General features: G+C 39.1%; 1 protein-coding gene across 1 annotated transcript; it reads left to right on the top strand.

Annotated features, from left to right (window-relative positions):
- Positions 1-88,391: 88,391 nt before the first annotated feature.
- Positions 88,392-245,465, top strand: ANO5 (anoctamin 5). The gene is made up of 23 exons (XM_043970893.1): positions 88,392-88,627; positions 145,658-145,702; positions 149,447-149,517; positions 154,210-154,257; positions 165,763-165,804; positions 168,235-168,348; positions 176,612-176,680; positions 180,489-180,773; positions 190,863-190,976; positions 194,094-194,209; positions 199,569-199,703; positions 200,368-200,477; positions 200,577-200,636; positions 208,454-208,605; positions 218,294-218,368; positions 218,935-219,157; positions 226,078-226,247; positions 227,084-227,181; positions 230,154-230,284; positions 232,309-232,514; positions 233,623-233,804; positions 236,763-236,868; positions 241,541-245,465. Exons 1-23 carry the CDS (start codon positions 88,570-88,572, stop codon positions 241,763-241,765), a joined length of 2,835 nt encoding a protein of 944 aa, XP_043826828.1. The 5' UTR covers positions 88,392-88,569; the 3' UTR covers positions 241,766-245,465.
- The last annotated feature ends 42,893 nt before the right edge of the window (positions 245,466-288,358 follow it).

The following is a 288,358-nucleotide window of genomic DNA, read 5'->3' as shown; positions in this document are numbered from 1 at the left end:
TGAGTTCAAATCCAGCCTCAGACACTTAACACTTACTAGCTGTGTGACCCTGGGCAAGTCACTTAATCCTAATTGCTTCACCAGAAGAAAAAAAAAGTATATGGAAATGTCTTTTGCCTGCAGTTTAAAGATCTTTCTACTAAGCCATGCTTCCTTCACCCTTAAGTGCATGTTAAAATAAGAATAATGCAACCCACATTAATTTAATTGCATTGTTATAGTGACAATATATTTTTACTCAACATTCCTGTGGAACACTTATAAGTTTGTTCTCCTGATGTGCAAAGCTTTTAGCAAAGTTTAATAGGGGGGAAAAAGTAAATAAACTGGTTTTTTGATGCATGCCAAGTTTCCAGAATGTATTTCTGTTTCCAAATGGTGTAATTAGAGGTGCTAAGGGGAGGCAAGAGGGGAGAACATGCTTGCTTTCTTATAGGTAATTAGCGTTACTTAGTCAGAAGATTGGATTTGTGATTTTTTTTTCATTCTTGATAATTCTTTGCCATCTCAAAAATGCTCTCCAAGTCTAAAAAAAAAATAACATGCTGAATGGTGCGCTAATGGGAGGAAAGATATTCAGTGCTTTTCAGTGTCAATAAAAATCCTTTCAGATTTGATTGGATATTTGTTATCTCCCCAATATTCTGTTTCATTTGTATCATTGGGCTCAACTTTAGCTGAAAGCAGACACATTAGGCATATGCCTGATGGTTCTGAAATTAACCAACACAAAGTCAAGATTCAGCAGTAGAGCTGTGAAACATGATCAGTGTAGATAGCCAAAGAGTATTTGTCTGTTCTGAACCACGAGTCAATTGATTTTTCAATGATTCTGAAATTTAGGGAAGTCTTATAAAATGTTCTATATACCTCTAGTTATAAGACAATGTGGATAATTGAGATAATTATCCAGATCATTCAATAAGAAAACAAATTGTCTCAAAAACCAGGCAACTTGGGGGAGAAAAGATTGAATCTTTGGGAATAACTTCTCAATTATGGACTTCTTTTTGTTTATAGATGTTAAGGGCTAAAATTCTAGCTAGTCTGTCTAAAATATCTCATGAGTGGTCGCCAATAAATTATAAGCTTTAGCAAGAGTTTGACTTTTAAGCATTTATTAAGGAGAATAAGAATTTGGTGAAGAGAGAGAGAAAGGCCTAGATCCCTATCTATTAAAGGGAGAGCACATTTCTAGCTCCGCTCTCCACCAGAGTCCAGAGGAAAGAGCGCGAGACAGAGCGCTAGTCCCTTCCTTCTTCCTCTCACTACCCAACGTCACTTCCTGATGCCAAAGAAAAGACTCCTGGTCTTGCCCTCAAAGACCTTTGCTTCATGGGCGGAACTTTTCTACAGTAAGTCTCCAGCAGGTGGCGTCATTCCAATCGTTACAGTTCCCCGCTTTGTTTCCTCAAGAAATGGGACGTTTCCTTGATGAAACATAGACAATAGTACAGAACTGGAGTTTTTCAAGAATTTGTTGGCATAACAATAACAAAAAAGTGTTTCATAAGTTTAAATTATCATATCCCATATTCAACATTGGCATTCTTCTTGCCACTCATCTGATCTCTGAACTCTAAAATGTGTGTGTGGTAATTCAGTGTGTTGAAGGTAGATCACACCACCATGACCAAAAAGTATCTTAGACTGAGAACTTCCACAAGATAAAATAAGAGTATGCAACCTCCTTTCTCCATTGGGTTTGCATTGCCACAATACCAGATACCATCTCTTCCCTGGAGCAGTTCCCTAGAATGCTAGGTTGATGCTTGGTTAGGTAACATTTGTAGAAAGATGTTATCAACTCAATGACATGTTGAAGGACTTTTTCATGTTAATTCTGAATTTTTTTCCTGAATTTAACTGAATAAATAATTTGATGAAAGGGAAGAATTAAAAGATAATGGGCGGGACAGCTAGGTGGCACAGTGGATAGAGCACCAGCCCTGGATTCAGAAAGACCCGAGTTTAAATCTGGCCTCAGGCTTCACACTTACTAGCTGTGTGACCCTGGAGCAAGTCCCTTAACCCCCAATTGCCTCACCAGAAGAAAAAAAAAAGATAATAGAAAATTACATAAAATTTAGCAGCCACTACTATAAAGAAACAGGGCGCTTGGAAGATGATATGCCAGAAGGAAAAGGATATAAACTTAAAACCAAGAATAACTTACTCAGCAAAACTAAGTATAATTATAAAGAGAGAAAATGGATGTTTGATGCAATAGAATACTTCTAAGCTTTCCTAATGAGAAGGTGAAAGATGCATACAAACTTAGAAGTTCAAAATATTACAAGAGAAAAGAGAAACACAAGAAAGTAACAAATAATAAGGCACTAAACAAGGAGCAACAACAACAAGATGAATAAATGATACATGTGTTCCCTCTGAACCCTATCATCATCAATGGTAATAGAGGAAATCTAATTAGACAAGGCCTGGAAGTGCTTCTGTTCTCTTGATGATGGGTACATTCTTCCTCATTGTGTTTATCAGACAAATCTGGTGTTGATTCTTCCTTTTGTGAGTCAGATGATATGGAAATTGACATCTGTTTGATCACAATTTAGGTGCTCCAAGTCTAATACATTTGTTGTAATACAGCCTACTCATCGCAACATTCATTTTCTCATTAATTATTAACCAATCAGTGTTGATCAGCACCATGAGGAACACCTGCCCTTCCAAGGTTATATTAGCTATGAGTCCACCACCGTGAGGGGTTTTGGTCTAGGAGAAACAGACAAATGACCATCCTTTTATTAATAAAAATTCTGGCCTTATTAATAATATTAGTAAATTACCCAGAAATCATGTCTCTTGAACTTTTTAAAATGCCACAAAGGTGGACAAGATGCCACAGAATTAGGCCCAAGGGAAATAATTTTTCATGGTTTAATAAGTGGGTGCCAAGTAAATAACATGCCAAGGAAAGGGTGGAGGAGGGAGGGGTGTGTGTGTGTGTGTGTGTGTGTGTGTGTGTGTGTGTGTGTGAGAGAGAGAGAGAGAGAGAGAGAGAGAGAGAGAGAGAGAGAGAGAGAGAGGGGAGAATATCAAACAAAGGACTGTGCAAGATGCAGGAAAAAAGACCTTGCCATTTTGCTCAAAGACTGTGTAAACTAGCATAGAGACAGGAAGAAAACATCATGAAGGGACATGGAGGACACTAGATGGACAATCATTTGTCAATTATCTCATGCTATTTTTCTGCCCAGGAAGCATTCTTTGTTGGTGGTCGTAATCCCAGACAATCTTGTGTAAAACAGATTAGACATTTGATGAATCTCCAGAAATTTTAAGGAGTCAAAGTATAAAGGAAGATATTTTAATAATTAGAAATGCCCAGCCATGAGCATGGTATGGTACCTTATAATATAATGAGCTTCTCATAATTAAAAGTATTCAAATGGAATTTTGATAGCCATATTGATGATTCTATATGAGGGATTATGGCATTAAGTATAAGATGAGGCTTTATTTTCTGAAGTCTTTTCCATGCTCCTATGATTGCAGAATTATAGAACATGGGGCAGCTAGGTGGCGCAGTGGATAAAGCACTGGCCCTGGATTCAGGAGTACCTGAGTTCAAATCCGGCCTCAGACACTTGACACTTACTAGCTGTGTGACCCTGGGCAAGTCACTTAACCCCCATTGCTCCGCAAAAAAAAAAAAAATAATAATAATAATTATAGAACATCAAAAATTTAAGTAACCTTAGACATTTCTTAATCTGAACCCTTCATTTTATTGATGAGGAAACCAAGACCCACAGAAATGAAGTGACTGTCCTTAGGTCACAAAGGTAGCAAATGGCAGATATGGAATTTGAACACGTCTTCTGAATACAAATCCAATACTTTTTCCATGACACTAGGCTACTACTTCCCAATGAAAGAAAAAAAAATATTACTTTAAAAAATCAGTAGCAACAGAGTCACACATTACTTAGAATATTCAATCCTGGAGATGTGGGGTTGATTGGAGAAGCATATGCCTTGAAATTTTTAACTTAAGTCATTGTCTATAGTATGTTAGGTCATTCCAGGATTTTTTTTTAAACAGGATAGAAGAGTTTTTTGATTTTAAATATATTTACATATTTGGGGGAGGGGAAGAAATTTACATTCCAACTTTATTATGTATTCAAAAAGGAACAGAAAGTTGTACATAATAGATTTGCAGTTTCATGTGCATTTGCTTTATTATACTATACTATGGAAATGCTTGTTTTATTCCATAAATTAAAAATAAAAGAAATATAAAATATTTTAATGATATGATCATTCCTTTTACCATTTATAGAATACCTTCATACACATTCTCTCCATTTATCTTCCCCCAAACCCTGTGAAGTTGGCAGCATTATCATCTTCATTTAACAAATACTGATACACAGGATGGGAAAGGTAAGGTGAACTTGCCCCAGGTCACATAACCAGTAATCAACAGAGCTGAACCCAAATGCAGAGTTCTTTCCTCTAGACCACAGAAAACCATCAACAAATGACCCTTCCCAAATTAGAAAATATTGAGTGTCTAGTTATCAAGTAGAATGCATAGTCTGAGTCTTCCTTTATCCACTCCAGTGAGTTAGTCCTTCTTCCATCCCTAAAGCAAAGAAAAAATAACCTAGACAAAATCTAATTGCAGAGAACTTTCAACTAGGAAGGAATTAACTTAAAGATGGGGCTTCTTTCATTCATGAGTGAATAGAGTTTGAGATGTCTGCAATGTACCTGTCTCTGAGGCAGATATGTTCTCAGGGTTGATTGCTCTCCACTGATAATTCCATTTTCCTAGATTCACAGGCACATAAATGGTCTTGATTGGGTGCTTGGTCAAATAGACTGCTTTAAGGCAAGCTGCTCAGAAGGGCATTTGACTAGTTCTGCATCCCTGCTTCTCTACAGAAACACATCATCAGCTCAATTGATGGGTTTCAGCTCCAAGTACAGGTTGAAATATCATCAAAGCATCCACCATTTCACGAATGGACTTGAAAGCATTCCTGACCTAATTCACTTCTATTTTCTGGTTGGTGTTTCTTTTTTAAATGGATGAGGCCTCCACAGCAAAGAGAACAGCAGAGCTTTATTACTGTATTGCACAGAGCAATGATAAACATTGCTTTTACAAAGCTCCCAGAATAGGAAGCAAGTGATAGGATCTAAAGGGGACTGTCAGAATGATCTTTTGTTAACGGTGTCCTGGATGCTTAGAGGAGCCTAAAAATATTCACACGCACACATACCCAACTACCCAAACACATGTGGGAGAAGGAAACCCAGCAAGAGGTCAGCCATTTGTTATTTAAATAGAGCATTAATGTAATAGAAGGTATTTGCTTGTTTCAGCAAGACCGCAACCATAAACTTTGCAGAGTAATATCTTGCCTTTAATAGCAGTGCTCAGGGATCATTAGAGGCAACCATAGCAATATGTCCAGGGGAATAATGGATGGCTGTGCCGTCCAGAATTTCTCTTCCCATATTACCATTATTAGGAAGTTTTTAAAGGTGACCTGGAAGGGACAAAATGCCAAATATATGACACTTTCCAGAGCACTTTGTATTATCCAGTGGTTTGACAGGAAGCAGGAATGCTAACATTTTCCTTAGATGTTTACAGACCTATCACACAGAGCTGTATAACATGGTAGATCAAGCCTGGAGTCACTAAGGTCTTGGTTCAAAAGCCACCACTGAAACTAGAAAGTGGAGGAAAGTCAGAAACTGGAAGTAGATGTGAGCACTCACATGCCCATGACCCTGGGCAGGTCAATGAATGTTTACAGTGCCTTCCTTGGATATATATACCCACTAAATCAGAGCTGGGTAGTAATATGCATAGGTAGAGAGGGAGTTCTCATGCTGACAAAGTCACAGGATTTTCATGTATTCACATTATAGGCCAGTTCCATGAAAAAGGACCCTGAGAAGAGATTCTCAAAAAGATTGAGTAACTTGTTCAAAATCACACAGCTCAGAAGGGATAGGGCCAGGACTTAAACCTGGATAATAAGATTTCTGGTCCAGTTCCTTTTCTGATTACCCATCACCTCCATGCAACCCTCTATGGCATTTCTTGCATCAGGCTGTCTTTGATGACATCTCCCCAGTATACCTGACAAGAAGCAACAGCATGGCACTGTAGATAAAGTGCCAGTTTTGGAATCAAGAAGATATGAGGAGGGGCAGTTAGGTGGCGCAGTGGATAGAGCACTGACCCTGGAGTCAGGAGTACCTGAGTTCAAATCTGGCCTCAGACACTTAACACTTACTAGCTGTGTGACCCTGGGCAAGTCATTTAACCCCAATTGCCTCACTAAAAAAAAAAAAAAAAAAAAAAAAAAAAAAAAGGAAGATATGAGGAGGGGTAGCTAGGTGGCGCAGTGGAGAAAGCACCGGCCTTGGATTCAGGAGGACCTGAGTTCAAATCTGGCCTCAGACATTTACTAGCTGTGTGACTCTGGGCAAGTCACTTAACCCTCAGCTGTCTGCAACAGCTGATGTAAAAAGGTATTAATACAGACAGTCTGGATAAAATATTTACCCCAAATTAGTATCACTGGAAATATTTCTATCAGATCTTGACTCTGATTCCTTTCTTATGTCAAGGAGAACTTAATATTTCCTTCTTGTGGCTATCCCAAATATAGTGTAGCATTCTCTTTTTTAAGACTAAGTGGCATATTCATGATGGACAGAGCTGTAAGCAACCCCAAAGACCATATAAATGAGCACCCTCATTTTACGGTTGAGGAAGGCAAAGCCCAGAGATGGTAAATGACCTGTTCAAGATTACATTCCTCATAAGTGATAAAATAGGCACTAGAACCCATTTCTCCTGATTAGCAGCCCAATATTCTTGCTAGCAACTGGATCTAGAATCAGGATAATTCTAGAGCTAATGACAGAGCTGCCATGAATCTCTTTCATATTCTCCAATGCTACCTCATCCATTGAAATGCTTCCTCCAATATGATATCTTGTAAACATTCCTGCCTCCCCATCCTTTTTTGCGAGACTCTTGCCTATATCCTCCCCATAAGTTTATCCCAGGAGATCTGCTCAGCAGGCTGGGGCTTTCCTTTTTTTTCCTTGGCATTTCAAAAAAACAAGAAGAGTATTCAGTTTTTCTGCCTGTCTACACTTACCCTGTCACATAAATAGGCCATCTTCTCTTTCTGGCATACATTTTCGTTTCTTTCTTTCTTTCTTTCTTTTTTCTTTTTCTTTCTTTTTTTTTTTGCAGGGTAATGAGAGTTAAGTGACTTGCCCAGGGTCACACAGCTACTAAGTGTCAAGTGTCTGAGGCCAGATTTGAACTCAGATCCTTCTGAATCTAGGACTGGTCCTTTATCGACTGTGCCACCTAGCTGCCCTCCATACATTTTCTTGATGGCATTTTATATCTATTCTTTTTCAGAATTCCTCCTTGGTTGTATGGATTTACTGTTCAAATATACCATCAGCTTTTCCATCATTATTCTGATCAAAGAAATCCAGTGTAGACTCCAAGTTGAAGAGAGAATTCTGTAGATAGGGAAGTCCTTCTTTCTGATGCTCCTATTTGTAGATGGCATTATGTTCATTGGATCAAGCCTCAGACCATTTCACTTAGTTTTGGAAAAGATATAAAACCACTCAAAATAGTTTGGCCATATCATTTACACAGGGAAGGCCAAGTGGATAATGTACTGGCTTAGATTATGACATATGATTTGATGAACAATGTGAAGCTCTTTGTCAGTATTAAGCATGTCTGTCTGGTACAAATGGTACAGATGAACAATGATTTGGATCTAGAATTATACAGGGGTAGTCAGACAGCCTGGATTACCTTCGGTAAATTGCAAAGATTCTTTAACGAACTCGAGTTTCTCATGGAGACAAAGTTATACAATACCAACATTCTACAAGCCTTACTTGTTATAAAACATGGGACACAACAGTCTCTAGAGAATTGAAAATGGTCTTTAAAGGTAATTCAATGAGATCCTTGTACATGGGAGTAAGAGGGTATAAACAGAATTTTCTCAGTAACTAAGATTTATAATGAGCAGCAATATAAAAGCTATGAAGTCAGGGTGACCAAGGTTCAAATCCTGCCTTGAATACTAGCTCTGTGACCTGGGCAAGTCACTTAACCTTTTGGCAACTCTCAAAGACTACTGCTTATCTTTATTATTGAGATGGAGTTTCCAATGTAAAAATTCTCTTTACCTACAAAATTATATGAGAAAAAGTGTATATAAATGTATGCATCTTGGTTTTTGAATCTTGTATTAGATCATACAATTTAGCCAATTTTATGAATTTTAAAATACTTTGAGGATCCATGACTACATCAGAGTAGAACTAGCTCAACAGGAAAGGGAGAGAAAATAACTATATATAACACTCTCTTTTTCTCTCTCTCTCTCTCTCTCTGATATATAACTAGATATATAAAACTCTATATAACTCCTTCTATATATATGTATATGTATATATGTGTATGTATATATAAATGTGTGTATACATACATGTATACATACACAGAGAGAGAGACACACATATACATACATCCATTCATATATACACATATATACATTTATACATATATATATATATATATACATATACATACATATACATATATATAGTGTCTAGGGCACCTAGGTGGACAGGACAGGTGTGTGGTGCAGTGGATAGAGTACCAGGCCTGGAGTCAGGAATACTCATCTTCTTGAGTTCAAACATGGCCTTAGATACTTACTAGCTATGTGACCCTGGGTAAGTCACTTAACCCTACTTGCCTCAGTTCAACATCTGTAAAATGAGCTGAAGGAAGAAATGGCAAAGCGCTCTGGTATCTTTGCCAAGAAGAAAACCCAAAAATGGGTAATGAAGAGTTGGATAAGACTGAAACAACTACAACAACATAGTGCACTGGTAAGCATTATGTGCCAGGTACTATGCTAATTAATTTTTAAAATATTATCTCATATGAGCCTCACAACCACCCTGTAAAATAGGTGCTGTTATCACCCCCCATTTTACAGTTAATGAAACTGAGGCAAACAGCATCTCACAGTCTTTTAATATAATATTTGAACTCAAGTCTTCCTGACTTCAGACCCAAAGCTCTATTCACTGCACCACTTAGAAGCAGCAAATTCATGAGCCCTTGGTAACTTAATAGATGGCCTTCAGGAGTACGTGTGGCCAACATTTCACCATATCATGCTATCTCAAGTCAATTAACCTGCTCTTCAGATGACAGGAAGACAAGCCATCACCAAGCCTATACTCAAAAGCTTTCCAATTTGGTAAAACCTACCAGGATTTGAACTCTACTGACATTATGTTTGAGAACACAAGGTTACTTCCATGACACAATTAGCCATTGCAGGAGGATTCAAGTAGAGAAGATTTCATCACCTGAAGAAATCCCATCTCCCATTTGAGGAGATTGTAATGAGAAGCTAAGAGAGATGCATGTAATTAGAGCTCCCATTCTTATAGTGATATAAGGTTTGCAAACTACTTTACAGATATTATCTCATACGGCCACAAGAGCACAGTAAGGCAGTCATTTTCATCATCTCCATTTTATAGTAGAAGAAACCATGACTCAGAATTTAAATGATTTTCTCAAAGTCACATAACTAGCAAGTGTCCCAGAAAGGATGAACTCAGATCTTCTCAACTCCATTTCCAATGCCAAACTGGCGTTGGAGTGAGAAATGACTATATTTAAGTCCTGCCAATGTTACAGTCTGCCTATGTGACCCTGGTCAAGTCACTTAACTTCTCAGTGCCTTAGACTACAAACTACAAATTGCGAATCAGCATCACTGAAGGAGTTTCCCTATGGGATTCCCAAAACCATTGAAAACACTGGTATGGTTTTTAAAATCCAAGATAAAAATTTACAACTGCAAATGATAAGCCCTTGCGCCACTTATCAGCTTACCACCGGAAAAAAAATAGCTTTTCCTTTATTTTCTTGGGCAAGGACTAACTACTGTGACCTAGAAAGGGGATGAGAGGTTCTTTGATCCCCCTTACTCTGTAAAAGAAGCAGTGTGAAATGCAACACCCTGATTTCCATGCTAGTTGCTAAAAAATAGCCCCAAAGTTCTGCTTTTGTCAAGTTTCACAATTAGTCTGCCTCAACATTTGTCTACAAATAGCTCTGTTAATGACTCAGTCATCAGCATTAATATCCCTTTCCCTCTCAATCCTGTCTTTAGATTTCCATAGCATGCTCTTCTTCTTGAGATAGCAGAACATGCCAGTCTTTGTAGGATCGGGCTTATCCAAATTAAATGTACTGGTTGGTATTCTGTATTAAACTGATTTCCCTTGCTTTAAAAAACAATCAGGCTTAACCCTCATTGCCCTGCAAAAAAACAAAAAAACAAAAAAACAAAAAAACAAAACAATCAGGAGGGGCAGCTAGGTGGCGCAGTGGATAGAGCACCGGCCCTGGAGTCAGGAGGACCCGAGTTCAAATTCTACCTCAGACACTTAAAACTTACTAGCTGTGTGACCCTGGGCAAGTCACTTAACCCCAATTGCCTCACTAAAAAAAAAAAAAAAAAAAAAAAAAAAAAACCAATCAGGGAAGGAGGATAGATTTTAGGATCCTAGAGGAATCTATGGGATTCAATAGAATTTGGAATTCTAGCATATGAATTGTGAAAGAATATGGGAAAGTACTTTACTGAAGGAGTGATTAAGAAATCAGAGTGGAGACAGCTAGGTGGTGCAGTGGATTAAGCACTATCCCTGGATTCAGGAGAACCAGAGTTCAAATCCAGCCTCAGACATTTGACAGTTACTAGCTGTGTGAAACTGGGCCAGTCACTTAACCCTCATTGCCCTGGAGAAGGGAAGAAGGGAAGAGAAGAAGAGAAGAAGGCAAGAAGGCAAAAGGCAAGAAGGCAAAAGGCAAGAAGGTAAAAGGCAAGAAGGGAAGGGAAGAAGGGAAGGAGGGAAGGGGAAAGGGAAAGGGAAGAGAAGGTAAAAAAGAAAATAAGTCAGAGCATCATACCATTACAGGCATATGCCCTCCTCCTCCTTCTCCACCACCAACTAGCAATAATAATCAATGATGGCTTCTTTTTGTGCCATATTCATACATTTTTATAGTAAATGTAGAGCCATAATTAGCAATTTCAGCACCTAAGAGTGTGGAAAGTTCAATTAGGGCATGACCTCTGATAAAAGGAAGCAACCTCAAAATAGCAGAACTTTTCTATGTTAGTAAAAGACTGATCATGGCTAGAGAGGAGGATTGGGGCGGGGCAGACATAGTCAAGGGTAAAACTTTCAAGAAGTAGAAAATTCTTGGACACCTTGGGGTTTCTATACTGATGAAAGAATGGCCATTGTCAAAAGGAAGGCTCAGGAAAAGACTGCTAGGGGAAGAAAACTCACACCAGGACAATGTTATAAGCACCTAGGATCTGCCTTTCACTGGTTATGGCTCTGTTTTGAAGTAAAAATCCCAAATTTTCAGCATGTAAAATTATTTATTCAATTATTCTGTTGTATTGCAACTGAATGACCTATGCAATTGTCTCCATACCTAATCTTGTTATTTTCAAACCTAAATGATGCGGTGTATAGAGGACTGGCCTTGGAGTTAGACAAACCTTAGTTCAAATCCTGCCTCACACAATTAGTGTCAGGGTGATTCTGAGCAAAATAGTCAACCTCTCAGCCTTGATTTCTCTTTCTGTAAAGTGAATGGGTTGGGCTTGATGACCTCTAAGTTTCCTTTCAGCTCTAAACCTATGATTTTATGATCCTATAAAACGTAAATCCAGTCCTCTGCTCCAAGCAGTTTGACACTGCATTTTGATGACTGGAAGAGAGAGTGAGGTTGATGACTTTTTTGCAGCTCTGCCTCACTTAAATCCAATCCATACATAAGTCAAAGCATCACCCCATGAGGTCATTGGTCCTCTTCAAAACTGAAGGACAAACAACATGCTAAATTTTAGCTGTCCTTCATGGTCCAGTTCCAACTGCTCACTCTTTTGTACTTTCATCGCATTTGTGGTCAGGACCCCACAATCTGGCAATTAATTCTTCTTTAATTATTTTTAGGAATTAGCCTTCTCTCCCAATCTAATCTCCTTGAGGACAGGTGATCAAGCAATCATACATTATACTTCTTTGTAGCGTTTAGCCCAAAGCTAGTCACTTAGAAGACCTTTGACAAATACTTGTTGATGGAGGGGATGAGTGATGGGCATATTAGCAAGGAGTCTAGAGAGAATCTCTCTTCCCTTGGCAGTTTCAAAATGCCAGAAGGACCCTCAAATTCAAAGGAAAAGACTTTATTGTCAGCTCTTTATAAGGCCATAATGAGAGGGACCTAAAAGCTTACTCAGGTGAAAGTCTTAATTTTTACAGATATGAAAGAAAGAAAAAGAAGCTTGCCCAAGGTCCCACTGCCAATTAGTTCAGGGCCTAGAACCGAGAAAAACTGAAGCCCAAATCAGTGTTCCTAAAAGTACCTCTATAGCTTAAATTTCTGTTACTTTCTTTCACAATTGCCATTTAAAAGAATATTCACTCCCTTGACTCAAGAAGCACAGAATCTTGCTATGGAGCTGTTCTTGCTGTTGGCCCCAGAGACAGGACTGATGATTCTTAACCAGACATCAATAAAGACAGAGTTCAGAGATGGCTGACACATACAGAGCAGGGGAGGGAAAGAGGGGGCCCAGAGCTCTTCTCTAGGATGCAGCCTTGCTGTCCATGCTGATGAGAGGTCTCTAGGATTGAATTTAAGAATGATAGAATGTTAGAAGGAGGAAGACCTAAGAGATTGTCTACTATCAGTAATCCAGCACTTTGCACGATGCCTGGCATATAATAGGTGCTTAACAAATGTTTCTTGACTAACTGATACTAATACAATAGTTTGAATGCTATGGGGACGTCTTAGAAGTATCTGTAAGTGGAAATTGTTATAATACACTTTATTTTTTTCATATAAATATTGTTATTTTCCAGTTACATTTAGAGATCGTTTGACATTTGTTTTTATAAGATTTCTAGTTTTACATTTTTATTTCTCCCTCCCCTCCCTCCTCCCTCCCCAAGACAATAAGTAATTTGATATAGGTTATATATGTACAATCACAATTAAACATTTCTGCATTAGTCATGTTATGAGAGAAGAATCAGAACAAAAAAGGAAAACCTCAAAAAAAGAAAAACAACAACAACAAAAACAAGAGAAATAGTGTGATTCTATCTGCATCCAGATTCAACAGTTCTTTTTTTTTTCTGGATTTGGAGAGCATTTTCCATCATGAGTCCCTTGGCATTATCTTGGACCATTGTATTGCTAAGAAGAATCAAGTCTACCACAGTTGATCAACACATGATGATATTGATACTGTGTTCTCCTGGTTCTGCTCATCTCACTCATCATCAGTTCATGCAAATCCTTCAAGTTTTCTCTAAAATCCACCTGCTCATCATCCTTTTTTTTATAATACACGTTCTTAAAAGAATTAGCCCCTAGAATTATTCATATTCATAAAATGTGAAGTGCCATAAGGAAATGCTTGTTTAAATATGAGCACAAATTCATTGTTAGCCTTCCTCAGATTAGATTATTTTGCTCTCTTCCTGTTAGCTAGGCTCCTGGTAATCCAATCAATAATCAGGACATGCCTTAATTCTCTTATTTAGAGTTGGAGTGAATGAATCACAGTGATACTACCATGTAAAAATCTACTTTTGGACCTGGCAAACCTGTCTTGGGGAAAAAATAATTTTGACTAGTATTAAATTGATCCAGACAAAGAAATTTGGGAAAGGAAAAAAAGAATAATTCATCTGGGAACCAAATGCTTAATTTTTCCTTAACTCTCTGAAAAAGAGGGAGATGGTCCAAAGAATCACTGATAGCATTGTCATTTTTAAAAATAAGGTGGGGGGGGGGGCAGCTAGGTGGTTCAGTGGATAAAGCACCAGCCCTGGAGTCAGGAGGACCTGAGTTCAAATCCGGCCTCAGACACTTGACACTTGCTAGCTGTGTGACCCTGGGCAAGTCACTTAACCCCAATTGCCTCACAAAAAAAAAATAAGGCTGGGGGTACAATACCACTACTAGGTATATATCCCATAGAGATGGTTTTTAAAAAGGAAAAGAACTTACATATACCAAAATTTTTATAGTAGTTCTTTTTGTGGTAGCAAAGAATTGAAAATAGAAGGTATGCCTGACAATTGGGGAATGGCTGAACAGGTTGTGGTATGTGATTGTAATGAAATACTATTGTACTATAAGAAATAATGAGCAAGATGCTTTCAGAAAAAGCCTGGGAAGATTTACATGAATTGATGCAAAGTGAAGTGAGCAGAACCAGGAGAATATTGTATATAGTAACAGCAATAAAGTACGATGATCAATTGTGAATGATTTATCTATTGTCATCAATACAATGATCCAAGACAATTTCAAAGGACTTATAATGAAAAAGGCTACCTACCTCCAGAGAAAGAACTGTTGGATACCGAATATAGATCAAAACATAGTTTAAAAACAAAACACCTTTATTTTTCTTGGTTGTTTGTGTTTTGTTTTGTTTTGTTTTTGGTGTGTGTTTTCTTTCCCAACATAGCTAACACAGAAATGTTTTGCATCACTAAACAGGTATAACCTATCAAATTACTTGTGTTATCAAGGAGGAAGGAAAGGGGCAGAAGGTGGGAGAGAATTTTCAACTCAAAAATTTAAATTACAAATATTAAAAATCATTTTTACATATAATTGGAAAAAATTACAAAAATTTTCAAAAAGTAAGGCTGGGGGGACACAGAATTTTTCCCAGCATTCCTTCCTTTTTTCCCCTTCTAGAGTGCCATTCCTTATAAGTAATACTATTGTTTTAAAGGGAAAAAAACAAGGAACAAGAGAGAAAAAGCAGTTAAAACCAAATATCATACTAAAAAGCCTGAAAATATATGCAATGCATGATACCCATTGGACTTTCTACCTCCACGAAGGAGTGGGGTTGGGATATCTTTTTACATCTCTCCTTTGGGAACATACTTGTTCTTTGAGGATGTATATGTTAAATGTCTAGTTAAGTGGCACAATGGAGAGAACACTGGGCCTAGAGTCAGAATGTTTGCCTTTAAATCAGGCCTTAGACACTGACTATCTATATGACCCTGAGCAAGTCATTTAACCTCTATGTACCTCAGTTTCCTCGACTTTAAAATGGACATCATAATAGTGACTACCTCCCTATGTGGTCATGAGAATCAAATGAGGTAATATTTGTAAAGCATTTATCACAGGGCCTGACAAATAGCAGGTGCTATATAAATGCTTATTCCTTTCCCTCCTTCTACTTCTCCCACAGTACCTGGCTGGAACCAGAGTAGGTGTTCGATAAATATGTGTCAGTTGTTAAGTCAATTTTATGTCACTTCAACATTCAGATGCAGCTTCAAACTCCCCACAGCAATACATTCATTGCACTCTTCCTAGTGACTGGGTAAACAGACCTACCCCCAGGAATGCCCAATGACTCCCATAGGATAAATCCAGGCTCTACTTTCTGTGTGCACTGTATTGATCACAGTCATAGAAAAGATCTTTGCATGAGAAATCCCCAATTGTGTGACTGATAGTTGATATAACATTGATTTATCAAACAAAACACAGACGTGGGTTGACTGAGGGATTGGTCAATGAGCTACCACTCCCACTACTATGAGCTAAAGCATTGCCATAAGCTAGTAGCAAGGCTTTGCTGTCTGTCAAAAATGCTTTTCAGATTTTCTTTGCTAAAAATTCTAAAATGTCTCTCTCTATCACCACCCTCTCCAGCTCTGTGGCAGGAATCACAGTGTGTGGGTTCCCCCTACTGGCTCTGGAACTGTTAGGACAAGATTTTCAAACTGCAAAGCTGATACCAACAATGACTTCTATCCATGGAAATCTAACTCCCAAGAGCCATCAGGGGATTTGCAAAGTCTAGGTGTAGAAATGAAAGACTTAAAAGGAAAAAAAAAGCACTACAAATCAGCACTCAGGGTGCTACACAAAGCCTGGGAGATGTAAATTGCATTCACAGAACATCTGAATTGGAAGTTCCTTAGGGGATTACCTGATCCAACATCATGAATTAACACAGGAAGAAATCAAGGCCTAGATGGGGGAACTGACTTGCTCAAGAGCATTTAAGTATCTGTTTCAAAAACCAGTAATAGAACCTAGCTCCAAATATGGAGTCCAGGATGTTCTCCACAAGAATTAGAAAGAAGAGACTTCGCAATCATCTACCATATTTTTTTTTTCATTTTGTAGTTAAGGAAAAGGAGGCCCCCCCAAAAGTAACTTATCAGGGTTATATAATTCAAAGCCAAAATGTGAATGTGTCATCTTGCTTCAAGAATAACGTTTTCAAATGTGCCATATTGCAACAAAATCAAATCTAAGACATTTAGATCTTCAGACTGTTTTGCCAAAGGAGATTTTTCATTACTATATTGTAATTCCTTCTATTTTTTTCAGGATGAATATGCTCTGGACCATGCAAATTTGTTGTTCCTTGCTTAATACCCACCTAGAACCCACCTTAATACCCACCTGTGTCCTTTGTTCTTGAAGAAGACCAAAATGACATCATTATGTTTGAGTCAAGTTTCGGTGTGTCTGACTGTGGTTGATGAGACCAATACAAGCTCAGAATGCTCTGCCACAGGTCAGGAATAAATAGTCCATGTAAATATTTGGGTTATACCTGAGTTATACTTGAACTGGACTCCAAATATCATTTTTCCAACAGGACTTCCTCTGGCTCACTGGTGTCAGGAAAGGGCTTATTATATAACATGGGAGGAGGAATAGGCTTTTTTCTTGGGTCCCAAGGACTGAAGACACTACACGTGTAGTAGATTGTACTAGATAGGAATAATTTCTAGTGATTTCATGGGTGTTGGGGACTTCTGTCCTAGGAAATACCCTCTACCACAGAAGGTTAGGACCTTCTCTTCAAATTAAATTCTTAGAAAGTTGCCTAGATTGCCAAACAGTTAAATAATTTGCCCAAGGTCACATGGCAGTTATGTCAAGGACAGACTATTTCAAGAGAAATTAGTTTACCTTTTAGCTCATGGATCATGGAATGGGGTAGCTCTTTTGACAAAGATCTGCCCTTAGTCTCAGTCAGTCAATCATCTTTGAGGCAACCTAAGTGACTGGGAACTAATAAAGAATTCTGTTCCCGTTTAGCAATTCAATTCAATCAACATTCATTAAATACCTTCTATGTACCAAGCACTGTGCTAAGCACAGGGATACAAAAAGAGGTAAAAGACAGTCTCCATCCTCAAGGGAATTACAACCTAATGGGGGAGAAAACAAATATGTACAAAGCAAGCTCTACATCTGATAAATAGGAAATACTTCTAAGCAGGAAAGCATTCGAATTTAGAGGGGCTAGAGGAGGCTTCTTATATAAGTGGAATTTTAATTGGAACTTAAAGGAAGTCAGGGGGATCAGTAGTTGGAACAAAGGAGGAAGAGTATCCCATGTATGGGGTCATTCAGAGAAAATACCATGAGCCTAGAGATGGTGCATCTTGTTCCTAGAACAGCCAGGAGGCCATTGTTGCTTGTATCAAAATACATGTGTCAGGCTTTGAATGCCAAACAGAGTATTTTGTATTTGCTCCTAGAAGCATTAGGAAGCCACTGGATTTTATTGAGTAAAGGGTGGGGGTGACATGATCCTACCTGCATTTTAGGAAAATAATTTTGGTAGCTGAATGAAAGATGCATTGTTGTGGGGAGAGACTTGAGTCAGGCAGACCCCATAGCAGGCTATTGCAATAGCCAGACATAAAGTGCTGAAGGCCTGCGATGCCAGTGTCAGAAGAGAGAAGGGGGTTATTCAAGACACGCTGGAAAGGTAAAATCTACAGGTCTTGGCAAAAGCTTGGATATGGTGCATAAGAGATAGTGAGGAATCCAGTATAACTTTCAGGTTACAAGGTTGAAAGACTAGGAGAACAATGTTGCCTTTTTCAATAATAAGAAATGTAGGAAGTAGGGAGGGTTTAGGGAGAAGATACTGAGTTCTGTTTTGGACATATTGAATTTAAGATGCCTACTGACATCCAGTTCATGATGCCACAGTAGGTATGCCCACCTTCTCCATGAGGAAGAGCCTACTTATTTGCCTTTAAATAAAGACCTCTGCCACGAAGACATGGATTAAATTGTGTCTTCCTGACTCTGAAGCCAAATCTGCATCCATTATAAGTGCTGTTTCTCATAACCCCAAAAGCCCAACATATGATATCATGAAGCTGACTGACCAGAGCTTCTAAAAGGTTTGAGAGATGTCTGGTCCTTTGGTTAATCAGGAATACATCATTCATCCTCCCATGCCTGGTGCAGCTCCAGCAGCAGAGATCTTGAAGATGCCCACCTCCCTTCCCCCTTTCAGAGGAGTATCTAATTGAGTTCTTCAGTCAACTTGGTGAGATTATTATAGTTGAATGAGTCTGGTCCTCCTCATTAAGAGTGAGAACATACCTATTAATAGTGCTGAAAATTTCCTGCAAAAGCACATGGCAAAAAAAAAAGAAGAAAGTAAGAGAGAGAGGAAGAGAGAGAGGAAGAGAGAGAGGGAGAGAGAGAGGGAGAGAGGGAGGGAGAGAGAGGGAGAGAGAGAGGGAGAGAGAGAGGGAGAGAGAGAGGGAGAGAGAGAGGGAGAGAGAGAGGGAGAGGGAGAGGGAGAGAGAGAGGGAGAGAGAGAGGGAGAGAGAGAGGGAGAGAGAGGGAGAGGGAGAGAGAGAGAAAGAGAGAGAGAAAGAGAGAGAGAAAGAGAGAGAGAAAGAGAGAGAAGGGGCAGTCAGCACAGTGGATAAAGCACTGGCCCCAGATTCAGGAGGACCTAAGTTCAAACCGGGCTTCAGACACTTGATACTTACTAGCTGTGTGACCCTGGGCAAGTCACTTAACCCTCATTGAGCCCCCCCCCTACAAAAAAAAAAAAGGTTGCTTTGTTTGCATCAGGTGGTACCAAAAAAATGACATGACTTTTCTGTACCCACAGGCAGTCCATATGACTTATCTAACTAACAGAGAAGGTGGGAGAGAGAAGAAGTGAGAGACAGAGATGGAGAAAAGGTGAGAAAGAGACAAAGTGGGGAAGAGACAGTGGGGGGGAAAGGGGGGAAGGAGAGGGGGGAAAAGGGAAGTACTGTTTCTAAACTTTCATGTAACCCTTCCCAGCTTTATATTTCTTATTTTGATTTCTTTTCCCCTTCAAAGTTATTCTTGAAGTTAATTTTAAATGAATATCATCTATAGGGTAGGACCAAGAGAGCTGACTGCTGCAATGCTTTCCAAAATTCCTGGTCTCTGTAGTTCTATACCCCTGCTCAAAAAAAAAAGAAAAGAAAAGAAAAGAAATTTTGTAAAAAAAAAAAAAATATACACACACATCTATATCTGTATATATATATATATATATATATATATATATATATATATGTAAGTGTGTGTGTATGGATAAGTTTGTGATTTAGTGTATTTGTAATTAATTGCAAGGGCTACTTTTCCTTAAATAAAAAGGAACTTGGCACTGCTTGCTAGAGGCTGTATGCATGCATAAATAACAATATTGTTCAATTAAGGCCATGTCTCCTTATCATTGATATACTGTGAATGTCATGAAATCTTAGCCCACCTCACCTCCAATCTAGGTTAGCATTTATATGTAGATTGCAAAAGGAAAGTTGTAATTCCGTAAAACCAAGGCTTCATTGTTCTCCCTAGAGAAATAAACTTCAAAGACTAGGGCACTGGTCAAACTAGTTAGAGACCAAAACACTCCTTAGGATACTTGATTGTTTTTTCAAATACAAATGCAAATTATTACAAGGCCTAGAGTTTCTTTAAACTATTTTCCCATATATCCCTAAGCTATAAGGCAGATCTCTCCCTGTAAATTTTAATTATGGGCAGCTCAGTCCAAGAAAAATGATTTTCTTTGTAGGAACCTAGTTCTTATAGATAAAAGATTTCCTTATCTTAAATAGAGATAAGGGTATAGTAATCTGGAGCTACTCTCACCATCCAGGTCAATCAGTCATTGCCTTATAAGAACTAGAAAAATAAAAGATCTCTAATGTAAATAAAAATAGGACTTTTTTGTATAAAATGAGCAATCATGTAAACTCTCATGGGAATTCAGAGTTATTATATTCCCTCCCTACCTCCATTAGTCATCAATGATACTAACACTAGGGGAATTAACACAGGAAATAGGATCTGCTTTCTCTATGTTTATCCTGAGAATAAACGCATCTATAATGTCCAGAGAGTGGGGAGAAGGCCATCTCTTGAATTGTAATTTTTTCCAAGACCCCTAGAGTTATCATCCAACACTCCATTAACCATCTGAGAAGCTGTTATCTTCCTCTCCCACAGGCCAATCTGAACTTCTGAACTGTTCAGAAAGCTGGTGAATATCTAGCCTAAGACCCAAGTCCTGAAGAATATCATATCTCATCTCCACTAATACTAAAATCTCTACCATCTACAAGGATTATAATTTGATAAACATCAATTTGTAAACTATATGTAAATAGTCTGCTTATTCTTTCACTTGGAGTGGTGGCTAGTGTATTTGAAAAATCGCAAGCAATTGCTGATAAATTTAGAAAATAATGTAGATATGAGAAAATGATCAATTCTCCCTCTTCAATTAGCTTCAACAAAACCCCAGAGTAAACACCCAAATTGGTTGCTAGGGAATATATGCATGAATAAGTAGAAATATTGGTAAATTTAAGTCTTTTCTCCTTAATGTGTTGTTGTATTCTAAAGTCTTACTGATGGAGGAGGTTAATAGGGTTAACAGATGGTCTAGTAACCCTTACTAGTACCTAAAAGGGTTAACAGAGAAACTAAGGTTTGTGTTCTTACAGTAAACAAGAGGGTTTGTCCCTATCAACCCTCACCATCAACAGAGACTGTAACTAGGGGCCATTAACCATTAATAGCCATTAATATTCCTAGATGACAGGACACTTAGAAACCAGATCTTAAATAAAGAGATATAAAAAACATAGAGACAAGTTTAAGCATGTCTTTAGAAACATGTACAGAAAGGACCAATGTATCCTTAGATTCACCTTATGACATGTAAACCCCAAAAACACACCTCCAAGGAATGAGGTATCCACCTGGGAGGTGGTTTTAGGATCCCAGGAAGTCCAAATTATGATAAAACCTCCCATGAACCTCCCACAAGGAGGGGATTAAGATAATGAGGAGATAGCCTATTTTTTCTCACTATGAATAGAACCATTTTCCTCTCCCCATTCTAGACAACTCCATAGTGCTCTCTCTGTGGTCATCAGTCTTTCAATAAAACTTGGGAAACTGAGTTACTGAGTCTTGTAATTCTTTTGGTATGCCTCACAATCAATTTAATCAATTAAATCCAACCCTCCTTCTACATCATTACCAACACCACTATCTAACAGCATTTATGTAGAATCCAAAAGGAAAGTTGGAATTCCTTAAAACAGAGTATCCATTATTCTAAAAGCATCATCCTGACTCATTTTGAAAAAAGGTTTAGAGCAACATAAAAATCTATAGAAGTCATATCGCAGAGCAAAGGACTAATAACATTTTGCCAAAATCACACTGAGTTCCAGTCCTTAAGGAGATGAAAATCCTTTCATATACAGTTCATACCCCCATGGGTAGCAGGTCCTCCAGAAATTTGACTTCAGAACAAAATACATTGCTATAAACAGACAGAAGACTCAGTCAGTTCTCCTTACTTGTCCCTTCCTGAATCCCATTCTCTCCAGTTCAGTATAATTTAAAATTTCAACAGAGGATGCGACAGGAGTCCACAAATGACCAATTTTTCCATGATGTAGCTCTTTTCCAATACGAAAGAATCCCCACAGTAATTTCTAAGCAGTATTTTATTTATTCATCTTTATTAGCTAGCCTGTTTGACAGGTCATAGGCCATGTTTGAATAACAGAACTCTCTGTGGGAGATCAGTATCACTTCAGAGGAACTGAATGACAGAAGTAATTTAGAAACTATCTAGTCCAATCTTTTATGTTACAGAAAAGGACCCTAAGACCCAGAAATGTAAACTGACTTGCCCAAAGTTATCTTGATATCAATTGAAAGAACCAAGATTAACATCCAAGTCTCCTGACTCTACTGCATTAAGTTGTGAGAAAGTGTCTTTGAACTTGTATTAATCCCTTCTTCCTTGGATAAGAGATCATGGGATATTGTATCTGGAAGGGAAATTAGAGATCATTTAATGAGTGGTCCTGATTTTACATATTAAGAAACTGAGGGGGGGCAGCTAGGTGGTGCAGTGGATAGAGCACCAGCCCTGCATTCAGAAGGACCTGAGTTCAAACCCAGCCTCAGGCCCTTGACACTTACTAGCTGTGTGAACCTGGGCAAGCCACTTAACCCCAATTGCCTCACCAGAAAGGAAGGAAGGAAGGAAGGAAGGAAGGAAGGAAGGAAGGAAGGAAGGAAGGAAGGAAGGAAGGAAGGAAGGAAGGAAGGAAGGAAGGAAGGAAGGAAGGAAGGAAGGAAGGAAGGAAGGAAGGAAGGAAGGAAGGAAGGAAGGAAGGAAGGAAGGAAGGAAGGAAGGAAGGAAGGAAGGAAGGAAGGAAGGAAGGAAGGAAGGAAGGAAGGAAGGAAGGAAGGAAGGAAGGAAGGAAGGAAGGAAGGAAGGAAGGAAGGAAGGAAGGAAGGAAGGAAGGAAGGAAGGAAGGAAGGAAGGAAGGAAGAAACTGAGCTTCAAAGAGGTGAATTAACTTGATGGTCATATGCTCACTGAGATTCAGTTTCTTCCTCTGAAAAATGAGAAGGACAATACTACCTTATCTATGTTTTTGGTAGTTATGAAGATCAATAGTAAAAATGTCTATAAAGTACATTGTCACCATAAATCACTTTTCTTGAGAAATCATGTTTTTATGTTAGTGTTTTTAAAAAAAAAAAGACTTAATGAGCATCAATACAAACTCAATTTACCTAATAACTATTTACAATCAAGTTAATTAATTTCAATGCATGAAGTGTCATAATAATTTTTCTGGCACTTCCTCTAAATCCTGATCAAGATTTTTTGTTCATTAATTGTTACACACTTTTCCTCTTAGATAGTTATAGTTAATATATACTCTGGTTTTTGTTTTGGTTTGGTTTTTTGCTGTTTAATATTTCATAAAAGTCTTACTATATATTTTATATTTCTCATACTTATTGGTTTTAATGTAGTATTCCATTATGTGGTTGTATCACAATTTAACCATTTCAATATTTCCCCAATATTGGATTTCATGCTATTTCTGGTTATTTTTACAGGTTACATATAAAGGTACTATCACAAATTTTACAAAAGTTATCATTATTGTTTCATGTCACCCTCCCCATTCAAATGTTTTAATTAAATTTACCCGTTAAGAAATTATTCCTGAAACATGAGTTTACACAGCACTTGATCTTTGAAGGATAGGAATGCATAAAAATTAGCCATAAGATTTCTATAATTTGCTTAAATTCACCAAACATTTATCAAGCTCCCAGTATATGCAAAATTCTAAAATAGGCATTAAAGAACTGAAGGAATTTATTTAATTCCCCCAATGAATCTCTGATCTCATGGATATAGCTATTCATTTCATTTCCGCATATCCTTACACATCAATACCTTCTCACACTCAGTAATTCTGTTCCATGTTTACACATAGTTATTTCATGGAAAAAATACACAATGAAATGGAAACCTCCCAATGGGTAGTTGTTTTTTTTTTTTTCATTTCCTGGGTACCAGTGTAGCAATCTGTTCCTTCATTTTCCTTGGCTGTCATTCCATGAAAGGTCTACCTCCTTTTCTAACCATACATTTATTCTTTTATTTCCCTTTTTATTCATGTCTAACTCTCCTGTCCCCTTTTGGAGTTTTTCTTACCAAAGTTACTGTAGTGGGTTGCCATTTGCACCACTCCTTATACGTACAGGAAAACTACGGTCATCGCTGGAAATAGGCTATAGTCTATTCATACCCACCATGCATTGTTCTATTGTCCCTAGTCACCAGTAATAATTATTACTCAGAGACTGTGGTGTACTGAGATTGACACTTGTGAAGCATCATCATGAGAACATTAGTGTTAATAGGGTCAGTTTTTGTGTTAGAGACTGTTAATAGTCCTGAATAGTTTGCCAAAATCAATCCAGTCCATTTCCTTCCTCCATCTTTATCTGGGGATTTATTCTTTAGGAGTAGTACTGTCCTAGATATGTGTGCTGACATATTAACTTAATGAAATGGCTGTCAATCAGCATATCATTTTCCAATAAGCATTTTCATCCATTTGGTTTTCCTCTGTGAATTGTAAAACCAATCTATTTTGTTTAATCATAGCTCTCATTGAAGAGGCATTATATTGTTCTGTGGCTCAATGAAATTAGTAAAATGCCACCTATTATTAGGAAAATACAAAAGATTTCATTATATATCAGAAATCCCTCTTCCATTTGGACCCCTCACAAAATGTCTTCCATGGCAGTGAGAAATACCTTTAATGAGCATACATCACCTTGCTTGGTAAATTAATAGGTCATCAGGCAGTTGTATTTATGGTTGTGATGGAGGAGGCAAAAAGGGGTTAACAGATAAACTGAGGCTAGAGTCCTTATTGATAGTACCTAAAAGGGTTAACAGAGAAACTAAGGTTTGTGTTTCTACAGTAACCAAGAGGGTTTGTCCCTATCAACCCTCACCATCAACAGAGACAGTAACTAGGGACCATTAACCATTGTAAGATCCCACCTGCCTTGCCAATCTGTAAACTCCTGACTACTTGCCTCTCCAATCTGTAAGGGGGGGTTTAAAAGATCCCCCAGGTTCATTAAGCCCCATGTGGGCCAATCTGTAAGGGCCTGCCCCCTCCCCAACTGCTTCTCCCATACTAACAAGAAACAAGATTAAAAAGCCTCTTTTCCATAAAAAAAAAAAAACAGGGTTTATTGATGCGGAAAAAATTTAGAAATAAGGAGAAAGAAAAATAAGAAATATGACCTGTAACCTTGGCCAACAGATTCTATTTCCCTGCACGTCTCTTGCTCTGCTACCATGAATTCTCCTCCCTCTCTTCTCCTCCCTCTGTCTCCATTTCTTAGTAGCTCCCCTCTCATCTACCATTCCCCGTCTCTCCTCAGTCTTCATCTATACCCGTCTCCTTCTCCGGTTGCTCATCCCCCGTCTACTGTCTACCATCTACCGTCTACTGTCTCTGGTTGCTCTCCTCTTCACTACTCCCACTCCTCTTAAAAAACCCTTCTCTCTCAGAAACCTCAGGCTGACCACCCACACACCCCAAGCTAATTCATTGGCATCCCCAGGGGCCATGCCCAAGGCTGGCTGGAGCATGGAGCCTCCTTGCAGAGTGTTTCCGTGCATACCACCCCCAGGTGGGCGGAAGGACTCAGGGTATGCTGCACTCAAGACTTGAGTACTGGGGTGGGGGGAGTGGTATGGGGTGTCCCTGAGGCTAATTTTAGCCAGAGATGGGGTCCCAAATCACAATTGATTCTTACACCATTATTAGCCATTAATATTCCTAGATGACATGACACAGAAACCAGATCTTAAGTAAAGAAATATAAACACAGAGACCCTCTGGGTCTGACAAATTTAAGCATGTCTTTAGAACATTGCAGAAAGGACCAAATGTGTCCTTAGGTTCACCTTATGATATGTAAACGCCAAAAACACACCTCCAAGGAAAAAGGCACCTGTCTTGGAGGTTGTCCAGTAAATCCAAATTAGGATAAAACCTCCTCTGTACCTCCCTAAAGTAGAGATTAAGATAATGAGGACTTTTTTCTCATTATAAATATAACCATTTTCATCTCCCTATTCTAGACACCTATCTCCATGCTGGTCTCCCTGTGGTCACTCACAGTATTGCAATAAAACTTGGGAAACTGAGTTGCGGTCACTGATTCTTGTAATTCTTTGGGACACCTCACAATCAATTTGATCCATTAAACCCTCCCCCCCCCATCAGTTGCATTCATCAAGGAATCCTGGATTATATTAATGAATACATAAGAAATTACTTTTTAGAAGTGGAATTTGTCTGCATTCTAGCAAATAACACACTTTTGCATATTAAATAAACTAAGACATGGATTTCTCATATTTTGTAATCTAGGTTGCAAGTGGTCATGCTTGGTGGGTCCATCATAAAAAACAGATTCTTGGAAGGAACACACCAATTGAAAAAAGAGACCACAGGGATGGAAATGTTGCCAACTCAAGTGAGTTGATAGAAGATGGAAAGTGAAAAAAATAGTGCCTAGGGCAAGGGCTGAGTGAGGTTGGAAGGGAACAGAATTTGATGGGTGCTTCTTCAAATAGAGGTTCTTTGAAGGAACTCACCAGAAGAGGAGACCACAGGGATGGAAACCTTGCCAGAGTGAGCTATAATAGTCCTGGCTTCAAACTTTCCACCTCAGGGCTCAACTGTAGGATCCTCCTCTTATTGGTAAGTTCATCACCTGAACCTTTTAAGATAGCACCCATGCTAGCTAGCCATGCTCACTTCTAACTAGGCTTACCTCTTGACTCCCCAGACTACTCTTCTGCCTTACCTTACCCCTACTGAATCTCAATCTCAATCTCAATCTCAATCTCTCTCTCTCTCTCTCTCTCTCTCTCTCTCTCTCTCTCTCTCTCTCTCTCTCTCTCTCTCTCTCACACACACACACACACACACACACACACACACACACACACACACACACTTTTCTAGCTCCATTTTATGTCTTATGTTCCCCTTTTAGAAAGTAAGCTTGTTGAGGGAAGGAATTATCTTTCTTCTTTGTATTCCTAGTGATTAGCACAGTGCCTGGCATTTGGGGCAGCTAGTGGTGAAGTGGATAAAGCACTGGCACTGGAGTCAGAAAGACCTGAGTTCAAATCTGAACTCAGACACTTACTAGCTATGTGACCCTGGGCAAATAATTAACCCTGTTTGCCTCAGTTTGCTCATCTGTAAAATGAACTGTAGAAGAAAATGTCAAATGACTCCAATATCTTTGCCAAGAAAACCCCAAATGGGGTAATGAAGAGTCAGATATGACTGAAAATGACTTAAGATAAGAACAAAGACACAGGATAACCTTAGAGGAAAAAATTTAAGAAGCTGGGGAGACTAGGAGATGGAATTTGAGCTGAGACTCAAAGGAAGCCAGGAATTCTGAGAAGAAAGGGGGAAAAGGAGAATATTCCAGTTGTATAGGTCAACTAATCCAAGGGCATGAGATGGGAAGTGGAACATCTTACGCGAGGAAGAAGATGTAGATCAATGTTACTAGATTGTAGAGTACATGCATGAAGAAAAGTAATGCGTAAGGAGAATAAGAAAAGAAACAAGGCTATAAGGAACTTAAGTGTGTAAAAGAATTTATATTTGATATGAGTGGTCAAAAGGAACTCCTAAAATTTATTGAGTTAACAGTCAGACCCTTAGGAAAATTATTTTAATTATATGGAGATTGATTAGAATGGGGAGAGAGAAGGCAGGGAGGCCATTGAGGTGGTGGTCGTGGTAGTAGTTGTTGTTGTTGTTCAGCTATTTTCAGTCATGTCTGACTCTTCATGACCCCTTCTGAGATTTTCTTGGCAAAGATAATAGAGTAGTCTACCATTTCCTTCTCCAGATCATCTTAGAGACTAGGAAACTGAGGCAAATAGGATTAAGTGACTTGCCCGGGATCACACAGCTAGTAAGAATGTGAGGCCGGATTTGAACTCAGGAAAATCAATCTTCCTGACTCCAGACCTGGCCCTCAATCTGTTGTGCTATGTAGCTGCCCATCTATCTGGCAGCTTAGGAGACTATTACAAAAAAATCTCAGCAAGATGTGAGACTTGTGACTTGAGAAAAAGCTATATTAGAGAGATATTGTGAAGACAGAAAAAAACAGCTATCAGCATTTCTATATAAGTCTAATAAAGCCAAGCAAGAACAGATTGAAAGAGAAATTCTATTTTAAATTACTCCAGACTACATAAAATACTAGTAAGTCTACCTCTGAAGATACAGAGAATTATATAAATACAACTATGAATATTTTATAGAAAAAGACATAATTAGAAAAATATTAATTGCTTATGAGTGGGATGAATGAATATGATAAAAATGAGAATTCTACCTAAATTCATTTCCTTATTTAATGACATACCAATCAAACTTCTAAAGGATTACTTTGGAGAACTGAAAAAAATTAAGGAATTGATACAGAGTGAAGAATGTCAAGAATCACAAGAGAAACAATACAAAGGCATGAGAACAAAAGAAACCTAGCAGTGACAGATACCAAACTATACCATAAAGCAGTGATTATTAAAACAATTTGGTACTGGCTAAAAAATAGAGAAATTTGGAAGATGGCAGAGAAGGCAGGAAATTAGATAGTTCTCCTAAATTCCTCCACAAACAATATAAAATAATGCCTCCAAGATGAGCCTTGAATGGGGGAAATAATTTTAAATCAGTGTAAATCTATCTTCCTGCCTAAAACAACTTGGAATGGTGTTAAGAAAGACCCAACCTCCTGGTGTTTGGCCTGATTGAAGTACAAACAACTCTAGGCAGATACCTCTGAATCAACAAACAACAAGCCCTGAGGACAGCTTCTCACAGTAACAGCTTTAGGAACTCTCACCTCAGGGATGATGTGGGGTGTCAGAAAAAAATGATCAGGGAAAGCTTGCAGGGCCCTCTGCAGGTGTTGAGCTGCAGGCCCAGGTGTGTTGACTAGATGATCCTAAATGTGAGTGAGGAGTAAGGAACATGTGCTATGAGTATAGTAGCAGAGGGTCAGAGACCCTGCTGGCTGTGAGCACTCACAAGAGAGCCAAGTCCCTGGTGTTGGTTCCAGGCTAGAGTGGTGAGCTGAAACTTGCAGCTGTAGGAGGGACTGCAAGTGAGCAAGAGTATTTGCAGTTACCACTTTTGTGGAAGCCCTGATCATGTCTCAGGGCAGAAAGGAGTACCTGAGATCAGATCTCTGGATAGAACTTAGAAGACAACGTCATAAAAAATCTGAAGCCTAGGACATTATTCCCCACGCCATGTGACTAGAGCCTGACTTTAACACAAAGTTAAGAGACAAGGAATAAGCCACTAAATAAGACTAAGCCAAAAAAAAAAAAGAATAAAACCATAGAGAGCTACTATGGTAATAGAAAAGATCCAGGCTCAAACTCAGGAGAAGATAGTGAAGTTAAAAGAGCTACTTCTATCTCAAAGAAAAAAGCAAAATGGTCACAAGCCCAAAAAAAGTTTTTGAAGATTCAAAAGGAACTTTAAAAATAAAATGAGAGGTTGAGAGGAAAAAATAAGATTAATGTACAAAAAATAAGGTAATTATGATGAGAAAGTCAACTAATTGTAAAAAGAGATCCACAAACTTGCAGAGGAAAATAACTCCTTAAAAATTAGAATTGGGCAAGGGGAAACTACTGACTTCATAAGACACCAAGAAATAATAAAACAAAAACAATAAAAAATAGAAGAGAATGTGAAACATCTTATTAGAAAAACAACTGACTGGATATTGGAAGGGATATTGGAAAATTCGAACACTAATCCACTGTTGGTGAAGTTGTGAACTGATCCAACCTTTCTGGAGAACAATTTGGAACTATGCCCAAAGGGGTATAAAACTATGCATACCCTTTGATCCAGCAATACGCCTGCAAGGTTTATATCCCAATGACATCCATAAAAGAGAAAAAGACCTATTTGGACAAAAATATTTATAGCACCCCTTTTCTGTGATGGCTAAGAAGTGGAAATCAAAGGAATGCCCAATCAATGACTGAACAAGCTGTGGTATATGATTGCAATGGAATATTATTATAACATATGAAATGACAAACCTGATGATTTCAGAAAGGCCTGGAAAGTCTTATGTGTACTAATGTATCATGAAGTGAACAGAATCAGGAGAACACTGTACACAGTAATCTCAATATTATGAACAATTGTGAATGACTTAGATATGTTCTGATCTAAGACAATCCTAAAGGACTAATGATGAAGAGAACGATCCAATTCCAGATAAATAACTGATATTGATTAAGTACAGACTGAAGCATGCTATTTTTCACTCTTTCATTTTTTCCTTTTGAGTCTTTTTATACAAAATGACTAATATGGAAATGTTTTACATAATTGTACATGTATAACCTATATCTGTTTGCTTACAGCCTTAGGGAGAGGAAGGGGAGAAAGGAAGAAGAGATAGAATTTGGAATTCAAAACTTTAAATAAATTTAAAAAAAAAAAAGAAAAGAAAAACAACTGACCTGGAGAACAGATTGAGGAGAGACAATATAAGAATTTTCAGACTATCTGAAAGTTATGATTTTTTAAAAAGAATCTAGACACTTTACTTCAAGAAATTAAAGAAAATTGTCCTAAAGTTTTATAATGAGATGGTAAAATAAAAATATAAAAACCCCAATAATCACCACCTGAAAGAAATCCCTAAATGAAAACTCACAGGAACATCATAGCTAAGTTTGAAGTTTCTTGGTCAACAGAAAATACTACAAGTTACTAGAAAAAAAAAGTTAAATATTGTGTAGCTATAGTTGAGATAACACAAGATGTAGTAGCTTCTACATGAAAAGACCAAAAGGCATAGAACATTATATTGCAAAGAACAAAGGAACTAAGCTTGCAACAAAGAATAAATTACCCATCAAAACTGAATGTAATCCTGAATGGAAAACAGTGAATATTAAAACTAAAGGACTTTCAGGTATTTGTGAAGAAAAGACCAGAAATAAATGGAAAATTTGACGTACTAGATTCAGGAGAAACATAAGAAGATAAGTATTAAAGACCAATTATAAAGGATTTAATAAGGTCAAAATGTTTATTTCTTATATGGAAAAACATTCTCTGTAACTCTTAAAAATGTTATCATTACTTGAGTAGTTTGAAAGGGCATATATAGATAAAAGGTTGGGGTTTGAATTGACTATGCTGGGATGACCCTTAAAAATGAAAGTGGGTAAGGAGAGGTAAAATGGAGCAATTATCTCATACAAATGAGGCATGAATGGAAGAACTGTTACAGTGGTGGCAGGAGGGGCTAGAGGGCTGGTAGTGCTAGAACCTTACTCTCATCAGAACTGGATTAAAGAGGGAGTAACATATACATCTACAGTGGTATAAAAGGTTTTTTTTTTTAACTTGCAGGCAAATAGGGGGGTGATAGGATAGGAAAAGAGAAAAACTTTTAAAAGGGTATGCAGATCAGAAAATAGTAAAGTAAGGGGAGAACATAAGGGTGAATTCTTAAAGGGAGGAGGGTAATAGAGGGACTCTTAGAAGGATGACTACATTAAGAAATAAGAGAGTTTGAGGAGAGGATAAGGGAGAAATTTTCAGAAAAGGTTCAGATTTAGGAAGCAGTAGTTAAAAGTCAATTAGATGGTTGAGGGGGTATAGGGTAAAAAGAGAAGGATAAACAGTGATGAAAAATAGAAGGGAGGGAAATGCACAACTAGTAATTATAACTTTGAATGTGAATGGGATGAACTCATCCATAAAACAAAAACAAATAGCATAATGAATTACAAACTAGAATCTGAAAATATGTTCTTTACAAAAAATACATTTTAACATGAGAGATACAGATAGAATAAAAATGGGCTGGAGTATAATTTAGTATTCAAGGATAGCAATCATGATCTCAGACAAAGTTAAAGCTAAATAGATTGAATTAAGAGTAATGAGGGGCAGCTAGATGGCGCAGTGGATAAGGCACCGGCCCTGGATTCAGGAGTACCTGAGTTCAAATCCAGCCTCTGACACTTAACACTTACTAGCTGTGTGACCCTGGGCAAGTCACTTAACCCCAACTGCCTCACCAAAAAAAAAAAAATGAGTAATGAACAGGGGCAGCTAGGTGGCACAGTGGATAGAGCACCAGCCCTGGAGTAAGGAGGACCTGAGTTCAAATCTGGCCTCAGACACTTAACACTTACTAGCTGTGTGACCCTGGGCAAGTCACTTAATCACAATTGCCTCACTAAAAAAAAAAAAAAAGTAATGAACAGGAAACTACATTATGATAAAAGGTACCATAAACATTGAAGTAATAGCATTATTAAACCCTTATTCACCAAATGCTATAGCATCCAAATTTTTAAAGTAAAAGCTAAATGAATTATAGACAGCAAGAGATGGAAAACTATAATAGTAAAGAACTTCAAGTTTCCTTTCTCAGAACTAGATATTGAATCAATCAGAATGGACAATGAGGTAATAAAATTATCTCTTTCTGTAAAAGATATGATGATATTCTTGGAAAATCCTGGAGATGCAACTAAAAAGTTAGTTGAAGGTTAGGATATAAAGTAATTGGAAATCATCAACATTTCTATGTGCCACCAACAAAACACTGCAATAAGAGATAGCAAGAGATGCCTAATTTTAAATAACTATAGACAGCAAAAAATATCTGGGAGTATACCTGTTAGGACAAACCCAAGAACCCTAATCATAAAAAACTTTTTATACAAATCAAATCAGATTTAAATAATTAGTGAAAAATTAATTGTTCATGGGAAGGCAGAGCCAATGTAATAAAAATGAAAATTCTAGCCTAAATTCATCTACTTATTTAATACCATCCCAATGAATTTACAAAAAATATATTGAGCTAGAAAAGATAATAATAAAATTAATTTGAAATAACAAGAAGTCAATAATATCAAAGGAATTAATGAAAAAATGTAAAGGCAAGAAATTTAGTACTACCAGATCATAAACTATATCATAAGGCAGAAATACTGAAATTTATCTTGCTGGCTAAGAAATAGAAAAGTCAATCAGTGGAACAGAGTAGATATGTAATGCACAGGAGTAAATTATTATAATGATGTTGTGTTTGACAAATTTTGAAATATAAGCTTATGGGATAATAACACAATTTGGTAAACAAATTTTGGGGAAAACTAGAAAGCAAGCTGCCAGAAATTGGGTATAGAACAATACCTTATACCATTTACCAAGATAAGATCAAAAACAATACATTACCAAGATATAAAAGAGGATATATTAAGAAAATTAAAAGAATATGAAATATATTAATTGTCAAACTTATTGATAGAGGAAGAATTTATGAATAAACAAGAGAGAGACCATTGTGAGATGTAAAAAGGATAATTTTTATTACATTAAAAAGGTTTTCTACAAGTAAAACCAATGTAGCCAAAATAGTAAGGAAAGTTAGAAAATTGGGGAGGAGGGTGTTATACAGTTTCTCAAATAAAGGTCCCATATCTCAAATATATAGAAAATTCCATCAAATTTATGAGAATGTGAGTCATGCTCCAATTGATAAAAGGTCAAAGGATTTTAAAAGAGAACTTTTTTTGGGGGGTGGGAGTAAGGTTAATCAAAACTATACATAGACAAATGAAAAAATATACTAAATCATTGATTAGAGAAATGAAAATTAAAACAATTTTGATATATCTTACACCTATCAACTTGGCTAAAATGATAGAAGGGGAAAGAGACAAGTGTTGGAGAGAGGATGTGGAAAAATTTGGACACTAATTCACTATTAGTGCAACTGTGAACTGAGGCAACTATTTTGGAGAGCAATGTAGAATTATACCCAAAGAGTTATCAAACTGTGTATACCCTTTGACCCAGAAATACCACTATTAGATATGTTTCCCAAAGTGATCAGGGAAAAAGTAAAATAACCTATATGTTCTAAAATATTTATAGCAGCTCTCTTTGTGGTGGCAAAGAAATAGAAATTGAGGGGCTTCCCATATACCAGGGAATGGCTAAACAACTTGTGGTATATGACTGTGATGGAATGCCACTGTCCTATAACAAATAAGAAGCTGGTTGATTTTAGAAAAACATGGAAATTCTTACATGAAATAATGAAAAGTGAAATGAGCAGAACCACGAGAACATTATATACACAGTAAATAATAGCAATATTTTCTGAAGAATAATTGTGAATGACCAAGTTATTTTGAGCATTATAAATATTCAGCTGAGGAGCAGCTAGGTGGCACAGTGGATAGAGCACCGGCCCTATAATCAGGAGTACCTGAGTTCAAATCCGACCTCAGACATGTTAACACTTACTAGCTGTGTGACCCTGGGCAAGTCACTTAACCCCAATTGCCTCACTAAAATAAAAAAATAAATTAAAAATAATAATAATAAATAAATAAATATTCAACTGAAATATGAAGGACCCATAAAGGAAGATATTATCCACCTCGAGAAAAAGAATTGATAAATAAAAGTATGCATAATTTGGATTTACATATATATGTAAATCGGTGTCAAATGGTAGCCTTCTCTATTGTGGGGTAGGAAAGCAGGGAGGAAGATAATAAAAAAAGTATACATTCGTTTTAAATGGAAAGATTCATCAGTGGAACATATTAGATATACAACATATAGAAATAAAAGTATCTATTACTCTAGGTTTTTGATAAATACAATAACTCCAACTATTCAAGTAAAGACTTGCAATTTTGACAAAAATGCAGGTAAAATTGGATAGAAGTTTCAAAAAAATATTAATTTTAGACCAACACTTCACACAGATTATAGACAGTTTCTCAAATAAAGGTCCCATATCTCAAATATATAGAAAATTCCATCAAATTTATAAGAATGTGAGTCATGCCCCAATTGATAAAAGGTCAAAGGATTTTACACAGATGAGCTCTAAATGGATTATGACCTATAAAAAAGGTTACAACACAAATTAGAGAAACACTGGGGCGGGGGGGGGGGGGGCGTTGCTATCAGATATATGGATAGGAGAAAAGTTCATAACCAAATAAGGAATACAGAAGATCACAGAATAGATAAAGGATAATTGTGATTACATAAAAGGGTTTTCCACAAAGAAATCTAATAAAGCTAAGTTTAAAAGGGAAACTGGTGGTCATGGGGGGTGGGGGGTTGCCCCAAGTTTTTCTGATAAATTTATCTTTTCTAAGATTTACAGGGAAATGCTTCAAATTTATAAGAAAAATAGCACCATTCCCTAATGGAGTAATGTTCTTAGCATAAGAACAAACAGTTTTAAAAGGAAGAAGCTATCATTAGGCATGTGAAAAAATGCTTCCAATCACTACTAATTAGAGAAATGCAAGGATAGATACATTGATCTACTGTTGGTGGACCTGTGAATGGGTACAATACTTCTAGAAAGCAATTTGGAATTATTCAGAAAAAAACTACTAAACATGTACATGTCCTTTCATCTAGGTATATTAGTGTGAACCTGTAAGTAAAAGAGAAAAAAGGAAGAGGAAAAAGTCATTTATGTACAAAAATACTTTGAGTAGTTCTTATTGTGTTAACAAAAAATTGCAAGAAAATGTAATCTGTATGTTTGCAATATAAAAAGAAAATCATTTATAACACATTATTTTAAAGATCAACATTTGGCAACTGATTGGGTATGTAGAAACAGACTGAAGAATGAAGGTTGATATGAATATTGCAAATCTGCATGACTAGGGGACAGCTAGGTGGCTCAGTGGATAAAACACTGGCCCTGGATTCAAGAGGACCTGAGTTCAAATCCTGCTTCAGACACTTGACACTTACTAGCTGTGTGACCCTGGGCAAGTCACTTAACCCTCATTGCCCCCCCCCCAATCTGGATGACCAGAAGGATGGTTTCAAACAAAACAATAATAGAGAGTTTTGGGAAGAGTAAAAAATGAATTGGTTCTATTTTGACATGCCGAGTTTGAGCTGCCCACAGAACATTCAGTTTGAAAGGTACAATAGGTAGTTAGTGATAATGAGTATAGAACTCAGACAAAGTGAGAGTAAGACATATAGGTATAAATATTATGTGCATAGAAATAATTGCACCCATGGGAGCTGATGAGATCACCAAGGAAGAGAATAACATAGAGGGGGAAAAGGACCCAAGAAAGAACTAGGGATTTGCACAAAATTACCAGTCATGCCAATGATGAAACTATAGAAAATGAGACTAAAAGGGGGCATTTGGACAATTAGGAGAACCAAGAGAGGAGAGAGTGTGTAGGAAGGAAGTCTGGCCACCAATGCCAGATGCTGCTGAGAGATCAAGGAGAAAAATCTGGTAATTAAGTGATCGTTGCTAATTTTAGAAGGTGTAGCTTCAGTTGAATAAAGAAGTCAAATATTGACAAGGGTTTAAAAGAGTTAGAGGAAAAGTTGAGACAAAGTGTAGACTGCTTTTTCAAGTTTAGTTAAAGATAGGATAAGAAAAAGAAAATTTCTAGAAGGCATAGAAGGGCATAGTGAAGGGTTTGAGTTTTTTGTTGTTGTTTATTTTATTTAATATGGAGAATATTTGGCATCTTCCAGGAAGGAATCAACAAAAAAGGAGAAATTAAAGTTTTTAGGTTCTGGGAAGAGATAACATTTTGAGGAATAGGAAGTATTTTAACTAGGTCTCATAGGATGATTAAGGTTCCATTGTTGGGCATAATATAGGCAGAAAGGTAAGAAGATCCTACAAGGTAGATGGAATTAATAATAATAATGGTAACAACATTTCTATAGTGTATTAAATTTTACAAAGCACTTTATACGTATTATCTCATCTGATTTTCACAACACTAGGTGTTGCAGATTTGCAATATTCATATCAACCTTCATTCTTTAGTCTGTTTCCACACACCCAATCTCCATTTTCAGATAATGAAATGAAGGCTGAGAAAGGTTAAAACACTTGTCAAAGCTTAAACAGCTAGTAAATATCTAAGGCAGTATTTGAACTCAGACCTTCCTGAGTGTAAGTCCAGCACTGAAGCAACTATGCCAGTGTAAGACACAATTTAAGGGGCAGCTAGGTGGTGCAGTGGATAAGTCACTGGCCCTGGATTCAAGAGGACCTGAGTTCAAATCTGGTCTCAGACACTTGACACTTACTACCTATGTGACCCTGGGCAAGTCACTTAATCCCAATTGCCTAAACAAAAAAGAAAAAAGACACAATTTAATTGTTTAAAGAGCCAACTAAAGTAAGAAAAATCTACAGATTGAAGCATAATTTTTTGACAGTTCCTTAATCTGAAATTTTGTTTTTATCTGTTTTCTCTCACAACCTAGCTAATGTGGAGATGTTTTCCATGACTACTCATGTATAACTTATATTGAATTGTTTGAGTTCTTGGGGGTGAGGGGTTGGAAGGGAGGGAGGAAGAGAAGTTGGAACACAAAGTCTAAAAAAAATGTCAAAATTTGTTTTTATGTGTAATTTGGAAAATAAAATTCTAAACTGAGAAAAAATAAAGACAAATTTGAACTTATTCCTTCTCCTCTATTGACCTTTATTGGCTTATTCCTCCCCCTTTGTTGTGCCAATGTCCCCTCCATGTGCGTCTCCCCAATGTGGCATGTTGGTGAACACCTGAAATATTGACATCCTTTGTATCTCTTCAAGCTTGGCATCTCTCATGCTGCTCCTCTATGACACTGCTATCTGGATTGATGTTTTGTCCCTCCAGATAATCTACTTGTATTTCTAAGGGAGGAAATATCTTTTAATAATAATGGCTTATGGGGGGCAGCTAGGTGGCGCAGTGGATAGAGCACCGGCCCTGGAGTCGGGAGTACCTGAGTTCAAATCCCGCCTCAGACACTTAACACTAACTAGCTGTGTGATCCTGGGCAAGTCACTTAACCCCAATTGCCTCACTAAAAAAAAAAAAATAAAAATAAAAATAATAATGGCTTATGTTACCATACACTTTTACAGTTTTCCCAACAGTGTTCTTTGTTGCTGTTGTTCTTGTTGTTGTTGTTGTGTCTTTGCAGTTTAGAAGTGACCGCATGTTCTCAAAGAATTAGCTAGCTGAGAAAAGTTTCCAGCAGGTAGTGTCAAGCTAAAAAGTCTGTGAGTACTCAACTAGTGAGAATTGTGGGTCTGTCATTGGAGGATAATTCAAGCTATTTTTTTTTTAGTTTTTAAATGCCTTTTTATACTACAGTCATTTGCCAATGTGCCTCTTCCCAAGCGAACACTTCCTTAGAACAAAGAAAAACAATTAAGAAAAATCAAATGACAAAATGACTCTATCTGGCATTTGATAACAATGATGCTCTTCTGTTCCACCAAGAGAAGTTTCACCATTTAATCTCCTTAGTCAAAATAAGTCACTTCAATTAATCTGAGTTCCAATGAGATCACAAAGGGTTGTGCATGGCTGAAAAGTGACTGAACTGAAATTTCATAGGAATCACTGTCTCACAAAGGTGTTTTTTTTTTTAACCTACATCCCTTTTATTCTGCATTTTTTCCTATTTTCACTTACATGGATGTGTCCAAGGTTCTAGGGTGTTAAGGTTAATTACCTATCCATGCAAATGTGAATACTGACTATTTCATGAAGAGATTCCAGCATTTGATCTGTGGAATGTCAGAGCAGGAGATACTTTAGAGATTATTTAGCTTAACTCCCTTGTTTGACAGATGAGGAAACTGAAATCCACAAAAAAGTGATTTATTTGAGATCAGTTGCAAAGCTAGAATTTGAAACCAGATTTCTGGATTCCCAGTCTAATTATCTTTCCATTATACCATACTGTCTCCTGAAGTTTTCTTCAGCCCAACTCTATTTCCCTCCCTCAAATAAAAAGTGAAGCTAAGGGGCCCATCTGTTAGTCTCAAGGTACTACATATATTGTCACTAAATAGCAACATGACCTCAGACAATCACTGAGCCTCTCTCTTTGTGCCTCCTTTAGATCTTAGCTTTAGAGTTAGCAGGTGCTCAGTAAACATTTATAGAATAAGTGAAGATGAACATTATAACAGCAAAAGATTGGGCATCAAAAACCCCAATTTATATGCCTGGGTTTGCTGTCAATTAACCTCTTTCAGCCTCAGTTTCCCCTTTCATAAAATAAAGATAATACCCATCATATTTACCTTGTAGAGATATGTGTGGATCAAATGAATTACTATAGTTTACATATTTTTCAGCCTGGAAGCACTATTCAAATGTCAGTTATATCATTCTTATTATCATCTAATCTCTCTGGAAGTAATTTTTGCCTAGAAAATTAAAAGGTGAGATGAGATTTCTAAAAGCCCACCTTGAGTTCCAACATTCTTTGAATCTCTGTGTGTGTTTTTATTAAGGATTCATCCCTCTAATTATACTTCCTATAAATTCATAATAACATTAGTTTGCATTTCCTAACTACACATCAATTAAAGGCTTGGAAAGCCCAGGGGTATCTTGGGTAACAGGGAATGCAACCGTGGACTCCAAAGAGTGTGTATCATTAAAAAATGGATCAGTTAGAGACCACTATGAATAAACATCATCAAAACACATTAATGCTCACTTTCCTAACTGCCAAACCACATTCTACTTATTCCATTGAAATTGATTTCCTATCAAAGTGATGGAATGAAACAACTTTTAGTGGGAATTTTTGATGATGGAGACCTCATCTATATTTGATAGACTTTGGGTAAGCATCAGAGAACCTTACACAGTATTGTATTGTAGATGGCACTACACTTTTAAAGTTGTCGAATGTGGATAAAACTCACTGCAAACTCCCTGGAGAGACAATATGTCATAGTGAAAAGACTGCTAGGCTTGGAGACAGGAGAGACCTTAGTTCAAATCCTGTTTCTGACATTTACTATGACCTTGGAAAAGATGCTTCTCCCTTCTGCCCTTTGGTTTACTCATCTCTAAAATGGGAATAACAGTATTCTAAATAATAATAGCTAGCATTTATATAGCACATAATGATTCCTTTTAATGTACTTTTCATGTATTATCTCTCTCTCTCTTTTTTTGCTTGCAGGGCAATGAGGGTTAAGTGACTTGCCCAGGGTCACACAGCTAGTAAGTGTCAAGTGTCTGAGACCAGATTTGAACTCATGTCCTTCTGAATTCAGGGCTAGTGTTTTATACAGTGTCACTAAGCTGCCCTTGTATTGTCTCTTTTGAGCTTCATAACAATCCTGTGAGATAGATATTTTATTCCCATTTAAGAGATGATGAAACTGAGACCAAGTGTGGTTAAGTGATTTGCCAAGGATAACATAGCTAGTGAGTGTGAGTGGTAGGATTTGAACTCAGAACTTCCTAACTCCAAGTTCAGCCATCTTCCTGACTAACTAAATGGTAATACCTCACATACCCCTTGCAAAGGGTCTCTGTAAAGTATAAACAAGACCACATCTATAAAGTACATTGCATACTTCAAAGTAGTATGCAAATGTACACCATTCTTATTAGCAATGTGTCTAATTTCTCCCAGTACTGAAAGTATGATAAAAATGTAGACCTCAAAAAGTTAGCCACAGCGGGAAACAGAAATAATATTCACAAAGTAGGAAGTATCTGAAGCAGGCTTTGAACTCAGGCCTTAGTGACTCCAAGTCCAATACTTTTTCCGCTGTGCTAAGGGTAGAGGAAGAAGAAAGAGATAGAGATTGCACTGGTGACTATTCTCAATTGTATTTGTATCTGCTCCTTCAGCCCTGGACCAAGATTCCACAGAATAATGTGAAACACTCAAAGAGAAGATAAGAAGTCATTGCCTGTCCTGGGAAATCCCTTTGCAGAAGGTCTTTTTTTCTCTTGATAGATGATTTTCTTTCTGCTACTTTGTCTCTTTTCTCATTTCTGTTTATCATCTTCAAGTGTCACAGTCCAATACTGTTCAAATGGTCACCATAAACATGCCTTTATCATATTGTAGCAATGCTCTTTCTATAGGAAGCAATTGAAGCACCACATCACCTGTGCGGCAAGAATAGCCCATTACCATGTTGTCTCTTTTCTGCCCTTTCCTCCTATGACTTTGTGTCACATTTTTCACATGAGTATTTATTTAATCACCCCAGGTATGTGTGATTCGAGCAGTTCATGGGGTGATGCCATAATGAATGGAAAGTTAGGACTTGGAATTAAAAGCTCCGAGTTTTCTGTTGTGACACTTGTTACTTGTATGACCTTGGACAAAGGGTGGAAGCAGAGAATCTGCTTAAAGAAGGAAACGCTTGAAGGTTGTGTAGGAAGACCCTTACCTGAAGTGACTTCAGCTTTATTTGGCTCCATTTTCTCATCTGAAAAATGAGAAAAAATAATAGCAACTCTCTCCCAGGATTGTTGGGAAAACAAGATGATAATATCTGTAAAGTACTTTACAAACCTTAAGGTATTTTTTAATGCTAGTGATTGTTATTGTTAATAATAATATGCTACTAATATTATCATTAGAGGGACAACTTGCAAAATCTAGCTATATACACTATGTACACTACACTATATAGGACATTTGTCCTTTAGACACCTGTCACTGGAATGTGTAATCCAAGACTTACATTCCTAGAACTCAGAAACTGCCTTCATTTTTTTGTGTGTGAGGCAATTGGGGTTAAGTGACTTGCCTAGGGTCAGTAAGTGTTAAGTGTCTGAGGCCATATTTGAACTCAGGTCCTCCTGACTCCAGGGCCAGTTCTCTATTTGCCACCTAGCTGCCCCCAACTGCCTTCATTTTAATCCTTTTTGGCCCTGCCTGCTCAGATGCATTTGAAAGTCATAGTTGTTTGGTTTTTTTTTTCCATTATGTCATTGTGGTAAGCACTTAGGAATACAAAGAAAGGGCAGCTAGGTGGCACAATAGGTGAGAGGCCTGAAGTCAGGAAAACTCCTGAATTCAAATTAAGCCTCAGACTCTTCCTAGCTGTGTGACTCTGAACAAGTCACTTAACCCAGTTTGCCTCAGCTTTGTCATCTGTAAAATGAATTAGGAAAGAAAATGGCAAATGACTTCAGTATATTTGCAAGGAAAATGACTGAACAGCTACATATTTTAAGAAGGCCAAAAATCAAACCAAAAAAAGATTGCTGTTCTCTAAGGAGCTCATAGTCTAATGGAGAAGGAGACAATATGCAAACAGCTATGTACAAACTATATCTATATCTATCTATATATGTGTGTGTGCATGTGTGTATATGTATATACACACGTACATGCACATATGTGTGCATATATACATGTTCACATTTATTCACATACACATGTAGTATATGCATATAAAATATATAGTATATATATATACACATATACATAAATACATGTGTTTATGTGTATATCGTAAAGAATTAATTGTTATTTGAGATTTTTATGCCTCAGCGCGCACTGGCCTGGGGCTCTGAACTGCACGGTGCTCCACCCACTGGTTGTAGCCGTTGCCAGGGCTCTGGCACTTCAAGTCATCGCCACTTGCAGACGCCTACATGGGCCTGGCAAAAATTATAATGATTGGAAGCCTAGTGAGGGCAGTCATGTGACTGTCAGAGCGGCCATCCCATTGGCTGGGGCTGTGTCGGGTGTTTCTAGGTTTGGGGAAGGAAAATTGGGCATTCTAGGTGGAAGCTGGAAAAAGCTACAGGCGTTCTGTTGCGTATTTTCAGCTGATTCCTGGGCAGTGGTATTTTTTCAGGTATTATAATTTCCCTTTCCCCATTTTATTTCCTTTCCTTTGATACTACTGATCCTGTTTGTTTTTTTTTTTTAAGTTCGTTCTTGTTAAAATAAATCTTGTTCTGTTTCTGAGGGAGGCTGCCGGTCTCCTTCCGTGCTCCAATGTTGCAGCAAGCCGCTTAGCTAGCACTCCCCAATTAAAAATTGGTCCCCACAATTTGTATATATGTGTATGATGTATCACATAAATGTGTGTTCATATATACACATATATACAGATTATATACAGATTGTGTTTATGTACACACAGAGGCAATGATGAGAAAAAACAATGTAGGCATAGGCAAAGAGCAAGGCCAGTGAAAATGGTCAGAGTTGGTAATTGCATATAAAGTTAATGTAATATTGTTACACAATAAGAAACAATGAGTATAAGGAATCCAGAGAAACATGGGAAGTTCTGTATGTACAGATAGAGGGTGAAGAAAATAGAACCCAAAGAAGAGTATACATAATTGCTAAAGTAATAAAAATGAATGTGCAAAAAGGTGGCAAAACTCAGAGTAAAGCCAATGAGAAATAGTTTTTCCATAGGGCAAAGGATGAAACACACCTTTCTTTCTCAGACTAGACATGGGTACTATGAGAATTAAGTCACACATACGTGACACTGGGTCAGTTGGTTTTGTTCAACCATTTTTCTTTGTAATGAAGTTAAGTTCTCTGCTTGAGAGGAGACTATCAGAAAATGTTCTTCCCTCCAATGGCCAACCCACTAGATTAGTCCTTCATCTCCACTCATGTAGAATGTGGCATTAACCTCCTCATTGGACTGCTCACTTCCAATCATTTAAACCTACAGTACATCCTTTATACAGCTCCCAAAGTAATAATAAAATGGCTCCAATGAGGATACTCCCCTTCTCAAGACACTACAGGGGATCCCTACTGCTTTTATAACGAGATAGGAATTTCTTTGTTTTCTAACCCTTTCCACCCTGACTTTAAGTTGCCTTTCCATTCCTAGTTCTTACTACTTTAGCTCACCTACTCTATACTCCAGTATATATACTCTATACTCTAAACTCCTTTCAGTTTCCCATGATATAGCATTCTAACTCCAGTCTCTGTGTTTGCACAAGTTGCTCTCTCTCTGCACTGCAGGAATCTCTAACTTCCTTCAAAGATTATTCAGGTGTCACATCTTAAACACACACTTTCCTGATTCCTTGGTCATTTCCTTCCTCCCTATTAGTTTGTATTTGCATATTGAATTGGATATTATATTTGATATCTATGTACAGGTAGCATCATATAATTGAACATAAGCTCATTAAGGGCAGGGACCCCATCATTTTTATTTTTGTATGCCCAGTACCTTGGATAGTTGTTGTTCAGTTGTGTCTAACTCTTCTTGACCCTGTGGATCATACTGTCCATGGGGTTTTCTTGGCAAAGATACTGGAATAGTTTACCATGTCCTTCTCTAGTGGATTAAAGCAAACAAAGGTTAAGTGACTTGGCCAAGGTCACACAGCTAGTAAGTGTCTGAGGCTGGATGTGAACTCAAAACTAGGTGGCACAGTGGATAAAATGCTGGGCCTGGAGTCAGGAAGACTCCCCTTGCTAAGTCCAAATCCAAATACAGATGCAGTCACTATGTGACCCGGGGCAAGTAATTTATCCTTGTTTGTCTGAATTTCTCATCTGTAAAAATAAGCTGGAGAAGTAAGTAGCAAACTGCTCCACTCTCTTTGCCAAGAAAACTCCACGTGGGGTCAGGAAGACTCAGACATGACGGAAAAAATAACTCAGCAACATTTTACCAACTCCAGGCCCCACATACTCTCGAGTGAGCCATCAAGTACCCTTCCCAGTACATAGCTGGCATTTAATAAATGCTTCTTGCATTTTTAAACTAAGCTGACCACGATGCAAAAGACAAAAAGACATCAATAAAACTTTTTAAAAACAATTTTATATATGTCAATCAGATTCTCAACACTTGAGGGGGAAGGAGACATCCGAGGTGGAAAGAGATATCCATCATACCCTGAATTGCTCCTCTAATGATATCTTGTATTTGTATAGTCCTTTATAATTTTCTAAGCACTTTCACAATGTACTGTCTTATTTCAGGGATTACCAATGATAAAGTAGGAAATAGAGAAGGGAGGTTACATTCACATGGTCCTTCTTCAAATGCACAAGTATAGGATGATAAAGACATGGGTAGAAAGCAGATAATATTTAAAAGATCAGCTGACAGGCTCAATCTGAGTTACAAGTGAGATGTGGCAGCCAAAATGAAACTTGTGCTATGGAGTTTTAAAAATAGGGGTACAAATTGGCCATGTCTCCTCCAGAGCCATCTTGGTCCGGTGGCAAAATACAGATCAGCACATAACTGATAAATGAAGAACTTCACAGAGACTTTGGCTGGCTATTTGTTCGGAGATTTTTTTAAAGGGATTCATTTTTCAGGTTTAGGTTGGACTAAATAGCCTCTGGGATTCCTTTTAATTCTATCATTTTACAACTATTTGAGTACATCTTTTCCTTTCTGCTTTCCTCACTTACTCTCAGAAGAGGAAGAAGTAACTTATGTTAAAGACAGAATTTTAGACTGAAAGGCATGTGAAAAATCATCTAACTCTGCCATCTCATTTTATAAATGAACAAACTGAGTCTTGGAGTTGGGAGTGGGGGGGGGAGGGAATCAGTGCCCTGTTCAAGGTCACAGAACTAATTAGTGAGGAAAGCTTTAGGAAACAGATCTGTGCAGGGTCTTTCCCTATAGATATTTGCTACTTTCTCAGGGAACGGGCTTTTGTTAAATAGACTCCAGCACTTCACTGTGTTAGTTGGTATATGAGAGACTCTGAGACTGTTCAGCTTCCTGACTCATTGCCATTCTCTCATCTTCCCGTTAAAGGTTCTAGATGTTTATAATTCTGGTAATTCTATCCATATGACTAATTGGATGTCACTTTTATAGCCAAAACATACTTGTAGCAACAATTCAGTCTGTGTGTGTGTGTGTGTGTGTGTGTGTGCGCGCGCGCAATTCATCAGTCCCAAGGCCCAGTTAGAAACAAAAACAAATAAAATGAAGATACCAAGCCGCCTCGTAAAACCAAAAAAAAAAAAAAAATCGAAACACAAATGAGAAAGTCCATATAAATTCCATCATCATCATTATAGTCACTATTATCTAACAACTTCTCAATCCTAATCCTCCTTGACCTCTCTGCTGTATTTGATACTGTCGATTACCTTCTTAGCGGGGTTTGGAATACAGCCCTCTCTCTCTCTTTCTGTGTGTGTGTATGTGTATACATATACATATATAAATACACATATATTTATGTGTGTATACATATATATATACATATATATATATAAATAGATCACTCCTAATTAGTCTCTTTTGATGATTCTTCATCCATCATATTCATGAAATTTGGGTGTATTCTAAGGCTCTTTCCTCGACCCTTTGTAAAACAAGGGTGGTGGGGCTTGAACTTTAAATCCTCTCCTAGCTCTACATATCATATATAAATATACATATGGTGACATACATATATATATATGCACTCACAATCTATAGATATACATTTAATATATATGTATACTTATCCATGCCTATATATATAAATGCACATAAATACATTTCTATATTATATATAAATATGTATCTATATCTACAAAAACATCACACATAAGTATGAATATTTGTGTATATGCTATATCTATATAGATATGCAAAGACAGGTCTATAAGTAAGAAAAAGGAATTGCCAATTACCTCTCAAACAGTGTTCAAACAAAAAATCAGAGAAACAAAAGTTCAAAACATTCCGAGTTTCTGCCTTATGTCTGTTAAATTGGTTCAGAATGATGAAATTTCATACTGTCAGGGCTGTGGGGAATCAGATACCCTATTTATTGTATTTCTAGTGGAGCTGTGAATTGTTTTGATTTTTTTCAATAAGCATTATCCACAAGATCTATCTGTACAATATGGGTATAGATATATAGATATATATACACATATATATATATATATACATACACACACACACACACACACACACACACACACACACACATTTTTTCATACTTATATGTGATGTTTTCATACACCAGAGGGCACTAAAAACTGAAGATATGCTTTGCTGATTATTTCCTGCACTAACAAATCTTTCCACCAGAGGGCACAAGGACTAGTTTAATTAATGTTATAACAATCAAATTACCATATAAGATGTAGAACACATGTAACAAGGTAGTAGGTTATATAAAAAGTTTACAGCAAACTAAATTAAGATTTTTATTTTAAAATTCATTCTAAGCTTGTTAGCAATAAAAATAGCCAAGGAAATACAAATGAATAAAAATGATCATGCATTCAAATCATAAACTCCATTATATAGGGTTTCTTTTTTTTCTACTAGATAGCAACAAAACATCAATCTGTTTCCATTTCTCCTGGTAAACTCTTTTCCTCTGTCTTTTTTTTCTGCATTTTGTGGTTGTTATTATTATTTAAAGAGTTGTAGTCAGGGCATATAGTTTTCTGAAATGACTTGCTTCACTTGTCATCAGTTTGTATACATTTCCCCATATTTCTTGTGAGAAATCTTATTTGTCATTTCTTATATTCCAGTAACACTCAAATCATTTCTGTACCACACTATGTATAGCTATTTGCCAGTCATTAAATCCATGTGCTATTTCCAGTTCTTTCCAATTTGGGTTTTTTGCCCCCCATGGTTGTTGTTCAATTTTATTCTTATAAATAATGCTGCTATGAATAATTTTGTACAGATAGATCTTGTGGATAATGCTTACTGAAAAAATCAAAACAATTCATGGCTCCACCAGAAATACAATAAATAGGGTATCTGTTTCCCCACAGTCCTGACAGCATCAAATTTCATCATTTTGAACTATCTACCAATTTAACGGACATAAGGTAGAAACTCAAAATAATTCAAACTTTGATTTCTCTGATTTTTTTTTGTCTGAACAATGTTTCAGGGGTAATTGGCAATTCCTTTTTCTTACTTATAAGGCCTGTCTTTGCATATCTTTTTATAACTTATCTAATAAAGAATCACAGTCTTTCAAAGTTAGAAAAAACCTTAGAGGCCATCTAGTATAAACTGCATCAACAAGAATCCCTCCTAAAACATGCCCATCTGGTAGTCATGTAGACTTTGCTTGATGACTACCAACTATGGTGTGCCCATAATCTCCAAAAGGCAGCTGTAAGGTATTTTTTTTCCTTCCATTGAGTAAAAAGTATACCTCTTTCCAACTTAGTTCTTAGTTGTGCCATCTGGGGCCAAGAAGAACAATGTTAATCCTTCCTCTGTGTGACAGCCCTTCAAATAGACAAAGATAATAATTATATCCAGCCCACATTTTGAGAATGGATCCTACTCTTACAAAATTTTACCAATTTCTGATAGATTTTATTTATTTTTAGTTATTTATTTATTTTGGGTGAGGCAATTGGGGTTAAGTGACTTGCCCAGGGTCACATAGCTAGTAAGTGTTAAGCGACTGAGGCCAGATTTGAACTCAGGTACTCCAGAATCCAGGGCCGGTGCTCTATCCACTGTGCCATCTAGCTGCTCCTGATAGATTTTAGATTGCTATACATATTTCTGATAGAATTCTGCTAAGATTTTTTTTGCTTATATCTGTTTCTTCCTTATCATTTCAGTGTCTTTTGCCACGTGAAAGCTTTTTTATTTTATGAAGAAGATAAAGTATTGTTACACAGATAGAGAAGCTGTACTTTCCTCAGAGATCACCTCATTTGGGCTATTTAAAAGTACTGACCGTTAGGTCATTATGGGAATTAATATTTGGGGAAAGTGGCCAGCTTTGAGAAGAGAGGGAAAGAAAATTCAAAACTGTGTCTAAATAAAGAAATCTATTATGATTTCATCAACAAGGCATCTTTCCCAGCTCTAAATTTATCATCTTTGTAGAAAAGAAAGCTAAAGCTTAAATAAGAAACCTGCTATTCAGATTCTTCTCTTTTCAATTAATCACTAAGCATTTATTAAGTGCTTACTGTATGCCAAACAATAATGAAAACTGATTCTAACTAGATCTCTTAATAAACATTGGTCTTGTAAAAATGTTTAAGAGCAGGGGCAGCCAGATGGCCCAGTGGATGGAGCACTGGCCTTGGAGTCAGGAGGACCAGAGTTCAAATCAGGCCTCAAACACTTAACACTTACTAGCTGTGTGATCCTGGGCAAGTCACTTAACCCCAATTGCCTCACTAAAAAAAAAAAAAAATGTTTAAGAGCCCCTTGACTTCATATCTAGGATTTTTTAAGGGCCTTTGATAGATGTTCCTGCTTTCTGTCTCTCTGTCCTAATTCGTCCTAGACATTTCCAGATTTTTAAAGAATTGAACCTATGATTTCAATGTAAAAACTCCCAATTAGAAACCTTCTACCAAAGTAGATTGGCACCTTATCTGCAATTTATAATCCTAGAGTTTCCTGATAAACTGAGCAAGTAAGTGACCTATCCAGGGTCACACAGCCAGTAGGTGTTAGAGGCAGAACTTGCCATATGAAGCTTCCTAAAATGTTGCTTTCATCATGTTCTTCCCTTAAAAATCTGCAGTGCTTCCCCTTCTACCTACAAGAAAAAATCTGAAATTCAATGCTTTCCCCAATCTGACTCCAGTTTACTTCTCTGGTCAGATTTGTACTCCTTACTTACGATGAATCCTCTGCTCCGAGACTGGTTTCCTCCTTATCACTTTGTTGTTATTGTTGATCTTCCCTTTAGCTGGAATGCCCTGCCTTCTCCTCTCATTCTAAAATCTTTATCATCTTAACTAAAGCCAGGGGCCACCTCAAATATCACTTCCTGTATGAAGTTTTCTGATGCCATCCAAATCCACAAAGATCTCTCAGTCCTATGACTCTAAATGATCACTTATTCACTTAATTTGTTGTTCCAACCTCTATGTCTTTGCCTTTGCTGTGCCTTTTACTTGCCTTCTCTACCTGCCTCCTTACCACCAAAAACAACTGCACCTATTCTTTTCTCATTATGCCTTCCAGGCTCAGCTCAACCGTAAAGCCTTCTGACTCCCCACAATCAAATGTCATTTCCCCGTCCTCTAAACTAAGATACCACTTTGTTGCTTTCAAAACGCTGTTCTAGTATATCGGACCTTATATAATTAATAGTCCTTTATATTCATGTCTAATTTTCTCTTCGTGACTGTAAACTTCCTGACAGCTAACATAGGCAAGGAAATAAAGGGAATTTCATGATCAAATTGATGAGTTGGCAGAGAAATGAGCCTTTGGGACTATTGAGAGCATCTCCCTGTGAAAGGTATAGATAGACCTCTTGGTGCTCCCTGGATAATAGGTTTGAAAACAGCTGCCTGAGTGGGGTGACTTGGACTCCATTGGGTTGAACTCATGTAGAAGGAATCATCCTCTTTGTTCTGGCCTCTTTAAAAGACAACTGACAATTTTTTTTTATCCTTTGCTTCCTTCCGAGATATCCTAAGATCAAAACAACGTAAAGAACAGAGGTAAGGTAGAACGGTTCCTCCGAAACAAGTCCATGGAGGTTGTACATTTGGTTGCATATAACGTCCCATGTGACCTAAGAAAAGAGCTTTTGGAAAATGCCAAAATTCTGGTACTAGTCTTAAACAGCTACTGGGATAATCATTTAACCTCACAGCCACTGTGGAGAGGGGAAAAAAAAAATCACACAAGTGAAATGATGAGGGCTCCTGAATTGTACAGAGGGAAAAGTAATTGTCTATATAGCACACTTCTTTTGGAAAGAAGAGGATTATTCACCTGGACCTTGGTGCTAGAAAGAACACTGGCAAGAGGCTAAAGTCATGATATGAGGGAGCAAAGGAAAAATATTTTTGTCCCTTGCTATTACCCTAGAGATAGAAATGTATGTATATACACACACATATAAATGTTTTGTATATGTTATTATATATGCTTAGACATATATACACTGTAAGGGCCAAATTTATTATGGGGAGAGTTAATTGGGTGGCTCACCATAATATTAGGGTTCAGAAAATGAGAGACCTCTAGGTCCAAAGTTTCCTCCCTTCCAGACTGACTTTTTTTTTTTTCTCCCAGGCTAATAAGAAAGGAGATTAACAGCTTCTTTTCTGCAAACAAACCAGGTTTTATTAATAGGAACAAATGTACAACAAAGGTGAAGTTAATAAAGCCAGAGACAAGGGAATAGGGGAAGAGAAAATGAATAAACTCCCTGGCTCTAGCAAAGACTGACTCAAACCCCAAACTTGCTACCAGCTCAGCTAGCTTGAAGAGCTGGCCTCACTTCCACGCACCACCTGGGGTCCATAGTTTTTTCAATGAGGGTCAACCGTGCAGTCCCTCTCTGGTACATTCCTGAAGCTCACCAAAAGAAAAAGAGAGAGTTCCTCAGAGCAAGCATTCCCTTTCCTACTTTCTCTCTCCCTCCCCAATAGGGGAGGTCCTTCAAGCTGATGGGCTGAGAGTGGTCCCCTCCTAATGTCAGTAGTACACCAACATGTCACTCAGGGCCAGCCGGGTGTGGCCTCCATCTAATCATCCCCAAGTAGGTACTTAGTCAGTTTCTCATTCTCACCCAATTCAAACAATACTAAATCAATCAGGTGGGGCCCCTAGGTGCCTGCCAAATTCCATTATTTTATCACGACACATATGAGCATGTATGTGTGTATACATGTATATATAGATCAATCAATAAATATTTATTAAGCATCTATTATGTGTCATGCACTTTACTAATGACTACGGACATAAAAAGAGAGAAATGACAGTCCCTGCCCTCAAGGAGCTTACAATCTAATGGGGAAACAATATACAAACAAATATATACAAAGCAAGCTATAAACAAGAAATAATTAACATGGTAAAGTCACTAAAATTAAGAGGAATTTGGAGAAGGCTTCCAGTCAAAGGTAGCATTTTATTTAGGACTTAGGAAACCAAGGAAGTTAGTAATCAGAGTGGAGGAGGGACCTTGCCATCAAATTAGATAACCCATATTACATAAATATATACATGTGCATATATGTCTATATATCACAAATGCATACATGCATGTAATATTAATAACTATTTTCATATACTTTGTTTCCTTTGTAATGCAATGCTTTGTTTTGTGTATTTTGTGCATTTAAAAATATTATTATTTGACCCAGCAATACCACTACTAAATCTGTATCCCAAGAAATAAAGGGGAGGGGAAGGATCCATATGTGCAAAATATTTATTGAAGCCCTTTGTGCAGTAGTAAAGAATTGGAAGCTGAGGGGATGCCCATCAATTGAGAAATGGCTGAACAAATTATGGTATATGACTGTAATGGAATGTTATTGTGCTATAAGAAATGATGAGTAGGATGCTTTCAGAAAAACCTGGAAAAACTTACATGCAGTATTGCACAGTGAAGTGAGCCAAACCAGGAAAATATTGGGCACAGTAACAGCAATATCATATGATGATCAACTGTGAAAGACTTAGCTATTCTCAGCAATACAATGATCCAAGACAACTTCAAAGGATTCATGATGAAAAATTCTATTCAGCTTCAGAGAAAGAATTGGTAGAGTCTGAATGAAGATTGAAGCATTCTATTTTTCACTTTATTTTTCCTGATTTTTTTGTCTGTATTTTCTTTTACAACATGACTAATATGGAGATATGTTTTGCATGCATAATAGGTATTAAATTACCATCTCAGGGAGGGAGAAGAGTAGGGAGGAAGGGAGAGAATTTGGAACTTAAAATTTAAAAAGAAATTATTAAAATTGCTTCTACATATAATTGGAGAAAATAAAATATTATTTTAAAATATTATTCTGAGAAAGGTTCCATAGATCTGACCAGCCTAAAAAAAGGATCCATGCTGAAAAAAAAATGTTAAGAAACCTTGACCTAAGCTATTTAGATGGCAAAGATTGAATAGGAAATTAGCTATGTCTCTAGCAATCCCATGTCTGTTTTCCCTTTGATATAAGTCTACACTGATAGGGTAGTATCACAAAGCTGAATTCCTGCATGGATATTGGTGGTAAAAGTGGATTTAAATCACTAGAATGTCTGTGTTTTTTCTCTTTAGCAGTTCTAAGTGTATTTCTATTTGAAGATCAATCAAAACCATAGGTTACTTAATGATTTGGGAAAACTTGAAGACCCTGTAGAAAGTAAGATTCACTGGAGAGGAAGAATAACAACCCATAGATAATGAATATAGTTAAGAGATCTTTGATTTTTTTTTTGCATTCATACATTTATTTTCATTCATTTATTTGCTGGATGAAGTAAATACTGTTCTGTATAGCACATCTTCATTGTACCTCTACAAAGACTGACGTTGGGCCAAATCTCAGGGAAGCAGACCAAGAGTTACATCTATATATCAGTACTCTCTTATTTGAGAGGTATGGCCATATAAGAGAAAGACAATGAACTTGAGGTCAGAAGTCCTGGGTTTCCGATTCTGATTCTAATTCTGCCACTTAGTAGTTTTGAGACAGTGAATCAGTTACCTAAATCTCTGATTTTGGGTTTCCCCTTCCCCTGCAATATGGAGATGATATTTGTGCTTCATAGAGTGTCTCTGTAAAGAAAACACTTTCTACAACTTGAAAGCCCGTAGAATTGAAGGCTGTTATCAAGTGCTGATCTTTATAGCTTTGCTGTGCCTGACACGGGCTCTTACACATAGCAGGTAATCAGTAAATCTGTGCTGACTCCTTGATTTAGGGGAGCAGATATAACAAAAGTAAGGCTTGGGAGTGATAAGGAAAGTTGTAAAGACAAAGGCTAGGATAATGAAAAATAAGAACTTAGGGTAGAAGGGAAGACATGGACAGACTCAGGAATTAAAATTTGATCAGAGCTCTAGAGACTTAAGGCAAGGGATATAAAAAAGATGATCATTTATCACCAATCTGGCTTGAGTATTATAAGATCTTAGTTTCCCTAACAGATTTCTTTATTTCTCTTTTTTTTTTTTTTTTTGGTGGGGCAGTGAGGGTTAAGGGACTTGCCCAGGGACACACAGCTAGTAAGTGTCAAGTGTCTGAGGCCGGATTTGAACTCAGGTCCTACTGAATCCAGGGTTAGTGCTTTATTCACTACGCAGCCTAGCTTCCCCTTCCAACCAGATTTCTGTAGTAAAGCAAAAATGATAAAAGTTTGACACAATCATAAGCATTCACAAACTTCAAGAAAGTGACAGGCAGGATATTTCTCAATAGGCAACTTTGAAACCTAATTATAGTTACACTCTGACTAAATAATCTCATATTCTTCATAACATGTCCCCTTAGCTCTCCTATCAACAGTCATCTCTCTTGAGATGTTCCTGTTGGTCTCTTTGGACTGACCCCACGTGACCAGCCAAGGGCTGCTGCTGAAAACCCTCTAAGAAATGGATGGCAAAGCCTCCTGGGCAGCATGATATGATGAGTCAATGAACATTTATCAAGTGCCTACTATGTGCTTGGCACTGTGCTAAGTGCTAGGGAAATAAAGAAAGGTGAAAGACAGTTTCAGCTCTCAATGAGCTCACAGTTTAACGCAAGAAACAACATATAGACAACTATGCACAAACAAGTTATAGACAGGATAATTTGGAGATTACCAGAAAGGGGGAGACACTAGAATTAAGGTGGTTGGGAAAAGTAGATGGTAGAATTTTAGATAGGACTTAAAAGAAGCTAGCATTATGGGCAGCAAAATGGATAGTGCCAATAGAAAAGAGTCAGAAAAAAGTAAGGGATTTAAACAAAGCCAAAGGGTCGGGCCTTACCAGGAAGCAAGCAGACCAAGGACCAGAGGCAAGACTTATGTCCAGATCCAGAAATGCAGGCTGGTTATTTAGGACCATCAGTAAAATGCAAAACAGGTAAACACGGCCCAGGATCAGCTAATCCTTCAGAGAGCAGGGCAGTCAAAAGAATGTGAGTTACAGACAGCATATTTTCCAAGCTGACTCACTTGGCCTGAAGACCATTCCCCTCCCCCCCACCTTTTGAATTCTAATGCTGAGACCTAATCTCACCTGCCAGGGATTTTTAGTTAGTTGCAGCTGTGGAGAATAATATAATGGGGCAGTGGGAAGAACAGTGGATTTGGAATCAGTGGAACCTGCCACTACTCCTGAGACATTGGAACATGTCCAAGGGGCAGGCTAGCATGCCATCCCCAAAGAAGTCAAAAGATCCGGGGATATTTAGTTGAAATGACAAAGAAAAAACCCCAAAACAAACCCAAATCCCCCCCACACACACACTGGAGGGATATGATAAAGGTGCCCAGCCTGCCAACCCAGAAGTGGCTCAAGATGTTGGGCATTGCTTAGAAAATATAAAATAGGAGGGTGCCCAGAAAACAATAAATCCTTTATAAAAGGCTTCTTGAATTGATCGAATTGGGAAGAAACCTATCCAAATGCAGGCTCTTCCAATTGACTCTTCCATTCAGAGTACATTCAAATCCCAATTCTGTAACTTCCTACCTGCTTTGAGCCTGAACAAACCACCTTATTTCCCTGAGCCTCACTTTCCTCTGATGTAAATTGAGGAAATCTGGCAAAGACTGTTCTGTTTTTGTCTTTGGATCCCTAGTGCCTAGAGCATAGCAGGTGCTAAATAAATGTTTAGCTCATCCATCTAGGTCCCACCTTGTTCTAAAGCCTATGCTTCTTTGTACACATTGACAACACTGGGCTGTTATTGTGGTGCCTGGCACCCAGTAAACACTTTAAAATGCTTGTTGACTGAATGACTCTTCTGAACCCCTATTACCTGAACCTACTCTCTGTAGCATTTATTTGGTTTTCAGAGTTTACTGTGTCTTGTCTCCAACTAAGTTCCTGAAGGACAGTACCTGTCCTAAGCTGTTGCTTCTTTCCTCTCTCTCCCTCTCCCCCTTCCCCCTGTCTCTCTGTCTGTTTGTTTGTCTGTCTGTCTGTCTATCTCTTTGTCTCTTTGTGTCTCTCGCTCTGTCTCTCTCTGTCTCTCTCTCTGTGTGTCTCTCTCTCTGTCTCTGTCTCTCTCTCTGTGTCTCTCTCTCTCTCTCTCTCTGTCTCTCTGTCTCTCTCTCTCTCTCTCTCTCTCTCTCTCTCTCTCTGGCATCTCCCAAAGTGCTTCACATAAAGTAACTGTTCCTTAATTGTGGCTTAATTAATCCCTTCAAACAGAACATGTGAGGATAAAAGCTCTTAGGAATACACATACAAATAAATGACATAGGAAACAACAGACATTGGTAAAGTGATAAATGTGAAACAGAAAGAAAAGAAAACACCCTCAAGACTTCAGACTGCCCAGAGCATCCCCCCACACCTCATTCCACCTGAGCCTGACCTCCCAACAGTGCCCCAGGCTTCTAAAATGATCTTTTAGCTGCCCTACCTATACCTAATAAAAATGTCTATTCCATTAGTTTAAAAGGCTCGGCTGGTAGTTGAGTGGTTGGGTATAATTGACACTAAGATATAAATGATTGCTACAGGATTAAATATAGTCCTCTAATGTTTAACCCTTCCATGTGGGTTTGTATTTTTACTTGCTAATTCCTTCCTCCTACCCCTACCCCACCCTTGCCCCCACACACAAATGTTTTAATGGAAGATGAGATAGTCAGGGTGAAAGCATTTTTAAACCTCTGCCCCAGAGTCCCTTAAATCATATCAGCATGTGATTGCCTCTGCATAGGCCATCCGTCCCAAGCTGTAATGGCTCCCCTGAAGTTGTTTAATATCATATAGGCTCCTAAACAAATAAGATTCCCAGGGAACCTTAAAGGGCAAGACTGCCCTTCCCCCATCCCCTCCCAACAATGTCAGATTGTCAGAAAGTCCAAGAATCTGAGAGTTGAAATCCAAGAGTTAAAATGAGCATCACTAGGTCTAAAGAGCTGGAAGGGAAAATCATGTGACTTCCATTCATTGGATTTCCTTTTGATTTAAATAAGCAAATTTATAATATTAGCAGTCTTTATACTTAGGCCTCTAGATTGGAGACCCAGACTCCACCTCAGATGAAGAGGTTGAGGAAGGCACAGAGCAAACAGGGGGAGAAGGGCTCACATCCCTTCAACCCTAGGTGCCCAAATGAGACCCTCTCACCTTTATTCTCTGTCTCTGTTTTACAGGCTTCTTTCCCTCCCTGCCGAAGATCATCTGGCTGCCTTAAAATGTATATTTCTTTAGCAGCTTATTGTGGCAAATGAACACAAGACTTGGGGAATCAGAGGACTTAGACTGGATTTTTATTTAATGGTATACACATATGCTGCCCCACCAAGAGAATACAACTACTTGAGAGATGTGCTTGTTGTATTTTGTGTTTGTATCATCCGATAAATTAATGTGCATGGAGCATATTAGTAAATTCTTGTTAAATTGAGCTGAATTGAATTGGAGTGCTGGCTTTGCTGATTTCTAACCATGTGATTGTGGATGAGTTCCAGGCATTAGAACTGGAAGAGATGGTGGAGCTTTTTGTTTTTTCTAGTTCCGAAGTGTTTAACTTTTAATGTGCCATGGACCCCTTGGGCAGTCTAGTGAAGCCCATGGAATTCTTCTCAGACTATTGTTTTTAAATACATAAAATAAAATACATAACATTAAAAAGGAAAATAATTGTAGTGAAATAGTGAAATATATGTATGTGTATGTATACATAAATGTATATATATGTATGTATATATAAATGTGTACATGTATGTGTGTGTATATGTATATATATATATATATATATATATATATATATATATATATATATATTTCAAAGACTCCAGGTTAACAACTAGTTTTACAAATGAAGAATACTACAATCATGTATCTAAAAACTACTAGGACCTTCAAGGTTATTCCTTTTACAGAAGGGGAAACTGAGGCTCACAGAGAGTATGTGTCTTTACCAAAGTCTCATAGGTAGTAAGCTGGAGAGGCAAGATTTAAACACAGGCATCCAGAAGCCTAGGGACACAAAGTTACTTGCCCAAAGTGATAACTGGTAGCAACACTGTGATTTGAACCCAGGTCCTCCAATAAAATACCAAGTGGTTTTTCCCATTATGCCACATTGTTTCAGACTTCATACCTGCAGTAGAGAACCTACAGACCTAACTCCAAGAGATGGGAAAGGGTTAAAACAAAAGTTTTCTCATTTAGTAGAGCCTACCCGTTTGGTAAAGGGGCTATGCAAATAGAAGTAATTAATAGTTCTTTTATCTAGTGCTCCATTCGATAATATCAATCAATGAACAAGCATTTATTAATTTACTGCTATCTAGCCAAGGCTGTGCTAGGCCCTGGGAACATAAAGGAAAAGAAAAATGGTGCCTGCCCTCAGAGAACTTGCAATCAGGTGGAGTGAGACAACATATGTATATACAAGTAGGTACATACAAAATGGAAAAGATGGCCAAACTTGGAAGCGGAAGACTTGCATTCAAATTCTATCTTTGATTCTTATTTCCTATTTATCCTGTATAGACCTTGTTTTGTATACATTTGCCTGCATGTTGTCTCCCCCATTACACTGTAATCTCCTAGAGGGCAGGGACTGTCTTTTGTTCTTTCTGTATCCCCAGTTCTTACCACAGTGTCTGTGATATAGTAGGAGTTTAATAAATATTGATTGATTTACTATTTATTTGACCTTCAGTAAGTCACTTGGGCAAATCTCAGGACCCAAGTTTCCTCATCTGTAAAATGAAAGGGTCAGACTATGGACTCTGAAACCTCTTTAATTCCTATACCTATGATCGTATGATTTCTCTGGCCTCTGTAAGTCATTTCACATCTTCTGGTCATGTTCAGATATTGAATCACTTATTAGCTATGTCACCTTGAGTAAATCCCCTGACCTTCCTGGGACTCACTTTTTTCATGAATAAAAGGGAAAGTGGTCTAGATGACCTCTCAGGCTCCTTCAAACTTTAAATCTTATGTTAAACCAATTAGGAAAGTGACTTAGGGTCCCTATCTATAAAATGAAATTATTAAATTACATGATCTTTAAAGTCCCTGCTATTCCTAAAAGGGATACAGTGATCCCATGGTGTGTTATTTTTTCCCATTGTACAGGAAGATTCAAAGTTGATGCCAAGATTTATAACCCAAGAGACTTTGTGAATATGTTAGTGCTATTTACAGGAAGAGGAATCTTGGGTAATGACTCCTAAAATAGTAGCAGAGTCTTTACTTGGCCATTTCTAAACAATTTCCGATTCTTGAAATAAGAATAAGGAAAGCTAGGTTCTCTCTCTCTCTCTCTCTCTCTCTCTCTCTCTCTCTCTCTCTCTCTCTCTCTCTCTCTCTGTCTCTCCAGTGTCAAAGCATCATCATCACAACCTGTGTATGTAGGGCACTATTCCTGGCAAAGGAGACAGAACTGGATTAGGTCCCAATTTCTTGCTCTCTAAGATTTTGTCTTCTAGGATCTAAAAGTGACACAAATTATATCTCTTCACTCCCATAGCTTATATCTTATATTCATTTTGTGTATGCTTTTGTAGGGATCTATTCGTGTGCCTATTATATACCCTGATAGAGTGTAAGATCCTTGAGGACAGAAACTCTTCTCTTTTTGTCCACAGGACCCAGTACAGTGCCTATCAGTGGGTATTTAATAATTTTTAAATAATTATTATATTGATATTACAAGTTCCAATGGAAGAACTTTTGAAACTCTAAGAAGTTCCCTCCCAGCCAGGAAAGATACACTTAATCATAATATATTTGATAGTTTGAGGAAAACTTAGCAGGCGATGGATTCAAAGGAGCAGGATATAAAGCTTTAGAAAAAGCAGGGATCAGAAAGATGCATAATTTAACACTTAAATTCACCCACATTTCCGTGGTTACTTTGTATCAATAGCTCTAGCCCTTTCTATAGCAATGCTTTCGACTCAGGTTAGGCTTAACCAAGCATTCACATTTTTCCTCCCACCCTCAAAAGGCAGGGAGGACTGGCACCTGTGGCTGGAGAGCTTGCCAAGCCCTTTTCAGGGCTGCCCATCCATCTTTGGTGTCCACCTCTCACCCAACTCTCACCTGTGCCTCCAAGAAGCTGTAGTATATGCAGTGGCCACACCCTAACAAACCTCTTGGCAAATTGGTTAAATCAGGTTGAGATTAAATGACAAATCTCAAACCTGTCGGCAAGTTAGGGGATGTCTACTCCAAGATGTGAAGACTTCCCCTGGCAGAATGGACCAATGAGAATTTGTTCCAATAGCCAGGAAGGCAGCTGAAGCAGGCATGGTCGAGTGCTTAGAGGTTCATCAAAGACATCAAAGACACCAAGGTCATCCATTGCATCCCAGGTCATCACCAGTCATCCTGACTTTTGTCTTGCCACTGGACTTTGATGACTCTGGAAGAGCAAATGAGGCCGATGACTTTGTGCAACTCTGCCTCACTTAAATCTAATTCACACAAATCGAGACCACCCTGCGATATTATTGGTACTCTTTGGGGGGGGGGGCGGTTACAAAGTAGAAACAACAATAACAACAACATTATTCAATGTATTTGTTCTTTCTATCAACATTGGGGGGGTAGGATAGGAAGGGGGAAAAGACTGCAGAAAATTTAGGTGGTTTTGGACAGAAGTCTAAAAATAGGATTCCAAAAGAGAAATGGAAAGGGAAGATAAAAGGCATTGATTAAGTGCCTACTATAGGCCAGGTACTGTGCTAAGTGTTTTGTAAATAATACCTCATTTGATCTAGAAAGACCTAGGTTCAAATCGCACATTTCATGTGACCATGAGCACATCCCCATTTGCCTACTAAGTAACAGAGTTATAAACTGTGTTGGAGGTTGAGGGGAAGGGAGGAAGGAAGAAAGGGAAAACAGAGTTTACAGCTGTGAAGAACAGAAGGGGGTGATGTGTGGCAGCTTTTGTTACTATATCATAAGGGTTGCTAGGTTACACAGTAGGTAGAGTGCTGAACCTGGAGTCAGGAAGTTTTTCAATCATTTCAGTAGTGTCCAACTCTTTGTGACTCCATTTGGGGTTTTCTTGGCAGAGATACTAGAATCATTTGCCATTTCCTTCGCCAGTTCATTTTACAGAGAAGGAAACAGAGGTAAAACAGGTGAAATGACTTGGCCAGTGTCATACAGCTAGTAAATGTCTCAGGCAAGAAGACTTGAGTTCAAATCTGGCCACAGATCATTGGGTCATAGATCTAGAACTGGAAGCAACCTTAGGAACCATCTCATCCCACCCCTTTATTTAACAGATGAGAAAACATATTCAGAAAGGTTAATTTTGTTGCCCAAGGTTGCACAGGTAGTCAGCATCCGAGATGGGATTAGAACCTAGGCTCTTTGACTCCAAAACTAGTATTTGTTTGTTTGGGTTTTTTTTTCCCTTGTAGGTGAGGAAAAGCTGGAGTGGGATGATGGGAGATGACTAAGGACCACTGGACTAGGGAAGAGAAGATTTGCTGGTGAGGAATTAACTCCCTTCTCAAGTTGTTGCATGGAAGCTCTGCTTAGCTCCAGAGTATAGGCTAGCAATAAGGGGTAGAAGATTCTAGTTTTAATTCCATATGAAGAAAAGCTTAATCAGGGTTGTGCAAATAATATAATGAAAGTCTTAGTGCCACCATGTATTTCCCTCATTGTAGATCTAGCTAAGGCTCATGCAAAATTCTTTTGTTGCTTTTTTTTAGTCATTTCAATTGTGTCTGACTCTTCATGACCCCATTTGGGGTTTTCTTGTAAAAAGATACTGGAGTGTCTTTCCCATTTCCTTCAGCTCATTTTACAGATGAAGAACTGAAGCAAAGAGGGTAAAGTGACTTATCCAGGGCCACACAACCAGCAAATGTCTGAATCTGGATTTGAACTCATGGGGATGAATTTTCCTGATACCAAGCCCAGTGCTCTCTAGCCAATGAACCACCTAGCTGCCTCCAAAATGCTATGGAGGAGATTATTTACTTATAGGTTAAAATAGGTGGCTTCTGAAGTCCCTACTCTTATTTCTACATATAGAGTAGCTAAAAACAAAAGGAGATATAACAAAAAACAGGAGAGACAGAGACAGATACTGAGAAATAGAGAAAAATGACAGACATAAAAACAATAGAGACAAAAGAGAGACAGATACACAGAGACAAAACAGAGAGATACATATGAGAGAATAGTCCTCATGCAAAAAGACCTAATTTAGTACTTGCACTTTAAATGTAGCTTGTTTTCCTTTTCTAGTCAATTACTTCCCTCCCTCCCCATTCTTGCGCCTTACTTTGGAGGCAGGCTTGCTGACATTTCCCCCTATTCTAGAGTTCAGGAACAATAGAACAATAGTAAATCCCTCTTGAGTGTCTGATCCCTACTACAGCAATAAAATGGAGACTAGAGTCTTTCCATTAATAAATAGAAATATTCAGAGAAGTCACAGAGTATTTGATATTTCTGTTGATTTTCTCTGTGTGACTGCCTGGAACTATAAATACATATTTAGTCTTTGGGAGACTAAATAAAGAGGATGATTAAGGCCTTTCTTTAAACATGAAATTGCAAACCACAAACAAGTTCAGTTACAGGGGTTTTCATGGTTCTTGGAAGCCAGCATTTTTAAAAAATGCTCCTTATACCATTATGGCTAACCATTTGGTTGCTTTACTATATATGCTGGGTGGAGCTGAAAAAAGAACACATTTAATTAGTAGGACAGAAGGCTAGATATAACGACTCATGTATTGGCACTCAGATCTAGTCTTTTTAGACCAAAGACATTTCTTTCATAGTTTAAATTGTAGCCAAATTAGAGGCTTATGAAATTGCAGCTTGGGCAATACAAGGCCTAAAAAAGAGCCTGGCCAACAGAGTTGCCCACAGATTATATGCTTTTGTGAACACAAAACTTCTACATATTAATTGTGTTCAATCTTTCCATGAAGTTAAAAAAAAATCCCTTAGAATTGACATGAAGTGTCTGTGTGTTTTATGGAGACATGATTAAAGACAGCAAGGCATTGAGATAGAGAGCTAGAGTTGGAATCAGGAACAGTTGGTTTTAGGTTGGACCCCTGGCATTTACTAACAGGGTAGCCATAGACCAGTCACTTGACTTACCTCACCTTCAGGCAATTCTCTAATACTATAAGTTGCAGACATATTGGAAGTCACAGGTCCTGGATATGTTGTTGACTGTTGAGTTCACCTCTTATGCCTCATGCACTATGGTAGCCTTGGGTTCTAAAATCTATGCAACCAGGAGCGAGGGAAACAATGTGGGTCAAATGTTGTACACACTGTCAGACATGGTCATGGAAAAGCCCTCTTTTTTGGTTTTAATTCCAAGGAAGGTTCAACTTGCAGAGTGTGGTAGGGGGAGTTATTTTAAAATTACCATAATGTTGGATTTTTTTTAAGTATTTTTTATTTTTATTTATTTTTTAATAGTTTTTGGTTCCAATCTCTATCCATCCTTCCCTCCCTCCCCTCCCCCTTCCTCAAAGTGGCAAACAATCTGATATGGGTTACACATGTATAATCATGCAAAACATCACCATATTTGTCCCTTTTTACAATCAAATTAAATCATAAATAATGTAAGAATGTGAAAAATAGCATGCTTCAGTCTATTCCATCAATATCAGTTCTTTCTTTGGAGGTGGTGTTAAGGGCTAAAATTCTAGCTAGTCTGTCTAAAATATTTAATGAGTGGTCGCCAATAAATTATAAGCTTTAGCAAGAGTTAGACTTTTAAGCATTTATTAAGGAGAATAAGAATTTGGTAAAGAGAGAGAGAAAGGTCTAGATTCCTATCTATTAAAGGGAGAGCACATTTCCAGCTCCCTTCTCCGCCAGAGTCCAGAGGAAAGAGCCCGAGACTGAGCGCCAGTCTCTTCCTTCCTCCTCCCACTAGTCCGTGTCACTTCCTGATACCAAAGACAAGACTCCTGGTCTTGCCCTCAAAGACCTTTGCTTCATGGGCAGAACTCTTCTACAGTTAGTATCCAGCAGGTGGCGTTATTCCAATCGTTACAGTCCCCCCTGTTGTTCCTCAAGAAACAAAATGTTTCCTTGACGGAACAGTAAAAAGAATATAATAACTATTGATAACTAATAATATGTGAACAACAATATAGAAAAGGAAGAGAGGAAAGTTTTGTCCAGAGGGGCGATTTTTTTTGTCCTCATGAACCAACGCTTTGACATTAGTCTTGCAAAGGGAGGGCCTCTGCAGAGAATACATGTTACAGATGGTGTATATTATAACAGAAAGAGAAAAAAAACAACAAAAAGAACAAATCAAAACTGTTCATTTAAAGTCTCTGAAAGTCTTTTCTCAGATGTCCTCTAGGTGTAGTCGTGGAATGGAAGTCTTTTCAGGGGTTGATGTGTGGATGCTGGTAATCAGCCAGGAAAATTTCCTACAAAATTGAGCTTAACACAACTTTAAAATAGCTTTGTCAATAATCAAATCAAACAATGAAAGTTCTCAAAAACATGTCTAAGGGAATTCAGAATCTTAGTTGTTACACATGAAACATATAATAAAACAAAAATTGAACCATTCTTTAAAATTATAATATTACTATAGTCCCCCCCTTATGGAGGGTAATTGAGAAGACAATTGCTGCGATATTAATTATTAAAAATAATTTTTTATCTTTGTTTCATCACTTTTTGTATCATCTGCCTAATTATCCTCATGCCATTATGAGAAATTAAAAAATCTAATATAATTGGTAACAGGTGTCAAGGCCAAATTCAACACTGTATTTATCATGACACCTGAGATAATTATGGGGGTTACCATAAAAGAACAGAGAAATGATGGGATATGAGCATTCCCACACTTGAGCAATATGTACTGCCCATACAGTATGCCAGGCTTAAAATAGGTGGATGGAATATATGTCCATGCCACCGAACATATTGGAGGAAACTGAGTCAGACTTAATCAGATCCATGGGATTAAGATGTCCATGGCATCAGGCATATAGGAGGGAGCATAGAAGCCAGGTGTAGGAGTGAGATGGGTGGGATGAATACTTCCAGCCATCTGTACAATATTGTGGGGAAAAATAAAATAAAATATTAAACCAAGAGAATCCAACCTCAACATTTGTCAAAAGCCGTTCTCTCGGCCATACCTTGACTTCATGCATGTCTCCCCTCATGTGACAGTTCAGTGTCTGCTCTTGCATGTATTCCTCTTGTGATTGGATGGCACCTTGGCCAACTGGCATCTGATAACTCAGAATAAAGGTAATTAGTGTCTTAAATGATAAGTTCCCATAATCCAAGTCTCATATGGATTTAAAAATTGAGGATAATAAATGATTGCAAAAAATGTGAATACATCTTGACTCAGAACACAATATATAATTATGCAACAATTTCAAATAATACCCTTTTTTTAAACTTAGTATACAATTACTTTTTTGAAAAATCTGAACATATTTAAATACAAGTTAAAGCACAACACAATCTCAAAGAAAACTTTTACAAATGTTCCCCTCTTTTTTTTTTTTTTGGAATATGCTTATCAAAAATAATACTTCTAGAATCAATTTACACTTGCCATGGCAAACAATTTGCCAGGGAAATGCTTTAAAGAGTTTGATCAAATAATCAGTTGAGAAAAAATAACAAAAACAAACAACTCAGAATATGGGAGCACAATACTCCTAGAATTAACATTGTATAATAAAATCAAAACCATCTTGCAATGTTTCAAAATTAGATAGACAAATGAATAGAAGAAAATACACATGGAACAATAAAATACAGTGAAATTCAAACTAAGGAAATCTAAATGAATATGAACTTAATAAGAGTATTATAAAATATAAACTTGATCACATGACTATAAAAAGCTTTTACAAATATTCTCCTTGTTTTAAAAACTAAGTATAAGACACAATCTCAAAAGCATGAAAATCTCTATGAAAATAAACCCATACCATTAATTTCAAAATGTATATGTAATAGTATAGAAATCCTATGTAACCTCTGAACTGATACTATTACTCTGAGTGAATTCAGAACACTTTTGATTCCGATATCTAAAATCCCCAATACTCATATCAATACCTTGCTGCTTACTTCTACATTTCTGTAAAATATATATCCTTCCATGGCAAAAGAAGCAGAGTCTTGAACTATGTTGATGATTGTCATTCTTATTCAGCTTAAGTTTTTCTTCTTTAACCCCTCTATATTGTCTGTCAGTCTTTTCACCATACAAATGCTTTATAAGATTACTAATTAAAGACAAAAGCAGGTTAGCAAAATTATGAACAAAACGAGTATATCTGGAACTTAAAGAGTTTTCTAAGATTGTCTCAAAAGCACAGCCAGGCCGGGGAAGGGCTGAGCCTGAAGCTGCAAATGCAGGTAGAAAAAGTTGCGCATGCTCATCAGATCTCTGGACTTCCCAGGCAGGGGAAGCAATGGGCTTGGCCATGGGAGGAGTAGAGGGTGGGGTCTGGAGAAGAGGGGAGGGACCAGAGCAATTTGAATCAGACTTGATTTTGAACTCAGGCCTGGATTCCTCTTCCCCCACTTTGCCTCCAAGTGCTAGGGGATTAAAAGCTTCAAGAGGGTGGGTCATTGCCTCTAGGCATGCAAAATTAGAGCAACAATTAGTGTTAGAATTGGGAAAAGCTGCAGGAATCTCTTCAGGTTTCTCTGAAAAAGCATGGTTGGGAGAGGGAGAGATATTTCCTTGTGTGAGTAAGTTGCTGGCTCTTTTAACAAAAATAAAAAGAAAAATAGAAAATCCAGAAAAACAAAGCATTAACATGATCTTATCTCCCATTTGTCTGGTTAAACAGACTAAAATCAAAAATAGGGTAATTAGGGAGTTTAAAAGGTCCATTTGAAAAAATTTAAAGGAAAACACAGCCAGTGCGCCAGTACTTAGCAGTTAAAGGGAGAGGGAGGGGAAATTTCTTACCCAACCAGCAGATCAGAAGACTGAGGGTTAGCTTTCCTCTTCGTGGTCACCATCTGTTAAGGGCTAAAATTCTAGCTAGTCTGTCTAAAATATTTAATGAGTGGTCGCCAATAAATTATAAGCTTTAGCAAGAGTTAGACTTTTAAGCATTTATTAAGGAGAATAAGAATTTGGTAAAGAGAGAGAGAAAGGTCTAGATTCCTATCTATTAAAGGGAGAGCACATTTCCAGCTCCCTTCTCCGCCAGAGTCCAGAGGAAAGAGCCCGAGACTGAGCGCCAGTCTCTTCCTTCCTCCTCCCACTAGTCCGTGTCACTTCCTGATACCAAAGACAAGACTCCTGGTCTTGCCCTCAAAGACCTTTGCTTCATGGGCAGAACTCTTCTACAGTTAGTATCCAGCAGGTGGCGTTATTCCAATCGTTACAGTGGATAGTATGCTTCATCAATAGTACTTTGGGATATCCTTGGATCATTGTATTGCTAAAAATAATCAAGACATTCACAGTTCTTCATCAAACAATATTGCTTTCTCTGTGTACAGTGTTCTTTTAGTTCTTCTAACTTCCCAATACTTCATTTCATACATGTCTTGCCAAGCTTTTCTAAAGTCATCCTGCTTGTCATTTCTGATTGTACAATAATATGCCATTACCATCATATACCACAATTTGTTTAGCCATTCCCCAACTGATGGGCATTTCTTTGATTTCCAATTCTTAGCCACCACAAAAAGAGCTGGTATAAATATTTTTGAACAAATAGGTCTTTTTCTCTTTATCAGGGTGTCTTTGGGATATAAACCTAGTAGTGGCATTGCTGGATCAAAGGGTATGCACAATTCTATAGCCCTTTGGGCATAATTCCAAATTGCTCTCCAGAATGGTTGGATCTTTTCACAACTCCACCAACAGTGGATTAGTGTCTCAGCTTTCCCACATCCCCTCCAACAACCAATATTTCCATTTTTGTTATATTTGCCACTTTGATAGGTATAAGGTGATACCTTAGATTTTTTTAAATTTGTATTTCTCTGATCAATAATGATCTAGAGCATTTTTTTCATATGATTATTGATAGCTTTAATTTCTTTGTCTGAAAACTGCCTGTTCAAATCCTTTGACCATTTATCAATTGGGGAATGACTTGGTTTTTTTTATAAATTTGATGCAGTTCTTTATATATTTGAGAAATGAGGCCTTTGTCAGAGATATTTGTTTCAAAAATTCTTTCCCAGTTTTCTACTTCCCTTGTAATCTTGGTTACATTAGTTTTGTTTGTGTAAAAACTTTTTAACTTTATATAATCAAAATGATCTATTTTATATTTAATTTTATTCTCTATATCTCCTTTGGTGTTAAATTTTTTCTGTCCATAAATTTGACAGATAAACAATTCCATACTCCCTTAATTTTCTTATGGTATCATCCTTTATATGTAAATCATGTATCTATTTTGACTTTAATTTTGTATACGGTGTGAGATGTTGATATATACCTAGTTCCTGCCATACTGTTTTCCAGTTTTCCCAGGAGATTAATGAGTTTTTGTTCTAAAAGCTTGGATCTTTATCATATACCAGATTACTATAGTCATTAATTGTAGTGTAGTTTTTATTTATTCTATTCCACTGATCTACCTCTCTATTTCTTAGCCAGTACCAGATTGTTTTGATAATTATTGCTTTATACTACACTTTGAACTTATATTTTAAACATTTACACCTACTGCACCCCTAATGTCCCTAATTCAGAACCCCAACTTCTGAGTTAAATTTTTAAGAATTCCTTCACTACATCTTTATTGGACTTTGAGTTTCTCAAAGACAGAGAATGGCTTTTGCCTCAGCATTTAGCACAGTGCATGATACATAGTAGGTGCTTAATAAATGGTTATTGATTAACCTTTTCCCAACTCTCTTCCCTTTCAAGTGCATTGCTTTGTGGTTTTTTTCCTGTCTTCATTCTCCTTTCTGCCCTTTGGAAGACCTGTTGTAGCACTAACAAAGGTTTCTACCACTCTGTGCTGTTCTCTTGGTTTTCTTTTTACATTCAGTCCTTCTTCTTGTGTTCAAAGAAACCTGGAGTGCTCACTTTTCTCAAGGAATTTTAGTACCTGACTCACAATTGGTCCCCTACCACACCCCTGCCATCACACCTGGGGCTTCATAATGTCTGTTGATATCTCCTCAAATAGCTTGCCTTCCTAGCTCAACAAATTCCTCTACTTCTGTGACCTCCATTTTTATATCCACCTCAGTTTATGATTTATCTCATTATCATTCACAACTATGCCACCTCCATAATCCTGAACAATTACATTCCCCTCTCAATCCTCATAAACTTGTTCTTCATTATATCTTACACCACATACCCACTCTACCCCTCTCTCTGTTCTTGTAGCCTATTAACCCTGGTCTAGCCTCACTTACCCCCTTCCCAGTTTTACCCTATAGTTAACTATTCATTATTTGTATTTAAACCTTCATGCTTGATTCTGTAACATCTTGGTTTTTCTTCTAAACCCCAGTCACCACTCACACTGTCTGTTTTTACTCTCTCACTACTGAACATTTTTGGAAGAAGTTACATGATAAGGCTAAGTAGGTCCAACACAAATCCATATTCCTACCATCTCAAGCTGAGCCCCCCACTGATACATGGCAATTCTCTTATTCTCCCTTCATTTAAGCTATCCTATTCCCAGTGGCTGTCCCAAGGCTTCCCCTTTTATCTCAAGTGCCCAATACTAACATCCTCCTCTCTCAGCAAATGAACTAACTCATCAGGTACATAGGACAGCCAGAACTAAGGAAGAACTAAGGAGGCAGAATGCTGTAAAAGTCCTCACTTCCTATTTTACTGATAAAATGGAGAGCAGTCATAATTAATTTGCATATTTCTCCTTTTCTACTTGTCAAAAGCCCATTATTTCTTCATCCATCCTCCAATTCTTTACTTCTTTTCTTAAAAAATGGATAGTCCTTTTCCTTGCCAAGACCATCTCTCTCTCTCTCTCTCTCTCTCTCTCTCTCTCTCTCTCTCTCTCTCTCTCTCTCTCTCTCTCTCTCCCTCCGTCTCTCCCTCCGTCTCTCCACATAAATAGATGAAGCTATATAAACATATTTGTATTTTGTTGTTCAGTTGTTTCAGTAGTGTCTGACTCTTCATGACCCTTTTTGGAGTTTTTAAGGCAAAGAAACTGGAGTGGTTTCCTTTTCTACCTCATTTTAGTGATGAGGAAACTGAAACAAACAGGGTTAAGTGATTTGCTCAGGGTCACATAGCTAATGTGTCAGAGGTCAGATTTGAACTCATAAAGATGATATTTATTTATTCCAGGCTTGGCACTCTATCTATTGTACCACCTAGTTGCCCCTATGTGTGTATTTATACATACACATATGTGTGACATCTATCAATGTATCCCCATAGATAAATATGTATATGTGTGGTTACATATGAAGATATGTATATCTAGTAGATAGATATACATATATGTCAAGCATTTTGCATGCTTGGATATGTCTATCATGCTCCCTGTCTGCTACTCATTTTTTTTCTATTTCATTGCTTCAATAATAAAAAGAATTGTCTTCAATTCTAAACCACATTTTTGGGGGGCAGGGCAATGAGGGTTAAGTGACTTGCCCAGGGTCACACAGCTAGTAAGTGTCAAGTGTCTGAGACCAGATTTGAACTCAGGTCTTCCTGAATCCAGGACCAGTGCTTTATCCACTGCACCACCTAGCTGCCCCCTAAACCACTTATTAACATCTCAATTCTTTGCTGCTAACTTATGACTCCACCATTCAAAGAGGGGACCCAAGGCATCTCTTCATTTCCCACCTGGCTTCACTTCTTTGGAATACATCATGCCCTCCAGCTAAGTATCTTCCCTTTTCCCTTCCCTTTTCAGCTTCCTTTTATGGATTGTTTTCCCACATTAGATTATAAATTGCTTGAGGGCAAGAACTCTTTCTTTTTTGTATTTGTTTCTTTAGCACAGTGCAAGAGATATAGCAGGTTCTTAATACATGTTTGTCAACTTACCACTCATTAGAAACTTCTATTAAGTGTTAAATCAGATGGCTTTTTGCCAGCCCTCATTTTTTTCCTTGGTCTCTCAGCAGTCTTTGGAGGGAGGGAGGTATAGAGCACTCCCTGAACATTCTCTTCTCCTTTGGTTTCTGTGACAATTAGCTCTCCTCGTTCTCCCATCAGTCTGCACATGCTCAATGCTGTTTTGGGATCATCATCCATCTCCAATCCACTTTTTAGGGGTATCCCACAAGACTCTGTTCTGATCTCTCTTCTCTTTTTTTTTTTTCACTCTCAATCTCTTGGAAATCTCCTTCATTCCCATGACTATGAGTGTCAATTTAAAACATAGGACTCTCTTATCTATCTAATTCATCACCTGATCTTAAGTCTTATAACATCAACGACCCATGAGATATGTACTCCTGGATGACATATTAAGGCAAAACATGTAGAAAATGGAACTCATCATCTCTACAGCCACTTTCCCAAACCCGATCCTCCTCCAAACGTCCCTAATTCTTCTGAAGATATCATCACCCTCCTCCCAGTCACCCAAATTTATATCCTTGACTGCTCCCCACCCTTCCCATCAAACTCCCATATCCAATTGCTAAATGGTATTGTTTCTACCACCATTTCTTTCATCTTCTGTTCTTTTCTGCTTATTACATGGCCTCCACTCTAGTTCTCAATCCATAAATTATGTTATATTATTATCCTTACATGTTGTATTCCCCCTCCCCCTCCCATACACAGTCCTAGAGGAATGTAAGCTCTTTGAAGTCAGGGACTTTCTGGTTGTTTTGTTGCTTTATTTTGTTTTCGTCTTTTTGCTCTCCCAATCTAATGCAATGTCTTATAAATAAGTGCTTAATAAATAATTTTTTTGGTATGGAATTGGTCCATTCCCTGAATTGCCCTCCCCTGAGATTGAGGCCCTAAGGAAGTATCTGAAAAAGCTGCTCCTTCATGGTATTTTTATTGAGTCTTGTCATCCTCAATTCCCCATAGCAGTGGTTTCAAAGAAATGTAGGAAAATTGGGATTTGGGAGTAATGTTGAACTAAGAATAAGTGAAGGAAGATAGGTCAGTATATCGTACTGTGAGTTCAGGACGTCCTAGATGATTTTTAGTTCTTGATGTTAGATGGGTGTAGGAGATGCCCCTGCATATGATGTTTTGTAATAACCCTGACATCGTCTTGAAATTTCCCTGCTGTAGCTTTTGCATTAGCATGAACTGATTAGCTGGGTCTATGGGACTTCTTCACCACCACTAATAAAAATAACAGATCCATGGGAAGAAGGTGGTATAGTTATGCTCTCCCTCCCCCCCTTACAGAAAAGGAAATTGAGGCAGAGAGATTTGTAGCAATTTACAAAATTCAGGCAGCTAAGTGGTGCAGTAGATAGAATGCCAGGTCTACAATCAGGAAGACTTATCTTCCTAAGTTCAAATCTGGCCTCAGATACTTATGAGCTATGTGATCCTGCACAAGTCATTTAACCCTGTTTTGCCTCAGTTTCCTCATCTGTAAAATGAGCTGAAGAAGAAAATGGAAAACCACTCCAGGATCTTTGCCATTACAACCCCAAAGAGTGTCATGAAGAGCCAGAAACAACTGAAACAAATGAATAACAACAAAATTCATCAGTGTCAGAACTGGGATTCAAACCCAGATCTCACAACCCCATAAAATCTTCATCAGAATACTTCTTTCCCCATTCCACTCCATACTTCCCCACCTCTACCATGGGGCTCTTCACTCAACCAACAAATGATCCAACCTAAGGGGGATCTGAAACCCTGGCCTTAACTTATAGCTAACAAAGAATATTTAAACAATCCTGGTCCCCACCATCAAGAAGCTCCAAAGCTCAGAGGAGGATTAAAATAGATTACTTCTTTCCAAAGAAGGAAAAAAGGGAAAAGGAACAAGGAGGGGCAAAGTCTCCTGGGTTCAGAAGCTTTGATCCTCAGAAGATGAACCGATCAAACTCCAGGGGCCCATAACTGGGGTTTTATTCCAGACGTCAGAATTCAGGATTCTGAAAGTATTTTTGTTTTGTTTTGTTTTTGTGAGGCAATTGGGGTTAAGTGACTTGCCTAGGGTCACACAGCTAGTAAGCGTCAAATGTCTGAGGCCGGATTTGAACTCAGGTACTCCTGATTTCAGGGCCAGTGCTCTATCCACTGTGCCACCTAGCTGCCACCTAAAAGTATTTTTAGTCCTTCAGTAGTAAGAAATGAGAGAGACAGAGCCACAGGGACAGAGAGACACACAGAGAGAAATTGTCATGGTGTTTATTCCAAAATTTACTGAGAGAGAGAAGTTAATGAAGGGGCAGCTAGGTGGCACGGTAGATACAACACCTGGAGTGGAGTTAAAAAGACCTGAGTTCAAATCTGACCTCAAACACTTATTAGCTGGGAAAGTGACTTAACCTTGTTTGCCTCAGTTTCCTCATCTATAAAATGAGCTAGAAAAGGAAACAGCAAACCACTCCAGTATCTGTACCAAGAAAAACTCCAAAGGTGGTCATGAAAAGTCAGACATGACTGAAATGACTCAACAATAAGAAGAACAACAACAACAACAAAACAACAACCAAAAATTAATTAAGCCATGGATTACTTGAATACCCATGCAGACCCACCAGCCTAGCTCTTGCCACTATTCTCTAATGTTCATGTAGATATACAGTCTTGGGTATCTGTCCTTCCTTTGTGCTAGTGGTAGAGGAGGCCCAGCCCCAGGCAAGAGATAGCTAAGAACTTGGACTTCTCTAGCCAAGTCTGAAGGTGCCAGGAATGTGTATTTATGGTAGTATCAACAACCTGTTGGAGGCCATTACCAAACCCGCCACACCCTTGATGACAAACTTGATTGATATTTTTTCTGTTAGAAAGAATCAGTATGCAATCATATGGTATCTCTCCCTACTGTGTTCATGGCAAAGAGATAAAAAAGGAGGAAGCCATCTTGAGTGAGAAATACCATGATAAGCCCTGCCCTGATCCACCCCAAATTCCTTAAAAAAATCGATTTAAGTTCATTCCATGCTTTTAAGATGTCCCAGCTCATATGTAGACATCACTAGTATAGTTCTGCTATCAAATTCCCAGGAACCTTGGCACATATGAGGTGGTTAATAAATGCTAGTTGACTGAACCAGTTGAACTCTAACTTGAACTGCTAGTAGCTGCACAGAAGAGGGGGGCACCTAGGTGGTTCAGTGGAAAGAGAGCCAGGCTTAGAGTCAGGAAGATTCCTCTTAGTGATTTCAAATACAACCATAGACACTTTTACTAACTATATGACCCTGGGCAATTCACTTAACCCTATTTGCCTCAGTTTCCTCATCTGTAAAATGAGCTAGAGAAGGAAATGGAAAACCACCCCAGTGTCCTTACCAAGAAAACCCCAAATGGAATTGCAAAAAGTGGGACATGCATGTCTGAAAAAACGACTTGATAAAAGCACAGAAGAGAGTTCCCCTTTTGGTAAAAGGAAATAACCACTCCAGGGCAGCCGCACCACCCAGTCCTAATTTTCCTATTGCAAAAGTTACTTTTATCTCATGTTACAAAAGAAGGAGGTTGAATTTTCAGTATTAATTCACAAAGGACAAGAAGCCATTAACCAACAAGAATTATTTGTGTTATTTTTTTTCTTTTTGCAGGGCAATGAGGGTTAAGTGACTTGCCCAGGGTCACACAGCTAGCTAATTGTCAAGTGTGTAAAACTGGATTTGAGGTCAGGTCCTCCTGAATCCAAGGCCACTGTGCTACCTAGCTGCCCCCTACCAACAAGAATTATTAAGCACATCCTATTTTTGCAGTTCCTAAGTGATTGGGGACTCAACAACATATTGCAGGAAGTGAAACAGGGTTGCTGCTAGAGATCCCAATACTAGAAGTCTGGTCATAGTGCTCTGGGTAGGTTAATCTTCCATACATCTCTATTAAGCCTGTCCTGTGTCCAAGGTTTTTTGTTTGTTTGTTTTGTTTTGTTTTGTTTTTGGTGAGGCAATTGGGGTTGTGACTTGCCCAGGGTCACACAGCTAGTAGGTGTCAAGTGTCTGAGGCCAGATTTGAACTCAGGTACTCCTGACTCCAGGGCCAGCGCTCTATTCACTGTACCACCTAGCTGTCCTTTCTGTGTCCAAGTTCTTAATCCAGGCACTGAAGGTGCAAAGACAAAGATGAAACAATACCTGACCTCAAGAAGCTTAAGTTCCATGATATTGTTCTAGACATCATCATTTCTAACTCCCAATCATCCCTGGAGGCAGAACTAGCATAAATGGTACAATGCAAAAGAACATTGGATTTGGAGTCAGAGAAACAGGTTCAAATCCCAGTTCTGCATATTAGCCCATACATGACCTTGTTTAAGTCACAACCTCTCTGAGGTAACAACCCTCATCTATAAAATGAGGTTCAGTCAGCTGATGGACGCGGCTTCTCTGTCTCTAAATATCTGATTTTGTGCTCCTCTGAGAGCAATTATGAACATACTCGCGTGATAGAGAAAACTCAGTCTTTCCAAGGAGAGAAGAAGAGAACTTTGACACTGGAGAACAGAAGTTATGAAAGCCAGGTGAGATCTGTTACCAGAGGCACCATGGGGTGTCCATATCTGAGGGGTGGGAGAAGTGGCTGGATTGATCCTATTCATTGAGTCCAAAGCAGAGAAACTCTGCTGAAGTTTAGGTAACCAGAATGCAGGGTGTCCAATAAAGTTGATGTTTTGTCCCAACTCGAGTTTCTGTTCCCAGAAGCTTCAGTCTTTTTATTCTGGAAGAATAAATGCCCCAGCCCTGGCTATTGCTAAATGCCCCAATGTGATCCCATCTCTTCCAAAGTAACAGAGGAAGGATAAGTGGTTTCCATGGCACCCACAGAGAATTTATATTTTAAGTTCTTAACCATGTCTCTAGTATGACTAAGCAGAATTCCAGGACAATTTTCTTGTCAGATAAGCAGCTGAAGTGGTAACTAAGTTCTGTGGTCATCACTGACTCACCCTTCTGGTGAATTGACTGCCTCCTTGGGTGGAAGATACCAAGAAGAACTATGGCATACAAAACACACAGGGGTGAAGGGTGGGGAGAGAAATAGATGTATCAAAATTGTTCCCCGAGAAGCTTTCCTGAAGGTCAATGACACTAAAAAGTCGCATGGAAAGGAGAGATTGTCCAGGGAACAATTGCAACTATATTCTTCCCAAACTCAAGACATCTTGTTAGTAGATAGTCTCTCTCTTCACAGATAACTCAAACCTGTCCAGTGGGAATAGGCCTGTGGACAATTTTTCAATCCACTGACCATAGCAACCACCTTTAATGATTCTTTTTTTTTTTTTTGGTGGGGCAATGAGGGTTAAGTGACTTGCCCAAGGTCGCACAGCTAGTGTCAAGTGTCTGAGGTCGGATTTGAACTCAGGTCCTCCTGAATCCAGGGCCGGTGCTTTATCCACTGCACCACCTAGCTGCCCCTTTACTGATTCTTAAATGCCCCAATTAAACACTTCTATTTCCCACTAATGAAAAGGTATACCAAGTACTTATGGTCCTGTATACTCCTCCTGGGTCTGTTTGGTTTAGCTATTTACAATGATTATCATATGCTACCAAAAAGAAGTGAGTAATGTTGTAGTAACCTGGAGAGAGAGAGATCACCCTCCCCCAACCCCCCCCCCCCATCACCACCCCCTGAGATCAGTGAAAAGTATCAGGGGAAAAAGGCCATATTTATGGAGCCTCATTATGAAGAGACTTCAAATCTTCAACTATAAATGACCCTGGAGATTTATATAGACCTTTGAGACTAATGTTTTGTTCTTTCAAGGGTTTGTTTTCCTCCTTTTTACTATCATTATTTTTATTCTTTAAACAGTATTGTTGCCTTTTGCTTTTACAACAAAGTTATTTACCCTTAACTAGCCCCCAGCTACCAGCTCCAATACCACAAGAAAAAAAAAAATTTGCTTTTGTTTTTTGTTTTTGTTTTTTCTTTTCTGTTCTTGGGCTTTTGTTTGTTTGTTTGTTTGTTTTGCAGGGCAATGAGGGTTAAGTGTCTTGCCCAGGGTCACACAGGAAATGTTCTTCTAATGCAGAAAACATACAAGCAACAAGCAAAAATAGTACAGTGGACTCGAGTTGTGGAGTTGGGAGACTAGACTCAGATTTCCCATACACACATATATACATACATCTATATATCTATATCTACAGATGGAAAAAGTTTAAGTGATTTTCCTTAATACACATACACATAGACATATGTATATATGTGTGTGTATGTATATATACACACAGATGAGAAAAAGTTTAAGTGGTTTACCCAGGATAACACACACACATATATGCATGTATAAGCATATTATGTTTGTGTATATATGTTTATGTGTGTGTGTATGTATATATATATATGTGTACATGTATATTGTGAGAAAATAATAGGTTTTGGGACGAACAGAGGAGCTCCCCCCAGAGGGGATAATATTAAGATTGATTGGATTAACTTTGCTGAACTCTGACCTCAGCATGTTCTGTTCATGGACCACTAGGAAGTCCAGTAAACCAATAGATTTGAATGATGCTAGCCAATTAGCTTTGAGCAGTGTGGAAGGGCCGCCTTTCCTCTGGACTAGAAGGAAGCTTCCAGACACACATGCTCTCAGAAGCAGGGTGGTAGAGGACTTGGAGAAAGAAGCAAGCCAGCCTGAGCTCTAGGCTAGATAGGCCTACTTAGTCTGCTTTAATAAATGCTTAATGACCCAAACTGGTGCTAAAGCTTCTAATTTATAAGTAACAAATATATTAGAAACCCCTTATAATTTTCCCTATGCTTGGGACAGAAATAAGGTGACCACATATAATTTTAGTTGCCACAATATATGTTATGAGGGGTAGGGGGACTGTTAACTACATAACTGTTATGGTCCTTTTCAATTTGGAATCTATGGTCTTATGAACAGTGAGCATGTCTGACAGCTTATACCCCATTTCCCATCCATAGTCCCCTCTACCCCTTCCTATACTTACCGTGAGAAGGGGGATATGTTTCATTATTATTTCTCTAGACTGGAAATTGGTGATGTTAAGTTCATCAAAATTCAAGAGGTTTTAAGTGTGGTTATCATTTGCATTGTTGTAGTCATGTACTTTTTTCTCTTTGTTCTACTTTCTTCTATCTGTATTCCTTCACTCAAGTCACCCCTATTTCTCTGAATTCCTTATATTGGTTAATTTTACTCCACAAAAACAGCCTTTTATATTCCTATACCACGATTTTTTTTTTTTTAGAAATTCTCAGTTGAAAGGCACCCATTCAGTTCCCAAGTTTGGTTTTTGCTAAGACAAAGAGAGTTTCTATGATCACTTAGTTATATGTTTCCCTTTGTTTTTTAGTGAAAAGTTTATTGTTTTGTTTTTTAAAAACCACATATTTTATTAACTTGACCCTACTGTCATCCCTATAGAATAAATAGAAAAACCCAAACCAAAACAAATAAATCGCTAGCCAAAAATTTCCTTTATGCTTTTAGACAATGAATCTATTCCTCCCACTTATTGTACCCCAGTAGCTTAATATATAGCTACCTAATCCACTGAAACAAACTTCCACATTTTCCAGGAGTTAAAATGTATGTCTCTTTCTTCATTTTAAAGTTCGCCATCTCTGTTAAAAGGTGAGTGATGTATTTAATCTTTGTTCTTTTGGACTTCTTGGTGTTTATCATGGTGTTGATTAGAGTTCTAAAGTCTTTTCAAGTTATTTCAAGTTGCTTCACTCTATAATGTTATCCTAGTCCTATCTACTTTGCCCTTTGTCAGGTCAAATAGATTTTGTCACTTTTCTCTAAAAATATCTCATCATTTTTCATGGCACAATAATATTCAATTCCCTTTCTTTTAACAAAACTGTTATCTCTAATAGTTTGAACTAAATGCTTGAAAAGAAGGCACAAGTCTTAGCATAGTAGGGGGAGGTGATAATATTCATTGATTTGTCCAGGTTTCTTGGATAGAAGCCGAGAGCAATGAGACAATCTCCTCAAAGTTTACCTGAGTATTTCATACCATAGGAGGATCTTACATAAAGCTTGCACATTGGTAAAGGTTATCAGGAACCTGGTTCAAAGTCTGTTGATAACAATTGGGTTAGCAGTGTTACACAAATCTGATGGGATTATACTACTCACCCAATCTCTACTGTGGACATTTTTTCAAAAATAGCTCCCTTTTTTTTTTTTTTTTTTTTTTTTTGGTGAGGCAATTGGGGTTAAGCGACTTGCCCAGGGTCACACAAATAGTAATTGTTAAGTGTCTGAGGCCAGATTTGAACTCAGGTCCTCCTAAATCCAGGGCCAGTGCTCTATCCACTGCACCACGCAGCTGCCCCTATCGTTCCCTTTTTAATAGAAAATTATCTAGTAAAACAAATCTGTATTCCTTACCACATTAATGATGAAAGACAATAGGCCAAGCATGTATTTTTCCAGTGTTGTGAATAGAAAAAAAAAAGTGTGTCTCATCTAAAAAAAAAAAGGTCGGCTGCAAAAGGATTTAATTTATTATGAAAAAAGTTACAAAGAATGGGTCAGTAACCTCATAAAGCCAGTTTTACAAAGCCAGTGTAAGACGTTTACACCAGTTGATGAACTGAATAAAGTCTCAGATGGAGGAAACTTTGCTCTGTTCTATTCATATAATTGTAAAGTTATTTAAGCCATTTGTAGATAGTGGCTTCAGGAAAGAATGTTTATTAAAGGCTTCTTTCATTCTTTGTCCTAAAAATCCAGCATCTTTGAAAAATATGTTTTCTTAACACAGTGACTGAACATATCAATGCGTTGACTGGAGATTTCTATTGCTAACTTAAAGGTGAACATTTGGCATGGTTTTCAGATGCAGTTGCTAAAAGCACAGGTGCTATTCGTGCTGATTTCATTAGAGGGGTCACTGAGAAATTGGATGATGCCAATGATTCTCAAATCAAAGCATATGAAAGGGAAAGGGGCTGTTCCCGCCTCCCACCCACCCCGAAATAGCATCATTTACCGACAAAGGTGAACTGTGCTGGGGGCAAAGGCAAGGAATTGGCAAGTGATGTTGTGGTCGTAGTAGCCCACCAGAAAACTAAATGTTGTTAGAAGAATGCCAACATCTATAAGTAGAAAACCACAGCTATAGAACTTTTCTGCCTGTTTCTTGCAAAAAGTAGCAAGAGGTAACTCTTGTCAAAAATTTTTAGAAGAATCTGATAATATAACTATCTTTCAAACTGTAAATAAATTTCATGCTCCCTACCCTCAGGGTTATCACGGGCAAGATGCCTTCCGAAGAAAATGCACAGTATGAATGTGAGCTGTTAATATCCAGTGAAATGCAGAACATTTTTGTTGGAAAAGCTGTAGGGATATGGGTTTCATGATAGGACAATTAGATGGCTGTAGAACTGGGCGAATGGCCTGACTCAAACAGTAGTGATAAATGGTTTTAGGTTAATATAAAGGAAGTCTTCATGGATCTGTGCATGGTGCTATTTGATTAACAGGTTTAAAACTGTTTTAACCTGCTTATTATGTTGTCAGTGACTTGGATAAAGGCATAGATGGCTTGTTTATCAAATTTGTAGGGGACACGGAGTGGGGATGAATAGCTAATGTAATGGGTGATAGAGTTAGGATTCAAAATGACCTATGCAGGCAAACGAACATTGGGTAAAGTTGAGAATATGAAATTTTAAAAGGATCTCTATAAGTTCTTGCAGTTGGTAATAATATAAAATACTATGATGGAGTATCACATCATATATCATACCATACCATACCATATCTATCATAGCATCGTATAACAACATAATAGATGTATATAATATGTATATTTGTGAGTATGTTTGCATGTATATATGTGTATGTACACACACATATATATACATACATATACATATATACATATATATACACACACACACATATATATATATACACATATATATATATCTCCATTAATATGGGAAACCATGGCTAGAGAGCAATTAATCCAAGAAGATTTTGATATCTCTGTGGACTCTAAGGAGTGAATAATATCATATGGAAGCTTAAAAAGCTAAAATTATCTCAGACCACTTTAAGGCTAGCATAGTTTCAACTAATATGGGCGGGGGAGAGGGGTAAAGAGCTCATCAGAGTCGGGAAGACCTGGGTTCAAGCCTTGACTTTTACACATATTGCCTGTGTGACCCTAGGTAAATCCCAAATTACTTAAGTTCTCAGCCTTCTAGACAGTTTTCTAAAGCTATGACTGCAAGATCTTCCACAATCATAAGTCTATGATAAGGCTCATATAATATATGCTTGGTTGGAGGACCTGACTTGGGTTGGTGATGATAAGATTGGAAGGGAGAGTATGGATGGAAGTGGTACTGTGGAGGTAGAACCATCATATCGTATGTCTTTAAAATATAGTCCTAGAAGTGCACATAATGCAGCAGTACATAGAACACAACGTTGTCCAGGATTGACCTGGGCAGAACTCAGTGGGACAATGACCAGAGTCACACAGCTAATAAGTGTCTGAGGCTAGATTTAAGATCAGGTCTTCCTCACTCTAAGTCACCAGATGCCAGCTACTATTCCCTAGCTGTCTCAATCAGCATTCATTCAATGTTCACTTAAAGACCTCCAGTGTGGGTGTAGCCCATTGTTTTTCAAAGAAATTTATTTTCCTTTTGGAGAGATATTAATTTTTAGAACATTTTTTCCTTTGTTGTTAAAGAATTATCTATGTCTCTCTCTAATTCTCCACTCCCCCATTACTTCTAGTTTTGGTCTCTGCAACTATGTAGAACATGTAGTGTCCTTCATCCATGTACGAGCCCTTTAAATACTTAAAGACAGCAAAAAGTCCTGAGTCCCTCGAACCAAGCATATAATATATGATCCTTTTCATAGACTTACAATTGTGTGGAAGGTCTTGAGTATTGGTAACAATGTCCATCCTAAAATATGGTATCTAGAATATTTCAGTTATGGTCTGAAGAGCTCATAGTATGGCGGATGGGACTGTGACTTCTCTGATTCTTGTCACTTTACATAACTTTCTTAGTGCAATCTTGACAGTGACAGTACACTGTTAGCTCACATTGAGTTCCTGGAGGTTTCTTTTCCTTCCTTCCTTCCTTCCTTCCTTCCTTCCTTCCTTCCTTCCTTCCTTCCTTCCTTCCTTCCTTCCTTCCTTCCTTCCTTCCTTCCTTCCTTCTTTTTCAGATGAACTATGTCCACTGAAATATATTCCTGGAAAGCTAATTTTTTGAACCTGAAACCCAGATCAAATGCCATCTTTTCCCATGAAGACTTCCCTAATCTACCTAATGGAAAGTGACCTTCTCTCCCTTGCCCTGCATTATATTGGACCTCCCTATGTTGCACATACAGGGTGTCCCAAAAATCTTAGTGTGATTTTAAGTCATAACAATTTTAAGTGCCACTAAGACTTTTGGGACACCCTGTATTATAACTTCTTATTATATTTGAATATATATTATTATTATATTTGAAGAAAGAAAACTAAGGTTTATCTATTTAGCTTACTATGTGCCAGGCACTGTGCTAAATGCTTTCCATTATTATCTCATTTGATCCTCACCAAAACCATGAGAGTCAGATGCTATTTTTATCCACATTTTACAGATGAGGAAACTGAGGTAAACAAACATTAGTGACTTTCCCAGGGTCTCACAACTAGGAAGTATCTGAGGGCAAATTTGCACTCAAGTCTTGCTGACACTACAAGGGCTCTCTATCCACTGCACCTCCTAGTTGTTTCCTGCTGTCTTCAAACAGATCCATTTTACCTCCATCTTTTAAAAAGCCTCACTTGAACCACCATCTGTGGTAGCTGTAATAGCTATAAACATAAACACACACATACATATATATGTATGCACATATATAATTATATATTGTGTGTATATGTGTATATACAATTATACTTCTATGCATATACTGTACATGAGCTATAAAATGTTTGTTGTATATAATATATACAATATGTTGTGCCTATATAGTTTGTGTAAATACACACATATACATACATAATACATACATACACGCAAGTACACATACATGCATATCTTGCCTTTCTAAAACTGGGGCCTCCAGTTCCCCTTGTACTCTCTTCTAAACCCTCTGTGGTTTGGCTTCTAACCTCCTCACTCTACTGACACTTCTCTCTCCAAAGTTACCAGTGGCCCCTTACTTGCTAAATTGAATGATCTTTCCTCAGTCTTTGTACTTCTTGTCATCTTTGCAACCTTGGATAATTTTGATCACCCTCTTCTCCTGGATACTTCCTTTGCTCAAGGTTGTCCTGATTCTGCTCTCTTCTGGCTCTCTTGTTACCTGTGTAACCACTGATTCTCAGTCTCCTTTGCTGAATATTCCTCTTGGGCAGGCACACTAACTGTGGTCATCAGTCAAAGGTTTGTTCCGAATCTTCTTCTCTTGTTCATCTATAATATTTTGCTTGTTGATCTCATAAGCTTCCATGGATTCAATGACCTCTGTGCAACTGATGCTGAGATCTGTTTGTCAGCTTTAACTTATCTCCTGATGTCTAGTCTCACATCACAAATTACCCATTGGAGACTTGGAACTCTACTTCCCATAGATATCTCAAACTTAACATGATCAAAAATGTAATTCATTTATCTTTCCTCCAAAATTACCTTGCTCCCCAATTTTCCTATTACTGTCAAAGAAGTCCTGAGTTATCAGGGCTTACAAACTTGGTGTTATCCTTGACTTCTCACTGCCAAAAATGTCTAATCTGAGGCCAAGTTGTATCAATACTACCTTCACAACACCATACATCTAAATTCATCATGCGTATATCACAACATCTATATTCACAGCATCAGAATACCTTGAAGTTAGAACAGCTATGAAATAGGTGCTTTTTCAGCAAGTGCCTGCAAGGAACAAGGCCCAGTGTTGGGTGTCTGGGTGGATACTTGCAGCTTTATGACCCCTGAATCCTATGCCTGGCAAGTTTAACAGAATTATGTAATCCAAGAGAACCATGAAAACACGATGGTGAAGTTCAGTCTTTATGTAGTTGGCAATGTTGTTCAGTTGAGTCTGACTCTTCATCACCCCCTTTGGGGTTTTCTTGGCAAAGATACTGGAGTGGTTTACCATTTCCTTCTCCAGCTCATTTTACAGGTGAGGAAACTGAGGCAAACAGGATCAAGTGATTTGCCCAGGGTCACACTGCTGGTAAATTTCCAAGGCCAGATTTGAACTCAGGCATATGAGTCTTCCTGACTTCAGGACCAGAACTATATCTGCTGTGCCACCTACCTGCCCTTCTGGAGTGATTTGCCATTTCCTTCTCCAGCTCATTCTTTGAAAATCTTGGTGACTCTTTCACTCAGTGACTGGTGAGAGATCATCTGAAAAAGCCATAGGGCCTTTTCCCTGTCTGAAGCTATGTGGCTCCCCCCAAATAGGCCTCCCATCATTTGTCTCTGTGATTGAGATTTTCCCTTTTAGGATAAGGAAATTGGAGTCACTGACCTAGTGAGTTCAAAAGGACAGGAAGGTTCTGAGTATCCTGAAAATATAGAAACTGGGTTCCAGGTTAGGTGTTGTAGCTGGTCCAGCAGGGATGCCTTGGGACCCAAAAAGTGACCTTCTAAACTGAGGGCAGTGAAAGCTAAGCCAGACACTCATTCTGCAGTCATTTCACATCTGGCCATAAACTTTGTGGAAGCAATGCTATTCCCCCCTTAGAACAAGATGATGTAGGGAGAGTATGTCTCCTGAACGATGTGTATGGAGGATATTTATCGTTTTCTTCTTGATATATGTTTGAAGTCAATATGTCTTTGTAAAAAGCAATTAATGTAAGGGGCAGCTAGGTGGTGCAGTGGATAGAGCACTGGCCCTGGAGTCAGGAGGACCTGAGTTCAAATCTGATCTCAGACACTTGACACTTAATAGCTGTGTGACCCTGGGCAAGTCACTTAACCTCAATTGCCTCACCCCACCCCCACCCCCCCAAAAAGAAAAGAAATTAATGTTAACTGTTTAAATGGAACTGGATGCTAATTACTGATATCTAAAAATGGGGAGAACACAACAAGTGATATCTTGAACTTATGGTCATAGAGACATCAGGATCCCAGGAAAGACTCTGAGGAGGCTTATACAGCCTGCCTAGCTCTGGAAAAGGGCCATGGCAGAATTCTACATAAATGTATGCAGTGATTTATGAAATAAATATAATGTACTGCTCTGAAGGAGGTGCTAGGAGCTGAGATGAGCAGTACAGACTTCATGTACAAGGGGGCACCTAAGCTGAGCCTTGAAGGAAAGTAGAGATTCTAAAAGGTAGAGGTGAGGAAGGAATATAATTCAGTCATTTCCCCAAATCCCATGTTGTGGAAAAAGTTTTTTTCATAAAATAAAAAAACAACTCTGTTGAGTTCTGACTCAATCCAGAAATGGACCCAGAAGTTTGGTTCGAAACTGTCCACTGGGGCCTTTGCTGCTACCAATTGGATAAAAACATTAATAGCTGATTAGTGAAAAAGAATTTAATGATATGGCAATAGCTTAAATCTATGTAGGGCTTTCAGGCTTGCAAATTGCTTTACATCCATTGTCTTATTGGATAACTGAATGTATTATTATCCTTGTTTTGAAGACACGGAAACTGAGACACAGTTGAATTGTCACTTAGATATGCTTACATACTGAAGAGGTGTCCAGAGTGGGAATTCAAATCCATTTCTCTAGTGATGCCAAGCAAGTCCAGAGCTCTTTCCACTAAATTTACCATTCCAAGAAGGGATGGCGGATTTCTGTAACAGGTTGTCCATGGGGCAAAAGAAGCACTGGGAAGACCCCAAAGATGACTGAATTTTCAACCTAGGAGAATGGCATGGTGACACTATTGACACAGTGACCACCCAGGAAGGAAATAATTTTCTGCATTACAGTTTTGGTGAAACCTGAAGAAATCAAGGTAGGTCTAGCTTCTAAGACTGGAGACTTTCCAAATCTTATTGAAGTCCAGGACCAGCCAGCCAGGAGGCAGGCAGACTAGAAATCAGATGTTCTTAACTTGGAGGCTGTAGACTTAGTTCTTAAAAATAAATTCTGATAACTATATTTCACTATCATTTGTTTTTCTGTAATCTTGTATATTTGATTTTATGTAAACATATTATTCTGAGAAGGTGTACATGGGCTTCATCAGATTGCCAAAGAGGTCCATGCTATTTTTTTTTTAATAATAAAGTACATGCTCTCCGAAATTTCTCTTCAGTCTGAACTATTAACTAGCTGGGCTCTTCTAGTGTAGCTTAGTTTTAAAGAGATCGTGAAATGTATCTATTGAATCAATTAAGTCAAGTGTCAGACAAAACGTAGCCCTCCAATTCAATATTACCACTTGAAGATATACTTTAAAGTAACCATTTTAGCTAAAAGGCAACAACACCAGGATTTTTAGTATCAACCACTAACTCCTAGGTCTTACAAGGCCCCGCCTGATCTAATACAAAGCTTCTTAAATTGTGGGTCACCACCTCATATGGGGTCATGTAATTGAATGTGTGTGGGGAGGTCTCAAAAAAATTGGCAACAGGGGACAGCTACGTGGCACAGTGGATAAAGCCCTGGATTCAGGAGGACCTGAATTCAAATGCAGCCTCAGACACTTGACACTTACTAGCTATGTGACCCTTGGCAAATCACTTAACTCTCATTGCCCCACCAAAAAAAAAAAATGGCAACAGTAAAAGGTTATGCATATGTATTTTATATACCTATAAACTGGGGGTCAGGTAAAATTTTCTCCTGTGAAAAGGGGTCATGAGTGGAAAAAGTTTAAGAAGCTCTGGAGCTCTGGTCTAATAGAACTATAGATTCACAATCAGAGGACCTGGGTTCAGATTTTAGTTTTACTAGTACTATCCCATAAGACTGTGGCAAAGTCATTTAACATCTGTGATGTTTAAAATCTAATGTGTAGTAGCCTTTTTTCTGTCTCCAGTGTATGGGGGAAACTAGCTAGGGTTTACTTATAAGTTAGAAGCCTTAGCATCAGTTTTTGGCATTAAGTATTTATTAAAGAGTAAAGAGAGAACACCTGGGTTAGAAAATCAAGAAAAAGTCTATCTCTCCTATAGGAGATAAAGGTTCAAACTGACCTCCTTCTTTTCCCCAGTCCTCCACCACCAGGATGTTGGGAACTGAACTGAGAGAGGAAACAGCCCTTCCTCTTCCTGTCTCCCTCCCCCAGAAGAGACCATCCTTCAAGCTGATTGGTCAGCATCACCCAAATCCCTTGGTTCACTGGACTTGAGGGTAGTCTCATTGTTGGAGTTCAAAGTCCTTAGCTTCTGACAATACCCTATTGATCTCTGGGTATGGTTTCCATTTACTTAACTTTAAGTAGGTTAATCAGCAAAGTCAATCACTTCCAGTCAGTCTAACTTAATTCAAGCAGTCTAGATTAATTTCCTTTGGTTGGGGCCTTTGGGCATTGACAAAAAGCCCATTATATTTTACACATCTAAGACTTAGGTTCCTCATTTGTAAAATGAGGTTGTAATAGATAATCCCATTGGTCCTTTCCTGTTTTGATTCTATGCTGGAAAAAAAAAAAGAATGGGGATGGGTGGGGAGGGAGAGGGAGAGTAGCTGAATAAGGTAGGCGGCAGGAGAGATGCGCATGTCTGTGGATAGACTCCATTACCCCTGGGTGGTCACTAACCCCAGGGCTACTGGTGACCTACTGGCTAACTCAAGTTCATACTCTTTGGGCAAGTCAACTTAAACGCTTTCTCCCTGATGTTATCTGTTTAATGGGAATTGATAGCATCTAACTCCCAGGGTATTTGTTAGGGTAAAATGAGATAGTATTTGTAAAGAGCTTTGTAAATCTTAAAGCACCATATAAATGCTAGCTTTATTATTACATCCTTGCATTGCTCACTGATAGCTTTTAATAAATCATCGGAATGTAGATCTTGAATTGGAAGGGAGACCATTTAGCACCATCCTCTTATTTTACAAATAGGGAAGCTGAGATACAGGGAGGCAACACACAGGGAGGCCAGGTAAGTTCACTTCTACTATATGGCCAAGAAAAAAACCGGGTAAGCTTCTCCTTGAGTCGGGAAGACCAGAGTCAAAATCGACCTCAGAAACCAGTTTTGTGACCCTGGGCAAGTCGCTTAAACTGTCTGCCTCGGTTTCCTAACCTAATTCCCAGAGTTGTTGGGAGCTTCGAATGAGATATTTTTTAAAGCGCTTAGCCTAGTGCCTGGTATATACTAGGTGCAACATAAATGCTATTAAAAACAAAACAAAACAAAAAACCCTCCCCTGGATGAATCCAAAACACAGTTCATCCCCCAACAAGGCAAAGAGGGATGCTACTGCCGCTGCCGCTGCTGCTGCTGCTATCTCCTTTTTCGGATCTTTACAAGCAGCCCACAGCTGAGCGCAATCCGTCACTCTATACCGGGAGCTTCTCTCCACGCCCACTCCCCTCCCTCCCGAGAGCAGTATGCGGTCGGGCAGCCCTTTAAGGGGCGGGCTTTTCTTCCCCTACACAAAGTAACTTGATTGGAGTGAGCCTACCTCGGACTTGTCGCGGCCTGGGTGGGAAGGAGGGAGGGAGGGAAGGAAGGAGGGGATCCCCAGAGCCGAATAAAGGCGGAGGAGGGAGGAGAGGAAGGGAGGAGGAGACCAGCGGGAGGGAGGAGGCGGTCCCCTCCTCCAGCTCGGATCCCCGGCTCTGGCTTGGCTGGGCTCAGAAACTTTCCAGTGCGTTTGCTGGGGCTACCGCTACAGCCGCCGGGCGGGCCCCAAGGCGGCCCGGCGGAGCCATGAACCGGCTGGCTAAGCGCGGGAGCGAGACGCTCATCGAGATGGTGGCCACCGATGGTAGGTTCCTCCCTCCCTCCCCGGGGAAGCGGGACGGCGGGTAGGATAGGGGCTAGGGTGGGGTCCCAGGCCGGCCCGTGGATCGGTGGAAGACGATCGGGCGGGCTGGTTGCCTATCTGTCTGTTCTCCCAGCCCCGAGCTTAGCTCCACGGAGGCGCAGGGACCTCGGTGGAGGGGCGAGCATCCGGCGGCCCCGGGCCTGGCTACCACTGTTCCTTTTCGCTGCCACTCGAACTGAGCCCCGGGTACCCCCTCTCTCGGCTGCGGCTCCCGCAGCTGCTGCCCGGGCCCCACGTGGGGCCGCTCTGGGCCTGGACAGGGGAAGGCAGTAGGGACTGGAGCTAAGCGCACGCTCGGGTCGGGCCCGGTTCGCCCTGAGCGAGGACTGGGGCTGAGCCAAGTCCATTGGATTCCAGGAACGCGTCCTCCTGAGCTCCTCTTTGGTCAGGGAGACGGGCAGCGGCACCCTCTCTGTGCCCCAGCCTGAGCCCCCCAGGAATGCTCAGAAGGAGGCGTTTGTGCCCCTCTCTCCACGCGCCCGACCCTGACCTAAAACTGGGGGCAGCCTCGCCGCCAGCCTTGCCTCCCTGCGGTCTTGGGGCAGCCTCTAAGGGAGGAAGCCCTCCTTCCTACCACTGATGGGGGTGGAGGGCGGGGTGGGGCGCGGAGGCCTCCCCCTTCGAGCAGCGCTGAGTAATGGAGACAGCAGGCGGCCGGATGGGCGGGGATGAAGGCAGGGACGAGGGAGCTGAGCCCCGCTGTGAGGGGTGGGAGACCTAGCTCTGTGTACCTGTGCCATGCTGGGAGAGTCAGCGGAACAGCAGTATGGTGGGGCAAAATCTGAACACGGGGGCACCACTAACCTTTTCCGGGAGGTGGCTGTTGTAAAACATGCTGCTTCAGGAAAGGATGTGACCCTGATGTTGGCTCCAGGAGATGCCCGCAAGAAGCCTTTGGTCAGGAGGAGGTGAGAGCACAGGGAGTGGACCACCTCCATTGTATTGCTCCCTTCCCCTCTCCCTTAAGAATGGGAGTGAGGGAGTCCTGGTTGTCACACCGGTGTGGGACATGTGGATTGTTTGTCTGCTGAACCGTAAACAAAACATGTCCTATAAAAAGAATGGTACCCCCCCCCCCCACCCAACACACACACCCTCAGTCTTACCTGGTCAGGTTCACTGTGTATGTCCTAACTTCTACTCTTTGGCAGGTTTTGACTTTGCTCTTTAATCCTTCATGAACATATTGGGTCCTTTTAGGGCCTTTCTGCTATCCTGTTTTCTGTTGCCCTACTGTACATGTTTTCCAAAAAAGAAGTGATTTAGTGGAGAGAGGTGATTTACAAGTTTGGGATGAAATCTTCAGGACCATAGTGTCCTCCCTGTCGAACCTCACTGCATGCTTTGCTTGATCTTGGAATGTTTTCAGAAGCTTTAAGAGAAGGCCTGGTAACTCTCTCAGAATTGGAAGGGGCCTGGGAAGCCATGTAGTCAAGGAATGGTGGGAAGAAAGCAGGCTCTCAAGTTGGAGGATATATGGCTTCGGTTCCCAGTATGGCAACACCAGACAAGTCACTTAACACCCATGGACCTCAAGGCTTCTAAAGTCCCTTCCAGCTTTAGATTCCATTCTCTGTAGCTGCATAGAAATCCCCTTTAACAATAGCTGTGGCAAAGGAGCTCAGATGTTTGCAAAATGCCTTACAGAACATCCTTTCATTTTGCAACATACCCCTTCCCCCTCAAAAAAAAATCATCTGGCCTTCACTTGATGACCTTTTACTGAGGAAAATGTACCTGTCAAAAAAGTCTCTTCCAGAGTTAGGGAGGTTTTCCTTACATCAAGTCCAAATCTCATCAGTATCCTCTGACTTTCTGATTGAATCTTTGAACCAGAAGACAGAGCCATGAACTCCCAAAACCTCTAAATGAGGACGGGGCCTGGCATAGTCCTCTCCCCATTTCCTACCAGCTGTGTTACTTTTGGACTTACTGGGACTTTTCCATCATCCCCCAGAGCTGAGGCTGGATTTGATTTCAGGTCCTCCTGACTCTAGGACCAATGCTCTAACCACTGTACCACCTAGCCTACCTCCCACCCCCCATTAAATTCTAAGATCCTTGAGGGAAGGGACTGTCTTTATTTGTATTTCTATCCCTAGATCTTGTCATATAGTAATTGCTTAATAAATGTTTGACTGACTAGCCCACAAATCTTCTTCCCCACGAGTTCTTCCCATTTCCCTTAGTTCTGCTCTTTGGGACTAAGCAACAAGCCCAGTTTCCTCTTCCTCATTATACAACATCTCTGCCAGCCCTTCAGATACTTGGAGTCTGCCATCTTCTCAACCCTGGAGACCTCTTCTCCAGGATAAATTTGTTCAATTCCTTCAATGGATGCTATTACACACACATACATACAGATACACACATGTATCTGCATGTATATATGTAAATACCATCTGTAAGACACATGTCTACATGTATGGGTAGGTATACACCTGTGTGTGTGTGTGTAAATGAACTCTAGTACTCTTACTATCCTGGTCACTCTGCTATATTAGCTTTGACTTTTGAAAATGGGATGGTCAGAACTGAACACAATACTCCAGATAGGATCCCAAGAGGTCAGAGTGCAGGGTCTGGTTTGTTTCTGTTCAGAACACAGGGACAAAGCAGTCCCTCAAACAGGATAGAGTAGTGTTTCTTCCACTTACTAAAAACCTGATGAGTTAAGGAATATAATGCTGCCAAAGGTTTCCATAAGAATAATAGTTATAATAGAATATTGGGCGTAAAGGAAAGGGGAAAAAAAAAAACACTGCCAGTAATGAGAAATTTAAATGATAGCATTGAATCCCGAGTTTTTGGCTCTTCCTAATAAATCGTAATTGTTTAAATAAACCAATTGGCTAGCCATGTGGGTGCACTGATCAGTAGGGTAGGGGTCCAGCGCTTTGTAGAAGAATAATGAGGAAGTATGCCAACTTAGGAATCAGTTCCTGAGACATTTTTTCCTGATAGAGAAACTGGCTCTCTTCTGTTGAGTATTAAATTTCTCTACTTTGGTTTCAATGGTCCCAAGGTCTGACTAACCAGATCAGGTTGATGTGTCTTTTTTCTGTAATTCAGTCTAATCAATTTATCTGAAGAGATACTAAGAGCTACAAGCTCTAGGGCTCATCCTGTCTAGTCTCTGGCCTTTTGTGTATAATGGACAGTTAATTCCTTGAGATTGGGGGGGGGGGGGGAGATGGGAAAGGGAACAAGTATTTATTAAGAACTTGCTCTACACCAGGAATTGTGCTAAGCACTTTTGAAATATTAACTTATTTTCGATCCTCAGAACAACCCCATGATGTGCATCCTATTATTTCCCCCATTTTATAGTTGGGGAAACTGATAGAGGTTAAGGGATTTGTATAGGGCCATATACCTGGGAAGTGTCTTAAGCTGGATTTGAACTTCGGTCTTCCTGACTACAGGGCCAGTACTCTATCTACTGCACCACATAGATGGGTATATCTTTAGTACCCATTTGTTGGGCTCTTCTCCATTTTTAAAGTATCATTTTTGATCTAGGTCTGGTTTTCCTTTTTAGGACTAATACATAATAAGATTGGGTCCTGTACTTTTATCTTCAGTTTTTAACTCTGTAAATTGAAATCAGCCTTTCTCAGAAAACTTTCTAAAAACTCTGCTGTGATGGTTTCTTCACACCTGTTTCTTGCCCATGGTCATCTAGACTTGTGCTGATGGTGCTATCAGCATTCGTTGTTGTGCCTGAATTTCTGCTGCTATTTGGAGTGGAGTGAAAAAGAGTAGATGAGTTGAACAGTGAACCTCAAGGCCTGATTAATCTGATATGTTTTAAGGGCAAGAGAAACTGGAAGATCAATGACCTCTGTCCCCACTCTTCCCTCCCTTCTCCTTGTTCAGGGCCACAAACCAAAGGAAGTTGTGGGGAGGGGGCAGGAAAAAAAGGAGTAAAAGAAAAAAAAAACAGTTGTGGTTAATGAACAGGCATACTATAACCACACCAAGAATTGCATTATATAATTTGAGTTGAAGTCTTCAGAGAATGTCACAGAGGCATAGAATCTTAGATGGGTAAGAAACCTCAGAGGCCCATTTAGTACTATGGTTAGTTGTACAAGATTCACTTCTACATCTCTCACAAGGGGCTACCCATTCTTTGCTCGAAGACCTTAGATGAAATGAACTTGTTATGTCCTATGGGCATCCATTCACTCTGGGATAGTGCTATTCATCAGTCAGGGCTTTTTTTTTTCCCCCTCCCTAACATCAAATCTAAATTCTCCTCCTTGCTTCTAGTTTTGTCCTATTAACACAACACAACATTCATGTAGCTGGTCTGAAATATTATAAGAGGCAATATGGTACAATGAAAAGAGAGCTACATTGGGAATCAGAGGATCTGGTTCAAATTCTGGGTCTGTTATCACTAGCTATATAATCTTTGGGCAACTCACTACCTTATTGCTTGCTGCACTGGGATCTTTGTTTTTGAGTACCTAAATTTTTTCTGCCAATTCTACAGTGTGTGTGTGTGTGGGGGGGGGGCAGGGAATATAAAGTTTTTGTTAATTGGGGCAATGTCACCATCAATTAGATCATGTTTGATGACTTCCAAAAAATGGTTTGCCCCTTACTGCCTTGGGATAGATGAAATGGTTGACCTTTTATTTCCTTGAATTGGAGGAAATGATTGGCCTTTTAACTTTCCTGGTCTGTAGAGTGGTGATTAGAAAAGAAAAAAGAAAGTCTTACTCAGGCCTAGAGGTCTCCTAATTATCCTGGAGGAAGTTCTAAGAGAAGCCAGCCACAGCAAGAAACTGACTCAGAGCTGTTGACTTAAAATCTGGTCAACACTGATAGCCTGTCCTGGTCTCATAGCTACAATGACTGAATCCTGGTGTATGATCTTGTTTCATGATGATGACCTAGGAGAAGAAATTGGATGCTGTTTATCTTATATCATTATTTTTTTTAAAGGGTTTCAGTCCAACCATTCTGGAGAGCAATTTGTAACTATGCCCAAAGTACTATAGAACTGTGCATACCCTTTTGATCCAGAAATACCACTGTTAGGTTTATATCCCAAAGACATCCCCAAGAAGAGAAAAAGACCTATTTGTACAAATCATAGCAGCTCTTCTTGTGGTGGCTAAGAATTGGAAATCAAAAAGATGCCCCCAGAATGGGGAATGGCTAAACAAGCTGTGGTATATGATGGTGATGGAATATTACTGTGCTATAAGAAATGACAAGCAGGATGATTTCAGAAAGGCCTGGAAAGACTTGTATGAACTGATGTATATTGAAGTGAGCAGAACCAAGAGAACATTGTGCACAGAGACAGCAATATTGTTTGATGAAGAACTGTGAATGACTTAACTATGTTCAACAAAACAGTGATCCAAGAAAATACTAAAGGACTTATGATGAAACATACTATCCACCTCCAGAGAAAGAACTGATTTTCTTTTATTCAAGTTTTCTTGTACAAAATGACTAATATGGTAATGTTTTACATAATTGTACATGTATAACCCATATCTGATTGCTCACAGCCTCAGGGGAGAGAGGGATAAAATTTGCAACTTAAAACCATAAATAAATAAAAAAGTTTATTATTTAAAAAATTTTTTGTATATGTGTGTGTGTGTGTGAGGCAGTTGGGTTTAAGTGACTTGCCCAGGGTCCCACAGCTAGTAAGTGTCGAGTGTCTGAGGCTGGATTTGAACTCAGGTCTTCCTGAATCCAGGGCCAGTGCTTTATCCACTGCGCCACCTAACTGCCCCCGTTTATTATTTGTTTAAAGAGTCTCAGAACTGAGAGCATCAAGAACAACTTGTATTTTAAGATGGAAGATCTAGAGCCAGAAGAGGCCCCAGCAGCCATCTTTTCCTGTTAGAGAGCAAGCATTTATTCATTGCATACTATGCTTGACACTGGGGATACAAAGAGAAAAAGAACAATTTCCTGCTCTCAATGGATTAATTGCAGAATAAATGCACAACAAATATGATAAAAATGCAAAGTACTTAGGGAAGAAGAGGGAAAAGTTGTGCTTGAATTGAGACTTGAAGGAATCCAGGCATTCTGTGGTGCAGAGCTGAGGAGGAGGAGGAGTGTGCCCTAGGCATAGGGTATGGCCTGTACAAAGGCACAGAGATGGGAAATGGGCATCTCTGGGTGAGAAACAGAGGACGATTTGTCCGGATCTACTATAGGAATGGGGGTAGTGTACAATAAAGTTGGAAAAATTGGTTTGGGCTAGTTTGAGGATGGTTTAAATGCCTGTATTTTTTTTTTTTTGTGAGGCAATTGGGGTTAAGTGACTTGCCCAGGGTCACACAGCTAGTAAGTGTTTTTGGTTTTTGTTGTTTGTTTGTGGCAGGGCAATGAGGGTTAAGTGACTTGCCCAGGGTTACACAGCTAGTAAGTGTTAAGTGTCTGAGGCCGGATTTGAACTCAGGTCCTCCTGAATCCAGGGCCAGTGCTTTATCCACTGCACCACCTAGCTGCCCTAGAAATGCTTGTATTTTATACTTAAAGCAGGGAACCATTGGTATTTGTCATGGAAGGAAGTTATATAATCAGAATTGTCCTGGGGCAGCTGATTAAGCACCGGCCCTGGATTCAGAAGTACCTGAGTTCAAATGAGGCCTCAGATACTTGACACTAGCTGTGGGACCCTGGGCAAGTCACTTAACCCTCATTGCCCCACCAAAAAAAAGAGAATTGTCCTATAGGAAAATTACTTTGCCAGTTTCTTGGAGAATAGATTAGAGTAAGGAAAGGCTTGAGAGAGAGAGACCAAGTTGGAGGATATTGCAGTAGTACAGGAAAGAGGTGATGAAGGCCTAATGAGAAGGGGAAAGATGTAAGAGGAGTTGTGAAGGAAGGAATGGTGAGATTGTGCAGCTGTTTGGAAACACTGGGTGAAGGAGAATAAGGAACTGAGGAGTACCAATCTTAGACACCAGAAGGATGGTGGTTTCTCCTCAACAGAAATAGGGAACCTTGGATGAGGGATACGTTTGTGGACAAAAAGATGAGTTGTTTTGGCCACATTGAATTTAAGAAGTCTATGGCTCATCCAGTTTGAAATGGCCTAATGGCCATTGGTGATTTGGATCTGGAGGACAGGAAAGAAAGCCAGACTTGTAAGTTTCTGGGTGCAAAGAGATGATAATTAAACTTGTGGCTAGTGATGTCAAGTGATCAGGTACAGAGAGAGAAAAGAAGAGAGTGTCCCAGACAGAGCCTTGGGGTGTACCTAAGGTCGATGCTGTAAGAAAGCATGAATAGGAATAATGAAACAGCAAAAGAGGCAGAGGAGCAGATCAGATATGTAGAACAACTAGGAGAGAGTATTATGAGGTCATTTGGTTCAGCCTCCTCAGTTTACAAAGGAGGAAACCAAGGCACAAGAATGAAGTGATGTGTGTAAGGATATACAGGTAGTAAATTGTTAGGCCAAGATTTAAACCCAAATCCTCTTGTCTCTAAAACCAAGGTGCTTTTTCATTCAACTTGTCTAAGGTCACACAGGTGGAGCCTAACCCAGGTCCTCTGACACCTAGTCCTGTGTACTTTCTACTTCTCTGTGTAAGTCCTAGATCTTCCATTAGAACTCCCATGGAACCTTGAAGAAGCTGCTTCTCATCTATGGACCTCAGTTTCCCCTATATATTGTTAATATGTTTAGGTATTTAAGGCTTTATTTCTCTGGAAAGTTTGCACAAGCAGAAATTTCTTCTCCCCGCCTTCCAAAAACCTAAGATAAAATATACCCACCACATAGTAAATTCTAAATTTCTTCCCAGTTTCAGATTTCTGCTACTTAAAATGGGAAGTAAGATGGTATACTGAGCCCCAAAATGATTTTGTTGAGGTGGATTACTCTCTACCTACCAACCACTACTTTGTAGAAAACTAGTGTGTCATAGAATAGAGATGTAATGATTGGAATGATGCCACCTGCTGGAGACTTACTGTAGAAAATCTCCGCCATGAGGTGAAGGTCTCTGAGGGCAAGACCATGCATCTTTTTTTTTTTTTTTTTTGGTGTCAGGAAGTGACGTTTGCTTGTAGGAGGAAGAAGGGGGAGGCTGGCACACTGACTCTTTCGTGTGGACTCTGGTGGAGAGCGGAGCTAGGAATGCTCTCTCCCTTTAATAGATAGGTGAATCTAGGCCTTTCTCTTTCTCTCCACCAAATTCTTACTCTCCTTAATAAATGCTTAAAAGTCTATCTCTTGCTAAAGCTTATAATTTATTGGCTACCACTCATTAGACAGTAAAGCTAGAATTTTAGCCTTTACAGAGAGATGGAAGGGACCTTTTAGTCCATCCTTCTTATTTATAATTTGGGAAACTGAGTCCAGAGATGTGACTCATTTAAGTGCACACAGGGAGTTTTAGTGACAGACTCAGGATTTGATCTTCTGAAAGAGGTCTGTATTTGGAGTCAGAGGATTTGAGTTCAAATCTTGTCATTGCTCCCTACTCTCACTGAACTAGATCAGTAGTTCGCAAAGTATAGACCCCAAGGCATCCATGAGACCAAAACTTTTTTCATGATAAGACATTTGCTTATTAAAATGCCCCTCTCTTTTCCTGCTGCATATTATTATGTGGCTGGATTTTCTCCATGTACTCTTAACCAAAACAACATTGCAGCAGATCATATGCAGAAGCAGATATAAGAATCTGGCTGTCTTTTATTAAGATGACATTAAAAAAAATTTGCAAAAAACAATGTAAAACAATGCTACTCTTTTCACTATTTTTTGTTATTCTGAAAATAGTTATTTCTCATTAAATATTATTTTAAACATGTAATGGGTTTATTATTTTTTAATGAATTAAATAATTTTAAATGATTAATTTTAATTTCTAACATGGTAAATATTGATAGATGTAACCCACATAAGCAAAAGCTCTTTGTAGTTTTCAATATATATATTTTTTGGCGGGACAATGAAAGTTAATTGCCCAGGGTCACATAGCTAATAAGTATCAAGTATCTGAGGCTGGATTTGAACTCAGGTCCTCCTGAATCTAGGGCTGGTGCTTTATCTACTACACCACCTAGCTGCCCCAGTTTTCAATATTTTTTAATCATGGAAAGAGACCTCTCAAAAGTTTGAGAATTTTTGCACTAGTTGTCTAAGGTTCCCTCTAAAGCTGAAATTTTAGAACTCTCATTAACTTATATTCACCAGACTGCTTTCAGAATTCTTTCACCTACATTCTCATTTAGTTGTGGTAGGCATTACTCTACTCAAATGAAGGGTAAGAAAGTTGGGACTCTGAGGAATTAGGAAATGTATGTTGCCAATTGAATTGTAGTATGCCTGAACTGAAAAGAACCTTAGAACTCACATTTGGATGTAGCTTTAAAGGGCTTTCCTCACAATAACTTTGTTTTTACAGTGGGGTTCATGAGATTATGTCATTTGCCCAGTATCATACTACTAGTAAGTATCAGAACTATGCTTTGAATGCAGGGCTTTTGACTCTGTCTAGCAACAGACCAAGCTTCAGAATATACATACCTAATTTAACCTCATTGTTTAAAAATGAGGAAACTCATTGGGGACTGGCTGAACAAGTGGGATATGATTGTGATGGAATACTACTGTGCTATAAAAAATGATAGGCTCAATGATCTTAGAAAAAGATGGAAAGACGGATGAAATGATGAAAAACAAAATCAGCACAATCAAGAGAACATTGTATGTGGTAATAGTCATTTTAATAACAATTGTGAGCAAATGAGTTAGTTTAACTATTAAAAGTAACCAAATTAACTATAAAGGACCTATGAAGAAAGATGCTATCTGCATCCAGAGAAAGAATGGATAAATAGAAGTATTTATAGAATAAATTTATACATATATGTATATATAAACACATACGTATACACATGCACACATATACATTTACATATATGCAGATATATACATTTACATATGTATACACACATACAACACACACTTATTTGTGTCTAATAGTTGTCATTTCTAGGGTGAGGGAGAAGAGAAGAAAAAAAGGGAATAAAAGAAATTTCCATGATAACTTTGTTATATAGTTAAAAGGAATAGTAAGTTGTATGTAATAGATTGTCAGTTTCTTGTGCAGTCATCTTTTTATAATACTATATCATAAAAATGCTTGTTTTATTCCATAAATTAAAAATAATTTTTTAAATGAGGAAACTGAGGCCCACCAAGATTGTGACCTGCCTGAGGTCTGACAGCTAGTTAGTGGCAGATTCAGGAAAGGAACCTGTGCCTCTTGAAGTCCATTTTTTCCCTCCCCCTCCCTAGTCCAGACCTGTAATTTCATCAGTGTGGGAAACATCTTGCTGTGGAAACTCCCCTACTGATACAGTGCTTGTCTGGAATATATCCTCTTAGAGTAATCTGGGGAATGTTAAGTAACTTGCTTACGGTCACCTGCAAATATGTGTCAGAGGTGTATCTTGAACCTAAGTCTTTTTGATTCTAAGTTGGACTGGTAACTCTTGGGCCACACTGCCTCTCTGGTCTCAATCCAGTGAATGTCAGTGTTGGGCTTTTTTTTTCTTCTTTCTCTTGCAATATGTATTACAGCAACATTTTGAAAATTACAAGATGAACATATACTGTATCAAAACAATTTGAAGCTACACAGGCCTCTCTCAAAATTGTTTAGAAAACTCCATCTTTGACACACTGACACATTTACTCCCAAGTGTTTACCAACAGTTCAAATTACTTGTAGGTAATAATGAAATACAACTCTTCAGATGTCAGAGACATATGACTAAGAAGATATGACCAGAATTGTTGCTGGGAAGGATTGTCGTGGGAGGAATGCACCCAAGCTCATTTACAGAATCACAGAAGGAGGGACATGAACACAAGAATCCCCTCTGTGATGCATATCTCAATTTTTAACTTTCATTTAAAAAAATATTGAGTTCCAAATTTTCTCCCTTCTACCCCAAGACAGTAAGCACTTTGATATAGATTATTTATGTGCAATCTTTGCATATCTCAGACAAGTCATCAGTCTTCCAACTTCCATAGAGAAATCTGTAGTGAGGGAAGATAGGCCCTAGCCATTTTTAAAACAGTTCTCATTTGTAACGATTGGAATGACGCCACCTGCTGGAGACTTACTGTAGAAGACTTCTGCCCATGAAGGGAAGGTCTTTGAGGGCAAGACCAGGAGTCTTTTCTTTGGCAGCAGGAAGTGACGCCGAGTAGTGGGAGGAGGAAGGAAGAGACTGGTGCTGACTCGGGGGCTTTTTCCTGAGGATGCTGGCGGAGAAGGGAGCTAAAAATGTGCTCTCCCTTTAATAGATAGAAATCTAGGCCTTTCTCTCTCTCTTTACCAAATTCTTATTCTCCTTAATAAATGCTTAAAAGTCTAACTCTTGCTAAAGCTTATAATTTATTGGCGACCACTCATTAGATATTTTAGACAGACTAGCTAGAATTTTAGACCTTAACACATTGGCGGGAAATTTTTCCTCAGATTAATGTTCCATCTCCAGCAGAGGTGTTGGAATCCTCAATAAGACTCCCAAGTGCTCAGGAACCAGATTAAAATGGAATTGGGAAATGTCTAAAAAAATAATAAAAATACTGCACAATACAAACAATGTGAATTTGTGGTGGTTGTTTTTGTTTTTGTAAATCAACATGGTTCTATAGGAACTTGGTTCTGTTGGAATTTGACAGCTTTGCTTTACAGTTTAAAATGAAAGTATCATAAATTTAGAGGTGGAAAGGGGATCATCTTGTTCAAAGCTTCTTAAACTTTGGGTCATGATCCCAGTTAGAGTCAAGTAAGTGAATGTGGGGGTTATGAAAAATTTGGTAATGGTCTTTCTCTCTCTCTCTCTCTCTCTCTCTCTCTCTCTCTCTCTCTCTCTCTCTCTCTCTTTCTCCATCCACTTATACACTATTTTATATATGCAGGGTCATGTAAACTTTTCTGAAGCAAAAAGGGGTAGTGAGTAAAAAATGTTTAAAAAGCTCTGATAAAGTTCAACCCCCTCATTTTACAAATAAAGAAAAGGTTCCCCGGAGGATATAGTGACTCCAGTAAGGTCACTTAGGGAATAAGTAGAAAATTTTGTTAGCAGAAGTCTAAGACTTTTGTTATTAAAATGTAAAAAAAAAAAGTCTTCATATGTAATTGAGGAAAAATAAAATAATGGTTTTTAAAAATGCATAGAACAGAGAAATACAAAAGGGGGAATAAACAGCAATTTTATAACCATGTTAAATTAAATATTATGTATATTTTAAAAAATAATTTTGTTGTTGTTCAGTCATCTCAGACATTTTGTGACCTCATTTGGGGTTTTCTTGGCAGAGATACTGGAGTAGTTTGGCATTTCCTTCTCCATCTCTTTTTACAAATGAAGAAACTGAGGCATACAGGATGAGTGGCACACAGATTAGGGTCACACAGCTAGTAAGTACCCAAGGCTGTATTTGAAGTCCGGTAGATGAGTTTTCTTGACTCCAGGCCCAGTGCTCTATCCATTGCACCACCTAGCTGCCTTTAAGTAGCAAAAGCACAATTCGAATTTGAGTCCTCTGATTCTAAATCCAAATTACTTTATAGGGCCCATAGATTTGCCCTCCTCCCCTACACCAAGCAGAATAAATCTAATCCATCTTCCGTATGATATAGCTCTTCTCTACCCCTCTCAAAGTCCAGGCTTCACTAGGCTAAATGGTTTCTCCTTTAACTGATTCCCATATGGCCTAAATTTAACCTCCTTTTTGCCTTAGTTTGGAACCTCTCCAGGTTATTGATGGTATTCCTAAAATGTGGTACTGAGACCTGAATACTATAGTGCAGATGGGGTGTGACCAAGGTATGATACCATGGGAGTGTCTCCTCCTTATTCCTGGGAGCCTTGCCTCTCTCAGTGGGATGCAAATTCCTGTTAACATTTTTAACTGCCAACTCACAACTGGCTGACTCACTTTCAACTTAGAGTCCACTAACCACCCCCCCCACCCCCAGGCTCGAGTCATCTGGAATTTGGGTCCTTTTTTTTTTTTAAATACTTTTAGACTGGAAATAGCTTTATTTTTATATGTCAATGATGTGTTTACTAAGCACATTCATAAGGTATGTGGTTTGCCTAATTCAACTCTCTGAAAGGCCCTCATTTCTTAATAATAGTTTGGTGAAATGTTCATGAAAGTGTTTAGCTTTGAATTTCACTCAAATGTGGTCATCCCTTTGCCTTAACAGCAATGGAAGTTCAGTCTGCTTCTGTATTCAAAATACTTTACAAGTTAGTTTGCTTCTTTTTGTCACTGTTGAGTCATTTCCATCATGTCTGACTTTCCATGAGCCCATTTGGAGTTTTCTTGGCAGAGATGCTGGACTGGTTTGCCATTTCCTTCCCCAACTCATTTTATAGATGAGGAAACTGAGGTAAATAGGGTTAATGGACTTGCCCAGGGTTACATGGCTAGTAAGTGTCTGAGGCCAGATTTGAATTTAGGAAGATGAGTCTTTCTGACTCCAGACCCCTGCCTTCTACCTATCCACTTAGCAACCTAGCTACCTATACAGTTTACTTAGTTCTCTGAATGAAATAGATGTTCATCCCTGTGTCTGCCTGTTGATGGCAGAAACTGAGTTCAGCAGAGCAACCAATGATGATGTCTAAAGGGAAGGGAACTTAGAGGTTGGCTCTTCACCCCCTCATCTTATAGATCAGAAAGTTAAAGCCCAAATCAAATAGATCTTAGTATGTGTAAAGGCTAATGTTTTTCTTTTTCTTTTTTGTTTGTTTTTGTGAGGCAGTTGGAGTTAAGTGACTTGCCCAGGGTCACACAGCTAGTAAGTGCCAAGTATCTGAGGCCAGATTTGAACTCGGGTCCTCCTGAATCCAGGACTGGTGCTCTATCCACTGCACCACGTAGCTGCCCCTAATGTTTTTCTAATAGATATAAAAGTCTACAAATTGTGTGATGATAGGAAACTTTGGATTTGCCTTTAGCTTACTTTTAAAAGAGAGTAGAAAGAAGCCTATCATGAGTTCATAGACGGTTATCCATGGAGATTTTTTTAAATGTCAGGCAGGTCTTCCTGAGCCCAAAGGAAGCCTTGATGCCTTTCAGGAGTCATCCTGGAGCCATGAATTTAGAGCTGGAAGGGAAAATAAAAGTCAGCTAGTCTAATATGCTCATTTTCTACATAAGGAAACTGAGAGCCACAGAACTGAATTGATTCACGGTGACTAAATTCCCTTGGATAAATGGCAAGAATAGAATTTGAACCCAATTTATCTGATTCAAATTCATCATCTCTTTCCAGTAGGGTGGTGTCCACTTATGACGTTTTGTCTCTGTGTTTTTGCCCAGATGCCTGCCAACCCCATATTTAGAACGGATCATGTATCAAAACCAGGCTTTTGTCTCACCTCACCTCCACTTCTCAGAGTCCCTAGCTTTCTGCAAGATGTGAGGCAGGTACCACCTCTATCCTATAGGAAGCCTTTCCTAATCCACAGAGAGTTAATGCTCTCTGTATCTTGAAATTGCTTTGTATTATTTTGTTTATTTATTGATTTCTGATGAGGAGGATTGACTGAGGATGATTGATAGATGTAAGTAAGTGGTACTTACTTTGCTGGGCTATTGTGAAGAAAATTCTTTGTCAGATATAAGGTACTAGGGGCGGCTAGGTGGCGCAATGGATAGAGCACTGGCCCTGGAGTCAGGAGTACCTGAGTTCAAATCCGGCCCCAGACACTTAACACTTACTAGCTGTGTGACCCTGGGCAAGTCACTTAACCCCAATTGCCTCACAAAAAAAAAAAAAGATATAAGGTACTATATAAATGTTATCTATTACTGTTATTGCAATAATCAACCTCATGAGAAATCTCTCTTTAAAGGACTATAAAAATGTGTAGTTGACTATAAAAAATGAGTATTATTATGTTTATTTATCTATGGAAATATGTCTCTTTTCCTCACCTCCCTTCCCCCTTGCCCATACGACAAACTTCTGGAGGACATATGCCTAGCACATTTCCTTGAATGTTGTATGCCTTTAATAAATATGTGCTGTATTGAATTGAATTGAGAACTTTTAACAGGCCATTAGTAATACCATAGCATTTTATTTTATTTATTTTTGAGAGGAAATGGGGTTAAGTGACTTGCCCAGGGTCAGACAGCTAGTAAGTGTCAAGTATCTGAGGTCAGATTTGAACTCAGGTCCTCCTGATTCTAGGGCCAATACTCTATCCACTGTGCCATTTAGCTGACCCATACTATAGCATTTTAGAGAACATACAGAGAAAATGTGTGTTCCATATGCAGTATCCAATTAACTCATGTTATGTATTTGTCCTTTTAGATTAAGTTCAATATGGGAAATATTGAGGTGAGAAAGTAGTTAATCAAGTTAGGACATTACACATAGGGGACATTTCTTAATATAGCCTTCTGTTGAAATATAAATGTATAGATGTTTAATGCCAGAAACTTATTCATGTGCCAAGGATAGTGTTTAGTGGTATTGAACACACATGTGGAAGTTCATAGCCTCTGGTGGACAGTGATAAATGTGGGGGCAGTGGTGGGGTGGAGTGGGGAATGACAATTTCTAGACCTTGTGAGGTCCTACATACATTGAGTCCTAGCTCTTGTGTCTGGTGGTGAATCATATTTTGTTTCTTGAATATGTATCAGTTTCATAAAAGGGGACTTGGGTTGACTTCTGAAATATTGAACCAACAAATCAAAACTGAGTCTTTTGAACTTAAGAATTGGCTGCCCAGATACACCCCTTTCCTTTCCTAATTTTAGAAGGTGCCGTGTGGCAAGCTACACCCCCAAACCCATATTCATTTCAGTGGGATTTGCTAGGCTCACTACATTCAGTTCTATTAATAGCTTAGTGCCCACAGATCTGTTACGTCAGCTGGTGCTTTTCACACTGAGATAAAACTACTTGGAAATCACTTCTCACACGATAAAGGATATCAGTCCCTCTTCCTCAAACAAACCGAAACAAAACATTCTGGCTTCTTGTGCTGAATTTGGAGTCAGAGAACCTGAATTCAAATCCCACTCTTTACTTAACGTCTCTGTGAGTTGGGCAAATCATTTTCCTTCTCTAGGCTTCAGTTGCCTCAACCATAAGAAGAGAGAGTTGCACTAGCTTAGTGACTCCCAAGGTCTATTCCAGCTCAGAATCAATTGAAAAAAAATTATGAACCTGGTATTGTCAGACATAGCCCCATCCCCTACCCCTTTATTTATTTATTTATTTATTTTTGTTTGTTGTTTTTGCAGGGCAATGAGGGTTAAGTGACTTGCCCAGGGTCAGACAGCTAGTTAAGTGTCTGAGGCTGGATTTGAACTCAGACCCTCCTGAATCTAAGGCCAGTACTTTTTCCACTGCGCCACCTAGCTGCCCCACCCCACCCCTTTATTTTATTTATTTTAATTTATTTTTGTGAGGCAGTTGGGATTAAATGACTTGCCCAGGGTCACACAGCTAGTGCTTTGTGTCTGAGGCTGGACTTGAACTCAGGTCCTTCTGATTCCAGGGCTGGTGCTCTATGCACTGTACCACCTAGCTGCCTCCTATTCTCCTTTAATTGATTATCCTGATAATAGCCTCCTTTTCCCTTGTGTAGACATCTGAAAGTTATAGTCACCATAAATGTGGCATAATCTTTATTTCTAAAGCCTAGCATATAGTCAAAATTACTTGTTCATTCAAACTCATTCCTAAAACAATATTGCTGTTACGGTATATACGATGTTCTCATTTAGTCATCTTTTAAAACAAAACAAAACAAAACTATATTGTAGGGGCAGCTAGGTGGCACAGTGGATAGAGCGCTGGCCCTGGATTCAGGAGGACCTGAGTCCAGGTCCAGCCTCAGAAACTTGATACTTACTAGCTGTGTGACCCTGGGCAAGTCACTTAACCCCAAGTGCCTTACCAAAAAATTTAAAAAAAAAAATAAAAAAAACCCCACTATACTATATTGTAGAAATGTTTGTTTTACTCTCTCAATTATGTTTATTGAGGCAGCTGGGTTGTACAGTGCCAGACCTGGAGTCAAGAATACTCATCTTCCTGAGTAAAAAAAAACACAAAAAACCCCAACTAGTTTCAGCTATTTACTAGCAATTTGACCCTAACAAAGTCTTTTAAATCTCTCTTTATTTCAGTTTCCAATTGTAAAATGTGAGGATTAATTGAGATACTTGTAAAGTGTTTAGCACAATGCCTGGCACATAGTAAGCACTATATAAATATTTATGTCCTGTCCCACCCCTTCTGTTCCCTGATATGTAGTGAAGAGGGGCTCTAATCATCAGGTTGGTAAATAATCACTCACTTTTCATTCAAATGTAATCACATTGTTGTGAATACAAAACATGAATGGGGGTGCTAGTGGTAGAAATAGTGAATTCAGGAGAAACAGATTTTTAGGGGGGAGGAGAGAGTTAATGAGTTCTATTTTGTACATACTTGGTTTGAGTTGACAGTGGAACATCTTGTGGACCATAGGAGATGTGGATCTGGAGTTCAGAAGAGATGCTAATGCTGGAGAAAGATGTGGGAGTGATTTATCAAAAAGAGGTTATTAAAGACGAGAGAAAAAAAATAATATTGCCAAGGGAAAGATTATGGATAGGGAAAAAATAAGAAAAGGAGATGAAGTAGAGGTTCAGGTTAGCTCCTCACCATGTAGTCTACATGGGGTGATCACCTCTCTCCTTACCTGCTACTGTCTCATTTTCTTTCTTTATTATCCCAGGTTCTAAGGTAATCAAGGAGTATGTTGTAATGTTTCCTTTTTTAATTATTAGAATTGTTCCCTCTCATGTATCCAAGATTATAAGGGGAGTAGAAAACTGGGAAAGAATTTTTGAAACAAGTATCTCTCCTAAGGGCTTCATTTCTGAAATATATAGAGAACTGAGTCAAATTTATAAAAATAGAAGTTATTCCCAAATTGATAAATGGTCAAAGGAACTGAACAGGTGTTTTTCAGACAAAGAAATCCAAGCTATCTATAATCATATGAAAAAGTGCTCTAGATCACTATTGAACAGGGAAATAGAGATTAAAACACCTCACACCTATCAGAATGGAAGTATTACAAAGAAGGAAAATATTGGGTCTTGGTGGGGATGTGGGGAAAGCCAGGACACTATCCACTGTTGGTGAAGTTGTGAAAAGATCCAACCATTCTAGAGAGCCATTTGAAACTATGTCCAAAGAGCTGTAGAACCGTGCATACCCTTTGATCCAGCAATACCATTTCTAGGTTTATATCCCAAAGACATCACCTATTTGTACAAACATATTTATAACAACTCTTTGTGGTGTCTAAGAATCAGAAATCAAAGTATTGCCCACCAGTTGGGCAACAGCTAAACAAGCTGTGCTGTATGATGGTGATGGAATATTATTGTGCTCTAAGAAGTGACAAGCAGGATGATTTCAGAAAGTCCTGGAAAGACTTGTATGAATTGATGTATAGTGAAGTGAGCAGAACCAAGAGAACATTGTGCACAGAGACAGCAATATTGTTTGATGAAGAACTGTGAGTGACAACTATTCTCAGCAATATAATGACCCAAAGACTATCCCAAAGGACTAATGATGAAACCTCCAAAGAAAGAACTGACATTGATGGAATATAGATTTAAGCATGTTCTTTTTCACTTTCATGTTTTTTTCTTTTCTTTTATTAAGATTTTTTTGTACAAAATGACTAATATGGCAATGTTTTACATAAATGCACATGTATAACTCATATCTGATTCCTTATCACCTCAAGGAGGGGTGATGGGAGGGATAAAATTGAGAACTCAAAACTTTAAGTAAAGGAGTATTTACTGAGGAAATAAATGCATAAATATTTAGAAAAATAAAATAAAACCATAAACTTTCAAAAAAATCGTACCATCTCTAATCAATTACCTCAGTTTATGAAATCTTATTTACTTTTAAAATTCTCTGACACATAATAACTGAGTGGTCTTGGATAAGTGCTATCATGATGTATACATCTCTTATACATCTCTTATACATCGCATGACTAAGGGGTACAGTGCCCTAGTCCTGATATAGAAAATCTACATAAAATTTCTTAGTCCTCCCTTTGTACCACAGAAAAAAGTTAGAATTTTTTTCTTTTTACCTTATTGTAAAATTTGGGTTGATATTGTACAATACTATACATATATTTTTTTTCATTTCTACATTTCTAAACTTTACCTGTGTCATCTGCTAGGCTTCACGTGTCATCTGTGGCCTCCACAAAACTTCCCTCAAATTCCCAGCTAATTTGTTACGTTGTTACACAGCATATGCAAAAGTTGAAATGTGGAAGGGAAAACTGGATTAAAGATTTAGACAAAGTTGCAGAGCTTGTGCTGACCTGTGTCTGTAGAGGGAGTTTCATCATCTGGAAGTTTTCTGTACCAAAAAAATCATGGTTCTATAGTCCATAACTCTATTATTTTTTAGAGTATGTTTTATATTATTTATTTAATCAATTGGAAGAAGCTTCCCCCACCCCACAAAAGCTTCTGCTCCTCTCAAACAGCTTTACTTCCTAGGTTTAAGTAAACATTAAGGCTACTGACTGTACTATTTTATTAAATGTCATCAACAATAAACCAAAGCCCTAAATTTATAGTTTATCAGCTCTGAGAAAGATAATTGGCAATCTCTTTTAGCCATCACTATAAGTACTTCCTTACCCAAACTTTGGAAACATAACCCCATCATTCTATTATTTCATGATACCAATTAAAGTCCTTAAGAATTCTCTTTGGGGGCAGCTAGGTGGTACAGTGGACAGGGTACTGGCCCTGGAGTCAGGAGGACGTGAGTTCAAATCCAGCCTCAGACACCTAACACTAGCTGTGTGACCCTGAGCAAGTCACTTAATCCTGATTGCCTCACTACTACTCCCCCCCCCTAAAAAAAAAAAGAATTATCTTCACTTTTCTTTGAAAGGTAAGGATTCAACCTATTTCTCAGGAAATAAACCCTCTTAATCCTGTTCTCTCCTTTTCAGCCATCACAGTTACCACAGGAGGCCAGTTAAACTTTCTATCTCCTCAGATTCCTCAGTTAAACTGGTATTTTTAAGAGTTCAAAGACCCTTAAAGATCCTACTGAATCTCTAGTATCTCTGAGAGATTCTATTGAACCTGATGTTATAAAGGGAAGCTATGGGATGGCGACTCTAAGAACCATCAGGGTTCAGAAGTTTCACTCATCAAACATTTATTAAAGGAGACGGGGTCCTATGGTAGAAAGAGTTTCCAATCTGGAATTTGGGGTCCCATCTCCGTCCTGCCACTTAATTTCTTATGTGAACTTGGCAATTCCCTTCTCTCTGCTCATTTTCCTCATTTGTAAAATGAGGAGCTTGGACCAGATGGCTTATAAGGAAAGTCCCTTCCGTTTGAACCTCCATCTTCTGGTGATAAGACCAAAGGAGCATCTATTATCTCTAAGAACTTTGGAATTGATTGTGTGACATGGGAGGCACTGACATGGGACATGCTGGCACAGGACCTCCCATTGTGGGATACTTGTGTCAAAGAAGGCACTGTGCTCCAGAATTAAAGTAGCTCAAAAGAAATGCAAGATATGCAAATTTAGAGAACCCACCCCAAATGTTCACATGGACTATTTGTGTCTGACCTGTAGGAGATCATTCCAAGCTCATATCGGTCTGATCAGTCACAGTCAGACCACTGTAATTTGATTCTACTGTGCTGATGTCATTTTGGTCCTCTTTGAGAAGGAAGGGAAAAAACTGACCATATAATGTGGGGAAGAGGACAAGGAGTCTGGAAAGTGGATGGGAAAGGGTCGATTAGAGGAGGGGAGAAGAGATCCAGGAGGGTGCTGTCATTCTAGAATGTTAGTGAAGCACTTTGAAAATGTTTTCTTTTGATGTACGGTGTTGCTCCTTTTTACTAGATTTCTTTACAGTGATGTTGGATAAAATCCTAGGGCAGAAAGAGCCCTTACCAAATATAGAGAAACTACTGTTTCTTGAATACTTGAGTGACTCCTTGCTGAAGAATCTGTTTACATTCTTCTGGGTGTTGGCATAAAAAGGCCTTCCTCTGATTTTCTGATCTGCTGTGTTGGTCTGATCAGATTAGGATTTTCTTTACCTTATGTCACTTAGAAGCCAAACAGAGAGATTGGGTGGTTTTTTGTTTTTTTGTTTTTTTAAACTGAAAAGTTCCCTGACTTGGCAAAACAATGGTTTTTGTGCATTCCTGTCACTTGCTGGGTGGAGGGGGTGTGATGGGAGTAAAAAGTAAAGGGAGTACAGGCTACCTAAGGGTGACAGGCAGCCCTTCTTGAGCGTGTAGCAAACCTGAGTCCAGGCTTTCTGTGTTTGTTGGTTGCGTTGCAGTAGGATATTGGGATTTAGAGGCTGAAGGTGGCCTGAAATATCCCCTAGAGTTCTAAGGGCTTTTTAACCTGAGGTTCACAGATCCTCTAGAGGATCCCAGGTTATCTGAAATCTATAGATTCCAAGAGGGTTAGCTGTCTAGTTGACATTTGATCTGAGCTTTGAAGGAAACCAAGGTATTGGAAGAGGAGAAAGTGAGGCACCAGTGCATTCAGGCATGGGGGTTAAACCCTGGCAGAGGTTAGTAGGTGAGTCCAGCAGGGATTTGGTTAAGATGTTCTAGATTAGATGCAGCAAATCTCAGAGGGTGCTTGCTGAGCGATGGCTTAAATTAACACTCCTTTCTCTTCGCAATAGTCAATGAGCTGGCAAGTCTGCTATTAACCAAAGAGTTTAAAATCAGGCTTCAATTCCCTTGGCAGCCTTGATGTAGGAGGCAAAAAGGGTTTAATAGAAAAACCTAAAACCCAAGCTCTAATTCAGATATTAGCTCTAAAACGCATTCAGATCCCAGTTAATGGATAACTAACAAGTCAAAATGCTAGGTTCTCTTACCCACAGAAATCAGTACCCATAATGGGACCATAAAGGGTCAGGTCAAATAACAATAAAGGAAATGACAGCCAATAGAAATTTAGACCAGAAATAAAAGAAAAATGATTATGTTTTGAAACTAGCCATGGGAAACAGAAAGAGACATGCACAGAAAAGGCCAAATTTGTCCCCAGATCCACTTTATGACGTGTAAACCCCCAAAACACACCTCCACAGAAAAAGGTACCTGCCTTGGGGGTTGGCTTAGGACCCTGGGAACTCCAAATTAGCATAAGCCCTCCCCTGTACCTCCCTAAGGTAGAGAATATTAAAATGAGTAGGACAGGCCCTCCCTTGTACCTCCCCAAGGTGGAAATTTTAATGAGACTGATAATCAATTTATCTGTCTTTTCTTTCACTATTGGAGAGATACCTTTCCACTATTCTGGTTCTCTCCCTGTGGTCACCCACAGTATAGCAATTGTGGAAATTTATTTTGATTTGGGGACCCTACCTTTAGGCTGAGATTAGAAAGCCTTAGGCCCTCAGGGTCTCTTCTGTGTGGGAGGTGCTGTTGCCCTTCCCCCTCTGCTTCAGCTGAGCCAAAAAGCTCTGTGGGCTGTATGAGACCCCAGGTCAGACCGTTTGGGGGGTGGGGAGCCCCCAGCTCCCTCCGACCTGAGCGGAGCTATCCCAGAGAGGCCGGGCTGGTCCAGGCTGGGGCTCTGGCGTAGCCTGTGCTGAGGCAAGTGATGCTCGAGTGACGCCCTAGCCTCAGTGCTGGGTGACGGATTAGCTTGGTGTGTGGGTGCAAAAAGCCCCGAGATTGGAGTGGAGAAAAGAAAGATATATACATATATATAGACCTGGGGGTTAGACTGGAGGTGGGGGGGCTGACAGAATAAGGCAAGAGGTGGCTCCAACCCTTATTGTATTAAAAAAAGTTCCCAGTGGAAGCACTGGGAACAGAACTCAGTCAGGTTGTACATTTCATTTCCCTGTATTCATAATTTAAAATAGTATCTCATAGATAAACTCTGCTTTGATTATTTAGTTAAGAGGCTTCTTAATCCTTTGCTTATCAATTTTGGGAGTGGAGCAGCATGGTGGAACTTTATAAAGGGCCCACATTAAATGAATAGCAGTCCGATGGCCAAATAGTCAAAAGTCCTTAGATTAGTCCTCCAGACAGATTAGCCCCCCCAAATTAAGCTAGTCATTCAAAATATTCTACACAATAAAATTTGGGAATCTGAGTCACTGGTGCAAAATGTAGGGGAAGAAATTGAGTTTATTCAGTGGAATAGATAATATCTTGTGACCTTGTGTTCCATGGGCCTGGGGGGCTTTATGCAGATATTGGATTCTGAGTAATTCATGGTTCTTTTGTTTTTGTTAAGATGCAATCATGGTTCAGTGACTTTCCCAGGGTCACACAGCTAGTAAGTGTCTGAGCCTGGATTTGAACTCAGAAGATGAATCTTCCTCATGCCAAACCCAGTGCTCTATCCACTGAACCACCTAGCCTCCTTGTAATCTTATTGCCTCTTTTGACAGGGAGTTGAAGTAGATTAAAAAAGGAAATTGGGGCCTGTGTGTGGCACCTAGGTGGTGAAGTGGATAGAAGGTGGCAAAGTGGGAAGAGTGTGGGGCCTGGAGTCAGAAAGACCTGAGTTCAAATTCAACATCAGCCACTTACTTAGCTGTCTTAACCTGGGCAAGACACTTAACCTCTGTTTGTTTTAATCCACGGGAGAAGGAAATGGCAAACCATTCCAATATCTTTGCCAAGAAAACCCCATGAACAGCATTGGTGTGCTATGGTCCAAGGGGTCATGAAGAGTTGAATATGATTGAACAACAATGGCCACAATTGTACAAATTACATTGGACAACTGCCCTCTGTCAAAATCGTAAGAATTGGCACAATTAATTTAAGGACTAAGGCAGTTTTCTTTCTTTTTTCTTTTTCTTTTCTTTTTTTTTTTTTTTTTTTGTGGGGCAATGAGAGTTGATTGACTTGCCTAGGGTCCTACAGCTAGTAAGTGTCAAGTGTCTGAGGCTGGTAGTTTTCTAAAAATGATAAACTCTTGTATTAATGAGGGCTGCTCCAATAGATCAAACTAGAGAAAGACTCTCACTCTAAATGTTTGCATTTGTGCTTCAGAATTGTCAAGGAATCATCCAATAGAGTTAGTATGTCTTAGTCATTTTGTTTATCTTCAGTTTTGCTGTTCATCTCTAACTATTTCTGTTTGTAAACTGGAGGAGGCAAAGCAGAACCTCATTTCTGTCACTGCTGAGGTTGTCTGGCCCACGTGATACGTATCACCTGCCCATACCTGGTAGCAGCAATAGGAGCACTTGGGGATGATAACAATTTCCTAACCTAGAAACTTGGAAGCTTATTTCTAGATGACCTGCACCTCTTTTCATCCAGATCACACCTGATAAGCATATCTGTCCTTCAAGGCTCTGTCCAGGCTGCCCTTCCCTTCTCTCTATGGACCCCTTTGCTTGCTAATCTTGTCAGCTCCCAAGCATACAATGATCATCTCTATGCAGATGATTCTAAGGTCTAGTTGACCAGTTCAGATCTCTCTTGTGACACCCTGTCTTGAATCTCCAACTGCCCATTGGACATCTCAAACTGGACAAACCTTCCCTCCAAGAGGGCATCACTATTCTCCAGGGCACCAAGGGACAAACCCAAATGCCATCCCCAACTCTGCACGATATTTACAACCCCACCCCGCATATTCAGTCTCTTTCCAAGTGCTATTGATTTTTACCTTTGTAACATCTCTTGTATATGCTCCCTTGTCTCCTGACATTGCCACCATCCTAGTACAAGTCCCTCATCTCCTCACACCTGAACTGTTGAAATTGCCTAATGGTTGGTCTCCCTACCTCAAAGCTCTCCCCACTTCAGTCCATGATCCACTTAATTATCAAAATAATGTTTAATCCATTCCATTGACTCCCTATCACCTCTAGGATTAAAAATAAAATTTTCTGTTAGACTTTTGAAGCCCTTTATAACCCTACTGCCTTCTACCTTTCCAAGTCTTATTACACCTTCCTTGAACATTCCCCGCAATCCAGCAAAAATGACCTCATTGCTTTTTCTCTCCCAACTCATGGCATTTGTATGGACCATTCCCCATGCTTTTGACCCATCATTCTCTCTTCTCATATCTACTTCTCAATTTTTCTTCCTTCCTTTCTGCCTTCCTGCCTTCCTGCCTTCCTTCCTGCCTGCCTGCCTGCCTTCCTTCCTTCCTTCCTTTCCTCCTTCCTTTCCTCCCTCCCTCCCTCCCTTCCTCTCTCCCTCTCTCTCTCCCTCCCTCCCTCTCTCCCTCCCTTTCTCCCTCTCCCTCTCTCCCTCCCTTTCTCCCTCTCCCTCTCTCTGGCTTCTTTCAAACCTCAAGTAAGGCCTTGCCTTCTCTGAAAGAACCCTTTGCCAGACCTCTTTGATCTTCATGCCTTCCTCTGAGATCATCTCCAGTTTATCCTGCATATATCTTGTTTGCACACAGTTGTTAAGATGACACTCTCATTAGACAATAAGCTCTTTTGGAGCAGACTTTTTCCTTCCTTAGAATCCTCAGGTCTTTGCACAGTGACTGGCTCCCAATGGGTATTTAACAAATGCTTAGTGATTGATTGACAGAGCAATTGTTTCTTATGTTTACTTTTCTCTCCCAACTTGATTTTAAGCTTCTTGGAGAGCAGTGTAGACCTAAAATTGGTTTGTTTCTCCAAAGGCCTGTCAGAGTCCTGGGCTTTTGGTTGTTATTGTTGTTGCTTTTCCTTTATTCCTGAAGAGGACCATGATATCAGGGTGATGTCATGACTTGCACTGAATTGGATTTAAGTGAGGGAGGACTGTTCAAGGTCACAAACCTCACTCTCTCCTCCAAAATCATTTGTGTCCAGTAGCAAGATACATATCAGGATGACTGGAGATGGCCCTGGATGTTTAAGGCAAATCACTTAAGTGACTTGCCCAGGGTCACACAGCTAGTAAGTGTCTGAGGTCAGATTTGAACTCAGGTCCTCCCAACTTCAGGGCCAGTGCTGTATCCACTGTGCCACCTAGCTGCCCCATTGAGATTTTAGTAGGCATGCACTAAATGTTTGTTGTTTTGACTGCTAAATACAGGATAGGAGAAGTAGGATGGTGAGGGGAGAATGTGAATAGTGAAGTAGATATTGGCTCTAACCCAAATTAAAGCTTGAGACTTCTCAGAAATGGCTGGCCAAAGTTCAGAGTCCAGCTCTTTTGATGTGCCTGAGAAAGAGATCGATTTTATAGATAAGGAAACTGAGACCCAGAAAGGGGATGGGCTATGGCCCTGAAATGGGAGGGGGAGTGATCTGGAGACCAATAGGTGCCTACAGCAGGTGCCAGAGCAGCAGCTCTTGTTGAGTATATGTGTGGGTGGGGAAGGGGCAGGGCACAGACATGGTCTTCTATGTAGGTGGATGGCATTCAAGATCCCTGGGAATCCATCCTGTGCATGTTTTGTAAAGTTCTTCAGGTATTTGGTCTCCTTGCCAGAAATTCAACCAATCAGAGATTTCTTTTAGTCCACGGATCGGTGCTTCCTCTTTGAAAATGAAAGTACCCTGAACATAACAGGGATTACTACATTTTAACAGGGTTGTTTTATTAGAAGGGTGCCTAGTATACCTTAAACTGCCATGGTAAATGTGAGTTGTTGTTGTTGTTCTCCTTCCTGTTAACCAAATAGTACAAGTGTTTGCACTGTTTGACGGATGAGGAGACTGATTCTCTGGGGTCACAAAATAATGAGATTTCAACCAAATGTGTTTGGAGTCATACCTGTCTTTAAACAGGTCCACACACAGCTGTCTTCAATAAGGGCTATCAAAATCCATCCGCCACAGATTTTTTTTTTTTTTTGAAAAATCAGTATGACAGTTTAAGCCATGAATGCGGATGTCCATTCTTATTACTCCCCCAATAGAGAAGTTGGAATACCATTTAGATTGGGCCTTGGGGGAAAGAACATTGTAGCCTGCTCATCTGAGATTCAACAGTTCAATTCAAAAAACATTTTTTAAGATATAGTAGTGGGGCAGCTAGCTAGTGCTGTGGATAGAGCACTTGCTCCTGGAGTCAGGAGTACCTCAGTTCAAATCCAACATCAGATAATTGATACTTACTAGCTGTGGGACCCTGGCTACTTTACTCCAATGCCTTCCCCCCCAAAAAGACATAATAGTTAAGTGGAAAAGATCACAGGATTTGAATTCCAAGGATCTGGCTCAGAATCCTGCTTTTGTCAATTACTACCTGTGACTACAAATTACTTAACATGTCATCAGTTACTTATCATTTGAAAAAAATGGAATTAGATTTCATGACTTAAGAGGTTGGGCTTAACTCTAAATTATTCTTTTTAAATAATAAACATTTTCATTTATAGTTTTGGGTTCCAATTTTTATCCCTCTTTCCCTCCCTCCCCTCTCCCTCCCTGAGGCAGCAAACAATCATATATGAGTTATACATGTATGATTATGTAAAACATGACCATATTAGTCATTTTGTACAAGAAAATGTGATTTAAAGAAAATAATTTTATTATTCTTAACACTTGGTATATACAGCTTACCATGGCTTGACAATGGAGAAACAAAGGCCAAAACAAACAAGCAAAAAACAAGTTGCTGCTTTCAAGGAGTTCCTATTCTACTAGGTGTATACTTGTGGGTTTTTTTTACTTACTTACTTATTTATTTATTTATTTATTCATTCATTCATTTACTTATTCATTCATTCATTTATTTATCTGTTCATTTATTTATCTATCACCTATCCATCCATCCATTTATTCATTCATCCACTTATTTATCCATTTGCTCATTCATTCATTTGTTTTTGTTTGCTTATTTATGTATTAATTAATTAATTAATTTGTGGGGCAATGAGGGTTAAGTGACTTGCCCAGGGTGACACAGCTAGTAAGTTTCAAGTGTCTGAGGCTGGATTTGAACTTAGGTCCTCCTGAATCCAAGGCCATTGCTTTATCCACCACACGCCACCTAGTTGCCCCTTCTAGGTATATACTTGTAAACCATCAAATATAAAATAATTTGAGAAGGTACAGTAAACTGATGATTGAGAGGACAAGATCAAACCTTCATTCACAGAGGAGGTGGGAGCTTAACTAAGTCTTGAAGGAAGCTAAGGATTCTCAGAGGCAGAGAGGAGGAGGAAAAGGAGGCGGCAAGACTGGAGTGCATTCCATTTTAAGTATGTGGGACACCTTGGGCAAAAGTATGAAGGCATGAGAGAATGTCAAGTTGAAGGAATTGAAATTAGGCCAGCTTCTTTGTAGCATAGAGTATAAAGAAGTAACATTTTCATATATAAGTGGATATTTTACCTTGTCCACAGTACTAGAGGGTTTTATAAATAAAACCCCAAACTCTGCCCCCCCCCCCCAATACACAAATATAGCAACAGCTCCCTAGAAAGTACCTTTCTCAAAAACAAGTGAGATTTGTAAGATTGGGAAATGTTTATCCCTTCAAGATAAGCATGGCCAAGTTCTATGCCCTTGTTGGGAAATATGATACGTGAATTTTTTCCCCTTATTCTTCCTTTTTTGTTTTTGTTGAGATTGATCCCAGACCCATGAGAGGCCCTTTATTAAATTTAAAGTGGGGGGGGGCAGCAGCTAGGTGGCACAGTGGAAAGAACACCGGCCCTGGATTCAGGAGGACCTGAGTTCAAATTTGGCCTCAGATACTTGACACTTACTAGCTGTGTGACCCTGGGCAAGTCACTTAACCCCAATTGCCTCACAAAAAAATAAAGTGAGGGAGAAGCTAGGTGGTGCAGTGGATAAAGCACCAGCCCTGGATTCAGGAGGACCTGAGTTCAAATCCAGCCTCAGACACTTGACCCTGGCTATGTGACCCTGGGCAAGTCACTTAACCTTCATTGCCCTGCAAAAAACCAAACCAAAACAATGTTAAGGGCTAAAATTCTAGCTATTTCTGTCTAAAATATCTAATGAGTGATCACCAATAAATTATAAGCTTTAGCAAGAGTTAGGCTTTTTAGCATTTATTAAGGAGAATAAGAATTTGGCAAAGAGAGAAGAAAAGGCCTAGATTCCTATCTATTAAAGGGAGAGCGCATATCTAGCTCCCTTCTCCACCAGGGTCCTCAGGAAAGAGAGCAAGACAGGGTTCTGGGTCCACCTTCCTCCTCCCACCAGCAAACATCACTTCCTGATGCCAAAGAAAAGCCGCATGTTCTTGCCCTCAAAGACCTTCCTTTCATGGCAGAGTTTTTCTACAGTAAGTCTCCAGCAGGTGGTGTCATTCCAACCATTACAACAAAACATTAAAGTGATAGACTCAGGAGATCTAGTGGTGCTTTCCATTCTTACATGCTATATGCTTAGCTTTTCTTGGGGCCATAGTCATCAGTCTGATCTGGGGTCATCTGGTTTAGCCACAATCATCCCTTCTCCTACTCAGCTGTCTCCCAGATGTATGCCATGGTCACAAGGGGTAGCAGGTATAGCACTTGGATATATCTATGTACAGACTGGTCCTGAAAACGGTAAAAACAAATAATTGACCAAACAAATATATAAATAGATAAGATCTGAAAAATAGAGGGAAAGTGAAATACCACAGTTTAAAAAGGGATGTTCTTAGACCCAAGAGGCCTGAACTTTGGGTCATAGATCTGCCATTTTTTAGCCAAGAGACTTCAGCCAAATATATCCAGAAAATCTGAGGCCCCTTTCCTTCCTTCCCTCACTCTCTCTCTTTCCCTCCTCCACACCTCTCTCTCTCTCTTTCTCTTGATGAAGCCTCTTTAAGAAAATACTTGTGGGGCAACTAGGTGGTGCAGTGGGTAGAGCACTGGCTCTGAACTCAGGAGGACCTGAGTTCAAATGTGGCCTCAGACACTTGACACTTCCTAGCTATGTGACCCTGGGCAAGTCACTTAACCCCAACTGCCTCACCAAAACAAAACAAAACAAAACAAAAACAAGAAAATACTTGTAAATCCCTCTTCTTATATTCCTTACATTTGTAGCTGCTTAACATCTTTTTGGTCCATACATATGTATTGAATCTGATAGCTTCAGTCAGGAAGTAAGTGAAACAGGAGTTTTATAACCCTAAATCTAGGTGGATGAAATAAAAAAAAAACCAAAAAAGCAAACCTGTTTTCTATGCCCTCTTTCCTCCCTCTCCCTGTTCACCTGCTGAATTCCAACAGATACCACCTTCTCATTGAAGCCTTCATTGACCCCACCTGAAGTTGATACAAAATATTTCCCCCTCCCGCTAGGACCTATATCTGTTACACTGCATGCTTTTACATATCACTTTGTTTCTCAGTTGACTTGGTATATGAAATGTACTATACAAAATTGCAAGCTCTTGATAACTAGGTCATACCTAAACTTGATGTCTTTTCCAGTGCCTCCTACCATGTTCAGTAAATTCTAGGTTCTGGATAGATATTTGCTAAAGTAATTTAAAGAAAGCATATGAAAGTGTTTTGGAAAGGTGTTGTTAACCACTTAAAAATTGTTTCCTTTTCTTTTTATTTAAACATTTTTTTCCAAGTGATTATTTTTATATTTTATTTTTCCCAATTAAATGTAAAAAATATTTTAAATGTTTTTTTAAATTGAGTTTCAAATTCTGTTTTCCCTTCCCCCTCCTTGAGAAGATAAGCAATTCTATGTAGATTATACATGTACAGTCATGCAAAAAACATTTCCACATTAGCTATATTGCAAAAGAAACAGACTAAAAAAAAATTCAAAAACAAAAAGAAAAAAAGAAAAAGAAAAAGTAAAGAAAGTAACAAAAAGTATGCCTCTTCTTTTAAAAAAATACTAATGCATTGCTGTTTGAGCTTTACCTCCCCACCTTTGAAGTTTCCCTTTTATTAAAGAAAAAATGTTCAGGCAGAACCAACTGGTATAAAGACTGATACATGTCTGACAGCATATACCACATTCCATACCCACAATCCCTCACCTCTCTTCTGAGAGGAAGGTATGTTAGTTGATCTCTCCTTCTATGAACCTATGTTTTTTAGATCAGAAGATAAGTGACACCTATATGGCATTTTAAGTTTTACAAAGCAAATATATGTAAATTTATATACATAATTTCTATATTTTACATATAACACACACAAATACATATAGTGCTGCCAGCTGCCTATGGATAGAGTTCTGGACCTAGTGTCAGGAAGATCTGAGTTCAAATCCAGCCTCAGACACTTCCTAGCTTTGCGACCATTATTTTATCCAACCTTCTCATTTTATGGCTGATAAAAGTGAGGCCCAAAGAGATAAAACCCAAACCTCTGAAACCAGCCTGGCTAGTGGAAGTCATGTGACTCACTAATACACGTACATGTATCAACCAGAGCCAAGTTTCTCTACTGTAAAAGCTACTCTCCTCTCCTTGCAAGGTTGTGGTAATTCCAAGCTGTCTAATAAGTGACTGTTCAGAGGAGGCAAGCGCACCGAAGCTTGTGTATCTCATTCTTTAAAATTCTGAAGCTGCTGTGATTTCCCCACTGTTGATTCTTCCCATATGGCATTCTAATTCCACAGGACCTTCCTGTGATCCCTATTGAGTTTTAAGATTCTTTTTTTTTTTTTTTTGGTGAGGCAATTGGGGTTAAGTGACTTGCCTAGGGTCACACAACTAGTAATTGTTAAGTGTCTGAGGCCAGATTTGAACTCAAGTCCTCCTGAATCCAGGGAGAATTATATAACTTATAAATTATCACCCTCAGTGTGAGCTGGAAAGGTAGAGGGGGAGTGTGTTTAGATAATGGTATGTTAACCCAAACTTAGCTTGGCCAGGCCTCTAATTTTTCTGCAGCTCATACCCACAAATTACCACCATCACTGTGGCTTCTTGCTTAAAGGAGTCCACTCCTAGGGTGCACAAATGTAGGGCACGTTGAGAACAGAAACATATGTGCCTCTGCCACATTCAGAAGGGGTGCTGGGTTTATTATAATTGACCCAAGAGAGTCCTCAGTAATCAGCTTCATGAATTCCTAGGAGGAAGGTTGACTTGGTATTAGAAGCCCAAGACCACCCTTTTCCCTGCATGCCTTCAAATAGGACATCCCTACCATATGCAGATGCTAGAAAGATCTATAATTTAGAAAGTATGAGAACAGCTCTGCCCCACCCCCTTTCCAAGCCACCACACAAAAGGTCCATGACCTCTTGTTCTCAAATCTTAGGGAATTGCTTGAGGACAGGAGATAGCTAAATGGATTGCTGATGCTTACACAGGTAGTAGTGTCAAAAGCATCATTTCAACTGTGAAGAAAATTTTAATACCCCCTATCAGTATTTACTGAGGTTTTTTTTGTGATTTGATGGGTATTGGTGATTGTGTTACTGAGTTAATCAGAATAGAGTTGTTTAATATAGTTAATATTGTAAGAATAAGAGTTATAGACCACAATCAATCTATCACATATTGACAGTTATATTCCTTATGATTTATTTATAAGATATATTTATGCTAGGGACAGCTAGGTTGTGCAGTGGATAAAGCATTGGCCCTGGATTCAGGAGGATCTGAGTTCAAATGTGGCCTCAGACATTTGGACACAAGCTATGTGACCCTGGGCAAGTCACTTAACTCTCATTGCCCCCAAAAGACACACACACACACACACACACACACACACGTATGTATGTATGTATATAAAATATACATATATATATATATATATATGCAGTATTAGGTATGTTGTAAGAACTTATATTTCCTTTTGTTAGAAATTTACTATACTTTTCTACACCTCTCTTGATTGTACTGTACTTGAAAAAGAACTTCCTTGTCTTAGTGTATGAAATTTTACCTTCTAGAACACTTCTAACAAGTGGAAGGCCCAAGGTCTTACTGAGGTCTTATGAGCTCTGGAAAACCTCTGAAAGACTTGTAGTTGACAGCCTTTAGTGACCTATAATAGGTGGCCTTTAATTGGTGGCCTATAGTTGTAGTCACTTATTATTGATGGCCTGTGGAATCTTGCTGCCTAAGTAGGTGTGGTTGAGGAACACTGCCCTTAGCCAATCATAGGAGTCCTTTGCTTCTAGAGAATAACCAATCATAGATGTTTCCCTACTTTTTCAAGCGCTCCACCTAGGACTTGAGACCTCCCCAAGGCTTCCTAATATCCATAAAACTTATTAGCCCTTTTGTAGAGGGATCCTTGATTGTCAGGACAGTCTTGGATCCAATTGCATAGGTACTACCAATCTTCCTAAATAAATTGATCATGCTTGGAGCTCTGCCTCAGTTGCCTTTTGTTGTGAATTGGAATTTTGTAGCCCACAGACTGCAAGCCTTCTTGATTCTAAACTCAAGACTATCATTGATAGCAGGCTGCTCCTAACATAAGGCTTTGAAAATCCTTATCAGAGGTAAAAAAAGGTGTTTGTACTAGCAGATGTTAAATATCTGCAAGGAAGAAAAAAAAATGAGAGTTCAGAAATTTTGGGAGATTGCAGGTATGCACAAGTGAATGTGACTTTTTTCTTTTTTTCTTTTTGTCATGACCACCTAATTGCTCGCCCTGAATCCAGTTTGTTTCCATTTCAAGTCCGTTCTTCATTTGGCCAGACCATTCAATCTTCCTTTAAACCTTCCTTAGCAACTGCCTTTTCCACCTTTCTCCCTTGTAAGTACCTTCATCTCCTCCCAATTTTTTTTTCCTGTTCTACTCTGCATCTAGAAATTCACTTTTTATTTTGTGTTTAAGTTCAGATTTAAATTAACTTTAAAAATGTATTACTTGGAACACAGACTAAAAAAATAAAGAGTACTTGTGTATTGTACATTAATAACCTATGTCAGATTGGTTGCTGTCTTGTGGAGGGGGGAGGAAAGGGAGGGAGGGAGAAAAATTTCTAACTCTAAATCTTATGAAAATGAATTTTGAAAACTACCTTTACATGTAACTGGAAAAAATAAAATATATGGAAGATTTTTTTTTTAAAAAGAAAAATATATATTACTTGGTATATTTCCCCACTCCATCTTTCACCCTCTTTGTCTCTGAAGGGGGGATGAGCTTCCTCTACTTTCTACTTCAAAGATTAGTGAATTCAATTTCTTAGGTTTCCTATTTATGCCATTGTTCCTTAAACTTCTATTATTGTAGTCTTCGTGCATATTATTTTACAAAACCTGCTTAGTTTGGTGCAATGAAAAGAGAGCAGGCTTTCTAGTCTGGTAAACTGATCCAAATCTCATCTGTGTGTACTTTCCTCTATGACTTCAGGTAAGTCGCATTTCCCCTAGTTTTCATTTTCTTTTTCTCTGAAATTCCAATAAAAACTTAATGCCCCATGAACTACACTAGGCTCTCTCTCCTCACTTTTTCAAATCCCTTTTTTGCTACGTATCCCTGCTTAGGCATTGCATCCTCCATGAAGATATTCCTGATTTCTCTCTTCCTCCCTCCCACCCCTATCCTGTCAATGGAAAGTGATCTGATTTACCTTCCTCTATTCTATTTGTGCATTATTTTAATCTCTCTTTTGCCCCATCATGTCATACAAAATATCTTACTTATTTTTATCTCTCTTCTTTGATGATAAAACTGTAAGCTCTATGTACTGGTTAAATGTTTGCTTGGGTGGAATTGGCTAATTTACAATTAAATAATTAAATGGAGAAAAGCAAACCTCTAGTACAAGAAACTGGGTGATAATTCTGGTTGTAAAATCAATTAAAGTTTAATAGAGGACAAACAACAACAGGGATCTTAAAAAGGTTAAACACTGAAACCTAGTAGTATATATTATAAAGTGGCTGAGTGTCTAAATATATAGATTGCCAAGTTCCTGTGTTGTGAAAAATTAGAAGGAAGGAATAAAGGTCTATCAATCATTGCTGGCAATCTTTTGACGACAAGGAACTAAGGCACCACACTGACTATCTGCAAACATTGGGATTTATTCTATACCTAACGTCTTTACTGTGGAACTTCCAGCAGTAACCAAATGCCCAGCAAATGTGGCTTAAAATACTTCACAAATAACACAAAACTTCTCCCACTCCCCAATCCTACCACTTTTAGTATCTCTCCCCCCTCAACTTCCCAGTAATATAATTGTTACTTATCACTGACAGGCATGTCTGTTATTTAACAAAATGATCAGCTGAAACTGACAAGCATAACATTATGTCAACAGTCTCCCCATTGGATTGGTAAACCCATGGAGAGGGGTGGTTTATTTCAATCCACATTTGACGGGCAAATCCCAGGAAAACTGCTTGTTAAAACACCCCTGGCTACAGAAATGGGAATCTGCTACCACACCAAAGGGGTCATCAAGTTGGGTGACTCAGACCACATTCCCTTATCCCTTTTTAGATCAAATAGCTTAACCCTTGATTAAATCTTAAGAAAGAGGCACAGAAGTAACAGAGAAAGCATAATTTCATGATTTATTCTATTGGGGAAAAGATAAAGTAATTTGGACCACCTGGCAGTCTACCAACTGGAGCCCTTATTCACTCAGGACTTTGCCCTTTGTGTTCTGGTTTTGTGAATAAAAGTCTCAGATTATGAGAAGAAGCTTCTCTCTTTAGGTTTGTGATAAGCCTTAAACATTTACTGGGTGAAGGACCAGGGAAAGACACCAGAGATAAAGGAAGGTAAATAATGCAAGATTACTGTTTTATAGGAGGTCATAGTCCATTAGGGGAGAAGACACATATAGATAATGATGATACAAAATATATAAATGCCTAACAATGTTCTGACAGTGGGACTATGTGGGTTCATATGGAGAATCTAGGCAAATAAGCAACTCAAAACCATAAACTATTAGAGTTGAAGGGACCTCAGCTATAGGCCTTTACCATCCTGGAGCGAGAGCTGGAAGAGACCTCAGAGGCCATCTGTTCTAACTACAGTTGAGGCCTTCACGGCCCACAGTGGTGATGTGACTTGACCAAGGTCACACAGGTAATAGGTTTCAAGCCCCCAGGCTCAATAATCATAGAATTTGACAGATATAAGAAGACATCCTCAATGATCACTTTGTCTCTCACCCAAGAGACTCCCCACTGTATCATACCTCACTAATGATCATCTAACTTCTTCTGGAAGACCTAAAATGAGAGCAAATTCACTACCAACTGAGAGAGCCCATTCCACTTCTGAATAGGTTTAGTGATGAAGTAGTTCTTCCTGACGTTAGGCTTACATTTGCCTCTTTGAAACTTCACCTTATTGCTCCTAGTTATTCCCTCCATGGCCAAACAAAGCAAGTGTAATGCCTCTTGTACCTCACAACCCTTCAGATACTTGAGGATGGCTTTCATGGAACTCTTCCTCCCCCGCTCAGTTTTCTCTCCTGCGGGATAAACATCCTCAATGTCTTCAAGGAGTTGGCGTGGGACACAGACTGAAGGTCCTCCTGCCACCTCCATAGCCCTCCTCTGTATTGTTCTAGTGTCTCTCCTAACATCAAGACTGTTGAAAATTGTATTTAAACTAAACGTGATGAACTGATGCAAAGTGAAGGGAGCAGAACCAGGAGAACAATGTACACAGTAACAGCCATATTGTACAATTATCAGCCGTGACTGACTTGGCTATTCTCAGCAATACAGTGATCCAAGACAATCCCAAAGAGCTCATGATGAAAAATGCTATCTGCCTCCAGAGAAAGAATCGACATTTTCTAAATATAAACTGAAGCATAATATTTTTCACCATTCCTTCCTTCTTTCCTCCCTTCCTTCCTATTCTTGCATAAAATGACTAATATGGAAATGCCTTTACATGATGGCACATATACAATGTAAATCAGATTGCCTACTGTCTCAGATTGGAGAGTGGGAAAGAAGGGAGAGTTAGGATTTGAAACTCAAAACTTTAAAAAAGAAACAAATGTTTAAAAATGTTTTTATATGCAATTAGGAGAAAATAAAATATTATTGAAAACACATTAAATGTAAGGAGAGATACATATGCTTTCTTGAAAGCAAAATTTTATTGGTGCAGTTCTTAAGTAGGGAGGAACAATAATCATTACTGATATTTAAATAGACCTTTAATGTTTGTAAAGTGATTAATGTGCATTATCTCTTTAAGCTTCAACAATCTTTGGAAGGGCATAGGACACCATTATTATCCTCATTTTATAGATAAGGAAAGTGCATTTTAAAGAGGTTGATCTAGTAAAAAGCAGAAGAAAAGTTGGAACCTAGGTCTCCTTGATTCTAGGTCCATCATTCCATTTACTACATCGCACTATCCTCAGGGAATAAAAAATTCCAAGCATGATAAGTATGACAAGCTGTTTTACAGATTTGTTTAGGACTTAGTGCCATGCAGATTTGTTGATTAAGTACTATGAGCTCTTCATTCAACATAGAAAGATTAGAATTAAAAGACTGATAGGAATTTAAAGATGGACGGACATGTTAACATCGCTTCTCCTAAATTATATTTTGATTACTGAGGCCAAAAAAAAGGGTAAAAACCTTATGTTTTAAAAAAAAATGGACAAGACTTGAAACAATAGGAAACTTCTGGGTAATTATTTTTAAAGTATTTTATTATTTTCCAGTTACATATAAGGATAGTTTTCAACATTTGTATTCACAGGATTATTAGTTCCAAATTTTTTTCTCCCACCCTCCCTTCCCTCCCTCTTCCCCAAGACAGAAAGCAGTCTGATATAGGTTGTATTGTACAATCACATTAAGCATATTTCTACATTAGTCATCTGATTAAAGAAGAATCAGAGCACAAGGGAAGAACCTAAAAAACAAAATACAAAAAAAAAAAAACAGTCCAAAAGTAGAAGCAGTATGGTTCAATCTGCATTCATAATTCGCAGTTCTTTTTTTCTGGATGTTGAGAAGATTTTCTATCATGAGTTCTTTGAAACTGCTTTGGATCATTGCACTGCTGAGATTAGCCAAGTCTATCCCCATTGTTCATCATACAATGTTGCTGTTACTGTTTACAATGTTCTCTTGGTTCTGCTCCTCTCAGTTAGCATTAGTTCATGTAAGGCCTTCCAGTTTTCTCTGAACTGCTCCTGCTCATCATTTCTTACAGCACAATAGTTTTCCATTACATTCATATACCATAATTTGTTTAGCCATTACCCTATTGATGGGCATTCCCTTGATTTCCAATTCTTTGCCACCAAAAAGAGAGCAACTATAAATATTTTTGTACATGTATGTCCTTTTCCCTTTTCTATGGCCTCTTTCTGGGTAATTTTTAATTAGGAAATTACCCTTCCCCCCTCCCACACACACACATGCTCCTTCACTATCTATAGTTAATTGAGAGTATACTGTAGAATACTCAAAATCTGAACCAAAATGTTGTCAGGTGAACCAGATTAAAATGTAATTGTAATTGGAAGGGCAGCTAGGGGGTGCAGTGGATAAAGCACTGGCCCTGGATTCAGGAGGACCTGAGTTCAAATGTGACCTCAGACACTTGACACCTACTGGCTGTGTGACCATGGACAAGTCACTTAACCCTCATTGCCCTGCAAAGAAAATATAATTGGAAATATATAACAAATAAAAACACAATAGAAAATAGATAATGTTAATTAGTGGTTTTCTAAGGTGGTGAAGTGGATAGAGGGCTAGGTCTGGAGTCAGGAAGATTCTTCTTCTTGAGTTCAAATCTGGCTTCAGAAACTTAGTAGCTGTGTCACTCTAGGTAAGTCACTTAACCCTGTTTTCCTCTGTTCCTCATCTGCAAAATGAGCTAGAAAAGGACTTTCTATTTAAACACAAATGAGAATCCTCTAGAATGAAAGGAGCATTGAACTTGAACTCAGGTCATGACCCTAGTTCTCATCATAATTCTCAAGGCTTTGCTACTAATTCCTTGTGTGATCTTAGGCAAGTAATTTTTCCCCTCTAGGCCTCAAGTTTTTCTCAATTTTTATCTCTAAAGTCATTCCTGGTCCCAATATAATTCAATCCTCATGCTCTTCATTCAGTACCTTCAAGTCTCCAGGCGCCAGGCTTCTCTGACCCCTGAGTATCGGGAGGAAAGAGTAAGAAAACTGAGTAGGCTGGCAGAACGAGATAGAAGCTGAACTGACCGGTATCAGCCTAGACAGAGTACCCATGCCAAATAGCGAAGAAACAGAGGAGAAGCCTGTGATAGTCCTTCAGCTATGATTTCAACAGATTACCTGGTAGAATTTGGCCGGTCGGTCATGGGCATCACAGTCTAGTAAAACAGTGAAACAGAATAGTCACAGAGGGAATGGTGCCCAGTAAAAGGGAAACATGGTATAAGATTCCTGCCCTTTCAGCCTAGGGGAGATAGAGAGACCCAGTCCCAAGAAAAGAGAAAATGAAAACTTTCAATATGCAAACAATCATTAAGAGAGGGAGGATAGTAGGAAAGAACTCTGCATTTGATTTTTAAATTTTGACCTGAGTTCAAATCTGGCCTCAGACACTTAACACTTACTAGCTGTGTGACCCTGGGCAAATCACTTAACCCCAATTGCCTCACCAAAAAAAAGAAAAAAAAAAGAAAATGATAGAATTTAAGAGTTGCAAGGGACTTTATTTTTTAATAGTTCATTATTTTTATTTTTCAAATATTTTTATGAATCTGTTCCTCCTACCAGCCCTGAGCAAATTGGAAACCAATCTCTCCACATACAGCCGTAGTAGTCCAACAAAACAAATGCCCACATGATCCATGTTTGAAAACATTTGTCTCTCTCCATTTTCAGTTCATCTCCTTTGTCAGGAGGTGAGTGGTATGCTTCTCTCTCTCTCTCTCTCTTTCTCTCTTTGGTGGGGGGGGGGGGTCAGGACGATGAGGGTTAAGTGACTTGCCCAGGGTCACACAGCTAGTGTCAAGTGTCTGAGACTGGATTTGAACTCAGGTACTCCTGAATCCAGGGCTGGTGCTTTATGCACTGCACCACCTAGCTGCCCTGGTATGCTTCATTCTCATTCTTTTGGGCCCTCAGTTTATCATTACATTGATCAGATCTCTCAAGTCTTTCAGGCTTCTTTTTCTCAGTAATGTTATTATTGTATATAAATTGTTCTCTAGACTCGGCTCATTTCCCCTTGCTTCAGTTCATAAAAGATCTTTCCAGTTTCCTCAGTAATTATCTTTCATCATTTTTTGTGGTACAATAATATTCTATTACATTAATATGCTGCCATTTGTCTCTGGTAGGATACTCCCTGACTTTCCAAATTGTGTCTACAATGAGCAAAGCTGCTGTTTTGTGTGTATTTTTTTTTTTTGGTACATTTAAATAAATCTTTTTCTCCTCGACCTCTTTGTGGCATAGGCCCAGTAGCCAGATAGCTAGGTCAAAAAGTATACCTAGGTGCAAAGCACTTTTGGCAATTATCTTCCTTCATTTCATGATTTTATAGGTCAGCAAGTTGAGTCCCACAGAAGGGAAGAGACTTGTTCAATCATACAATTGGGCAGCTAGGTGGCACAGTGGATAAAGCACAAGCTCTGGATTCAGGAGGACCTGAGTTCAAATCCAGCCTCAGACACTTGACACTTACTAGTTGTGTGACCCTGGGCAAGTCACATAACCTTCATTGCCCCACAAAAACAAACAAAAAACCAAACAAAAAACCAAAGTCATACAATTGAGTTAGGAAAACAAAAATTGATAATGAGAGAGGCTTCATATGGTTACCTATTAGAAAGATTCATATTTTACTCTTTGCACAAAGCTTTACATTAGAATTCCCCTCACTGGACAGAGTAGGCATTTAAATATTTTTTGACTCTGACTCTTATTGACTTTACCTCCTGACAGAAAGGGCATGGACAAAGGTCGCAGAATGAAACATACATTTTTACATGTAGTCAAGATCAGAATTTGTTTCCTTGCCTCTACTTATTTGCTGCAAGCCTTTTGTTTCCCCTTTCTTTTCTTTTTTTCCAATATGAGAAAGAAAAAAAAGTGTTAAAATTTTTTTAAAAGATTAAAATGATTTAATGAGCAAAGGGGAGAAGGGAGGAGCTTTCATTCTGGGAGAAAAATTGAGGCACAGCATCATTAGCATTAGCATGTTGTATGCAGGAGTCAAAGGGTAGCATTCAATTTTTACAGAGTTTTTGTTTCTTGTTTTTGTTTTTTGGTGAGGCAGTTGGGATTAAATAACTTGCCCAGGGCCACACAGCTACTAAGTGTCAAGTATCTGAGGTCAGATTTGAAATCAGGTCCTCCTGACTCCAGGGCCAGTGCTCTATCCACTGTGCCACCTAGCTGCCCCAGCATTCAATTTTAGTTGCACATTTTTGAGCATAAAAAGATTATTAGCAAAGTCATGGTATTGATATAAAAACTTGTAAATACAGAGAATGTAGTTTCTTGCATGAAAGTGTATAGTCTCAGAAAAGCTGGACAATGCTACCACCTTTAATGCTTCATGCCTTGAAAAAATCATTCTTGGTCTGTGTTGTGCTGCTGACTCCCAGTTACAGACGTGGAGCCAGGTTTCACAGTCATTTTTCCCAGGTCAGATTCGGTTCTTAGTTATTGAGATATGGGAATTGTGGGCCTGCAATAGAGTCTTGCTTGGCTACAGAATTTATTTCTGTTTTGTTTTTTTCTTCCCAATAGGTCATATTGATTGCATGTCATCTCCATGATCAAAATGGAGCTCAAGGTTGTATGTTACATGCGTAACTTGACACCAACCTTAGAAATCTGGCTTATTCCAACCAAGGCAGGGGCCTCCATTGTTCATCCTGTAGATATAGACTATTCTGAATTCCTTTTTACTCAAAAGAGCAGAATGGCGGGACATAGAGATCTCAAAGTTTAGAATACATTGATGTAAGCTGTGACTTGGATTGGGCAACTGTGTCTCTTTCCCCGGGTATTATATATAGATGAAAACACTTGGCAGTCCTTTAGCAGCATAGAAATCATAGAATTTAACATCTAGGAAACAAGAATAAGTATGGGAACTAGGAAGCTACCAAGGAGTATGTTGAAGTGAGTTCCTTTCCTGCCCCAGCCTCTCCAACTGCATTCTCTTGCCAATATGCCATGGTTTCTATCATACTCCTCTCCTTCCCCCTTGAGCCCTTGAGGGGGGATTTCCTACTGTACTTGGTTTGTGGTGCTGGCCCTGGGAACAAACATTCCTAGCTTCTGTCACTGCTGAAAAAATAAGCCAAGTCCAATAGTATTTAACTGTTTATTTTTTTTTAATTAAAAATTAATTAAAACATTTTTGGTTAAATTTTTGTCTTTGTATCATATAGTCTAGGATTTTAACAGATACTTGTTGAAGTTCAGCTGTTCAATGAAAAGTAGAAACTGGACAGTTTCCCCTTGGCCATAGAGCTAGCTAGTGTGTATTGTTCATTGTTCAGAAATGATGTGGCTGAGCCAGGGTCCACCCTGGCCCCAGCAGGGGCCATCATCGAGGCATTTTCCAGTTAATAATTCCAACATTCAACCATATTTAAGCTGCCTGGACCCTTGTGCAGGACTTGTCAGTTGAGATATCATCCCACTTATCTCTCTAATTTTATTTCACCTCTCCCCTTTTTGATGGTTGCCTTTTGCCTTTTTTTTTTTTCGATGGGGCAATGAGGGTTAAGTGATTTGCCCAAGGTCACACAGCTAGTAAGTGCCAAGTGTCTGAGGTCGGATTTGAACTCAGGTCCTCCTGAATCCAGGGCTGGTGCTTTATCCACTGTGCTACCTAGCTGCCCCCACCTTCTGCTTTTAATGTCCATTGCAGTTATTTTGCTTTGGGTAAATGATTAAAGAGATTTGATAGAATACACTAACATCACCCTCCCATATTCTGCTAAGATGACGTTGGAATTACTTAGGTTCAAGCTGCCACCAGCCCTAGGGGAAGAGGTAACAAAAAGCAAAATGACCTTTTTTTATCTCTAATTGCTTTGTGATAAATATCGATGACTATAGAGGAGATATGTGCTCAGAATAGATACAGGACTTTAATCTTTGATCTGGACCTAGTGCTGCCCAGTAATGGCTCCTGGTACCCAGCATATGCTCGATGAAGGATAATGATGCTGAATTAGTTTTTGGAGATAAGTGCATGAGCTTTAATTGAGTCTCTATCGAGTTACTGATAAAAGCAGGAAATACGTGACCACCTGTTTATTGAAGAGTTGCGTGTGTGTAGAAGAGGACAACCCATGTTTGTGGGACACTTGGGAATATTGTCTTGGCACCAAGGATGTGCTCTATGATTGTATTGGCAAACTGTCTTCTTAGCCCAGTTAGATTCAGTGCAATAGGAAGTCATCTGGGTAGACAAAAATGGGAGGGGTGATATGGTAAGAGGCCAGAGGAGTCCGTATTGAATTTTGAGGGTGGTATCATTATGTAATAGAAGGTGGACCAAAGCCAGTAGAATAGGGCTTCTGCCCCGGCTCTGCCACTCACAAGCTACGTGATATTGTCATTTAAACTCTTTAAACCTGTGTTTCTCATTTCCAAATATGAAGGGTTGGATAGTGGATGACTTGAAAGATCTCATTCATCACTGATTCTCTGACTTTTCAGAAACACTTTTAAAAATTGATACATTGTTTTTTATCTCTCCTAAATTTTCCCCTGTATCCCTCTTCCATCTTACAGAGAGCTATCCTGTAGAACAAATTTTTTTTAAATAAAAAGAGGGAGAAAAAACCCAGCAAAAAACATATTGCAAAAATCTGGCAATATGTGCAATGTTTCCATATCTGTCTTCCCCACCCCCAAAAAGGTACGGTAGCAGATGTGTAAGTACTATTTGTTAAACTTACAGTAACAATGTTTAAATCACTGGAAAAGTCTTTAACAATCACCTGTTCTCCAATCCAATCCAATAAAAATTATTAAACACCTATAATACTTCAGGAACTGTGCTAAGCACTGGGAATGCAATTAATAAAAGCAAAGATAGTCCTTGCCTTCAAGAACTTACAGTTTTGGGGGGGGGGGGGTAGGAAGGGAACAAACTCTGAAGGAGGCAGGAAAAATGGGGATGGAAGAGAGAGAGTGGTACTTCGAATAGGGGTACCTTTTTCAGTGGAGTTGAAACAAGGTAGGGCAGCAGATGCAAATTGGAGGGAGCTGAGAGTTAATTCCTCCTCTCTACAAAGGAAGGTATTGGGAGGAGTTTGATACTCTGCCTTCCAACCCTCTGATCTTTCACAGTCCACTCACTATGGCTAGAGGGGATAGGAGGCTGAGGAAGGTAGTGTTAATGAGGGCTGAGTTAGCAGCCAGGACTCAGAGAAATTTTAAATCAATCTTCCAAGATCACACAGATGGCTTGTAGCGAAATGGGGTTCAAACCCAGGTCCTTCAAATTCAATGCTCCTTCCATTCCCCCACAGTCCCTGTCTATTAATAAGAGAAGAGATGGTAGACTTATTAGAATTGATTAGTAAAAAGGAGATCAGCAGTCTTCATCTTTTATTTATGCAGTGTTTTTTTCTTTCCTCAACATAATCAAGGCTACATTTAAATCAATTTATGTCTCCTCTTCTCCCTCATTAGCCAAAATAATTTTGAATTTGTCTCTTTCACCAAGGTTGCCAGATGCCCCCTTTCATTTAGCAAATTTAATGACCATGTTTATTTCCTTCTCAGAGATTGGTCAAGATGTGAACATTAGTGAACCATGTCCAACCTCTGCAAAAGTTAATACTCTGAAGGCTAGCAAAGGAACCTTCTATAACTATTCTTTGGAAGGGATAGGGAAAGGACCTGTGATTTCACTGGTCACCAATTGATTGGTGATCAGACTCCTTCCTGCATGAAGAAACTTGCTCTAATGATGTATTTCTCTAGAACTTAAAATCTTATCGTCCCAATGACTGGGACACTGGGAAGTTAAAATGACTTTCCTAGGTTAACGTTGCCAATATGTTTCAGAGGTGGCTCCAGGCCACATCTCTATCCACTCTTCCCTGCTGCCTCTCTTCAGAAATGAACTTTAAACTAGTGAGCTATTATATCTCTGAGTAATGTGGCCAAGCCTAACTCCATAACTTATTTGACTATATCATTAGTGCTGAATTGGTAGAGATGACTCTTTCTCTTTTCTGTCTTCTCTCTCCCTCTTCTCTCCCTGCCCCACCCTTTTTCTCTTTGTCTCTCAGATTCAAGAAAGATACAAGTTAAAATTTAGGCTCCATCCATTAATCTACTGGCTAATCCATCAAGTTTGGCGTCCTTGAGAAACTTTTGCAGCTCACTTTAAATCAATCTGTAAAATGGGAATAATAATACCAGCAACTTCACAGGGTTGTTGTGAAGAAAGCTCTTTGATAAAACTTAAAGGTGTTAGAGAAATGGGAGTTATTATCAATAGTTACTACATTAGAAATATATAATGATTTCACAGATTTTTAGGATTGGCACTCAGTCATGGAAGGGTAATTAAAAAGGATTTATTATTCACAAAGAAGAGCAGTGTGGCTTAGTGGATGGAACTTCAGTTCTGGTGTCAGATCCGCCAGGTTTAATTCCCACCTCTGAGTCCTGACTGCCATCTTAACTTTGGGGAACTCAACTGGTGTCTTTTGATCTCTCAGTGCCCAAGTTGCCAATCTGCATTGGTAAAGGAATTTTCCCTACATTGTGATTTCAAAACTGAAATCTGATGTTCGAACCTTAAAAAAAAAAAAAGAAAAAGTTTTTTCATAAATAGTTGGTTATCCATTGTCCAATGATTCATTTATAAAATGCTTGAAAGCAATGTTTACAAATTGGTGGTAGCATTTTTTTTTAAGCTTCAGTATTTAATAGGTATAAAAGTTGTCTTTCATTTCCAGGGCTATTCAGTCACAGAAATGCTGTTAATTTGATGCCATCCAAATGAACCTATTATTTACTGGGAAAGTTCTAGCATCTGTGAGAACACAAGTCAAAACTTTGGTTTTCTGTAGTTTTCTGAGATTGTTTCTCTGGCTGGATTATCTCCAGATACGCATTCTGTTTTGTTTGGTAGAGTAACACACTACATAAATAAAGTGGGTCACTGATTATCTGACCCATTCTTGACCAGCTTCACAAACTATGGAGAAAGAAACTTTGATATGTTTATTTAATATTACTTGGATTCTTAAAAACATTTTAATTAATTCCTTAAAAAATGTCACAGACATTTCCTTATGTCTCATCTTCCCCTTCCAGAATCTTCCCTTAAAGACAGTCAAGCAAAACAAACTGAGGGCACGTGTAACATTCAACATCTTGTAGTCTCTGGTTCTCCAGAGAGGCAGATGTTTTATCAGCATGTCTGAAACCAATCCTGGGCACAGCTTTTCATTGAACTGCCTTGTAAGGTTTTAATTTATGTTATTGTAGTCCTTGTGTATATTTTCTTGGTTCTATTCTCTTTCCTTTGCATTACTTCACATAAGTCCATCCAGCAACAAGCATCTATTTATCACTTAGTGTGTATAAGTAGCTGTGTGAAGTACTGGGTATACAAAGATAAAAATCAACAGTCCCTTTCTTCAAGGAGTTATATTTTACTGAGGGAAACCACATGTAGAAATACAGATCAAATATACATGAAAGCCATATCTGGTCATTTCAGTTGGGGATACTAGCAGCTGGGAGTGGTAGGCTCAGGAAAAGTGGCCTCATGTGGAAGGTGGTGCTTGAGCTGAGTCTTCTCTTGTCTTTCTGAATCATTCATGTGTATTATTTCTGGAGGTGCGATAACATGACACCCATTGCCATGACACCCGTATACCACAGATTTGTTATGTATGCTTTTGTAGGCTGGCTATTGAATCTGAAGTGAAATTACACCAGTCCCCTATGGTCTGAGTCAAGGCTCAGTTGACATTTAGGTTGCTCCATAAGTACTTTTGGTCTAGTGTTACCACAAGTATTGGCACAGTCACCACAAAGTTTCCTACATCCATGGAGTTAGACAATCTGTTCTCTGTATACAAGCAGGTTAGATGTAACCTGAAGTAAGACTTTCCAGTGGGGTCAGGAAAGCTTCAGTTATGGCTAATAGGTCTGTATTTGGGAGGTAGGGTGGGGTCATGGAAAGTGCTGGATTTGGACTCTAAGAATCTGAATTCAAATCCTGGCCCTTGTAAGGGGCTAAAATTCTAGCTATACTGTCTGAAATATCTAATGAGTGGGAGCCAATAAATTATAAGCTTTAGCAAGAGCTAGACTTTTAAGCATTAATTAAGGAGATTAAGAATTTGGTGAAGAGAGAGAAAAAGGCTTAGATTCACCTATCTATTAAAGGGAGAGCGCATTTCTCGCTCCACTCTCCACAGAGTCCTGAAAAAAGAGAGCTAGAGAGCCAGCCTCTATCCACTGTGCTACCTAGCTGCCCTTGTCCTCCTCATTTTATAGATGAACAAACAAGTTGAGAAAGGTTAGTTGAATTGCCTGAAGTCACTCTATGTTGCTGAGCTGGGATTAGAACTCAGGTCTCTCAGATCGTAGTTATTGTGTTAAATCCTATGCACTGTGTCCTGAGTTATTAGCTAGATTAGATTAAAAGAGAGAGCTCTTAATAAGAAGGGGAATTTGTATGCAAAAATTCATTTGGTGAAATAGAGTAAGAAACTCTCATTTCTAAATGACATGCAGAAATCTTATTGGTAGTGGTTGCATTCCTTGCCAATGAGGAAGCTTATGGTTTCCTGGCAGTGCCTAATCCCTCAGAAAGGTTGGAGCTCCTGGTCCTGTTTGTTTGATTTAAATCACATTTCTTAGACTTATAGACTAGAATTTTAGCTTATATTAATGGTTAAAATGCTGGACTTGGCAGTTAGGAAGTATAAGGGCCAAAATTTGTACAGGGAGAGTTAATTGGGTGGCTCACTATAATATTGGGGTAAGAAAGGAAATTAACAGCCTCTTTCAAAAAACAAAACAGGGTTTATTAATGGGAACAAATTTAAAACACAAGTGAGGTTAATAAAGCCAGGGCCAATGAAAAAAGGGAATAGGGGAAGGAAAAAAAATACACCCTGCAAACTCACCACTACCCAGAAACGGCAGTTTCAAAGAGAATCAGCTGCTCAGTGTCCCTCTCCCTCTCGCACTCGCCTAAAGTGCACTCTCCTCCCTTCTCTCTCCCAGAAGCCCTCTCTCCCCCAGGAACCAGGGCTGACATGTAGTCAGGGTACCTGTAGTATTTATCTTCACAGCTCAAATTAGATGATGCCTGTAAAGGTTTTTACAGATCTTAAAACATGATATAAATGCCCATTTTTGATGAGGATGAGGACAAATGGTACTCTTAGTCAACATGGTAAAACCCTCAGAGTCTGGCTTCATGATCAAAGGTCTATAAATTGGCTAAAGGCAATATATTTCAGCTGAGACCCAACATCATAGTCGTTCTTCACATAGCTTCCCATCACTTCTTGTCTTAACTGTGCCTCTTCAGGGAGCTGTTAGCCCATGGTTCTTGTATAATTTTCCAAGTTACAACACAATGTCCTATTCATTGAATCACCAGCAGACTTTCTTTTCTAAAGAGTTGCTTCAAAACTTGCTCTGCTTCCTAGTGTTGTCTTGATTCCACTTCCTGATTTTGCATGGGGCCATTCCCCAAACACAGTGGTTCTTTCTTGTGGTCCAGAATAGGAGACTTTTCTTCCTCCAAATCTTGCAACATTCCAAAATGAGCATTTGAAAACACCTGCTCCCTTCCTGGAGTGGTCAGTAGATCCATAAAAATTAATTGTGTTCTGGGTGCTAGGCATTTTGCAAAGCAAAAAAGAGGTAAAAGTCTTTGCCTTCAATGAGCTCACAATCAGATAGGGGAGACATTAAGCAAGCAATGATATGCAGAAAAGCTACATGCAAGATAAATCAGAAATAATTAAAAGAGGGAAAAGGCTCAAGAATGAAGAGGGGTTGGGAAAGACTTCCTATAGAAGATGGAAATTTAGATGAGATTTGAAGGATGCTGGGAAAGCCAGGAGGCAGAGATGAGGAGGGACAATGCTCTAGGCATGGGGGACAGCCAGAGATAATGCCCAGAGCTCAGAGATGGAGTGGGCAGGATTTTTTTCCTTCCTTGCTATCCCTGAAGTCTGCCTTTCCAGACTTCTACATCATGTTTCAGCTGCAATTTCATGCTGAACTTCCCTCATGGCCTGAGGCCTCCTCACGGTGTAATATCAGTTGTCCCTCTGGCTTTATCACTGTTTGCAACCCAGCCAAGGCTTCTTGTGAATGGATGAATGATGGAAGGACCTTTAGTAAAGACCGGCATTATGCTAAGTTCTGGAGACAAGGAAGATAGCTTGGAGTTGGCTCCAAGATGGATGGTCACATAGTATGTTAAGCATAGGCTAGAGACACAAGCAGCCAGGCTAGATATAGAAGGCCCATGTGCATTTGTACTGGGCCTATCACCAATCAGGTGGGCATAGTTCCAAAGTTGAAACTTTGGCACAAGCAAGTCTCAAAGGGAGGCCTAGTAACCTCTGGCAGAGTGGATGGTTGGTGGGGTTGTGAAACCGCCTGTGCAATTTTTGTCCATGCCTTCTAGAAAGCCTTTCCAAGATTCTCCTAATATACTGGATGCTTTCTTTTAGATTTTATCTTTGACACATATTAGCCCTTTTTACATCTGCGATATTTATGTAGTGCTTTAAGTTTGCGAAGTCACCATATTTGACCCTCATCTCAACCCTTTGAGGTAGATATTATTATCATACCATTTTACAGATGAGGAAACTGAGGCTGAGAGGGGCATATGACTTTCCCAAGGTCATATGCCCAGCAAATGTCTTAGTCCCTAGTTCATCTCAGCCCAGGATGCTGTCCATTTTTCTACTTAGCTGCTGGAGTTTCCTGTTTTGGTTACCACATCACCCTGTTGACTCATCTAGCCTGCATTTCACTAAAGCCTCCAGGTCTTTTCCACTTGAACTATTGTTTACCTCCCCCTTCCCCTCCCCCTTGCCTTCCTGTGCTGGGCCAATTTCCTTCAAATTATCAAAGTATTTATTTTCAGGGTCTGTAATTTCATCCACATGGATGCTCCCTTGGAGACTGCTACCCCTCTATGCCTCTAGAGGACATCCTCTGTGAATTGTGACCAAAGACTTCATTCTTCTGCAGCCAATCTGGGGAGAGGCCTCTCAGAATGTAGCTTGGCTGACCCCTCTCCACAACCGCCATATAGTCACTTGGCCTGTACTCAAAGTTTTTGAAGACCTTACTTCTGTCTGATTCTGTTAGTCACCACTGCTCTCCTGGGGTTTGGGAGAAAGTAAGGGGAGGAAGGCATTCTGTATCAACAGTATGACTAGACTTCGATTTCTGTGTCATTTATTTGTACAGAAGTTTCAGACTTATTTCTTTATTTTTTAGATTGATTTGTGTGGCAGGGATTAGTAGCTCCTAATAAAGGTAAAAGATTAAAAAAAAAAAAAGTAAAGACCTGTATAAAGCTGGGTCTTCATTGCAACATCTGTCAGGCCCCCAGGATCTATCTCCTCTGTGCTGTGATAAGACATTGAAGGATGACGTTTGCAACAACCCCACCCTTATGCATTCGGTAGTTTGAGAATAAATGCTTAATGAACAAATACATTGTGACATCTGGGTGACTAATTATGATAACTTAGGCATCCAGGAGAGATATTGGCATAACTGGTTCACTGGAGCAAAGCAGTGAGCTATGAGAACATTATATTATTCTGATGAAAACAAAAACAAAAACAAAACAAAACAAAAAACAGTTCTTTAAGCTAAGAAGACATCTATAAACCTTTCCCCCCCTAACAGTCTTTCATTTGGTTCTTTGTTAACCAGGCCATTTTTGCTTCATGCTGTTAAGAGCTAGGTTCATTCTCATTAATGCTGGGCTGCCAATGATTTAACCCCTTAAAATGAATATACTACTTGGCTTAATATAGAGGGTGGTGGGTTTTTTCCATACCTAGTGATTACAATAGTCAGCTCCCCAGTGGTGGCACATGATGGGGTAAAGATAATTTATATGGGGAAATGGAGGTGAGAGTTAGAATCCCTGGGTTTCAGTCCCAGCTCCAACCTTTCCCAGCTAGCTGTGTGGCCAAGGATGTCACCAAATGCAGACACTGAATTTGATAAATGCTTATTAGGTACCTGATATACCTGATAACTCCTCTGAGTCTCTTTCCTCTTCTGTAAAATGAAGGAGTTGGGGGAATGGATACAGTGCTGGATTTGCATGTAGGAAGGTGTGGTATCAAGTTCCACTTTTGACACTTAGGTGGCTGTGTGTCCTCTGGCCCATCATTTTATCTAACATATTAGTGCCCCAGGTAATTCACTAAAAATTAAGTTGCAAAGAAGGTATCAGACTGTATCAGTAGAGGGGATTCTTCATGTGGACCTTCCTCCACTGAGGAAACCATAGTACTATTGTTGGTAACAATAAGAATAATACTTGAACCACCTTTTTGCTTTTATTGATTTCCTCTGTTTTTATAATAAACATTTTCTAGCTATACTATATACAGTTATCCTTTCCGCATTGAAGGGGTTGGGGGTAGCACCCCTGTAATGCGGAAATTCCATGTAAAAATTTTTGACTCTCCGTGCATACCAAAGAAGGTGTGAATTTTTTCTCTTTCTTTGATGGGGGTGTTTACAGTGCTTATTGTAAAATGTGGGTTAAGTATTTGGTCATAGCCTCTGTGTCAAGTGCTGGCTTTTTGCGTGTTGTTTGCAACTTCTGCACAACTCCCCCCGAATTCCCATTTAATTTCTTATGCTGATCCATTGATATTGAAACCCAATGGGGAAAGTTGGGATGTGGAAGGGATAACTGTGCCATCCCTCCTTCCCCCAACAAATGAGCTCTCCACAATGACAAAGGAACACAAACAAAACCAAATAACTCAGTGACCATATCCCAATAGTATATGCAACATTCTCTACCCATAGTCTGCTAGTGCTCAACAGAAAAAAAGGGACTAGAATATTTTTAATTAAAAACATTTTTTGTTTCTTTTGTTTTTTATGCCACAATCCAAATGTTCTATCTCATTTTAAACCAATATGCCCAACATTCTCTCATTTCCTTTCCCCTCAAAATATAGCATCCTCCTTTGTTACTAATACAGTGTCCCATCTTATAGTTTTGTTGTTGTTGTTGTTGGTTTTTTTTCTTTTTTTTGAGGAAGCCCTTTGTAAATGTAAGTTGTTATGAAGTTAAAGAATTATGGAACAATGACTATTACAGCATTAGGAGAGTTTAAAAATTAAAATTCTCAGGTGATCCCAAGGCCCATATTACATTTTCACCTTACTTATCTAGGTCCTCATACATTTTTTTTTGTTTTGGTGAGGCAATTGGGGTTAAGTGACTTGCCCAGAGTCACACAGCTGTCAAGTGTCTGCAGTTGGATTTGAACTCGGGTCCTCCTGAATCCAGGGCCAGTGCTCTATCCACTGCACCACCTAGCTGCCCCTCCTCATACATTTATATCTCTGACTTATCAAGGCTGTTTATAGCCTACGGATAGATCAGGGAGCAGAAATAGAAGCCTGGTTGAGATGGGGGCTGAGCCAAGAATAGGAGGTGCTGAAGTGAGACTGTGATTAGAGAGAACTGATATGGGAATGGGCACTAGAAATATCCAGGGCATGAAGAGTAGCCAAATAGGCTAAGTAGTAAGGCAAATTAGTCCATAGTATTGTTTTTGTTGTTTAGTTGTTTCAGTGGCATCTAACTCTTTGTGACCTCATTTGAAGTTTTCTTGGCAAAGATACTGGAGTAGTTTGTCATTTCCTTCTCTAGCTCATTTTCAGATGAGGAAACTGAGGCAAACAGGGTTAAGTGACTTAGCCAGGCTCACAGTTAATAAGTGTCCAAGGCCAGATTTGAATACAGGAGGAGGAGTCTTCCTGACCTTAGTCCCAGTACTCCATTGGCATGTCCCAGCTTAGAGACATAAATTGGACCTATTATTTCACTGGGATAAGGTGCTCTCAGTTGAGTAAAGTCCCACTGCCAATGCAGGTTGGCACCTTCTTGAGAACTTCTTGTCTTAGAGAGATACCCACAGGGTCACCGAGGCAGTATATGCCAGAGTCAGCACTTATACCCATCTTCACAGCTCTGAGGGCAGCTCTTAATACACTGTGCCATGCTGCCTCAAAATAAGGTTGTTAATGATTTTTAGGAAGGTTACAAAGAAGGTTGAGAAAGATGTATTCTAATAATAATAGCTAACATTAGGTGTTGTTATTATTATCCTCATTTACATATGAGGATACTGAGGCAAACAGTGTAAGTGTCTTGCCCAGGTACTCACAGCCTTTTCTGATTCCAAGATTTGAACTCGGGTCTTCCTGACTCCAGACTAGGCGCCTATCCACTGCACCATCTAGCTGCCCTAAATCTAGCTGTTCTAGATATCCTCAGCTACCATACTAGCCTTGTAGGGAGTGTTGAGGAAAATGGGGAAGTTTTTTGGTGGACGAAAAAGTCTTCTTCCAGAACGGTCCTCTATTGGCCACAAAAGCAGCCATAGCAGCTATAAAGAAACTCCCAACCCTCTCTATTTTGGCGGGGGGGGGGGGAATAAGGGTTAAGTGACTTGTCCAGAGTCACACAGCTAGTAAGTGTCAAGTGACTGAGACCAGATTTGAACTCAGGTCCTCCTGAATCCAGGGCTGGTGCTCTATTCACTAGGCCCCCTAGCTGGTCCTTCAACCCTCTCTAAACAACAACCTATTATGAGCTCCCCAGAGGAAGCTGCAACTTCTGTGACCAGCCACCTCTTGGTAACTTAGATAAAGTGTTGGAATTTCATCTCACAGATGAAGAACCTGGGTGGTAATAGGGTCTTTGGCTTGGATAATCAGTTTTTGAAGCAGTACGACAGAGAAGAAAGAGCCTCAGTTTCCCCATCCTATTCCTAGAAGGAATCAGACAAGGTGAAACTTAAGGTCCCATCCAGCTCTAAGTCCAGTGGTCTTACTTTCAAAGAGATCTCTGACTTTCATTAGTTTGGAAATTCCTTCCAGTGACGTTAATTGCAGTCCATCTATGACTACCTCTTCTTTCTACATGCTTCTTGGAGGAAGCAGCCCCTGAGCTAAATATTGAAGGATCTAAGGACCGCCTCTATTTCAATATATTATCCCATAAGTTCGCCACTAAAGGCCCTTCCCTGATTATTCCCAGCATCTTGTAGAGGAGCTCTCTGCCTCTCCACCTATCATACCTCATCCTTACCAAATGGCCAGCCTATCTATTCTGCCTATCATACAATTCTTTGAAGATATCACCTACTCTTGAACTTTGAATTTCCTCCTTGGAAACCAATGGTCAAACTAATTTATCAGTCACCAAAACCCTGCCCCGAACCCCCCAATCACATGATAGCTCTTCCTCTTTTCTTTGAGCTCATCCCTTGTCCCTTTCCTGACCTTTTAATATGGCAGAGTCATCTAGTCCTCTGCCCTCAGCTTTTTTCCACTCCATACATTCCTTTAAACAATCTCTGATTGACTTCAACTGTCATCCTATCCATACTGATGATTCCCTGCTATAGACTTTAATCATTAACGTCTCTCAAGCTTTAGCTCCACCTTCTCCACTTGTCTGCAAGTCTTGTCCACCCAAATGTCCCACCAACACTGCAAACTTAGATCTGAAACTCGATTTCTTCTAAATCTAGTCCTTCTGCCTTGGCTGAAGTAAAACCACCATTAGCTTAGACCTATCCCCCCTCCCTTATTTGCTTCTTTTTTTTTTTTCTTTTCTTTGGCAGGGCAGTGGGGGTTAAGTGACTTGCCCAGGGTCACACAGCTAGTAACTGTCAAGTGTCTGAGGCTGGATTTGAACTCAGGTCCGCCTGAATCCAGGACCAGTGCTTCATCCACTGTGCCATCAAGCTGTCCCCCCTTACTTGGTTCTAATCAGGTGATTCCACCTTGGCAATATCTCATATCAATGCCCTCCATCAGAACACCACTGCCAACACTACAGTATGGGCCTTTATTGCCACCGGTCTCCATGTTACTGTAATGCTCTACCATGTCTTTCTGCTTCCATTTGCTTTTTTCCTCCTACCCTTTCTTCATACCATTGCCAGAACAGAATAATTTCCTTTAATGAAGAGATCTGCTAATATCACTGATTGAGAAGCTTCAGGAACTCCATTTTTTAGTCTACCAAGGAAAATTACAATTCTTTTCCCTGGCATTCAAGGTTCTTTTTACAATCTGGTGCCACCCCATCTCTCCAGTCTTTTCTCATTACTCCTTTTCATGCCTCTTATCCCAGAGCCAAGCTTGAGGTGATGCCTGCACCCTCCCATATCTGTGCCTCCCCATGTGCTTCCCTGTCACTGAAATGTTTTCCCTTATTCTCTTTACAGATTTAATTCCTACCCATCCTATTAAGTGCCAACTTGAATGTTCTCTCCACCATGAAGCTTCCTCTGAGTTCCACCACCATCATTAGTAACCTTCTTCTCTCTCAGACTTTGTATTGCAAATTTTTTTTTAAACCTCTCGGATGCATTTATGGGGTAACTAGGTGGTATAGTGGATAGAGTGTTGGGCCTAGGGTTAGGAAAACTCATCTTCCTGAGTTCAGATCTGGCCTCAGTCTCTTACTAGTTTTGTAACTAGGGCTTAGCAATGAACGCTGTTTGCCTCAGTTTCCTCATCTGTAAAATGAGCTGGAGAAGCAAATGGAAAACTACCCCCAATAACTTTGTGAAGAACCTCCCCCCATGGGGTCATGAAGAGTTGTACATGACTGAAATAACTGAACAACAATACATTTATACTACATTACATATTTGTATGTGCTTGTGTTATCTGCCTACCAGACTGTAGCCTTCCTGAGGATATAAGCAGTGGTAGCTTTCTGAGGGCCTCCATAGTACTCTACATTGCTTTATTATGTGTCAGTGGGGGAGGTAAAAGGGAGGGGAGGGTCTGGAGGATATGTGAGTTCAATGGTGTGGGGAACTCCTAGTGTGGAAACTCCCTCCATCAATGTAAATTAGCGTCTAATATATGACAATGTTTTAAAGAGTTGCCTTGTACAATAAGGATTAAATGACATATTCCATGGACACAGAGCTAGCATGTGTCTGATGTAAGTCTTGAAATCAGGCTTTTTTTGATTCCAAAGCCAGTCTTCTGTATCCGACTTCAATGCTCTACATTCACAGTACTAGGTATATGATAACGTTTGCCCTTTTTGAACTTTGGTAAGGAACCTTCTCCAGAGACCGTGTCATCATCTTCTGTATTGGCAGAAGAGGGTGGCACACTGGATAGAGCGCCGGGTCTACAGTCAGGAAAACTTGTTCAAATCCAATCTACTAACCATGTAACCCTGTGCCAGTTGCTTCAGCTCTCTTTGGCAGTTTTCTTCATCTGTAAAATGGGGATAATAATAGGACCCACCTCCCAGGATTGTTATGAGGATCAGATGAGATAATAATTGTAAAGCACCTAGCATGGTACCATGGCACAGAGTAGGCACTTTATAAATATCAATTCTTATTGCTGTTATCATTATTCTGGGTCTTCCTCAACATGTGATTCACACTTATTAAATGCTTGTTGGCTACTGGAGATGTCCCACACACAGCAAACCATGGTAATTCAGATGTTATGGGCTGATCCATTGGGTTGGGATTTTGGGTCTGTGAAGAGAAAGCTGAGTCATTCTAAATGCCGGGCCCTATTGTGTTTCTTAGTTTGGACAAATGCCAGGGGAACACAGTGATACCAGGGGAGAAGGAGAAGGCGCACATCAAATCCAATTTATACCAAGCCTTGAAAACAACACTTCCAAGGCACTGGCTTGTTGTTCTGGTTCCTGGTATCCCTGTGAGATGGTCGAGACAGGGACATCAGGAATTAGGTTAAAGATGTTTTGGAAAGGTCGCCACTCTGCTAGGCTGTTAGTTAATGCCATGTTTTTTTCCCTTGAAGATGATATTGCTGTTCTCACCAAGTTCAAGTCCACAAATCCAGAAGGTATTGTACTAACCAGAAAGAAAAGAAAAAAAGGTCCCTTGTTCACCACACCGTTAACTGTTTGTATTGTGCCTTGCTTTGTCCTGTTACCACCGCAGCCTTCTTCCTTTCCTCAGACATGGACAACCCATGACAGGCGTTCTTTAGAAACCCAAATGGTAGAAAAACCATCCACTCGTTCATTCACTGGCCTTCAGTTTAGTGCCTATTATGTGCATTACCACATACCAGGCTCTCAGGGATCTCCAGAAGTGAGCCAGGAAAGTTATCTTGCATTTAAAAGTTTTAAAATATTGTAGGAAGATGAAAGCAATCAAATGATTGAAATGCTGATGAGCAATAAAGTTTTTGACAAATCAGTTTTCTTTTGGTTTAATTAATTATTTTAAATGAATTTAATTACTTTCAGTCATTAAACATTCGACTTTATAGTTTTGAGGCAGATAGCCCATTGCATAGAGCCCTGGGCCTGAAGTCAGGGAGATCAGAGGTCAAATCTACCCACAGACACTTACTAGTTGTGTGACCCTACAAGAGTCACTTTATTTCTGTTTGCCTCTGTTTTGTCAACTGTGAAATGGGGAGAATATGACCTATCTCCTAAGGTTTTCCTCAGGATCAAATGAACTAATATTTGTAAGAAGTACTTAGCACAGTCCCTGGCATATAGTAGTTGCTATATAAATATTTATTCCCTTCCCTTATTCTTCAAGTTTTCACGGAAGACATCAGGTGCAGTCTTTCCTGTGTACAAAGGGGAAATTCTTTTATTTATAAGGAGGAGATTGGGGACAACTGTTAGCATCATCTGTTCTTAAGAGGATGCAGAATGATATATAGAAAGAGTTCTGGCCTTAGAGGCAGAGAATCTGAGTTGGAAGCCTAGCTCTGATGCTACCTGTATGACTTTGGATGAGTATTTTAACCCCTGTGAACCTCAGTTTCCTCATCTGTAAAAATTAAAGGGGTTGAACTTTAAGGTCTCTTTCAACTCCTATAACAAGTTAGTGAATTTGAATAATCTATAAAATCACTTGGTTCTTGCTCTTTAAAAACCTTCATACTGTTTTCTCTTTTTGGTGCCTTTTAGAGACACTGTCCCTATGAAAAACTTTATGGAGATGAGTAACTGTTGAAGATTTTTTGGAAACTGTTGAATAAGCAGAACCACCAAAGTCAGAGATGGCAGAGCCTTTAACCCAACATTCTTACTTTCCAGATAAGAAAACTGGGGCCTGGCAATATGGTGCCAAGGAAAGAGCCCTGGATTTGGATTTGGGTTGACTTCCTGCCTTGTGACCTTGGGCAAGTCACTTGACTTATTTGCTTCTCAGTTTCTATACCTGTAAAATGAGAGGCCCTCTGCAATCCCATTTCTAAACCTGTGGCCCTATAAGTGATTCATTCAGCACCGTATAGCAAGCTGTTGGGCAAGCTAGAACCCCATCATGGTTGAGGAAGTAACTGCATGTAAGGCCCTAAACATTCATTATAGATTATCCTCCCTCTTAATTTTTTTTAGTCAAATTTACTATTCTCTTGGAATATACTCCCATTATTCCATTTCTCCCGATATATTTTCCATAATGACTGATAATTATCTTTTTATTTCTTCCTTTTACCTCCCTGAAGTTTAAAGTCAATTAGCCAATAAACTACTTATTAAACACTTATTTTTGTGCCAAGCACTGTGCTAAGTTCTGGGGATCCCCAAAATGGACAAAAAACAACCTGTCCCTGCTTTCAAGGAGCTAAGAGTCTAATGGGAGAAACAGATGCAAACAATTATGTATAAACAAGCTAAAGACAGGATACTTTAGTGATACTCCGAAGAGGTAGGGAATAGAATGAAGGGGGATTGATGGTTAATTAATTGATTAATCCCACCATTTACAGGAATTCTTTCTGGCAAATGATAATATTTCAGCTGGGCCTCTAAGGGAGCCAAGCAAGCCAAGGGGAAGAGATGAAGTGGGAGAACTTTCCAGGCATGGAGCATAGTCAGGGAAAATGCCCAGAGGTGAGAGATGGAGTAAGAACAAAAGCAGGGAGGCCAGCCAGTGGCACTAGCTGTCTGAGTTTGTGTGCTGTGTCATTCCACTATTTACTGTGGTGGGGAGGCCTGTTTTCAGTCAAGTGTGTAGATGGCCACCCACACATCCTAGACTTTGCCACTGGTAGACCAAGGTAAGCCCAGTGCAAGCCCAGCCTTGTGGTTGGGGATGGGAATGGAAGAAGGCTGATGAAGCAGAAGAAGAATGAGTCTTGTGGCACACCCTGCACGCTCCTTTGTTGTTTGGTGGCATGTTCTTTGTGTCAGGGATATGTTGTATCCACAGAAGTTTTACATTTCCTGCCTTTCAAATGTTTCTACTGTAGATTATGACAGGAAGAGCTAACAGACAAGCAGCACCAGTGATGGTGAGGGATGATATGGCCAACCAGGAAGAGCATTGAATTTGGTGCTGGAGGACCTGGGTTTGAATTTCAGCTCTGCCCACTTATTACCTGCATGTCCTTGGGCAAGTCATTGCAAATCCTAAGGCTGCAGTTACCCAGTGTGTGAAATGAGGGAAAATAATGAAGATGAACTTATCTCTTAGGACCCTTCTATCTCTAAATCCAAAATACCCCAATGTCTAAGCCAGGAAGGTACATGTGAATCAAAAAATGTCCCTTGTGATACTGAAGAAGGGTGAATGAGGAAGCTGGTCTATGACAGTGTACAAAGTGTTTTCCTCTCAAGAACAGTTTAGGGTAGATTGGACCAGTTTTATTATAGACCTTATTTACAGGCGAAGAGTCTGAGAAAGGTTGAATGACTTCCCTATTCTAACCCATTTAATGAATAAGTTGGGATTTGAACCCATTCCTTTGCATTCCAAGTTTGTATCTATTTCCCCTGTATCACATTCTCTCTCACATCTTCCCTCATGTCCCATCCTCCTCACCACTGCCTTAAAGATATATTCCTTGCTTATTTTTAGTCACTTATATTATTATTATTATTATTCCTAAGGATATTTCATATACTCTTTTGAGAAGTTTTGAGATGAGAAGGGTCATTTCCATGCTTTCCTAAGGAGGCATCAGGACAGAGTAGAATGCCCAGCCTCTGATAAAATGTTTTCTTAATATTGGAAAGTTTTATAAATTGCCTACTTCAGCCCAAGGTATTCTTCACAAAGATGTTAGTATTACAGGAACACAGCTCGAAACTGTAGAACCAAATTTCATTAATCTTCTGGCTGTAATCCACCAAATACAATTTCCGGCCAACAAGTCAAGGTACTAGTGAATCTCAGATGACAGACAATAGGAGCCGTCCTTGGGCATCCCTCTGGCTGGCAAGTCCATCTAATATTTTGCAGCTGTGAATTTTCTTTCTCCAGAAATGTGATTTCTCATGGGTGCAGTGATAAATATTCCTCAGAGGGAGGTCACAGCCAGCTTAAAGAATAAGAGGAGGTGAACAATTTGCAGTCTTTTTGTAGTGATTACAAAAAACCATTTTGTCCATGTTCTTTTGTTGTTGCTGTTGTTGTCAGTTCTGGAAATTCTTTTGACCCATTCAGCTCCATGTTGAGTGTGGGCATTTAATTCTGCCATTGTGTTTTCCTTCCTTCCATGCCCCAGAGCTTGACCATAGGAATTCTTGCTTGTCCCTAATGCTGTGACAAGGCATTGAGCTCCTTCCAAGCAGCTGGACAATTTTTCATGCAATCTTTTCCCTCTCTCCTCTAGGAGAAGAATCCAATGGACCTCTGTATGAAATGAATTCCAACGCAGGATCTGAACTCCCAGGCAGCTCAGAGGTATGTTTTAAATCAGTCATATCTCCTTCACCTAAACAGAACAGAAGATGGATACAGGGCAGACTTTTTTTTTTTTTTTGAGATGAAGGAAATTTACCATTTGGAGGTGGTGAGGCCTTTTGATTCCAACCATTTGCTCAGTTTAAACTCTGCCTGTTTTCTCCCAAGCACATTCATCTTGTGTGGTAAATAAAGCAGATAGTGTGCTTCATGCAGATTCTAATATTTCATCTTTCTAGGGGCTGTTGGAATGCAAACACAAATAAGGAAGTGCATTATGTACTTTTTGAATTTGTTTCAAGGCTTCCCATGAAGACAGCCATGCTGTGACTTGACACAGAAGAGACATTACTCAGAGTGAAGTTTCCCTGTTAGCTCTGTATTGATGTTATCAGCCTCGATAGGCTGGATTGGTGGTTTTTGTTGTTGTTGTTAATAGAATTTTTTAACCAAGTGCCATAAGCCTACTTTTATGAAAACAAAGCAATTTGAATATGCATATTCTCTTTGCTATCTGTTACAAATATAGCCGGGCTCAAGAGAACAAAGGAGATATGATTTGCTTAGCAGAGTATACAATATATTTCTTCCTTTATTTACATCCAGTATTAACATAATGACCGGATGGACCAGTACTGACTGACTCATTGGAGTCTATGCTTCTTCGCCTGTATTGGGGAATGCAGTGCATAAAATAGACAAAGAATAGGATAGATGGATGGATGGATGGATAGACATCATGTTCTAATTGCTTTGTTAATTGATTTAAAAATATGTTTTTTAAGGACAAGTTTTAGAGTTCTCGTAACTAACCTTTTTTATGTTGTGGAATATTTTGGCAGACTGCTACAAACTATGGATCCATTCTCAGATTTTTTAAAAAAAGATTATAAAGGAAATAATTTATACTAAAATACGATTATCAATTTTTTTTAAAAAGTTCAAGGTCTCCAGGTTAAGAACCCATGCTTTAAAGCACAGAAGAAGCCACAAGAGGAAATGAGCCTGTTTCATTGTCAATTCATTGAGATCTAAAGAACTTCATTATCAAAAAGCCATTTGGCCCTGAAAACAACAATTATAATGAAAGGTGGTTGGTGGTCTCTGTTCCAGGAGCTCTTTATTCAGGTTAGGCAGTTTGGGGTGCCCATGTCCTCATCAGAGGACTTCTTGAATTCTCTGTTAGCAATGGGAGTTCGGAAAGTTTAGTGGATAAAACATTAAATATCAAAACTGTATCTATGTAGGCAGGATGAAGTAGAAGGCTGGAAGAGTTGTCTCAATCATATTGATAAACTTATACTTTAAAAAAACATAAAATGAGATTTGAGGGATGGCCAGGAACAAGATGGTGGTGGTGAGTCATAAAGGAGAGCTTGATTCATTCAGGTCTACAGATCAAGCTCAACTGATAATGACTTGCCCCCCTTCTGCAGCTTTCTTGATAGATATGACTATTATGTTGCTAGAACTGCAATCTAAGATATGAAGTCACCTGGAGGATAACTAATTTTTCATTTCGTAAATATATCTTAGTGTACTTAACGATATTTAAAACTAAAACTTCTGGCCATAGACAGATGAAATAAAAATGAAATATTTTCTCACAAAGCAACTCTTAATGGATGGAAGTCTTGTGTCCATTGACATTCCCTCTTGGTATTCGGAGGATAGAAGTAGATTAGCATCCTTCAATATGAGACACTGCTTCTTTTTAAATGAAACAAATTGAATTTGAATTTTTTTTTTAATATGGTCTTTCAACTGCTCCAGTGTTTTCTAAGTCTCAAAGCTGGGGGAAAATTGTACATGTGAGGTGTAGCCACATTTCCCCTTGCATTGCAAAACCATGGTACTAGCCCTTGTCAGAGTAGATGCAGCCCCTCTAGGATGGGAGTGGTTCTGTGGAGTGTTGAGCAAAATTCATTTATTCCTTGGAATGCTGTCTAATACCCTCTAATCAGACATAAAGTTGTCATTAAAATCTGGCGATCCAAGATTCATGTTCTGCTCCTTATTTACCCAAGAAGAAATGCCAGGCAAGTTGAATATCAGGTTAGCAAGATTATTTTTTTTTCTTAAAGAAATAAGAAAGAATTTTTTCCACACCATTTCACTGAATAAGTTGAATTGTTTTTATTCAAACTAAGTCTAATTGCTATTTCATTGGTAGAGGTAAATCCATTGCCCATTAGAATAACGTCATAGATAGAAATCCTACAATTAGGATGCATTTCTGTTGAAATCGACAGACTGAAATAGCTTGTAAACAATTAAATTGTCCATGATGCTGCAAAAGTATGAATGAAGAATCTGAGAATTAAATCATTTTGGTATCTTTATTACAAAAGCAGCTAATTTGTTGCACTTAAATGCTTTACATGCATTTAAGGGGATATATCTCCAGTGTCCCTCATGTGATACAGGATACCATTCTGTACTTGGCAACCATTTCCTGGTGATGGTTTTATGCCTGAATTCTACATTGGAGCCCCAAGGATAGCTGGAATACATTAAAGGAACTCATTGGGAAGTGTATGATTATAATAAACTTTGGGATCCCTGTAATATGGATGGAAAATAGAATGTCCAGCTTCCAAAAATGTCATTCCTTAGGATATTATTTATTTGCCTCTTTGCTTAAATGGTAGTTGTAGTTGAAGGTGTTGTCTCTCCCCATTCCCAGCCCTTCACAGACGGTGTAGGTGTAGCTTTGTGGAATTCTCAGAAATTGCCCAAATGTTAGAGATTTGCCCAAATCATTTTTTGAAGCTTAGTGAAGAGAATTGTTGTCAGCATTTTCCCTAATCAGAGTAATCTTTCTGCCCATCTTTTCACCAAACCCAAACTCAATGAGTTTCACAAATGAATTTACCTTTCATTTTCTGACTGTCCTGATTTTATATTTCCTCTGAGGATACCCTGCTATTTTATACAAGGGATTGTGGGAAGGGAAGAATTATGGACTTGATTGGAGTAATGCAGAGTCTTCCTTTGACTAATGAAGGACAAGCATGAGTCTTGAGAGTTATTACCACCAGTGATGTGAGTTGTAAAATGCATAGGAAAGATCATTGAATGAAGAAGAGCTACAGAAAAGTCCCCACCCCTCTTCATCTAAGATTACAAGAAGCAACTCTGAGAGAGATAAAGATAAAGTGCTCTATACCACCTCAGTAAGTAGTATGAAAAAAAGGGAGATTAGCTAATTTACTTTCACACACTTGCTTGTAGCTTTCCATCGGAAAACAGAAATAAGTTTTCTTTTCCAAAGTGGAAAGTTGTAAAGTGGCTGTGGGCATCTGGCCTGTCTTTGGAATATTCAGTATCCTTCCTTTGAAGTAATTTCAGGCAGACTGTCCACCTTTCTGAGGATGACCTTGCAAACAGCCTCTGGATTTATTCACAAGGCCCCTTGAGAAAATCAGTTCAACAGTCTTGCTCCTGCCCTTTAAACATGAAAGTGCTAAATTGGCTTGTGTATTTGCATGATCAGGACTCTTGCTGTTCTGGGATGATGTGACTAAGATGTGCCACCGCCTTGTTTGATGTCCAATACATTTGAATTCATTAATGGAAATACATTATGTAAGGTCAGTAGGGGTTGTAGGAATTGTAGAAAGGTTGTAAAAAAGCACATTCAGTGAAAAGTAAGCCTTCAAATGGCTTGATTGTATTCTATGCCAGACTACTGATGCACCTACCACCCTTGGCTCTCATCCCTTCTTATGTACTCCCTGGGGGACCCTAAATAACCTTGCTAGTTTTGACCCGATTCTTGTATGGGAAGGGGCTGTGATGGAGAATGAATATTGCTACATTTTCTTAATAATTATTTTGCAGATCACCTCCTCTCTCCCTTTTCAGTGTTGGTAATTTCTCTTTGTGCCATAATTTGCTGGATTCCTGCTGGAAGCTCAGCTTATCTTATACCTCACTGCATTTGTTGTCTTCCTGAGGTGTGTTTTGACAACTTTGCATAGTAATTGGCCTGCCCATAGCATCATTCATGTGTCAATTTCCAAACCAGCTTTGCCCTGGGATCAGCTTAATCATATAAAGAGACTTTTCAGAGGTAAAAGCAAGTTTGCAAGTCTTGGCTAGAGCTCACATTTTCCTACCCTGACTGTTCCTTGTTTTTTTATTTATTTATTTTTTTAGCACTGTGCTATGTACACCCCCTAATAGAAACCACCCAAAGCTACTTGCATGAACTTTGAGTACCCCATATGATGTGCATGCTGGAACCAACCACATGTATTGAGACCACAACTCTTGTCACCCACATACACTGAAGGAGGCCTCAAGTATTATTCATTCTCTAAATTGGCATTGAGTGAATGTATGTATATATATTTATGTATAAATCCAAGTATATACATATATTCTTTGCGATGTTAAACAACCACCAAAAAATGGATTTTGAAAAATCGTTGAAAGCCTCTTTCAAGGTATTCAGCATCATCATTTCATGTAGATTTGTTAGAAACAAAGATGATGAAGCAGTTAATTCTTTTTTCTAAAGGTTCTAGCTCAGAGTGTTCTAGAAAAAAACAAACAAAAAGCTCTACCCTACCACTGAGCTTCTTTGTTTCTCTATATCCTAGAATTTTGTTGTTGTTAAAATAAAGCTTTACACTGCCTTTGCATCATCACTAACAGCATATATCTCTCCCATGATGCTACTGGCAGGGTCTAAGCAGCACTGAGACTACCTTGCTCATCTCTGATCATCAAGGGGTAAGCAGCTACCAGCAGTCACACCTCCATGCATGGATATGAATGTGGTGTCTTCTCTTAGTGGATGGTGACAGTCTCTTATCCACTTCACAAATATTTTCCAGTTCCTCATATGTGATATTCAGGAGTGTGCGTGAAATCATCTGAAAGGGTTCCTTGGTTCGAGGGAATGAATCTTACAGGCTTCCGTGAATTTAAATTCGGGTCTTTGCCTTACCCAACTGTGCTCCATCTGATGGTCCAGCAAGTGGGTGCTGGCTTTGAGGATAGATATGGGGAAAAAAAGCCTGATTGATTTAGAAAACCATTCAGAATATCAATGGAGAGAACTGGAAAGTTTTTGGTTTGACACTAGTAAGCTGGTGACAGACTCTGTTTGGAAGGGGAATGGGAGGAGGGGATGTTGGTGTGCTTTGAATTTTGACAAATATTAACATAGATGATGATTTAGTTCCTACTAACCTACTGATCTTCTGGCCTTCACATGGTGAAAGTGTTGATTTAACTGTATTTTAAGAATTTGCAATTCAATCAGTATGGGGACCCTTTCCACTGAAGTGATCTGTCACAACCCTTCTTTGACCTGCTTTTTGAGAGTTGAACCTTGTCAATATTTTGAATGTTGTGTTGAAGAACATATTGGCAGTATTTTTCACATTTCATGCATGGCATATTTTCCATTACCATAGCCTATGAGAAAAACAATATTATTTTGATTGCACAGTGATGGCTATCTTTATTGTGGTACAATATATGTGTTTTATTTTTTTTTTAAATGGACTTTGGTGCTTCTCTGTAGCTGATTATGACTCATGTGCTAAAAGATTTAGTGGTTCCACCATTTTATTTACGTAAGATCATTAGCAACTTTCTAAAAGTAGGGAATAAGCTTTAAGACATTTCAAAATGTTCTTTGAAATGTATTTTAGAATGTTTAAATATTTTATTATGAATATATGGTTCCATTCTACTTAAATTATGTTGGAAGTCTTGTGCCATATTACAAAAACATATAATCCAGTTTATTTAGTAATTTGTAAATACTTTAACTCATGAACTTATATTTCATATGTATGCACATGCATATTGCAGATCGGGATGAAACAGAAGTCAAGATACAAGTGAAAAGCAGAGGATGCAGATGTGTGTGTGCGTGTGTATGTGTAAATCACTTGTAATCATTTTCCACTGACATGCTTGGTATGCAAAGTAATATGGTATAGGAGTTAGAGAACTGTCCTTGGGTCTAGATTTAAGTTTAAACTGTATGACACAAAAGTTGTTTGATCATGGGTAACTCATTTACCCTTTCAGTTCCTCAGGTATTTCTCTAATTTACTGATAAGCTGTGGATCTGCATGGGTGGAGGAATTTCCTATCTACCTCCAATGAAATCATAAGTCTGGAATGAAACAAAGAAACTGCCTTCTTTTCCCAGGCACCTTTAATACTAAAGCTTCTCTCCATGTTAATACAATTTTATAACATCCAAGATTCGAAGACCATATGGTTAGAAGTGTTATAACCAGGTGTGATGGTCTTGGAATGAAGAAACAAACACTTTGATTGAATTAGAGGTAGCATTTTCATGGAGGGATGAGGAGGCAGGGTCTTTTAGTTACTCTCCCCTCATTCCATATAACTCTTTGGTTAGTATTAAAAGGAAATCTGATAGTCAAACTGAGTCATCAGTCATGGCCAAAAAGGATCTGACTCACTGTTGATTGACCTAGTTGATGGTCATTTCCCCCCCCCTCTTTATTGTACCTTTCCTTTTCCTTTTCCTTTCCCTAGATCCCCTCCCGTGTTGATTCCCAGAATATCTTATTTGTAAACTTCTAAGGGTCACTCACAATCTCAGTGATGTCACTCAGTGTTCCCCCTGGTTTTATAATGAAAGCTTACCTTCAACGCAGCTTCCTTTGGATCTGGAATCAAGTCAGATCAGTTTTTGTTTGTTTGTTTGTTTTGCAGGGCAATGAAGGTTAAGTGACTTGCCCAGGGTCACACAGCCAGTAAGTGTCAAGTGTCTGAGGCCAGATTTGAACTCATTGATCATCTCCTCCCCAACCTAACTGGACTCATTGTCTCTTCTACAACTTACTAGCCAAGTGATCATCCAGTTTTTGTGTAAATCAGACCCCAGTGAAGGGGACTTTCTGTAAGGGGACCCCACCAATCTTCTTGCATCAGATAATATTTGCATAGGGCTTTAAGGATTTCAAAACTCTTTCTTTACAAGGCCAGTGCTGTGTGTGTTATACCACATTATAATATTTCAAGGTTATTTGCTTTTGAATGTAGGTATTTCTTCATTTTATCCCCACGTTTGGAGTTTTTTTTTTACCTCAAAGTCTTGATTCTATTATTTGACAATGAACCAAATGTTGTCAACATATTGAAAGGTATAACTTTCTAGAACTCATTAAATATCAGTTGATAATGAGTTTGTTTTACAGAAGTTGATAGGACTTGTTGGGGGAATGTTGATTTTAGTGGAAAGCTTTGTTCTTAATGCGTTCAGGTATACAAAGAGCTTTTACAAATGATATCTGCTTTGAATCCTCAGCTAGCAGTAATTTCTCTGAAAATAACATACATTTATGTTTTAGGCTTGCCGAGTACTTTCTATACATTATTTCATTTGGTTCTTACAACCCCCCTGTTAGATTGAAACCCACCAGGTTTTCTTGTCCCCATTTTACCGATAAGAAAACTGAAACACAGACTTGATTAGTCAGATAGCCAGTATGCAACTGAGGTGGGATTTAAACCCATTTCATTCTGAAGATTACAATCCATCATGTTAATTAAGAGAAACAGTCAGGTAACAGCTACATTCATAATGGATAGAGCGCTGAACCTGGAGTCAGGAAGACTTGAGTTGAAATCCAGCTTGAGATGCTTACTAGCTGTGTGACTCTGGGCAAGTCACAACTTCTGTTTACCTTAATATACCAGCGAAGGAAATGGAAAACGATCCTGGTAGCGTTGCTAAGAAATCCCATGAATAATATTGGCATATTATGGTCCGGGGGTCATGAAAAGTCAGACAGCACTGGACAAGAATAACTTCCTCTCTCTCTGTGATTGATGGAAGTCTCCTCACTATAGATTAAAGCCTGGCCCTGTGATTGAGCTGGTGTCATTAAATCCCATATGAAGAAACCACTTCTACCAATTCAGATTAGCATCTTCTGTCATCTGGAGTTGCATAGTTAAGGGAGCACAAAGAAGTTAATTGCTCAGGGCCACATTGAAAGTATATGTCAGAAACAGGATGTGAAGCCAGGTCTTGATTCTAAAGCTGGTTCTCTATCCATTACACCATATTCTGTCTCTACAGTGTCTCATACAACTGCCCTGAGGCAGCTGTAGGGGGCTTGTTCAGCTCCCACACAGTGGTCACTGATTTGATAAGTCTCCTTTTGCAAGACACTAATGGAAATGTTCCAGTGCCAGTTTTAGACTCAATATTTTCCAATATACTAGTTTAATAGAGTTAAGAGATAACTCACAAGTTTAAACATGATGGAATGCCTTTTTCTCCTGTTTTTAATGGCCACATTAACAATTGAAACCATGTAGCACTGAATTATTAACACTGAACAGATGCCACTAGATTATTTCTTTTCTTTTTATTGGCTTTGAGAGTAATACACAGAGCCACCGGCAAATGTCCCTGAGTATTGACTGTCAGCTACACAGGAAAAAGGAAATGGGTGCTGGGGTGGGGTAGGGTAGAGGGGGTAATATAGGCAGTTTCATCAGTAAGTTTCTTTATCTACACTGAGGCAAGGATGAGAAATGGGTTTAATTTACAAGAGAATTCAAGTGGCCAAATATCTAGAATCTTTTCAGTGTGGGCATTGAGAGGTAACGGATGGACTATGTTACCCAAAGAAGTCCTGAAATTTACTAGTATAGGGAAAATTTGCAAGAACAGGGAAACAGCTCTCAATATGCCATGGTTTCCTTGCAGAGGGACTGACACATGTAGATAACTCACCAAGCTTTACTCTTGCCTTTGATTCTATGGTTTATGATTATGTGGATGAAATTTTAAAAAACAAGCAAATTTTATTGCCACCCCATAGAACAACTTTTTTTGTGTGTGTGTGTGGGGGCAGTGAGGGTTAAGTGACTTGCCCAGGGTCACACAGCTAGTAAGTGTCAAGTGTCTGAGGCCAGATTTGAACTCAGGTCCTCCTGAATCCAGGGCAGGTGCTTTATCCACTGTGCCCCCTAGCTGCCCCCTAAAACAACTTTTTAAAAGAGACCCTGTGTGGTATATGTTTAGAGTGCTAGACTTGCCTACAGGAAGAATGGGGTTCAATTCCACCTCGGTCATTTTCATCAGCTTTGTGTGACATCCTGGGAAAATTATTTAACCTTGTGATCCTCAGTTTTCTCTTCTGTAAAATGAAAAGGTTGTAGCAGATGGTCTCTAAGATCCCTCTCCATTCTAAGTCTATCATCCCATGAAAGCAAAAGAAGTTACCTCTCCTCTCCCTTCTTCAACAGGATTTCTTTCCATTGCTTTGGCTTTTCATTAAAAATTCTTTATTTAATTTAATTTTAAAATTAATAAGATCATATCCATTTTTTTTTGAGGCAATTGGGGTTAAGTGACTTGCCCAAGGTCACACAGCTAGTAAGTGTTAAGTATCTGAGGTCGGATTTGAACTCAGGTCCTCCTGACTCCAGGGCCAGTGCTCTATCCACTGCACCACCTAGCTGCCCCAGATCATATCCATTTTAAAAGATTTTGCTCTTTGATCTATTGTATATGCTGAAAGTATAAGAAAATAATGACGACTCATAGCAAGTCATTTAACTTTTAGTCCTTTGCCTAGGCAACTCTGTAAGACTGTATTTCATGTAAAAGCCTCTCATGGCCCAAAATGTTCTCCTTATCCCCCCAAATGGGGCAAAGGTCCTGCATTTTGAATTCTGGAAAGATACAATCAGGACCCGTGCAGTACTAATATTTGGTCTAATGTCTGGGACATAGAACCTTTTTAAGGCAACAGAACAGCTGAACAGGGCAATTCAGTGCAGACAGGTGGCTATCTGTCTTGGAAGAGGGAGTTTTCTCATTCGAGATTTCCCTTTACCAATGAATTCCCAGCTCAGGTCAGTCGGTATCTCTCTCTCTGTCTCTCTGTCTGTCTGTCTGTCTGTCTGTCTCTTTTTAACCTTCAAGTGCCTGTGTTATTAGGAAAAGGCAATTTATACAGCCATGAGAGTATGAGAATCAATTTGGTAAACTCTTGACAGTAGGAGATTTTGATCGAATCACAACCTGCATTGACATTCAGAGAATGAAGTAGAGGGATGAGCCACTATAGATGATATAGTCTATGTAACTTTTGTCTCCCTGTTTCATAGACTTCTAGTAGTAGATAGAGTGCTGTGTCTGTATAGGAAGACTCATCTTCCTGAGTTCAAATCTGTCCTCAGATACTGACTAGCTTTGTGACCCTGGGCAAGTCACTTAACCATGTTTGTTTCAGTTTCCTCATCTGTAAAATGAACTGGAGAAGGAAGTGGCAAAATACTCTAGTACCTCTGCCAAGAAAACTCCAAATGGGGTCATGGAGAGTCATATACTACTAAAATGACTGAGTAATGACAGTAAAATTCTTAGACTTCTACTATGAGCTAGGCTTCATTGAAAGTTCCAGTTGACACTTTGCTGTGTTCATGCTAGTGCTGTTTCTCACATCCCAAAATGTAGTCAATTGGGGAAGACATATTTGTGGCACTTTCATTCAGCATGTTCTGTTGCCTTAAAGATGTTCTTTGCGCAAGCATTAGAGTGATCATTAGTACTGCCTAGGTTCTGATTGCTTCTTTCCAGAATTTAAGATGAAACACCTTTTCCTCGATTTTGGAAATGTGAAGAACCTTTTGGGCCATAGCAGGCCTTTTATGTTAAATACATCACATATTACCTGTAGAAGAGGAAGGGGGGAATAATTCATGGCATATGTGTATACTCAAGGGGAAGTGTAAAATAGAATGAGTGGATGCATTTGATCATTTATTTATTCAAATACATTTCAAACTTCTCTGTTGTGCTTTCAAGGCCTTTTACAACCTGGCCACTACTCTATCTTTCTAGCCTTGTTCCTATACCTCTTTGGAAGTTACTGTCCCCTAAACAAACTTTGTCATCCTACTTTTGTCAACTATGAATATGCCCATAATAGCCTCCTTATCCCTCCTCAATTTTTGAGTTCCTACTAATTGATTAAAGTTTAAAAGGTCGGGGCAGCTAGATGGTGCAGTTGATAAGGCACCGGCCCTGGATTCAGGAGGACCTGAGTTCAAATCCGGCCTCCGACACTTAACACTTACTAGCTGTGTGACCCTGGGCAAGTCACTTAACCCCAACTGCCTCACCCCCCCCAAAAAAAAAAGTTTAAAGGGTCATATGCCAACTTCCCTTAATTCAGGACTCCTCAAGGTCCTACCTTAGAACTTCCTGCCAGGAATTTTCACTCTAGAATCTAGGTGATGAAATGACACACTTACACTTCTTATTTTGTTTATCGTTAGTAATATTTTTTTGGGGGGGCAGTGAGGGTTAAGTGACTTGCCCAGGGTCATACAGCTATTAAGTGTCAAACATCTGAGGCAGGATTTGAACTCAGGTCCTCCTGAATTCAGGGCCAGTGCTTTATCCACTGTGCTACCCAGTTGTCCCTATCATTACTAATCTTTTTTTTTTTTTAATTTTTACTTTTTTTATTTAGAATTTAATTTTTTTCCCAAATTACATGTAAAAATATTTGTTATTGGTTTTTGTTTTGTTTTTGTTTTTTTTGACTTTTTTCGCAGGGCAGTGAGGGTTAAGTGACTTGCCCCCAGGGTCACACAGCTAGTAAGTATCAAGTGTCTGAGGCTGGATTTGAACTTAGATCTTCCTGAATCCAGGGCCGGTGCTTTATCTACTATGCCACTTAGCTGCCCCCTTAAAACAAATTTTGATGTCAATTTTTTTTTTTTTTTTGGTGAGGCAATTGGGGTTAAGTGACTTGCCCAGGGTCACACAGCTAGTAAGTGTTAAATGTCTGAGGCCGGATTTGAAGTCGGGTACTCCTGACTCCAGGTCTGGCACTATCCACTGCGCCATCTAGCTGCCCCTGATGTCACTTTTTAAAACTTTGTGTTCCAACTTTTCTTCCTCTCTCCCTTCCCTCACCTACCTCCAAGAACTCAAGCAATTCAATATAAGTTATATATGAGTAGTCATGCAAAACACCTCCACATTAGCCATGTTATAAAAGGAAACAGACAAAAACAAAACTTTAGATTAAGGAACTATCAAAAAAAATTATGCTTCAATCTGTTTTCAGATACTATCAATATCAAGATAAGATTGTATGGGCTCTAAATAAGTAGAACAGATAAGAAATGATGGGAATTGAAAGGAAAGAATATTCAAGGATGACTTTAAGAGGTGAGACTGAGGCCTAAATGAATGGGGACTGCTGATCTGGAGGGCTCCAACTTATCATGTCTCAGCTCTTGGCCTTAACATCACTGTCTATGGATACAGTACCAGAAGCCCAGTACAGGTTGGGCTGAAAATATTTGAGTATCTTATTTCCTATAGTCACAGATTTATTTCCTTTAAACTTCCTTGGGAAGAAAAAGGACAGACCTATGAAGGAATGAATGATTAAAGCCCCCAGCCACCTCAAGTAAATAGTTTAAATTCATTTCATATCTACCCCTAACTTTGCTGGAGAGGTTGGGAAAAGCCTGCTGAATACAGGCATCAAAGCTAATACTGGATTACTGGAGACTGGTTATTGTTTGCTTTCATTCAGTTTTGGTAAGTGAGCCACTTCTTGGCCAACATATTCAGGATAATCTGTACTGTAAAAAAAAAAAAAAGAAAAGGAAAAAAAAGTCTTCCTATTTTAGACTTAGCTCAGATTCATCTTCCTGTTCTTGTGGCAGAGGAGAGATGGCTAGAGTTTCAGCAAACTCTTCAGGAGGCATGTGGGGAGTACCACTTTCAGTTCTAGTCCCTCTGGCTATAATATCAGTTTGATTCTGCTGCCCACAAGGAAGATATGCCTAGTTTGTCTTCCATTTTCAGTTAACCAAGGCAGCATTTATTACCAGGTACCAGACTGATTGCTGTGGACACAAAGGAGGGCAAAAACCCAGTCCCTCCCTTTATAGCTCACATCCTGATGGGTGAGATAATGTGTAAATAACTAGGTACATACAAGATATATACAGTTGATGGAAGGTAAGCTCACAGGGAAGGCACTAGCGGTAGGCAGGACAGAAGGGATGAACTCCTGTTCCTTTAGGATGCTGTAAGACCTGTAGGCCTTCGAAACCTCCATGTTTCTTTCTTGGGGTTGGAGTGCTACAACAAAACCTCCAATGAGATTTTGCAATTCTGGAAATAAGAAGGTAATTAAGGGCCATTTTTGGAACAGCGGCTGTACTCAAGAGATTGCATGAAGTTCTGTCCTGGAATATACTGTTTGGAACATACTTTAACTAGGCTGTAATGGGAACCCTTTAAGATACTATTTTACCTTCTCGGGATATAACATCTGAGATATTATGTAACTGATGAAATTCAACCAACATTGGCACAGGAAGATGTAAGATAGAAACAAGAATAATCCTGGGGTGCGGAGTTTTGAGAAGGTCACCTTCGAGGCATAGGAGGAATTCATTCTGGAAGTGGAGGGAAGTAGAAACAATGAAAAAGAATTCTAATTATGAAGGGTTGAAGGGCAGCTAGGTGGGGCAGTAGAGTACTGTGCTTGGTATCCGGAAGACTCATCTTCCTGAGTTCAAATCCAACCTCAGACACTTACTAGGTATATTACCTAGGGCAAACCACTTAAACCTGTTTGCCTCATTTTTCTCATCTGTAAAGTGGGCTGGAGGGGGCAGCTAGGTGGCGCAGTGGATTAAAGCACTGGCCCTGGATTCAGGAGGACCTGAGTTCAAATCCAGCCTCAGACACTTGACACTTACTAGCTGTGTGACCCTGGGCAAGTCACTTAACCCTCATTGCCCCTAGCCGGGGGAAAAAAAAATAGTAGGCTGGAGAAGAAAACAGCAAACCATTCCAGTGTCTTTGCCAAGAAAACTCCAAATAGGGTCAGACACAATTGAAACAACTCAACAATAGCAATGAAGAGTTTAAGCAGTAGTGGGTGGTGAGAAAGAGGAGTTAATGAGTATGGATTATCCTTTCTAAGAGTTTGGGAGTGAGGAAGAAGAGATAGGTTCGAATATGTGTGGGTGGGGGGTAGAGGTTGGGGAGAGTTAAGGAATTCGTAGTTAGGACCCTCCAAAGAATAGAATGCCAGAGCAGAGTTGTCAAAGATTGTCAAACAAGTTTAAAATGTAATTGGAAAATTTTAACAAGATAAATAAAATACAATAGAATGTAGATAATATTCACATGTGGGTTTCTAAGTCAATATGTGACCTGTAGGGATCCTTACATATGGTTTAATGCCCTTTGGTTCTATTTGAGTTTAATACCATTGCCTTGAGAGGTAGAGGGTTCTTCCAAACGGCAGGCCCTTGGGCAAAAGCTGGACGACTGCCACTTGTGTATATTGTAGAGAAGATTCTTCATCATTAATTGGATTGGTTAGATGGCCCTTGAAGGCCCTTCTAGCTCTCTCCCTGGTTCTCTAATCCCCATTTTATATTTTAAGAAATGTGGGTAGGGGCAGCTTGGTGGTACAGTGGATGGAGCACTGGCCCCGGAGTCAGGAGGACCTGAATTCAAATCCAGCCTCAGACACTTGACACTTACTAGCTGTATGACCCTAGGCAAGTCACTTAACCCCAATTCCCTCACTCAAAAAAAAAAAAAAAGAACTGAAGATAACAGAGATTAACAGGCCTATTTAAAGCTACATGGATGGTAGCTAACAAATCTAGGACACAGACTTGGGTCTGGGACTATGGGTTTGGTCAACTAGGAGATGGTCATTTGCTGACAAAAAGGAAGAAAAAGCAGTGGCATGGGATAGGAGATTTAAGGAAAGTTAAGAAAATGTTTTAGAATAGCTGCTGTGAGGAGTGCAATAAGGACTTCATGACAGAATGAAAAGATTTCTATGTTGCAGTGACAGATTATCTGAAGAGAGAGAACAAAAATTTGTATTGAAGTCAGAAGTGAAGGTTTCATGACTTTCCCTAGCACAGGAGCTTGATCAGTGGAGCAAGTAAGGGGGAAGGTTGGCCAGCTTTGAGGAATGACAGGGCAGGATGGGCAGAAGATCAAAGATGTGAAGGATTCAAGGTCAGAGGTCAAGCATATCCTTAAGGTGACTGACCTGGGTCAACAACCAGGTAGAGACGTACATTGAGCCAAACCAGGGGGTAGCTTGGTGAAGAGGGAATGGTTAAGGGACAAGAGCTCATGATGAGGGCTAAGAGTAGATTGAGTAGTAGGGATGTCAGAAAGTTAGGAATTGTTAGAAAGAGAATGTTAGAATTCAGTCTTGAAGCTATAACAGTTCTGAATGATGTGAAGTCTAAGGTATGCTTGTCCCACTGAGTGGATGAAATCAAATTAAAGTAAAAAGCATTTTTAAATCTTAAATGCCATCCTGTGATGGTATACCTACATCTACATCTACATCTACACCTACAACTACACACACATAAATATATACTTATACATGCATACATACACACAGATATATATATATAGTATATTATATGTATATATAGATATAGATATTTAAATTTCTAGCCAAGGGACCATGGTAAGGAGGAGTAGAGTGCCCCACTAATTGCCTTTGAACAGAAGTACCATAGATTGCTTATGCCCATCTCTAGAATAATATATCAAAATTATAACTTTATATTTATCTCCCTTTTCCTTATAGCATAGTTATTTGAGTATGTATGCCTCTACCCCACCTAAATTAAAGTGTAAGCTCCTTGAGAGCAAGGGCTGTATAGGATCTATCTTTATATCTCTCAGGCATTGATGATTATTAAATCTTTGTTGACAGAACATATTTGAGTCCTCATGTTCTGTTCTTACAGTTTTCACTTAATGTTTTTTTTTCAAACCATTCCCCCCTTCCCAATAGTTTGCCCTTTTCCCAGGCACTTAATAGTGGTTCCCTCTTCCTATGAAGTCTTCCAGTCCATAGGACCCTTCAGATAACTTGATGATTCTACATTTACTAGAATGACCCCAAGCTCAAGCCCAAGTGGATCTCAAAAGTATCCCTACTTGGTGCAAGCTGACTTGACTTTGCACAAGATTGAATGCCCATTATAACTGCATGAGATTGTACCATGGTTAAAACCCATTTTCCCCCCATTTGTGGAAATATTTCAGAATAAAATAAGTAACTCACGAGTATCAACAAGGATGCTGAGGAAAGCCAACAAGATCAGAAGAGGAATGCTGTCAGTATATCTTGATGCTTGTGGTGGTGGGGGGCAGCATTTGCTAATTCTCTGTCGGTTGCTCCACAGACAGCAAAGAGATTTAACCTGTTCCTGCGGCGGCGTCTTATGGTAATCCCGTGTTGTTTTTACACTGCTCGAAGTTTGGATGGCTGCAGTGAAAGCCTGCTTTCCTGGGTGGCAGCTCTATTAGCTCAGCACTTCCCCTCCCTAGACCAATCCCCATAGATCTGAGGGTTTCCCATAACCCATTTCCTAGGCCATAGCCTGGAAAGGCTTTAGTGGAGTCATCCCAGATGTTTGCACAAGGTCAGGTGTGATTCTGGTTATCCAGAATCACAGGCCACTTTGTGGTTGTTTTGTGACCAGAGGTCACTTTGCTGCTATTTTACCCAACTGAAAACATCTAAGTATCAAAAAGTACCTTCTAGAATGTAGTCATCACGGGCCTGGATTCACATAGAATAAAGATCCCTACTGTCAGGCTTTGTTCTTGCTTGCCAGTAATGCAGTATGTCTCCCCTAGCTGGCCTCAGCAATCATTTGTGACCAGGCAGAGGGCAAGACCCTTCTCCCAAGCAGAGGAGAACCAATTCCTACTTTTCCCCTTCCGCCACTCCCCACCAACATCTTTTTATTTGTACCTGAAAATTCCTCCTAAGCATAGTTAGTACTATTTCTGCCTGGCAACCAAGATCAGTTGGAGTCACGTCCCTGTGTCCTCATTCACAAAAACATCTAAAGACCATCAGTTAAATAGAAGATGATATTTTGGTCATATAAGGACGACTACAGTCACTGTGCAGGCATATTTCCAGTTTAGGGAAGTTTAAATGTCCTGACTTGGCTGGGCATGATTGATGCAAGTTACATAAATAAGACATTTAGTTGAGATGCTTGGGAAATGAGTGTGATGGTTTAGTGGGGGAAAAATCAATGGTTTTGGAGTCAGAGGACCTGGGTTATTATCCCAGTCCTGTCACTTATTACCTCTGTGATTTTGGGTGAGTTTTTTCACCTATTTGGGCCTAAGCAAAATTTTAAGTTTGGACTAGATGGCCCCTAAGGGTCCCTTCATTCTTTATCATCCAAGATGGACAGTTGCATCCATTTCATCTGCCATGTACCTGGTTACACATTTGTCCAAATGGTTTTGCATGAACAGGCCACAGGTTTTGCTTCCCTTTTTATAGCACAGCAAGATACCTCAGATCAAGCCCAGCAGATTTGTTGCCTGCTGTGTGAACCACTTATTAGAGAAGGGAAACCCATAACCACTCACTGCCTGGCACTGCTAGTTTGCAGTGCTCTTAATGTTTTCAAAAGGAAGGAAGTGATGAGTTCATGCCACAAGTGAAACTTAATCCTGTTGGTTCTATTATCACCTGGGAGAACAGAGCACTTTGGGTATCAGCCTGGGATAGGTTTTTGCTCACTTGAGGCATCTGTTTGGGAAGTGAGCCCTGCTTAAGTAGGAGTGCATGGAGGCGTCCTCGCAGTTAGTGCTCTTGGTAGGCTGCCTGCTTTCCAGATATTAACTGCGCCATCATCTAGTGGTATGCTTTAAAAATCAACAGAACAACAGCTTGAAAAAAAAATACTTAAATGAAAAACTTCCAGTGCCTTAAAAAGAAAAAGTACTTAGACCAAATGCTATTCCTAACCTTTTTTATTTTTTAAACCATGAAACTTTTATCCGGCTTCAGTTAATCCCAACCAGCATAGAGCCTGGCTTGATTTTATTTGATGTACAATGGAGTCACTTTGTCTTTGGGATTTAGAATGTTAGCACTGAAGTCGGGCATTTTTGTCTTTTTGTCTTTGTAATCCTGGTGCCTCAATCACAGTAGGTGCTTTATAAATGCTTTTGTAATTGAGTATTGTAGAGTGACGCTAACCAGCTCCTTGCTATCTCTGCATTTCATTCTATACGTGTACATGTATTTGGTTCACATGTCCATATACATGCAGCATTTGGATTGTGTGTGCATGTCACTCACTTGTCTACCTTCCCTTCCCTTCAGATTCCTTACCATGTGTGACAGTGTGATGTCGGGGTGGGAGGGGAGAGACAGAGACAGAGACAGACAGAGAGATGGGCAGAGAAGGAGAGGCAGACAGAAGGAGTGAAAGAAGGAAAGATAAGGAAAGAGAGATGGGGGACAGGGAGGGGAAGAGAGAAGGAAAGAGTAGAAGATAGAGAAAGAGAAACACAAAGACAGAAAGGAAGGGGAAAAAGGAAAGAGAAGGGACAGAGATAGGGAATGAGAGAAGGAAAGGAAGGGGAGAGAGATGGTGTACAGAGAGAGGGAAGGAGAAAAGGAGAGAGAAAGAGGGAGGGAGGAGAGAGAGAGAGAGAGAGAGAGAGAGAGAGAGAGAGAGAGAGAGAGAGAGAGAACTAATCACTGTTTTTGGTCTTGGGCTACAACTCTGAGTGTGGGCCAGGAACTACCAACTAACCCTTAGACATTGCCTTCCTTCCCCTTTCTCATATATTGGAGACCACTTCAGCTAATAGTGCACCCTTTCTGTCTTCCACAGTTTGACAAGCGCCAGCAAAGCAAGGATTCTGTTTTCTTCCGCGATGGGACACGGCAGATTGATTTTGTACTTTCCTATATTGATGACCCAAAGCAGGAAGGTGAAAAAAAGGTGGTAAGTAATTAGAGGAGTAATGAATCTGGAATGAATTTAAAAAAAAAAAAAGAGCAAACGATAGCTTGTTTAGGCAAGTTTGTATGGTACAAATGGTCTTCATTGGGTTCCCCCGCATCTTCTCCTTCCTCCTCCCCTTCTCCTCTTCTTCCTTCTCTTTCTCCTCTTCTTTCTCCTCCTCCTTCTCTTCTTCTTCTTCCTCCTCTTGTCTTCTTTCTTCTCTTTCTTTTCCCTTCCCCTTCTTCCTCCCTTCTTCTTCCTTTCGCTTTTCTTCCCTTCCTGGGTATGTATTCACATATCCACAGTAATTAGATTATCATGAAATACACAGTAATTGGATTAGTGAGAAATAATGTTTTTGAGTTAACCAAATTATCAGGTTTTAAAAAAATCTTAATATGGCGCATCTAGATGGTGCAGTGAATAGAGTACTGGCCCTGGAGTCAGGAAGACTTGAAGTCAACTCTGCCTCAGACACTTCTTAGCTGTGTGACCCTGGGCAAGTCACTTAACCCTGATTGCCTCCAAAAGATATTAACACAATGATGAATTGGCTTTTTGGCTTTAGTCTCTGGGATTTGGTTGATTTATTTGAAAAAGGAGGAAGTTGCAATATGGGATCTCTAAACAATCCCTCTTGGGGCTGAATTTTTGTGATTTCAGTTAAATGTTGAAGGTATTAAGAGAGGAAGGGGAGATTTCTTCATGAACATTTTGGTGATAAGTTTTACTTTAAGGGACCCAATGTTAATGTTCCATTTATACTCAGCCCTGTCTTTCTGTCAGTGCCTTTATTCAATACATAGATTCTCATCTTTAAAAAAGAATGAATTTGAATCCTTCTATACAAGGAGACCTTAGGGACTAGGCTTATGGGAATAATTGGGGGGGGGCGACAATGAGGGTTAAGTGACTTGCCCAGGATCACACAGCTAGTAAGTGTCAAGTGTCAGGCTGAATTTGAACTCAGGTCCTCTTGAATCCAGGGCCAATGCTTTATCCACTGTGCTACCTAGCTGCCCCGGAACCACTCTTTTTGTGAGGAATGATGGGAATGGTGAAGAATAAATACTATCTGAGCTCCAAGGAAACCTAAACTAATCAAATATTGTTATCCAAAGATTTTTCTTGAGCATAATACTTGCTTTCCTTTCTGCATGCTTAGAATTTAAATTGTCATTTATTTTTTCTGTCTGCAATTGGAAGAGTGCTAGATCTGAACTTAGGAGAGCTGGGTTCCAATTCCCACCTACCACCTACTTCTCCTGAATTATCTTGGGCAACTCACTCAACCACTGAAGGCTTTAGTTTCCTTATCTATAAAATGTAAAGTGATACCAGATTACCTCTCTAGATCTCCATCACTTCAGGCTCTCACCCTCATGCTACATTCATTGGATCAGTTTTCCTTAGTAGGACTTGGAATGAGGGGTCATTAGGTCCTTTTGTATTCTTGCTTCCTCCTGGAAGTGTATGCCATGGACAAGACCTATGATGACCTGAAGAATGTCCCTTGAAACATTCAGTCCATGTATTATACAATCCTAGGATCATAGATTTCGACCTGGAAGGGATGTAGAAAGTCATCAAATCCTGCCCCCCTCCTTCATTTTACAGAGAAAGAAACTGAGGTCCAGAAAGATGATGTTGCTTAAGGGCACACAGATAGTAAGTGTCCGAGGTGGGATTCAAACCTAGTTCTACCTGACTCCAGGTCTTGTATTCTGTCTACTGTGCCACATTATATCCTAATGACTTGCTTTTTTTCTGTCCTTGGGAAAAAAAAAACAACAAAACTTTTTATTGTTTTGGGGGCGGGAGAGATTTTAGGATTTAGAATTAGAAGGGATCTTGGAGATCAATAATTTGACTCCCTTATTTTACAGAACAGGAAACTGAGTCCCAGATAAGTTAAATGACTATTCCCAGCTCTGCTACTAGCTAGGTTTTGAACCCAGGGTCTTTCCCTCTGAGCCCAGTATTCTTTTTCCATAACTTCCATACGGCCTTTCCTTTATCTCATCTATTATGAAGGCATAACAACTTACTGCTCTTATTTTATGCATATGTGTATTATGTGCTTGCTTTTAAAACCCAAGAATAAGGAGATTCCTAATTGAGCAAAAAGCTTGGTTACCTCACTTGTGAGAACTCCACAAACATTAATGAACTGGAAGTACAAACTACCATTAATGGTTAACCCAGGCAAAACAGTGAGAGAAGCCAAATGCCTAAAGCAGTGTGAGTCAGTATTTCACATTCCTCTCTCTCTCTCTCTCTCTCTCCTTTTGCAATGTAATGTTACTCTGGTAACTAAAAGATGATAATTTTCCATGATGAAAATCACCTTGACATTAGAGCTGGAGAGACTCTGATTTTGTATTTATTTAAGAATTTGGATCAGAGACAAAAGGAAAAATAGCAGGGTAATTAGGCTTCCCCTTCCCCTGGTATCACGGATGACCCAGGCTACCAATGAACCCTGATATTTATAGCATGCCCCTAGTGATAGAGTGTTACCTCCCACTTTCTTACGTGGTCTTCCTCATTTGAATAGAATGCTTTATATTATGGATCCCTTCTCCATACAAGATGCTTTACTCCAGAAATGGGGGGAAAGTTTCTGAAGCTCTTCATATTAGTGCCCTTAAAGGCAGTTATATGGCTCTGTGATTTAAGTACTAAGCCTGGAGTCAGGAAGACCTGAACTCAAATCCTGCCTCAGACACATACTAGCTGTATGACCCTAGATTTTTGTCTGCCTCAGTTTCCTCCACAGTAAGATGGGGAAGATAAATAGCACCTCCCTCCTAGAGTTGTTGGGAGATTCAAATGAGATAACATTTATCAAGCACTCAGCGTAGTACCTGGTACATAGTAGGCACTTAATAAATGCTTATTTCCTTCTTTCTGTAACTGCTTATGTGTCCATGAAGCTGTGGACCATTTGTTAAATTGTATGTTTCCATCAACTTTTGTAATTCTAGAATCTATAGGTTTGGGGTTTTTTTTTTGTTTTTTTGGGGGGCAGGGCAATGTGGGTTAAGTGACTTGCCCAGGGTCACACAGCTAGTAAGTGTCAGGTGTCTGAGGTCAGATTTGAACTCAGGTCCTCCTGAATCCCAGGCTGGGTGCTTTATCCACTGTGCCACCCAGCTGCCCCTGAATCTATAGGTTCTTGCTGTTTGTGCGTACTTGAATGAATGAATGGAAGAGAAACACAATTACTTAAAGTTTCTTCATTGGAAAACAATGTGCTAAGCACTAACCAGCTGACAGACTTCACTCTCTAGTAAGAAACAAAAATAAATTCTTTGTAAAGAAAGTTCTAAATCTCAGGAGGTAAATGTGATTTACCCTTGGCCCATTCATATTTGTCAGCATTTTAAAAAATTAATTTTATTTTATTATTTTTTTTTCACATTTACATGTAAAGTTATATTTTTGAGTTTTTTCTCCCACCCTCCCTTCCTGTCCTGCTCCTGAGGTCTGCAAGCAATCTGAGTCAGCATTTTTTTTTTTAAATAATAAACCCATCATTTCACTTGGTGAGAATGCTTTGTAGCATTTAGAGGTCTTCACATTCCCAAGGATCTATCAGTCATTCTTTATTTCATTTTTCATAAATGTACAGCTTTCACTCTGAGAGGTAATATGGTCTTTTGGAGAAAAAGAAAACTCCACTAAATTGTACACTCAGTTCTGATATAATGCAACATATGCATTCTCAATAAACACCATGCTATGCAAATCACACAAGAAAAACCACAGAGCTTATGGGAACAATGAGATTAGGGGCAAAATGCTCAAAAATTAATCAGTGATGTTAAAAAAAGATAGGAGTCTAATATGACAACACAGTTTTATACACATTAAATGGTTGAGAAATACAAGGTTATTGCAATACTGGCCTGTCCACAGCTTCGGACTGCTGCTTGGCTCATGCCCCAGGCTTGCCAGGAGCACATTGGGCAGGTACAGGGGAGGGGGTAAGAGTAGGGAATGGGGTGTGTTCAGACCAGTCCTCTGCTCACAGATACTACTGCAATACATTCTATGCTATATATGCTTTGCGTTGGCAAAGACCTGCAGTTTGATGAGATGCAGCTTAGGGGTTATTATGAAGTGGTGCCGTTTTCTGAGTTCTCTAGCTGTTGTCTCATGGAAAAAACCCTTTAGAAGCAGATTTGAAATTCAAGTTATGCTCTGAATGTACCCTAATATATCAACTGAGTTGGAACAGATTCACATTGGAAGAAATTCATAATTTTGAAATGCATTATAACAGAAGCAACTGCCTTTATGTGAGTTAGAAGACCTAAGATCTGGTCCAATTTTTGCCATTAACTAGTGTAATATCAAGCAAGTCACTTGACCTTGATGGTCCTCCATTTCCTTAGCTTACGCTCAATTTCCACATCTTTGTGATGAAGCTGTTAAGAGTAATCCATCACTGCAGTCTCTGGACTCTTAAGATTTCAACTAACAATTTAACTTCCCTTCATGTGTTAAAGCAAATAATTGTGACCCCACTGGTGAGGGAATTTAATCAAATCCAGCTCCAAGTATATCCATAAGAATTCCTAGTAAATGTATATTCTAGCTTTTTAGTGTTTACTAGTCACATACATGTGTCCTGGCTGACTTTGGTTCATCCATCCTGACTAACAGGAAGAGTTGGCAGAAGAGAATGGACTGTCTAAATTTGGAAGAGAATGTCAGGAAAACCTTGTTTTTTCTTTTTTCAATCAGTACAGTTTCCCCCCAGTGGTCTCGAGCAGTGGGGAAGTGGGAGGAGTACAGAAAAGATGGATGATTGTCCTGCTGTGTTAAGAAATATAATGACGCCTCTACCAGTATGAGCCTGATGATGTGCTCAGAGACATGGTGCAAGGAGAGAATAGCTTGCTGACTTGTTACTGATCTCTAACAACAAGGTCAGCCTAGATGACAGATTGTGGTGTGTTAGATTAGGAAGAGAACCCCCTCAATTTTTAGACAAGGAAATTGGGCTGGGAATGGTTAAGTGACTTTCCCAAGGTCATACAGCTAGTTAAGTAGCATTTGCAAATTTAATTCTTAAATAAGAAAAAAAAAGAGAAATGTCAAGTTTGGGGCTGTGACAGTCATAGGCACTGTCCACTCTTTCCCTGATTTTTTTTTTAAAATCTTCAGTTCAGTCTTGCCAGTTATGTGATCTAAGAATAGAGTCAGTGAAGACATTTCTGATTGCATTTTTGTAATCACCATCCATGCAGCTCTGGGGAGGCATTCCCTTCCTTCCTCCCTCCCTCCCTCCCTCCCTCCCTCCCTCCCTCCCTCCCTCCCTCCCTCCCTCCCTTCCTTCCTTCCTTCCTTCCTTCCTTCCTTCCTTCCTTCCTTCCTTCCTTCCTTCCTTCCTTCCTTCCTTCCTTCCTTCCTTCCTTCCTTCCTTCCTTCCTTCCTTCCTTCCTTCCTTCCTTCCTTCCTTCCTTCCTTCCTTCCTTCCTTTTTCAAATGAAGAGTTCAGTGACAGAAACTGGGCTATAAATTATCTCACTGCCTACAGAAAAGAATAATTTTGGTTTTGCTCTGGAGGTTGTAACTACCCTGTCCTCTTCTTTCCTCCTTAAGGGTTCTCTTGCTTTTAGAATTCTTGGATTTGACAAGTAGATTGTTCAGTTTCCACAATAGCATTACTTTGGAAGGATTGACATCTAGAGGCTGTGTGGTGCAGTGGATAGTGAACTGCTTTAGAATCAGAAAGAACTGGATTCCAGGCTCACCTCTGACATGTACTGGTTGTGTTGCTCTGAGCGGTCAGTGCTCCAAACAATTCTTAACACTAATTTGAAGAGAAGGTGCCAATCTGCATTGGTAGAAGAAATTTCTACTAGGGCGCTTCTCTATGCTTATGAAATTAAAAGTCTGACCCCCCCATTCCTTTTAAAATTCAGCTTAATGTTATCAAATAAATATTCTATAATACATATAAAGCTATAGATTTCTGGAGTTCCACGACTTAGATGCCCCTCCTCCAGTCCTTATTTTCATTTACCTTTAGTTTTATACATTTAAAAACATTCTCGGAGGGGAGTCTTCAGGCTGTATCAGATTCCCAGAAGCGCTACATGATTGAAAAAGGTTAGGACTCCCTAGGATAGATTTTCATTCTATCATTCATGTATCTATGTATCTATCTGTCTGTTTATTTAGCCATCATTTATTTATTTATTCATTCATCTATTTGTTTATTCCATTATCCATTCATTCATTTACCTATTTATCTATTTATTCATGTATGTATGTAGGTATGTATGATTTATTTATAGCCACTGTGGTTGATTATGGTGTTTTGTTTTTTGTTTTTTTGTGAGGCAATTGGGGTTAAGTGACTTGCCCAGGGTCACACAGCTAGTAAGTGTTAAGTGTCTGAGGTCGGATTTGAACTCAGGTACTCCTGACTCCAGGGCCGGTGCTCTATCCACTGCGCCACCTAGCTGCCCCAAGGTTGATTATGTTTTTACACATGAGGCATGTAAGCCACAAACCACCTAAATTGTTTATGACAGTACCTGGTTAAAGAAGTATCAAAATTTAAAGCCACAATGTAATATTTATAACAGTTATTTCTCCCAATAGCTAGCTTTTCTATCCTTCTACGTATACAGTGCAATCAACTAAAGTCTTAGATGAATCAATCAAAAAGCTTGTATTGAGCTCCTACCGAGTTTTAAGAAATGTTCTAAGTCAAAGACAAAAATGGAGTCTCTTCCCTCAGAGTCTGCAGTCTATTAGGGAGCAACATGTACATATGTAAGCATAAATACTTTAAGAATGTTATTTGTGGGGTTCTAGATCTTGAGTTGGACATGACCTTTGAGGCCACTGGGTCCAATCCTCTTCATTTTACAGATTGGCAGACTGAGGACAAGAGAGATTAAGTGCTTAACTCAGGGTCCCACAACTAGTATGTGTTTGAGACAGGGTTTGAACCCAGATCTTCATTACCCTAATTCCCAAGTTTAGTGCCCTGTCCTTTATGCCATGCTGCCTCTCTTTTAGTTTGAAACCTGATGGAAGGCAACAGATATAGAATGGGAGAGGTTGATAAAACATAGCTGTTTAAGTTAAACATTAACACTAATTTTGATTAATAAACAAGTGAGGTTATCAATGGGAGAATTATGCTCATAGGAACAATTTATCTTTTTGTAGATAACTGATTTAAAAAAAAAGCATTGGGAGTTCTAACCATTTCTTATCATAACACTTTTACTTATGCAATGATAAGAATATATTATGAACTTTTAGATTACTTTTTTCCCCTTTGGAACATGGTGCATTTAAGCTGTTGTTATTGTTATTGTTGTTAATAATATCAGCCGATCTATTGTAAGAAGACTTCACGTGCTAAACTTCCCAAGCCAGTATGGATTACAGCATGAGATCTTCCATTATAAAATTTACCCTATGTAAACTTGGATCATGCTAAGTCCAACACGCCCATGTTTGTATCTAATTCACTTTGCCTTCAATAGAGAGAGTGGGTAGGGAGTCAGGGTGAGCATAATTGAACAAATAACCTCTAGGCTAGTCTGAGGATTGACATTTGTATTACCTTTACCTTTTACCTTTTCCTTTGCTGTGTAAACTTTATATACCTTTGTTTGAATTGAATTGAATCCCTTCCAGTGGCAAATATTTCATCCTAGAAGTAGTTGATGGAGAGTACCAGGATCAGGCATTTCTAATCAGTGACTTTGTATGTATATATAGATGTAGACATAGATATACACACATATTTGCATACATGCATACATATTTAAGAATCACAGATGAAGAAATCCAATTCTGCTTTTTGAATATAGTTTTCCTATTCTTCCATGAGAGATACAAACAAAAATGCTGAGAAAGAGAGAGAGATACAGGTGGAGAGGGAGAGAATGAGAGGATGAATTCATTTTGACTTTTTCAGAATACCTTAAGCATTGGATTATTTGTAAATCCAAGCCCTTGATTATGCTACAATACAGAAGTCAGAATGAGTTTTTTTGCTTATATTACATAACTGGGTTATGATTGTTTACTTGTACATCATTTAAGGAATGATCGGTTAAAAGCAAGTATCCATGTCAAAAAGAAGAGAAAAAAAACACCTGTGTCCAACTAAGTATAGGCCCAAGGTGTTCAAGCATGTATAATCTTTGTGCAGTGTATTTATATATTGTTGAGCCAGCCTGATGCTTATGACGTTTCACTGGGGATTGTTTTTTCTCTGTAGGAAAGAAGAAGGGAATTTGAAAATAACCTCTTAAAATCTGGCCTGGAATTAGAAACAGAAGACAAAAAGGTAAATATGGTTGTTAATGTTCTTATTTAAGCTGTTTAGTAATGTTCATCTGAAACAGAAAGTAACATCTGGGTTTCCCAGCATGCTCGGAGTTGGCAATTCTGACTTCCCATTCCTAGCTCCTATGTTTTTGAGCTGAAAGACCATGGAAGAAGCAGCTGGCATCCCTGAACCTCTTTTGTTTTTTTACCCTTCCTCAGTACATTGGCATAATAATTGATTTGGTGCTTTATAAACATTAAAGTGCTATATAAATATGAATTTTGGTCACTATTATTACTGCTACTATTTTGTTGCATTTTCGAGACAGGATGGAGGTGCTCTACATATCAAATTGAATTGCCTCAGTTTTGCTCTCTATGGTTTGGCCCTGACTGAACTACTCAACCTAATCTTCACTCCTCATTATACCAACTCGAAAACCGAATCAGGGAAATCTCTCCATTCTAGCAACCCTCAAACATGCCACGGTCTCCCCCCCCTCTGAGTTTTCATTCATATTTGCTTGAATTTGATATCTTAAAAATCTTATTCTTCTTTTTTAAATTAAAATTAAAATTTTAATTAAAATTTTGGATTCCAAATTTTTTCTACCCTTCCTCTCCTTACCTTTCCCTGAGGCAGGAAGCAATCAAATATAGGTTATACATGTGCAGTTATATAAAATATTACCATATTAGTCATTTTGCATGAGAAGATTCAAATAAAAGGAAAAAAATGAAAGAAAGTGAAAAATAGCATGCTTCACTTTGTGTTCATTCAATATCAGTTCTTTCTTTGGAGGTAGATAATATGCCTCATCTTGAATAGTATGCCTTGTCTTGGATCATTGTATTGTTGAGAATAGTTAAGTTATTCACAGTTCTTCATCAAACAGTATTGCTGTCACTGTGCACAACGTTCTCCTGGTTCTTCTCACTTCACTATACATCAGTTCGTATATATCTTTCCAGGCCCTTCTGAAATCATCCTGCTTGTAATTCCTTATCCTATTCATCTTTTAAGGCTTAGTTCAAGGATTATTTCTTTAATATAACCTCTCTTGACTGTATTAGCCCATACTGATCTTCCCTTTTTTCCTATGAATTCTTCTGGAACTTGAATTAGACCACAGAATTTACAATTTAATTATAATAGTGATACCAACTTGTATTTTGTATAGCGCTTTAAGGTTTACAATGCACTTTCATGATAGGACCCCTTTGAGAAAGGTACTATATATTATAACTCCATTTTACAGATGCAAAAATAAAGGCTCGAAGTAGAAAAGTGATTCACTCAAAGTCACCCAGCTAGTAAACTGGAATTTGAATCCATGTCGTCTGACTGGTTTCTGATCCAGTGGTCCTTCCATTATACTTAGTTACCTCTCTTCAAGTCATCCTGTGTATGTGCCTTTCTCTCTAATTAAGCACGAATATCCTTGAAGGTGGGGAGAATGTCTTATGTTTCTCTATCTATCCTAGTGTCCAACAGCACTGAACACATAGCAGGCACTCCACAAATACTTGTTTATCTTCTTACAAAACTCTCTTCAAGGGGGCAGCTAGATGGCACAGTGGATAAAACAATGGCCCTGGATTCAGAAGGACCTGAATTCAAATCAGGCCTCAGACACTTGACATTTGCTAGCTGTGTGACCCTGGGCAAGTCACTTAACCCTCATTGTCCTGCAAAAAAACAAAAAAAAACAAAAAAAAAATGAAACTCTCCTCAAAGAGCCACTTCCTCCATGAAGGCTTCCTTTCATCCCCACTTCCCTAAGCTGGGAAATGTTGTCACTAATCCAATTTGCCTGAAGGACAGTGTATGGTTCTCTCACTTGCCCCTATTGCAACCTATTTTGCATCATCATTATCTGTGTAAATGTTGCATCTTCCTAAGTCGACTCCCCAGTAAGGAAGAACAGGAGAGAGATGAGAAATCAGAAGGAAAAATTAGTGAAGTAGTAGACTTGAAACTGTAATCATGAGTTCTTTATATATCCAGTGCCAAGCATAGGGCCCTGAGCTTATTAGATGCTTAATACATATTTAATTAAGTTGTCCAGAATTGCAGCCATAAAACATTTAATAATAAGAGTTCAAAATAAAATAATAGCACTTAAACTTTACAATCTAAGTCAATTTATCAGCAATTATTAAGCACCTTTTATGTGCACTGGGGGATACTTGAACTATGATCTTCCCACTATGGGAACATCCTTTAACAGTGGTTGCCCAGAGCTATAGCTATAAAACATTGAATATACAATAGCACTGTTACTTTTTATAATCCAAGTCAAACAATTTATCCACAATTATTAAACACTTATGTGTACTGGGGATATGTTTAAGAGCAATGAATGATCTTACCTCTCTACTGTGAGATCTCAAAACTCAGTGCCTTCTTGTCCTGCACAATTTTTGACCATGCCTTCCGGTGAAATCTTCCCAAGGAGTTCCTAAAGTTTTTGATGTTAAGGACCCTTTGGTCAGTGTGGCAAAGGCAAAAAACTCTCAGAACAATGTTTTTAAATGCATAAGATAAAATACATTGGATTACAATGGAAATCATTACATTGAAATACAGTTTAAAAAAAAATGTTTAAGAAAGTTCCATATCCCCGGTTAAGATTCCAGACTCTAGACCTCTTTATTATATGAGTACCAGTGAAGCTCTCAGATAATCCATCTGTTTGGGATCTATCACATTGACTATGTGGTCAGCCTACTTCATTTTCCAGTCACATATTTCTTTTGAATAATCAATTAGGCCTTTTTTTCCCCCCTGAAATTCTTCCTTGTAGCCTACACTCCACCGCCTCCATTGTAGCCCTGCATTCCATTGTCGCCTCCCTCCATTGCCTTTTGGATGACCTGCGACCTTAAATTCCGTGGAATTAAAATGCTATTCATCTGTGGAGAAGGAGGAAGAGATAGACATTTATTAAATACCTACAATGTACCAGGCACTGTGCTATGTGCTTTACAAATTGTATCTATTTGATTCTTAACAACCACCTTGTTAGGTAGCTGTGATTATTATGCACATCTCATAGTTGAAGAAAATGAGACAGACAGCATGAAGTACTTTGCCTAGGAATTTATGGTTTATGGTCCTCTGAGGTCAGATTTGAACTTGGGTCTTCTTGACTTCAGGCCTATTGCTATTCACTACATCACTGCATTGCCTTCTAGTATACTTTGAGTAGGAGTTGGTATCCTTACTTTTCCCAGTCACATAGCCTTGATAAGCTCTGGTGAAAATGGAGATAAGAACAAAGCTCCATGCCCTCAAAGAGCTTATATTTTGCCAGGGAGGTACAGTATATATACAAATAAGGTCAGTTTGTGATGCTAACAATGATAGATCCAAGTAGAGGAAGAAAATTTGAGTAAGAAGAGAATACTGATAACTGGTTCTGCAACCGACTTTGGGAGGTAAGCAGTGCAAGAATTTTTACAGATGAAGAAACTAGAGTCTGGGGGGAAGCCAAATAACTTGTTTATGATCACAAGCTAGTAAGTTTCATAAGCAGGATTTGGACCCGGGTTTCACTAGACTCCCAGTCCAGTACTCTTTTGAGTACAACATATTGCTTCCCTAAAAATGCAAGATATTGTGTGGAATGTTTTACTTCACCTCACATCATACCCTGGAAGTCTATTAATTTGGTTGGGTTTTAAGTGTAGGACATGGCTTACTTTCCTGTTACATGCCTTTCTCCTAAAGACTGGTAGAAAGAAAAAAGATGCATTTTGCATTGATTTATTTCTACATCCCAGATATCAATGTGCTTAATATCAATGCCTCTTCTTCCTTTTAGGACTCTGAGGATGGCCGAACTTACTTTGTCAAGATCCATGCCCCTTGGGAGGTGCTGACCACATATGCGGAGGTGCTGAACATAAAGATGCCCATTCGGGAGAATGACATTCCCCCAGCCATGGAGAATCCCTTTGAGTGTATGATTGAGCCTTTCCGGCTCCCAAAGAATGTGATGAACCCGGAGCCGGACTACTTCACAGCCCCATTCAGCAAACAAAGGCAGGAGCTCTTCCTCATTGAAGATGAGAACACCTTTTTCTCACCATCAGTGAGAAATAGAATTGTAGGTAGACTCCTTCTAAGCTCCTTTCATTAAATCTCAATTTTCCCATGAGCGTGGTACCCATGCTGTGATAAGGGTGCTATCAGACAGTGCTCGGGTGGAGCATGGATGTGTGGGATATCAGGCTGGACCATGAGATAGCAGACACCAGGACTTCCACATATGTTCTTTGTGTCTGGGAGTCAATCCTTTGCACTTCCACCCAACTTAGTATCCAGATGAGTGTCAGTTAGTAAGCATTTATTAAGTACCTGCTTATGACAGGCAGTGGACTAAGCTCTGGGGATACAAAAAGAGGCAAAAGACAGTCTTTAATCTCAAAGAGTTTATAATCTAATGGGGGGGGGGATACAACATGCAAACATATGTGTTGTCGTGTGCGTGTGCATGTGATAATTAAGAGGAGGGGAAGCAAAAGTAGGGTTTTAGTTATGACTTAAAGGAATCTGGGAAAGTCAGTAGTCAGGAGAAGAAGAGGGGGAGAACATTGTAGGTGTGGGGCACGGCCAGTGAAAATGCCCACAGCCACTAGATGAGTGTCTTGTTCATGGAAAAGCGAGGAGGTCAGTGTCATTGGATCAAAGATTAAGTGTCCAGGAGCGAAGTATAAAAATACTGAAAACTAGAGGAAGCTCTGAGTGCAAAACGAGCATTTGTATTTACAGGAAGCCAGTGGAGTTTGTTGACTGGATCAGATCTGTGGTTTTAGGAAAATCATTTTAGTAACTGAATGGGAGGATGGATCAGGAGGGGGGAGAGTCCTTCAGTAGGCAGACACACCAGGAAACTATTGAGTAATCCTGATAGATGATAACAAAGGCCTACACTGGAGTTATTGTCAGTATCAGAAGGAGAGTAGACATATATGCAGAGACACGCACTAGCAATGTTGCAAAGGTGAAATCTATAGGCTTTGGCAGACAGATGGAATATTGAGGAGGGAGTAAGAGATAATGAGGAATCCAGGATGATACCTAGGTTGCAATCCTGATGGGACTGGGATGAGGGTGTTACCCTCTTATAGTAAGGAGAAAGTAAGGGAAGGGAGGAAGGGAGGAGGGTTAGGGTTTAAAGATAATGAAATGCCGTTTTGGCAATATTGAGTTTACGATGTCTATTGGACATCTAGTTCAACATGTTTGAAGGGCAGATAGGAAATGCAAGGTTTGGAGGTTGGCAGAGAATGGTCGAGAAGCAGGAAAACGTAGGATTAAGGATAACCAGCATGGAAATGTAATGAAAGTCCATGGGGAACTAATGAAAAGGGAAGAAGGCCCAGGACAGAACCATATGGGAACGAATACCTATAGTTAGAGGGCATGATCTGAGAAAGGAAGATCCAATCAAAGGAGGTCTGAGGGTGGTCAGATGGGCAGGAAGAGAACCAGGAGAGAGTAGTGTCCTAAAATATGAGAGAGAAGAGAATATCAAGGGGGAGAGAGTGATCCCCAGTGTTAGAAACTTTCAGAGAGGTCAAAGGGAAAGAGGATTGAGAAAATCACACTGGACTTGGCAACTATGAGATCCTTTGTAAGTTTTTAGACCCTAGTTTCCAGTGATAAGATAAGAAGCCGGATTGTAAGGGGTAAGAAGAGAATGAGAAAACAGAAATGAGGCACTGTTGTAGGCGGCCTTTTTGAGGAGTTTAGTTACAAAGGTTAGAAGAGATAATAGAGTGATAATGGGGATGAAGAATCAAGTAAGAGTTTATTCAGATAGGGGAGACAGGGTACACATTTGTAGCCTGTAAAGAAAGGAGCTAATAGATAAGGAGAGACTGAGAATAACTGAAAGTGGGGATGACAGAAGGGGCATTCTGTTGGAGGAAATGGGGGTGGAATGGGATGCCTGAACAACTAGATGGGGTTAACCTTGGTAAGTCATAAGGCCACTTTATCATATGAGGCAGGGGTGAAGGAAGAGAAAGTGGGAGAAAGCACCTTAATGATAGGAACTGAGGAAGAGGAGAGAAGAGGAAGCTCATGGTGAATGGCCTTACCTTTTTCTGTAAAATATGAAGCAAGGTTTTCAGCTGAGAGGTTGGTGCAGGGAAGGATGAAACAGCTTGCCAAGAGCCACTGTGGAAAGGGGAATAGTGAGTTGATAAGGGAGGTAGAGTATGATTGCCTAGCAGCAGTGAGGGTCCAGTTAAGATTGTTTAGCATAAATTTGTAGTGGACCCACTTAGAATGGTTAGGTGGTTCTCCATCTTCATTGCATAGCACATATGTGGGAGCAAAGAGAAACAATGGGAATGATCCAATACTGAAGCTTGGCTAGGTGTAATTGGTAAAATAATTAGGGTACTGGGGTTTCAAGAGGACAGCATAGAGTTGAATTGATTCATCAAGTAGTCAAGATGAGGAGAAGAGGGAAAGGGTGGCTCATGAAGGGGAAATGGCCTGGGACAGAATTGAAGAGTCAAAGGAATGGAGGTCATGGTACAAAGAGTAGGATTATGTAAAAGAAGGCACAGAAAGAGGTAACAATAGATTATGCTTGGATATGCAGATTTCAGAATTTTTGAACATAGAGGTTTTATATCTGTGGGTAGTGGCAAAATCCAGGTGTGTGACCATCTTTGTCTGTAACTGAGATCAGGTTGAGGAATAGCTCATGGAAGGTAAGAAGGCTGAGGAACTAAGTGCATATTTATTTGAAGAAGAATAAATACATTTGAAGTCCCTTGATATGAGGGCAAGAATTCGGGAGGAGAGAAAAATTGTAAGCCAGGAATGGACTTTATGAGAAAGGAAGGGGAGTGAGCTGGGGGTCTGTGGACAACAGCTACCAGGATTTAGATTGGGGAGAGAGATGAGAGAATGGGTATAAAATCTTAAAGGAAGAGAAGTTACTGGGTGCTGAGTGCAGGGGGGGGAAAACCAGGGAAGTGGCATAAGCAGCAAGGAGTATTCTAAATCCCTCATCTCAACTGTAGTGGAGAGTTTCAGCTTCCAGAAACACAAAACCAAACAAAATAGGGTGTGTTTCTATATGGGGATCAGTTAAAGGACATGGGGTTGTCTGTTTTGAAGAAGAGAAGACTCAGAAGATTCATGAGAAAGATCTTCAAATACCTTACATGTTGTCATATGGAAGAGATTAGACTTGGAATCCAGGAAGTAAAATTGGGATCAATTGGAAGAGGCTGCAAAGAGCAAAATTTCAATTAAGGAAAAACTTCCTAATCTATGTTACCTCAAGAGGTAGCAGGTATTGTTCAGTAATTTTTCAATCGTATCTGAATTTTCATCACCCCATTTGGGGTTTTCTTTGAGATACTAGAGTGGCTTTCCATTTCCATCTCCAGCTCATTTTACAAATGAAGAAACTGGAGCAAACACTGTTAAGTGGCTTGCCCAGGGTCACACAGCTAGTAAGTGTCTGGGGCTGTATTTGAACTCAGGAAGACTTGACTCCAGGCCCACACACTATCTTCTGTACCACTAGGTAGCAGACTTCTTTGGAGGTTTTTACAAAGGTTAGGTGACCCCTTCTGTGGTGTGTTATAGTAATTCCTATGGGTGGATGAGTTGGCTACTAAGATTCCTTCCAACTCTACATACTTTTTATTCTTTGAAACAGTATGTTGGTTCAAGAAGGCAGCTGCTCCTCATCTCAGGTCGTGATGCAAATTATAATTCAAAGAAAATGATGAGCCTATCTGTTCAGGGTTTCTTTCTCTTTTTTGTTTTTGTTAATGGCAGAGCAATTTCTTAATCTCCCCCTCCCCCACATTGAGCCCTCCATTGAAACAAAGAAAAGTAGTTAAATTAAGCTGACACTTGGGTTATGCACAATGTATTCAGCACCCAGCATCTCTGTACTAAGAACCAGGAAACAATCCTCATTATTTCTGTTTGCAATCCATGTTAGTCCTTGCATTTAGTCTGAATTCTACTTTTTAGTGTTCTCTTCAGATGATTGCAGTCAGTATTTGTATTGCTTTCATGGTTCTGCTTTGTTCACTCTATTCATCTGTTTTCTCACGTTAATCTGAAGTCCTATTCATTATTTCTTACAGTCCAATAATATTCCTAACTTTAACATTTCATAATTTTTCTGCTCCTTCCCAATTGATGGGCCACCTACTTTGTTTACAGTTTTGTTTTGCTATGCCCCAAAGGGCTGCTGTGAATATTTTGGCATACTTGGGACTTTTCTCTGTGTCCCTGATCTCCTTAGGGTACATATTTAGTAGTGGAATCTTGGTGTGGATTTCCTAGGTAAGAAAAAGGCAATGGGCAGCTAGGTGGCACAGTGGATAGAGTACCAGTCCTGGATTCAGGAGGACCTGAGTTCAAATCCAGCCTTAGACAATTACACTTACTAGAATGTGTACCCAGGCAAGTCACTTAACCCCAATTGCCTCACCAAAAAAAAAAAAAAAAAAAAGAAGACGAAAAAGAAAAGAAAAAGGCAAGAAGTTCTTTTTCCCCACCATCAAATGTGCAAAGGGAACAGAGTGGAAGCCACAGCTGGAGATGGTACTGTGGTACCCAAGGATTTAAAAGGCTCCCCATTTCTATATGCATAGAGCCATGGTGCTCAGGCCTTCTTTCCAAGTTTCTCTTCATAGCAAAATGCAAATGTGTACAGGCCAAAGGGGTGAACCAAAGTGTACTTCTGTGGTTTGGGGTTTGACAGGACCAAAAATCCTTGTTGACAATTCATTGTGGCTAGATGTCATGATTACCAGGGTCCTGGTCTTGTTGAGTTCTGCTGAAGATGATTATACACAGAAACTCAAATTTCACATTTCAAGAAAAGGAAACTTTTTTTTTGAAACCCAGATAATTGATGCTGCCAGTCAAGCCCCATGTCTGATCTCTCTGGATGACATGTGTTCATGTCAGGGTAAAAGCCCTGGCAGATGTTACCAAGTAGGAAATACTTGGAGTGCTAACCTAGTACTAGATTGGGCATTTGTTGCCTAAGGTTCAGGATCCTAGACAGTAGGATCAGAGATCTAACTCTGTAAGGCACCTCGGAAGCCATCTATTCTAACCCCTTCCTTTTACAGGTGGGGAGACTCAGGTCCCAAGAGATGAAGTGAATGTGCCAGTTTACTCAGGTAGTAAACATTACAGAATCATACATTTAGAAATGAAAGCAATCTCAGAGGCCACTGAGTCCAGTCTTCTCCTTTTACAGATGAGGAAACTGAGGCACAGAGAGGGTAAGGGACTTACCCAGGGGAGTACAGTTGAACTTTTAAGATAGGGTTCGGACTCATTTTCCTGATTCCAAGTCTTCCCTCTATCTATTGTATCACTTAGCTGCCTTTAGGGATCTTCTTTGGGACCACAGTAGTCTGAAAGAGACCAAACACTAATTTTTCTCTTGCAACAACACACCCTTTGTTTCTCAGGAGCCAAGGACTCCATCACTTCCTTGCACATATGTCAGCACACTTTGTTTCTCCCTGGCTGAGAAAACCATCTCTGAAAAGAGGCCTCCATTTCCATTGCTAAATGGACGAGGTGATACTGGCTGACAGCATTATTGAGAAAGCTTCAGTGCCTGGAACCAAAGTGTGGATTCTGAAAATAAAAACTGGCAAATACCTCACTGCTCTCTGAGCTGCTACTTTAAAAGTCTTGATTGCTGACTTGGAGCTCAGAATCCTTTTAGAATGTAATTCAACAAACATTTATTAATTGTATCCATGGGGGATCCAAGGATGAAAGACTATAGAGTCTTTACTCCCAAAGAGCTTGCAGTCTAATAGATTCTAGACAAGAAAGAGAAGCAAGATTGATGACTCTCTGGGGATACTGACTTCCCTTTATATCTTTCCTAACTTTTTTTTTTGGGGTGGGGCATGATTTTTATCAACTTAAGGATCTCCTGGTGTGGGTATTCCCTCTTGATATATATTGTCACGTCATATGTAACATCATCTTTAAGTGTTGCCTGGGCACACTGAGAGATTAAATGACCTCTTCATGGTCACACAAATATTTTGTGTCAGAGGAAGGTTCAAATCAGTCTTCCTAATGCAAAGGTTGACTCTTTATCCACTATGCCATATTTCCACTCTTCAGTTATTTAATACTAAAGGTCCCAAACTTAAGTCATTTTTAGGGTTAAGTTTTCCTCTCTTGGGGGCAGCTAGGTGGCTCAGTGGATAAAGCACCGACCCTGGATTCAGGAGGACCTCAGTTCAAATCTGGCCTCAAACACTTGACACTTACTAGCTATGTGACCCTGGGCAAGTCACTTAACCCTCATTGCCCTGCAAAAAAAAAAAAAAAAAGATTTCCTCTCTTTTGTAGTGAGACAATAATGTTTCCTCCTTTCAAGGACACTGATACATTACCCTTTCCCCCATAATCCTTTTCCCTAAGCTCCACAGCTTTGTAAATTGTCATTAGCTGTTACCTGTATATACACATGTGGATGATGCTTTCATTCTTTCTAAATCACTTTAACTAATCTTGTGTCATTTGATTTTTATCCCAGCCTTTCAAGGAGATAGAATAGCTATTTCTATCATTATCACACCCATTCTAGATCATTGAGAGAATATGAGTAATTTGCCCAGACCTACCAGCATCTTTTAACCTCTGATACATTTATATCCTTGAGAAAAAGAGAGAGCCTAGAAAGCCCTGTCAAGGATCCAGCTGTTTCTGGCAGATTCCTCACTGCCAACCCATTCCATGTTCTCTGCACCCAAAACTTCAGACAGCTCACAGCATTGTCTTACACACAACTTCCCCAAGAGCACAAATACTACATTGAAACAGGAACATAGACACTTAAGAAAAGCCACCCAGAAACCAGACCCCTGATGCCTCACAATACCACCACAGAAGTACTGTCTCTTCTTCCTTCCTCTATCTCTTCCTTCTGCCACAAAAAGAAGGCTATATTGAGTATTGCAAACACCAGTCCAGAACTTCTGCTTTCCGTACTAGTAATCTGTTCTTCATAGATAACCTTATAGTAGCAAAGAGGTTGGTGTAATCTTCCAGGCCATTTCCCTGGGCACCCAGTATCTTGCCTTCCTCCTGATTCAGCTACTCCAGCTTCCTTAGCATGATAAATCACCCAATTTGTAGAAAGGCTAGGACTGTCTCCTGGCTCTTAGGTGAAAACTATCAGTCTTGTATACAGTACCCCTTAAGGGTGCTTGAATTGAGGAAATCAACACATATAATAGGGTAGAGAGTACCACAGGCATATTTCAAAAAGAAGAATGAGGGGAACAAAATACAAACAACCAGAAGCTCTCCCAACCATACAGGTTACCTGAATCACTGCCTCTTATGCCCCATATGAAAGTGAACACTGTCCCACTTAGCCCCAGGGTGGAAGATTTTACACATGGCAGTGAGTCAGAGGGAAGAGGGCCAGGAGCTGAATCACACACATACTGGATTTTCTTTAACTGTTTCTCATGGTCTATTCAAGTGACACTGAATGAAATCACAGTCTTAGCTTTCATCTATCCCTAGACTTTGTGTGTGTGTGTGTGTGTGTGTGGCAATTGGGGTTAAGTGACTTGCCCAGGGTCACACAGCTAGTAAGTGTCAAGTGTCTGCGATTGGATTTGAACTCAGGTCCTCCTGAATCCAGGGGCCAGTGCTCTATCCACTGTGCCACCTAGCTGCCCCCATCCCTAGACCTTCTTGTTTTCAATTTGCACACCTGAATCATTCACCTGCTCCCAGAAATACCTGCTATAACTTGGCCAAATATCTTCAGTCACCATCTTTCACATTCTCCATCTTACCTACCATAAGCGTAGACCTTTCTTTTAATGACCAAACTTCACCTCATTTCTCCTATGTGATAACTTGGATACATTAGTCACATAGAACAAATATTTATTGAAATGAAATATGTTCTCAAAATGACAGTAAAAATATGAAGAAAACATTGTGTCTTAGTGCATATCCCCAGGTTTGTTTGTAGTAGCATTTCCTCTTCAGGTAAGTGGTTAGTCGGATATTCTGATAAATCTCTGTCATCTGCATGTGGATTATTTCCATTGCTGGATAATCATTTCATAACAATTTTTTTTTTAAGCCATGATGATTTTACGACATATTTAAAAGGAATAGCAAGTTGTACATAGTAAATTTGCAGTTTCATGTACAATCATCTTTTTTCTTCTATTCTACCATGTTATGGAAATGCTTGTTTTATTTCTTAAGCTCATAATAAATTTTTTTTTTAAATGAGCTTGCTGAATTTTCCACACCACTCCCATATACTTTTTTTTTGGGGGGCGGGGCAATGAGGGGTAAGTGACTTGCCCAGGGTCACACAGCTAGTAAGTGTCAAGTGTCTGAGGCCGGATTTGAACTTGGGTCCTCCTGAATCCAGGACTGGTGCTTTATCTACTGTGCCACCCCCATATACTTCTGTCCTGCCTCTTCTCACTGTCTAGCTGCTCTGTACTTAGGAAACACATAATGTCACTAAGCACATGGGTCAAATGTACATAGGAAGATAAAGTTGTGTTGAGGATATTATATCATGGCATTTCCAAACCATCGACAAGGGCAATCCATTCTACTGTTCCAGTCTATTACTGTGGCTGATTATGAGAGAATTGCCTTCTACAGCCTTGTGAAAGAAATTCAGTTCCACAAAAACATATGGATAGTATAAAGTGTTTGACTTTCTTTCTCTCTCACCATTCACATGTTCTTCTCCTCTCCCTCAGAGAATATCAGAGTGAAAAGGACCTTAAAGACCATTGAGTCTAACCCGTACTTTTTTGAGGGAGGCGGGGCTATGAGGGTTAAGTGACTTGCCCAGTGTCATACAGCTAGTAAGTATCAAGTGTTTGAGGCCGAATTTGAACTCGGGTCCTCCCGAAACCAGGGCTGGTGCTTTATCCACTGCACCACCTAGCTGCCCCTGAGTCTAACCCATATTTTACTGAGAGTTCCCTTGTACAATATAGACAATTATCCCCCAACAAGCAAATGTCCAGAATTTACTTGAAAGACCTCTAATAAATTATACCTCCCAAGGCAGCCCATTCCAATTTCACTTATTAATTTTAAATGCATTTTACTGATAGTTTTTCACTTTTATGCTGCCTAAATTTCCCCTTTAATGCTATTATTAGAAAGCTGTAATTATTAGGAATTTTTCCTTACACTGAGTATTTATCTGCCTTGCTACAACTTCTCTCCAAGTCCCTTTGATTCTATTGCATTTTCTCTTTCATTGATGGCTTTCTTTTCATTCCCACCAGCCTCCTACTGGGTTCCCTTTCTCTAAACACTCCTCCCTTCCATCTATCTTTCATGTCAGTGACCATATAATCTTCCTAATGCATAAGTCTGACCATGGCATGCTTCTGTTTAAATCTTTGAAAGGCTCTCAGAGGCATCTACTGAAAGTTGTTCATGCTGCTTACTTCAGCATTCCATCTTCCATCACATAATATCACTCTTTTCCCATTTCGATCTCACTCTACTCTCCGCCGTATACCTATATTACAGTTGAAATGATCTATCTGCTGTCACTCAAACTCACTCATGCCTGTGTTCAGCCTCTTTGTTTCTAAAGATCTCCCCATGTCTGCATCTTTTAAGGCCCAACTTAAATGACAACTCATATGAATTTTTCTGCCACTTTCTGGCCTGAGCAGAAAAGATATTGCTTCACATGACATACCTTTATCATTGAGAGGCAGTGCAGCATAGTAGAAAGAACATTAAACTTATAATAGAGAGAGAGAGAGAGAGAGAGAGAGAGAGAGACAGCTTTAAATCTTACCTCCAACAATTATTATAGCCAAATTATTTGACTTTGCTGAGCCTCAGTTTCCCTATCAATAAAATCGATTTTAAATACCTGTGGTACTTAACCATACTGGGTTTGGCACTGATCAAACAATCAAGTACTCATTTATTCATAAAGTACTTTTCAAGCTATAAAATCACATGCAAATGTTAGCTTTGTTTTATTTTGCATTACAGTTCCTTGTATAGGCCTTGTCTCACCTTCTACTCATCTCTATCTCCCTAAGTTCCTAGCACTATGTGTACCCTATATAAAGTAAGCACTTAAAATATATTCTGAATTGACTAAGTGGATACCCTTATGTTTGCCTTGTAGGTTTACTATATTCTTACACGGTGCCCCTATGGAACAGAAGAAGGGAAGAAAAAATTTGGCATTAAGAGACTGCTATCCAATGGAACCTATACAGCAGCTTATCCACTCCATGATGTAAGTATTGATTTGGTTTCAAAACCTTTTAAGCCCATTTATTCTGCTCATTAATGAATCTGGAGAACCTCTACTGGTGACCCTTTAAAAGGAAGAGAGCTTTAATTCTCCCACTCCTGAGCAAATCCTGAAAACCTCCTAGCTCTCTAATCCATGACTATCTTAAAAGGAAGGATGGTTTAAAGGTAAGGGGCTAGATTTGGATTCAAGGAGGCTGGGATGGAATCCCAATTCTGACACTAACTACAGCCCTCAACCAAGTTGCTTCTCCTCTCTGATCCTCAGTTTCCTCATTTGTAAAAATGAGAGTTATGATTCTCATAGTAATTATAGTAAGAGTACTTTACAAACTTAAAGCTCTCAGGAAATGTAAGAGTTGTTTTTTTTTTTTCCATTTTTTTCCCCCTAGACAGTGATATTCTGAAGCTCAGAAAGGGCAAAAGTGATGTTTAAAAATGATTTCTTACATATATACATGAAAGTTCTTCCAAGGTTGAAGGGCCAAAAAAAATTGCTTAACCCCAGAGGGAAAAGTGTGCTGCCAAGCATAACCCTTAGATGGTTCCTTCTAAGCTTTACTTAGAAAACTCTAAAAAAAATAGATGATTTTGGGGCAGCTAGGTGGCACAGTGGATAAAGCACCAGCCCTGGATTCAGGACGACCTGAGTTCAAATGCGACCTCAGACACTTGACACTTACTAGCTGTGTGACCCTGGGCAAGTCACTTAACCCCCATTGCCCTGCAAAAAAAAAGTGATTTTGATGGAATTCCTACATACTTCATTTTGCTGTTTTCTTAATATTTTTATTTTTAAAATGTAAATTTTGATATCCTCTATTTTTACATCACCTAAATTTCTCTTTATATAACTGCCCCTTCCTTCCTCACAGAGAGCCATCCCATAAACAATGACTGTTTTATTAATACAAGGAGGAAGAAAAGGGAAAGAAAATGAAACCAATAAATAACAGAAAAGGGGAGCATGGGGGAGTCATTCTTTAGAGCCAAGCTTTCTTATTTTCTTTTGCAACATCTACTTTTCATTGTTTTGTGGCTTTTTAAAAAAATTTACATTGTTGTCATTATGCATATTGTTTTCTTGGTTCTGCTTTTTTCAGCTTTGCATCTGTTCATATAAATCTTTCCATGCTTTTTTTCCTGTTACTTTTAGAGGGGGGGTTCTTGGAGTCTGACTTTTTTTGAAAAAATTACTACACTTCATATAATTTCTTTCTTTTGTAATCCTGTATATTTTAATTTATTCATTTAAAAACATATTCTGATCAGAGGCCCTTGGGCTTGAGCAAACTTCCACAGGACTTGAGGAGACCAAAAAAAGGTGTCCCTGCTTTCCTAAGATATGAAAACAAGGATAGAATGTTCCCCCTTTTTTTTCTTCTTCTTCTTTTTTATTTTTTTGTGGGGCAATGAGGGTTAAGTGACTTGCCCAGGGTCACACAGCTAGTAAGTATCAAGTGTCTGAGGCTGGATTTGAACTCAGGTCCTCCTGAATCCAGGGCTGGTGCCCCCACCTTCCTTAATTTTTAAAGGGCCTATGGTGGTGCTTTTCCTTTATAAGAGACATCATATGAAAGTTTGTGGGAAGAAGAAAATACCATGGAAATGTGGGTAGCTGCCTCTCCACCCTTATTTACAAATGGAGAGGAGATTAATATGTTCATAGGTAGTAAAGCTGACCTATTTTAAGAGTTATTGAAGCAATCAGCCCATTCTTATCATAGATATTCTATGAGATATTTACCATAGTTTCATTTAAATATAGGAAAAACCATATAAATGGGGAAAGCCAGTGTCTCCTGTGCAATTCTGGCAGATTTTTCTGATGTGAATGGTGATTCATAGCATGGGGGAAGTGATTCGAGGTGTTTCTTAGTATCAGAGCAAAGAGAAGCTACTCCTCAGATTTGGCTGTGGACCAAGAGCAACAAAGGAATTCCCCGTTGACAGTAATGCCTTGGAACATGCCTGAGCTGGATGAGTCAGCCCTTGGGCAACCACAGGATGTCTTCAATGGGCATCCATTTAGATGAAGTTATATCCAAACAGGAATCCCTTCTTCAGAATGCCTCATGGATGCAATGTTCTGGAGCATCTTTTAGGACACTTCCCTACACTTTGAGACAGCCCGTTGTGACTCTAAACAACTCGAATGGTTAAGAACTTCTCCTGTATATTGAGCTAAAATCTCCCTCTTTGCAATTGCTAACCATACTGTTAGGAGTTTTTTTCTCCTCAGAGGTCCAGTATTCTAAATCTCCCTCTTCCAAATGGCAGCCTTCACATCCTTCAAAGACAGCTATGGTCAAGTCTTCTCTCGGAGGCTGAATGTCTGCAATTCCTTAAGCCAATTCCCCTGTGGAGACATTCTCCTCTGTTAATGTCCTTCCATAAATGTGCTGCCTGGAAATGGATATATCCACTTTGTTGCCAGTTTTCTACAGCCAAATTCCATTTCTGTTGTGGAAACTGTGGAAATACTGTTACATTATTGGCACTTTGGTCAAGAGAAAAGAGGTATGCCTGTTTTCCTGCTTTCAAGACTCTTGAATTTAGGAAGGTAGTAGAGGCAAATACTGTTAGACGTGATCTGTGTGTCCATGCATTTTGCTCAGCCATACTATTATTATCCTTATTTTACATCTGAGCAAACTGTGATGAACAGAGATTAAGTGACTTATTCAGTGTCACACAGCTAGTAAGTGTCTGAGGCTGTGTGGGAACTCAGAGCTTCCTGACTCCAGGCCCAGTGCTCTATTCACTGTTCTACTTAGCTACTTCAGCTGTAGATAGAAAGGGGAGGGTATTCTAGGTGTCAGAAATGATGTAATTGACACCAAAGCTATGCTCCACAGGGGGCCAAAAGAGAGGGAATTGACTTTCATCATGTGCCATTTCTGACTTCCTCTTTGGCAAGGAATTCATTTTCAATGAATGGGTTAGTATACTATCAAGTAGGAAGTGTTGGAGCTAACATGGCCTGCACCCCACCCCACCTCTTTCCCCAGGCATCACACTATGGTAACTGGGAGATACTGTCACTTAATGGTACCTTCTGCTTTGTCTTCTTTCTGTCATGTTAATGACTCCCATATAGTGCCAATATTGGAAGAAAGCAAAGGATCAAAACAGCGGCAATGAGAGGTATACCCTCTATACTGAATGGGCTCGCTTCTTGAGGTTTTACAAGGAGCAACCTTTAGATCTGATCAGGTGAGTTACTTTCATGAGCATCAGTGGGAATGAAATGTCACCAGGGCTTCTCTTTTTACTTGACATTGCTGGGTTAGAACCATTTCTTTATTTCTTTTTTACAGTTATACAAGAAAGTAGCTTTTTGGGGGGGGGGTGAGGCAATTGAGGTGAAGTGACTTACCCAGGATCACACAGCTAGTAAGTGACAAATGACTGATGCTGGATTTGAACTCAGGTCCTCCTGAATCCAGAGCCGGTGCTCTATCCACTGCACCATCTAGCTGCCTTACAGTTATAGAAGAAAGAGCACCACTGCTGGAATCAGAGGCCCTGATTTCTTTCTTTGTTCCTTTCTTTTTGTGGGCTAGTGAGAGTTAAATGACTTGCTAGTAAGTCACACAGCTAGCAAGTGTCAAGTGTCTGAGGTCAAATTTGAACTCAGGTCCTCATGAATCCAGGGCCGGTACTTTATCTACTGTGCCACCTAGCTGCCCCTGAGAGGCCCTGATTTCAAATCCTGCCTCTGACACCACTACCTGTGTATGTCCTTGGGCAAGTTACCAAGTCAGCCGTCTTGGATTAAGCACTTACCATGTATCAGGCAATTGCGAAATTCTGGGTCTGTGAAAAAAAGAAAAAAAAAAAAAAACCAAGCCCCAGAACCAATCCCTACGCTCAAGTGTGTTATATTTCAGTTGAATCACTAGATGACTTCCAAGGCTCCTACCAGCTCTTGGTCTAGGATTGTATCACATTGTATTGGATACCCTCATTCTTCATCTTCTGGTTTCATCGTGGCTGCCACCTGCTGGTTGTTTGGCTTCTCCTGGGGTCATTCTTGAAGAAAAACAAGCCCTAACTTGTTGACTAATTAAGTGTCTGCAACTAGGCCTGTTATGTTAACATCTGCAAAAACTGATGTTGGGTTTTTAGAAGGTCACACCAATTCAATTAGATAGCCACTTTATTCATTTCATTTATTTACTTATTTTCTTTTAATTTAATATTTTATTTTTCCCCCAGTCACATGTAAAAACAAATTTGAATATTCCTTTTTCAAATGTTGAGTTCCAGAGTCTCTCCTTCCCTCCCTTCCCCCTTATGCATTGAGAAGGCAAGTAATTTGACCCACGTGTAGTCATGCAAAAGCTTTTTTCATTGTTTAACATTTATTAAACATCACTAGCTAAAAGTTTGGCCACCAAGATGACTGCCTTGGGCAAGGAGAGGTACAGTAACCTTCAAAGTTATAGTAAGGCAGTGTATGCTATAGTGGGCATAGTCTGAGTTCAAATCACAGCTCTGATACTAGCTGTATAACTGCACAATTCACTTGACCTGTCTCCAGCAAGACCTTTGGATTTATCTCCTAAGACTCATCTCCTAAGATGAGTTACTATTCTCCTAAGATTCATCTCCTAAAATGAGTTACTGTTGGGGCAGCTAAGTGACACAGCAGATAGAACATTGGCCCTGAAGTCAGGAGGACCTGAGTTCAAATCCTGCCTCAGATACTTAACACTTACTAGCTGTGTGACTCTGGACAAGTCACTTAACCCCAATTGCCTTGACAAAAAAAAAAAAGAAAAAAAAGAGTTACTGTTATCTTGTGGAAACAGTTGCCTAATATTGAAATTAAATGAGTATGGAGTATACTGAAGAGACCACAGGTCTTGTGCATACTATCTCTCTCTTTTTTTTTTGTTAAGCGAGGCAATTGGGGTTAAGTGACTTGCCCAGGGTCACACAGCTAATAAGTGTTAAGTGTCTGAGGCTGGATTTGAACTCAGGTACCCCTGACTCCAGGGCTGGTGCTCTATCCACTGCGCCACCTAGCTGCCCCCATACTATCTCTTAAAAAACATCTGCTAAGGTGTGGTTTATTTTGCCATTTCCAGCAGGGGAGGGATTTCTAATTTCAGTAAAATCACATCTTGAACTATTAGAAATCTGCCTTTTGGGGCAGCTAGGTGGCGCAGTGGATAAAGCACCAGCCCTGGATTCAGGAGTTCCTGACTTCAAATCTGGCCTCAGTCACTTGACACTTAGTAGCTGTGGGACCCTGGGCAAGTCACTTAACCTCATTGTCCTGTTTAAAAAAAAAAAGAAAGAAATCTGCCCTTTATAAAGGAGCTGTCCTCAATGGCTGGAATCCTATCTCTGTCCTCTCATTATTTCCCTGGCTTCCTTTAGGTCCCAGTTAAAATCCTGCCTTCCCCAAGAAGCCTTTCTTGATCCTCCTCTGTGCTAATGCCTTCCTTTCAATGATTATCTCTATAGCTTTACACTATGTATGGTTGGATTAATTCGATTGAGTTCTTTGAATGCTGAGACTATTTTATGTCTTTCTTTGTACAACCAATACTTAGCAAATGCCTTGAGATAGAAAGTATTTTAAAAAGTGCTTATTGGGGCGGCTAGGTGGCGCAGTGGATAAAGCACTGGCCCTGGAGTCAGGAGTACCTGAGTTCAAATCCGGTCTCAGACACTTAACACTTACTAGCTGTGTGACCCTGGGCAAGTCACTTAACCCCAATTGCCTCACTAAAAAAAAAAAAAAAAGTGCTTATTGACAGACTGACTGACTGTAAACATGTGGTGACCGTATCAGAATATAGGAAGGAGAAATAGCTCATGTTATACTTTTTGTGTGTGTGTGTGGGGGGGGGGCAATGAGGGTTAAATGACTTGCCCAGGGTCACACAGCTAGTAAGTGTCAAGTGTCTGAGGCTGGATTTGAGCTCAGGTCCTCCTGAATCCAGGACCCATGCTTTATCCACTGTACTGCCTAGCTGCCCCTATGTTATACTGTTTATTAGTATTTCTATTGAAATTTTCCCTAAGCATATATTTTAAATTTGTTTGTCTGGTTCATTCAAGGTGAAATACCAGATAATATTTGAGATTCATTGATCTTCCTCTCTATGGGCAGGTTTAACATGTGTTTGTGAAAGGATTATTATTCTTACTGTGTTTGAGGAGAGAAAAATCAGAGAGAAGAGGCTTAATAGATACAAAATTATGATAACAGCTCCCCAGGAAAAGCCCAGTGTTGATCTTCCATCCTTCAGAAGTGCTGCCTACTGCACAGGGCCTTAGTCCCCAGATACGGCATTAGCAAATATGTTTTCTATCATTTGGGCCCTGGCCAATTGGCCCTGGTGGATTTCAGCTGTCAGGAGGAATGAATCTGTCATTTCCCATAATCATCAACCTGTTGGTGGTTTTCTTCTCTAAACTTAAGCTTCTTAATTCCCTGAGCTTGATTATCCCTCAAAATGAAAAACTCTTATTGTCTTTTTCTTCTAACTTCGTCTGGGTGTTGTTTTTTTTTTTTTTCTTTTTGAAATGCCATTGGGAAGAGAAGTTCTAGGAAAAATTGTATTGAAGGAACACTTTGTCAGTGAAAGCTCCTCCATGAAGCTATTTACCATTTGTTGTTGTGGTTCAGTCACTTTTTAGTCATTTCCAACTCTTCATGACCCTATTTGGTGTTTTCTTGGCAAAGATGCTGAAGTGGTTTGCCATTTCCTTCTCTGGTTCATTTTGCGCATAAGGAACTGAGGCAAACAGGGTAAAGTGACTTTCCCAGGGTTACGCAGATAATAAATGTCAGAAGCCACATTTGATGAGTCTTCCTAACTCCAGGCCTGACACTCTATCTAGTGCACTACCAACAGCAACAACAAATGTAAATTCTCTACATATAAGAATCTTGTGGAACCAGCCAATAGCCTTCTCTAAGCCCTATCTGCCTAACCTTCTAAAAAGACAGTGGTTAATCATGGATTTTTTTGACAGAACAGTGTCAGATTAGCTTGAAAATTAAGTGATTACTTTTTTCTCATGGCATCTAAATATTTTATTGATATTTTGTTTTAATATCAAAATATATCCCTTCCCAGGATTAAGCACTGGCCCTGGATTCAGAAGTACCCAAGTTCAAATCCGGCCTCAGACACTTGACACTTACTAGCTGTTTGACCCTGGGCAAGTCACTTAACCCTCATTGCCCACCCCCCCACAAAAAATATGTGTGTGTGTGTGTGTGTGTGTGTGTGTGTGTGTGTATCCCTTCCCAGAGCCATCCCCTATGACAAAGAATAAAGAAGATTAAAAAGTAGACCAGTGAAACAAACCAACACATCAACTGACCTAATGGAATGCAATGTTTCCCACCTATGAGAAGTCGACTTTATCCCAATCCATATGCCTTCCACTCCAAACTGGTGACAGTCCTAAAATTCCAAACAAGAATTGGGAGCCAGTTCTTGCTCCAAACAGAAGCCTGCACAACCAAACTTGGGGAATAGTGGAAATGTCTACAGAAAAGCTCCTTCTGTTTTCAGAAGCAGTTACTCACTGCATCATAGAGATAGGTTGGGAAACAGTTCTGCAAACTATCAATGAAATGTCTCGTAACAGACTCATTTGTGAAAATTCCCCTATAACAGAAGGGAATCTCTTTGGATAAGAGTAAAGGGATGGCAAAGCAGCTTGATATGTGCTGGGGGGTAGGGGGCGGATAGTAATGGGCTGGAAGCCAAGGAACATGGTTTATCAATCTAGCTCTGTTAGACTAGCTATGTATGTGACCTTGGCTAAGTTGCATTGAGCTAATTGGGAAACAAACAAACAAGTTTGTCTCTTATTCCTCCCTCTCTTCTTTTTGGAAGTGAGGCACTATGTGGGGAGAACACTCTCTACACTGTCTGAATTTTATATGTTTGACTAGCTTAGGTAACTGCCTTTTCCCTCTCTGTTTTTAATTTTGTTGTTGTTGTTATTATAAGTTGCCTGGGAAATTGTCTTAGGAAAATGAGTCTTCCTGATTTCAGTCCCAGCACTCTCCACTGTGCCACCTAGTTGTTCATGATATAAACACTAAACATATCTCTATCTATCTGTTTATATTAAATGAGAGAATTGAATTAAGCTATCACTATGGTCCCTCTTAGCTCCAAGAAGGTAGAGATATATCTGATTTGCATTTGAGAAGAAAAAAAAAAAAGCAAACCCACCAACCTGAACCTTCAAAGCATTTTTGAAGCTTTGTTATTCAGAGTTGAAACTCCACAGGATCAGAGATTTCGATCTGGTTAGAATCATTGAGGTCATGTAGTTCAGTCTAGTTTATTTCCCAGAGAAGGAAAATGCAGTCCAGAGTAGTTTATATATGCTTTCCCCAAGATCACAAAGGTAATAACCATCAGAGTCTAGATTGAAGCCCGTGTCCCTTGACTCCAAATGCAGGCCTCTTTCCACTAACCACTGTATGATGCTTTTGGGCCCTGTTTCACCCAATGCAAAACCCCATTTGGAGTCTATCCTGGGAAGCCAGTCTGTCTCTGAACCCATCTTCACCTCTTTTCCACAGGCGATATTATGGAGAGAGAATTGGCATCTATTTTGCCTGGCTGGGATTCTATACTGAGATGCTGTTCTTTGCAGCCGTTGTTGGCCTCATCTGTTTTTTATATGGTTTGATTACGATGACTGGCAACATGAGCAGGTAAGGATCACTCCCCTGTACCAAAACATGACAAAGGTTTGATTGTTCATTGAATTTAATTTGCATCTTTACAAAGATTTGGCATCATATATTTTTTGTGGTAGCAGAGTCAGGATTTCTATGGGAGTGAGTCATAATTTCCTTCAGAAAAAGCCCACGTCTTTTAGAGAGAATATGTTTTTTTCTTTCTTTTTTCTTTCTTTCTTTTTTTTTTTTTGCAGGGCAATGAGGGTTAAGTGACTTGCCCAGGGTCACACAGCTAGTAAGTGTCAAGTGTCTGAGGTCAGATTTGAACTCAGGTCCTCCTGAATCCAGGGCCAGTGCTTTATCCACTGCACCACCTAGCTGTCCCTAGAGAGAATATCTTGCCTCACATCTCCCTCCTTTCCAATCTACCTCCATCCAGCTGCAAAAGTGATTTTCCTAAAATACAGATTTGATCGTGCCACTCCCCTATTCAATAAACCCCAATGGCTCCCTTTTATTTCTATATTCTTCTGTTGGGTGTCAAAAGTCCTTCATAATCTGTCTCTGGTCTATCTTCCTAGGCTTATTACATGTTATTGTCCTTCAGGCATTTTATATTCCAACCAAACTGGGCTCCTTGCCATTCCTCATATGTACTATTTCATCTCTCATCTCCATGCCTTTTCGTCCCTTGCAGCATAGAAATCTGCAATGAGTCCATTGGAGGAGAGATCATCATGTGCCCTCTTTGTGATGTGAAATGCGATTATTGGAAATTGAATACCACGTGTGAGTCCTCAAGGGTCTGTATTCTTCTTTACATTGGGCAGGAAAGATCCAGAAGTATATTGGGTGGGGGGTGGCAACTGGTGATTAATTAATCTTCTCTGTTTTCTCCCTTTGCAGTATCCCACTTGTTTGATAATGTCGCCACCCTATTTTTTGCAATTTTCATGGGAATTTGGGGTGAGTATCTCTGCACAAATATGAGAGGGTATTAGCTAGGGAGATCAGAGCTAAGAAGATCTGGGTTCCGGATCTTCCTCTGGCTCATTAGCACTGTGACCCTGGACAAGCAACTCGCTAAGATTCTAAGTTTTCAGAAGGAAGGTGACAACATACATTGATAGATGCAGTAGTTCCTCCCTCCTCCCGGGAGCTTACTACACCAATGAAATCATAATTCCAGTCCTGTCTCCCTATCTCTGCATGGAGACCACCTTCTAAATCATCTCATTACCAGGGGCAGCTAGGGTGGTGCAGTGGATAAAGCAGCTGGCCCTGGATTCAGGAGGACCTGAGTTTCAAATCTGACCTCATACACGTGACATTAGCTGTATGACACTGGACAAGTCTCTTAACTGCCATTGCCTGAGAAGACAAAACAAAACAGGAAAAACATGGCATTACCATCTTTCTCCACTTGGCTGTCCAGAGACCTCTTCATAGCCAAAATGTTCTTCATAGCTGAAATGAAAGGTGTCTTTTGAGCCTTTATGAAGTACTTTGCAAACTGCATAAGACCAGGGGCCCCTTTTTCTTTTTGTCTTTACTTTTTTAATCCCCGAATCTAGTAAAGTATGTTGTACATAGCTGTTTATCAGATCATAGGGTAAAGAGCTGGAAAGGACGTTTCAGAGTGTTATTCCCTGATTTTACAAATCAGGAAACGAGGTCTAGGGATGCTAAATTATTTGCCCAGCATCGTTCATCTTGAAATGTCTGAGACAGATAATCCCAGGGCTTCTGACTCCAGAATTGTGCCTCTTTTCTATTGGACAAAACCTCCTGTGTCCATAGGTACGTAATAGAATCTTGTTGGAGTTGAATTAGAGCAGCAGTAATTGAAAAAACTTTTCACTTAGGCCTATTTGCATAAATATCTATTTTTCCTTCTCCCCCCCTCCCATGAGTTCACTTTTGAAGCTTCATAATCTAATTTGCAGGGTCTTGTGGGTCATGGAGAACAGAAGTAGGCCAAGAAATATAAGCCATAGGAAGGCAGGTTTGGGGCTCATCATAACAAAAAATGTCCTAAACAATTCAACCTTTGTAACATTTGATTCATTGGCTCATAATGTGGTGGGCTCTTTCAATCATTGTCACTTCAGTGATATTACCATTGGAATTCATGCATTAAGTCAAATGTTGGAACTGCATGTCCTCAAAAATCTCTTCTATCCCTGAATTTCTATGATTTGAAATGAAAGTCCTTCCAAAATATTATGGATTTAATTTTTTTCTCTGCCAATATGATTCTTTAAGCAAAACAAAGCTGATTTTAAAAATTGTAGTAATAAAAATAAGAAGCAGCAAGACATAGTAGATAGTGGTCTGAGTTGGGAAGATCTTAGTTCGGATCCTACCTCCAAACACAGGTTACTCTAGAAGACTTTTAGTTGCAGAACAGATGCCAATGTACAATGGTGAAGGGAATTTTTTCATTGGGAATTCCCTTCTTCAATTAAATAAATCCCCAATCAAACCATTCAAAAACAAATGAAAAACAAAACAAATCATCATCATCATCATCTTAATGTCACATTACTAAATTATTCTGATGCCTCATTGTGACATAGAAATGCCCCACAGGTGAACAGCTATTCTTATGGGTCCTACATATGATGCTTCAAACTCTTTGAGGTACAGGCTTTTTCTTTTTTCTCTCCTCCTCTCGCTCTCTCTCTCTCTCTTTCTCTTTCTTTCCTTCTTTCCTTCTTCCTTCTTTCCTTCTTTCCTTCCTTCTCTTCCTTCCTTCCTCTTCCTTCCTTCCTTCCTTCCTTCCTTCCTTCCTTCCTTCCTTCCTTCTTCCCTTCCCTTCCTTCCTTCATCCTTCCTTCCTTCCTTCCTTCCTTCCTTCCCTCCCTCCCTCCCTCCCTCCCTCCCTCCCTGTCCCGCCTCCCTCCCTCCCTCTCTCTCTCTCTCTCTCTCTCTCTCTCTCTCTTTATTTTTTGAGTACAGGCTTTTCAATAGTTTGTCTTTTTTTAGGGACTGGCCTTGCTAAGCTCAGAGAGACTTCTCATCATTCCCCAAGCCATGTATTTTTTCCAGCCATAGAAAAAGAGTTGTAAGCCACATGCTGTAATGAGAAGTGGAATAGCTGGCTGACCTCTATGTACAACCTGGCTGTTCTAGTCTTAAAAGGATAAGCCTACCCTGCACTGTTGAGTGTAAGGGCTGGCACAGAGGATGTGTGGAGTAAGGTTAAAGATGCAGGGGAGGTTGAAACTAATGAATTCCATACTACCTCAAAAAGAAGATTATCCCAGGTTTGTTGGGTCAATAAAATTAGATCTGCACATAATTGGCCACCTAGACCTACTTTTGGATTTTTCAGGATATATCATTCTTAGGATCATAAATCTATAGTTGGAAGGGACCTTAAGGTCATCTCTTACTTTTTCATAGTTAAGGGCTGGAAGAGAACATAGGGTGTTGACCCTTTCACTTTTATATATGAAGAAACTGAGGACCAAAGTGGTGAAGTGCCTGGTCAAGGGTCTCCGAGCTATTAATTGTCTAAGGCAGTTCTTTTTTTTTTTTTTTTCCTACTTCTGGGCAATAAGGGTTAAGTGCCCAGGTTCACAGAGCTAGTAAGTGTCAAGTGTCTGAGGCTGGATTTGAACTCAGGTCGTCCTGAATCCAGGGTCAGTATTTTATCCACTGTGTCACCTAGCTGCCCCCTAAGGCAGTTCTTGATGCTTAAATTTAGCATTACATTCGCGATAACCATGCTCTAGTGAATCCAGAGTAGGAAGGCAAATATTGTTGACCTGTCCCCTGAATCCTACTCTTTCTTCTGTTGCATCAAGGGAGGGTCATAGCATGGAGAGGAGACCACTGGAATGGGCTTCAGGAGACCTGGAGCAAGGTCCCAAATGTTCCACTAATTCCTGTATGACCTTGGATAAGCACTCAACCTTCTCTGGCCTCTGCTTCCTTGTCTATAAAATGAGAGGGTTGAATGATAATCTTAGAAGGCTCTTTGTAGATCTACATGGATGATCCTGTAATCTCAATGGCTCTTTTATGAAGATAAAATTTTCTTTTAATACTTCAAACGATCTACAAAATTGATCTGTTTGAATTCTTGCTCCAGTGACACAAATTATCACCCTCCCCCTCATACCCTAGTAGATGTTTTCAAAAAAGATACTGTTTTAAAAATAATTTCTTGCTGGTAAAGCAAGTTTCTACCTCTCAGTTAATGTAATTTCATATTTTTCATCAATTAAAAATGACTCCCATCCGAAAACTGGAAACCAACATTGGCATGCCAAATGGAGAACTGGGAGAAGTGCTTTGGACAAATGCTGCCACCAGGTGGTTCTTTCAGGGATTGTCAATGTGTAGCCGTGAATTGATTTGCACCTGAAATTTTTATACATCTTTCATTTGCTACTTGGAAATTCTGCTTATCATATACATTGTGTTTATCAATGAGAGAGAGATTAGTCCTGGCTTCTGCCCTTAGAAGACTTATAATTGCTATGCAAACATTCCGTGCTTCCATTGTTTATTATATCCAAGATATTACAAAGGGTATTTTGCTAGGTGTCTGAAAGGATAACTAGGGCATGTCTGTAGGTTCTTAAGAGACCACAGGGGCTGGGATCTCCTTTTGGTGGGCATTTCTTTAAAAACTGAAGTCATTCACAAAAGCATGATTCCGGGGAAAGAGCTCAGACTCTGGAGTAAGGGAACTACTTGTGTGTGACCTTGGATAAGTTACTTTATTTCCCTGGGCCTCAATTTCCTTATCTGTAAAATGAGGGAATTAGTATAGTTTTCCACTGACCTCCATTTCAGTCTTAGACTTTTGAACCAATGGTGTATTGAAAATAATCAGTTTTGGGGCAGCTAGGTGGCACAGTAGATAAAGCACTGGTCCTGGATTTAGGAGGACCTGAGTTCAAATCTGGCCTCAGACACTTGACACTTACTAGCTGTGTGACCCTGGGCAAGTCACTTAATTCTCATTGTCTCCCCCAAAAAAATAAAAGAAAAAAAAGAATCAGTTTCTGGGGTGGGGGGGATATCTTGGCTATGGACATTCAGTAGGATGTATAGTATGGAAAGAATATTTAATTTGAGAGCCAGGAGTCTGGATTTGAACCCAGCGTTGCCACTTGCTGCTTACATGGCCTTGGCCCATTCACTTAACTTCCAACACCTTCATCTATAAAATGGTATATTTGTAGGCCCTAACTCAAATGAGGTACTATATTTAAAGTTCAATGTGGCTCTAAAGTGCTCCATATGTGGCAGGGAAAAAGACAGGACCAGATTACACAAATAAAGAGTGGCTTTGTCTTTTGGAAGCTATCTTCCTTTGAGTTACAAAGTCTGCCTTGTTACAGGAAGTTGTTTCTTAACTTACAGGAAACCAGAATTCGTTTGGGTTTGAATCAAATTCATCTCTATTCCACACATAATGTTTCATGTTTTATACAAGTTGCCCAATAGTGTTAATATGTCACTTTGCATCCCAGGAAACAAAACCACAAAGGGCTTAATTACCTCACTTGCTCAATGTCACTCCGGGTCTTAGCCCCATATTTTTCATACTCCCTTAGTCTGACATCAGGGCCCAAGAACCTCATGAAAATATAAAAGTATCTTGAAGATGCTTCATTAGTGATGAGAACCAGGAAAAAAAAAAACCGAGCCCAAGATGGCAGAAGAAGCCTTTATTCACCTCTAAAAGCCCACATCCCAATAGTATAATACCTTTAGAGGTAATTCTGGAATTGTTCCAAGGCTGCAAACTCTGGAGACATCCATAACCATTTCGAATGCTTGCCAAGGGGCATGGACTTTCAAACTCTACCATTCGGGGTCAAACCCCACCCAAGGTTCTTACCAAAACTCTTCTGCCCAGTCCCACCCCTCCAAATTACTTAGATGACCACCCCTTTGTGATGAAGTTAACAGTATATATTGATTGTACTAAATGGTTTTCAAGAGCTGTTTCTAAAATGACCCTCCTTGAGAAGGCACATTGCTTTTCTTGGGAGATAAGGAGACGCAGTCTCAGTGAATTTGGGGGTGAGGTGGTAAAGTAGGGCAAGTGCCTGGATCGTTAAGAATAAATCCTATGGCTAAAGGAAAATGACAACTCAGTATTTCACATTGGGCAGCTAGGTGGTGCAGTGGATAGAGCCACTGGCCCCTGGAGTCAGGTATACCTGAGTTCAAATCCGGCCTCAGACACTTAACACTTATTTAGCTGTGTGACCCTGGGCAAGTCACTTAACCCCTAATTACCTCACTAAAAAAAAAAAATTCTTACTATTTCACATCATATTTTTGTTGTAAACTCTAGAGAAACTGCATGAGGTAGGTAGTATAGAGTGTACCAGGACTTTAGATTCGGAAGACCTAAAACTAAGTTCCCATCCCACCTTTGTTCATAGGTTTAGAAAGGACGCCAGAGGCCGACTTAGCTCAGCATTCATTTTTACAGATTAGGTGAAGTGATTTCTCTAGGAAAAGAGCAGTGAAGGGATAGAGGATCATTGGGTCAACAGATCTAGAGCTAAAAGGACCTCAGAGAGAAGGAAGGAAGGGCGAGTGTTAGGGGGGGAGGGAAAGAAGGAAGGGAGGGAAGGAAAGAAAGAATTCATCATTTATTTAATAGGTACTATGTGCCTGGCACTTGTGCTAAGCATTTTACAATATCTTTTTAAATTTAATATAATTTGGGGGGGGCAGGGCAATGAGGTTTAAGTGAGTTTGCCCAGGGTCACACAGCTAGTAAGTGTCAAGTGTCTGAGGCTGGATTTGAACTCAGGTACTCCTGAATCCAGGGCAGGTGCTTTATCCACTGAGCTACCTAGCTGTCCCAAATGTCTCTTTTATCTTCACAAGAACCCTGAGTAGGTAATTGTTATTGGTGTCTCCCCATTTTATAATTGAGGAAACTGAAGCAAACAGAGGGTTAATGTGACTTGTGTGGCTTACAAACTAGTGTCTGAGGTCAAATGTGAGCTCAGAATGTCTGGGTCCAGGCCCAGAGATCTTATCCACTGTGTTACCTAAGTGCTTCAAAAGCTAGCTGACCTGCTTATTATACAAACGAGGAACCAGGCCATAGAATTGAAATGACATAATGTCCAAGAATCTAGATTGTAGAAGGAAACTCGGATCATCTTGTCGCACCTCCTCATGGCCCAGTTAGGTTAAGTGATTGCCTACGGTCTCCCAGCTAGTAAATTCTCCGGCAGAATTCGGTGATTTTGGTCAGCATGTGCAAAATTGACTAGAAATACAAGAAAAGAGCTAGTATTTTCACTTAGGGTGAATTTCTGCAATAGCCTGTCAAATATTTGGAGAGATAACCCCCTTTCTTCCTTAGTAGATAAGTCTTAGGGAGATGCCTGAAACACACAGAGGGTCATTTGACTCATCAGGGTTTCAAGAAGTGTCAGTAGGGGAGACTTGAACCACCACAAAGCCCAGTACTTCAGCCACTATTCGAGGCCCCCAGGAGTTATTATCATTTGAAACAGTAGCTGTGCACGTCAGCTTTGCTCCTGCCAACCTCAGGACATAGGGATGTCAAAAGCAATAAGTCTTTCAAAAGCCTTGGTGTGTTTTGCTCTTTTTCCAGTCTAAAGGCAGAAGCTGGGACTGGACATTGATTCCATGTGCTCTAGGAAATGCCGTTACCTTTTCTATAACTTACAGTCTTTGAGAGATACCTACAGAAGTGGAGGGAGTCTTGCCTAGGGGTCATTGAGCTCTCATGTGAAAAAAATGAGAAAAACAAAAGGTGCCAGTCTTGAAAACAGAAGCCTCAAGTAACTAAAATGATAAACAAATGTTAAAGAAAGAGACAGAGAATGACCTTTTCTTCTTACATTACCTCAGAAGCACTGACTTATTTTTTTTCATTCTTTAATTGATTTTTCAGTTGACCAGAATATTGTTTTCCTCCCTCCCCAGTTTAAATGGTTTTTTTTAGGGGCAAACTAGGTGGCACAGTGGCCCTGGATTCAGGAGGACCTGAGGTTCAAATCTGGGCCTCAGACACTTGACATTTATTAGCTGTGTGACCCTGGGCAAGTCACTTAACCCTCATTGCCCTGCAAATAATAATAATAATTTCTAAAATGTTAAATTTATTATATTTTTAATATATGGGATAAAACAAGTATTTCCATAATATAATTATGTATAATAAGATAATTGTACATGAAAATGCAAATCTATTATGGACAACTTGATATTCTTTTTAAATATATAATAAAATTATCCTGTAGATTTCTTTGTCTCCTTCCCCACCACCATAGAGATGGCTCTTATTAGACACAAATATGTATACGCATGTATGTATGCATGCATGAGTGTGGGTGTATATATGTATTTATGTATATATGTAAAATCATTTCTATTTGAAATGTTAAATAAATATTGTAATAAATAATCTTAGTCAAGCAAAACAGGTTCCCACATTGGCCATATCCAAAATGTGAATCACGTTCTGTACCTTGAATCCATCCCCTCTCTTTTGGGAGGTGGGTGGCATGCTTCATCAATAGTCCTCTGAAATCATGGCAGGTCATTTTATCGATCAGAGTTCTTGCAGAGTCTTTCAAAGTTGTTTGCGACACAGAGTGAGGTGCACAGAGTGAGAACAATTTAGAAGATTCATGCAGTAACAACAGCCTTGTTCTCTCTTCTCTCTCTCTCTCTCTCTCTCCCCCTCCCTTCCTCCCTCCCCCCATCTCCCTTTGTGTCTCTCTCTGTCTCTCTGACTTTCTCCCCGCTCCTTCTTGCAGTTACCTTATTCCTGGAGTTTTGGAAACGGCGCCAAGCCCGGCTGGAGTACGAGTGGGACTTGGTAGACTTTGAGGAAGAGCAGCAACAACTCCAGTTGAGACCTGAATATGAAGCCAAGTGTACTCAAAAGAAAAAGAACCCCGTGACTCAGGTAGCAGCACAGTTTTTACAGAAGTACGGGTCCCAAATTTTGAGGCAGCTAGGTGGTACAATGGATAAAGAGCTGGGCCTGGAGTCAGGAAGACCTGAGTTCAACTTTGGACTTAGACACTAGCTGGGTGATCCTGGCCAAGCCACTTACCCTTTGTCTGCCTCAGTTTCCTCATCTGTAAAATGAGGATAATAATAACATCTACTTCGCAGGGTCATTATGAAGATAAAAAAATATTTGTAAGGTGCTTTTTCCACCTTAAAAAACTTTATGTATTCTAGAAGTCTCGATTATTATTTTTTTGTTAATTATGATGTGACTCAAAAGATAGGAGCCAAAAGTCTGGGTTGGTTGTAGCAGAAGGAATACTGTGCTAAGAAAGTGGAGACATGGATTTTAGTTCATACTCTGTCAGGTAATAGCTATGTGACCTTTGAATAGGTCATGTAAACTCTGGGTATCAATTGCTGTATCTGAAATATGCAGATGATTATACGTTCATTTATCTGAGGGGAAGGGGTTTTGACTAGATTTTGTCTTGATTCATTTCATCTCTGGATCTGGGATTATATCTATAAGTTTTGTTTTATTTTATTTATTTTTTTTAAGGAGGGGAAATTGTGTTTTTTTGAAACAGGAAATCAATCACCATGTATTGAAGTCTTGTCAACTGTTTAGGGTGCTCACCTCTTAGATACAATAGGGTACCTACTTCAAAAGATTGACAGAGGAAAATCAACTCATTGAAAAGACTCTGAATCTTAAAGTAGAGACTGAACATTCAAAGGGTATATTAACAGGTAAGGAAACAGACTGTAGGGATTAGAGAGCAGACCTTGGCATCTTGCATCTGATAGATACTGGCCATCTGACCCTGTGCAAGACATTTATCCTCTCGGTGTAGCTGAAGGCAGCTAGATGGCACAGTGGTGCGCTGGACCTGGAGTCAGGGAGATGAGTTCAAATCCAGCCTCAGACACATCCTAGCAATATGACCCTGAACAAATCACTTATCCTCTATTTACCTCAGGTTTCTCACATATAAAATGGCAATAGTAAGAGGATTTACTTTCTCGGGTTGTTATGAGGCTCAAAGGAGATAATTATAAATTGTTTAATGAAGTGTCATATATGGTAATTAAATAAATATTAATTGTTATCATCACCACTATCACCACCACCACCATCAGCATCATTCATGACCCCCAAGCAACTCTTAAGACTTTAAGTTATAAGAAAGTTGCCAAACTGTTTCAGAACATTATTGGCTGAGAGTTTTCATAGTGGGAAATCCCAAGGCCAGTGAAACCACAATAAAAAAAAAATCTGGATAAAATAATAAGAGAGTGTCTCCTACTATTATGGCATTTGGATTGACGCCATAATGTGAAAACTTATCCAGAAGATGAAATTCATAACAATCTGGGACCTCTGTGCAGGAATTGATAGGACGTTGGCTTGTGAACATGGAGGTATCACTGAATAAATCCTTCTCAGAATTTCATGTTACCCAACATGGTAAGAATGTTGAGTGAGTTAAAATTAAAATTAAAAGAAAAAAAAAGAATGTTAAGTGAGACTTATCAGTCCTGGCCATTCACTAAGTCTGAATGCTGTCTCCAAAATATTTTTTTTTTTCCTAAAAAGACAAAGGAAGATATTGATTCATACCAGATGAGCTCATGTTGTCTTACTTCAGATGGCTTGGGTGGGGTGCCTTCGTTATTTCTTTTTGTGTGTGAGGTTTCGAAAAAAAATCCTATATCAGATCCTAGCCTCTAGAAGTGGAAGAAACACTTAACATTATGTACCCAATCCCCTTATTCTACAGGGGAGAAAATTGAAGCCCAGAAGAATGAATTGAATTGCCCAAGTTTACAGAAGCAGTAAGTGTAGTCGAGTCAGCCAGATCTTCTGGCTTCGAATCCAATGACCTTTCCACTATACCATGTTGGCCCCCAAGGCCTTGAATTAAGAAACACTGCCATTGACATTATTCTCATGTTACCAGTCTGGGACATGACATACTTCAGAAGGGACACTCACCTATCATATATCTTTAGAGCACCAAGGAATTTTCCTAGGTGTAAAAATGAGTAAATAAATGAATAATTAATTGTCAAGCCCACTGTACAGAAGTAGCAAGTAATTTGAAGGAAACTCACTAGCAAAGCTGAAGTCATCTATGTAACTTGTGTTCTATCAGTTCTGATTAGGAACTATGGGAACAAGCTGATAAAGATGCTATGCTGATGGAGCCCCTTGGCACCCTGGAATAGGAAAACATCCTCTATTTTGAACCTGGTTAATTTTAGAATCATTTTTTTCAGCCTCACCTGTAGTGGCAGAAGATAAAACCATAAATAATCCAATAGGCTGTTTCTAGCCAAGAGAAAACTTTTATATAATAATAATAATATTCAAAAAACATTCTCAAAAAGACTCAAACAGCGGCAGCTGGGTGGTGCGGTGGATAAAGCACAGGCCTTGGATTCATGAGGACGTGAGTTCAAATCTGGCCTTAGACACTTGACACTTACTAGCTGTGTGACCCTGGGCAAGTCACTTAACCCCAATTGCCTCACCAAAAAACAAAAAACAAAAAAGAAAACAAAAAAAAAGACTCAAACAACCTACTTCCTTATGTTAATAAAGGAACAAGAAGAGAGGTGGTATTTCTCTGTTACTGAAACCACAGTAACAGAAAGAAGAGACAATAAGGAAGTACTACAGCCCTTCAGGTTAACAAACTGAATTGAGATTTGGACTCCCTCCCTGCACCAGTGCTATTTTTGTACAATGAAGTAGCATCTATGGTGGCACATTATGGTAGTTAGTACTCAGTCCTATTCCTACTGTCATTTTAAAATGGGCAGCCTTAAGCTTGGTGAAACTGATTGTTGTTTATGTTTATGGTCTCTCTATATATCTGTGGTCCAAGACCTAAGTGAAAAGCACCAAGAAAATGTCAGCGATAGAATCATTGAATATTGGGCTGGAAGCATCCATAGAGACTACCTTGTCTAAGTGTTCTGAATTTTTGTTTGTTTTGGTCATGAACCTCTTCAAGAGTCTAGAGAAGCCTATGGACCCTCCTCAGAATAATATGTTTAAAGACATAAAATAAAATACATAGGATTGCAAAAGAAACTGATTATGTTGAAATACATGTATCAAAGTATTTTTAAAGCCAGGTTTGCCAATCCCATGTTAAGAACCGCCAATCTAGGGGCGGCTAGGGGGCGCAGTGGATAAAGCACTGGCCCTGGATTCAGGATTCCCTGAGTTGAAATTCGGCTTCAGACACTTGACACTTACTAGCTGTGTGACCCTGGCCAAGTCATTTAACCCTCATTGCTTCGCCAAAAAAACCCAAAAAACAACACCAACAACAAAAAACCCTAATCTAGTCCAGGCCCCTCATTGTAAAGACACACAAAACTGAGACCCTTGAAAGCTGCGATGCACTTAGGTAAGGACTTTTTTCTAATATCTTTTGCAACATTATTGTGGATGAGCTTCTCTCTGACTCTCATCTTCCCTTTCAACCACAAATGCTTGGGTACCCATTAAGCCAGGCTTGAAATGAGCCTAATTCCCATGGACTTTCTTTTTTCCCATAATCTACCTGCTTCACAGCCTTTAATATCACTTTCATACCTGGTCAAAATACTTAAGGAAGTCAATTTAGCAATTTTGGGGAGCACCAAACTGGAAAAGATTGCCATATGGAGGGAACAAAGCCTGAGGGAAATGGTGACCATGACTGTTTTCCAGTAAGGTGGTTAAAGTCATTGGGAAGAAACAAGTAGTGGCATAAATTGGTAGAGCCAACTAGGTCCCTTTTCAGATTTCTTCTACTGATCTCATTTTATAGATAAGGAAACTGAGGTCAGTGGAGAGGGAGTGAGATCACATAGTTAGCAAATAGCAGATCCAGGGAACACAGGATTGGTTTATAATACTCCAGCCTTCAAATGATTCTGTGTACTGTTAAGGGCTAAAATTCTAGCTAAACTGTCTAAAATATCTAATGAGTGGTCGCCAATAAATTATAAGCTTTAGCAAGAGTTAGACTTTTAAGCATTTATTAAGGAGAATAAGAATTTGGTAAAGAGAGAGAAAAAGGCCTAGATTTCTATCTATTAAAGGGAGAGCACATTTCTAGCTCCCTTCTCCACCAGAGTCCAGAGGAAAAGAGAGCGAGACTGAGCGCCAGTCTCTTCCTTCCTCCTCCCACTAGCCCGCGTCACTTCCTGACTCCTGGTCTTGCCCTCAAAGACCTTCCCTTCATGGGCAGAACTCCTCTACAGTAAGTATCCAGCAGGTGGCGTTATTCCAATCGTTACAGTCCCCCCTGTTGTTCCTCAAGAAACAAAATGTTTCCTTGACGGAACAGTAAAAACAATATGATAACTATTGCTAACTAATAATATGTGAACAACAATATAGAAAAGGAAGAGAGGAAAGTTTTGTCCAGAGGGGCGATTTTTTTTGTCCTCATGAACCGATGCTTTGACATTAGTCTTGCAAAGGGAGGGCCTCTGCAGAGAATACATGTTACAGATGGTGTATATTATAACAGAAAGAGAAAAAAACCAACAAAAAGAACAAATCAAAACTGTTCATTTAAAGTCTCTGAAAGTCTTTTCTCAGATGTCCTCTAGGTGTAGTCATGGAATGGAAGTCTTTTCAGGGGTTGATGTGTGGATGCTGGTAATCAGCCAGGAAAATTTCCTACAAAATTGAGCTTAACACAACTTTAAAATAGCTTTGTCAATAATCAAATCAAACAATGAAAGTTCTCAAAAACATGTCTAAGGGAATTCAGAATCTTAGTTGTTACACATGAAACATATAATAAAACAAAAATTGAACCATTCTTTAAAATTATAATATTACTATAGTCCCCCCCTTATGGAGGGTAATTGAGAAGACAATTGCTGCGATATTAATTATTAAAAATAATTTTTTATCTTTGTTTCATCACTTTTTGCATCATCTGCCTAATTATCCTCATGCCATTATGAGAAATTAAAAAATCTAATATAATTGGTAACAGGTGTCAAGGCCAAATTCAACACTGTATTTATCATGACACCTGAGATAATTATGGGGGTTACCATAAAAGAACAGAGAAATGATGGGATATGAGCATTCCCACACTTGAGCAATATGTACTGCCCATACAGTATGCCAGGCTTAAAATAGGTGGATGGAATATATGTCCATGCCACCGAACGTATTGGAAGAAACTGAGTCAGACTTAATCAGATGCATGGGATTGAGATGTCCATGGCATCAGGCATATAGGAGGGAGCATAGAAGCCAGGTGTAGAAGTGAGATGGGTGGGATGAATACTTCCAGCCATCTGTACAATATTGTGGGGAAAAAGAGAATAAAATATTAACCAAGAGAATCCAACCTCAACATTTGTCAAAAGCCGTTCCCTCGGCCATACCTTGACTTCATGCATGTCTCCCCTCATGTGACAGTTCAGTGTCTGCTCTTGCATGTATTCCTCTTGTGATTGGATGGCATCTTGGCCAACTGGCATCTGATAACTCAGAATAAAGGCAATTAATGTCTTAAATGATAAGTTCCCATAATCCAAGTCTCATATGGATTTAAAATTGAGGATAATAAATGATTGCAAAAAATGTGAATACATCTTGACTCAAAATATAATATATAATTATGCAACAATTTCAAATAATACCCTTTTTTTTACTTAGTATACAATTACTTTTGTGAAAAATCAGAACATACTTAAATACAAGTTAAAGCACAACAGAATCTCAAAGAACTTTTTTTTTTGAAAAAAGAAAACTTTTACAAATGTTCCCCTCTTTTTTTTTTTTTTTTGGGAATATGCTTATCAAAAATAATACTTCTAGAATCAATTTACACTTGCCATGGCAACCAATTTGCCAGGGAAATGCTTTAAAGAGTTTGATCAAATAATCAGTTGAGGAAAAAAAAATAACAAAAACAAACAACTCAGAATATGGGAGCACAATACTCCTAGAATTAACATTGTATTATGAAATCAAAACCATGTTTCAAAATTAGATAGATGAATGAATAGAAGAAAATACACGTGGAATAATAAAAGACAATGAAATTCAAACTAGGGAAATCTAAATGAATATGAATTTAATATTAATAAGAGTATTATAAAATATAAACTTGATCACATGACTATAAAAAGCTTTTACAAATATTCTCCTTGTTTTAAAAACTAAGTATAAGACACAATCTCAAAAGCATGAAAATCTCTATGAAAATAAACCCATACCATTAATTTCAAAATGTATATATAATAGCATAGAAATCCTATGTAACCTCTGAACTGACATTAATACTCTGAGTGAATTCAGAACACTTTTGATTCCGATATCTAAAATCCCCAACACTCATATCAATACCTTGCTGCTTACTTCTACATTTCTCTAAAATATATACCCTTCCATGGCAAAAGAAGCAGAGTCTTGAACTATGTTGATGGTTGTCATTCTTATTCAGCTTAAGTTTTTCTTCTTTAACCCCTTTATATTGTCTGTCAGTCTTTTCACCATACAAATGCTTTATAAGATTACTAATTAAAGACAAAAGCAGGTTAGCAAAATTATGAACAAAACAAGCATATCTGGAATTTAAAGAGTTTTCTAAGATTGTCTCAAAAGCACAGCCAGGCTGGGGAAGGGCTGAGCCTGAAGCTCCAAATGCAGGTAGAAAAAGTTGAGCATGCGCATCAGATCTCTGGACTTCCCAGGCAGGGGAAGCTATGGGCTTGGCCATAGGAGGAGTAGAGGGTGGGGTCTGGGGAGGAGGGGAGGGACCAGCGCAATTTGAATCAGACTTGATTTTGAACTCAGGCCTGGATTCCTCTTCCCCCACTTTGCCTCCAGGTGCTAGGGGATTAAAAGCTTCTAGAGGGTGGGTCATTGCCTCCAGGCATGCAAAATTAGAGCAACAATTAGTGTTGGAACTGGGAAAAGCAGCAGGAATCTCTTCAGGTTTCTCTGAAAAAGCATGGTTGGGAGAGGGAGAGATATTTCCTCCTGTGAGTAAGTTACTGGCTCTTTTAACAAAAATAAAAAGAAAAATAGAAAATCCACAAAAACAAAGCATTAACATGATCTTATCTCCCATTTGTCTGGTTAAACAGACTAAAATCAAAAATAGGGTAATTAGGGAGTTTAAAAGGTCCATTCGAAAAAATTTAAAGGAAAACACAGCCAGTACACCAGTACTTAGCAGTTAAAGGGAGAGGGAGGGGAAATTTCTTACCCAACCAGAAGATCAGAAGAAGACTGAGGGTTAGCTTTCCTCTTCGTGGTCAGCCATCTGTTAAGGGGTAAAATTCTAGCTAAACTGTCTAAAATATCTAATGAGTGGTCGCCAATAAATTATAAGCTTTAGCAAGAGTTAGACTTTTAAGCATTTATTAAGGAGAATAAGAATTTGGTAAAGAGAGAGAAAAAGGCCTAGATTTCTATCTATTAAAGGGAGAGCACATTTCTAGCTCCCTTCTCCACCAGAGTCCAGAGGAAAAGAGAGCGAGACTGAGCGCCAGTCTCTTCCTTCCTCCTCCCACTAGCCCGCGTCACTTCCTGACTCCTGGTCTTGCCCTCAAAGACCTTCCCTTCATGGGCAGAACTCCTCTACAGTAAGTATCCAGCAGGTGGCGTTATTCTAATCGTTACAGTAAGTGATGTTCTCCATATCTTAAACCAAACAGCCAGTGGCAAGACCCAATGAGAAATCAGATGAGACTAAATCCTCCATCCCAAGTTGTTTCTTATTTCCCACCCCACCTAGTGAACCAGAATTTACCAGTAGATGATCTCAACTTTGGTTACCTAAGGCTTTATGAAAGAACCTGCTTGTTTTCTGCATAGGCGGTGTGGTAGTGGCTTTCCTTCTGAAAATATTTGCCATGACCAATCCCCTGGTACTTGACCTTAAATAAGAGAGAGAACATTTTCATTTTAATTTCTCAGAACACCGATGTTGCCTTGAACGTGTAAAAATCCAGTAGTTTTGATGAGTTTAGTGCTGCAGACTGGAAAAAGCCAACATACATAGTTGAGTGAATCAATACTTCTCCCTTGTTGCTCTAATGCAAACTTCTCGCAAAGGTCTCCATTTGACTACTCTGACAAAATTCTATTCCCAGCACTGCTAATAGTTGTTGATTCCCTGACTGCCCATCCAAAGGCTATAATTGTTGCACTGTATTTTATGCTACAGAGGGATCATCCTGAAATAAATATCAAGTTAGAGACAATCAGCTAGGAGTTACAACCTTTTTAGCTACATGCTGAGTTTAGAGAAGGCTTTGGGTTGAAGTTGAAATTAAAGCACCAGTACCTCTGTTAGTACACAAGGGAAGATAATTAAAGAGATTCTGTTTAAAAAAAAAATCCTCTAAGCACCTTTGGATTGAACGATTTTAATGGATCTCACATTGAATGTGGGGTTCAATGGTTTTATAATTTCTAATGTCTGTTGGTTACAACACTATGATTTTAAAAAAAAGTCACCATTAACCTTGCTAACAATTATTAACAGATAAAGTGGTCCATAGTAAGTCAGTTGTCAAAAAGTGACCATTATACTACACTGCAAGTAAGAATTGCTATCTTGTGGTTTGGCCACCTTCTCCTATTGGACAGCAGAAAGCCAAAGGACGATAAGAATGGGCTTGCCAAACATGAACATCGCGTCCACGATCTACAAGTATGATGTCAACAAATTAGAAAAGGAGGCTGAGGCGTCATCTAAAGAAGCTTGGGGTTTGTCAGGCCTTGTCATCTTGGATGTCTGGCTCTGTATATCCTCTTTCATTTTCTTTCCCCATTTGGCTGTCACCCCAGCCCTCTTTAAACCATCTAATCTGATATTTTAGGAACTAGAACTTGAAAGAAAGTGGACTTTAGATTTCTATGGGAAACTATTCCTCTGCTGGATGGCAATCCTCTTTTGGGTAAGATGTAGCTGCTTCTTTTTGCAGCTGGTACTTGGACTAACCCAACTAATACATTACACCAAGAAGTTTGGCAGTGGTGATGGTCAGGCTTCAAGATGGTGTGGAAGAATGGGATTCATCCAGATAGATGCAGGTGGAAGAAACAATCCATACTGCACCTCATGCAAAGCAATGCCAGTCTCAATGATATACTGCAGAGGGTGTTGGATTTGGAGACAACGGGCTTGGGTTCACACCTTCCCTCTTTTTTACGTGTTACCAGTGTGACTTTGGGCAAGTCACTTTAAGGGTAGGACTGTTTCCTCATTTGTAAAATAAAGGAAATGGACTAGAAGCCCTTTAATATGCCTTCCTGGCCTTCTCTTAGGATCCTGTTTCCCTATGAGCTTTAAAGCCTGCTCAGCCTAGCCTTGGCACTCATCCTGATGTACCCACATGTGCCCTGCTGCCCTGCAGTTCAGTACTGCATGCCCAGAATAGTGGGTAGTTCAGCATGCTGAGCTCAACCTATGGTTGTCCCATGATGTTATGATTCTATCCTACCCCTGGCATTGACTTTCCATGATTGGTGATGGGCTCACCCAGGGTGTACCTGCTCTCCCACAGCCCTCGGGGGCTCTGACGGCTGCTCAGTGTCAAACCTGTTTGGAATGTGGATTTTGAATCTTGCTCTGCTTGCTGGCCTATTACAGGAGCTGGAGCCTTACTTGCCTCTAACTAGTCAGACACTGCGATTCTGTTTCTCAGGAGCTACCGTGTTGTTCTGGGTGAGCATCTGTTTGATTCCTCATCTCTTTAACCACAAATTATTTGGGGTTTATCCTGAGGCTTGCTCTCTCTGGTGGGATTCCTTGTGGGGCCTTGGGCCCAGTGTTTCCCTGCATGCTTCTTGGTTTTATCCTCTCATGCAAAGTGCACCAGAATTAAAGTCCAAACTATTACAGGGGGAGGACTAGGAGAAAAGGAGGTGACTCCTATATTACCTAGTATTCCTTCCATGTGATCAGTGAATTTTGTCCTCCCCTACCCTCCCAGGATGAACAGAAGAGAGCTGCCCCTACTTTGCCCTGGATCTTAGGGAGTCTTGAAAACATTTTCCACTGGAACTTTGCTAGATGCCATAATACCTGAATACATGATGTTTTCTTAATATCTGTGTTTTATCAATAGGAGGGGAGAGAGTTTTGGTGCCCTTTGCATGACAGGCTAAATTGGCTAACTAAAATGAGAAGTGACCAGTATGCTACACAGGTCTGGGAAGGTCCCCACCCAGGGCGGGTACACAGCTCCAAGGCCTGAGGTCATAAGCTCTCAATACTTGTCTCCTCCATAGATCTCTCTGATCATAGCCAGTATGATAGCAGTAATTGTGTACCGCCTGTCGGTCTATGCGGCATTTGCAAGCTTCATGGAGAGTACAGAAACCCTCCAGCCCATCAGCAGCCTGTTGACACCCCAGTTGGCCACCTCGGTCACTGCATCCTGTTTGAACTTTGTCATCATCATGATCCTGAATTTCTTGTACGAGAGGATTGCCGTCTGGATCACAGATATGGGTAAGCTGCTCAAATCACCGGGAAAACCTATAAAGTGCAACTGCTAGTGGGACCTTACAGGGTTGAGTGGGGGGGGAAAAACTGGTTCTGGAATTAAATGACCCGGATTCAAACCCTGCCTCTGATTCTTAACATCCTTTGCAGCATTGGGCAAGTTGCCTCTCATCCCTGAGCCTCATTTTCCTCATCTGTCAAATGAGGGAGTTGTGCCAGATGTTTTCTGAGGACCCTTCCAGCTCTCCATTTGTGGTTTGCTAAACATCAGACCTTGAAAGCCAAAGTGAAGTATAGTCAGATGGACTGCACCCCAAAATGAGGTGTGGCTTTAGGGTCATTGGAGCAATTTTTTTAAACATGTTTTCATAAGATTTCTAGTTCCAAATTTTTCTCTCTCCTTCCCTTCCCTCCCCCCCAAGACAGAAAGCAGTCGGAAATAGATTATATATGTACAATCACATTAAACATATTTCTGCATTAGTCGTGTTGTGAAAGAAGAATCAGAACAAAAGGGGAAAACCTCAAAAAAGAATAAAACAAAAACCAAAGTAGAAACAGTCTGATTGAATCTGCATTCAGAATTCATGGTTCTTTTTTCTGGATGTGGAGAACATTTTCCATCATGAATTCTTTGGAATTGTCTTGGATCATTGCATTGTTGAGAAGAGCCAAGTCTATCACAGTTGATCGTCATACAATGTTGCTGTTACTGTGTACAATGTTCTCCCAGTTCTGCTCACTTCACTCATCAGTCTTCATTGGCGCAATTTTTAGAAATATATCATAATACCCAAGCATTCATCCAAATGAGTAATTAGTAATTACAACTTCAAAGTTGGTATCTTACAAGGGAATATTGACCAAAACGTCAATGGAGCCCTTTGAGGAATTTGACTTCACCATATGTTCACAGGCCACATGAAAGAAAAGTGTGTGTGTGTGTGTGTGTGTGTGTGTGTGTGTGTGAGTGAGAGAGAGAGAGAGAGAGGAGAGATTTAAAGATCTAGGCAGTCTCAGGATAGGGTAGAGTCAGTAATACATACCTATTGATTGATCATCTATTTAATTTACCAAACTTGGACCTCAATTATTTTGTGCGTGTGTGCGTGTGTGTGTGTGTGTGTGTGTTTGTGTGAGGCAATTGGAGTTAAGTGACTTGCCCAGGGTCACACAGCTAGGAAGTGTCAAGTGTCTGAGCCTAGATTTGAACTCGGGTGCTCCTGAATCCAGGGCCAGTGCTCTATCCACTGCACCACCTAGCTGCCCCAGACCTCAATTACTTTTTAAAAATTTTATGCTTTTTATATTTTTTATCAACCACTTCCCAGCAACCTTCTCCCACTCATCCATAATGTGCTTCTAATAAAGCACAATAGATAAGCCAATTCAACCAGTCTTGGCCATGTGACCATGTCTGCGAAGAAGTTCAATATTCTGTACCTACAGCCCTGCCCCCCCCCATCTCCTTAATATGAGGAAGGGAGGAGCAGTCATCCATCTTCTTGGAATTAAGAATGAGCATTGCCTTTACTCTGAACTCTGATATCTTCTAATTTATTTTTTTTTACATGATTATACCCACTTATAGATTGTCCTTTTTAGTTATGCTTTCTCTCCTCTCTTGTGATTCTCTTGAGGTCTCCAAGTATGTCATGTCTTACCTCACCATGATTTCCCAATAAAACCAAAGGTCAGGATTTTCCCCCTAAAAATCCATGAACATTATGCCATGGACTTAGAGGAACCTTGCAAGGAACCTTAGAGGTCACTGAGTCCAACTCCTTCATTTTACAGATAAAGAAACTGAGGCTTAGTGAGGTTAAGTGACTTGTCCAGGGTCGCACATCTAATAAGCATTAAAGGTGCAATTGGGAACCTAGTCTTCCTAAGTCTAAGACCAGCAACTATCCATTTTGTCTGATCAATCCTAGTTGGACTCAGATCTTTAAGGGTTCTTCCAGCTCTAAGTCTTTGATCTTATTGTTCATTTAAGTCTTGGGAAACTGACATAAGAATTAATGAATCAGTTATTAGGAATGAGAAGGGATTTTGGACTCCATTAAATATCCTAAGCCCTTTATATGACAAAAAGGGAAAGTGAGGCAAGCCAAAGAGAGAGGAACTTAGATCAACTGGATATTAATTTTAAAACGTGAAGACATTCTGTGTTGAGATGAGTACCTGAAGGTAAAACCACATACCAGTTTGAGTGGATGGCATGGTGACCATGTCATGATGATATGGGAATTATGTTAGGATATGGTCAGTGACTGAAAGAAATTGACTTCTAGTATAGTGTAGTTTCAAAAATCTGGAAAGCTGAAAGGAAAGAAAGGATTCTGTTTCCATAATTCAGTGGATCCCTGATCTACTCAGTGTAAGTATTGCCTCTAATAGTATAGATTTCAAACCTCCTGTATTTCTCATCTTTTGCTATTTTTTAGAGCTTCCTTTATTTAACTTTAATTATTTAAAGGTAAAATGTTAGCAGAATCTCTTTGACTTTTAAAGGAATTTAATTCTCACTGTTCCAAAATGTCTTTTGGCAAACATTTTGCATACTGAATTGATGCCACCTGTATTTACCAATGCAAATTCCTGGCCACTCCAGGTGCCCTCTGTCCCTTCTGTCCAACATAGGATAAGAACACAGAAGTATCTTCATTTGGAATAAGGCTGGGGTCAAATGGAGAAGGGGAAAGAGCATTGGTCTGAATGCCAAAAATCAGAGTACTAACTCTGCCACTCAAACCATATGTGAGACACTGGACAAATCACTTAACATTGTTAACTATCTGCTAGGTGCAAGAACTGGCCTAAGTGGCCCTCTCCATCTCTCAGATTAAGTATTTTGGATCCATCTTGTACCCATGCCTAAGTTTAGTGTTTAAACCTCTGATTTGTGGGACTGTTTGATTTCTGAAATCACCCTACAGCCTGGACACCAAAGACAGTGTTAGCCCAAAGAACTAATTCCCTAACAAACAAGGATACCACAGAAAGTAGAACAGAGTAGAAAGGAGAGACAGAGACAAGTAAATCTCCTGTAGACCTGAAGCTTTTAATGTAATTCATCTCAGTCCCTGGTCAAGAACTGTTTGAAGGTTAAGTAAATCATATTGTTCCCCCATAGAAGCTTTGTGACTTTGTTTCTTTGCTTCTTTTAAAAGAATAGAGGGCGATAAAGCACTGGCCCTAGAATCAGGAGGACCTGAGTTCAAATCCAGCCTCAGACACTTAACACTTTCTAGCTGTGTGACCCTGGGCAAGTCACTTAACACTCATTGCCATGCAAAAAATAACTAACTTACTAACTAACTAACTAAATAAATAAATAAATAACAAAAGAATGGAGAGTTCTAACATTTAGGGAGGTTCCTTAGAGGGCCTTTGATCCTAAAAAGTAAAGAAATGAGAAGATGCAAATCTAACTCTCCTAAATGATAAGAGGGAGGGAGAGGGAAAAGACTAAGCATTTCTTAAGCCCCTACTAAGGGCCAGGCACTGTTAAACACTTTACAAATATTATCTCATTTGATCTCCACTATAGCATTGGAAAGTAGGTGCTAATTTTACAGTTGAGGCAGATAGAAGTTAAGTGACTTTCAGTCTGGAGCTAATATGCATCTGAGGCCAGATTTGAACTCAGGTCTTACTGACTTGAGGCCCAGTGCTATACCTACTTTGCCACCTAGCTGACAATGGCAGCTCTAATGCCTTCTCCACTGACCATCCTGAAAGTCTAGAGCAGTTCTACCCCCTCTTTCCTCTCAGTACTAAAAGTCCAGAATGGCAACCCTGTAGTTACATGTTATCTTTCTAAGCCTAGATCACCATTCTACTTATTTAAAAAAATAATTCAGAAAGAAATAAAGGTTCTAGGTTACCCCACTTTGGACTGCTGGGTGCCAATCTCAACTTTGCCACTTTACTAACTATGTGCTTTTTGGTAAGTCACTTGAACCTCATTTCTAAAATGAGGAAGTTTGCATTGGGTGACCTTTGAAGTCCCTATCAACTCTAAATCAATGACTCTCTGCCCATACTACTCCTTCCCTCAGGCCATCTCCTTCAAGACTCTCTGAGGGTAAGTAAATGATGGCTTATTTATTACACACTTGGTGGTATAGCAACTCCAAACCAATTAAATATCAAGAGTCCCAAAAGTTCAAATCTTGTCTGCTCCATTGTTCTCTCAACAGGAAAGGTTTTATTTCCTTATTCCAACTCTCATGCTCTGCCATCCAATAAAAGGGCAATCAGAGCAAATCAACTACTTTTTTAAAACAACAACAATAATCAGCCACTACATGCAGCTTGTTAAATGAGATGTACTTAAATAAATTCATGTTGTCATTTTCTCATTGAAATGCAGTTAAAATGCACTAAAATCAGGAGGATCACCACTAGAGAACATTATTGTATGTGCCTTTTATGTTAATAAGAAGCACTAATTCAGAGTCTGTGAAAAGACATTGACCCCACAGAATTCACTTCTGCAATAGGGAATTAATAGAACAGAACAGTCATCACTGTTTGACTGTATCTTTGTTGCCCTCTTGTGTTGAAAAGAGAATCGAACAATTCTTTGCTCTGAGACATTTTCACTGGCAAATGCTTGTTCATTGCACTGGTTTTTATTTCAGAGCATGAATTTCCATTTTACATGTGTGTTTGTGTGTGTGTGTGTGTGTGTTTATGTGTGTTTGTGTATGTGTTTCAAGTAAGGGGAAAAACAATATGATGAAGCACCATTTGGTATTTATGAAATCTAGCCCCCTCCAAAAAGGAGAGAAGAGCATTCAGCAAGCAAGAAGAGAAATGCCAAGTAGTGCTTAGAGCAGGGTTCTTAACATGGAAATGGTGAAATTCTGCTTTTTAAAAAAAATGTTGATAGTTACATATCAATATAATTGATTTATAACCTTATGTATATTATTTTTTAAGCAGTTAATACATACATTTTTAAAGTATTTATTTTATTCTGAACTTAAATGAAACAAACATTTCCATAATACAGTAGAATAATATTAGACAATAATCCCTCCCCTCTCTGAGGTGGCAAACAATCTGATATGGGCCATACATGTATGATCATGTAAAACATCACCATACTTGTCACCTTGTACAGGCAAACTTAATCATAAAAAAACTTGTAAAAATGTGAAAAATAGCATGCTTCAGTCTGTTCTATCAATATCAGTTCTTTCTTTGGAGGTGGATAGTATATTTCACTAATAGTCCTTTGAAATTGTCTTGGATCATTGTATTGTGTTGAGAATGGTCAAGTCATTCACAGTTCTTCATCAAACAATATTGCTGACTCTGTGTACAGTGATCTCTTGGTTCTGCTCATGTCCCAATACAGCATTTCATACATGTCTTTCCAAAGCCTTTCTAAAGTCATCCTGCTTTTGGATGTTATTTTCTACATTAATAAAAACTCTGCTGAGGAGGAGTCCTTGATCTTCATCGACCTGCTAAAGGGGTACTATGACACAAAAAAGTTCAAGAACCTGAGCATAGAAGATCTTGAATCTGGAAGGACCTTAGAAATCTTAGGATCATAGGTAACCCTTAGAAATCATCTACTTCGACTATCTTTATAGGAAAGAGAAATCTTTTTGGAAAAACTTCTACCCCCTTTTCTAATAACTCATTTAATTAATACCATCTTGTGAAGAGAGAGAGCAAAGAGCTCAGCTACATGGACTAGGTAATTCTTTGTGGAAACATACATTTGGAGGCTCTCAAAAGAGGAAGGTCAAGAGTAGCAATGGTCTTTCTCTTTTATACTGAAGGACTTCTATTGGAACTAGAATTCTAAGGATTTCTCCAGGTTGCTTTGACATGGTGGACAACTTTGATGCAAAAATCTAGGTTGCCCCACTTTGGACTGCTGGGTTTTAATCTCAGCTTTGCCACTTTACTAACAGTGTAATTTTTTTTTTTTTTTGGTGAGGCAATTGGGGTTAAATGACTTGCCCAGGGTCACATAGCTAGTAAGTGTTAAGTGTCTGAGTCCAGATTTGAACTCAGGTCCTCCTGAATCCAGGGCCAGTGCTCTATCCACTGCGCCACCTAGCTGCCCCAACAGTGTAATTTTTGGTAAGTCACTTCAACCTCATTTGTAAAATGAGGGGATTTAGATTGGGTGACCTTTGAAATCCCTTTCAGCTCTAAATCAATGATTCTCTGCCCATACTGACCAAATTTTTCAAGTACAAGGTCACTCATTCATAAACAAAATATTGTATTGAGAAGACCCTAATAGAAGGGATCAGTAGAAGGAAAAATCATTTCTTCCTTCCTTCCTCTTCCTCCAAGGATCTTATATTCTTAAAGTCTAAACCAACCACATGCATGCTAAACAATAAGAGACCAAAGTAACAGATCTGAGGTAAATGCTTAGGTAATCCCAATTTACAGAGGATAGTAAAGATCTAATGTTAGAAGAGTATAGATGGGAAACAGGAAGGGACCTCAGAGATAATTCCTCATTTTATTTTATTTTATTTTAATTTTGCAGGGCAATGAGGATTAAGTGACTTGCCCAGGGTCAAGTGTCTGAGGCTGGATTTGAACTCAGGTCCTCCTGAATCCAGGGCTGGTGCTTTATCCACTGTACCACCTAGCTGCCCCCAACTTCCTCATTTTATGGATAAGGAAACTGACATCCATGGAAGTCATCCATGGGGGATCCTCCATGGTGGACTTACTTAAGGTCATACAGGTTATAGGGGTAACAGGCAAGATTCAAATATGGGTCCTTTGACTCCAGAAGCAGTACTTATTCCATTGTACCATGCAAGTTGGTTAGATCCTTGTCACAGTCATGCATCCAGTTACCCAAGTGAGTATTTGTTCTTGGGGAGAAACAATACAATCTTCTGTATTAACATTCTGTGTTTTTGACCCTTCAGAAATTCCTCGAACTCACCTGGAGTATGAGAACAGGCTCACGATGAAAATGTTCCTGTTTCAATTCGTTAACTATTACTCGTCATGTTTCTATGTGGCATTCTTTAAAGGGAAGTTTGTGGGCTACCCAGGAGCCTACACATATATGTTCAACAAATGGAGGAATGAAGAGGTAAGATTGCTCTTCAGGGAAAGGTCCCCTTTGAGCCCTTGGTATTTTTAATAAATGCCTAATATGTGCTGTTAAGGGCTAAAATTCTAGCTAGTCTGTCTAAAATATCTAATGAGTGGTCGCCAATAAATTATAAGCTTTAGCAAGAGTTAGGCTTTTAAGCATTTATTAAGGAAAACAAGAATTTGGTAAAGAGAGAGAGAAAGGCCTAGATTTCTGTCTATTAAAGGGAGAGCACATTTCTAGCTCCCTTCTCCACCAGAGTCCAGAGGAAAAGAGCGCGAGACTCAGCGCCAGTCTCTTCCTTCCTCCTCCCACTAGCCCGCGTCAGGAAGTGACGCCAAAGAAAAGACTCCTGGTCTTGCCCTCAAAGACCTTCGCTTCATGGGTGAAACTCTTCTACAGTAAGTCTCCAGCAGGTGGCGTCATTCCAATCGTTACAGTGCTAAGCACTGGTAGGCCACTTGCCCTCTGAATGCTTACATAACCCTTCTCTCTTCAAAGTTTTCCAAGAGTAATTTGTATGGGTTCCCACTTTGTCTTTTTCTACCCTGCCTTATAGTTTATATGCATGATATAGCTTCCTTGCTAGAGTATAACTTCTTCAAAGGTAGTGACTATGTCATTTTTTAGAATGTCCTCAATACAGTGCCTTGCATACAATAGATATTTAATATCCCTAACCCCTCAAATGGCAAGTTATATTGCTCATGGTTGGGTGGTCTTCAAATAGTTTGGTTTGGACGTTTGTTTCTTGTCTACTCTTGAGGGGAAAGATTAGCAAGCCCATACCTCTCATTGTTTCTTTCTCCCTTCTCTCTTTTGCTTTTGTCCAGTGTGATCCAGCAGGTTGCCTCATAGAACTGACAACACAGCTCACCATCATCATGGCTGGAAAGCAAATCTGGGGCAATGTCCAGGAAGCCATTCTGCCGTATGTATTACTTGGGCATTCCCCACCTGATAATAACCTTATGACATTTACATAGAGCTTAAAGGTCAAAAGAAGAGCTCTCTGATTAATTTAGAGGGTCAAAACATCTAAGCTCCCTCTAGAATGATGACAGTCTTGTTGCTACAACAGAGATCTGAACCAGTAAAAACCTTGTCTGTAAACCAAATAGTCCCTGATGATGCAGTAAGGTAACACAGACTTAGCCTGGTATGCCACTGGTAGCCTGACTATTGTGGGAAGAAAGAGGACTTGATTCCCTCTCCTTAGGATATCCCACTGAGTAAGAGAAATGCTACTGATCTCTGCTACCCGAATGTAGCTTTGATTGAAAAACCACTGGCTACAGTGTCTTTGTAAAGACATCTCTCTTTTTTTAGCTGGGAAGTGCAGCAGAGGGCATGTGAAAGGGGGAAGAACCATTTGACTTATAACTAAGAATTAGATGAGAAAGAGGGGATCCTCTCTGTGTTATAATGTTAATAGCCAATATTGTTAATCTTAGTCGATATTGACATGGTTAAGGCTTGGATTTGGGAAGACATCACTTCCAATTCTGTCTAGGCCACCTAATAGTTATGTGACCATGGGGAAAGTTGTTGGTGTTTTAAAAATCTCCCAGAGCCTCAATTTCCCCCTCTATAAAATCTGTATGATAACACCTACCTCCTAGAGCTTTTGTGCCATAGTGAATAGAAACTTTAAAGCACTATATAACTATATATATGTTTAAAAATCCATAATTGCTTATTGTATTCTAGTCTGACAAATTCTTTTCTCTTGTTGTTATAGAGTCATAGTCATTTCAGTCGCGTCCAACTCTTTGTTACCTGATTTGAGGTTTTCTTGGCAAAGATACTGGAGTAGTTTGCCATTTCTTTCCCCATCTCATTTTACAGATGACAAAATGAAAGCAAACAGCAGGGTTAAGTAACTTACCCAGGATCACGCAATTAGTATGTGTCTGAATCTTCCTGACTCCACTCTATCCACTTCTCTACCTAGCTGCCCTTTCTCTTGGGGCCATCCCAGTTCAAGCAGCCTCACCACATATGTCAAAGGTGGGAGGAAAACAATACAAAGGGGATTGGGCTTTGGAGCCTTTTCAGCCAAACCATATCTGAAATTCAGTGCCCACTATGAAGAGTCCTGCCAAGTGGTCATTCCGCTTTTGCTTAAAGTACTCCAATGAGTATGTAACCCATGACCTCCTGAGGAAACCTATTCCACTTTTACATAGTTCTGGTTATTATGAAGATTTTCCTATCAAGCCTAAATTTCCTTCTTTTTAACTTCTACACTTTCCTCCTTTTTTTCCCCCTCTTTGGCCAATTTTTAAAAAATGTTAATCCCTTTCCCACATGACAGCCTTTCAAATAGTCTTAGAATGCCTCCATCATGTCCCCTTCAGGGCCATATCACTTCAGTCTATCTTCATTTGAAATGGACTTGGGGCAGGTAGGTGGTACAGTGGATAAAGTACCAGCCCTAGAGTCAGGAAGACCTAGAGTCAGACACTTAATAGGTGTATGACCCTGAGCAAGTCTCTTTTTTTTGTTGTTTTGTGGGGCAATTGGGGTTGTGACTTGCCCAGGGTCACACAGCTAGTAAGTGTTAAGTGACTGAGGCCGGATTTGAACTCAGGTACTCTTGAATCCAGGGCCGGTGCTCTATCCACTACGCCATCTAGCTGCCCCTGGGAAAGTCTCTAAATGCTATTTGCTGGGAGGGGCGGTGAAGGGGAGGGGGGGAGAGAGGGAGAGGGAGAGAGAGGGAGAGGGAGAGGGAGAGGGAGAAGGAGAGGGGGAGAGGGAGAGGGAGAGGGAGAGGGAGAGGGAGAGGGAGAGGGAGAGAGAGAGAGAGAGAGAGAGAGAGAGAGAGAGAGAGAGAGAGAGAGAGAGAGAGAGAGAGAGAGAGAGAGAGAAGGCAATCTGGTTGCCTTCCTCTGAATACTTTTCAGTTTCTATCCTAAAAGGTGGTACTCAAAACAGGACATAATATCCTAAACTCACCTTACCAGGCTAAGGTACCACAGGACCATCACCTCGTCATTTCTTCCAACTATGACTCTCTTATTGTAGCTTACAATTGGATTTGCTTTTTTTGGCTACTACCTCAGACTATTGATTCATATTGAGCTCATGGTCCATTAAAACTCCAAAATTTTTCATGCAAAGAGCTTTCTTACCATCTCTCTCTCAGTTTGTAATTGTAAAATGGATTTTTTAAAATCCAAGTATGATTTTACAGTTGTCACTAAGGAATTTTAGCCTTTTAGATTCAACCTAGTGCTATGGCCTGTCAAGATCTTTTTGGATCCTAACTCTGTCATTCAGGGAATAGCTATCCTTCCAGATTTGTGTCTTCTGGAAATTTGATAAGTATGACAGCTATTGCTTTATCCAAGTTCATGGATCAAAATGTTAAATGACTCAGAACCAAGTACAGAACCCAAGTCACTCCACTGGAGATCTGCTGCCAAGGTGATATAGTGGGAGATGCAAAAGAACTGAGTTCTAGCTGTAATTATGCAGCAGGCTACTACTACTAGTAGTAACTGATTGTTTATAGAAACAGGAAGTTTAAAAAGTGCTTTAGATGCATGCTCTCATTTGAATATCATAAAACCCCTTTGAGGTTTATTATCCTTATTTTACTAATGAGGAAATTGGTATTCAGAAAAGCTGGGATTTGCCTATGCTCATACAACTAGTAAGTATCAGAGGTAGGATAGGAACCCAGGTATTCTTGACTCCAGATAGAGCATTTTATCTATCACATGAAGCTGATCATGGTAGAACAAGTCAGTTATACTTCTGGGACTTTGGTTTCCCCATCAATGTCCAAAGAGGCTATTACACTAGATGACACACATGGTTCCCTCAAGCTCCAACATTCAATGATATCTTTCACCTCTTATGTTGTTTCAACCCATCCCTTTTCTTTCCTCACAGTTGGATTTGGAACTGGTGGAGACGCCGGAGAGCAAGAACCAACTCTGAGAAACTGTATAGCCGATGGGAACAGGATCATGATCTTCAGAGTTTTGGGGCCCTGGGGCTGTTCTATGAGTACTTAGAAATGGGTAAGCTCTCTTTTGCTACCTTCTTGAAGAACCTATTGATCAGAGGGGAAAGTAGCATTTACTCATGGATAGCTGTTGTGGTTAGTCAATCAATAAATATTTAAGAACTTACAACTCTGCTGAACACTTGCTAAACATTGAACTTGCCACTGATTTGTAACATGGCATAGATTAAAGAATTAAATCTAATAGTTTAAAGAAAGTGTAGCCAAAAAATTAAAAGTTATTAATCCTAAACTGGAAAATGATGAGAAGCTCTGTGCCACCATACTTAGTCACCCCTTTTGGGCTGTGTTGAATTTGTTAACTCACTCCCAGAGCCTGCCAGCAGAGGGAGCCAAAGGGGATAGTCAATTACAGGATCCCCACTTGCTGGTTTATAATTAGTCAAATAACATTTATTAATCAACTGGCATTTACTCAGTGCCTACTATGTGCTAAGGATTATCCTAAATTCTGAGGATAGAGAGAAGGGAAAAAGCAGTCCTTACTCTTAAGGAGCTTATGGTCAAAAAGGAGAGATTACATGCAAGCAACTGTAAAAAAAAAAAAAAAGAAGATCTCTATAGGACAAATTGGATATAATCCCATAGGAAAGGAACTAGCATTAAAGAAAAATGAGAAAGGCTTCTTGTAGAAGACAGGACATTAGCTGAGATGTGAAGGAAACCAGGGAAGTAGAGATGGGGGTGGGGGGAGAGGGAGAGTTCGAAGCTTGCACAGTCAGTGAAAGCACTCAGAATCAGAAAATGAAGACTAGAAAGGCATAGTCAGAGCCCTCAAATCATTACAAGAAGGAATTGGTTGAACAGGAACTTGCTTCACCAATTCCTGGGGTAACTAGGTACACTTCATAAAGTCTGATGAGGGGTCAGAGATGGTAGGATCAAGAAGTCTGTACTGGAAGGTATAGTTAAAGGTTATCTAGTCCAATCTTCTTATTTTCCCAGAGGATGATATTATGAAAAAATTGCCAAATATGGAGACAGCCTGAATTTGAATCCCAGCTTGGCCACATTATTTGTGTGACCTTGAGAAATCATTTAGCCTCCATGGGATTCAGTTTCCTCATCTGTAAAATGAGGAAGTTGGACTAGATGACTTTTGAAGTTCCTTCCAGTTCTAACTCTAGATCTCATGATGTGAACTTGTGACAACCATAAAGGAAGGGTTCCTTTAAACAGTCGGCCTGTACTTTACAGAATTTCTGACTGGCAGATGGAGATAGGTGACCGGAGGTACACAAAGAGGTTAAGGATAGATAAGGAGATATGGCAATCATCAGCATAGAGATGATAATTGAATCCATGGGAGGTGATGAGATGACTAAGTGAAATAGTACAGAAAGAGAAAAGTGCCCAAGACAGTCCTATAGGACACCCAGCAGTTAGTAGGTATAATATGGATGAAGATCCAGAAAGGACACTGAGAAGTCAGATAGATAGGAAAAGAACCATGAGACAAAAGTGTCATGAAAACCTACAGAGAAGATGATATCTACAAGGAGCTTGACAATGTCCGAGGTGACAGAGTGGTCAAGGATAAGAAAAGGCTATTATGGAATTATTATTAACTTTGGAGAGAGCAGTTTCCCTTGAATAGTGAGGATGGAAGCCAGATTGTAGAGGTCAGAAAAGAATGAAAGAAGAGGAAATGGAGGCAACTAATGTAAATGGTCTTAAGGAATTTAGTCACAAAAGGCAGAAGAGATCCAACATCATAGTTATCTGGGATAGATAGATAAAGTGAATTTTTTTTTTGAGGTTAGGGAAGACATGGCCATATTTGTAGACAGTAGGAAAATAGCCAGTGATTAGAAAGTATCTCTTGCCAAGGGATCTGCTATAGAGTCCACTCCACTGCATCTCAAGCCAATAGAATATAAGAATTTGAGAATATAAGCTCCGAAAGACTACTCTGTCTTTGCATCTTCAGATCTTTGCATAATGTCTTGCATAAAAGATACTTAACAATTGTTTGTGGACTGAAGTTGATGATTCTGATTTATTTTTTTTTCTCTACAGTCATCCAGTTTGGCTTCATCACACTGTTTGTGGCTTCCTTTCCTTTGGCTCCTCTTCTTGCTCTTATGAACAACATTTTGGAAATCCGAGTTGACTCTTGGAAACTGACCACCCAGTACAGGAGGCCTGTGTCTGCCAAGGCCCATAGTATAGGAGTGTGGCAAGAAATTCTCAATGGCATGGCTGTTTTGTCTGTTGTGACCAATGTAAGTTGACTGTTCTCAGCTAAGTGATTTCTGGGTGGGAAATTGGTTTCCTAAGGATATGACTTTAGAGAATCAACTCTGTGCATTTGATTCTTGCCTCTGGATTTGCTAAGAGCAATTTCTCATCCTAATGCTGATACACCATGGTCCAGGTATTCTAGAGCCCTTGAGTAGAAGAATTGTGGTGTCTGGAATCCCTGTCACCAAATCATTAAGAAGAAGTGATGGGAGTTGCAGTTGGAGATTTAGGCTCCACTTAAGGCAAAATAGCATGAGAGCAATTCAAGAATAGAATGGGTTTCTGTGATGCTGTTTTGCATTTAGTACAGTTAACTCAGAGGTGACTCCAACTACCCAAGTTCTGCACTACAACTTCCTTGCAACAACCCTGGCTGGTGTGTGTGTGTGTGTGTGTGTGTGTGTGTGTTTATATAAGGAAGATTAATTCAAACTTCCTCAGTTCAACCATTATCTTATTTGTATCCTCATTTTACAGGTGAGGATACTGAAGCAGGCAAAGGTTAAGGGACTTGGCCAGGTGCAAGCGGCTAATGAGACTGTATTTGAAATGAGGTCCTCTTGATTCCAGGTCTAGCATTCTTTCCACTTCCCCATGTTTCCTTCCCAAGCATGATGAAATGTGTAATGAGTATTCCCATTTGCCTTTCTACTCTTCCATGTGGACTTGCCCAACCATTGGTGTAATTGATGTACTACAACATGGCCTCCACCGTAGCCCTGTGAAACATACACTACCTCCACCTCTAACCAACAAGGGTGATCAGTAGAGGCAACTATACTTGATCCCAGTGGGCCCTTTCATAACACTAGTGTCAAGGGATAAGGACAACAGTATTATTTTATTTCAATGATTGTAGTAAGGAAGGTTGACTTCTCAGAGCAATAGAAGCAGTGGGTGTCATTCGACATGAAGCACATCATGTCCTGGGCCTTGACTATGGTATAACTCTCAAACAGATATAGTAGTAAGGCACTCTCCTATCACATTCTTACTATGTTTGGAAATGTATCAATATGGTGGATGTGATAAAAAGCTTAAAATGGCATGTACTTTGAGTGCTGATGTGTTTTTCCTCACTGGTTTCAGGCCTTCATTGTTGCCTTCACATCAGACATGATTCCCCGGCTCGTTTACTACTATGCCTACTCAACTGACTACAATTCCCCCATGTCTGGATACATTAACAACAGCCTTTCCGTGTTCCAGATCTCTGATTTTCCAAATAGTACAGCACCTTCGGAGAGCACGGGTACATTCACCACTTGCAGGTACCTGATTTTTTTTTTCTCCATAAGAATATTTTATTATTTCCCAGTTACATGTAGAGATAGTTTTCAATATTTGTTTTTATAAGATTTGTAATTTCAAATTTTTCTCCCTCCCTCCCCCCTTCCCCCTCCCCAAGATAGCAAGTAATCTGATATAGGTTATATATGTACAATCACATTAAACATATTTCTGCATTAGACATGCTGTAAAAGAAGAATCAGAGCAAAAAGGAAAACCCCCCAAAAAGAAAAACAAAAACAGCAAAAAACAATAGAAATAGTGTGATCCAATCTGCATCTAGATTCCACAGTTGTTGGGTTTTTTTCTTTTCTGCATTTGGAGAGCATTTTCCATTATGAGTCCTTTGAAACTATTTGGACCATTGTATTGCTGAGAAGAATCAAGTCTATCACAGTTGATCAACACACAATGTTGTTGATACGGCGTACAATGTTTTCCTGGTTCGGCTTATCTCACTCAGCATCAGTTCATGTAATTCCTTTCAGGTTTGTCTGAAATCTGCCTGCACATTGTTTCTTACAGCACAATAGTATTCCATTACATTCATATACCACAACTTGTTTAGCCATTCCCCAATTGATGGGCAAGCCCTCAATTTCCAATTCCTTGCCCAGGTATCTGATTTGTTCATTATACATATTAGGAGTATCTCCTAACATCACTATTGCAGGTGAGTTAGGAAATCTTAGTGGCCCTATGGTATGGTAGAAAGAGATCTTGCCCGGGAGTCCATGTTACTATTGATAATTTTAATTTCCTCATCTAAAAACTGCCTGTTCATATCCTTTGGCCATTTCTCAATTGGGGAATGACTTTATTCTTATAAGAAATGATGAGCAAGAGTATTTCTTTTTTTTGCAGGGAAATGAGGGTTAAGTGACTTGCCCAGGGTCACACAGCTAGTAAGTGTCAAGTGTCTGAGGCCAGATTTGAACTCAGGTCCTCCTGAATCCAGGGCCAGTGCTTTATCCACTGCACCACCTAGCTGCCCTGAGCAAGAGTATTTCAGAAAAAAACTTACATGAACTGATGTTGAGTTAAGTGAGCAGAAACAGGACATTATACATAGTAATGGCTGCATTGTACGATGACCAACTATGATAGACCTCTCCACAATACAATGATCCCAGACAATTCCAAAAGATTATTGATGAAAAATGCTCTCCAAATCCAGAGGAAGAAATATGGAGTCTGAATGCAGATTGATGCATACTATTTTCATTTTGGGGGTTTTTTTTGTTTTGTTATTTCTTTCTCATGTTTGTTTGTTTTTTTCTTTTGTCTGATTTTTCTTTCACAAGATGTAAATGTGTTTCTTTCACAAGATGTAAATGTGTTTAACATGATTGTACATGTATAACCTATATCAGAATGTTTGCTGTCTTGGGGAGGGTGGAAAGAAGGAGAAAAATTTGGAACTCAAAATCTTATAAAAATGAATGTTAAAAATTATCTTTAGGGGCAGCTAGGTAGCACAGTGGATAGAGCACTGGCCCTGGAGTCAGGAGGACCTGAGTTCAAATCTGGCCTCAGAAACTTAACACTGACTAGCTGTGTGACCCTGGGCAAGTCACTTAACCCCAATTGCCTCACTAAAAAAAAAAAAAAATTATCTTTAGACGTAATTAGGAAAAAATAAAATACTATTAAGTGAAAAGAAAAAAAGAAACTCCCAACAGAGAAGCAGATTTGCTCACATTCTTAGAGAGTTTACTGAGGCAGTGGGAAATTAGGATATTTTCAGAGGCAGAACAAAACTTTCCGCATTCCATGGCTAATACTCTATCTACTATATCACTTAATATAGTCACTGGCTTTTGTATAGTGCTTTAAGTTTTGCAAAGTTCCTTCCATACATTATCTCATTTGAGTCACACAATAACCCTATGAAGTAGGAAAGAGAGGTAGTATCATCCTCATCTAAGGGCAGCTACGTGATGCAGTGGATAAAACACTGGACTCAGAGTCAGCATGACTCATCTTCATGAGTTCAAATCTGTCCTAGCTGTGTGACCCTGGGAAAATCACTGACCCCTGTTTGCCTCAGTTTCCTTAACTGTAAAAATATCTGGAGAAGGAAATGGCAAACTCCTTCTGTGTCTTTGCCAAGAAAAGCCCATATAAGGTCACAATAGATTGGACATGCCTGACAAATGACTGAATAACAGCAACACAATCATCCTCATTAAGAAGCGGCAACTGAGAAAAATAAGAATTAACTACCGGGGCGGCTAGGTGGCGCAGTGGATAAAGCACCGGCCCTGGATTCAGGAGTACCTGAGTTCAAATCCGGCTTCAGACACTTGACACTTACTAGCTGTGTGACCCTGGGCAAGTCACTTAACCCCCATTGCCCTGCAAAAAAAAAAAAAAAAGAAGAATTAACTACCTGCTACATAACAGGCACTGTGCTAAGTACTTTTGGTTTTGGTTTTGGTTTTTGTTTGTTTGTTTTGTTTTGTTTTTGGCAGGGCAATGAGGGTTAAGTGACTTGCCCGGGGTCACACAGCTAGTAAGTGTCAAGTGTCTGAGGCCGGATTGGAACTCAGGTCTTCTTGAATCCAGGGCCGGTGCTTTATCCACTGTGCTATTTAGCTGCCCCCCCCCTAAGTACTTTATAATATGGTTAAGCATTTTGATTCAGTGACAATATGCCTATATTTCTATTCCAAGGACCAGACTTTTTAAGACCCACTTCTATTAGTGACTACCTGCTTAACCTTATGCAACTTGCTATATCCCTTGAGACTTTATAAAGTTTCCTAATTTTCAAAATGAGACAATTTAGATGAGATGGCCTGTGAGGTCCCTTCCAACTCTAAATCTATAACCATACAAGTTCCTATGAATATTCGCATACGCATACCATCGGCCGGCCATTTCCTAACAAATGGGAAAATCTGCAACTTGTGACTATGTTTCTTTCTTCAATATAGGTATAGAGATTACCGCTATCCCCCTGACCACGAAAAGAGATATTTACACACCATGCAGTTCTGGCATATTCTTGCTGCCAAGATGGCCTTCATCATTATTATGGAAGTAAGTTATCCTTGCTAGCTACCCCATCCTTTTGTTGAACTCTCTTATAATCAGATGCTACTATTAAATCTTCTTCTTTGCTTATGAGATAATTGGCATTTCTCTCTGTTTCTGCAACAGAAATTATACTGAAGAAAGTTAATTGGTGTTACGAAAAAAAGTTATCTAGGGGGCAGCTAGGTGACGTGGTGGATAGAGCATCGGCCCTGGATTCAGGAGGACCTGAGTTCAAATCTGGCCTCAGACACTTAACACTTACTATCTGTGTGACCCTGAGCAAGTTACTTAACCCCAATTGCCTCACCAAAAAAAAAAAAAAAAGTAATCTAGTAATTCACTAATTCAACAAGAATTTATTAATCCCCTGCCTGGTAGTCATTATTGTTGTGCACGATACAGAAATGGAACACCTAGTTCTTGCCTCAGGTGTCCTGAGGTGTTTGACAGGTTATTATGGGGAGGACAGGGGAAAGTTGTTTTAAATGGCCTCTAAGGACAGAATTATGAGCATCAGATAGAAGTGATAGAGGAGTATATTGAGTCTAGTCCTAAATTCTTGATATTCCTTGTATAGTCTATCCTAGATGTACTCAAGGCACACTCAGCAGCCCACAAGACTCCTGAGTGCTTCCTGGACCAAATTAGAATGAAACTGAGAAAAGTTAAACAAAATAAATAAAAACCAAAATAAAACAGATAATATTATATTTTAAAACTAAGTCCATATGAGGCCTGTAGGAATTCTTATATTGGGATTATTTACTGGCCCTTGTTTTTGTTTCTTGTTGTTGTTGTTGTTTTTTGTTGAGGCAATTGGGGTTAAGTAACTTGCCCCGGGTCACACAGCTAGTAAGCGTCAAGTGTCTGAGGCCGCACTTGAACTCAGGTCCTCCTGACTCCAGGGCCAGTGCTCTATCCACTGCACCACCTAGCTGCCCCTGGCCTTTGTTTTTGAATTTGAAACCACTGGTCTACTCCAACCTTGGGCTGCCCTGAGCAAAAGTGAGAAGAGGTGTAATTCCTCACTGAACTACTTTCCCATCTTCCCCAAATGGTTTAATTAGATTTAATTTCCCAAACTATGTTTCCTAGATAATGTATTAGACCCAGTCAGAAAACAGTGTACCATAAACCAGTTATTGTAGCCAGGCTGATAGCATTCTACCTGCTAAGTATGGCCCTATTCCGGTTATCTTCAACAGCCAGATCATTCTATGTTGCCTTTCTGTTTTCTATCCCCCCTTCCTATTATTCCCCTCTTTTTCTCTTTATCCTTCCCCATCTATTTCTCTCTCTCTCTCTCTCTCTCTCTCACACACACACACACACACACACATACACACCCCATGTGTTTTAAAACTCTGCTAGTGGTCAGAGAAATTAAAAGAAAAACATTGGTAAGCTGAGGTCTAAAAGATTCAGTGAGAAACTGACTTATCTCTGGAAAATTCCTGGTTTAAGAATCTTATGGGAGAACTTAGAATGTAACTGCAACCCAAACCTCAGGCTACAAGAGCCCTGATCATGAGCCTTGTTGAATTTGTGTCAGAGGGAACAAGAGTTGGGTCTCAGAAATCATCAGGTCAAGCCAAGGGATTTGCTGAGTCAACGTACTGTGGGGACCACTTTTTAATTGGGGAGTGCTAGCTAAGCGGCTCATCGCAATATTGGGGCAAGGAAGGAGACCGGCAGCCTCCCTCAAAACAGAACAAGATTTATTTTAACAAGAACGAACTTAAAAAAAAAAAACCACAAACAGGATCAGTAGGATCAAGGGAAAGGAAATAAAATGGGGAAAGGGAAATCATAATACCTGAAAAAATACCACCGCCCAGGAATCAGCTGAAAATACACAGCAGAACGCCTGTCGCTTTCCAGCTTCCACCTCGAATGCCCAATTCTCCTCCCCCAAACCTAGAAACACCCCACACAGTCCCAGCCAGTGGGATGGCCACTCTGACAGTCACATGACTGCCCTCACTAGGATTCCAATCATTATAATTTTGCCAGGCCCATGTAGGTGTCGACGAGTGGTGATGACATGAGGTGCCAGAGCCCTGGCAACGGCTACAACCAGTGGGTGGAGCACCGCGCGTGGAGCCCCAGGCCAGTGCGCTCTGAGGCATAAAAACCTCAAATAACAATTAATTCTTTACAGTACCCACATTTTTAGGTACACTGAGGAAATAAATGACCACCAGCGATGAATCATCCAAGCATGGAATTTAGTGGATTATCATTTCTCCAAAGGCAGCTAGGTGGCATAGTGGATAGAGCACTGGGCCAAGATCTAGGAAGACTCATCTTCCTGAGTTTCAAATCTGGCCTTAGATAATTACTAGCTGTGTGACCCTGAGCAAGTTACTCGACCCTGTTTTGCTCAGTTCTTCATCTGTAAAATGAACTGAAGAAGGAAATGGCAACCCGCTTCAGTATCTTTGCCAAGAAAACCCCCAAAATGTGGTCACAAAGAGTCAGACATACCCGAAAAACAGCTGAACAACAAACAACAAAATCATTTCAACAATGGTTCCTCAGATAAGTAGTAAGCCAGGCACTAATAGTCACAAAATAGTGGAATTCTACGTCTCCCCTGAACTGCTAACCATATTTTTGAAAGTGCAAATGGAATTTTTTTTAAATAAACAAGTATTATTTTACTTCCTCATACTTCTCCACACCCCACTGGAAAAAATGGCAAAACACTTGTGACAATATGAATAATCATTTAAAACCAATTTCCACACTGTCCATATCCAGAAATATAAGTCTCATTCTGCATATTGAGTCTGTCACTTCTGTGGTAATATTCTCCATTATCAGCACTCTTCCAGTCATGATGGCACTGGGATGATCAGAGTTTGTTTTTAAAGTCTTTCAGAGTTGTTCATTTTTTTCAATGGTATCATTATTATATAACTTGTTCTCCTCCTGTGCTGTGCACTTTATTCTTTATCACTTGATACATGTCTTTCTAAGTTTCTCTCAACCCATCCCTTTGGTCATTTCTTCTGGTACAATAGTATTCTAATACATTCATACAATGATTTGTTCAGTCATTCTCAATTGATGGGCACCCTCCTTATGTTGTGAGCTCCCTAATAAATTGTGAGCTTCTTGAGGGCAGGGACTGTCTTTTGCCTTTTTTTTGGATCACTAGCACTTGGTATAGTGCCTGCCATATAGTAGGTATTTAATAAGTACTTAATGACTGACCAACACCGCCCCTTAGTTTCCAATTCTTTTCTACTAGAAATAAAATTGTACTTAAGATCCCTGATTCGTGATAATCTAAGAAATAGAGTTAGGATTGATTTGATTTTCAGAATAAGACACATTTTTTGGACATTGGACAATGGGGAAATTTGTTTCTTAAGACCTGTGTGTGTGGTTTTATATTATACACAATTTGTTTTTCTTTTCTTTTAAATTGGGTGTGATGAGATAGAAGAAAGTGCTTGGTAATTTAAAAATAAATAAAATGGGGGCAGCTAGGTGGCACAGTGGATAAACCACCAGCCCTGGATTCAGAAGGACCTGAGTTCAAATATGGCCTCAGACAGTTGACAATTACTAGCTGTGTGACCCTGGGCAAGTCACTTAACCCTCATTGCCCCGCCAATAAATAAACAAACAAACAAACAAACAAATAAATAAATGAATGAATGAACGAATAAATGAATGAATTTTAAAAATGAAAAAAATGGAGTTTTATGTTATATTTTGAAATCAGCTGCAATCAATTCTTCCCCTATCATTTTCCCCCCATCTTTTTAATTGATAATTTTACATGGATATTTTTTTGAAAGAAATTTTGTTATTTTATTCAATTTGATAAAATATCCATCAGCATTTTAATTGATACTGGAATTAGTCTGGGATAGTACAGGAATGTACTGGCTATTGGGAATGGCTTAAAGAAGGTCTCTATGTAGGTAGAAGCTTTGATGTTCCTTTCAACTATGAGCTTCCTGTGATTCTTTGGCATTTTTACTGCCCACATTTACAAACTAACCTTGGGGCAGCTAGGTAGCAGTAGTGGGAAAGGCACTGGACCTGGGTTCAGGAGGACCTGAGTTCAAATCCAGCCTCAGACACTTGACATTTATTAGTTTTGTGACCCTGGGCAAGTCACTCAACCCTCATTGCCCCACCCCACCCCCAAAAAAGGTAACCTTGAAATTGTCTGATTCTTCCATTCTTTTCTTTTTTTCTTTTTCTTCCATTATTTTATAAATCACTTATGGTGCTAAAGTAATTTGGGGGTGAGATGTCCATTCCATTCTCCTTGGTTCAGTTTTGTTTAGGTAGTGCCTCTTTTAAAAGATATTGACTTTAGTTGTTGGTAGGCTGGGCTACTGAATGGGTATGTGGGTTTATTTAGGGGGCTTAATCTCTTTGAATGTAGAAAAAATCTTATAAAATCATTAAGGTGAATCACAAAACAAATCCCAGAGAAGGTAGCACATTGGAAATAACAATGGGCCAAGAATCTGGAGTCTTGGATTCAAATTCCAGCTGTTTTCCCTGTTGGCAAGGCATTTGATTTCTGTGGGCCTTGATGCCCACCTTAAAAACAAGGCCATTTGACAACATGACTTCTAAAGTTGTCTGTTTGTATGATTATGCTGAAATGCTCTCTCCTTTTTTTTTTTTTTAATTCTTCTTCTAGCACATTGTTTTTATTGTCAAATTCTTTGTGGCCTGGATGATCCCTGATGTCCCATCGGAGGTGAGAGCCAGAATCAAACGGGAAAAGTTCCTGACCATCCAAATCCTCCATGAGTATGAGCTCAACAAACTCAAGGAGAACCTGTGCAATAGGACAGATTATCAAGTGGAAAAGGAAGTTATTGCCACAGAAGGGAAAAGGGAGCTGGCCCAGGTGATGGGATAGCCAAGGAACCCGACTGATGCCTGGTGGCCTGACTTGCCTCAATTCTCTGACACCTGGTTTGGGCCAGGAATCAGATGTGCATTTTGGTCCTTCAATTTTTTACCCAAAGATTTTAAACTCTTCTAGAAGTCACTGGTCCCAAGCTTTGCCATATTGGAAACCCGTTGTAACTTCACGGTGCCATATCTCATCACGTGCTGTTTTATGGATTTCTGTGTATAACTGTTAAAGTGTGTGTGTCCAGAATCCAATTATTAGAAGATCATGGAGTGTTGCTCAAAATTTTCATGGTAAGGCAACATGTCATCCTCCAGTACATCGGCATGTTGTCAAAATCTTCCGTCCTCCAGAAAAGTTTTTACATCTTGGTTTAAGTCTTCCCATCAAGTGATTTTAAAACAAAAAACAAAAAGGAAAGGATTGTGTCTACCAAAGCATGCACATCTTGCCACTTACCCAAAGGACTAAAATCAGTTCATTTAAAAGAAACACACACACACACACACACACACACACACACACCAACAACAACAACACAAAAAATCAGAAGACTACATCAGCTGAAACATGATTTTCTGGGCTCAGTGATTAAATCTAATGAATTAAATGTCCATTAAAATCCAGGATGGCTGGCCTTCCAGGAAATTTCATAATTATTTTTTCCCAAAGACAGACTTCTTAAGCATTGAAGAACTAAACCATCCAGGTTCTTGAATGCTATTGTCTCTAACCTGGGAATCAAGCATGCTTTGGTGTGTTGAATTTCTGTGAGTCTCCACAAATATAAAAATGGGTTGTACAGAAGCTAATATCTTATCTTAATATTTAAAGAAATCAAGACAATATATATTAATGTATCTGCTATCCTTAAAGTTATGAAGTTGGTAGAATGATCATTATTGAAGTCTTGCCTTCTGGAATGCTTCACTCGTCTCACGGAGCCATTTTTGCATACTATCAGATGTTAGCCATGTGTATAAGTTAGCCATAAGCTATTTATGAAATGTGTACTTGTGAAATCAATTTCAAGCCTTTTCAAATTATTTCACAACTGTTTTCTATGGCTATAACAGCCTGTACTGTGCTCAGTGCCTTTTTTCTATGTCTTTGATACATATGAAATGAAAGTGTTGGTCCTTGAGTAAATACCCTATATTATATTCCAAACACAAGCCTGCAGACCGTAGGAAGTTATCAACCTAACAATGAAGGCCCTGTGTTGTCCGTGGAGGAAGAGTGAATGTTAGGCTTGTTAGCTGAATCAGTAATATATTTGTTGTATATTCCCAAAATTAAGTGTAAGGTATACCTTATACATATAGTAGGATTCTAATGACGTTGAACCTAAATCATATACCCATATGTACATATATACACATACACTATATATGTACACATCATTTACATATATTTAAAATAGAAGAACAGTACAGTTTGGTACTATTTGAACCCCTTCATTCCTAGCTTATGTTGAGTTCCAAATGAATGATCTTTTTGTATCCCAGGACATCATGAAAATGTTTGATCAAAACAATTCTGACAGAATTTCTCATGGGATTTTCCATGTTAATTACCTACCTCCTCTAGTACACAATATGCTTTTGCTACCATGGCAAAAATGGCAAATGGCATGGGCTAATCCTCCCATGACTGATGTCTTGGCATTTCTACATCACAAGTCTGGGTCTGGTAAATCCCAAGACAGCCCCTTCCACAATGCTCCTGCCGTCATCCTTACTTGCCAATCAGATTCAGATTGTGCCATCATTTGGCCTGACTGTTAAATTTTTTTGTGTAAATCTAAACGAGCTATTGTTCATTGTAGATCTAATGTGCAGGCTATTGAGCCACTTGAGAACCAATCTGATATTAAGTGCAATAAGCTACCAATGGGTTTCTTTTATGCCAACTTGTATGCTGCTGCTAATGTATTGCACATGATTCACTCGCCATGTTTTCTCTTGCTTTTATGTAAGTTTGAGTTTATTCTGCTTAAATGGTTTCTGACTCTGCTTCATAAAGCAAAGTAAATCCCATGAAAGTCTCACAAAAGCACTAACTTTGTGGTGTAAATTGGAGAGCAAAGACATATTCTTATTTTGGTAGTGTTCATGAAATGACCACAGATGGGAGAAAACATTAAAAAAAAAATACTCCAAAGGTAGGCACTTAAAGTGTCAGGTGGATTTGTCATATTGAAAGAAAGATTTTGGAGAATACAGGGTGCCCCAAAAGTCTTAACGAGCTTCAATAACTTAAAACTATACTAAGACTTTAGTCCCTTTAAAAGGATGCCCTATATTTTGTGCTTACAGTTAATTCTTCTTTCCAGAGGGATGAACTTATTACAGGGTTTGCAAAAGAAAATGAAGCTTGCCTCAGTTCAGTAAATTCTACCACAGAATAATTTTTTCTTTTGTGAGAGTCTGCTTGGCAAACAATACATGATGGCCAACTTCTGGTAGGGGTCTTCATTATTCGTTTGGATTATCCTTGGTTATCAATGAAACTGATGGCTGTCCTTTCACTAGTACTCCAAGAATTGCTACATGCTGACCCCTGCTTGACATTTTGTAAGAGTCAAGACAGGCATGTGACTACATTCACACACTCCTCTCTAATCACCTTTGTCTGCAACCATTGCTTTTTTTTTTCTTTTGTAAAAATATAAATGACAAAACACTATGATCATGGCATCACTCAGAAGGGAGAGCATGGATTGGGTTGAAAATTCCTTTTCCTGCTTCCATGGCTCCCCCTGCTTAGCACACATTATCACATTCAATCAAGGTGTTACAAGAATAGTACATACTGCATTTGTGTATTAATGGGATGAGGTCTTTAAATTGACTCAAAAGTCAAAGGGCTGTTCACCCTTAGGGTCTAAGCCATGGTATGGTTTTCCTGGCTCTTAAGACTGTAAATAAATACATATCAAAAAGTGTCCTTTAATTCAAGGGAAAATGATCCCATAAGGCCGAACTTGGCCTCCCTCAACTGCCTCAGGAGAAAAATGTGCTGATTGAGTAAGGCTGTCCATGGCTGTACTCTTGGATTTTAAAAAATAAACACTGTGATTAGAGGTTTTACTTTTTATTGAACAGATATGAAATGTGTGATATTGAAGGAGATGGAATGGCAGGAAATAGCAATGGGATCATGAAGGAAGTATACTACCAAGTAACACTATATCCTTTTTATAGCCATGTTCTTTTGTTTGTTTACTGCTCTTTTGCCACTGTACATGACAGTTCAAAATGTGTTGGCTTTTCCAATCAAAGAAATAAATCATCTGGGCAGGAACAGAGGGGATTGTGGGAAAGGAGGGAAGGTCCTATGCGTGGCAGTCACTCACTTCCCTGCCTGGATTCCAGAACATAATGTTGTTGATTGTGAATAGTTGGAAGGTGATTTGCTATTCTCTGGTACCCTGATGATGAGTCCGCCTCACTGCACCCCACCTCCCTGTTTTATTTTTACGTAAATGTTGCTTTTAGTTAACCTGTATATGAATTTCAGGAGATATAAATTCAGTCAGTGAATAAAGCAACATTTAATTTTTTAAACTGTGATTTTCATAATATTTTAATTCATGTATTTGTGTTTAATAATAAAATGTCAGTTGTCTCTTGATGTGGCCTAGGTGCCCTGGAAAAGTTCTTTATCATCTTGAAAATGTCAGAATAAATATTAGAAACCATCTCATCCAACCTCATTTAGACAAGGAAATGATCTCCAGAGAAATTATGTTTCCAAGGCTATCTAATGAAGCCTAGACTAACTAGCCCCTAAATCTCTTGTGAGTCATAGGCAGATGCTCTTTCTACAGTACCATTCTGCCTCTTCCTGGTTGTCTTGACTAGATGTATATTCAAATTTATGGAAATATTGAAGGTATGTTAACCTTCTTTGGCTGGGGGGGAGAGAAGAAAACACATGGAGGAAACAAAAAAAAAATATAAAAATTTTTGAAAGTGCTATTTGAAAGTCTAAAGTCACTTTGTTACTCAAATCTAAGAGTTGTAAAGATGGAAGAGGTCATGTGATCTAAATTCTCTACAACAGCATTCTCACCTTTAAGACTTCTAAGATTAAGAAATGTCATCTCCCAAGAAAGTGCCATTCACTTTTGGAAAGCTCCAGTTTTTAGGAAGTTTTCTTTAAGTGAAGACAAATCTCATGTTTTGGCAGTCTCTGTCCATTGTACCCATCCCTTTGGTCCTTTCCACTTAGTTCTGCCTTCTTAGGCCAAGCCAAGCAGAACCAGTCAAATAGTTCTTTCACATGACAATTCTTCAAATATTAGAAAATAGCTATTATATCTCCCTTGGACTTTCTCCCTAGTTTCTTTGGCCAGTCTTTAATCATGTAGTCTCCAGTGTCTTTGCTATCATTGGTGACTTCCTCTGGCCTCTGAACTGTTCAAAATTTGTCCTAAAATGTGGCAGCCCAGAGTAGAACAGGGCAGAGTATATAATAGCAGAATTATTCTATTTCTTGCCCTGGATATTTTGTTTCTTTGTGTGTAGCCTAAAATCAGGTAAACTTGGCCATGTGTTTGGGGTTCACTACCTTCCTATTGCACATTGACCATTGGCAAATCTCTTAACCCATCAGTGCCTCAGGAAACTCCCTAAGATAAGGGTTCTTAACCATTTGGGGAGACCTTGGACCTGTTAAGCTTATAGACCATTTCTTAGAATGGTTTTTAATTCATAAAATACATAGGACTACAAAGAAAATCAATTATATATATATATATGTGTGTGTGTGTATACATATTTGTGTATATGTACATGTGTGTATACACATACACGCATATATAATGTATATGTTTATGAATTCTAGATTAAGAATTCTTGCTCTAAGATAATTTATAACTGGCAGAGCTAATGAATTCATAGAGGGACTTTCCTTCCTGAGAGTTCTTAATGCCAATTAAATCACAAGTTTAAAAAAAAAAAAGTTGACCCAACAAATTTTCAATTCATTCTATGTATTACCTATTACCTAATACCTCATTAAAACAAACAGATAAGGGCAGCTAGGTGGCGCAGTGGATAAAGCACCGGCCCTGGAGTCAGGAGTACCTGAGTTCAAATCCGGTCTCAGACACTTGACACTTACTAGCTGTGTAACCCTGGGCAAGTCACTTAAGCCTAATTGCCTCAACAACAACAACAAACAAGCAAAAACGTAAACTTAAGAATGGTCAGGATTCCATAGAGATCTCAATCAGTTTGCTCATAGATGATATCTCTCACACTGTTTTAGTGCTTTTCCAATAGAAAAGAATATTTCCCATTAATCTTCCCTATAAACATGTATGTGATATAGGGAGAGTATGTGGAGTAGTTGAAAGAGCGCTGAATTTGGAGCTGAAGGATATTGATACCAGCCCTGCTCTCTGTTCCATGTGTGACCCTACTCAAGTTTCTTCCTTTCTGGGCTTCAAGTCATCTCAGCTGCAAAATAAAGGGTATGAATATGAAAAATGAATATGAATGATGAAAATATGAATTTGATCATATTTAAGGACCTTTTCCTGCTCTAAAGTCTGATTCTGTTTAGTAGATTCATTAAATAATGTTGGTTAAAGGGAACATAAGGAAGATTTAGACCCAATTATTAAATCAAATATCAGGACAGGCTTTTTATCTCCATGGGGGGGGGAACCTCCTAAAGATACAGAACCTCTAGAAAAACCTATGATTGGAGTTGGAGGGAAATCAAGGAATGCAAACTCCTTGAGAGCAGGCCTATGTCCTCTAAGAGTCTAGCACAGTGTCTAGCACTTAGTAAGTGCTTAATAAATGTTTATTGAATTGAAAGGCCCAGGTGATCACAGTTATATTGCTTTCCTCTTTTATATGATTTATGGACCAGGAAACAGCTAATCAAATGCTACATTTCATGAATAAAAATGGCTGTGGGGAAGGAATATAGCTAAGGAGACAGAGCAATATAGGAGAGAGATAGGCTAACTGGCTAGTACAAGAAGTAAGCTAGCATTCTTCTGACAGTGAAAGAAAGAGAGGAAAGAAAGCTAGTGAGATCATAAGGTAACAGATATTGACTTGGAAAGGACTTTACAGGTCATCTTGTCTTGCCCTACCATTTTAGAGATGCAGACATTGTGGCCTGCAAAAGCAAAGTGACTTTCTTAAGTTCGCAAAAAAATGTGGCAGAGGCAGGATTCACATACAAGTCATAGGATCATAATTTTAGAGTTAGGAGTGACCTTAGAAGTCCCTCATTTTAAAGATAAAGAAACTGAGGCTGAAAGAAGTGATTTCCCCAGGGTCACACAGCTCGTAAATGCCCAAGTCAGGATTTGACCTTAGGTTTTCCTGGCTTAAAGTTCAGGGCTCTCTCCACTGCATCACCTTCTCTGCCAGTGGAAAGTTTTCAAGCACAAATGGAACTTAATCAGAGTCCGTAGACCCATAGAAGACTTCCAAAAGTTTAGAAGGTCATAAGATAGAATTAAAGATAAAGGACCTTAGAAGTCAAGTTCAATTCCCTCATTTTACAGATGAGCATTTCATCCAACCCTCTCACATTATTCTTATTACATAGAAGAAAACTGAATAGAAGCTATATGGCCAAGGTCAAAGAGCTAGTAAGTGTCAGAGCCAGTGCCAGGAACCAGGTGTCCTGACTCCCTAACTAGTGTAATTCCCACAATTCCATGCTACTTTCCTTTGGTTTGAGTACTAAAAAATGGAACATCTAAGGTAATAGCATCCTAGATTTAGAACTAGAAGGGATCTTGGAGGTGATCAAGTCCTGGTTTTTCATTTAACAGATGAAGAAATCAGGTGTGGAGAGGTTAGGTGTTTTTTCCAGGATCATGCAGCTAATAAATAATAGACGTGACTTTGAAATGCAGTTCTTGACGCCAAGTGCAATGCACCATACAGGCTGTGCTTGACATAGAGGTTGACAGTGTACTGTCCTTCCCTGATTTCCCTCATATATAATACTGTATTAAGCACAGAGGAAGTGCTCAGAATGTAGAGGTCCTGTGGTATAATTAGAAAGAGCAGTGGACCTGATATCAGAAAAAAATGGATCTGAATCCAATTTTTGTGACTAGCTTGCATTATGCTCTTGACCTTGGTGAATCATCTAAATGTTTAACCTCTTTTATCTTCACTTTCTTCATCCCTTGGTGTCACAGGAACATACCTTTAGAGCCAAGACCTTAGAGGCCACTAAGTTCAACTTCCTTCTTTAATAGAAATGAGGTGGGGGGGCAGCTAGGTGGGGAGGGCAGCTAGGTGGCGCAGTGGATAGAGCACCAGCCCTGGATTCAGGAGTACCTGAGTTCAAATCTGGATCAGACACTTAACACTTACTAGCTGTGTGACCCTGGGCAAGTCACTTAACCCCAATTGCCTCACTAAAAAAAAAAAATAATAATTTAAAAGAAATGAGGCACATAGAAATTCAAAGACTAGGCCAAAGCCACACAGGTCATATATAGCAGAGCCAAGATTTGAATCCTACGATAAGGAAAATGATGTTTTCACTACCTTGTTGAAGGATTGTTACAAGGAAAGTACTTTATAAATCTTAAAGTATTATGTCAATATACATTATTATTAGTGAGTATTTATTGACTCACAATAATAGTTTATATGTGTATAGCACTTTACAATTTAAAAAACCTTTTTCTTATAATAGTGTTATGTGAAGCATGGTGTCACACAGCAAGTCAATTCCAGTAACAGTACTCAAACTCTTCTTTTTTTGCGTTGGGGTAATAGGGGTTAAGTGACTTGTCCAGGGTCACACAGCTAGTAAGTGTCAAGTGTCTGAATCTAGATTTGAACTCAGGTTCTCCTGAATCCAGGGCTGGTGCTTTATCCACTGCGCCACCTAGCTGCCCCTCAAACTCTTCTTCGGGTTCTAAGCCCAGTGTCCTTTACACTGTAAATCAGTATAGCACACTATTCTACATTTCACTGCATATATTCTCTGATTAATTGAAAAGATTGATCCTTTTTCACTCATTTATAAAAGGTCTGTGAATGAAGTAGTGCTTCAGCTGGTTGCTATTCAGTCCTCTGTACACATGGCTTGGGTGTGTAAATCCATGCTTTGAAAATAATATGTGCCCTAGGACTGCTTGATGAGAAAATCCAGAATGGAGAGACTGGTCCTGCCAATCAGCTGACAACAGTTTTGAGTGAAATTCCCAGAATATGGTCATGAAATCCTCTTGTTCTACCACTGGAGTCAGACCACTAAGGTCAAGGACATTGGAGGGGGGATAAGGAGGGAAGGGACTGAACTTATACTCTCAGTGACGAGGTTTTCTTGCAGCAGGTTAAATACATATTTGTTTGTTTCTGGTCCCAGATGCTTGGATTATGTTTTTCTTTGGCCAGCTTTCCATCCCTTTATTTAAGTGTCAAGAGCAGTATATTAGATGACACATCACTCAATGCATGTCAAACAACATGTAATGTTTCTGGCTCCATTTTCAGAGAACTGCTGTTACCTCCACAAAACATTTTTTTAAAAATTTTGAACACATATAATTCACTAGAACATATCATAAATATTGCCTATGCAACTGATACACAGAGGCATCAAGCTGAGAATCTCCATTGACAAATCCAGCTAGTCTTTTGATGTTTCTGTTTTGTTTTTATACCTACATATAGATATAGCCATATCTTCCTATTACATTATATATGCACATATGAGAATATGTATATATGTTATTCAGTCATATCTAACTCTTCATGATCCATTTGGGGTTTTATTTTTTTTTATTTAGTATTTATTTTCTCCCAATTACATGTAAAAACAATTTTCAATATTTGTTTTTAAAATTGAGTTCCAAATTCTCTCACTCTCTCCCCACCCCCTTAAAGCAAGCAATTTGATATAGGTTATATTTGCATAGTAATGCAAAACATATTTTCATATTAGTCATGCTATAAAAGAAAACATAGACCAGAAAAATAAAGTTTTTAAAAAGTATGTTTTGATCTGTATTGAAACTCAATCAGTTCTTGCTCTGGGGACAGAGAGCATTTTTCATCATAAATCCTTCAGAGGTATCTTGGATAATTGTATTGCTGAGAACAGCTAAGTCATTCATAGATTATCATCTTAGAATATTTTTGCTACTATGTACAATGTTCTTTTGGTTCTACTTATTTCACTCTGCATCAGTTCATGTAAGTCTTTCTAGGTCTTTCTGAGAGCACCTAGATCCTCATTTCTTATAGCAAAGTATTCCATCACAATCATATACCATGAATTGTTTAGCCATTCCTCAATTGATGGGCATCCTCTCAATTTCCAAGTCTTTGCCACCAAAAAAAGAGCTGCTATAAATATTTCTGTATCGTTCCAAATTTCTCTACATAATTGTTAAATCAGTTCACAACTCCACCAACAATGCATTAGTGTCTCAATTTTCCCATATTCCCTTCAACATTTGTAATTTTCCTTTACTGTTCTATTAGCAAATCTAATAGGTGTGAGATAGTACCACAGAATTGTTGTAATTTACATTTCTCCAATCAACAATGATTTAAAACATATCTTCATATGGCTATAGATAGCTTTGACTACTTCACCTGAAAACTGACTACTCATATTTTTTATCATTTGTCATTTGGAGAATGGTTATTATTTTTATAAATTTGATTAATTTCTCTATATATTTGAGAGATGAGGCCTTTATCATAGAAACTTGTGTGAAAAATTCCTTCACAATTATGATTACCAATTATATTTCCCTCCATACTATTTCCCCCTGTTTATTCAACTCTTGCTCTCTCCCTTCACCTTATCCCTCCTCAAAAGTGTTTTGCATCTGACCATTGCCTCTCCCAATCCACCCTCCTTTCCATGAGTACCACCCCTCTTATCCCCTTCCCATTTGGGGTTTTCTTGGCAAATATACTGGTTTGCCATTTCCTTCTCTACTTCATTTTACAGATGAGGAATTGAGTAAAACAGGGTAAGTGACTTGCCTAGGAACACATAGCTGATAAGTGTCTGAGGCTGGATTTGAACACAGGAAGAAGGGACTTACTGATTCCAGGCCCAGTACTCTATCACGGCACTACCAAGCCATCAAATGTACATTTATGTACAAGTATATATGTATATGCATATATATATATATATGTAAGGTTACAGATATACATATATGTCTATATATGTACACATAATATATTTGTATACATATACACACACACATATACATAGACCATCTCCTCATTCTGTGTTTAAATTTCTTTTTGGCCTGACAGACAGCAGACCTGAGTTTTGTCTCAGGCTATTCCCTGATGTTTGGCCTAGAAAAGAAAAAATAAATAAATTAGGGCAAAAGGGAGACATAAGGATATATTTAAGTATTGTGGGGTGCGGCTGCCACGTGCAGAGGGATTGGACTTATACAGCTTTGCCCCAGAAGGCAGAACAAGGAATGATAGATGGAAGTTGAAGAAATATAGATTTCCATTCCATGTGGAGGAAAGCTTCCTAGCAACAAGGATAGCCCTAAATGGAATAAACTGACTTAAAGTGAATGAACTTCTCCTCATTAGAGGTGTTTGAACAAAGCCTGAATGACCATCTGTTGGGAATGTTTCTAGGGAACAAATGTAGTATGGACTCCCTGACCTCTATAAGGGCCAAATTTATTATGGGGAGAGTTAATTGGGTGGCTCGCTGTAATATTGGGGTTCAGAAAATAATGAGAGACCTCTAGGTCCAAAGTTTCCTCCCTTCCAAACTGCCTCTTTTAGTTATTTCTCCCAGGCTAATAAGAAAGGAGATTAACAGCCTCTTTTCCACAAACAAACCAGGTCTTATTAATGTGAATACAATTTGCAACAAAGGTGAAGTTAATAAAACCAGGGACAAAGGAATAGAGGAAGAGAAAATGAATAAGCTCCCTGGCTCTAGCAAAGACTGACTCAAACCCAAAACTTGCTTCTAGTTCAGCTAGCTTAAAGAGCTCACCTCGCTTCTAATAACTCACCACCTGGGGTCCATAGTTTCAATGGAAGTTAGCTGTGCAGACCCTCTCCGGTACGTTCCTGAAGCTCACCAAAAGGAAAGTGCTTCTCAGAGCCAGCATTCTCCTTTCTACTTTCTCTCTCCCTCTCCCAAAGGGGAGGTCCTTCAAGCTGGATTGGCTGAGAGTGGTCCCCTGCTGATGATGTCAGTAGTAAACCAACAGTCACTCAGGGCTGGCCAGGTGTGGTTACAATCTAATCATCCCCAAGCAGGTACTTAGTTTCTCATTCTCACCCAATTCAAACAATACTAAATCAAACAGGTGGGACCCCTGGGCATCTGCCAAATTCCATTATTTTATCACACCTCTGAGGTGTCTTCCAACCACATGGTTCTGTGACTGGTTCTGTTTGATGCTCTAGATGAAGATCCAACAAAGGAGACTTAAAAGGAAAATTCAAGTAGAAGGAGAACCAAGAGACAGCAATGTTCCCAAAGCTGAGAAAAAAGGGTATTAAATGAGGGAGGGTAATCAACAAGTACCAAAGTCTGCAGAGAGGTCAAGGAGAATCAGGATTGAAAAAATGCTATTGGATTTGTCAAGTAAAAGATCACTGGAAACTACAGAGAGAACAATTTTTGGAGAATGATGATTGGGAAACTGGATTGTAAGGGATTAAGAAGAATGTGAGAAGTAAGTGGAGGCACCTAATTTAGATGCCCTTTTCAAGAATTTTAGCCACAAAGGGCAGAAGAAATCTGGAAAACACGGTGTATGTGTGTGTGTGTATAAGGATCAATTGAAGATTTTTTGAGGATGGGGGAGACATGGAAATGTTTATGGGTGGGGGAAAAGAAGGCAATAGACAAAAAGGAGATTAAAAGAAGTGATTGGACAAGGAGAGGGGGGGGAGAGAATTTGGAACTGAAAATAAAATCTTATTTTCTAAAAAAGAAAAGTGATTGAGTGGTGATGACAGAAATGATAATCTTTTGGAGGTGATTTCTTAGGATAGGATCACTTGAGCAGGTAGCCAGATTAGCCTTGAGAAAGAGGACAACCATCTCATCATGTGAGACAAGGGTGAAGGAAGACTTAGTGCCAGAAGACATATGAATGATATTGGATGAAGAAAGGGGGAGAAGAAGGAAACTGTCATAAATAATCATCCTTACCCCTTGATGTATATAATGTCTTACAATTTATATATTTTAAATTTTTTTCACAATTTTTATTTTTTATTATTTTTTAATCTCATTTGATTCTCTTGATAATCCCATGAAATAAATAGGGTTGGAATTATTGAATCTTAAGATAGGTCAAGATTCCTCCAATGAGAAAACTAAGACTCAAAGTGACTAGTCAACAATCAGACACTGTCCCCAGGAAGGGAAGTGATATTGAATGATAATGAAACACAGTCATATGATGCCCTGATCCTCAGAGTTCCCTAGTACCAGAGTTGTGACTAAGGTAAGGTGACTGGGACTTTGACTTCAAGCAACAATTGTAAATGGTTCTGACAGCACTTGAAATTACCTGTGGTTCAGTCATTTTTCAGTCAAGTGTGACTCTTCATGACCTCATATATGTTTTTTTTTTGGGGGGGGGGAGTGAGGCAATTGGGGTTAAGTGACTTGCCCAGGGTCACACAGCTAGTAAGTGTTAAGTGTCTTAGGCCAGTTTTGAACTCAGGTCCTCCAGAATCCAGGGCCAGTGCTCTATCCACTGTGCCACCTAGCTGCCCCTCCCATATATGGTTTTCTTGGCAAAGACAAGGATGTGGTTTGCCATTTCCTTCTCCAACTCATTTTACAGATGACAAACTGAGAGGCAAACAGGTTTAGAAAAATGACTAGGGCAAAATAGCTAGGAAGTATCTGAAGCCGGATTTGAACTCAGGTCTTCCTGACTCTCGGCCCGGTGTGATATCCACTTCACCACCTAGCTGCCCCTTATGAACTTTCAAGCACAATGTAAAAAACAATTATGATAGGGGGACAGCTAGGTGGCTCAGTGGATAAAGCACCAGATCTGGATTCAGGAGGACCTGAGTTCAAATATGGCCCCAGAAACTTGATACTTACTAGCTGTGTGACCCTGGGCAAGTCACTTAACCTTTATTGCCCCACCAAAAAAAACCCCAAAACAAACAAAAAAGCAATTATGATTGTTAAGAAGACCTACAGTGCTAAGCTGCTCATGAATCAAAGCCCAAATCCAGGAACCTATCTTGCCACCCTGTCAACATCTGACCTTTCCCACCCACTCCCAGTTGAATTAACAGAAATGTATCTGAGAGTCAAACAAGAAAGAAAGGAGGAGGGGAAATGACTCAACTAGAGGCATCTACTCCCAAAATGTGAATGAAAATACTCTGTGGATATGCAAGGCTGAAACTCCTCTCCATCCTATGGGAGGGTAAATTATGCATGACTTCATTCTCAGGAGATTTTTAATATTCATGCTTTCATATAAAATTCAACCCATAGGCCTGTCTTAATTAAGACTAGGTTCCAGTATGTGGGAGAGTTGGCAGGAAGAGAGGTGAGGTGGATTTCTTCAACATAAATAGATCTTTAAATTTGTTCCCATCACATTGCATACAATTGGATTTAAACCAATGTTCTAGTCTTTTACAATCTTTTGGAATCCTTATTTTGTTACCCAGTGTGTTTCTTACTCATCCTAATTTTCTGTCTTGAGAAAATTTCATAACCATGACACTTATGCCTTTATTCAAGTAATTGATAGAAACATTAAACAGAATGGGTTCATGCATAGATCCCTGGGGCACTCTGCTGAAGACCTCTTTCAGAGTTGACCTCTTTTAGTTGTTAGCACCTTGTTCAAGGTGTGGGGAAGTGATGACAAGTCACAAAATTTATCTTTGAGATGGAGCTAGCCCTAGGTACAATTGTGAAGCAGGCAAAACTTATCTATTTCATATGCCTGGTACACTCATTCAGTTTCTTTCTTCCTCCTCCTGCTATGAGAACCTGCTCTCTTGGCAGAATCTAATTGACTTCCTTACACTGAGGAGATAAAAGATCATAGCTTAAAATAGTATTGTTTTGAGTATTTGAATTTTAACTGTAGTGTGTTGAGCACCAGTTAGTGGATAAGGGGAAGGTTATTTTAGGAAAAAAAAGTGGCTTTCCCCTCACCCCTAAAATGAAGGAATTAGCCTATTCCACCTACATGCTAGGCTACCCAACCTCCACTTCCTGCCTTGTGTCGTGAGAAAAATTATATGTGGTCGTCCTATAATTGACCCAAGTTTAGGGAATGTAGCTGGGGTTTATCATATATTTATTACTTAGAAATTAGAGGCTACTGCACCAGTTTGGGGCATTAAGCATTTATTAAAGCATATTAAGTATTAGTAAAGGGAACACACATGGCTCTGAAAGATGAGAAAGCCTAGCTAGGAAAGAGAAGAGAGAGCAAAATGGAAACATCCTGTCTCCTTGAGTGTTCCAAGGCCAAGAGCAAGTGTAATCTCTCTGAGGGCAGGCAGAAAGGCGGCCCTTACACACTGCTTAAAGCTCATTGGCTAGCATCTTTCAAATCTATTGGTTCACTGGATTTGAGGATGGTTTGGTGCAGTGCCTGCTGATGTCAGAGCCCAGAGAACAGATCCTCTGGTGGGAACAAGGCTTTCAGGTGGGTGTGGTTTTAATCCCCATTCACAGTCTTAGGTCCCACTTGGCTGACTCTGGTCTGGCCCCAAGAAAGGTCTGGCCAGGGTCCCTGGGTCTCATAGAACCCCAAAACATCCTATTATTAATCATTTTTTCACACCTGTAAACTACTAGTCAAAATGTGGCAAATGCTGATCTGTGTAGAAGGAACAAATAGGACCACAGTGAGTTCAGATTATCTAAGAAACACCCCGATATCCACCCCTATTCACATTTCCACAACTCAGTGTGCCCCATAGTTTTAGAAACTGGAAACCTATGAGGGTGATTTGTGAAAGATCACTGAAGTAGTAACAGTCAAGGTTTGAACCCATATTCTCTGACCCTAAAGCAAATGCTTTCTCCATTTTACCACACTGCTAAATCAAAGGGATGATTCTTGGAAAACAGGACAAATAAGGAGCTTACAATATATTTTCAGTTAAGATGGTTACCACTATATTCTGGTATCTTTTTTTCAATCGTAAAAGTATTTCATTATTTTCTAGTTATATATAGTTTTCAACATTTGTTTTTATAAGATTTCTAGTTTCAAAGTTTTTCCCTTCCTCCCTTCCCTCCCCACTCCCCAAAACAGAAAGCAATTTGATATAGGTTATATATGCACAATCACATTAAACATATTTCTGCATTAGTCATGCTGTGAAAGAAGAATCAGGGGGCAGCTAGGTGGTGCAGTGGATAAAGCACCGGCCCTGGATTCAGGAGTAACTGAGTTCAAATCTGGCCTCAGACACTTGACACTTACTAGCTGTGTGTTCATGGGCAAGTCATTTAACCCCCATTGCCAAGAAGAAGAAGGAAGGAGAAGGAGAAGGAGAAGGAGAAGGAGAAGAAGAAGAAGAGCAAAAGGGAAAAACCTCACAACAGAAAAACAAAAAAAGTAGAAATAGTATGGTTCAGATTCCACAGTTCTTTTTTTCTGGATTTGGAGAACATTTTCCATCATGAGCCCTTTGTAACTATCTTGTATTGCTGAGAAGAGTCAAGTCTATCACAGTTGATCAACACAATATTGTTTATACTGTGTACAATGTTCTCCTCGTTCTGCTCATCTCGCTCAGCATCAGTTCATATAAGTCCTTCCAGGTTTCTCTGAACTCCTGCTCATCATTTCTTACAGCACAATAGTATTCCATTACATTCATATACCACAACTTGTACAGCCATTCCCCAATTGATGGGCATCCCCTCAGTGTTCAATTCCTTGCCATCACAAAAAGAACAGCTATAAATATTTTTGTATATGTGGGTCCCTTTCCCTTTTTTATGATCTCTTTAGGAAAAAGACCTAATAGTGGTATCACTCGGTTAAAGGGTATGCACAGCTTTATAACCCTTTGGGCATAGTTTCAAAGTGCTCTCCAAAATGGTTGGATCAGTTCACAGCTCCACCAATGCATTAGTGTTCCATTTTTTCCCACAGCTTCTCCAACATTTATTATTTTCCTTTTTTGTCATATTAACCAATCTGATAGATGTGAGGTGGTACCTCAGAGTTGCTTTAATTTCCATTTCTCTAATCAATAGTGATTTAGAACATATTTTTTCATATGGCAATAGATAGCTTTGATTTCTTCATCAAAAAACTGCCTGTTCATATCCTTTGAACATTTCTCAATTGGGGAATAACTTGGATTTTTATAAATTTGATTTGGTTCTGGCATCTTTTTAAATACCTCTCATTACTCTCTTGTTCCTAGATCTGGAACAGCCTTGATATCCTTATTTACATACTTGCCCACCCCCTTTGCCACCAGATTTGCTAAGATTCCTACTGAATGTTTCCTTTCCACAGTCCACCCCACCTCCCGCACCAACACCATTCCAGATATATTTCTCCTGGATTAGCAGATATATGAACATTTCAGTTCTCATGAAGTTTCCATGATTGATTAATAGAACTGGGCAACAGGATATTTTGAAGAACTCATTGAATCACAGAATTTGAGAGTTGGAAGGGACCTCAGTGGTCATTTAGTTTTAGGGAGAGACGATAGGGCACCTCTAGTTGTTATTAAGGGAAAGGCTGTGAAGATTTGCAAGAGGAGGCAGAATATAAGGGGAGGAGCACTAGAATTGAAGGCAAATGACCTGTATCTAAATCTTGGCTCTATCCATGAATATGTACAATTCACTTCAAAAGAACTTCTGTATGCCTCAGTTTCCTCATCTGTAAAGACAGATATAATTCTTGACTTTCCTATATCATAGGTTTGTTTTGAGAAAATTTAATTTTAACCTATTATATATATAAATGATAAACCACATATTATGTACATGAGAAATATTTTTACTATAGCAAAAAGTGGGTCTTCTGAAATGGAAGGTATAAGAGGGACTTTTTGGCTAAGGAAAGTTTAGATCACCTTCTTTAACCACAATACATTTTGGGAGCAGGAGGTATTTAGGTATCGTAAACCCAAATGGTTAGAACAATTTCCTTTGAAAGGAAAAACAGGTTATTAAAAATAGTGCTGGATTTGAAATGACAAGATGAATCCTGACTCTGCCACTCACTATCTATATGACCTTGGACTTGTCACTTACCCTTTATGGACCTCAGTTTCCTCTTATATAAAATGGGGGAGTTGGATAGATGACCTCTAGAATCTTTTCTGGATTTAAATCTATGGTCCTTCAATTCTTGACATAATCAGCTTTTCATACTCAGGATTCTTTTGGTAGCTTGATATACTTCTATTGGCAAGTTCATTAACCTCTCTGGTTAAATTAGTCATTCCCAGACCAGCAGGGCTACCTCAACACTGTGAGAGAACTAACATGAGGTAAGTCATAACGAATCCATTCAAGCTTCTACATCTATAAAATGAGGGGTTTGGACTAGGTGTTCCTCCCTTAAAGTTCCTTCTGGCTCATACATTCTATGAACCAATGACTGGTTCAGAATTATACCCACCCCTGTCTCTCATCAAAGAGTAGGTGACTATTCTTGAAGGGACAACCAAATTTTGCTCATTCTAAAACAATATTCAAAAAAACTCCACAATAGTCTATGAAGGAAAGAAAAGTGAGCCAAAGGCTCAAAACCAACTTCTATTGAGTCAGGGATTTCAAGTGTAATGTTAACCATATGTGAAGGTTATTCATGATGATTTATAACCTAGGCTGACTACGATATACACCATGAAGAGAGTGATTAATTTTTATTGTCACAAGCCCTAGAAAAGAGGCAATAGGCCATGGCAAGCTCTCTAAGGGGGAGCCGTGAAACCAAAAAACTCTTCTTACACTGGACACCACTGTCTTGTGAAACCAATGGAAAACTCTTGCTTAAATAGTTGAATGGTGAACTGGGGCCAAGTCCACCAGAAGCAAGTTTCTCACTAAAGTTTCTGTGGAGTCCACCAAGGTCTCCCTAGAGAATGAGAGTCCATATGTGAGCAAGATGGCACTGGAAAACAGGGTGGGGGAGCAGTCCTTAAATAAATCAGTTTCATGTCAACACAAAGAGAGACTATAAAGTTTGGAGGCTATGCCCTGGCAGAAGCTTTAGTGTCTTAGAAAATTCTCATGTGGTGTTAGGGCACTTTTGCTGACCATGGAATGACTGCCTTTTTGAAGAAAAAAATAAACTATTTTTTAATGGTCTGGCAGGAAAAGAGAGGGTTTTAAATCATTTTACTTTACACACTGGAACTCAAGTTGGAGTTTGTTTTACATGCCTTCAGGGAGCACACATGTCCCCCTTTCAAAGGATGATTTCTCCTTAAAATATCTTTTCCCAATAACCCAATAAGTTTTCTAGAGAAAGAAAAGTGGCCTCTCTCTCCATATGGAAAGGAGGAGTGGTTAGAGAGAAACAGGAAACAATTTCCTCTCTCCTAGATGTAAGATGTAAGAAGGTCAGAAGGTTATAAAGAAGGTGAAATCTAGAATGAACTTCTTCATAACCAATGATTTCCTAAGGATCCCTATACCTTTACACACACACACACACACACACACACATGCACTCATGTGCACAGACATATGTCCTTGAGCCAGGGATGAATCTAAACTGGAGACCACTTAGAATTATCCTCTTTATTTCACATACACTGTTTGAACTACTCAAGTCCAATATTTATAATTAATAAAGGAATTTCTTAAATTTGTTTATTTGGTTTGCTGCTTCAAATGCTCTTTCCATGCCAAGCAACAAATAAACCATAAGCTCTACCTGTGCCTCCCAATCTCTGGTGTGTGGAGTCACTGCTGAGGGAGAGTGCTCTAGTGCATGATGGAAGTAAATAACTTTGATTCTCATTATTCACCACCTGTCTCAATATTTTTATCCTGATGAAATCAAAATAAAATAGAGATCAAAGAGAACTTTAAATTCATTCATTCATTCATTCATTCAATAAGGATTTACTGATTACCTACTGGATGTAAGGCATTACCCTGGAGGCTTATAGAGGCAGAAACAAAGTCACTAGTCAAACAAGGTTTGAGAGTGGGGTTAGAAGTGTGAAATAAAGAAGGGCAGAACCACAATTTTCCTTAGTGATACTGCGGGTATTTGTCAATGGATTTTGACATATATTAGACTAAGGTTTATGTATGTTAGGTTGCTTATTTTGAAGCATCAGAAGCAAGGGGGAAGAATGGCCCCTATCTTTGGATCAGAAGACCTCCATCCTAGCTCTAGTTCTGGCAGTCTCTGGGTGACTTTGAGCAAACCACTTCTCAGTTTTTCTCTTCTGGTAAAAGGGAGAATTGAGCCATCTCATCTCCAAGGCCTATTCTAGTTCAAACATTATATGATGCTATGAGGAGGAGGAATCTGTTTTATCCATGTTATTAAGCCCTTATCATTTGAGAACTTGACAATATATTATTATTTCCTCTTCATGAGAAATAGACATGTCAAATAGACAGTGCTCAGATATACTGGACTGTAAGTTCCTTGAGGAGAAGCACTAACCCTCCCAAATCTTCACTCTCCTAGAGGGTAGAGAAACAGAAGTCACTGGATGAATTTGTTTTTATGCAATAGAAAACCACATTTAGTTTCAGAAAGCATTCTTATTGTTGCTGGTTTGGTCCCTTCATTCTTTTTATTTATTTATTTATTTATTTGCTGAGGGCAATTGGGGTTAAGTGACTTGCCCAGGGTCACACAGCTAGTAAGTTTTAAGTGTCTGAGGCCGGATTTGAACTCAGGTCCTCCTGAATCCAGGGCCGGTGCTCCACCCACTGTGCCACCTAGCTGCCCCTGTCCTTCATTCTTGGAGAGGACCATGACATCTGGTGATGTGATGACTTGCACTGAATTGGGTTTTTAAGTGAGGGAGGGCTGTGCAATGTCACAAACCCCACTTTTTTCCTCCAGAACTATCTGGGTCTAGTGGCAAGATATACACAAGGACAACTGGAGATGGCCCTAGATGTTTAAGACAATTGGGGTTGTGGCTTGCTCAGAGTCACACAGCTAATACGTATCTGAGGTGAGATTTGAATTCAGGTCCTCCTGACTCCAGGGCAAGTGTTTTATCCACTACACCACCTATATGACTCGAAACCATACAAATGAGATGAAAGGATGGAATTCAGTAACGTGGGGTGTAGAAGTTATAACTAATCATTAGCTTCATCTTAATTTCCTATTCACAAAATGTAACTCAGTGATATTGAAATGACTGATTTTCTAGAAATAAGGTTAGCCATTAGCAGTAATAAATTTCTGACTAGTCCTCAAGGACTAAAACTTCCATAGATTCTTTTTCTCCTGTGCATGTATATGCACCATTAAGCAAGCCATTTCATTTCTCTGAGCCTCAGTTTTCCCATCTGTAAAATGAGAGGATTGGACTAGATAGCTTCTGAGACCCCTTCCAGTTCTATGTCTATGATGATATACTGACGCAAAGAGGCATACGGGTCAAGAAGCTGGTTAATTTGAGATGGTTCTTAAAGACATGTAGTATGTGGATAAATGACAGGACCCCAGCATTGCAGGGGTGGGGGGGTGGGGGGTGGGGGGTGGGGTGGGGCTCAAAGACTATTTAGTCCAACCCATGCCTGAACAAGAGTTTCCTCAGCTTCATGTTGAATAGGTGGCCATCAAGCTTGTTCTTAAAGGGCTCCAGGAGTAATTCTTAGTATTCTTCATTTTGTCAATGACCTTCTGACAATGTAGCCTTCAGAACTAAATTGTGCCTGTGGTTTAGACCAAGAAAGAGAACTTACAGACAGTTTCCCCAGGACAAGGTTCCACAAACCTTTTAAGTAACAAAGAGAATCAGATAATGTAAAAATGATGGAATTCTTCCAGTTACAGAGTCCTGCTTTGACTCTATCTCCAGATTGTCCATTTTAGGAGTCAGTCTAGTGGCAAGTCTTTGAAGTCAGATATCTTGCCTGCTGTTAAGGGAACATAGAAAGAAATATACAGTGTTATTTTTATTCAGATATAACATTGTATAATAGATGGAGAGATGCACTTGGAGTCAGGAGAACTGGGTTGAAAGCCAGTCTTATACTTAATAGTTGTACAATCATTGCAAATCTCTTAACTTCTCAGACCCTCAGTTTCCCCACCTGTTAAGTGGATATTACACACACACACACACACACACACACACACATATATATAAACACATACTACATATATACTACGAACCTACATATGCATATATAGGTATGTATGTGTATACACACATATGTAGTATAAACCTTTCAAATGGATTGTTCTGAGGAAAGCATTTTACAAAGACTAAAGCAGGCATTTTAAACCTGTTTTGTGTGTGTCACAAACCCTTTTGGCAATATGTTAAAATCGATGCACACTTTCTTGGAATAACAGCTTTAAAACATGTAGTAAAACATGTAAATTACAAAGGGAATGTTATATTGGAATAAAGATGTAATTTTCAGCCCCAATTTCATGGACCCCCTGAAATCTTTCCATCTACTCCTTTCATGGATCCCAGGTTAAGGATCTCTGCCTTAAACTGTTATAGAAATGTTTTTAATTCAGACCTGTGATATCATCGAGAGAGAGAACTCCCATTATGGAAATACCTCCAACAATGCAGATCTGCAACTCATTCATTTTAGAGAGTTTCATGGGGGTACTCCCTGAGAGGTTAAGTGATTGGCCCATGGTTTTACAATTAGTTGTTTCAGAAGCAAAACTGAAGCCCAGGTCTTCCTGACTCTAAACCTAGCCTTCATGAGAGTAAGTTATTATTCCCAAATCCCAAATTGGATCTAGAAAAAGAAATGACTGTTTTACGGAGAGGTGATATTGCGTAGTAGTGGCCAGGGGGTGAGAAGATCTGGGTTATAACTCAGTGTCCCACTAAAATCAGTGTGTCCTTAAGCCCATCACTTCAGTTTTCTGAGCCTTGGTTCCCTCCTTCATCTAAAGATCTCAGAGTTGCCTTCTAACATAGCTTGAGTCTTGAATGGTATTTTTCTAAAGAGAAGGTCTGTATGCAATCTCATTCAGCCATGGGCTAAGGACTCTACATTTTTTCCTCTTTGACTCCCTGGGCTTGTGAGCATGGCCTGCCAACTGGCAACCAGACAAGAGAGCAGCAGACCAAATTAATTAGCAGGGACCCCAATTCCAAGGTTGGTCCTTCCTTCCTTTCCTATCCAGGCCAAGGCCCTGATGGGACTGTAACAGCAGTTCCATCAGGTGAACAGGAAGGAACTCTATCCTCCCTGAAGGCTGAACCATCAAGGACCAAGTAGTCCCTTTTTTGCCTAGGTTGGGAATCCAGCTCTGCAGATGGTGGACATTTCGAGAATGTCCCAGACCTATTTAGTGAAATCAGATCTGCATCCAGCATGCTCCACACATAACACTTCATAGTTCTCTCACACTTATTTTTTTAATAACCATCAAATTCCCTCCCTTGTTTCAGGACTGGACATTTTTTACAGCTCAAGGCTGGCAGATCATTCTCTTCAGCTGCAAAAGCAAACCTATCTCCTTCCTTTTTTTTCTCCAGCAGGGATGAGGGAATCATAAATGCTCCAAATGTGTGCCTTTCAGATAAAGGAAAGGTGGGACATCAGACAAATCTGGGGAAAGCAGAGCATCTGAACAGTTGATATGGCCTTGCTCTACCTGCTCTATTGTTTTGCCCACTGGCACCATTTCTTTTTTCCTCCTCTAGTTAAGGAGGAGGTGTATCATCTTTAAAGGAGCAAAAAACCCTTATATTTAAGTAGAAGGCATTCAAATGACATTTTCTCCTGTTCTCCTATCCCTTAAACCTTTTGACTGATGAGTTGAGCCCTGGAACATCTCAGTAAGGGCCTGAGAGGACTGTGGAATTGACCCCTGCCATGCCTGTTCTACTTTGAAAGGCTTAAAGGTCTGAAGGGAGCTGATATAATTGGCTCTGCCAACTATTTTGGCCATCCATGTGGGGCTGAGGCTGCTAAAATTCATCAGAACTTTTAACTCATTGTAGGGGAGCTAAATTTATATCAAAAAACCTAGGCAGGGATCCTTGTGACCAGCAACTGAAAGTGAAGGTTTTGGCTGCTGCTTTCAAGTCAGGGCTCAGTAGGATGGCTAACCTGATCAGGTATTTCTTTGGGATGTATCTGAACAAACTAATAACCTCAGAAGCTTTCATCCAAAGGACATGAGACAGAAAAATTGGGTTAGGATTCAGCGAGTCCAGGAAGTATTCAATGATCAATCCATCTAATCCATACCAATGAAGTTTCTAACATTTACCTAATATCTCTCCTAGATGTCCAGCCCTACACTAGGGGCAGTGTGGGACACACACACACACACACACACATGCATGCATGCACATGCAATATGGAACAAGATTCTTGCCCTCAAGATTCATACTATGTAAGAGGAGATCCTAAGATTTTGATTTGGAAGGGAAAGTTAGAGGTCATCTAAGCTAGACGTGTCAAATTTGGGGCCCATCAGTTATAAGTAGCAGACAAAACTCCCAAGTGGGTCCTGAATCAGATTAAAATGTAATTGAGAAATATTTTAACAAAATAAATAAAAAATACAAAAAAGATAATGTCAATTTGGCACCTAGGTAGCATAGTGGATAGAGTTGATAGTCAGGAAGACATGTTTCTGAGTTCAAATCTGGCCTCAGACACATTATTTCTGTGACTCCAGGCAAGTCACTTAACCCTGTTTGTCTCAGTTCCTCATCTGTAAAATGAGACGGAGGGCAACCACTCCAGTATCTTGGCCAAGAAAACTCCAAATGGGGTCACAAAGTGTCAGACTCAACTTAAAACAAGTGAATAACATGTTAATTTATGGTTTTCTAAGTTGATATAGCCTATAAAGATCCATTTCTATTTGAGTTTGATACTACTGATTTAGTCCAACTGTCTTGTTTTATATGTTATGCTGGGGAGTGAATCTTTTACCTCTCACCATTTAAAGTAATTAACAAAAATGCTACCTCCCCATATCTTACCAGGTGATGTCTCAATGGAACCAATCATTCAATTAGAGATGTGAGCTAGGTGTTTACAAAGATTGGATATCACCTTTCAATTAATGAAAGGCATTTCAATCATGTGTGCTTAGGTATCTGTTCAGATTGGTTGACTAAGTAGGTCACATCCTATAGGACTTGTATAAAAAAGTAAGTCAGTTTGGAATTGAAGATTAGAGCACATAGAATTTAGTGGTAAAAGCCTACAGCCAAGCTCTTGAGAAGCAATTACTTGTGGGAAGGGGAGAAGAGCCCCAGACTTCGTCTCTTCCTCTCCTTTCCTCCACAATAATCAGAGAAAGGCATTGTGAATTTTGTACAGTCAAAAGATTTTGTACTTTCTGTAAGTGTCCTATTTCTAGTAACATCTGTGGAATAATAGGTAAAGAATCTGCTTTGGAAAATGAGGGCATAATAGACATTCTGAGGAAAGATAGCTTCAAGACTCTCCAAGAGCCCAGAAGAGAAGATATATCAGGTCTATAGTAAATATATGAATATTGCACAACAGTGTGAAAAAGAACACCCAGCAATCAGGAGCTGTGAGTTACCCTTTACTACATTTATCCCCCACTTTCCTTTGGAGTTTGCATTGGTGGGAAGGTATATCACAGATTTTTGGGTGTGATCTTTTGTACTAACTATACAAACATATCAACTAATAATCTTTGGGGAGCATACCCTACCAAATGAGGGGAGCAGATTCTTGGAACCTACTTGAGCAACCCAACAAAAAGAGATGGTGCACCCAGTTGGGTTACCTGAGGGCTCCAGAAAGACAGAAAGGATACCAAGCCCCCATAACCCTGGAGGAATGTGCTGCCTATGTTTTCTACATACATTCTTATACTATTATATTCAAAGATCTTGCCAATTTCCCCCCAAAGATCCTATGTGTATTTATAGAAGTGTGAGGTCTAGCTATCTATGGAAAATGTTTTGAAAGCATTCCTTTTCCCATTACATTTTTTTTTTTAGTGAGGCAATTGGGGTTAAGTGACTTGCCCAGGGTCACACAGCTAGTAAGTGTTAAGTGTCTGAGGCCAGATTTGAACTCAGGTACTCCTGACTTCAGGGCTGGTGCTCTATCCATTGCGCCACCTAGCTGCCCCTTCCCATTACATTTTAATAAATGCTTTTATGTTGAACTAGTTGTTTTTATTGGTTCAATCTTAAGAATAAGCACATCATTTGGAAACCATCACTAGTGGCTAGAAGTTAGGAGAGTCCCTATTTCTACTGACCAATTCCTGGAGGAGATGGGGAAAGTTGGAATCTTTCATCCCCCCATAACAGGGAGAGATGTTTACCTGCAGTCTCAAATTAGAACTCTGGATGTATTTTCTTTTTTTTTTCTTTTTTTCTTTTTCTTTTTTTTTGTTTTTAGTGAGGCAATTGGGGTTAAGTGACTTGCCCAGGGTCACACAGCTAGTAAGTATTAAGTGTCTGAGGCTGGATTTGAACTCAGGTACTCCTGACTCCAGGGCTGGTGCTCTATCCACTGCGCCACCTAGCTGCCCCTGTATTTTCTTTTTTCTTTTCTTTTCTTTTTTTCTTTCAAGAAAATTATACTTGAATATGAACTCAGAGTTCATCTGTTCCCTCTCTGGAGATGGATAGCATTTTTCATCATTTGAAAGTGTTTTGGATCATTGTATTGATCAAAGTAGCTAAGTTTTTCACAGTTCATCATCATTACATTGTTTTTACTGTGTACAATGACTATTTTTCTGCTCACTTTGCTTTGTATCAGTTCATTTAGGTCTTCCCATATTTTTCTGAAAGCATACTCCTCTTCATTTTAAAAAATAACACAATAATATCCCAATCCCAATCACATGCCACAACTTGCTTGGCCAGTCCCTAATGATGAAGATCCCCTCACTTTCCATTTCTTTGCTAATACAGAAAAGGCTGTTATAAATACTTTTGTACATGTACATCTTTTTGAGTCATTGCTGACTCAAAAAGATGTACATGTACAAAAGTATTTATAATCCACAATTTTATAGCCCTTTGGGGGTAGTTCCAAATTATTCTCCAGAATGGTTGGACCAATTTACTACACCAGCAGTTCATTAGTGAACCCATTTCCCCTCATCTCCTCCAGCTTTTGTCACTTCTGATAAATGTGAGGTGGTATCTCAGAGTTGTTTTAGTTTTCATTTCTCTAATCAATGGTGATTAGATTTCTTCTTCTGAAAACTGCCTATTCATATTCTTTTACCATTTACCAACTGCAGAATGGCTCTTTGATACATTTGACTCAGTTTCCTATATATTTGAGAAATGAAGCTTTTATCAAAGAAACTTGCTGTAATTTTTTGATTTTACTTCATTGTCTATGGTACTTTTAAACAAAATATAGTTTCTTTGATTATCTCTTTTAATTAGGTCTATTTTTGTTTTTGCTTTGTCTGAGATCATGATTGTTACCCCTGCCTTTTTTTCTTACTTCATCTGAAGCATAATACATTCTACTCTAGCAACTTATTTTAACTCTGTGTGTATATCTTTCTGTTTCAAGTGTGTCTCTTGTAAACAACATTGTTGGATTCTAGTTTCTAATCCATCTTGCTCTCTGTTTCTGTTTCATGGGTGAGCTCATTCCATTCACATTCACAGTAATGACTAACTCCATCCCATTTTCTTCCATTTATCCTTTTCTCTCTCTTTTTATCTTGTCCCTCCTCAATAGTTTGTTTTGCTGCTAGCCACTGGCTCCCTTAATCCATCCTGCCTTTCTCTTATCCCCTTTTCCTCACATTTCCCTTTTGGGTAAGATAGATTTATATACCCAACTGAGTACCCATGCATATACAAATACATACATTTACACATATACATATGTACATATATATGTGTGTATATATACATACATACACATATTCATATATGTGTGTTTATGTGTATTCTCTCTTTGGACCTAGGACCTAGGAGAAGGAGGTTTAAGTCCTGCCTGCCCACCCCCATTTCCCCCTCCACCACTGTGTTTTTCTTTTCATGCCTCCTTTATGTGAGAAAATTTCTTCAGTCTACATCTCCCTTTATCCTTCTCTCGGTGCATTTTTTTTTAGATCATCTCAACATAATCAACTTATACCCATGGCTTCTTTCTATGTATACTTCTTCTGACTGCCCTAATAATTATAAAGATCTTAGGAGTTTTACATATCATCTTATATAGGAATGTAAACAGTTTAATCTTATTGAATCCTCTATAGTTTTTCTTTTCTGTTTACCTTTTGATGCTTCTCCTGAATCTTGTGTATGAATATCAAATTTTTTATTTAGTTTGGTCTTTTCATCAGGAATGCTTGAAAATCATCTATTTCATTATTTATCCAATTTTGTCCTCCTTTCCAGTTTTTTTGGGGGGATAGGTTATTCTTGGCTGTAATCCTAGCTCATTAGCTGTCTGGAATATCATGTAACATGCTCTTTGATCCTTTAATGTAGAAGCTGTTAAGTATTGTGTGATCCTGACTGTGACTCCATGATATTTTAACTGTTTCTTTTTGGCTGCTTACAATATTATCTCCTTGACCTGGAGTTCTGAAATTTGGCAATAATATTCCTGGGAGTTTTCATTTTGGATTCTCTTTCAGGAAGTAATTGGTGGATTCTTTTGATTTCCATTTTACCTTCTGGAAGTACACTATCAGGGAAGCTTCCTCTAATAATTTCTTTTAATATGATGGCTAGGTTCTTTTTTTATCATGACTTTCAGGTAGCCTAATAATTCTTAAATTATCTCTCCTCCAATTACTTCCCCTTCAGTTATTTTTCCAATGAGAAGTTTCACATCTTCTTCTATTTTTTCCTCATTCTTTTGATTGTTTATTTCTTGATCTCTCATGGAGTAATTAGCCTCACTTGTCCAATTTAAAATGTTTAGTGAATTATTTTCTTCAGTGAACTTTTGTACCTCTTTTTCTATTTGGCCAATTCTACTTTTTAAGTTGTGCCTCTTTTACCATTAGGTTAATTCTGTTTTTAAGGTATTATTTTCTTCAGGTTGTATGTGTGTGTGTGTGTGTGTGCTTCATTTACCAAACTGTTAAAGCTCTCTTCTTAATTTTCTTGCATCACTCTCATTTCTCTTCCAAATTTTCCTTCTACCATTCATCTATTTCATGAACTCATCCAAAAATATAATAGAGGCTGGTTTCCTCTCTCTCTCTCTCTCTCTCTCTCTCTCTCTCTCTCTCTCTCTCTCTCTCTCTCTCTCTCTCCATCTATAACGGCTTTATTTTTTGCATTGTTTTCTTCTATTTTTGTCTTGGTCTTCCCTGCCACCATATTAGCTTTTTATGGTCAATTTTGTTTTGGTTATTGTTTTCTCATATTTCTTGATTTAGAACTTTATGTAAAAGTTGTTTCTGCTTATGTGGGGGTGGGGAGGCAGTGTTCAAGCTCTAGGCTTTTTTTGTATTGCTGCTTTCAGAGCTAGTTCTGCAAGTTTTGGGGGGCTTTCAAGGTACTGTGATCTAGAGAGTGGTGTGGTTACTGCTCCTACTCTGAATTCTGGTCTTTACCCAAGAAGGGCCCTGATTCCACTGAAGCTGAAAGCACCAGCACTGCTCTTAGCTGTGGAACTATAAGCAGATCCCATGTTCTTCTGCAGCCCCAAGTGCTTGTGCTCCTTTCTCTCTACCTTGGGACTGTGAAAAAGACCCCGCTCCCTTCAGATCAACCACAAATGATCCTCTCTGCCATGGAAATGCAACACAGAACTGTATATAAGCAACAGAATTGTCAATCAGTACTAGCTTCCCCCAGTGTCAGAAAAAGGTCCCCTGCAATCTCTTTCTGGCCAGTTATTTGATCCCTTGCTGTCTCGGGGCTGAAGCTCCTGAAGCTACTGCTGCCACTGTCTTAGCTTCCACCTCTCCTCTTTTGGTGCTGACACTGCTTGGGCTCTGGGCTGTCTTCCACTCCATTGTCACAGGCCTCTCCTGCTGACCTCCTAAATTGTCTTAGACTGGAAAAATGTCTCACTCTTACCTTTTGTTGCATCTGTCAACAGGTATTATTTTAAAAGGAAGGGGAGGGGGCAGCTAGGTGGTACAGTGGATAAAGCACTGGCCCTGGATTCAGGAGTACCTGAGTTCAAATCCAGCCTCAGACACCTGACACTTACTAGCTGTGTAACCCTGGGCAAGTCACTTAACCCCTATTGCCCTGCAAAAAAAAAAAAAAAAAAAAAAAAAAAAAAGGAAGGGGAATGTTGGAATGTTCTGCTGGGTTGCTGCCTCTACTCCATCAAGTTGGCTTTGTCTCCAGTGACTATATTTTCTAAAAGAAACACCTTTATACATGATGATTAGATTCTATAGTACAACACATTGCCCAGCAAACTCACACTCTGGGTCTACACAAACTCTTTTAGCATTGGAGTAGACCCTCAAATCATTGGCTCTTTGGCTCAGCCAGAGTTGCCTCTGAAAAAAACTCAGAATAAAATTTCAATACAGTTCATGTCTAGATTTCCACATATGTGGACAAAGGGGTTCCCAGAGCTCATATAAGGATGTAGGGTAACAATACATATTCAGGTAAATGATGGTCTTATCCATAAAAAATGTAGACAATTCATAAAGGACCCATCATAATGCATAAATCTTTAATATGATTCCCCTGCCCTCTCTAGTGAGACCCCTTGGGATTGGACCACCTTTGAAAGGCAAACCCACTTGGGGTTGCTAGAAGAGCAACTCCCTGACATTCAGGTGAATCGTACCTTTCATTTCAGACCCTATAGGCTTCCAGCCATATTCTATTACTCTCAGGGCTTGGTTTTTCTCTTCAAGAGAAACACACTTGAATTTTCTAGACAAGCAACCCCTTTTCTCATTGTCCTACACTGTTTAAATAATTCATGGTAACAGAAGAGAACAATGTTAGGTTTCTCCATATAGTGGCTTTGACCCACTTATTACCAGCATCAGGCAGTATATGCATGATCCTCTTCCTGCTCTGAAAGCTAGTGCTATTTGAGAAATTCCCTGGGGCAGCTAGGTGGTGCAGTGGATAAAGCATCAGCCCTAGATTCAGGAGGACTTGAGTTCAAATCTGACCCCAGACATTTGACACTTACTAGCTATGTGACCCTGGGTAAGTCACTTAACCCCCATTGCCCCACAAAAAAAGAATACTACTGGACCAGAGAGAGAGAGAGAGAGACAGAGATTCACTTGTCTTTTGCTTTGTTGTTTGTTTGTCCTTTGTTCTGGAGAAAGACCATGACATTGGGGTGATGTCATGATTTGCACTGAACTGGATTTTAAGTGAGGGAGGGCTGTGCAAGGTCATCAACCTCACCTCTCTCCCTAGAGCCACGTGGGTCCAGTGGCAAGGTATATATCAAGATGACTGGAGATGGCCCTGGATGTTTAAGGCTATTGGGGTTAAGTGACTTGCCCAGGGTCACACAGTTAGTAAGTGTCTGAGGTGAGATTTGAACTCTGGTCCTCCAATTTCAGAGCCAGTTCTCTATCTACTGTGCCACTTAGCTGTTTTTCTCCAGGATACTGGGATTCAGGAAGTCTGACTACTGGGAGCATGTGTCTCCTCTTTCCATGGCTGCCACATGGTTGAAAGTAGGTCAGACTCTTCTCTTACCTCTCCAGGACTCAGTCTATGCTTTGAGTGTCCTAGAACACTTGCTCATTCACCATTGACCCAGCTGATGCAATCTCCAATGAAGAAGAATGATGGATCCAGTCAATCCCTAGAGGGCTATATCAATGTACAGGCATCCCTCAGGAGTCAGTCTACTCTCATGTCCCTGGTCTCTGAGCTATACTCATAAAAGGGGGGAAAAACTCAAATGAAAAATATCTTACTCTGAAACTGACTTTTAAAATAATCCCTGCACAAGGTAGGGGGCATAATCTTTTTACAAGAGTATAACCCATCATAGTCTGAGACAATAAATTCTTCTATCAATATTGAGACCTATCTTCCTTGAAGTGCCAAGGAATAAGTCCATGTCAACCACAGGAGGATGCTTGTTGTTGTTCAGTTGTTCAGTGGTGTCTGACTTTTCATGACCCCAAAGGCCTGCCAGGCCCTTCTGTCTCCCAAAGTCTGTCCAAGCGCAGGAATATACAGAGTCCCAAATAAGGCTTCATTACCCTATAAGCTCATATGTACAGTACATTATTTATTGAATAGATTTTTTTTCAGGCTGGCCATGGACCACATAGAAAAGATATCATATTTCCTCTGTTTCTATGGGAAAATTCATCCAGAATTCTACATTAACTTACAAAGGAATTTTTAGAATGCTTCCTGTTCATTAGCCAGGGCCTGCCTATATGATCATGAACACACACAAATGCACAAAACCTAAACACATATGCACACAGTCAGGTACACATGCATAGAATTTATGCCCTCAATTCTTTTAATGGGTACACTTTCACAACTATAATTACTATCACTGCTACAGTCTAACATTGTCCATGGGGAGAACAAGAAAATAGAGCAATCAGGTGAAGGAGGCTTCTGCCCTCAGTCTCTCATAGGAATATTCCCAAGCCCTAGACTTTTAACTACTATTTATGGCTCAGGTTATAATAAATTATCTTCAAGGCCCCTTCCAGCTTGAACATTTCATGGATTCTAAATAAGACTCTCTGTCAGAGGCTGGGGAGCAATGGCTCTATTTCCCATTTGTTAACACTGTGCCTTCTCAGCATGGTTATTTTTAGCTATGAGTGCAAGCAGGGTTGAACAGATGAATGTGTATCCTCTTGTGATAGATTACACTTGCAAAGACAGTTGTAGACTGCTGAAGTTGGCAAAACCCAAAGCAGTTTGCATCATTGCTTACTATTCTAAAACATTAGACCTAGGAGGTAGCTTAGTACCTAGAGCATTAGAACACATGAGACAGAACATCGAAGCTGGAAAGAACCTCAGAACATAGAATGTTAGGGCTGGGAGGAGCTTTAGAACCTAGATGACTGGAGCCAAAAGAGATGAGAGAATAAAGAATGTTAGAACTAGAAAGAACCTCAGAATGCAACATGTTAGACATGGGAGGGAGTTTAGTAATACAACTTTAGAACAGAGAACACAGAGTGTTAAAGTTGGAAGGAACTTTAAAATATAAAATGTGAGAACTTGGAGGGACGTTAGAACATATATTGTTAGGGATGGAAACAACAACATAACAAAGAATGATAGAGTTAGAACCCCAAAAGATAGAATGTTAGAGATACAAAGAACCTCAGAACCTAGAATGTTAGGGCTGGGAGGAACCTAGGAATATAGATTATCAGAGATTGCAGGAACAAAGAACATAGACTACTGGAGATGGAAAGACCCCCAGAACACAGAATGTTAGAGAGAGAAGTAATCAATCAATAAATCAAAAGGCATTTATTTAGTTCATGTGCCAGGTACTGTGCTGGGTACTGGAGATATATCACTGATGTCAGGGTATGGACATTCTATCAGGGCAAACAACTGGTTATCACATGAGAAGATATATTAGATAGATAGATAGATAGATAGATAGATAGATATACACATAAGAGATTTTCTTATTCAACTTCTTCATCATAGAAGTCAGCAAAGAAGTTCAGAGTGATGAAGCAACTAAACCCCAGGTTTCCAAACATTTCTACACCTTACACTCTGAATCATCATTGATGGCTTAGGTTTTTTCTTTTAAAATGATTATTTATTTTTATCATTTTTTCTTTTTTTAAGTTCTGAGTTCCAGATTCTCTCCCTCTCTCTCATCCACTCCTCTTAACTCTAAGAAAACAAACAATATATCAATAATACATGTGAAAAAATGCAAGATATGGTTCCATGTTAGTGTGGTTTTGTTCTTAATTATCTTAAAGGTACTTTTCACCTCTAAAATTCCATGAGTCCAAATGAGAATCTTTAATGGGAGGTGTTTGGAAACATGTCCAAGTTTTCTGTGTGCCCATTGCTCTTTTATTTATATATATATATATATATCTCACAGGGTAGATATCCTCCTTAGTTCGAATTAAGTCTCTTAACTCTAATTTCTGGGCATTAAATGGAAGTAGGGCTGGTCCATCTATCCCAAAGCCAAATAGCCATAGAATATATCACTGAGAGTACTCCTGCTCACCTTGCTCATATTTATTCAAGTTTAAGAAGAATGAGAAGGGAATTTTCCAATTAGAAAGGAGATGGTTGGGGCAGGTAGATGGTGCAGTGGATAAAGCACCAGCCCGGGATTCAGGAGGACCTGAGTTCAAATCCGGCCTCAGACTCTTGAAACTTACTTTGACCTTGGGCAAATCACTTAATCCTCACTGCCCCACCAAAAAAAAAATAAAGGAGATGGTGGAGAGACATAGTTTGTTCTAGCAGAGAAATCCTGTTACTCTCATACCTTTGACTAAGGAATGAGTATCCTCTAATTGAGATGGTTGTCTTCCTAGACCAAGCATGTTGTGTCAAGGGGTGGCATATGGGGCACTGAGACAGAAAAATGAAACCTACCTAGCAATCAGTCCAGCCAAACCAACCCTGGCAATCAAAGAAGTGACTGATGCTATAGACAAATTACCCTCACAACCCCCCTTCACATTTTTTGGGTGCAGATTAGTGATTTCATCAGTGTATGCACTCCCAATATATAAACCTCTTCCATCAAAGTGGTTCAGCAACTCCTCAGTAACTTATAGTGTGAGAGTTGGCTGAGTAATAGCTTGCTGGCCATCCAACAGTTTCAGAGACAGAACTACAACCCAGTTCTTCCTTGTTCCAAGGCTAACTCTCCAATTCAGTGATTCTCAAAGGGTGCCCTGCACAATGCTGGTGGGCCGTAAGTCTCAGTAGGTGTGCTAAGCAATTTTGCTATCCATTTAAAATTTCATTAATAATAAATAAACCACTTTGGCCTCCATCATAAATTCCATGGCTTTTGAGCTTGTAGTTAATGTTATGAACCAACAGAACCCAAACAAAGCCAGATGTCTTCTTGAAATGCAAGAGGTTGCAAACCTTCATTTATTTCACAGAGCCCCTGGCCCCCTATGGGTCTTCTTAATTTACCTTCACACTTCCATATTGCCCAGTCCAGTGCAGTTTGTTACCTGACCTTTCCTGTCTGGTTCTGGAAAAGTCTTAGGAGCAGCTCTATGTGCCAAGACACTTTCTACTCTATAAGTTCTGAGGAACTGAAGAGAATGAGGGGATGGAAAAGATAAAATTAAGGAATCCCAAAGCTTGTATAAAAGATTAGGAAGCCCGCCTACCTGCCTGGGAACCCCTTTTTTGGGTTGTTGCATATTTAAATGGTCACTGTTCTGCAATTAATCACTGCAAAGAATACCATTGTGATGGCAAAATAAATGCTTAAGTACTGCACTGTTCTATTTTCCCTGCTATTTTACAAATGAGGACAATGACACAGGACCAAATCCTTTTTCTACTACAATCTTATTGGTTGTTGTATGCAAAATTAGTATCCCAACTCTTTTAGCATATCAAATTAAGATACTTGGATAATTGGAGGGTCTTACGTGAGGTGATGATGAATGAGATGAGCAGAACCAGAAGAACATTGTACACAGTATCATCAACATTGAGTGTTGACCTACTGTGATGGACTATATTCTTCTCACCAATGCAATGGTACAGAAGAGTTCCAGGGAACTCATGATAGAAGAGGATCTCCAAATCCAAGAAAAAAAAAAAAAAAGAACTGTGGAGTATAGATGCTGATTGAATCATACTATTTCTTTTGTTTTGGGTGCTGGTTGTTTTTTTTTTTTTTTTTGAGGTTTTGCATCACTGCTCTGATTTTTTCTCTTGTAACAGGATTAATGCAGAAATAGGATTAATGTTATTATGTGTATATATATGTGTGTGTGTATATATATATATATATGTATATGTATATAGATATATAGATATAACCTATATCAGATTGCCTGCTGTCTAGGGGAGGGGGGAGGGAGGGGAGGGAAGGAGAAAAATCTGAAATTGTAAAGCTTGTATAAACGAAAGTTGAGAACTATCTTTACATGTAACGGAAAAATAAAATACCTTATATGAAAAAAAAGATACTTGGATAATAATAGCTAACATTGTTATAACACTTATGATGTGCCAAGCACTATGTTAAGCACTTTGCAGTTAATAACTCATTTGACCCCTGCAACAACCCAGGAAGGTAGGTACTATTATCATAGAAACAATATCAGATTATTATCATATGAAGCAAATAAGAGGTTAAGGGATTTGCCCAGGGTCACACGACTACTAAGTGTCTGAGGTCAAATTTGAACTCAGGTCTTCTTGACTCCAAGCATGGTGCTCTGTCCACACAACCACCTAAGATAGAGACTACATGTGACATAGCTGTGGTGTGAAACATAGTTTATTGGAAGGATATACAGAAATGGGCCTGATTCTGCCTCTGTAGAGAGTACAACTACAATAGTCAGTAAATTAGCAACTCATCAATCATGCATCTCCTTGGCCTCTAAATTGATAGTTACTGGGGGCATGGCAAATTCCATAGATAAATAATTAAAAGGTGCAGAAAGGAAAGGCAGCATCACCCATTGGGATAATCAGTCCTGTTCACTGTAAGGGCAAAATGAAATATATGGACTTTTATTTAGCTCCTGTCTAAAGCACTGGCCATATATTTCTATCTGTTGGAGGTATCATTTGATGATAAATTTAGAACTGGACAGGAACTCACAGATCACCAGTCAAACTGCCTCATTTTATGAAAGTAACCTGAGATAGGCATCTAGGAAACAAGGGGAATATTTGAATCCAGGTTCTCTTGCCCCAATCCTGTGTTCTTTCTACGACCCTATGTTCTACAAACATGTGGCTTAGTTCCTATCATACCTGTGAGCTTCTTGAGTTCACGTATCTTCTCTCACCTAAACTCGATACCTCCATAATGCTAGGCACATCCTTCTACACAGACTAGATGTTCTATAAATATTTGCTGACCTGAACTGAGTTGAATGAAATGAATTAATTTGAATGAATTAGTTTTAAGTCCAGAGCCCCACCGGCAGCATGCTATAGTGCATAGAGAAGTTGGCCTCCAAAGTCAGAAAGAGTAAGGTTCAATCCCACCTCTGATATATACTGGCTGTGTGACCCTGGGCAAATTACTTTAATGGCTCAGTGCCCAGAACAACTCTCAAAGAATCGAAATGATAGAGAAGGCACCAGTTTGCATTGGAAAAAGAAGCTACGCACTGGGCACTCACAATACTAATAAAATCACAAGACCAGTATTAAAACCATAAACACACACGTGCGTGCACATGTAAACGCACATGCACACGCACACACCCCTCCAAGACCCATTCAGTAATGAAATACTGTATACTACCTACCTTATACTACCATAATTGTTCATAAAACCAAAATAGAATTTCTCCTGACCTCAAAGTAAAAATCTTGTATCATAAACTAAAAGTCTTGACCCTGCTTCTTGCAGTCTCCAGTGGAGAATCCCTCCCAATTCCATTCTAGGCTAGACATCATGCCTAGACATTAACACTGGGGCCTGGGATGAACTCCAGCAGCTGTTTAAATAGCAGCCTAGCAGAAAATGCTACCCTGTGCAGAACAATTCAGGTCTATCGATATGCATGACCAACTTATACCCTGCTATATATGGTACCGGGGTCCCACTTTGAAGCATCATTCTTTAAATAGGAAAATACATAGCTACATGACTTTCTATCCAAGACAAGCTGAGCAGAATTCTTGGCATTTGATTTTCAATGGAATGTGAGACTTCTTGCCTTTCTTTGACACATTCTCAGTAGGTGATTGTGGACAAGGCACTAAACTTCTCTGAGCCTCAGTTTACTCACCTGCAAAATGAGGATCTGAATACCTGTTGTATATAGCTCATGGGGTTGTTGTGAAGTTGAAATGAGATTTTATACACACACACATATATGAGATTCTATAGAATATGTAGAGTTTTACATGTAGCATGTCATGTGTTATTTACAGATATGTTTATATTACATATGTGTACACGTGTATAATACATATATGTGTATTGTGTGTAAAACTCTTTGCCAAACTTAAAAATGCTAGCTACGATGCTGATACGAATGCAAAATTAATATCTATTTATTACCTAAACCTTACCCTGGGCAAGTCACTTAACCCTCATTGCCCTGCAAAAAAAATAGTATATCCTTAGAATCATGCATTTTGTGATTTTGTGGTCTACTTCTCCAACTTGCTGTCATACCTGTGGAATGGTTTCACAGAGGGTGGCTTCTATTTTTTAAGTCCAAGAGGGAACCTTATATTTATCCACTCATGTCACTATAATTCATGAATTCCTACCATTATGATCCCCATGAATGGTCAGCGAGTAGACACAATTATGAAAAGAAGAGCCAGGTAGTGCAGTAAATTGAGTGCCATTGAGCTGGAAGTCAGGAAGACCTAGATTCAAATCCAGCCTCACACAATTATTATCTGTGTGACCCTGGACAAGTCACTTAACCCTCCTTGCCCTGCAAAAAAAAAGGCATAGAAAGAAGAGTAGCTAAGAAACATTCTTTTTCATAAACCTGGAGGATACTTCCCTATTAATGTATAAATTGTGTGTGGAAACTCAAGAGTACAATGATTGTAAGGTCCATGTATAGGGAACATATGTACCGAAGCAATTTCCAACTCTAGAACTCCCTTTTCTGCTTGTGTTTACTGTTTGGCCTGCTTCTGGATTTCCAGGCTTAACTCTCTCTTGAGCCTATAGCTAGATCTTTCCCTGCCAGTTGCCATGCTTCTTTAAGCTATTTATTTATTCATATGACTTCTCTCTGTGTCTGTCTAGAGTGAGTCTATGCCCCCCCACCTTGACCTTTTCACTGCTAAATGGGGTATCACCTGAGCAAATAAATCTGCTTCTACAAACCAAGCATGATGGGATGGGGGGTGGGAGGAGAAGGAGGAGGAGGAGGAGGAGGAAGAGAGACAGAGACAAAGAGATAGAGATAGAGAGACAGAGACAGTCAGAGACAGAGAGACAAAGAAACACAGAGAGATAGACAGAGGACAGAGAAAAAGAGATACTCCTCTCCCTCATGCAGTGGTTTCATCCCACAGTTACTCTGAGCTTTGACTGCCTCATACTACAAATTGGCTATCTTTCAAGCTGATGAACCAATGTGTGCATACCATTCTATTCACTCAGTGAAAAGTGTTCATTTATTACAAAAGGACTAGGACATAGACATATATGATTACTTAATTTAACATTTTGTTAGAATCTTTTGTTTACCTTTGGATTTTCTGGGCAATGGTGATGGTCAAAAATACTACCTTAAAGGCAACAATCATTTGCCCATATGACCATCGTCATTCAAGGTTCACTGTAACCACTTACTTAAACTGCTTAAAATGAGATAGAGTGGAACCCCGGAACCTCCCTGCTTTCAAGTGAATCTCTGAGTTCTTCTGAATACTTGGCTATCAAAAATGTGTTATAATGGAAAGGTTTAGAATTGGAGGATTTAAGTTTGAGTTTGTACTCTGGCATTTACTAGTTGTATCACCATTGCTCAACCTGTTTCATCATCTGTTAAATGGAAATAATATTGTATTACCTATCTTACAGTCTTGCCAGAGGATCAAATAAGAAAATGCATGAAAAAATTTGTGTATATTATGAATGTGAACCATCCTATTTAAAAAGAAAAATATACAGGCTAAAAACTACAGGCTGATTCTCAGATTGAGCTAATGCTTAATCAGAAGTGGAGATTTAAAATAACTTTTTTTGCCTTTTCATGGTGACGCATTTATCAGCTTTCTGTCCCCTCCTATCAGGAAAAGATATTTTCCTTGGTAAATTTTCCTCTATACTATTATACCTCCTCTGGGATATATCTGTATGCTTATTTTAGATTTCATAATCTTTTACTTACTCTGTTCCAAATTTTAATTTCTTCAAAATATGCTTAGTCAGAGAAGATATCACTTCTTCTAGAGTGGCCTGCACAATGCCAACCGAGACTTTTTCTCTTGACTTTGAAGTGAATAGAACCCTGGGCCTAGAGTCAGCAAGACCTGATTACAAATTCTACATCAGAAATGTAATAGCTGTGTGACCCTAGGCAAGTCATTTAACCTCTGTTTGCTTCAGTTTCCTAAACTGAAAAATGAGAACAAAAATGACACTTACTTCAAAAGGTTGTTATGAAAATAAAATGAGACAATATTTGGGAAGGGTTCTTAGCACAATGGCTAGAGTATATAGCAGGTGCTTTAAAATGCTTCTTTCTTTCCTTTTTGATATTGGAAGACCTTTATTTGGTCTCCATCAATTTCAACTCTGGGATTGGTGGTGATATACAATAATCATAATTGACAGAAAACTAATGCTTCATTGGTTTTCAAATGAAATGATCTGGGCATGTGGCGAGGTAAGTTTCTGAAGCTCCATTTTCTCCTTTATAAAATGGGGACAGAAATCATTGAAATGTCTCCTTAATGAGTCATTCCCAAATTGAACTGGGGACAAGAAGTTTTCTGAAGATGGAAACAAAGGTTTAAAGTCATATAAGATACTCTAGATCACTAATAATTATTGAAATATATATTAAAACAACTCTTAGGTATCATCTCATACCCAACAAATTGGATAAGATGACAGAAGAGGGAAATAGTAAATGCTGGAGGGGACATGGAGATATAGGTACACCAATGCACTGTTGGTGGCACTGTGAACTAGTCCAACTATTCTGGAGAACTATTTGGAACTATGTTCAAAGGGCTATACAATGTGCCTATAGATCAAAGGAAAAGGAATCTTATGTACACAAATATTTATAGCAGCTCTTTTTCTGTTAACAAAGAAATGGCCAAACAAGTTGTGGAACATGAATGTGATGGAATGGTGCATAAATTGTGCTGTAAGAAATGATGAAGGGGATGGTTTCAAAGAAACCTGAGAAGACTTATATTTACTTATACAAAGTGAAATAAGCAGAACCAGGAGAGTGATGTACATAGTAACAGCAGTATTATAGCTAGAAATAACTGGGAAAGACTTAGAAACTCACAGATAAATTCACAAATGTATTCTAAATATTGTTTATGTAGCTTCAAGGGAAAGAACTATTTAATTATGATATAAAGTGGAGCTTCCTTTTAGTATTGAATGTAAAATTAAGATAATTTGTTAAAATGGTTCTTTAGCAGGTATCTCCCTCCAACCCCACCTTTTTTTGGTAATCTGTAAATCCATTATACTTGAAAGACATAATAGCAAAATGGGTAGAAAGCCAGCCTTATGATATGCAAGATCTCAGTTTAAGGAGTGCCTTGCTCATGGTGACTGCCAATTCCTGAGCAACTTACTTATTCTTTCACTGTCCAAGGTAACTCTCTCAGAAAATAATTTGTCTATGAGCAAGTGATCATAGGTGTGGACAAAAAACCAAACCAAAACAAAAAACAAACAAAAACAAGCATGTACAACTTAATTACACTTGAATAATAGCTGGATATTTGTATGGATAAAAGAAAACATGTAAAAATAAAAGAAATAGTATGGTTCAATCAGCATCCATATTCCACAGTTCTTTTTTACCCTAGATTTGGAGAGCCTTTTCCATCATGAGTCCCCTGGAACTTTCTTGAACCATTGTATTGGTGAGAAGAATCCAGTCTATCACAGTTGATCAACACATAATGTTGATGATACTGTGTATAATGTTCTTATGGTTCTGCTCATCTCACTCATCATCAGTTCATGCAAGTCCTTCCAGGTTTCTCTGAACTCCTCCTGCTCATCGTTTCTTACAGCACAATAGAATTCCATTGCATTCATATACCACAACTTGTTCAGCCATTCCCCAACTGATTGGGAACCCCTCAATGTTCAATTCTTTGCCACCACAAAAAGAGCAGCTATAAATATTTTGAACATGTTGGTCCTTTTCCCTTTTCTAAAAAACCAAAAAGGCAGCAGCAACTTTGTATGTTTAATGTAAATTTTTTTCTTTTGCAGGGCAGTGAGGGTTAAGTGACTTGCCCAGGGTCACACAGATAGTAAGTGCCAAGTGTCTGAGGCCAGATTTGAACTCAGGTGCTGTTGCTTTTATATTTTGAGGGTTTTTCTTATTGCTCTGATTCTTCTCTTATAGCATGACTGATGCAGAAATATGTTTAATGTTGTTATGTATATATGTGTATATATACATACACACACACACACACACACACACACATATAACCTATATCGGATTGCCTGCTGTGTGGGGGCAGGGAGGAAGGGAGAAAAATTGGAAATTGGAAATCTTATGGAAACAAATGCTGAAAACTATCTCTACATGTAGCTGGAAAATAATAAAATACTTTTATATTTAAAAAAAAACATGTAAAATGTTGAGTTCTGGGCAATATAGCCCAAGCCTAAATTAGCCACTTGCAACTGTGATGTGTTGAAAGCAGATTTTTGTTTTCCAAATACATTTATGGAACAAAATTTTCTTTCATAAGAATGGGAAAATAATTTAAACAATATTATACTGTTAATTGTTATACCATGACAATTTCCTTTAAAATTTTTTACTTATTATTAAATCAGAAATGTGATACCCAGGACAAGTAACCTCCTTTCCATGAGCTTCAATTTCATCTATAAAAAGAAGAAATTGGACTAGTTGGCCTCTGAAGTTTCTTCCAGCTCTGGATCTATGATACTATTATGGCTGATGTATGTATTGTTGTCATTGTTGTTGTTGTTTTTTGCAGGGCAATGAAGGTTAAGTGACTTGCCCAGGGTCACACAGGTAGTAAATGTCAAATGACTGAGGCTGATTTGAACTCAGGTCTTCCTGAATCCAGGGCTAGTACTTTATCCACTGTGCTACCTAGCTGCTCCTCATATATGTTTTTAAAAGATGCTTATACGGGGGCAGCTAGATGGTGCAGTGGATAAAGCACCAGCCCTGGATTCAGGAATACCTGAATTCAAATCAGCCTCAGACACTTGACACTTACTAGCTGTGTGACCCGGGGCAAGTCACTTAACCCCCATAGCCCTGCAAAAAAAAAAAAAGATGCTTATAGTATTTTGTTAAGATTTTATCTATGGAAATAAAATCTCAATCCTTTTTCCCCTTCAATTATGTGGACCAAAACTCTCCAAAGGATGTGCAGTGGTATTGAGAGATTTAGTTAAGACCAGAATTTCAGGCCTACTGTAATTCATTTATAAAGACATTTTTAGGGTTCAGATTACAACAGGTACAGTTTAGGCGGTACAGGTTATCTATGCAAAAAGGTAGAATTTGTATCTGAAATATGAATATAAACATTGTCAAGAATAAGAATAAATAAATAACTTTGATGTTTATCCTAATGTCCATCCACTAGAGGGCAATATTTGAAAGACGTTTTAGTAATACCCAAATAATCCATAAAATGTATAAGCTGGAAGTTACCGTATTCAGTCATGCAATCTAATGCCTTTATTTTATTCATGGGGAAATTGAAGCCAGAAAGCTTGTGATTTGCCTAAGGTCACATAGGCAGTGGCAGAATTGGGAATAGAAGAGAACCCAGGTCACTGGCATCTGGTATAATACTTTTTCTCTATTCTCCAGCAACTTATAAAAATAATTGAACAAAACTATTCCATATACAAGCGTATATATGTGTGGATGTGTGTATGTATATATTGTATATAAACTATACTGTAATGGAATAATATATTTAGAGCTAGAAGGGACCATAGTAGCTGTCTAGTCCAACATTCTCATTTTATATATAAGGAAACCGATCAAGTGATATGCTTAATATAACACAGTTTGTAAGTAACTGAGTTGTGATTAGAATTCAGGTTGCCTGATATGGAAGCAGACTCTGTTTCCACTAAAGCATGCTGCCTAGTTTATATAATAACTAAACAAACAGTGTTCATGTAGAAATAATGATATTCTTAAGTACAATATTAGAAGCCTTGTCTTAGTATCTAAGATGTTTCCATAAAAAGATGTATATGAAACAAGTAACTATATACAACACAAAAAGTCAAAATACTCTTCTAAAGTTCCTTCTTATGAGATGATGGAACTTATTGCAAGGAAAATATTTCTGTGTCATACAGTGAAGTGCTTTTTAAATTAATATTCATTTAATGCATTTCTCAAAACATTAAAATCTTGGGGTATTAAAGGAAGAGATTATATCTACATCCATGATTGAGTGCATGGGGGGAAACAGGATATTAGAGGTAGAAGGAACCTTATAAATTATCTCTTCTACAGATGAAGAAACTGAGGCACAGAGTCGTGAAGATATTTGGGCAAATTCACTCAATCAGGTAGTAGTGAAGTAATAACTAGTCGTGATTTCTTCTGATTCCCAATACAGAGCTCTTTTGATGACATCATTTTAACTAAGGATTTAAAATAGGTCAAGTGCCCACACTGATCCATTCATATTAATTCTTTCCCTGAAGAATATGACTCAGGCTATAGAAATTTTAGACACTGTATTAAATAGGTGGAGAACATATTTGACAGGAGGAAGGGAGGATTTTTCTAGTATCTCGTGTGTCATATCAAGTATACTGTATGCCACTTCTGTGTAAGTCTGCCCATTTCTAATCATTATTTGGCTAAAGGACAATGGAAAACCTAAAGATGTGTTAAGAGTTGGAAACCTGAAAATCCCTGTGAGAAAGGACAGGCCTTATGAGTGACATTACATTAAAGGTTCTTGAAAATGGAGGAAGATATACAATGAAGGAAGTCCAAAAGGGCCATGCCCCATATCTAAACTATAAGTTCTATTAGGGCAGAGAATTTATTTTATTTAAACTTTTGTGCTCCAGAACCAAGCATAGAATGCTTTCCAGAATATTTAACAGTTACATTGTACTACTTTATACTGATATTTAGTATATTCTTTATTTCCATCAACCTATTTACATTTTTCTGTACCAAAAACATGTAGAAAGAATTATCTGGCATTTGATTTAAAAAGACAGATAAGATCATTTCATCATTAAAAGGATGCTGCCATATTGGTAAGGTAGTTCTTGGTGTTCTCTTGAATAAAGGAAATGTAATCCAACTTGCCTTCTGGTATTTTGGATTTCCAAAGAAGGCTAAATTTGGACTCAGAGAACCACTTATTATCTATGTAACCTTGGACAAGTTGCTTTTTCTCTTTGGATCTTAGTTTTCTCACCTTTAAAATAAAGAGGATTTAATAGTTGAGGCCTTTGCTGCTCTCTAAAGCTACAAAGATTAAAACAAAAACAACTGCATGGTGTCTACTATCAAGGAATTTACTATTTAATGGAGAGATACAACATGAACATCAATAAGTGTAACATGTGGCAGAATAACTTAGGAACAAAGGAGAGATTTCAAGGTGTAAAAAAGTGCTCTAGGGAATTTGAGGAAGAAGAGTCTATTTCAGTGTGTAAAGCACCAGACCTGGATTCAGGAGGACCTGAGTTCAAATCTGACATCAGTCTTTTTAAAATGGTACAATACCATATAATAAAATATTGCTTATATATCTATTGTGTAATCAAGAACCAATAAAACAATATACTCAGTGGCTTCAACAATGTAGATAGAAAGAATGAACACTGAGAAAACTAATAGATGCAAAATTACAAACAACAAATGGAGTTCAAAAGAAGACATTCCAACTCCATTAAGTATTGTACATTGCATATATTTTCAGACTTTTCTAGCTGCTGAATAATCATGTTGATTTCCCCCCCTTCTTTCCCTCTTTTTGTCTTTAAAATACTCTTTTTAATATAAATTGGCAATCTAGAAGGGAAAGCTAAAGAGATACTGGAGAAAACAATGGGGATATAAAAATGCATCAATTAAAATTTCTTTTGAAAATCTACATTGTGTATAACCTTGCTGAAAGACTTTTAAACCTTAATAAAATATATGCCCTCACCTCATAGAACTTATAGTCAATTAGCGAGATAAATCAGCCATATGATACACAAAATTACGTGATAAATACATTCAAGATTTTGTTGAAAAACAACATGGTGTGTGAGACCTGAGGTGAAAGTCATTCAGAATTATGAGGATCAGGGAAGAATTACTAGGGGAAGCAGCATTTGTGTTGGTTTCCAAAGGATGAATGGGAGATCATCAAGAGAACATTGAATGGGAGAGTATGGATCATTCCTGGAATAGGGAACAACCTGAGCAAAAACATTGACATGAAGGTTAATATATGTTTTGAGGACAGTGGAGAAAATGCCCTGAAGCAGAGAGTGGGTATATGAGATAAGCCTGGAAAGGTAGTGTGGTAGGAGTTTGTGGACACCCTTGGATGATATTTAGAGGAGTTTGAACTTGCCTCTTTGGCAGGCAACAGAGAAACATTGACGTTTTTTTAGGATCAGTAAAGTTGCCATATATGCATAAGAAAGGTGACATATGCATAATAAATATTATATCCACAGAAGTAGGAATAAGGAATTGGAAGTGAACATGGAGTAGAGACATAAAGACATAAAAAGAAGCCCCTCACATTAGACAAGTGATAATGATGGATTGCTCTAGACCGGCATCAATGTACATAGAAAGGAGATCAGTGTTTGGAGAGATATTGTAGGGGTGGAATCGAAAGAACTTGGGGCCTTACTGGATATGAGAGATATGAGAAAGTGAAAAGTCAGTGATAAATAACTCTAAGTCACTAAGTGTAAGAGAGTAGGTTGATTGTGGTGTGACAGACATAAATAGTGATATCACAGTGAGGATCAAGGGAAAGCTGAGTTCTATTTAGGATAGGTTGACTAAGATTCTGATGTTATCTCATATGCAAATACCTTACAGGCAGCTAAGGTTGCAGTTCTGAGGAAACTAAACTAAATCCCCTAAATCCCCAGGGGATTTAGATTTGAGAATGATTTACAAGAAATAGTGATTGAAACTAATGGAGTGAATGAGATTGCCAAAGGACCAAATGGAGAAAAGGGCAAAAGACAGGACCTTGTGAATATATACATTAAAGGGTTAAGAAGAGTATCACTATATGTAGTATTTTCAAGAAGTGAAGGAGTAAGAAAAAATATAGCTGGATAAGCTAAAATGGATTAGGGAAGCCTTTTTTTTTTTTTGAATTGGTGTGATCTGCACATCTGTAGGCACATAGGAAGGAGACACTAGTAAGACTAAAGTGAGATGGAAGATGCATGAAAGGGATGCATCATGGAGTCACCCCTTAATCAATGACTGCTGGAAAAAGGTCCTGAAGGACAGAGGAAAAAATGGGATCAAGGATGCAGGAAAAGAGATTAGGCCTAGTGAATATCACTGACATCTTTTCTTTGATTTGAGAGAAGTAGGAAAATTAGGGTGATGTAATCATCAGGTTTGGGTAATAGAGGAGGGAAGCAGAGATAGTTCAGGTCGAGTCACCTCTA

Source organism: Dromiciops gliroides, chromosome 6 (assembly GCF_019393635.1).
Source record: "Dromiciops gliroides isolate mDroGli1 chromosome 6, mDroGli1.pri, whole genome shotgun sequence".
Taxonomy (NCBI): Eukaryota; Metazoa; Chordata; class Mammalia; order Microbiotheria; family Microbiotheriidae; genus Dromiciops; species Dromiciops gliroides.
This window is presented reverse-complemented; position numbering and strand designations above follow the sequence as displayed.

Bases quoted from the DNA above. Each gene is read 5' to 3' on its own strand.
- ANO5 (XM_043970893.1), top strand. From the start codon at position 88,570: ATGAACCGGCTGGCTAAGCGCGGGAGCGAGACGCTCATCGAGATGGTG. The intron at 88,628-145,657 runs GTAGGTTCCTCC...TTTCCCTTGAAG, and splicing joins CGAGATGGTGGCCACCGATG to ATGATATTGCTGTTCTCACC. The intron at 236,869-241,540 runs GTAAGTTATCCT...TTCTTCTTCTAG, and splicing joins CCTTCATCATTATTATGGAA to CACATTGTTTTTATTGTCAA.